The 288,358-nt window shown below is 40.7% G+C and overlaps 4 protein-coding genes and 1 pseudogene across 29 annotated transcripts; 3 read left to right on the forward strand and 2 right to left on the reverse strand.

The window, feature by feature from the left end:
• Positions 1-1,781: 1,781 nt before the first annotated feature.
• Positions 1,782-2,652, forward strand: LOC109563505 (nucleophosmin pseudogene; annotated as a pseudogene).
• Positions 2,653-30,596: 27,944 nt separating this feature from the next.
• Positions 30,597-177,929, forward strand: LAMA4 (laminin subunit alpha 4). Of its 4 annotated transcripts, none has more exons than XM_019967183.2 (39): positions 30,597-30,745; positions 31,043-31,389; positions 72,654-72,755; positions 82,417-82,541; positions 87,096-87,176; positions 98,240-98,454; positions 100,401-100,496; positions 102,683-102,834; positions 104,643-104,753; positions 111,668-111,779; positions 114,641-114,808; positions 117,377-117,570; positions 122,429-122,545; positions 126,032-126,180; positions 129,999-130,140; positions 130,835-130,931; positions 137,997-138,113; positions 139,715-139,894; positions 141,651-141,790; positions 143,981-144,157; positions 144,850-144,995; positions 145,439-145,601; positions 146,479-146,612; positions 147,078-147,249; positions 150,186-150,317; positions 151,391-151,533; positions 153,549-153,687; positions 154,141-154,278; positions 156,411-156,544; positions 157,587-157,751; positions 160,597-160,750; positions 164,150-164,337; positions 166,814-167,003; positions 167,861-168,016; positions 169,605-169,764; positions 171,468-171,598; positions 172,633-172,726; positions 173,199-173,318; positions 177,492-177,929. In XM_019967183.2, exons 2-39 carry the CDS (start codon positions 31,195-31,197, stop codon positions 177,635-177,637), a joined length of 5,475 nt encoding a protein of 1,824 aa, XP_019822742.2. In that variant the 5' UTR covers positions 30,597-30,745; positions 31,043-31,194; the 3' UTR covers positions 177,638-177,929. The 4 variants fall into 4 exon arrangements, with proteins under 4 accessions (XP_019822742.2, XP_070652046.1, XP_019822744.2 ...); XM_019967184.2 differs by lacking the exon at positions 30,597-30,745 and adding an exon at positions 30,788-30,942; XM_070795945.1 differs by lacking the exon at positions 30,597-30,745 and having other exon boundaries at positions 30,786-31,389.
• A 5,026-nt stretch (positions 177,930-182,955) lies between these two features.
• On the reverse strand, positions 182,956-192,559 carry FAM229B (family with sequence similarity 229 member B). 16 transcript variants are annotated; one of them, XM_070795963.1, is made up of 5 exons: positions 192,415-192,547; positions 192,156-192,224; positions 187,148-187,250; positions 184,563-184,701; positions 182,956-183,181 (listed from the first exon to the last, which is right to left on the reverse strand). In XM_070795963.1, the coding sequence occupies exons 4-5, from the start codon at positions 184,685-184,687 to the stop codon at positions 183,064-183,066; spliced, it is 243 nt and encodes an 80-aa protein (XP_070652064.1). In that variant the 5' UTR covers positions 184,688-184,701; positions 187,148-187,250; positions 192,156-192,224; positions 192,415-192,547; the 3' UTR covers positions 182,956-183,063. The 16 variants fall into 16 exon arrangements, with proteins under 16 accessions (XP_070652064.1, XP_070652057.1, XP_019822748.1 ...); XM_070795956.1 differs by having other exon boundaries at positions 187,091-187,250; positions 192,415-192,541; XM_019967189.2 differs by lacking the exon at positions 192,156-192,224 and having other exon boundaries at positions 192,415-192,553.
• A 27-nt stretch (positions 192,560-192,586) lies between these two features.
• On the forward strand, positions 192,587-213,364 carry TUBE1 (tubulin epsilon 1). 8 transcript variants are annotated; one of them, XR_011568438.1, is made up of 12 exons: positions 192,587-192,721; positions 192,817-192,890; positions 193,968-194,020; positions 197,009-197,066; positions 201,854-201,969; positions 203,061-203,182; positions 206,157-206,344; positions 206,557-206,732; positions 207,513-207,653; positions 211,264-211,404; positions 212,054-212,209; positions 212,580-213,364. XR_011568438.1 is itself a non-coding variant. In XM_019967186.2 (12 exons), exons 1-12 carry the CDS (start codon positions 192,697-192,699, stop codon positions 212,736-212,738), a joined length of 1,428 nt encoding a protein of 475 aa, XP_019822745.2. In that variant the 5' UTR covers positions 192,587-192,696; the 3' UTR covers positions 212,739-213,364. The 8 variants fall into 8 exon arrangements, 7 of the variants coding, with proteins under 7 accessions (XP_019822745.2, XP_070652049.1, XP_070652048.1 ...); XM_019967186.2 differs by having other exon boundaries at positions 212,035-212,209; XM_070795948.1 differs by lacking the exon at positions 193,968-194,020 and having other exon boundaries at positions 212,035-212,209.
• CCN6 (cellular communication network factor 6) lies at positions 212,223-231,480 on the reverse strand. The gene is made up of 5 exons (XM_019966975.2): positions 231,283-231,480; positions 223,549-223,846; positions 219,159-219,401; positions 215,554-215,747; positions 212,223-214,441 (listed from the first exon to the last, which is right to left on the reverse strand). Exons 1-5 carry the CDS (start codon positions 231,328-231,330, stop codon positions 214,160-214,162), a joined length of 1,065 nt encoding a protein of 354 aa, XP_019822534.2. The 5' UTR covers positions 231,331-231,480; the 3' UTR covers positions 212,223-214,159.
• Between the last annotated feature and the right edge of the window lie 56,878 nt (positions 231,481-288,358).

Genomic DNA, 288,358 nt, shown 5'->3' on the forward strand with positions numbered 1-288,358 from the left:
CCTAGACAAGCTTCACAAGAGCTCTAGGCATCATCTCTAACATATGCCGAGGAGATCTATCCTAGGGTTATGGAAAGGACTAACTGAGATGATACATGTGAAACACTTAGTATGAAGACAATGCTTACCCCATAGTAAGTGCTCAAACAATTCCAAGTGCAAGTGTGCAGTCATGCCCGACTCTTTGCAACCCCATGGACTATAGCCCACCAGCCTCCTCTGTTTATGGGATTCTCCAGCAAGAATACTGGAGCCATTTCCTCCTCCAGGGGATCTTCCTGACCCAGTAATTGAACCACATCTCCGGTATTGCAGGCGGATTCTTTACGGAGGAGCCCCTGAGGAAGCCTGCTTTAACATATTAGCTGTTGTTATTAAAGATGTTATAAGATAGGTAAAGCACTTTATAAGCCCTTCAAGGCAGTCAGAGGCATCCTTTCTCTTTGCTACTGAAATTACCAATGATATTCTTCTGTTAAGGATATAAAAATCTATGATTTAGCACCTCTGAATTAGACAAGCACACTTCTGCTTTGGATGGTACCATTTATTCATGTGGGATAGAGATCTAGTTAAGCACGATACACTGGAATTCCAGTAGTAAAATCTTATAGCTACAGTGGTCTGGGGTCAGGGGTCAGGCTGCTCTGCTAATCTGAACATTTCCTCTCGGGCTTTTTGTTTCCCTCTGGCTTCTTGTGAAACTGCTTGCTGGGCTCAAATGCAGTCAGGGTTTGCAGTGCAGTTGAATGATGCTCCTATCGCACAGTTGTACAAGGTTTTGTTTGGGTGCTGTTCGATCAAAATGATGTAGGGGTGGGTTGGGGGAGGGAGTGCAATCTACTGCAGCTGTTCATCATTACCCAGATAAGCTGGAGAAGCCTCCCAATTAAACTTCATGTGTAATAAAGCCAATCAGTACATGAAAACAAGAATTTCTCATTTACTGAAATTATATTTGGCTTGTAATTGCTGTCTGGGAATGTTGAGCCAGGTAGAAAACATTAAGAAAATTGTCCTCCTCCCCACAAATTTAAGCTTGGTGATCACTGAAAAAAAAAAGACCAAGAACTTCATTTGATAGCCTAAGCTGTTTTTGTTCTGTTTTCAATGTAAGAATAGAAATATACATTATTTCCTCTGCTGTAAAATAATAAACTAAAGCATACTTGCAACTTTAAACCTGAAATAAATGTATGGGGCCTATAAATGTTTTCCTAAGTCCTTATGGCTTAAAAATCTAAACAACAGAAATTAATTTGAAAACATATTTTCCTTACATGTATGTTTCATCTTATCAGAGAAAGAAAACAAAGTAAAGAAAATGAAGCCTTTATGTAAATAAGAGATGGACACATCACCATAAAAAATAAGGCCAGTCAAATGATACCATTTTTTGAAATCTTGCTGCATATATATTAACTGTACTATCTATGCTGGATGATCAATATAATATTAAGGGTGAGAAGAATTAAGCCTCATTAATTTTGTGACTAATAAGCCCTCAAATATTTATTGAAATGACTTTAACTTAATTGAATTGAATTATATTGACTTGAATCAGGACAATTATAAGTCACTGCCACTATACTTAAATCTCCAATCTAACTAAAGAATTAAAATATAAATGCATGAAATTTTGAATGGTACAACTATGAATAACAAAACATGACTATATATAATTTTAAATAATGACTGTTCTCCAGAACAGTAGTTGTTTATCTCTGTCCACCTTCTCTCCAACCAAACATGTGCCATCAACCTCATGGAAAATTCAGTGAATGGGGGGATGGACCTTGAGTTTCCAGAACTATCTTTTTGGTTGTGAACTAAAGGCCAAAGAAGATTATGATGAATATGAGCAACAGTTACCTTAAGAACAGTCCATTCAAGGGCTAGTGCAAAGGATGAATTGCACACTGTTGAAGCAGAGGCAGTGAGTTATGAAAGCAGTCCACTTAAAGTCGCACTGGCAACTTTGCAAATGTCTACTCAGCCAACAGTGTCCTGTGAGAGCTTTGAAATACCACCACCTGGGATCTTACAGTTGAAGTGTGGTTTGGGGCTTGTGCATATTAGTGCACACACTTAGTAGCTGTAAAGGAAGATACAGATTCAAAAGATAAAGAGGAGGATGTGAAACTCTTTAAGTATATCTGGAAAACCTTCCTTCCCCCAGAAGTGATATCAAGTTAACAGAAAAAAGTAAAATTTGCTGCTGCTAAAGATGACTGTGATGTTGATTTTGATAATAGGAAAGCTAAAGAAAAAAAGCTCCAGTAAAGAAATCCATATAAGATACTCCAGCCAGAAAAATGCACAAAAAACAAACCAGAATGGAAAAAACCTCGAAAACTTCAACAACAAGATCAAAGGTCAAGAATTCTTAAAAAAAAAAATAGGAAAGAACTCCTAAAACACTGAAAGAATCTAGTTCTGTAGAAGACATTAAAGCAGAAATACAAGCAAGTATAGAAAAAGACGGCTTCCCAGAGTGGAAGCCAACTTCATCAACTATGTGAAGGATTATTTCCAGATGACTGACCAGGAGTCTACTCAAGATCTCTGGCAGGGGAAGTGGAGGAAGTCTCTTTTAAAAAAAATAAGTTTAAATGGTTTATTAAAATTTTCCATCTAATTTCATTTCTGTAACAATTGACATCTGGCAGTCCTTTTCATAATGAAGAAGAGAACCATCCCTACCATGTCTGATAAATGTTACCCAGATTCCATTGCCAAGAGTGTGCTGTCCAAAATGCCTAGTTTAGTTTTTAAAGAAGGAACTCCACCCTTTGCTTGGTTTTAAGTACACATGAAATGTTATCATAGGGCATAGGTATAGTGGTAGGAAGACAAATGGAAATGGTGAGGAGACAAATATACACATGAAATAAATTCAAGATGTTAAATAAAAAATCAATCAATGTAATCACTGTATCATGTCTGACTCTTTGAGACCTCATGGACTAGAGCCTGCCAAGTTTCTCTGTCCATGGGATTTCCCAGGCAGGAATACTGGGGTGGGTTGCCATTTCATTCTCCAGGGGATCTTCCTGGAGTCAAACCTGATTTTCTTGTGGCTCTTGCATTCGCAGGCAGCTTCTTTCCAACTGAGCCACCTTCAGTTCATTTCAGTTCAGTTGCTCAGTCGTGTCCAACTCTGCGACCCCATGCACTGCAGCACACCAGGCCTCCCTGTCCATCGCCAACTCCCAGAGTTTACTCAAACTCATGTTCATTGAGTCAGTGATGCCATCCAACCATCTCATCCTCTTTCATCCCCTTCTCCTCCTGCCTTCAATCTTTCCCAGCATCAGGGGCTTTTCCAAGGAGTCAGTTCTTCGCATCAGGTGGCCAAAGTACTGGGAGTTTCACCTTCAGCATCAGTCCTTCCAATGAAGGACTGATTTCCTTTAGGATGGACTGGTGGGATCTCCTTGCAGTCCAAGGGATTCCCAAGACTCTTCTCCAACACCACAGTTCAAAAGCACCAATCTTTAGCACTCAGCTTTCTTTACAGTCCAACTCTCACATCCATACATGACTACTGGAAAAACCATACCTTTGACTAGATGGACCTTTGTTGGCAAAGTAATGTCTCTGCTTTTTAATATGCTTGTCTAGGTTGGTCACCTTAGATAAATATAAATAATGATAGACACACAGAAAGTTGCAAAAATGGCACACAGAATCCCATTGATCTTTTACACAGCTTCCATAGTGCCACCTTATATGACTGTAGTATAATACCAAAACCAGGGAACTGACATTGGTACTGATAACTACAGTCTTCATTTGATGTTCACTTTTTGCCTGCTACTCAATTGTGTGTACATGTGTGTGTGTGCTTATAAGCACATGTAGTTCTATGAAATTTAATCCCCTGTATAGAATTGTGTAACCACTACCAAGTCAGGACACAGAACTATTCCCTCACCACAAAGCAACTCTTTTTGTATACCCCATTGTAATCACACCTACCTTCTACCACAGTCACTAATCTGTTCTCCATTTTTATTGCTTTGCCATTCCGAGAATGTTATATAAGTAGAATCATATAGTATGTAACCTTCAGAGACTGTCTTTTTCCATTAAGCATAATGCCCCTGAAATCCATCTAAGTTGATCCATTATGGCAATAGTTTGTTTTTTATGGTTGAGTAGTATTCCATGATAGGAGAAGGCAATGGCAACCCACTCCAGTACTCTTGCCTGGAAAATCCCATGGATGGAGGAGCCTGGTGGGCTGCAGTCCATGGGGTCGCAAAGAGTTGGACACGACTGAGAGACTTCACTTTCACTTTTCACTTTCATGCATTGGAGAAGGAAATGGCAACCCACTCCAGTGTTCTTGCCTGGAGAATCCCAGGGACGGAGAAGCCTGGTGGGCTGCCATCTATGGGGTCACACAGAGTCGGACACAACTGAAGCGACTTAGCAGCAGCAGTAACAAATTATTTGTAGCTTGCCATGCAATTAGAACCTGAGAATTTACTCTTTTTTAATCAAAAGTTATAAATGATCCTGAGGCACAATAATATTTGATTGACATAGGAGCCTGGTAGGCTGCAGTCCATGGGGTCGCTACAAGTCGGACACGACTGAGCGACTTCACTTTCATTCTTCACTTTCATGCATTGGAGAAGGAAATGGCAACCCACTCCAATGTTCTTGCCTTGAGAATCCCAGGGACAGGGGAGCCTGGTGGGCTGCCGTCTGTGGGATCACACAGAGTCGGACATGACTGAAGCGACTTAGCAGCAGCAGCAGCAGCAGCAGGTGGCTCAGTGGTAAAGAAAGAAAGAATACTTCCACTAATTGCAAAGTGATTTGTTTTTTATTACTCTATTCTTCATCTATTCATTCATCCAAAAAGTATTAATTGAGGACCTTATATGTAGAAGGCACTGAAGAGTATAACTTAAGATTCAGTGATGGAAAGTCCTGGCAGACAATTAAAAAATGTAACAAGTACCAGGGTGGGTAAGCACAGGGGCTTAACGAGATTACAAGTGTGGCACCCCACCCAGTGATAGTAGATATAGTTTGAGACTTGAAGGTAAAGTAGAATTAGCCAGGCAAAGAGGGACAGAGGAAAGAATGTAGAGAAAAAACCATGTTTAAAAGTTAACAATAGAATAACATGCCTTGTTCAGAAAATTTTAAGATCTTTGGTATGGCTGGAGAAAGAAGGAAAAGGAATAGACATAAACATCTAAATGCTCAAATATTTTAATCATATTACTTTAATGTCTCTAATAAAGTAATATCAATAAATAAGAATCAATGGCTATGAAAGGGTGAAGTCATTTTTCTTAAGCAAACAGTAATTGCTAATTGCAGCGTGAAGGGCTTTTGAAGATTCACTTGCAAATAAACTTCACCTCATTAAACTCTATTAACAGCATTTTTTTTTTTTTTAAGCTTCTAACCCTGCCCAAGAGTCGTTGACCTCAACTTCAGGGTCAAGAGATTTGCTTCAGGCACTTATTTCAGACCCCAGATTTTATGGGAACTAAGTACTCTTTCTTAATCCAAGCGTTCATCTCTGCTGAAGGAAATTGCTCTGTTCTCTAAATGACACTAACACTTCACTTTTCAAATACATGTCAGCTGTGTTGCTGAACAACTACAGCATATGTCATTCTGCTGCCTGAGCCAGTGACTCAGAGAAGCTGCCCGTCCAGCAGTGTGTGTGTGTGTGTGTGTGTGTGTGTGTGTTTGGAGAGGCTGGAGGGGATTAAAATATAAGATCCCAGTTGAAGCACTTTAAATTGCTAAAATCTCTGTAGCACTCCATTGGAACCAAAAGGTGATGAATTCTTCAACTGAACTGTTGAAAAAGTTATCAAGAAAACTGAAAAGGAAAAGGAAGTAAGTAAAATTTCATTTTCAGAGGTTAACTTTAAAAAAAAAAAGCAAGTCTCATCTCACTGGGGATCTTTGCTGTTCCAGAATGGCTTTAAGTTCACTTAGGGATATTTTAGTTTTATTTATGTTTTGGCAAAATTTATGAGCTGCAGATCATTTCCTGAAAACAAGACACTCATACTGTCACTGCCAACACTGGAATAAGTTTCATTTTATCAAGCAAAATTATTCAGGCTCACAATTTTTAAAAAGAAAAAATGTATCCCGGATGCTACAGAGGACTTTTCTTCTTCTTCTGGAACTCTGAGAAGAATAAAGCCATGGTGTCTACTAATGGGAGCAATTCTGCATCAGAAGACTCTGACCTGGATGTCTCCACCAACCAACTATGAATGAGGGCTTGCCGCTGCCATCACAACAAAGCCTTAATTAAGAACATTTCTGAACATGAGGCCATGTAGACAGAGTAGCTATGGAGCAGATCTTCTGATAAATTTGAGGGTATTTCAAGAGCCCACAGAGCACAACATCTAAAATCAGGGCTATCTTAGAAAATCTAAGCCACGTCAGCACTGTTCCTACCCTCAGTCGACTTACCATATTAACCCTGTTGACATGGATGAAGACCAAACCAAAGAAATAAGAACATGTGGTAAACATGGTTAAGAATACATATTCTCAGCCAATTATGTTTTTTTCACTGTCAGCAGTTATCAAATCCTTTGAAGGCTCAAAATGCTATAATGGAAGGGCATATCAAAAAGCCCCACTAGCCAGCTTCTCAAGCTCCTCATCTTTGCCACTTTATGTAATAAAACTAAAAAACGCACTCTCTTAACCAGAACTGAGGCTAGGGAGGTGTGTGTGTGTGTGTGTGTGTGTGTGTTGGGACAGGTCAGAGCTTGAACACAACACTAAAGAGATTCTACCCATGTCATTATTAAATACCTTAAGCCAATATTATTGCATTTGTGACTGCCCTCTTCAAAAGGTAACTCTGAGTGTGACAGGCCACCCCTTAGAATATCAACAGCCCTTGATACTTCCCTAAGGACAGCCTGAGAGTAGCAAGGTCTTTCTCTCCTGCCTTGAATCCATGTTCACCCAACTTTGGCCCTTTGGTTAATGGAGCATTCAATATGAAAATAAATAAAACCCTCCTCCAAATCACTGCCAGTGTTATGGCGATTGGTCTTCCCCAAACTCCTACATGTGTGTGTCCCAGGAGATGGGTGGGAAATTAAATAGGACGGGCAGAAGAGCAGCAAATTTCAAACTAAACTTTTCCTCCTTTCCTCCCCACCCCCAACTCCTTCCTTGAGTCTTTGTCCTCTGCCCTAAAAGTGTCTTGTTTTTTTCCCCTCTTGTCATCTGGCAGCCAAGAACCCTGAATGCAGCTTAAAGAAATAACATATTATGGAAACATCCTTTTATTAAGACAGCTGACTACATATGTTAGTGCATGTACTCATTCTTTAGATTGCTATGCCATTTTAGGACAGAGAGAGAATTTGGATGCAGTCTTTATGCTATTTTTTAAAATTTCATGTGCTGTGGGAAAAAAAAGTAAAGCTTGCCATTTTTCATTTTTGCAAGATTATGAGGATTAAGGAGTATTTTTTCCATCCCAAGATTTAACACGACTTTGAAAATTGCCCATTAACTCCCAATGAGATCTTGATATTGTAAAGCCTGAACAATCTTTAAAAAGCAAACGCAAAATATAGCTAATTAACAAGGAAACAAAGATCCCTTTGAAAGAATGGTATAGTACGTTTCCGGAGTCTGGCCCAGAAAAGATGAGAAAGGTGATCCTCAAACATTGGCAAGTTCAAGCCTTTAGGCACCACTGTCTTTCTGCAAATGTGCACTTTCCAGCTCACATATGAGACCCTGCATGTTTATAAACTGGCTGTTCCTTTCTTGCCCTTCCCTCTCCTGTCTCTTTTATAACCCTTTCTCTTCTCTTCTATAGGAACTAAGCTGCAGGATGGTAAAAGGAAATGATTTCATTAGGGTGGAGAAGGAAAAAGATAGAGCTTTAGTCACAAATCTTGGAAGTCAAATGTGCTGTGTAAGAAAAACAGCTGCCTGCCAAGCCACCAGCTGAGCCTCCTTAAGTGGCAGAGCCTTGCTAAAGCAGATGCCCAAGGGAGGGCGCAGTGTAGGGTGGGGACAGGGAAGAGACAGAACCAAGACTTGCACCGTGGTTCCATGTTCACAATTCTCTCTATCCTACCATCCTTTCCCTCTCTGTTCGAGCAGGAGCAGTGCTCTCCAGAGACCTAGAGTGCTCTGCTGGCAGTCATAACTTCTCTCTCACAAACTGCAGGGAAAGTGAAAGGATTACTAATCTTCTCTGCCTTGGATTGCACAAAATGCCTATTTCTTAGATCATTGCATAATGTGCTCACTCTGAAAACTAGTCTAGAAATAGTTTCAAAAAGTAAGATGCTTTTAAAAACTTGGATTTAAGATTCCATCCCAAACCAGAAAAGCACAGTTAATCCTCAGGGGGAAAAATATTGCAAGACATGTGCTTACTCTCACTGACTCTTGCTCATCCTGTCGAGCTTTATCTCCAGCACACTTCAGAGAGGAGGAGATGCAGAATGTATTAAAATGGTCTGGGTTTTCAGTTCACAATCACACCCACAATGGATGCTGGTGGGTTTCCTTATGTGCAGTGGGGGAACCTGGATCCTCAATCCAGCCTTTGGGGGGCTCAGATTTGGGAACAGCTGTGAACTTCTTTAAATACCTATTTTATTAGTGTCTCTATTAATACTTTTGGACGGAAATCTTGGAAATCTCACATTTATTTCTGTCCTCATAATGAGAGGATATTCAAATTATTTAATTGTTTGATGACTGGGGGGTCTTTTTTTTTTAATTAAAGTCCACCATCTAACCCACCTCTTTCCCTTTGTCATCTCACTTCCTTTCTAACTCCTTCTCAAGGGGAAGGCCTTGTCAAACTGATTCAGGAAATTGTAAGACATTGGCTGGGTGACAATTCACTAGGAAGTAGGGTCAATCTTCATCAATAGACCCCAGCTCACTTGCATTTCTTATGGTCCTTCTAGAGAACAGATGTAACTGTTCTTTTCAACATCCTTTGTCCATGAAACTATTAAGAGGGTACCTTAAAATCTCTTGGCTGGGCACTACAAATACTACCCTATTCGATTTTATCACTAAGTCTTCATGATAATCCATGCCGCTGCTGCTGCTGCTGCCGCTAAGTCGCGTCAGTCGTGTCCAACTCTGTATGGCCCCATAGACGGCAGCACAGCAGGCTCCCCCGTCCCTGGGATTCTCCAGGCAAGAACACTGGAGTGGGTTGCCATTTCCTTCTCCAATGCATGAAAGTGAAAAGTGAAAGTGAAGTCGTTCAGTCATGTCGGACTCTTTGTGACCCCACGGACTGCAGCCTACCAGGCTCCTCTGCCCATTGGATTTTCCAGGCAAAAGTACTGGAGTGGGGTGCCATTGCCTTCTCCAGATAATCCATGAAGTATGTACTAATATTATTTCCATTTTACAGATGGGAAGAATGAGTCTCAAAGAATGTCAGTAAGTACAAGTAGAGAGACAGCATCTAAAAGGAGGAAGTCTCTTCAGCCCTTGCTCTTGACCTCTGAACCTATGGGGCCTTTCATCTTAAACTCTACTGCTGGACACTCTGCATGAGTTCTGATATCCTGCCAAGGGTGCTCACGCCCAGTGCTCCCAAAATGGGGAGTGACTGGGGTGGGGAGGGGTCCTTCTACAGGCCACAGTCAGCTCTATTCTAAGCAAAGACAGGAAGAAAGCCATGATCACCCACTCATTCCTATATGGGTTCTTGTTTTTTAACTTCTTGAAAACCATCCTTCAGTCCTGCCATAACCATTCTTTCTAAGGGCAAGGCATATATCTGTAGACCAAAATTTTATCCCCCAGTCTCCCATCAGTGGGTGATTGGACTCTTTTGTGTTTTCTTTGTCATGAGCAGCACTGCTATGAACATTCTCAAGATCATGCCCTGTTGCACGTGTGTGGGTTTCTCCTAGGAATTTAGGGAGATGTGGAATACCTGGGTCACAGGTATGAGGATGGACTTTACATTTACTTTACAGGTCCCTGGCAAGTGTACCTCCTAGTTTAGGTTCAAATGGGGACCCCATTCCACAGGAAAGTAGTTCCTCCAAAGATGTAAGTCAGAAGCCCTGCAGACTCTAGATTGTGGAAAATAGCATACCGATGAGCCTTAGGCCACAGATAGCTAAGGACTTTACTTACAGTGGTTTAGAAGGGCTCTGAGCTAACATTAGAACCATGTTAGGAAGATCTGTGTTTTCATGATGTCTTTTTATGATCGAGTTGGAGTTTAGCAAACTATGAGTAGTTACTTTCATACTGTGTGGGCTCAGTCATTCTCAATAAATTCTTTTACTGGTTTGTTGCAAATATTCAAATTAAGGAGCTTCTCCAAGTATTGTTATTGCTACCTCTTGACCTGGGGGAGTGACGTAAGCGCACTAACAAATATAGCAAGATTCTAGTATCTGAAGGGAGCAATCAGATAAGTCAGATACTGTTTGCAGATATTGCCTTACTGGCTTATATGGGTATGCTACATTAAACCACCATTGTAGAGATGCTTCTCCATGCCAGTTATATAGAACTGTTTTCATTTTCAAAAAAGAATCCAAATTCTGTATTTTTTAATCTGATTTTAATTTTTTTTAAGTTTTCTCTCTTTTCCTTCCTGCCAAATTATTAGACATCATTTCACTTTCTTTTATAATTATGCTTGCTTTTCCCCTTATGAAATAGTTTTATAATCCACTGTGGGCTTAGAAACCACTAGCCAAACCTGTTATCACTGTGGGTAATATGAGTAAATGAGGTCCGAGAGAGTCTGGAGAGGCTTTCTTCCAAGTAAAATGAATCTCATGGACTTAACTTCTAAGGGTTAAAGACTTTTTTGCTCACTTTCTTGTTCTCAGTTGTGTTTTCAGTGGGAGAAGAAATTAAATGCCAAAATTCAAATTATTTAAGATAACTGAGCAAAGGATTCAGATCACAGTTCAGATTCTATTTCAGTCCTAAAGTTTGATTTCTATGTGATTAAGTAAGAAACTTAATCATCCCAATCTCTCTCAGTTTATGGAACTAGAAAATGAAAATGGCCACCTCTCCTAAGGTAGAGAAAGGCTTAATTATCATCATATACCTATTTCTTCAGCCGGATAGCCTTGCCACAGCATGGCATTATCCTAGTGAATTGAGATTACTTAGAGCATGTTGATCCCTGGTTAGAAACTTCTAGGAAAGTCCCAAATTTCTAAGCCTTTCATTAGGCTAAGAGCCAAGTAGCTGAGCTTTCCTAACAGATATTCCAACTGGTACAACAACATCATACCAGGCCTGAAGGCAACTATTCTACATAGTTGAAGAGAAAAAAATCCAGAATATTGGGTATCTAGAAGTGGAAGTTTGTCTTAAACCATTATAATAGTGTTATACTGAAGTGGATCAAGTGAAAGAAAAAGTCAAGGAGAATGGTACATTTATCCTTCTAATTATCTTTGACTAAAATTTGCCAAAGCAGATAGCAGCAAGCTCAGTGTGGTATATTGCAAACATGATCACAAACTTGTCACTTTGGGCCAGTAGGACATTATCAAACTGGACACAAGCAGAAGTGGAACTGACTCTTGCACACTGGAACATGCCTTCTCATTGTTCTGATAACCTGCCTCTACCGTGTAAAGAAGCCTAGACTAGCCTGCTAGAGAACACAAGAACTTTTAAAGGAGAAGCAACTTCCCCAGCTGACAGCCACCCAACCCCCTCAAAGTAGAGCCACCCATAGCTGACTTCAGACACATGAGTCTGAAATTCAAAAACAAATGCAAAGAACCATCCAGATGAGCCTAGCCTAAATTGCTAAGCCCCAAATCATACACCGAGTAAATGGTGATTATTTTAAGCACTAAAGTTTTGAGGTGGCTTGTTACTCCATAATAAACCATTGCTACATTGAACATCTCTTTCTCCTTCTTTCTTGCTGTCAGACTTCAAATCAGTCAAGTGATTTAAAGGATGGTGACCTAATCCCCACCTCTAAGAATGAGTCTTGATTGATCTAGACCATTGATCTACTATCTTGCCAATTATGGTTTATTGTCTATGCCATTGATATCTACAAGTGGCAAATGATCTATTGCCATTGACTGCTAAATAATGAAATCTGAGGGGGCAATCTGTTAGGAGGCTGGATCTTTCTCTGCTTCTAGATACTATCGTGTATGGCTATGAGACCTGGAATTGCTGCGGCCCAAGGATAATCAAGATACAGAGAAAACCAAGAGACTCTCAGTAGCACAGAGCTGGAGCTCTCACACCCTGTGCCTGTGGCCACAGCCCCTGCTTCTGGGCCTCTAGTGATGGGAGAACCTGAATTTCTCTATCATCTGTGCCAGTTTGAATAGGGGTTTTCAGTTTCTTGCCTTCCTTGAATACTCACTCCCTGTATAGCAGGACATGCAAGCTAACAGCTAGAAATGTCACTTGAAATAAACATTTTACAGCTATTGCATAAAAATATTTATCTTTTAAAAAGAGAAACATATAACAAACAAAATATTTATTTTTCATGTTTCCACACACTTTGATTTTATTACATTCTGGAAATATTCTTTGATGTAAAAAGAAACAAAATTATGCTGGTGTAGCAGTGAATACAGTTTTGGGAACATAATTTCAGAGCTACATATAGGCTTGGGTAGTTATAACCAAAGTCAGTTCTAAGACCTAAAGAAAAATGTATTTATTCATCTCTTATCAAATAAACTGATAAATCTGGCCTTTATAAAGTGCTAACTAATCTTGGAGCATAGTTTTTCTACTTGTGGATGGAAATAGTAGCTTTCAATAGAAATTAGTAAATACGCTGCTGCTGCTGCTAAGTCACTTCAGTTGTGTCCGACTCTGTGCAACCCCATAGATGGCAGCCCACCAGGCTCCTCTGTCCCTGGGATTCTCCAGGCAAGAATGCTGGAGTGCGTTGCCATTTCCTTCTCCAATGCATGAAAGTGAAAGTGAAGTCGCTCAGTCGTGTCCAACTCTTCACGACCCCATGGACTGTAGCCTACCAGGCTCTTCCGTCCATGGGATTTTCCAGAGTTGCCATTTCCTTCTGGAGTGGGTTACCATTTCCTTCTCTGTAAGATGTCTGCCAACCACTAAAAGAATTTTGAGCTATGGAACACTGAGTAAGTACGAAATTGTTTTTATCCATTTTTAAAAGCCTGTGCATCTGTGATTACCTACACATTGATACGGAACTTAAGTGCAACAAACTACCAAATGTTTATTTCTGGAATCAAAAATAATGTTAAGCAAGAGTCCACATCCACTCTGCATATAGCTTACTCCTGAATTAATTCAGTGAAATGACACATCAGATGCCTTTTTTAGAGGATGATTTTTTCTCTGCATGCATTTGCCAAAATGCATTCCTTTACTTCCAGAAATTCCTCAATAGGTTTCTCTTGAAGTACTCCTTGGTCTAATTAGTGGAGAAATGCATGGGACCCAATACAAGGCTCTGAGAAGTATTGCTGTTTATTTTTTTTAAACTTTGTTTATCCTGTTATCTGTAAGATGATACTTTGTGAAATGCTTTAATATAATCTATTGACTTGGCAAATTAATAGGCAATGAGGTTCAAAAAGGATACAGGAGTAAAAATTGTGTAGATATGTTGAGGCTGGATGATTGGGAAAACAGTGGTTATTTTAATATGAAAGGAAGCATGAAGAAGGTTTCAGGTGTGGGGAAATGATGAGTTCCATTCTGAGCATACTGAGTTTGATGTGAAGACCCCTTTGGGGCTATAATTGTTCATTAGCTGGAAATTTAGGACTAGAGCTTACTAGACCAGATTTCCCTGGCAGCTCAGATGGTAAAAAATCTGCCTACAATGCAGAAGACCTTGGTTCAATTCCCTGGGTTGAGAAGACTCCCCTGGAGAAGGGAATGGCAACCCACTCCAGTATTCTCGTCTTCAGAATTCCATGAACAGACCATGGGGCTGCAAGTGTTGCAAACAACTGAGCGACTACCACACACAAAGCTTACTAGAATGATCCTGACCAGAGATTAAAGTTTCATAGTCACATACAGAAGTAACAATTAAAGCCAGGGCAATAGATTAAATTTGGGAAGGAGCTTATGAAAAGAGAAGAAAGCATGCCAAAAGCAAAACATCTCACTGTATTTAGGGAGCCTGATCAGAGAGTCCATATCATTTCTGTCCTTTATTGTGCCCATCTTTACATGAAATGTTCCCTTGGTATCTCTAATTTTCTTGAAAAGATCTCTAGTCTTCCCCATTCTTTTGTTTTCCTCTATTTCTTTTCACTGATCACTGAGGAAGGCTTTCTTATCTCTCCTTGCTATTCTTTGGAACTCTGCATTCAAAGGAGTATATCTTTTCTTCTCTCCTTTGCCTTTAGCTTCTCTTCTTTTCTCAGCTATTTGTAAGACCTCCTCAGACAACCATTTTACCTGTTTTGCATTTATTTTTCTTGGGGATTGTCTTGATCACTGCCTCCTGTACAATGTCACAAACCTCCGTCCATAGTTCTTTAGGCACTCTATCAGATCTGATCCCTGGAATCTATTTGTCACTTCCACTGTATAATCATAAGGGATTTGATTTAGGTCATACCTGAATGGTCTAGTGATTTTCCCTACTTTCTTCAATTTAAATCTAAATTTGGAAATAAGGAGTTCATGATCTGAGCCACAGTCAGCTCCCAGTCTTATTTCTGCTGACTGTATACAGCTTCTCCATCTATGGCTGCAAAGAATATAATCATTATGATTTCGGTATTGACCATTTGGTGATGTCCATGTGTAGAGTCTTCTCTTGTGTTGTTGGAAGAGGGTGTTGGCTATAACAAGTGTGTCTCTTGGCAAAACTCTGATAGCGTTTGCCTTGCTTCATTTTGTACTTCAAGGCCAAATTTATCTGTTACTCCAGGTATTCCTTGACTTCCTACTTTTGCATTCCAGTCAAGAATGGAGATACCAGACCACCGGACCTGCCTCCTGAGAAATCTGTATGCAGATCAAGAAGCAATAGTTAGACCTGGACATGGAACAAATGTCCAGACTGGTACCAAATTGGGAAAGGAGTACATCAAGGCTATATATTGTCACCTTTCTTATGTAATTTATATGCAGAGTTCATCACACAAAATATTGGGCTGGATGAAGCACAAACTGGAATCAAGGTTGCCAGGAGAAATATTAGTAACCTCAGATACACAAATGATACCACCCTTATGGCAGAAAGCAAAGAACTAAAGAGCCTCTTGATGAAAGTGAAAGAGGAGAGTGAAAATGCTGGCTTAAAACTCAACATTTAGAAACTAAGATCATGACATCCGGCCCCATCACTTCACAGCAAATAGATGGGGAAACAATGGAAACAGTGAGAGACTTTATTTTTGGGGGCTCCAAAATCATTGCAGATGGTGACTGCAGCCATGAAAGTAAAACATGCTTGCTCCTTGGAAGAAAAGCTATGACCAACCTAGACATTATATTAAAAAGCAGAGACATTACTTCACCAATAAAGTCAGTCTAATCAAAGCTATTGTTTTTCCAGTAGTCATGGATGGATGTGAGAGTTGGACCATAAAGAAGGCTGAACACTGAAGAATTTATGTTTTTGAACTGTGGTGTTGTAGAAGATTCTGGAGAGTCCCTTGGACTGCAAGGAGATCAAACCAGTTCATCCTAAAGAAAATCAGCCCTGAATATTCATTGGAAGGACTGATGCTAAAGCTGAAACTCCAATAATTTGGTCACCTGATGTGAAGAGCCAATTCATTAGAAAATACCCTGATGGTGGGAAAGACTGAAGACAGAAGGAGATGACAGAGGATGAGATGGTTGGATGGCATCACCAACTTAATGGACATGAGTTTGAGTAAACTCCAGGAGTTGGCGATGGATAGGGAGGCCTGGCGTGATGCAGTTCATGGGGTCTCAAAGAGTTGGGTATGACTGAGTGACTTAACTGAACTGAACTGATGGTAAGAACCTAAGCTTTATGGAAAAGGCTAAGAATTGAAGGAGTGCAGAGGAATGAATGGCCGATAAGCACTGTCTTAGTACGTCATTGATGAAAGGAATGAGAAAGATAGGTTGGTAATTTAAGCAAGAGAATAGAGGGAAAACTCACATTTTTAAAATGTAGGATGGCTTAAGCTTTTCTGTAGGCAAAGGAAGTGATTCCCGCTGTAAGCTAAAAGGGAAATAGTTGATAAAGTAACATTTCAAAGAAGTGGGGGACTGAGGTCAGGAGCCTGGTTGCTATTGATGTAAGACAAATTGATAAAGCCTTTTTAGAGAGCAATGTGACAATATCTATCAAAATTGTAAGTGTGAGTACCCTTTGATCTAGCAATTTCACTAATACAATTCTGTCCCACAGAAAAACTATAGCAGGTGTGCAAGGATATTCATCATAATACTAATTGTAATAGCAAGAAATGGAGAACCTAAATGTCTTTCAATAAAGAAACATCTAAATAAATCATGGTAGACCTCTTCTACAGGATAACACACAGGCATTATAAACAATTATATATATATATATATATATATATATATATATATATATATGGAATGAAGCTGAAAAGGAATGAAGTTCAGTATCTTTCCACTGAATGGTGGAGTGGACTGCATAGCTCTCCTGGAGCAAAAACCATGTCTGTTTGATTAGCTTGTATACCCATACCCTAGCATAGAGCTTGACCCAGAGCAGGTGCTCAATAAATACTTGCTAAATGGAATGGTGATTTCAGAAACATGTTGCAGAATAACATGTAAAATGCAAAAATATACATGCTTAAAATATATATGTGCAGGTTGGCATGTGTGTAGGAAAACATTCTGGAAGACTATTCAGCAAATTAATTCTCTTTGGGAAGTAGGGTTGGATGGGAAGTAGAGCAAGAGAAGTAAGTACATATACATATTTTATTGTGACTTTTATTTAAGTATTTAAATTCTTATTTATTTATTAATATTCATTTGGCTATGCTGTGTCTTAGTTTAGGCATACAGGATCTTCATTCTTTGTTGCAGTAGGTGGGATCTTTATTTTTTTTTCTTTTTATTTCTTTTTTTTTTAAATTTTATTTAATTTTTAAACTTTACATAATTGTATTAGTTTTGCCAAATATCAAAATGAATCCACCACAGGTATATATGTGTTCCCCATCCTGAACCCTCCTCCCTCCCCATACAGTTTCAGCACGCAAGCTCTTAGTTGCAGCATGAGGGATCTAGTTCATCAATCAAGGATTGAACCTGGACCCCCTGCTTTGGGAGTACGGAGTCTTAGCCACTGGACCACCAGGAAAGTCCCTACACTATTATTTTAATCACTTCTGTATTTTCAAATTCTTAAATTCAAACATGGATTTCTTTCATAATTTCACTATGTCAATAAAAGATACAAAAATCACTGGGGAAAAGGAAAGAAGAGTGCAATAGAATGGACTAACCTTGAACAGGGTCAACCTCCTTCCCTGAAAGAAGGTAGTGAGCAAAGCCAATGTTACAGAAAGGAGGAGAAACTGAGCCCAATAATTTTTATCAATAAAGTAGGAGCCAGTGTCATCCCTAAGAGTGAGGGTGGTGGTAACTGGCATCTGAGAAAGATCGTGAAGGTTCGGAACATGGACTCTGTTTTAGAGCTGGGGAGGCACTGGAGATGATTCAATCTAACCACCCATTTTCACAAAGACTTGTCAAAGAACACACGTTTTTGTGAGCAACAATGCCAGTTCGGTACAACGGCCTCTAGAGATATGAAAAAAACAATTCAAAACTGATGAATACATGGATTGCCAGGCATTTGTGAGGACTCTGAAAAAGTTAAGAAGGAATTGTAATGTAGCATCTATGTCATACATGGCATTCTGTGTCAAGGCCAGGCAGAGAAGCCGGAGCAGAGGCAAGAAGTAGTGAAGAACAGGCAAGATGCTAAGGGGAGATGGTGATGAGTTCTGGCAGATGAAAAAAAAAATGTTTCAAACAATAAATACATAAAGAAATGGAATGAGGAGCTGGAACTTGTGAGCTAATGAGAAAAATTCTAAGCTCAGGAAAACGGTGTCAAAATGGGAGACAGTTGCAACAGGGACTGACAGATTGGAGTTTAGATCGACGGGCTCAAATGAGGGATAGGTCACTGGGTTGTTCCACTTTCATCTGAAGAATCATGTCTATGCTAGCATCATGTGAATAGATAAGAGGATGGAGGTGCTGCTTCAATTGTAAAGGCAATATTCACTTGCCTAATAAAATATGAAAGCATGCCAGTGAATGAAAAGTCTGTTGGTGAATGCTGACCTACCATTTCGAACAAGTTTAACAAGCAGTTCAGCCCTTCAGGAAGACAGTGACTGATTAAGGCTAAACGCAATAGCAGTTGTGTCTGACTGTGACTTAACAGAGGGGTGACTTAAGGACAAGAGAAACATTCTTAAATTCTTTTCCTTTTGTGGTCAGCAGTGGCCTTATTTTTTGTCTGATCTACAGGTCTGAATCTGGCAGAGTTTAAAATGATAAGTCATCTTTCTCTTTCCTTTACTGCATTTGATTTATTCCATGAATTGTCCACAGGCTTTCCTGAGGTACCTATCTTCAGGCAGAAATGACCAGATCCTGAGTTTCATTATTCTACTGGGAATGGTCACGGAATAGTGCTCTCAATCTTGCTTTCTAAACCATCCATTTGCTCCTGGCCACGGCCAGAATCATCATGGTGTCTGGGGATGGGTCCTTTTCTAGAAAATCAGAGCTACAAAGCTGAGTGGAACCCCAGACTCGTCCTGTCTCTTTTTTATTTTACAGAGGGAATAAGCGAAGGCCCGGGAACTTGAGATGAGCTCAAGGCTGTGACTGAGAGGAGCAGCCCTGGGATGGAAACATCAGGTCTCCAGCGCCCAGGCCAGGGCCTCTTCTCTCCACTGTGCTCTTCCCTAGGCCCTTTAGGGATCTGCTCGTCAGCACTCATCATAACACCAGGTTAAAAACCATACTAGACCTTTCCCAGAGGCGATCCCACTGAATTAAGCACAGAAATGTCACAGGCTCATCTTCAGTAGCTAGCTGGAAAGTGAAAGTGTTAGTCAACCAGTCATGTCTGACTCTTTGTGACCCCATGGACTGCAGCCTGCCAGGATCCTCTGTCCATGGGACTTCAAAGACAAGAGTACTGGAGTAGGTAGCCATTCCCTTCTCCAGGGGATCTTTCCGACCCAGGGATCAAAGCTGGGTTTCCCTGTATTGCAGGCAAATTCTTTACCATCTGAGCCACCATGGAAGGCCCCAGATAGCTGGAAGAACTGCTTGTTTCAAGGTCTTTAGTATACAAACATTTTCACCCAGATTTCTTCCCTTAGAATACAAGCCTGGGCCATGATAAACCTAGTCCTTAAATTGTGCTCAGATAGCCCAGTTCACAAAGAAAGAGAATAAGACTTCATTTTTGTTCAGTTGTTTAATGATGAAATATGTCTCCTTCCATACATACATTCCCTCTCTCCAATCCCATGGGAAGAGATCACGCCAGGCAGAGAACTTGAAAAGCAGCCTTTGCGTCTTGGTCTGCTACTGCCTGATGTTTTCCTTTCTCTCAGTTTCAAGTTGGATAATGGTGCTGACTCCACAGAGTTGTCAGGAAAGTTACTTGGGATAGTGTAAGTGTCAGCATTCTGCTTACTCAAAATGAAGAGAAATGAAGTCCTATGTAAAATGTCATAATTCTAAAACATTTTAGTAATTATAGAGTCTGAATTTGAGTGCCTGAGAATACTAGACAGGAAACCGTCCCTTAAATTATGGTCTGTGTGCTGTGTTGTGCTGAGTTGCTTCAGTTGTGTCCAACTCTTTGTGACCCTATGGACTGTAGCCCGCCAGGCTCCTCTGCCCATCGGATTCTCTAGGCAAGAGTACTGGAGTGGGTTGCTTAGTTCCCTAGAAAAGCCTGTTTACTTCTATGAACTTATTCATATGGATTTTTACTATATCTGAGTCAACAAATGAAAATTCAAATAGAGAACTGAGTCCGTTAAAGGCATGATTCATAATAAAAATCACTTTGGACTGAAAGAGCCAAGTAATTAAGAATGAAGTAGTTGAAGCTATGAATTATCTGGATGGTGCCAAGGAGTAAGATGGGACCTTACAATGAAGCGCTAGATGTTATCTTAGATTGATAATGTGACCACAGCCATATGACAGACTGAGTAGCAGGCTCCACAAAAAATGTTAACAAATATTAGGTACCATATTGATAACAAAGCATCTATAATTAAGCTATTGCTTCTGAATATTTAAATGACTAAAAGTGAAAAATAGTTACTGAATTGCTATAGATAACAGAGAATTCTATTATCATCATTAACCTATCTCTCTGTCTTTTAGTTTTCTCCAGAACACATTATTCATATAACCATAGTAATAATACTAAGTTAGTAGTAATAATAGCAGCTAGCCAGGCATCATTCTGGGCAATTTATACACATTAACTTATTTTTACCCTCACAAAAACTCTATGAAATAGGTACACTCCCCATTTTACAGATGTGGCAGCTGAGGCTTCGAGAATGAATTAACTTCCCAAGATCACACAGCTGGCAAGTAGGAAAATTTAAAACAGACAATCTGAATCTACAGACTGGGTTTTTAACAAATACATCTAAATCCTCTTCTAATAAATGTCTCCAAACTGACAAACTTATGGAAAACCAATATACACCTTGTTTGCTTTTCTGTTGTCTCCTTCTAGAAGAATAACATAGCTGCTCTGTTAGTGATCTATTTCTCACTAATACACTCATTACAGTCTCTTTCAAAAATCACATTTATTAAATTCCTACTTTTTAAAATCAGAATCCTTTTCTTTGTATCAGAAGCCTTGGGAGTTGATTTAATAGGAAAGATTAGCTTTTTATTAAAGGAAATATGTACTTGTGTATGTATGTGCTCACTCAGTCGTGCCTAACTCTTTGCAATCCCATGGACTGTAGCCTGTCAGGTTCCTCTGTCCATGGAACTTTCCAGGCAAGAATACCGGAATGTGTTGCCATTTCCTACTCCAGGGGGGTCTTCCTGACCCAGGGATAGAACCTGAGTCTCTTGTGTCTCCTGCACTGGCAGGAGAATTCAACACTGAACCAACCACCTGGGAAGCCCAGTGTGTACTAAACTTTAGGTAAATATAATCAAAGACAGTGTAGGACTTTTGAGGAAACAAATGAAGACCAAAAAAAGGAGAAGAAGAAAAGAAAGCAAGAATGAGACAGAGGAAGGGAGAAAACTATTAGTGGTTATTTGGAAGTAGTTGAAATAGTCAAAGTAAACCCAGGGTCAGTAATTAATCAACTTTACTTAAGTATGAAGTATATGATAGATAGAAGATGTCTTAAGGAATTACTGTCAAGCTGGCTGAATTACCTTCCACTGGCAGAGGAGAATGTGTTGTTGCCTGGCAAGCTCATGATGGTGTGTGTTGGCAAGTATAAAACCTTGTTTTCTTTCTCAGCCTATCCATTCCCTTCAAGGGTGAAGTGTCAGGGGAAGGGTGCAGGGGGCTGACTTGAAATTCAGCTCAGTTTCAAGGAAAAATTGGTTTTACAAATTGAGATGGCTGTGATGCAACTGGATTGACCCAGAGATGGGGAGTTAGGTTTGGGAGACACAGTGATGGTTCATAAACATTATTCTATGTGTCACCTGAAGCCTAGACTGTTATTGCAACAATCTCCCAACTCATCCCCCAGGCTCCAGTCTCTCCACTCCAGCGCTCTCTCCACATGGTTAACTCGCCTGTGAGCCTCTCTCTCCCCTAGCAGTAAACTAACTCTCAGGTCCATACTTATCCATTCCATACTATCTCCCATTATCCACCCAAATGAGCTTCTCACAGTGACTCAGCCAGTCTGCCTTTGCCCTTGCCCTTGTGTGAACATGCATGTGTCTTCACTTTTCTATTCCTATGTCTATACTGTTCTATTTGCATGACATTCCCTTCTCCATGTCCTTCCCCCACCAGTCTTCCCATGCCTAATTCCTATATTTTTGGGGAGATCCAGCACAAATCTATAATGCCTTCTCTTAATTGAGCTCAAAGGGTTCCCTTCCTGCTTAAAGCAATGGATTTGCACCCACCTTGACCACCTACTGTTACCTACATGCTACAAATCTTCCTTACTAGACTACAAAGTTGTCCCTAGTATTATCCACAGTATGACCCACAATGGCTTGTAGATCCCAAGTAAAAACACAGTTTGTGCATGATGTATTATGAATTTATAATGTTTTAAAAACAAGTCTTTAAAACAGGAAGGAATACAGTGTAAGAATCTTATATGAGTCATTAAAAAAAAAAAAAAAAAATCTTGTCCAAAACTGAATGTTTCATCATCTCTGTTACCAACTTACACCTTCAATTTTCCTTTCCATGTTAGTAATGGCAAATCAATCATTTAAGTCTGCTCAGGCCAAAAGTTGGAGAAGGAAATGGCAATCCACTCCAGTGTTCTTGCCTGGAGAATCCCAGGGACAGGGGAGCCTGGTGGGCTGCCATCTATGGGGTCACACAGAGTCGGACACGACTGAAGCGTCTTAGCAGCAGCAGGCCAAAAGTATGGACCTCAGCCTCAAGTCCTTTCTTACTCTCATTTCTCATATCCAGCAAATTTCATTAGTTCTACATTCAAATAAATCCAGAATCTCATGACTCTTCACATCTAATGCTAATACTGTGGACCAAGCCACCATCATCTCTCACCTGTACTATTGCAAAAGCCTCTGAATAGTCTCCCTACTCCTTCCCTCATCTCTTTCATCAAATCACATCACTTGTGTACAGAACCCCCAGATACTTCCCATCTCACTCAAAGCAGAAGCCAGGGTCTTTACAATGATCTCAAAGGTCCTGCATAATCTACCCCACATGGCCCCCTGCCTTTCCGAATTTATCTCCAACTACTCTTTATCTCAATCGCTTTATTCTAGCCTCTTCCTCAACAAGGCCTGCATTTTCCATACTCTGCAGCCTTCAATCTCTATCACACAGCATTTTATTCTTATCCATAGTATTTACTTGACATAATGGATTCCATACATATATGTATTTCTCTTGCTTGTTTATTCTGTTTCTCCTAACCTTGCCTCAGTAAGAATATAAACTTCACAAAGGCAGAAATTTTGAACCAATTCTCATTTACTCTATTCCAGAGTCTATAAAAGTGCTGTTTTTGAAGTAGACATTCAAAAATATATGTTGAATAAATAGCTGATGAATAAATCTTATTTAGAGTGTTAAATTTTCAAAGGCTGTAGGTTACCTAATGGATATAGTGTACAGAGACTTGAGAATCTTTCTTCTAAATGTCAGAATCTGCACATTTGAACTTTTAGAACAGATCAGTTTCTCATTTGTTAGAATGAGAAACTATTCAGTTTCTCAATTCCAGACTATAAAACACTGTGGAAATATAAGGCATTGTTATGGTTATGTGCTCCCTATTTGAAATTTGTTTTCCGAAGTCTGTTGATTTCCCAAGGTGAGCATGTCCAGCATGTGTTTTCTGGAGAATAATGCAAGGGATGCAGAGCAAGACTATAGAACATCTGAGTTAGCATCTTACAGCCTAGTCTGCAGCTGCTCACACAAAGCAGGTTAGAACACATTTTGGCCCTCCGCCCTGCTTATACACCCGTCATACAGCAAGTCTCCTCTAAAAGAGTCTTCTCTTCCCTTTGTGGTGCTGGGGGTGGGGTACGTGCAAGGACATACAAAGCCCTTTTCTCAGACCTTCTCTTTTGAATGCTGCCCAATTCTCCTTAATTGTATAATTTCATTGTCAAGTCTCAGGTGCTCCTGTTTTCTATTGATCTCATCCCTGAGTTAATGGATGCTGATGCCTCCCTACTCAGTTGATTACATAACCACAGAGCATCCGTCACTTCCCTTTAGCCTGATGAAGTAATTATTCTAGCAGACCTAAAGGAAGGCCACGGCAGAGGCAATCGATAGTCCTCATTAAGACCATTCTCTCTCATCTGTTGGTTTCATCCCTTTCTCCATCAGGCTTGGATCAGGACATCCTCATTGCTATTATCATTCCTAAATGCTCTCTGAGCCCCTTCTTCATGGGCACAGTCCCTGCCCTTGAGGCTGATGGAGCCACTGTGAAAAGAAAGGACTTCCCAGCCTCCTAATGGCCCCTTAGCACAGCACTTATCCACACTAGCCAATCTTCTAAAATGCTGATCTGAACACTGTGAGCTATACACAGTAACAATGGAGTTAAGTGATATGACATGGAGAAAAAATATATACAGCTTGATTCATTTCTACAAGAAAAAAGTAGAAATGGACATATATTAAAATACATTTTACATACACAAAAATATATATAATGGAATACATAAAATATAAGGATGATGGAATTCATTAATATAAATGCAACAGAAGCCTGAAGGCATATGCATTTTCGGTGTTGTCAGTCATTGCCCCAGAGTGGTATGATTCCTGGTTGCCCCTCACTTCCTTCTTGCTGGATATCTGTAATTTCCTATTCTACTGTAATTATACTGTATTTTACTATACTTAATATATTTGGTTTTTGCAGCTGAAACTCCAATACTTTGGCCACCTGATGCAAAGAGCTGACTCATTTGAAAAGACCCTGATGCTGGGAAAGATCGAGAGCATGTGGAGAAGGGGACGACAGAAGATGAGATGGTTGGATGGCATCACCGACTCAATGGACATGGGTCTGGGTAGACTCCGGCAGTTGGTGATGGACAGGGAGGCCTGGCGTGCTGCGGTTCATGGGGTTGCAAAGAGTCGGACATGACTGAGCGACTGAACTGAACTGAATATATTTGGTACTTTAAAAATTCTTTAAATGCCAACATGAGCAAGTCATTTCCGGGCTTAAATTTCTTAACTTGAGAAAATGGATCACAATTTTATGATGGGATTGGTCACAGAAGCAAGTATGAGCTCTCCTCTACTATGAGATTTCCAGCTGACCATCAAGTAGCAGAAGTTAAGGTTGAAGAGGGGCTCTTCCGCACACTCTCCTCTCCAGTCACGCATCTCCTCTTTGAATGATTCCAGTGGGAGTTCAGGCCACCTGCGGAGAAGCAACAGCAAGAGTGCTGGGAGAGGATGGAGCTTTTACAAGTGGTTCTCCCCGTAGATAAAATGCCACGCTGTACCCTTCAGAACTGGTTAGAAGGTAGGTCTCATGTTCTCACCACAATTAAAAAAAAAAAAACAAAACACCTTTTTTTTTTCTGTTCAAAGTTGTTCTTCCTCTCAAAAGTCTTCTCAAGCTATTGAGCAGGACGTCAGTGTAACTGAGAACAGCTCCCCAGTCTTCAGATCTGCATTTGGGAAGGATCCTTCTATTGCACCTAGAAGCGAGTAGGAGGCTGGGAAGCCCTTTTTCCTTACAGGGCTCCTCTCAAGTCCCTGAAGGCCATGCATAACTATGCATTGTGAAGATGGGGACTCAAAGAGCCTTTGGATATCCCATGGTCTTCCCACCCTCCTGTGGCATTGGAGCTCTGATGCGTTTGTCCTCTACATATATGGTTTTCCCCTTGGACCACCATTCTTCCCCTCCTCTCCACAGTTAAGATGCACTGTTTCCCCCTTCTGCAGCCTTTGCCCACCCTCCCTAGCCAAGTCCCAGTAAAGGGCTTGTTCTATATAGATACTTTGATGTTGTGTAGTCGCTCAGTTGTGTCCAACTCTCTTGTGACCCCATGGACTGCAGCCCTCCAGGCTCCTCTGTCCGTGGGATTCCCCAAGCAAGAATACTGGAGAAGGTTGTCATTTCCTTCTCTAGGGTATCTTTCCAACCCAGGGATCGAACCCGTGTCTCCTACCTGGCAGGTGGATTCTTTACTACTGAGCCACTAGGGAAGCCCATACAGATACTTAATTATCAGGATATCTGGACTTCTGCTTTCTATTCCTGGTAATCACTTTTTATTCCTTACAAGGGTCTACATGTGGTCTGTCCCACCGTTCTCTGAATTCCTTGGGAGACAGGATCATGTTTTTATTATTTTACCCTCAGCATCTCACATGCCACATAGAAGTGTTCGATAAATGCTGATTAAATAAATAAGCAAATTAATGAATACATTAAGTAGATAATGGACAGAAAGGATGCAGGCGGCACATGCTAAGGCCAGATGGGGCTGTGACAACTGTCGGAGTCAGGAGACTAAGCACAGAGAGCACGTATTACCCACATCCTGAACAAAAGCCTGAACAAACTGATGGGTAAAGAACCACTTTTAGAAGTCCCATCCTCTCCCAGAACTCTTGCTGTTTCTTCCCCTCAGGTGGCCTAAATTCCCACCAGAGTTGCTCACAAAAGAGACTCGTGACCAGAGAGGAGACAACAGGAAAAGAGGAACAGGAAAAGAGACACCCTGCCCCCGCCCCACCTCCTTCCTCACCTTCCTGCCACTTGACTATCCATTAGAGACCACATGGCAGGGAGAGCTCATACTTGCTTCTCTAACCAATCTCATCACTAAATTGTCACTAGTACACAGTCCCCACAACAATCCTCTGTCTAATTATGTCCAAGATTAGCACTTAAAAATCCAAAATAGCATCTGACGTGACTTTCTATTTGCAGAAGGGCACATGGGATGCATTAACAACACCCTCGCTAGATCCTTGGATGCTATGGACAGGCCCAACAACCAAGTGCTGAAGGGAGTGAGCAGCCCTGATATTTATCTGTTGATAACTGTAGTAGGGGACTCAGAAGAGAATTCCAGAACCCTCTGTTGATAAAGCCTCCAAACCACCAGATCAGCTGCTGCTAGAACTAAAAATAGCTTGGTCTGGTTGGGAAAGGATTGGTCTAGGAATCAGAAGGCATGGGACCCTCATCCTGCACTAACCAGCCTAATGTCCTTGCCATGTAACACCATCTAGTGAAAGTGTTAGTCGCTCAGTTGGGTCTGAGTCTTTTCGACCCCATGAACTGTAGCCTGCCAGGCTCCTCTGTCCATGGAATTCTCCGGGCAAGAATACTGGAGTGGGTAGCCATTCCCTTCTCCAGGGGATCTCCCCAACCCAGGGATTGAACCCAGATCTCCTGCATTGCAGGCAGATTCTTTACCATCTGAGCAACCAGGGAAACTCCATTTAACCTCTTAGCCTATTGCAATGTTGTGCTCTCTTCTGTGCACTGGGAATGACAGAGCAGCACCCCTTCCACCACAGGGCAGGTGGGAGTCCCAGAAGAGAGAGTGGACATGAGGTACTTGCTGAACGCCTGGAGAAGGAGACAGGGAGAGTCGTGATAAGAGAGCAGTCACACTGGAGACACTTCCCAGTTGTAGTGTTAGCAGAAATAAAATTCTCCCTTATTCAGGCCTTTGATGGTCTTGAGGTGGGCCTTTGGTGATGATTACCTTTGTTCTAGTGCCTTCCAATTTGCCATAAAATAGCCAGTCTCCCTCCTCACCTGCCTGCTCTGTCACTCTAAGATCCATGAGTGCCTCATTCATGGTTATACAGGGAAGTCCCAAGCAGCAACGAGAAATGTGAACAGCTATTTTCAGCAAATGGAAGGTTACTCAAGTCACAGGATAAAAAAACATAGTTATTTTTTCTCTTTAAAAATAAAGATTCTATTCTTTTTTAAGACTTTAAAATACAGTGTAGTTAAATACTAAATACTGAGCACTAACTTTATGCCAGGCTGTGTTAATGCTTTAGTCACATTATTTCATTACTCAATGAAAGTGGCATCATGATCCCATTTTACAGATGAGGAAACTGACATTCAGAGAGACCAAGTTCTGTCAAGCTCCCAGAACCACTGTAAACAAACCTAGGATTTGAAGCCTATTTTCATTCATACAAAACCCATGTTCCTGTGTATTACTTGCTTTGTCTCAAAAATAATAGAACTGCCTTATGATCCAGCAACCCCACTACTGGGCATACACACTGAGGAAACCAGAAGGGAAAGAGACACGTGTACCCCAATGTTCATCGCAGCACTGTTTATAATAGCCAAGACATGGAAGCAACCTAGATGTCCATCAGCAGATGAATGGATAAGAAAGCTGTGGTACATATACACAATGGAGTATTACTCAGCCATTAAAAAGAATACATTTGAATCAGTTCTAATGAGGTGGATGAAACTGGAGCCTATTATACAGAGTGAAGTAAGCCAGAAGGAAAAACATAAATACAGTATACTAACGCATATATATGGAATTTAGAAAGATGGTAATAATAACCCGGTGTACGAGACAGCAAAAGAGACACTGATGTATAGAACAGTCTTATGGACTCTGTGGGAGAGGGAGAGGGTGGGAAGATTTGGGAGAATGGCAATGAAACATGTAAAATATCATGTAGGAAACGAGTTGCCAGTCCAGGTTCGATGCACGATGCTGGATGCTTGGGGCTGGTGCACTGGGATGGCCCAGAGGGATGGTATGGGGAGGGAGGAGGGAGGAGGGTTCGGGATGGGGAACACATGTATACCTGTGGCAGATTCATTTTGATATTTGGCAAAACTAATACAATTATGTAAAGTTTAAAAATAAAATAAAATTAGAAAAAAAAAAGAAAAAATATGATATTCACCACAAAAAAAAAAATAGTAGTAGTATCTGTAGAAAGAAGATGAGGAGGAAGAGTTAGAAGTACACATTTAACAAAAAATTAAAAGCTCGTATGTCTTGAATAAGTGTATTTCTACCCCCACTGCTCAGGGCTCTCAGAGAATCTGAACACTACCTGGCAAGCAGGAAAAAGAGACTCTGAATGAAACAAAAAGTGTGCAGTTAATTGACATTAAACGAAGGACAGGACATAATCCTTCAGGAAACAAATGTGAACAGCTTCTGTGTACTGATGAGGTCTATGTCTGAAGTCAGAATATTATATGTACATAAATAATAGTAACAATAATAAAAATTACTATATTGAAAGTTTTTTTTTTTAACTGAGAGTGGGACAGGATATTTGAGCATCAAGTTTTTCCCCGTTAGAGTCTGGTCATCTTGTCTCCCAAAATAAGTTTCTTGAAGAACCAACCAAACCAAATATATATGCTTAAGTTCTTTTACTTAATTTAGCAAGTTAACCAGCTTATGTGGAAGAAGATGATCGTAAATTAGCTTAATGGTTCATTACAATACTATTTTTATATCTTAAAATGAGAACATTACAGATACTTTGGGATATAGGAAAGCTTTTTGCTTCTTCCAGCTTTGGTACTTTTGCACTATACCATTTTGTTCTTGAAAAATCAACGACTTTAGCATCAGATTTACCTGTTCTAGTAGTACTTTTACCACATACCTATTACCAAATGTATATAACAATACTTACCTCATTATAGTGAAAATGGAAATAAATTACATAATGCAAACTTTTGACACCTAGAAGGTACTCCAAAAAAATGGACATGTCATCTCTTCTGTCTCTGAATTTGTGGCCTTTATTTCGCAAGTTTCAGTGTGGTATAAATGTGAAAGATAGTTTTGGAATCAGTGAGAACTGAGTCCAGCTTTCTACCAGCTGTGTGATGGGCAAATGTCCTAGTCTTTCAGAACCTCCCTTTTTAATTCTATAAAAAAGAAATAATAGTCCTATTTTGCAAAAATGCTGTGAGGCTTACAAATAACACATGCAAAGTATCTGGCATATGATAGGTGCAAAATAAATGGCTGCTTTGTATATCCTTAGATAAAATGATTTTTGTCCTATAAATAGAGCTAACAGGTTTATTGAAATGTTTTATTGCACGACAATTGTGAGTGATTTCAAACACCTCAGAACTTAAGTGTCTTAGATAAAATGATTTTTGTCCTATAAATAGAGCTAACAGGTTTATTGAAATGTTTTATTGCACGACAATTGTGAGTGATTTCAAACACCTCAGAACTTAAGTGTCATTGTATGAGTGTCCCATCTAATCCTTTTAAAGACATGTTTGGGTCTCATGGAAATGTTTAAAGCTCCTTATAAAGCCCATGAATGCAAAGGTATCTTAGCTGTAGTGGCCACTGACCCATCCACATGGGTACCCCAACATAACTGTAGCTCAACTTCACCCCAAAGTCTTGGAAAGGTTACATGACAGACAGATGTAGTAGGCATGAGATTACAGGCCAAGAGGAAGAGGTCGGGCTATAGGCAGTATATTTGACAGGCTCATACACTGCAAGCCTTGTTTCGGGCCCCTTACAAAGCACCGCTTTAGGAGGAAAACAAGATGTTCTTTGTAAATAAAAGTTCATGCATTTGAGTAATGAAGTCATTTTCCAGCGCTGGAGTGAAAGATATTCTTTTCCCAAGCCCTCTGGGTGAGGACTATTGGGAGGAAGAGGGTGGCCAGCCAGTCTCCAGGGAAGGTATGAGCACAAAGACTGCAGCAGCCTATCCCTAGAAAAGGAGAAAGCTGCCCAAGGAAGTGGGTGCCCTCTTCCCTGCCATCTGGGAGCATCCACCTCTGGCTCCAGCCCGAATCCCTTTCCCACCCACTTTCCTGCAAACCAGCGGGGCCACATAAAAGATCTGCATAAATATAGATAAGACATCCGGCACCTTAGCTAAATAAATAAGAGAAGTGAGGAAGCAATTACAAAAGCTGAATATTCATCTGGGGCACTTGGAGGGGCTCCAAACTGAGAGGGGAGGGGAGGACGCCAGGAAAGGCCCAGCCAGAGTGCCTGAAAGACCAGCTTGGAGGGGGAGGTCCTGGAAGAGAAGGTAAAAAGGGAGTGGTAAGAATGGGTGTGGGAAGGAAGCCAGGGCAGCGCAACCCTTAGTCCCCACCCGACCGCCGGGGACAGGAGGTGGCCTCCGCTCCCGGGCTCGTCCCAAACCCATCCGCCGCTCCATGCTGAGCTTTAGCTTCATCCATCTGTACATTCTTTAGCCAGTGTCTCTGGGGAGAGAGAGAGAAAGTGAGAGAGGGAAACAGAGGGGAGAGAGAAAGAAGAGAGAGGGAGGCAGGGAGGGAGGCCGGCTCTAGCTTACTCTCTCACTCTCCCTTTTTCTACTAAGTTGCTCCCGGGGCTGCCCTGAGTTCCCACATCTGGATACCGCAGACGCAGAGAAGGTACCATAAGCGAGGCACCACCGCATCACAGCGGGGACTGGCAAGGACTAAGAGTGGCCGAGCCCCTGGACGAGCCCTGTCGGATGTCAGCGGAGAGATGGCTTTGAGCTCAGCCTGGTGCGCAGTCCTGCCCCTGTGGCTCCTCTGCGGCGCCGCCTGCTCCCGCGCCGCGTCTGGGGACGGCAGCGCCTTCCCTTTTGACATCGAAGGGAGCTCAGCGTTCGGCCGACTAGACCCGCCTGAGACCAGCGAGCCCCGCGTGGCTCCCGGAAGCCTGCCGCCTGCTCCCAAGGTACAGTGCCCCTGCCGTTGTCACCCGACTGGGGCACCTGCGCCCCGCGCTGCGTGTGCCACACTCGTTGTTCCCCTCCCCCGCCTTCCCTTTTCCACCCGCCTTGAGAGTTTCACCTGGACGAGGTCAGTTCAGAAACTTGAAATAAAGAGTTTTACTTTGTACTTTGGATTTGGACTTTGTGAGTTGAGAGCGGAGACTTTGGAACACGTCCTTGTTCGAGCTGGCAAAAGGGCATGTGTCCTGAATACTCTGAGTCAGTAGGCTAGACTCTCACCTAGGGCCACAGCGGCACTTCTGTGACTTTCTGCCGTTTGTATGTTCCAGTAGAGGCATTTTTGTCAAGTCACACCTCATAATGTGCGTGCCCTGCCACTGGCTTCCTGCTCCTCCTCTCCGTGATATTAGGACAGTAGGAACAGCAGTGCGCAGCCAATCTTTCGGTCACAAATTAATCAGAAGGTCCTCAGCAACAGAGGAGGGTGAGGGGTGGGTGAGGGCACCAAAGAAGCTGTTAGGAAACTGCAGAGCAAATACCTTAAATAGACAGGGGCCATTATATTCCAGAAACAAGAGGTCATGATGAAAGTCAAGCCCCAAACCAAATGTAAAAATGATGAATATATGCTATTGATGATAGTCAAAGAGCTGTTGTTTGAATTCCTTGCAATAGCATTTACATTGAAAACATAACCAAAGTGTAGAAATTGGGTAAAGGAAGATGGATCCAGAGTAAGTGATTTAAAAGCTCCTTTAGCCAAGACAGACAATAGCATGTCCAGTGCGTGGGGGATGCTAAGTAGGAGGAAAATGAAGTCACCTAAGTTCATGGGAAAAGAAAGAGCAGTTGACCTAAGAAGACACACATACACACACCCTATAGCTATGGTTACAGCAACTGTAGAACCAAAGCTATTATGTGGATTGATGCCATTTCTAACAGCACTGAAGTCTGGATGCTACTAGTCCTACTAATTGTTAGTATAACTGTAGCTTTATTAATTACTACTGATAAGATATGCTGCGTGAAGATGGTCCTTCTCCAGGAGTGAGCTCTACCCACGCCCTAAAAGGAGGGGAGGATGGGTAGGGCCAGAGCATACTAACCCCTATTGTGATGTGAAATGTAATCCCCATGAGAAAGAGAGGCATGCCTTCTAGTCAACTTTGTACTCAGATTCGGAGAGAAGCCAGATCGGGAGACACTCCACACAGTGGGAAGGCTTCACTTCTCTACAGGCTTGGAATCAACCCCTCAGGAAGCATTATCTCCACCTGTTGCTTTGAGTGTGGAAAGTTCCAGGATGAAATGCTTGACTTAAGAGTAGGAATGCCAGACAGAATACAGGACACCCAATTAAATTTGAATTTCAGAAAAACAACAAATAGATTTTTAGTTATATCTCAAATATTTCATGAGATGTATTTATGCTAAAAAGATTTTTCATTGTTGATCTGAAATTCAGTTTATCTGGGCATTCTGTATTTTTACCTGCTAATTCTAAAAAGACAGGCACACATAACTTTTTGTAATTCTCCTCTCACAAAAAGTAAGAAAATCATTATTTTATTCTTAGGGAAACTTAAATTTATTGCTGAAACCCCAAACAATTTCTTATGCCCTCACATACCCAGTGAAATAATATGAAGTCAGCACATCAGAGTTTTAGATTGCAGGCTTTGCAGTCTGATGATCCCAAGCTCAAATTTTAGCTTCTGTGCTCCTTACCTTGAGCAAACTACAGATGCCCAACTTGCAGATAAAGAAACTGAGGCTTAGAGAAGTTACTGATGTCTACATCATACTTCATATACTAACTGTGATGAAATTAGATAAAATACATAGAGGGCTTAACACAGTGACTGACTGGAAATGCTTTATACATCCCAAGTGTTGTCTTTATTATTATTATGAGCAATACATGGATTATTGGACTGAAAGAGACCCTTATTTGGGAATATTTCTCAGAAGTTTATTTTTATGCTGCTATTTTACTTAATATTGCTTGTCTGTACCTTTTCAATCAAAAAGAATGTCCTGTAGTGAGTTAAATTTGTAACACTGTCAGAGACTAATAGGTTCAGAATGCCCATTGAGGTTTTTGGTTTAGGGAAACAGAAAGAAGCTATTAGTCATTCAAAGTATATGATGTAGAAAGGGTGGGATTGGGGTAATTATGTTCCCACTGCATAGTTTCACATAATGCCTCCAGTCAGCCTGTGGTCCCACAGCGATCCCAGTGCCCCACCAGTCGGGTTTCCCATGCTCTTTATAGCCAGGAAGGAGACCTGAAATCAAATACATTCTGGAGATTTAATAACATGGTACAGCCACTCTGATGAATTGGTTCAGGAGGCTGTATTTTCATCTATAGAAAGAGAACATGGGTTCATACAGAACATTATTCGTGGGAGGTTCGAGAAGTGGATGGAAGGATAGTCTAAAAATATTCATTTTATTTGAATTGGATATATACATGTGTGTATATATATGTGTATATAAATGGTTATTCCTCAATTTGCCTTCAAAGGGAAGGAAGAAAAATATTAACGCAAGCATGGAGCAGTGGAAGGTGCTAGGCTGGTGGTCTTTCTAAGGCTCCCCCATGCTCCTCCATAGCAGGACTGACATCCTCTCCACCCCTGAGCCCTCCACCCTCAGCACAGAGGTAGGCACACTGGTGCACAGTGTGAGTTGGAGAACATACGCACTAAATGTACATTGAGGAAAAGGATGGGATGTGCTGGCTGACCAAGAAGGAAGGCCCCTCCCTACCTTCTAAAATAAGCACAAGCTTCCCTCAGGATGCAGAGAATGTGAAAAGAGGAGCACCCATGGGTAACTCTGTGCTAGTTGGCAGGATTTCCTCACTATCTAGGTGAGGAAAACACTAGCTTTTTTTTTTTATATAAGCAGATAATTTACTGAGTCCATTATTCCTGAGTATTTGGTGACAACAATGATTTTCAGTAGGTAGGGGTGGGGAAAGGGGAAACTAGGTAGTGTCATAAAGTAGATTTAGTATCCTAATATTCCACATTTAAGAAAACAAAGTCTTAATTTTATTATACAAGTGAATAATAGGCACAATTGAAACTAGGCACAAATCTTCGTGGCCAATATGGAGACGCAGAAGAACAGGCGGGGATGCAGGGACAGAGAGAGTAACATCCCCAGAGGAGGGTATCCAAGTGTCCTTGGAAAGAGTGACATTCTTGTCTATCAGAAAGAAGCAGGAGTTAAACAAGGTCACAAACTCTAGGTTAGAGGTTGATTAAAAGAAACCATTAGTTGGGCATATTTCTCAGGACTTTATGGTGCTGTTTTACTTAATATCACCATTTGTCTATATTCTTTGTGGCTGGAAAGAAGCCACCCAGAGACTCAGTAGGAGAATGGGGACTCTGCTGGAGGGGCAAAGTGTGAAGTGGTGGAGTGCTACAGCACTGTTACTGCCTTTGGTAGGTTATTGAGAAAATAAGGGAAATAACTGACAATATTGAGCAAACTTCTCTGACAGGGGAAAACAGGAGTTTATCTCCTAATAAACCTAGTTTATCTCCTGGGTTTTGCTGCTGCTGCTGTTAGCTTCCCTCCAAGAAAATTGTGCCCCATGAACTGCATGTACAAGTATACCCTGCATGAGACAACCTGCTTGCTAAAGACAAGCACTATGAAGGAGACTCATTCTGATGTACTTTTCTTCTAGACTCCCTTCATGGTCTATTTGTGATGCTGTACTCCAACACATAGTTAGGTGCCTGGCCACTAAAGGACTGCAGTATGTTTATTAAAAGACAGCTTAGATCTCTTTCACTATCTGCTTTCCTTTTCCTTATCTTGCTCCTAGACTTTGAAAGAGGCTCTGTAGAATCACACTAAGACTTCCAGTCACTGGCCTGGGCCATCATTCTGTACCGTTCTTCAACAGTGTGGTTGGTAATTTGACACCCTCACATCCACCCTGACACGCAGTCATTATTTCATTCACTTATGTGTGTGTGCTCTGTCGGTCTGACTCTGTCTGACTCTCTGTGACCCCATGGACTGTAGCCCACCAGGCTCCTCTGTCCGTGGAATTTCCCAGGCAAGAATATTGGAATGGGTTGCTGTTTCCTACTCCAGAGGATCTTCCCATCCCAGGGATCAAACCTGCGTCTCTTGCATCTCCTGCATTTGGCAGGCAGATTCACTATCACTGTGCCACCTGGGAAGCCTATTTCATTCAATATCCTCCAAAGAGGAGGTTTTCAGTTCTGCCATGTAAACAGCAATAAAGCAAGGGCCAGGAGGAACACAAAAAAAAGCAGTCACATTCCAACCCTCAAGGAGTAAGCAATCTAGGATAGAAAGATATATATATAGCCACTATATAAAGCAGAATGAATTCATGTTCTGTAAGAATGACTATCACTAATGCCATGGGGGTAATATAGAAAAAGTACTACTCCTGGGGTAGGAGAGCAGAGCACAGCCACTCATCAAACACTGAAGAAGGCTCGTAGGAAACATTATTTTAGAAGAACTGGCATATAGTAACAACAACAACAATAATAATAATGGTAATACCGTGGCCTATAGATGACATTCATTGAGTATTTACCATGTGTCGGACACTGGCCTAAGCACTTGCCATGAGTTACTTCCTTTAACCCTCATAACAGTTCAATAGACTGGCATAGTCATCATCTCATTTTACAAACATGGAAACTGAGGCACAGAGCATTTGCCCAGGCATCCTACCTGGTAAGTGGCACAGCTAGGAAGGAGTTTATGAAAGTAATTCAACTTGCAAGAGTATCTGGGAAAGTGTGGCTAGGTAAATAGAACTATATGTGGAAATAATTTTTGTCAAAGTTTGGGAATAAAATGAAGGTATATAAAATACCATTCAAAGACCATTTATGCAGGGCTTCCCTGGTGGCTCTCAGATGCTAAAGAATCTGCTTGCAATACAGGAGACCTGGGTTCAATTCCTGGGTGGGAAAGATCCCCTGGAGAAGGAAATGGCAACCCACTCCAGTATTCTTGCCTGGAGAATTCCATGGACAGAGGAGTCTGGCGGGATACAGTCCATGGGGTCGCAAAGAGTCGGACATGACTGAGCAACTGACACCTGACCTGCTAGATGAATAGCACAAATTACATGGCCTATATTACAGAATTTATTATAAGATTGCTGAAAAACAGAGAATTCCATTTGCTGTGATCCTAAAGTTCTCAGATGTAACCAGAAGAAAAAATTTTAATTGTGGTAAAATATACACAAAATTTACTATTTTAACCATTTTTAAATGACATCAGGTACATTCACCATTCATCATCATCCATTGCCATCCATCATCATCACCACCATCCATCTCAAAGCTTTTTCATCTTCCCAACTGAAACTCAATACTGTATACATTAAACAATAATTCCCATTAGCCTTTTCCCCAGGCCCTGGCAGCCACCATTCTACTCTAGGTATCTCATATAAGTGGAATCTACTTGTCTTTTCTTATCTGCCTTACTGCACTCACTATAACGTGTTTAAGCTTCATCCATTTTGTAGCATGTGTCCAAATTTCATTCCTTTTTAAGGCTGAATGATATTCTATTCTATGTATATATCGCATTTTGTTTATCCATTTACCTGTTGGTGGACATTGAGTTGTTTCTACCTTTTGGCTGCTATGAAAAGTTTTGCTATGAACATTGGTCTACAATTATCCATTTGAGTTTCTTCTTTCAGTTCTTTTGGGTATATACCTAGAAATAGAATTGCTGATCCTATGGGACAGAGAAAGTTTTGAAGCTCAGATTTTTATAGAGGCCAAGCAAAAAACAACTGGGCAGTGAAAGGAACATGTCCTATGAGTGATGGGGCCCAAGAAACAGCAGAGGAAGCGTGCCTCTCCTGGGGGCACCCACCTCTGTGTTTAACGAGAAGATAGAATCTGGATTCTTCAGTGAAATTGCTGACTCAATTTTTTTAATGCCCTGAGGGAAGCACAGCTGATGGTCCAGTTCAGCCTGAAGACTGTTTATTTGCAGTCCTCTGCTTTACATTTGAAATTCACCTTTCATCAAAGGCGTAATGTGCGCATCTGGCCGGACAGATGTGGTAGGAATCTAGCTCCCCTGCTTTCTAGCTGTTTGACTTTTAGGCAGATTAGCTCAGAGGCTTGGTTTGTTTGGTTTAAAATGAGTACAAATGTATTTGCCTTATTTGTGAAATTTAAGTGAAATTATGTATAGAAGCTGCCTAATGCAACATTTGCCCTCATTCTCTCTTCTCTCCTTCCCTCCTCACCCTCTTCCTTCCACTATCTGTTTTTATCTACCTGCAAATTTATGTTTGTAGTATTTGCTTATTTTCATCTAAATTTTTATTTATTCTGTAAATTTGATTACTCTCAACTTTGGCTTACAAATTTGTTGATTATTCAACATTGGAGAAGGAAACTAGCTTAATTATTATAATCATTGTATCCCTAATGGTTCTTTAAACATAACCTTTCCCCAGGAATCTGAGTAGTTAAGAAAAATGAATGAGTTTTTCAAAATCTCGAAAAAGTTAAACAAAAAGAAAAAACGCAATAAATTTGATATGACAAGGACTATAACTTTTTTCCCCCATTAATAATTAAATCCTCAAATCTGACTTGTTATAATTTCCTTAAACATATAATGCCACAATACTCCTCTCCTTTAGGAATGGAGTTTTTCCTTGCTCAAAGTAACCAAATAATGATGGCCAGACATAATTCTGAGACATTTGATTGATCAGAAACCATTAAAATCAGATCATCAGCACATGCTCTGAGTTCCAAAACTTAGCATTTCCAAACAATCACGTGTTTTCTAAAGCAGGTAATCTGCTACTTGACTGAGATATAGTCATCACATAGAAGAATATTTAAGTATCTACTCCAGCATTTGCCAAAGAGCAGCATTCTTTTTTCAGCTGTTTTTTCTTTTTGCTCCTCGTGTGGTACAGTTAAATTCTGGGAAATGGTTTACTAAAGGGAAGTTTAACCACAGATGTTTGTAATTCCAACTTAAGTTTCCCATCAAAGTCTTAATGAAATTCAGCTGCCAGCAGTGCAGCTCTGAATCTGAGTCTTTTTATCCTGAGAAACTTGGGGAAAACAGCATTCCAAAGATGAATGGTAGTGGGAAAATGTCCATATTAAAGCCCAAATCCTGTACGTAAAGGAAAAAAAAATACACAAAGAAATAAATTCTTAAAAAAAAAAAAAAAAGAGAGGAGTGGTCATATTGAGTAACATGCAATATGGCCCTCTTTTCACTTCCAGGAATTTCTTAGTTTGTGTGTTGTGTTTTCTTGGAAGCTAGAGATTCTAGTGTTTACCTAAATGGAGTCAAGTATCAACGTTTATGACTCCATGGGAACCAATGAGTTGGAGAAATCCCATAACATTAAAAGCTGCATTAGCCCAAGTCTCTTGGAGACTAGAGCAGTGATCCGTGCTGCATTCTACAGCTAACAGGACTCTCGAGCACAGTGCAGACTCTGTATATTAATATTTATTTTGAAATTATGCCCTCCATTACAGGGAGTGGCATGGCTGCTTTAAAGGAGATCGGGATGTCTAGAGATCAAAGACGTCCTCACTTAAATTCACCGTGGACGTGACTGCTACGTGCTATGCTGTTGTCTATTTACAAAGTGAACTACAGCATGGCACCCTGCACTGAGCAGCTCTAAAAAGCTAAATGTGGGACCAAAGGATGCATTTTATAGACACCAGCAGAAGGCAAGACAACTGTCTAGCAAAGCTTTGAATTATGGGATGCCAGGGCTGTAGAACCATTTAGAATCACAAGAGCCAGAGCAAAATCAGGGTTTAAAATCATGGCTGGCTTCTTCTTCCATAGCAGAATTATTCTATAGTGCCTTTCAAGATTCACAGTCCCAGTGTGTATGCTACTCTTTGATAAACAGTGCTATAATCTGACAAGCTAAGTGTGCCCTAAGTGTAACCTCTCTTCCTGTTGGTATGCTATTAGTCTGGGAACAGCAGAGCGGTTCTGTCATCTGTGATTCTGTCAATCCTCAGGTCACAGGTGAGGTGCTAAGTGCCTGTTATTTGGAGGCTGAACTGAGTCTGAAAGCCTGGAGACCGGCCAGTGTTTCTTTGTGGTGCATGAATGATTGCCTCATTCTGTATTGTTCCCTTGGAATTATTGTCTGTTGTGACTAATGCCAGCAGACACCTTGAAATGCGACTTAAACCAGAGACAAGCCCTGAAGCCTCTACTGCAGCACAGAGTTCAGCACAGAGGAGACCTGTTTGAATGCCAGCCAGTGGGTGGTTATCCTGGATGTGTAACTCTATTGGACCTTGCAGTGGGAACTGTAAAATCAAAGGGATCACAGGATATTAGATCCGGAAGGGGAGTTTAGGGATTCAAACCCTCTCATTTTATAGGTAAGGAAGTTGAGTCTTAGAGGGGTTGAGGTGCTTCACTCAAGGACACAAAGCTCACAAGCAGCAGTGCCAGGAATCATGTCTTCTGACTTCCAGCCTTATTTTCTTTCAAATTGTTTCAAGGGACTTAATCATCTTTAGCTTTAGAACTGGGAATCATTAAGTGTTTTACATATGTGTGCTGTGCTTAGTTGCTCAGTCATGTCTGACTCTTTGCAACTCCATGGACTATAGCCCACCAAGTTCCTCTATGGGGATTTTCCAGTCAAGAATACTGGAGTGGGTTGCCATGCCCTCCTCCAAGTGATCTTCCTGACCCAGGGATCGAATCCAGGTCTCCCACTTTGCAGGTGAATTCTTTACCATTGAGCCCTGGTGGTAAAGAATCTGCCTGCCAATGCAGGAGACACAGGTTTGATCCCTGGGTCAGGAAGCCCCTGGAGAAGGAAATGGCGATCCCATATTCTTGTCTGGGAAATCCCATGAATAGAGGAGCCTGGAGGGCTATAGTCCATGGGGTCCCAAAAGAGTCAGATATGATTTAGTGACTAAACATCAACAGTAATATATATATGACTGCAGCCTTGAAATTAAAAGACCCTTACTCCTTGGAAGGAAAGTTATGACCAACCTAGATAGCATATTCAAAAGCAGAGACATTACTTTGCCAACAAAAGTCCGTCTAGTCAAGGCTATGGTTTTTCCTGTGGTCATGTATGGACATGAGAGTTGGACTGTGAAGAAGGCTGAGCATCGAAGAATTGATGCTTTTGAACTGTGGTGTTGGAGAAGACTCTTGAGAGTCCCTTGGACTGCAAGGAGATCCAACCAGTCCATCCTAAAGGAGATCAGCCCTGGGATTTCTTTGGAAGGAATGATGCTAAAGCTGAAACTCCAGTACTTTGGCCACCTCATGCAAAGAGTTGACTCATTGGAAAAGACCATGATGCTGGGAGGGATTGGGGGCAGGAGGAGAAGGGGACGACAGAGGATGAGATGGCTGGATGGCATCACTGACTCGATGGACGTGAGTCTCAGTGAACTCCGGGAGTTGGTGATGGACAGGGAGGCCTGGTGTGCTGCAATTCATGGGGTCACAGAGTCGGACACGACTCAGCGACTGAACTGAACTGAACTGATACATAGATAGATAGATAGATAAATAGATATAGATATCTTTAAGAAAAAAAAAAAAACTGATTACTTCTAATATACTATCCCTAGAGGAGGAAATGGCAACCCACTCCAGTATTTTTGCCTGAAGAATCCCATGGACAGAAGAGCCTAGCGGGCTATAGTCCATAGGGTTGCAAAGAATCAGTCATGACTAAGCAGGCATGCATGCAATATACTATCACTTCACTCTTCACTGTTTCTAGTTAACCTTAAGTTGAATTATCAATAGGAAAGTCTCCCAGAATTGAGTAGAGTGGGAAAAAGCACTGAACTGTGAGTCTGGAACTAACTATTCTGGTTCTTGGCCATGCCACTGACAATCATATCACCCTTATCAGTTCAAGGAACCTGAACAAGTCCCTTCATCTCCCAGGGTGACTCGAAAAGAATATAACAAAATTAACAAAGTCAAGGTTAATGCAACCAACAAAGTTCTATAATTGTCTAATAAATAGATCAAATTATAAACTGTTAAAGAGAAGCCAACTTAAGGAGCAGAATCACTCAGAGGACAGCTTCTGTCCTAGTTAGAACCCAAAGATGTAGAGGGAAACATGGGGTCCTGATCTGGTGAAGAGGGTGGATGGGAATGGTTTAACAGAGTCCTTGTTCCTGCTTCCTCAGAACCCCAGGGGCAGGACTGAGGATGGAATGCAGAACAGAGCACTGGCCCAGCCATGGACATGAGCCTTTCCAAGGTGACTCACCCAGGAGGTTCCCAGGCAGTATCCAGGACAGAGACCTAAGTGTACCCAATGAACATTTACAGTCTCCCACATCAGGGTTCCTGGATACTGCTGTCTGCCTCTCCAGACACTTCAGGGTGACTCTAAGCATTAAGCTCCACATGGAAAAACAGGAAGTATGACAATAGACAAGATGAGGGACATGGGGACTCGTGTCCATGTGTCTTCTAACACTTAAGTGACCTGTGACCGAGGGTCCAGAGAGGAGACTGTCTTTTCACTCTGCAAAAGGAAGGAAGAGCCAGTGAGAGATTACTGACTCATCATAAACATCAACTGAAATCACTGTATTATAATAGACACAGTATCGCTGCTCCCAACTGAGCCTTTATGATAAGGTAAAGAGGAAGCCTAATTTGATAGCCTTTTCTAGCCTGGGCAGAAATCAGAACTCAACATTTGAAAGCAAATTTTTTTTTTTTTCTAATTTTATTTTATTTTTAAACTTTACATAATTGTATTAGTTTTGCCAAATATTTTTTGAAAGGACCTTTCTGGAAATCAGAATCGTCAGTGTATCAGAATTGCCCAGGAGCGTGAATGACTATGGGGAGGAGGAGTTGACGTCATGGAGACACCAAGCATGGCCCAAGGGCAGCAGCGCCAGCAGCACATGGGCTGGTGTTGGGCATGCAGACTCCCAGGTCCCACTCAAGAATCAGAATCTGCATTTTCTACCAGATGCCCAGGTTGTTCACAGGCACATTAAAGGATGAGAACCACTAGTCTCAAAAGTGCAGCTGGGCTTAGACTTTAATGGACTTCAGGAAATTGAGAATCCAGAAAAGGAAGTGTTTTTGACGTAATTACAAAGAGGCCTAAAATATAAAACTAAATCATGGCTGCAAGAGTAGGAGAGCTTACAGGTTCCCCCCAGTACTAGTGCCTGACCTGGAAAGGTACACTTCAGAATAAAATTCAAGCTTCAAAGAAAACCGCTGCTTCGAACATCACTTCCTGAAAGCCTGGCGAGCACATAGTAGGTATTCCGGATGGGGATGTCAAGAAAGACATGAAATGAGAGGGAAGGTTTCTACTCTCTCCTACACTACTCTCCTCCCAGCACATGCAGCCTAGGAACAGGACCACTGGAGACTCTGTGTCCTTCAGAGGAAGGGAGTGGAGATGGGGAGAATTTACTCATGGAGTCTTCTTGAAAACAGGGTATTTCCAGACTCAAAATAGTGGGATTATAATGTTTCTTTTGCTAATAAGGGAGGCTTTCTATAGAGAGGATGATGTGACTTTGGGGAGGGAGGAGTATGGTCTCTGATATAAACTAGAAAGATACTGACAAGAGATTTGGAAGAGCTAGTTCCCCAAAATGAAAATTGCCAAGGCTAGTCCTCAAGCTAGTGCTTTTCTAGACGGGGCTGAGACTTGCAGGAAAGTGCTCCTGAGACAGAGCCTCTGTCTCTTCCTGCATCAGTGGAGTAGTCCCCACCCTCCTGGATGATTCCAGGTCTCTCTGATGCAGCCTCAGCCCTGAGAGGGCCCCTTGTTATTTTATAACAACCTTACAGGACAGCTGTCATTCTTTTAATGCCTAAGCACCTGCTTAGCACTTGCTGTGTCCTAGGCATTGTTTGAGACACTCTATTATTAGTTTTGCTTGTAGCATAATGAGGAAGGTACTACTATTAGCACTATTAGTCTACAGATGAGGAAACTGAGTCGTATAGAAGTTGAATAAAAAAATTGAGTTACTCATTCAAGGTTACAACGCAGGGAATCTGACTCCAAGCTTTTAATCTCTGTCTTGTAAATATCCTCTAACATCTGTTTCTAAATCTCAGAGTGTCTTACAGTTGCTCAGCTAACAATGGTCCCCGGTATCATCCAGGAATGCCAGAGTGGTCTTAGTAGCTGATGAGTTTATTTAAAGAACACTGAATTAGTGGTATGTTTATACTTTGACTTGTTTTTCAAGTTCCAGAGTAAACTCACTCTATCATCTCAGTAACAATGGGAGGTTCTTCTTTGGGCAGAAAAGCCTTAAAGATTGACATAATATCTGAATGTGTATGTATTTATTTATCTCCACCTAAGCTAAACATTAATCGCTTCAGTGGCATCCTGAGTTTACATTAGGAACCTATAACTTGAAAGAACTTGATAGAAAGCTAAAGAAAGAACTTGAACTGTAGTAAAGGCAGAGACTCAGGGGAAGTGATTAGACAAAGTATGTCCACTATAAGAAAACTGAGTGAAGGCTTAGAAACTGTTTATCTTTCAATTTTTTTTTTCTCTATAAATGACAGTATGGAAAGAAAGGGAGCTTAGAAACTGCAGGTTTCAAGTCAGACCTAAAAGACATATAGGCTGTTAACTTCTTTCCTAGGAATTTTCAAGCACTATATATTAATAAAATAACATGTCTGAAATAAGTGAGTTACTCACTCAGCTCAAAGTGGCTAAGAGCTGAGAGGAACCAGGCAAGGCATCAGTGATTCCATCTGGAACAAACCCAGGTAGCCTCTGCCCTCCTGAACTAGGACAGCTCTGCTAGCAGTCACTTGTGGGGTCTGTTGTTAACCTTGGAGAAAGGAAGGTGTTAGAGCAGTGCTTCCCCAGATCGTCAGGCCCAAGAATCTCTACTGCTTCTCCTGTTCCTCTAGTCTCTGGTTTGGAACTCTTTTGCTTACTGTAGTAGTTTGCTTGGGCTGCCATGATGTTATAGCACAGACTGGGAGATTTAAACGATAGAAATTTATTTTCTCACCTTTCTGGAGCCTAGCAGTCTGGAATCAAGTTGTCAGGATTGGTTTCTGGTGAGAGCTCTCTTCCTGACTTGTAAATGACCATCCTCTCTTTGAGTCCTCACATGGCCTTTATTCTGTGCACATGGAGAGAGAGAGAAAGAGAGAGAGTGAGATAAAAACATCAGTTCTATCAGATTAAGGACTTACCCTTCTGATCTCACTAAACCTTTATTACCTCTTTATATGCACTACATCCAAATACACTGATATCATGCACAGAACTTTAACATATGAATTGGATGGGGGTAGGGCAGGGAGCGGTACACATAATTGAGTCAATAACACCTACCAAGGGAAGTATGTTATGCAGTATCTCAGTTTTTAATGAGGCAAAGTAATTTATAACAGCAAAAGAGAGCTTCTGATAAAATAATGTGTTATCACTCTGTATTAACTTCAGCCAAAAGCAAAACAAACACAAAAATTTAGCGTTTCAGTTCAGTTGTATGTTTCTATGAGCATGTCACAATTAATTTTATTAGATATTTTGAAATATGAAGAGCAGTATATTCAGTCTTATATTGCCACTTTGTATTCCTTAGGTGTCCAGAGACACTTGATTGATCAGCATCAATGTTTTTGTTTTCTTATTTCCAAAGGGTACCTACTACCTCAGCAACTTGCTTTGTATGCTACAAGGATGCATAGAACACAGTCAAAGAGATAAAATAAGTAACTAATAGTGTACGACAACTAAATTGGTATGTTATCAAAACTCTTATTTAGGAGGGTTTAGAAGGAATATTCACTTCTAGTGGGAAGTTCATAGGTGACTTCATGGAATAGGTGACATTTAAGTTGAATCTTTAAGACTGAGGAAAATTCAAGCTGAGGGGATCAGATAAATAAAGATCAAAGACACAAGGTTCTTCTGAAAAGGGAGATAGTCCAAATTGGTGGGACTGGACAACAATGAGTCACTGAAAACTTCAAACCATAAAGAAGCTCAATGAGAATTCATCAACACTGATCTGGAAAAGGGCTATTGGACGGATAAGGCAGTAGGCAACAGGAAGCCTGGAACCAGAGTAACATGTATTGGTAATTGTCCAGGAGAAAGTAAGAAGGGTCTGGATTTAGATGGTGGCCATGGTCTACAACAGAGAAAACAGATGCTGATGTCATTGCAGAGATTTTATTAGATGACTTGCCATGTTTTGGAGAGCAAGGATGACAGAGGAGTCAGAGGTGCTACTGTAGAATTGTACTATATTATTGCAATACAATTGTAGAACTGTAAATACATCATAGGGAAAAATCTCTTTAGAGACCTTTTAACACAAGACCTACTAAATCAGTAGCTTTCAAACTGAGGCTTCATGAAAATGCCCTGCCTCAGGTACAACTTAGGGTGTGGGAGTGTGAGCAGCAAGAAGCAGGGACTCTGCTTCCTTTAACCAGTGTATCTTTTTAATCAGTTTCATAGGTGAATTCTATTTGAGATTTCCCTCATGTAGAAAGAGAAAAAGGGAATTCTTTGCTCTACAGTGTTTGAGAATCATGATACTGGGCGCTTCCAAGCTGATATTCTAAATCATGACGGATCTCCAAAATGTTGCCCAAAGTCTCATTCAAATTAGTGCTTCCTAGGCAGTGTCTCTGTGTTACACACACCTGCCTCAGAGTCACTGTGAACTGCTGATTGCAGAGCTTCCGGTGCTCCAAGCACCTCTGCTGCAGCTCCAAACACAAGCTAGAAATCTCTGAACAATTGGTGCTCTCCTGAGAGATATTTTTATGCTTCCTGTTCCTGTCAGAAGATATTTCTGGCCCTTTCCTAGGAAATTAGGAAATTCCACTTTTGTCTCAGTTATTACCTGGGAATGCTGAGCAAAACAGCAAATGAGTTTTGTAAAGTTTTGGAGAGTGGTATTGGGCAGAGCAGATGATGGTATCTTTCAGCCCTCATAGGAACAGTCAGATGTTTGCATGGTTCTTACTTTTCTAAACCAATTATTTCATCATTATTAACATCATCTTAACTTAAAATCTAACCACCCTTTATCACCTGCACTCTGACCTAAAAAGATAACTCTTGGTCTTACTTTCCCCTCCCTCAACACAGGATTACAACCATCTGTAGTCCTTCATCTCCAAAGGCCAAAATGCTTCCACTATGAATGCTATGTCTACTAAAAGGGAGAAAATAAATACTTTAAACTTTATCTTTTTTTATTTGAATAAAAAAGTGACACCTTAAGCTTTTCACAGTGTCATTAAAGCAAGCTGCCAGATATTTTATTTTGCCTTATGACATATGTTCAGAATACTGAGACAGAACTGATCTTCTGATAAATTAGGAAAGCTCCCTATATATCTCAACCCAAGTTTAAAGAGCACAACTTTCAAAAAGCTGCTGATATTGGACAAATGTTATTTATAAATGAAAAATAATGGAATTTCCAATGACTAACTTAATCAAAAAACAATGTTAATACTTAAAAGCTTCCATGATTTGCAAGATATATTCATATATATTTCCACCTTTATTCCTTGCAAACCAGGCAGGCTAGCTGTTATCAGTCTAATTTATATAAATATGTTAGTGTTAGGCTTCCCTGGTGGCTCAGACAAAAAAGAATCTGCCTGCAATGCCAGAGACTGGGGTTCCATCCCTCGGTCAGGAGGATCCCCTGAAGAAGGGAAGGGCTACCCACTCCAGTATTCTTGCCTGGGAAATCCCATGGACAGAAGCTACAGTCCATGGGTTACAAAGAGTTGGACATGACTGAGCTACTAACATGTTCACTTTCCAAAATGTGGACATGTTAAATAATTTGCTCAAAGTTTCATAGCATGGAACAAATATGAAACAGCAGGAAGGTTTACAGAATTCTAGATCATTAGGATGGGAAAAGCCTAAAAAGCATCATGCCACAAATACCATTGAAAGAGGAGGAAACTGGAGCCTGAAGCTAAGTCACTTCCTCAAGGTCCCACAGCAGGTTTCCAGAACTAGAACCACCTCAAGTTTCCTGACTTTTAGAGCAATCCTTTTGTCCTACTGAATCACAGCATGGGCACCATGCTGCTGCTGCAAAGTCGCTCAGTCGTGTCCGATTCTAGTGACCCCATGGATTGCAGCCTACCAGGCTCCTCCGTCCATGGGATTTTCTAGGCAAGATTTTCTAGGCAAAAGTACTGGAGTGGGGTGCCACCATAACCAAGGCAAATAATAGGGGTGAGAAACATCTGGTGATCTGTGTGTTGGGATATTAAACAAGTTGGATCAGACAAGAGTGTATCCATGTTCACTTTCTTGTTGTGACATATCACCATTGATGCCTTATTCCTAAATAATTTAACTACTAAGATATCAGAAATTCTCTTGGCTTTTGATCAGTATATTTATCCAAATTTTTAATTTAATTTATAACCACACTACTCGTAGCTTCTTTCCTTTCAATAATTTTTGCTTAGGCCCCATATGGCTACTGATCTCTTCAATTATGCTTTCAGCACCTATACTTAAAAAGAAAGCTTTCAAGTGCAGTAAGATTTCAGAATTTCCGGCTAGAGTTTTTCTGATGGTCATATAAAAATAAACAACACATCCTGGATCTCAAAAGGAGGAAAGAAAAAAGATCTACTTCAAAAATGAACAATGACCCTTTTGTTTTAAAACAATTGAAGAACTAAGTTTAAAAATTCCCAGACCACATTATGTCTGCCTTTCCTGCTGCACACAGTCATCATTCAGGTTTCCACATGACTTTAAGAAATTTCCCTCTCATCATGCAAAACAATTACAAGTTGAGAAATTAATGAAGAAAATTAAATGTGTGCTGGCACCAAAGTGGTCTCTTCTGGCAGTTGTACCCCACTGTGACTGTCCCAAACTGCTCTGTAACAGTTCTGAGTTTCAGCATCTCCATTTTTATCTGTGGAGCTTTTTCACTGCTGATCTCAAAGCCAAGTCACCCTACTCTTCTAACAGAAAGTTTCTCAAAGACAATCTACCAATTCCCAACAGAACTATAGTTAGTAAAATCCAGGGACTACCCCTGAAATCCAGCCTGCTAGGCTCCTCTGTCCATGGGATTTCCCAGGCAAGAATACTGGAGTGGGTATTTCCTTCTCCAGTGGATTTTCCCGACACAGGGATTAAACCTTCATCTCCTGCACTGGCAGGCGGATTCTTTACCACTGAACCACCAGAGAAGTACCCCCCACCTCCACACACAAAATCCAGGGATTGCCCCAGAAATAGCACTGCTTAGATGTGCCCCGAGTCTAATAGGGAATGAGAAATAAGAAAGACTTCAGGGGGTTAGGGCAGCCCCGACGTAGTCAGCAAAATAAAAAGGTCTCTGGGAGGCAGAACAGCTCTAACCTGCTGCGCACTCAACGGTTCACTTTCGAAACAGTGGGCACCATCATCCGTTGTTATCCTCCCGATCTTTGTTGTGGGGAAGATCCTCAGTATGGTGAAAGTAATACTGTATCTAGGAAAATATAAATATATTTGTAAGATCAAGTAATTATCTTTATGGGGGAATGATAATACTCTTTGTAAGGTGCTTAAAATCTCTGGGCTTTATTAAAGGGCTGGGCTCTTCCTACTCTCAAAGACTATCTGTGATTATTTTGGCAGGTGAAGTACATTTTTCCTGTGACCTGTGTTTTTGGGCCTGCAATATATCAAAATGTTCAGTGGAAATAAGCCTTTTGTTGTTTTCTTTTTGCAGAACATCTTTTTGTCTGCTCTCCCATTCAGTTGTTTTGAAAGCTAACGAGTGTTGTACCCTTGTTTAGATTTTAAGACATTGTATCTTCATCTCTGATTATCTAAACTGTTTTGATTTTCCTTTGATTACAGTCTCTCTTTTTTAAATCTGCTAACATAAATTCATCTAGAAAATGTGCTCTCTCCTCAAAGTCATGAGTCAGCATGGATTTCCTTGGAACTTAGCTCACATCATCTAAGAAATTTACAAACTTTTTAAAAGGAGAAAAAACTGAAATAGCAGTCAAAGCTTTAAATGAGGATAGAGTTTTGCTCTGTTTCAACTGTTCAGTGACTGGGCTATTGACAGTAGAGTAAAAAAACCCAAGTGCACAAGGTTCTTGCTTTAATTATTAATAGATTCTCAATCAATTAAATCAATCTTATAGCTACTGAGAGGGCCATACAACCAGGTATTTCTATTATCATGCTTTGGCTCATCTCACTTTTGCTTAAAATGCATTAGATAGCAGAATGAAAGAGGATAATATGAAAATATTCTCTTCTTATAGTTGAATGGCATTATCCCTATGCACAAATTTTGACTTGGAAATTATTGTCAGTTCCAAACTCCTAACTCCTAGCTACATAACAGTTCTTCATGGGATCCCGGTGACGACAAGGAATTAATGAGGCTTCTAGGCATACCTAACACTTAGTTCGGGGTTTAGGGCATGCCTCCCGTGTTATCTATGAAAACAGAAGGTGGTGTAGACAGAAAGTGGTATCTCCGTGTGGGTATACTGTAAGCCAGAAGGTTGCTGAAGATGTCACATGAGTTTAATTGCTAATATTAAACTAATCCTTCCAAAGAAAATCCCAGAAAGTGAAAAAAAAAAGTCATTCCATCTGGTGGCTTTTATTGAAGGTTACTGGGGGCTGGGAGGAAGGGAGCAGGGAGGATGCCTACTTGAAGCAATAAAACAATGAGAGGAATATGAGTACCAGCCTCTCTGCCTTATGGGAAGTGATTAAAAACCGTCTTGTGTTTTCCAGCCTTTTGGCTTCAGTGTTCTCTTTCAAGAAAACGCTGCACAGATGCTGCCTCCTCTGAAGGATCATTCTTGATCCACTACCCACCTCCAGGTTAAAAGTAAATTTCCCTTCCTCTTCACGCTCTCAGCATTTCTCTGTACTTCTCCTATATTATGACTCTTAGCACTTTCTACTGTATATTATAGTAAGCTACATATATACCTTAAATGCCCCAACTAACCTCCTGCAGGCCAGAAGTATCCATAATTCATCTTCTGGTTCCCCAAATTGCCTGGCCAAGTGCCTTCAGGATAATAGCTGCTCCAGAAAATAGTTCATGCTTTCCTTATTTGTGGAATACCTGCTTTGTGCCACACACTAAACTGGGCCCTGGGTAAACAGTGCTACATCAAAGAGAGACGCAGAGCGAGTAAATGACCATACCAAACACTGAAGCCAAAACGGTGCTGAGTTTTCTATTTGTGGCACATGTGCTTTCTGACATAATCCTGTCATATACTTCTGATGAACAAATCAGCATTCAGTGAACCATGGTGTCCTAGGCTGTTCATTCCAGGAGCTCTGTGCCACGGGCAAGAATGCCTTTTAAGCTAAAAGCTTTGTCTTTCCCACTGTATATGGAAAAATTGACTATGCACTTTCATGGAGAAGGTCTAGCTAAGAAATGTTTATATTGGAACAAGCCCCATCTCTAAATCTGGGCTTGTTGTTGAATGGTATTTTGTTTCCTTGGATCAGGGAAGGGGTCTGGAAACATCTGTAACTAAACGATCGCTTTAAAATCAGTACAATTTTCCCCGCCTTATATGACAGATAACAAAATTACTTTAAATCAAATACTCTCAGCCTTCCTCATCCATTTCCTTTCATAAATGTGTATTATTTTGCTGTCATTAAAACAGCAGTGCAGAGAACAGATCTACGGCACTTGAGGAATTGTCATCTCTACAGTCATTTTCTTTTCACTTTGTGTACTTTACCTTCACTTTTATAAACATGCTTTAACAGAATAACTATCTGGATCAAAACAGTAATTTGGGGACAAAATTTAAAAGCTACAAACAGATGATACCAGATTGTAAAGTGATTCTGAAACTACCCTTCAGAATTTTTACTAAAAATAAAATGTGCAGGTTATTTATGGTATTTATCAATGTAAAATGGAATGAAATAAAGATTTAAACTAAATAGTATTTTACCAAAATCATAAAATAAAATTTTAGAGGAGGGAAGTTAAGGAGAAAAACTGTGGGAAATAATCCCAAATAAGATGAAAAGAATGGAAATTCTATACCAACTTTGAATATCATTCATGTTCTAAAAATAATAGAACTTATGAACAGTTCATGATATTGTAGTTAACATTTTGTGAGTATAGATTTACAACTTGTTGGAAAAGTTTTTCTCTTGTTTTGTTTTTTAATTAGCTCCCCAAATTGAGGAGCTAAATGTTCAGGATGGTAACTCATTTGCCTTGCCTTCTGTAAGCAGTTAGTATTTGATATATTTGTTTATTTATGAGCTGTTTGAAAACAGCCCTGTCATCAGTCTCTGATAGACCACCACTCTGAAATACTTCATTTGTGGCCTAAAAGATTCCATCTCCTGAGCCTTCTAAGTGCTTGACACGTAGAGATGTAAAATGTTAGCTTAATGAATTCTACTGCTCCCATTCTGCAAATAAGAACCCTTGGGGTTAGATCACATTGTCATTTGCCTCGTAAAATTTGTCTTGTAAAATACAACAAAGGCAGCACGTAGGTTCAACTTACAATCCTAAGCTTTGAGCCACTCACAAACCCTCTGTGTGGGATCTAACCTCCTTCAGTGTTGAAGGACGAAGGTGTTGGTTTCATGGCCCAGTCAAAATGGGAATGATGGTATTTTATTAGTACAATTTACAGGTCATAGTTTTCCTGCTAGGTGGGGCCAGATGTGTGTCAAGCTGTCATACATTCTGCCTAACGAGACATCTGCTTCTGACTCATAAGGGGAAACACCTGCATATGTTACATGAAGGGGGCATCCTTTCCCAAGGCCCATTGTCAGATCCCTCAAATGAAGCAAGGGAGGTGTCAGGCATGCAGCTGGATGTCACATAACCAGCTTCTAACAAGAGTTGACTTCTTTAGTGAGTAATTACATTATTTGCTTCACAGTCTATTTCTATCTGCGCGAAATAGAAACTGTTAAAAATTGAAACACACCAGCTATAAATTATTATATTTCAATTACAAATAATTGCCATATGCCACATCTAGTAATGCAGAGGGCTGAGGGACAGTGTTTCCTATCTGAACTGAGCCACACACTCACCGCAAACCTGAGCGAGGTTTACAGTGTTCTCCTCCCTCACCTGCCCAACTGCTCCATCCCGTCTCACCCCACTCCCTCACCTGCACTCCTGGGGACCAGTATTCAGACCCTTTGATGATTGATAGCACTCAGTTCTGAAATTTAGGAGATGGTACTAACGGAATAACTTTAATGAGATTCTTCATAAATCTAATAACCATGAGCAAAGTTGATTCTTATCCCAGATATGCCTGGGAAAGGCAGAGATAGACCATGTGGGCCAGTTTGCAGCCGCAGATGAGGTATGAGCTTCAGCACAACCTTCGCTTTTTTTTTTTTCCCTTTGGCCATATCATGTGGCATGTGGGATCTTAGTTCTCCAACCAGTGACCTGGGCACTGGAAGGCACTGGACTGCCAGGAAGTCCCACAACCACTGGACTGCCAGGGAAGTCCCACAACCCTGCACAATTCTTAACATCACTTTCCTCATCATCATCAAAAAGAAGTGTGGTTTAGTGGAAGGCACACTAAAGGTGGCATTAACTTGCTCTATGTAACTGACTTTAGAGAAGTCCCTTATTTTTCTAGGTTGCAATTTTCCCAACTTTAAATGAGAGGTTAGATGAGGGAACCACTAACATCCTTGGCAGCTCTGGAATCCTGTGATTCTGTAATGCCAAGATACATTCACTACATATTCATTAAGCACCTGCTATGCAAGGCACTGAGGATACACTGAGAAAAATCCAGATTCTGTTCTCAGGGAGTTAAGTCTTCTGAGGAAGAAAGCCAGTGAACCAGGTGTCACTGCTGAGCTATGTCCCATAAAGACAGACTTAGAGCTTAATGAAGAGCTATCAGTTAAAACAGACAACGCTGGCACAGACACATCCAAAAGGAAGGCAGAAAACTAATAGCTATTGAACCCCTTCCATTGGACTTTAAATGCACAATATTAGTCGATCCTCACAACCACTCTGGGAGATAAAATGGTGATCATTTCCTTTTTTTTTTTTTCCCAGAAAAAAAAAAAAAAACAAAACCCTGAGACTTCATGTTAAATAAGCCAGGCAAGGTTAGTAAAACTGGAATTGGAATCAGATCTCATGCTTTCCACTGCTCCAGTTTGTCTCCAGGGGATTTAACTACAGTGAATTATGGCTTCTCTAAGGAACAGATTGTAGTACACCACATCAATACACATAGGAGATAAAACGGTGAGGTCTAGAATCTGGGGGTATCCTCAATGCAAACATATTTGGAGGAGAGATTCATTCAACAAATATTTACTGAGCTGAATCACTGCCAGATGCATGGTTGACAAATGGGGACTTGAACATGGATATACATGTGTGCACTTCTTAAAATGCCAAAGAGTAGATTTTCAACATATTCTGACAACTTGGGGTGCAAATTCTAAAGAAAAATTACCTACAGATATATGTTACAGGGGGAGTGGAGGATCTATTAGCTGTTGGAAGAATAAGGAGAAAAAAGAGAGAGAGAGAGCACATTTGAAAAGAAAATTGCCCTACCTACGAAATGCTCTGAATTTAACAACTAACTGACTGCAATTCATTGAGAAATCTATCAAAATTGATACTTGAAAGGGATCCTTCCTTTGAATATAATCTCTTATCTATGTGGATTCCTTGAAAATATGCTTTATAAACTGAACAGGGGAAATCTGTCACTTCTCCCAGATTGTTATAAATTATCAAAGAAGGGTCCAAATATGTGAAGTACAATCCATCTTTAGATGGTGCAGTTTCAGTCTCCAGATGGATAGAAGTCAATTCGCTACTTCTTTTCAGTCTATAACTGGCTATTCCAAAAATATGCTTTGTTAGAGACACTCATATCCATATACTTTTCTGACTGTGGTCCCTAATAGAACCACTTAAAAATCTGTTGTCACCCCAAATTAATATTTAGGATGATTACCACTTAAAAAAGACCTTTGCACTTCAACAAAGAATAGTTATTTTCCAAGAATGGATGAAATGTACATGAAATGTAAAACTGGGTTCAGGATGTTGGAGGAGATCACAGGTGTGGTTATGGTTTTGCCTGCTTTCAGAGGTAAGTCCCAACTAGAATAAATAGGCACCCTTAAAGTCCTCCATATTGCACAGGTAGCCTAGGACACATAGCTTTACTGACAGAATAAATTAATAAGTGTAAATCAAATTGTCATTTAAACATTTTAGAAGAATCTAAAAGTTGATGTATGTTTTAACTTAGACAGACATACAGACATGTGAAAGGCTTCCACATAAGATGAGGTAGTTATTAGCTGTATGGTAGAAAACAAAGGAAGAACAAATTAAGTAAGGAATGTTCTTCTGCTTATTTTTTTAACTGTGTGTGATAATGGTACATAAGATGAATAACAAGGAAGTTAATATACACAGGCAGCTGAATCTATTGTCATGACCACATTAGTCACTTCCTAGAGATGATATTTTAGAGACCTCACCAGGTCTAGACATGGAAATCCAATAGCCAGCCAATCTAAGTGGGACGTTTCATTTTTCTTCCTTCCTTTTGTTCTTTCTCTTCCTTTCTTTCTTTTTCATGAGCATTTGTATCCCCTACATGTATCTTAAGAAATAAAATATTGCCCATATATCTTCAATCTCACTCCTCTCCTTTACTCTTAAATTGCCTGATTTGGTAGGTTTCAATTTATTTCTTTTTTTTTTTTCCAATTTATTTCTTATACTTTTCTTTATATGCATGCATCCCTACACATTACATAACATAAAATTATTTTTCATGTTTTAAAATACAATATAAATATTATACTGTTTCTATTCTATGACTTGCCTTTTTCTTTAATATTTTTTAAAGACTCATTCATGACTGGAGGTTTTAATTTCTCAGATTTGTCAAATTGCTCTTCAAAGTTTTTAAATGACTTTTCCCTCTCTTCGTTCTTTCTTTACAAGTTCAAGTCCACTTTTTCAACTAACATATTTTCAGCATCTACTGGCTATTTGTTAATTACTCTAATATTAATAGATAATAAGGATACAAAGCTGAATAAGACACTATCCCTGTTCTCAAGGAGCTCATGGTGATTTCAGGGGGGCGGGGGTGGAGCATAAATTAAAACTTGCAATTGGGACTGCACTGGCAGTTCAGTGGTTAAGACTTTGCTGTCTTCCAATGCAGGGGGTACAGGTTTGACCCCTGGTCAGGGAGCTAAGATTCCACGTGCCTCATGGCCAAAAAACAGAAGCAATGTTGTAACAAATTCAATAAAGACTTTAAAAAAACTTGTAATAGCATGTTCCATGTGCTCTAATGAGGTGTGTACAGAGTGCCATGTGAACACAGAGGAGGAGCAACTGAGTCTGAAACTGAGGAAAGGATTCATAGGTGATAGAGATAAAAAAGGCACCCCAAGACCCTGTAGCACAGTACATGCAAAGTCAAGGTGATCAAGAGAATAGTATGCCGTGGGGTGGAAGAAATAAATAGTTAAATTAGAGCAGAGGGAGCTGAGGTTGAACATGAAGAGATCATTAGAAATTGTATTGTGAAATAGAAGCCTTGTATGTCATGCTAAGGAATTTTACTTACTCATGTATGCAATGAATAAAGAGCCACTGGGAGGTCTGAGGTGGAAAAGTAGTATGGTGAAGTTATTAAAAATTACCTCTGATAGTAAAGAATGGACCAGAAGGCAGAAAAACTGATGATCAAGAGAAGAGTGAAGGTAATTATGATAATCCACGAGAGAAATGCCAAGATTCTGAGCTAAACATTGGTATTAGGAACAAGGAGGAAGAGTTATTTTGCTAAATATTTCAAAGGAAGAGTGCAAACTCTATGAAATAATAGTATGCAAAGGGTGACAGGAGGTGGGATTAGTCTTACTCAAGTGGAGGCAATAAGGGGTGCATTGTGTACAGAGAATTTTAAAACAGTAATAAAACTTACTAAACCACAATCTGCTTTTTATTAGCACTGTGTGCCAGCAATTCTAAATAATGTCCATGACAAAATTCTCTTCCCTAAAAAATCTTTTGTTGTCTAAGTTCTAACCAGTCACTGTGGTAACTGTTAAGTTTTAACAATATAACAGAAACGTAAGTTTCAAATTAGCAGATTCCAGTTAACTTAACCTTGATAAACATTGTATCCTACACAGAAATTAATTTGGAGAACATCCAGTCCTACTGTCCAAACAGATAGAGATATTCATTTAAAGAGTAAATTTATAACAATTCAGAATTGTGTAAAGTAGTTTCTAACTTGAGACTCTAAACTCTGTGATACTTCATTTACCTCCATTTAAACCATATATTTGAAATAAACAAAGATAGCATAGTGCTTGTAAAAAAGAAATAAAATGTGAGTACTTAAACTTTGTCATTCTATATGCAAACCATTCCCTGATTCTTGCAGAGTTCACTCTTTTGGAAACATTTCCAAATACTACATTAATGCAAAATACATTCATGTGATTTAAAAGCATTAATTCATTACTTTTTCCTTTTATGTTCCATAATCTTTATCATTAACCGAGATATAAGAAGAAAAATAGATTAGGGAGAAAATATAATAAGGTCACCGTGGGATACATTTAAGTCCATGTGCTTACAGACCTGGAAAAGGACTTGTCTAACAAGCACTTAGAAACAAAAGCATGGCATAGAAGAGTGAGATCGGTGTTATGTAGCGAGTTTTGGGGAGAGGTTGACCTCACCAAACAAAAGTATATAGATAGAAAACAAGGATACAAAGCTTATCTTGGGGAACACCAACCAAGTAGGAGCAGCAGAGGAAGAGGAACAACCTACCTTCTTTCCCCTCAAATGCTCCCTGACCCCAAATACTGAAAAAGACAGGCAGGAGCAAAACCCAAAGAGGGAGCTTTCCTGCAGAGAGAGGAGAGAATTTCAAGGCAAGGGGGTGGGGGGAGGCGGAAATCTCAAAAATATTAAGTGCTGGATAAGAACAAGTAACATTGGAAAAGCAAAGCCACAAAGACATCACCTGACAGCTTTGTCAGGGCAGTTTCAGCAGCACAATGGAGACAGAGGCTGAGATCGGCATAGAAGGAAGCAGAGCCAGTGTGACTGAGTTCTCACTCACCAAGCTTGGCTGGGCAAGAATGGAGGAAAATGAAGAAGGGGCAGAGCTGAGGGAAGGTGTTCTTACAATTTGAACCTGAGGGAAGAAGTCAGGGCTCATCCAATATAGGACTTGGCACCTAACTGTACTCTGCTTCTCCTCATCCCTACGGGTGCAAAGAGACGGGTGGCACGTTAGAGAGGGAGGCTAGGTGTTGGAAAAGAGCCCGCTGGCCACAGATGTGCGAGCCCCAGAGCATGGATAGAGGGTGAGTCTCTCCTAAGAGGAACACGATGTCCTCTGAAGTGGGCAGAGGACATTAGGACGAATCACGATAAAGATGAGTTTTGAGAAAGAGAAGAGAGGTAGTATGAGATTTTGCACCCAATGACCTCCATCTTCTCATTAAAAGAGGAATGGTTATCTCCTGAGATTAAAAGGATAGAGTAGAGATTTGGCATGCATTTCTCCTTTCCTACTAATTCACCACAGTATTTCTTCTGTGATGCATAAACCCATGAGGAAGAGCATAAAGAATGACAGGTACTGCCAGTCACATTCTGCTTTGCATCCTGAGTGGTCCAGTGTGAAAGCAGCAATGAACTATACCGGGTACCTCAAGACAGAAACAGGTACATCTACTAGCAATGGAAATTGATGAAATACCTCAAACAGAGGGCTCATCAGAGGAAGCACTGCTGCCTTCCCAGGGCACACTAAACAGGAGCCATTGTCAGTCTATAGACAATTAAACTTCTCAATTTCTTGTAAAAAGTAATGATAATTTAGACAGACATTTGCAATCCTGTGGGTAATGATCAAATTGGAATATCTATGGGGTCGCACAGAGTCGGACACGACTGAAGTGACTTAGCAGCAGCAGCATAAAGAGCACTTAGCTCAGTGCCTGGAGTCTGTCAACAAACATTAGCTGTTATATTATTCACAAAAAGCAGTTGAAGAGGACAGAGATGTCTTCATCTTACAACACTGATTCCCACTAAGCGGTTAAGGAGTCATATCAAAATCCCCTAAACCTTGTAACTCTGAAGTTATTTCTCTCTCCTTGCTCTTAAGGCTAGCCCTTGTGGTTCGCATCTCTTCCTTTCTTGGAAATGTGTCCATGGCATTTGCCCCAGTAAATTAAATAAAACTGAGTCAGTTTTCAGATATTAAAAAAAAAAAATTTGGCAGAGGCTATGTTGTGTAACCATAACTTGGAAGGCAAGGAGTGAAACGCACAAGCCAGCAACATGAGGCAATGTGAGGAGGGAGGACCTGGAGCAGAAAGGCAGATGCTAGCAGATTTCTTTTCTTTCTTTCTTTTTTTTTTTTTTAAGAAAAATCAAAGGGAAAAAAGGCATTGCTAAAGCCCCATTATGTTTTATAAGTGGTAATCACTACTATAAATGAGCAACTTAAAAAGTGTTTTAAGTAACTTTTCAAGGAGGAAATTAAAGAAATTTTCATCAGCATTAATGAACATAATCATGCTCCAATCCAACTCTTCAAAAGAAAATTTTTTATGGCTCTGGGGCTCTAAACTTTTCTTGTTTGATCCTCTTGGTTTTACAACTAAGGAGAGCTATTTATTAGCACGCACAGTAAGTATTTCATCACAGCCTGAGTCTGGTGTTATCTACAAGTCCAAATAAGCATTTGATCAAGTACGGGGTTTGAGAACAGTTATTTGAGATCTTTGAGTGGAGTACTGGTTTCCACGCCCAAGAGAATACCAAGAAGACCTACAAAGTGTGCTGAGGAATAGCCACAGAAATACAAAGTAAATGCCACGATAAATCTCTCCGCTCTACAAAATTAAACGAGCTGACTTAACTGTGGACAAGATAGTGGTGTTGTGTTCCTCAGAATTCCTCAAGACCTAAATCAGTGTCTCTAGTTCATTTGATTATTAAATTGAGGACTGGAGAGCTTTATAAGCTTGCCAAGGAATGGCAGATAGAGCTCCTAAGCAATAAGCACAAAGGTAGTTCTAAGAGCCAACTAGGAGAAACCAGCACCATGGTTTGTGTTCAGCTGATACCCTAGCTTTATGATGCCAATCCTAAGAAGAAATATCTTGGAATTGGATAAACCCCTGAGGAATGTTGAAACCACTTTCCTAATCAAGCTATGGTGAAATCACTGTCAAAATTTAAAAATTAACCTTGCCTATTGAAATGTAGGGAATTTCAATTACGCAAACAAGAGCTTAAAGAGACCCAAGGGAGGATACATGGGTAATTCTCTCCATATTCAAGTAGAGTCAATCAAAAAGGCAATTTCTTGCTAACTGTAACCCATTGCATAATGCATTTAACTTATTTTGGCACTTCCATTACAGTTTTGTATATGAACAATCAGAACATGTTAAGTCCTATCAAAAAAAAAATAGGCAAAGTTATCAATAGCTTAATTAAGGACTGCTTTCCATGACAGATATTTTATCTTTTGTTTTTATAGATATAGAAAAAATAGCCTGTGAGATGCCTGCATGCATGCATGCTAAGTCACTTCAGTCGTGTCTGACTCTTTGTGATCCTATGGACAATATGCAGCCTGCCAGACTCCTCTATCCATGGAGATTCTCCAGGCAAGAATACTGGAGTGGGTTGCCATGCCCTCCTCGAGGGGATCTTCCCAACCCAGGGATCAAACCCATATCTCTTATGTCTCCTGCATTGCAAGTAGGTTCTTTACCACTAGTGCCACCTGGGAAACTCGTGAGATGCCTACCCATGTAATAAATTTTTATGTTCTTAGAAGTCACTCTTCCCCAGCAAAGGCTAAATTGATTGATTTTTATTTTTTAATATTTATTTTTATCTATGTATCTGGTTGTACTGGGTCTCAGTGGCAGCACGTGGGATCTTCGATCTTCGTTGCACATGGGGGATCTTTTAATTGCAGCATATGAGATATTTATTTAAGGCACGCAGGATCTCTTTTAGTTGCAGCACGTGGGATCTAGTTCCCTGACCAGGGATCGAACCCAGGCCCCTTGCACTGGCAGCCCGGAGCCTTAGCCACTGGACCACCAAGGAAGTCCCTAAATTGACATTTTTAAATAGATTAAACTACTGGTTGCTATTAGGTCCCTAGATACTATCTGATTTTAATTCTGCTCAAGTTTTAAACAGATGGACGTCAGCATTGTGTAAGATCCAGAGACCCTTGAGTAAAGGCATAAAGCTTTAGATCCTAAATTAGCATAACATTCTATCTTAAAGTGACTAAATTTTAAGGTGACTCACACATTAAAAATGAAAAAAATAGGTCAAATCCTATTAAAATAGGCACAGGGCTGTGGAGTATACTCTCAGTAATGGAATTTTATTATCATTAATTCATTATTTGTTGGAACTGGAGATGAGAGTCTGTTTCTCTCTGGGACATCAAGAACCTACTCAGAGATCTCAAGATATGTCTCACTCTCTCAGATGACAACTTCAGGCTCCTCCTAAGTCTGGTCAATTTTGCCATTGTTAGTTTTTTAATGGGTGATTGGAGACCTCAGATTCCTAAAGAATGCTATTAGACCATTTAAGCTTTTTAGTCAACTGGGCTTTTCAACAGTAATTTTGAAGGTCCTCAGTTCAGTTCAGTCCCTCAGTCATGTCTGACTCTGTGACCCTAAGAACCTCAGCACGCCAGGCTTCCCTGTCCATCACCAACCCCTGGAGCTTGCTCAAACTCTTGTCCATCAAGTCAGTGATGCTATCTGATGGTCCTAGAGATTCAGTATCTATATGAAAGCAGTGGCTTGTAGCCAATTCCAATTAATTGGCTCCTCTGTGATAATATTTGGAAAACACAGTGAGATTTTTGTGAGTTTTTAACTTGAAACAGTATTACTTTGCTTGGTACTCACTTTATTTGATAACTCCAAGAGATTTTTAGGGATTTGTCACAACCAAAGGATGCAGACTGAACTGTACTTTAAAAGACTACAATTTAAGAACTTTTAAGAAAATTCAAAACATATGATGACAGTATTGTTGGTTTAAGTCTAGTGTTTTCAAGGGGATTTTTTTCAATGAGGACAAAAATGATCAGCTGTTTTTCAATTTGTTAATGTGGTATATTACATTGATTGATTTGCAGATATTGAAGAATCTTTGCATCCCTGGGATAAAGCCCACTTGGTCATGGTGTATGATCTTTTTAATGTGTTGTTGGATTCTGATTGCTAGAATTTTGTTAAGGATTTTTGCATCTATGTTCGTCAGTGATATTGGCCTGTAGTTTTGTTTTTTTGTGGGGTCTTTGTCAGGTTTTGGTATTAGGGTGATGGTGGCCTCATAGAATGAGTTTGGAAGTTTACCTTCCTCTGCAATTTTCTGGAAGAGTTTGAGCAGGATAGGTGTTAGCTCTTCTCTAAATTTTTGGTAGAATTCAGCTGTGAAGCCGTCTGGACCTGGGCTTTTGTTTGCTGGAAGATTTTTGATTACAGTTTCAATTTCCGTGCTTGTGATGGGTCTGTTAAGATTTTCTGTTTCTTCCTGGTCCAGTTTTGGAAAGTTGTACTTTTCTAAGAATTTATCCATTTCTTCCACGTTGTCCATTTTATTGGCATATAATTGTCGATAGTAGTCTCTTATGATCCTTTGTATTTCTGTGTTGTCTGTTGTGATCTCTCCATTTTCATTTCTAATTTTATTGATTTGATTTTTTTCCCTTTGTTTCTTGATGAGTTTGGCTAATGGTTTGTCAATTTTATTTATCCTTTCAAAGAACCAGCTTTTGGCTTTGTTGATTTTTGCTATGGTCTCTTTTGTTTCTTTTGCATTTATTTCTGCCCTAATTTTTAAGATTTCTTTCCTTCTACTAACCCTGGGGTTCTTCATTTCTTCCTTTTCTAGTTGATTTAGGTGTAGGGTTAGGTTATTTATTTGACTTTTTTCTTGTTTCTTGAGGTATGCCTGTATTGCTATGAACTTTCCCCTTAGGACTGCTTTTAAAGTGTCCCACAGGTTTTGGGTTGTTGTGTTTTCATTTTCATTAGTTTCTATGCAAATTTTGATTTCTTTTTTGATTTCTTCTGTGATTTGTTGGTTATTCAGCAGCGTGTTGTTCAGCCTCCATATGTTGGAATTTTTAATAGTTTTTCCCCTGTAATTGAGATCTAATCTTACTGCATTGTGGTCAGAAAAGATGCTTGGAATGATTTCTATTTTTTTGAATTTACCAAGGCTAGATTTATGGCCCAGGATGTGATCTGTCCTGGAGAAGGTTCCATGTGTGCTTGAGAAAAAGGTGAAATTCATTGTTTTGGGATGAACTGTCCTATAGATATCAATTAGGTCTAACTGGTCTATTGTATCGTTTAACGTTTGTGTTTCCTTGTTAATTTTCTGTTTAGTTGATCTATCCATAGGTGTGAGTGGGGTATTAAAGTCTCCCACTATTCTCCAGAAAGCAGGAATAGAAGGAACATACCTCAACATAATAAAAGCTATATATGACAAACCCACAGCAAACATTATCCTCAATGGTGAAAAATTGAAAGCATTTCCTCTAAAATCAGGAACAAGACAAGGGTGCCCACTTTCACCATTACTATTCAACATAGTTTTGGAAGTTTTGGCCACAGCAATCAGAGCAGATAAAGAAATAAAAGGAATCCAAATTGGAAAAGAAGAAGTAAAACTCTCACTATTTGCAGATGACATGATCCTCTACATAGAAAACCCTAAAGACTCCACCAGAAAATTACTAGAACTAATCAATGATTATAGTAAAGTTGCAGGATATAAAATCAACACACAGAAATCCCTTGCATTCCTATACACTAATAATGAGAAAACTGAAAGAGAAATTAAGGAAACAATTCCATTCACCACTGCAACAGAAAGAATAAAATACTTAGGAATATATCTACCTAAAGAAACTAAAGACCTATATATAGAAAACTATAAAACACTAGTGAAAGAAATCAAAGAGGACACTAATAGATGGAGAAATATACCATGTTCATGGATTGGAAGAATCAATAGAGTGAAAATGAGTATACTACCCAAAGCAATTTATAGATTCAATGCAATCCCTATCAAGCTACCAACGGTATTCTTCACAGAGCTAGAACAAATAATTTCACAATTTGTATGGAAATACAAAAAACCTCGAATAGCCAAAGCTATCTTGAGAAAGAAGAATGGAACTGGAAGAATCAACCTACCTGACTTCAGGATCTATTACAAAGCCACAGTTATCAAGACAGTATGGTACTGGCACAAAGACAGAAATATTGATCAATGGAACAAAATAGAAAGCCCAGAGATAAATCCACACACGTATGGACACCTTATCTTTGACAAAGGAAGCAAGACTATACAATGGATTAAAGACAATTTCTTTAACAAGTGGTGCTGGGAAAACTGGTCAACCACTTGTAAAAGAATGAAACTAGAACACTTTCTAACACCATACACAAAAATAAACTCAAAATGGATTAAAGATCTCAATGTAAGACCAGAAACTATAAAACTCCTAGAGGAGAACATAGGCAAAACATTCTCCGACCTACATCACAGCAGGATCCTCTATGACCCACCTCCCAGAATATTGGAAATAAAGGCAAAAATAAACAAATGGGACCTAATTAAACTTAAAAGCTTCTGCACAACAAAGGAAACTATTAGCAAGGTGAAAAGGCAGCCTTCAGAATGGGAGAAAATAATAGCAAATGAAGCAACTGACAAACAACTAATCTCAAAAATATACAAGCAACTCCTACAGCTCAACTCCAGAAAAATAAATGACCCAATCAAAAAATGGGCCAAAGAACTAAATAGACATTTCTCCAAAGAAGACATACAGATGGCTAACAAACACATGAAAAGATGCTCAACATCACTCATTATCAGAGAAATGCAAATCAAAACCACTATGAGGTACCATTTCACGCCAGTCAGAATGGCTGCAATCCAAAAGTCTACAAGTAATAAATGCTGGAGAGGGTGTGGAGAAAAGGGAACTCTCTTACACTGTTGGTGGGAATGCAAACTAGTACAGCCACTATGGAGAACAGTGTGGAGATTCCTTAAAAAACTGGAAATAGAACTGCCTTACGATCCAGCAATCCCACTGCTAGGCATACACACTGAGGAAACCAGAAGGGAAAGAGACACGTGTACCCCAATGTTCATCGCAGCACTGTTTATAATAGCCAGGACATGGAAGCAACCTAGATGCCCATCAGCAGATGAATAGATAAGAAAGCTGTGGTACATATACACAATGGAGTATTACTCAGCCATTAAAAAGAATACATTTGAATCAGTTCTAATGAGATGGATGAAACTGGAACCTATTATACAGAGTGAAGTAAGCCAGAAAGAAAAACACCAATACAGTATACTAACGCATATATATGGAATTTAGAAAGATGGTAACAATAACCCTGTGTACAAGACAGCAAAAGAGACACTGGTGTATAGATCAGTCTTATGGACTCTGTGGGAGAGGGAGAGGGTGGGGAGATTTGGGAGAATGGCATTGAAACATGTATAATATCATGAATGAAACGAGTCACCAGTCCAGGTTCGATGCACGATACTGGATGCTTGGGGCTGGTGCCCTGGGACGACCCAGAGAGAGGGTATGGGAAGGGAGGAGGGAGGAGGGTTCAGGATGGGGAACACAGGTATACCTGTGGTGGATTCATTTTGATATTTGGCAAAACTAATACAATATTGTAAAGTTTAAAAATAAAATAAAATTTAAAAAAAATAAAGTACATTTGCAAGATTACTAAAGGATATCATTTACCAATATCAGTATTAAAATATTTATATACACATTAAAATGGCACTTTGACATATGTTTTTACTTTTTATCAGACACTGAGTTTACTATATAATGTAAAGGAAGAGAAAGTTTGTAACTTAGACTAATATTTGTCCAAGTTATCTTATAATCTATATGAATATTAAATTACTTGTCCAAAAAAAATGATCAGCTGTATAAATGTTTGATCAGCTGTATAAATGTTATCCTCTTTGTTAAGAAACAATCTTAATTATAACTATATATAGTGAAATAATTAACATTGTAATTATGTGATGAACCTCTGGATATCTGCAGGGATATCAACATATATATACTGTCATTTTGAGTTCTTTTAAATATAAGTGGCACATGGATATACCACACTAATTTCCTCCTAAGGATCATCTAGTTCTAATTTCTATAAATATAAAATTAGTCAAGTACACATACATTGACTTTTACTCCAAGTCAGACATCACACTAATCATAACAAAGTAAGCAAATGGCAATTTTAACTCTTATTCTTCAAAGGCAGAAGTAAACGTTATTGATCAATCCAATCTCAGTGTCAGAGCAGGAGGCAAGCTGTGTATTAAGAGTGGCTTAACAGTGGAGAGCTGTAAAAGGTCCACAAGTGATTTAGTGGAAAGTAATTGGTCAAAACAACAATGTGGCTGAAGTAACTTGTTTAGAAAGTAAATATTCTCATTCAGTGGCTTTTATATATTAATAATTGGCTATATTTTTAAGCAAGTGCCTATTTTTTTTTAATTTTCTGGGCCTTAAATGAGAGAGTTTACATTTTTATTCATTTTAGCCTGCTTTGAATTTGCTGTTTATAATAGTAAAACATTGGAAATAACCTGAATGCCCAACAAAAAGGGTTTGATTAGCATATATTAATGGTACACCAGATGGTTAACAGCTCAAATTGATAGTCAAACAATGGATCTAATTTCTGGGTCCACCATTTCTTATCTGTGTTTTTTGATCTGGGTAACAATTACTGTAAGCCACACAGACCTGATCAGCAAAATGCAGGTAACAGAAGCTACCTCACAGGGCTATGGTGGGGTAAAAACAAAAGACCTATGCAACATGACCAAAGCAGTGACTTAAGCATGGCAGACATTTATGCTCAAGTAATTTAAAATGTGAATTAAATACATTTTAAAAATTTACTTATTTACGAGGGGCATCATGGTATAGTAGAGAAACAAGATTCGGGTCAGTCTGAACCTCTTACAAATCTCTGTGATACTGGATACATTGCTAATCTTCTCTCACTCTCAGTTTGTTCACTGCTAAAATCCAAGTGCTGTGCTCCGCTGTGCTGTGCTTAGTCGTTCAGTTGTGTCAGACTCTTTGAAACCCCATGGATTGTAGCCCACCATACTCTTGCCTGGAAAATCCCATGGACGGAGAAGCCTGGTGGGCTGCAGTCCATGGGGTCGCAAAGAGTAGGACATGACTGAGTGACTTCACTTTCACTTTTCACTTTCATGCACTGGAGAAGGAAATGGCAACCCACTCCAGTGTTCTTGCCTGGAGAATCCCAGGGACGGAGGAGTCTGGTGGGCTGCCGTCCATGGGGTCGCACAGAGTCGGACACGACTGACGTGACTTAGCAGCAGCAGCAGCAGTAGGCTCCTCTGTCCATGGGGAGTGGGTTGCCATGCCTTCCTGCAGGGGATCTTCCCAACCCAGGAACTGAACCAGGGTCTCCTGCATTGCAGGCGGATTCTTCACTAGCTGAGCTACCTGGGAAGCCCAAAATGCAGATATTTACATCTAATTCACAGAGTTGCTGTGAAAAGTAAATACTATAACATGGATAAAGTACTTATCACAATACTTGGTACATAGACTTTCAGTAAATAGTAATTATATTATGATTATCATCATTATTACAATTATCATCCTTGTTATTATCATCAATTTTTTAAAGGTTGTGGCACCATGCCAGAAGGTACATATCCCCCAAGTGCTCTCTAAATCACCCATCCACGTGTTATACAGTTGTCTGCTGTAGGTCAGTCTTAGAAAGGTAAGAGGATTCAGGGTGGCATTGAAAAATTGATTGTAAGACTTCTTCTCTTGCTTCCACACACATGTATATACACAAACACATCTTTGTTTAGTAAATTCTGGAGAATACTTTCAAGGAAAGCAGACAGGAATATTTTCTTTGTGAGAAGACTATTTGGCTTTCAGTTCAGTTCAGTTCAGTTGCTCAGTCGTGTCCGACTCTGCAACCCCATGAACCACAGCATGCCAGGCCTCCCTGTCCATCACCAACTCCCAGAGTCCACTCAAACCCATGTCCATTGAGTCGTTGATGCCATCCAACCATCTCATCCTCTGTCATCCCCTTCTCCTCCTGCCCTCAATCTTTCCCAGCATCAGGGTCTTTTCAAATGAGTCAGCTCTTTGCATCAGGTGGCCAAAGTTTTGGAGTTTCAGCTTCAACATCAGTCCTACCAATGAGCACCCAGGACTGATCTCCTTTAGGATGGACTGGTTGGATCTCCTTGCAGTCCAAGAAACTCTCAACAGTCTTCACAGGCCTCTAAACATCACAGGTCTTGGATTACTTAAAAGCTTGTTAAGCAGGAACAAAACTAAAAAAATAGCCACATTTTCATTCTTAAAGATATCACAAAGGTCAATTTTATCAGTTTCTATAGAATTTCAAGAAGAGATTTAGTAAATATTAACAGAACTTTCTGGGGGGAAAATGATGAAATATTTTTACATGAAAGAATCAGCCTTAAACACTCTTCCTAAGGATACTCAAGTTCTCTCGAACCACTTAACAATCTACCATTCCAAGAAATCCTCCAAAGTTCTACAATACAAGGTCTAAGGCATCAAGTGTATGGGGTCTAGTAATGGCATCAGAAGCTCCCCGTATCCAGGATTTTTATTATCTGATAGTGGTACCTTCGCGTGAATTTTAAAATGGTGCCTCCCTTCTGGATAGGTGAGTTAGAAAATACAATCCTTCCAGGTGTACAAAACCCAGCAACAAAGGAGCTGGCCAGGCTTCCAACTTTTGGTGTCCTCTCAGCAGGGGGCCAAATGACTGTTCCACACAGCCTTGTCCCTGCCTCCCTTGTCTTCCATCTCTCACAGTATGAGACCTGAGCCAAGACATCTTTCACATAAGGTCAGAGCCTTTGCCTAGTGAGTCAGTAAGTGGATAATGACAGAGTGAAGTCACCTCCTAAACTTAGCATAAAGTAAAGATTTCATCTAGTACACAGTCTATGTAGTGGGTGCCTGGACTGTGATGAGAAAGACTGCAGACCCAATGCAGCCCCAATAGAGAGCAGTGAGTGGGTTAGCACGATTAACCACTGGTTTCCCACAGCATGTATGCCTCAGACGTCCTATCCTAGTCCAAACCATTCAAATCACAAGCGTTCATTGAGCAGTGACCGTGTACAAATCACTGTGAGTGCCTCTTTGAAATAATCTTTTCAAACCTGGTCTCACAAAGAAATTTCATGGGGTCTTTTAAAAATACATATCCCTCAAATTTTTTCAGTAAACCTAAAATTATTCTAAAATACAAAATCCTCCCCTTTTTTGTTGCTTTTTGGGTTTTTTCTTATGTTGTGATAATTTTAGTTTTTTAAAAAATGAGTTTCTTAATTTAGCTAGGGCCTCAGGGATATAAGAGATTAGTCACTGTCATATTTAAAATGATGCATTCATTCAGGGCAAATCTTAATTTTCTTTGTCTACTTCAGAAGAAAGAGCTGCAAGAATGCCTAAAAGACTTGAGCTACTATAAATTTAAAACACCCTTACAGAAATTTGATTCCTTGGGCCAGAGGAAGGTCTTTACTATAGTTGATGGTACAAGTGGAGCTTTTCATGTACTGCTTCCAGGCATCATGTACTGCTTTTCATGTACTGCTTCCAGACTCTCTGCCACCAGCAGTGTGTTTTTCTGTTTCAAATACACCTCCGGTCTCTGCCCCACTCCTTGGAAGGCATAGAAACAGAGGCCAGAATGGTGGTTACAGGGGCTGGGATGGGAGACAGGCAAACTGAGAGAGGCTGGTCAGAGTATAACTTCCAGTTAAAAAGCTAAACAATTCTGGTTATCTAATGTACAGTTAGTAATACTGTATTATACATTTTAGAGTTGCTAAGACAGCAAATCTTACATGTTTTCACCACAAAGAAGAAATGGTAATTATGTGACAAGATGGAGCTGTTAGCTAATGCTATGGTGGTAATCATTTTGCAATCCATACTATCAAATCAGCATGTTGTATATCTTAAACTTATACAATGTTAGATGTCAGTTATATCTCAGTAAGGCTAGAGGAAACAGTTAAACAATGTTTTTTTTTTTTTTTGCCTCGCTGCCTTTCTCTTTTTTTTTTTTTAAATTTTATTTTATTTTTAAACTTTACAATATTGTATTAGTTTTGCCAAATATCGAAATGAATCCACCACAGGTATACCTGTGTTCCCCATCCTGAACCCTCCTCCCTCCTCTCTCCCCATACCCTCCCTCTGGGTCGTCCCAGTGCACCAGCCCCAAGCATCCAGTATCTTGCATCGAACCTGGACTGGCGATTCGTTTCATACATGATATTATACATGTTTCAATGCCATTCTCCCAAATCTCCCCACCCTCTCCCTCTCCCACAGAGTCCATAAGACTGATCTATACACCAGTGTCTCTTTTGCTGTCTCGTACACAGGGTTATTGTTACCATCTTTCTAAATTTCATATATATGCGTTAGTATACTGTATTGGTGTTTTTCTTTCTGGCTTACTTCACTCTGTATGATAGGTTCCAGTTTCATCCATCTCATTAGAACTGATTCAAATGTATTCTTTTTAATGGCTGAGTAATACTCCATTGTGTATATGTACCACAGCTTTCTTATCTATTCATCTGCTGATGGGCATCTAGGTTGCTTCCATGTCCTGGCTATTATAAACAGTGCTGCGATGAACATTGGGGTACACGTGTCTCTTTCCCTTCTGGTTTCCTCAGTGTGTATGCCTAGCAGTGGGATTGCTGGATCGTAAGGCAGTTCTATTTCCAGTTTTTTAAGGAATCTCCACACTGTTCTCCATAGTGGCTGTACTAGTTTGCATTCCCACCAACAGTGTAAGAGAGTTCCCTTCCATGACCAAGTGGGCTTTATCCCAGGGATGCAAGGATTCTTCAATATCCGCAAATCAATCAATGTAATACACCACATTAACAAATTGAAAAACAAAAACCATATGATTATCTCAATAGATGCAGAGAAAGCCTTTGACAAAATTCAACATCCATTTATGATAAGAACTCTCCAGAAAGCAGGAATAGAAGGAACATACCTCAACATAATAAAAGCTATATATGACAAACCCACAGCAAACATTATCCTCAATGGTGAAAAATTGAAAGCATTTCCTCTAAAGTCAGGAACAAGACAAGGGTGCCCACTTTCACCATTACTATTCAACATAGTTTTGGAAGTTTTGGCCACAGCAATCAGAGCAGAAAAAGAAATAAAAGGAATCCAAATTGGAAAAGAAGAAGTAAAACTCTCACTATTTGCAGATGACATGATCCTCTACATAGAAAACAATTTTTAAAATACAATATTTATTTTATTAAAAAATATAGATTCTTTTGCTTCACCATCAGACCTACTGAATCAGAAACTCCCCAAATCAAATGTCCTTAACTTGGGCAGTTAGAAAACTCAGAAACCACTGGTTTGGAGGCTCCTGAGATAACTAATACTTAGCCCTTCACTACTGTTATCCATTCCCCTTTTAATTAAAAATTTCACCATATGTGAAATTAGGTGGTCTGACTTTAAAGCTTCTGGTTATCTAATAACCTTTACTCTCTTTTGTTCCCTAGTGGAAACTGAAAAAAGGCTTACCATCAACTATAAAGTCTCCATTATAAATTGGTCCCCTCTCAGCCTTTTCACTTAGAAAAACAGAATTTCTTTACCTTTTCTTTATTAAAAAAATGTCATTGTGCTCTATTAAACTTCTTTCAAACGGAATATATTAAATTTTAGTTTTAGGACTACAGTGTTTTTATACTGTGAATGGTATCTAGTGAGTCTCTAGAGAGAAACAAGCAAGAGGAAATGGCTTTGTGTAACAGTCAGGGACCTCAGCCAGATACAATGAAAAGTTTCCTGGTCAAAGGACAGTACAAGCTACACTGAGTCAATGGGGGGTGTGATGGGAACCCTCTTATTTTGTAAGTTTGTGGAAACAACCCAGATTCTTATCTGTCTGGAATTCTTTAGATGTAAATCTGTCTGATAGGCAAGGACTGAACTTCCAGACCTGTGACGGCATGGCATTTCTGTCTTGCAGTGCTGAAACATTCCAAAGAAATGCAAAACACATATCTGTGAGCCAGGAACCATGGCATAAAGGATGAACAATCTCACAGTTTCTCAACCTGACTCCTAGTGACATTTGGGGAGGGCCATTCAGCAAATGCAAGGTAGGCTACCATCACAACCCACAGCATCTCCGGGCTTAATTATCTCACCACCAGAAGGAAGGAAAACAATGTATATCTCACAGTCACGCGGATAAACAAAATACAGGGACGGCACCTACACACAACCCACGACATGTGTAAAGATTCATTAACTTCCTGACCCCTCCGTTCAAAACTTTAGGATATGAAAAGAGGATTTTTTTAAGGGTACAACTTTATGAGGCACATCTTTTAGGTCGTTCTGCCACAGCCAATAATTTCTGAACCCGTTAGGTCTTTATTCACAGGGACCACGATGTAGTTCTTCACCCTAATGTGGTTTTGTTTTGTCTTGTTTTGGAATGAAAGAAAACATTAGAAAATTTCTCCTTCATTGTTACCTAAAATCTCCTCATTCTTCCTAACAATGTTCGACGGTGTTAAAGGTGTTCCTGTTATCCTCAGAAAGTGACAGGAGTTCGCGCAGTGCAGACGAGGTCACGGTGCGGGCAAGCAGCTGCTCATTGCGAGAATCGGGCACCATTTGTTCTCGCGGTGTCCAGACTGCGTCAGGAGCCCTCCCCCGCAGCCCCCCAAAATCGCAAAGAGTGGGAAAAGAGGAAAGATACATGACAAAGACAATTGAATGGTAGCATAAATAGTTCATTTCAGTATGTGTGCTGTAAAGAAATATGTAGATCGTTTACTAATCATCTCTTACTCCTCCCAGAAAATGTTGCCCAAAATTGACCTTTTCAATCACGAAGATGCTTTTGTTGTGTCTGTTTCAGAAATGTGACGCTGGATTCTTCTTTGCCTACTCGGAAGAATGTCTGCCCTGTGACTGTAATGGTAATTCCAACGAGTGCTTGGACGGCTCAGGACTCTGTGTGGTAGGTCAGGGGCATATGTCACTTTTCATATATTTCACTGAGCCTTTGCATCTCTGGTGGAGATGAAATATTCTTCCTGGACATTTGAGCTACGGAGGAGCAAACTGCTCATCATGCTTTCTCTTTACCCTTCAGCTTTTCCTGTAAAACACCTCATATAAACTGCTTATGATTGTAAGTGGCCACCAAGGTGTATCTGTGAATGTGCCCCTGGCCCTGGTGGTAACTGCCCCACCACTTTCGGCAGCTGATTTCCAGCTATCAGCCACTGGGGATGGACCTGAAAAATAATACACAGAGGAGGAAACCATCCATCCAAATTCCTCTGTAATAGTATAGTTTGCCATATGTTTGGCTTCACTCCACATAAACCCGGAGAATAAAACAGTTGTTTCATAGCCTATTTTATAACTTAAGATAGTCAGGTCTATAGATCAAAATTTCATAAAAAAAAAAAAAAATTTGAACCAAATAGCTAATAAAAATGAAAACTTTGGCATTGTGGTCTTTGTAACTCTGTAATCAAGCCCCCCTCCAGAGACTTTTTCCCCCTTAACTGAAATGAATTTTCTAGTAGACAGTGAAACATGATAGAGATTTATGAAGGAGACTGAGAAACCTTTTAGCAAAAGTGCTTGCTATGTATTTCCCATTTTCACGGAATGGATTGAAAACCTAGTGAAAATGGGGATTGAAATATTTACCAGAAGTGACTTCAGTAGAAGTCGTAGGAGGCATTTTTAAAGACTTACACTCTAAGATCATGTTTTCCTTCATGAGCTATATACTACATAGCAGAAGTGGATTCTTCTAGTTCCCAGGAGGCAAAAGAAGCTTTTCAAAATGCAAGAATATTTTTGCATAAACTGGAAACTGCAAGAATACTTAAATACACCTATCTACCTCAAAATTAGCATAATTGATGGCATTAGGCAGATGGTTTTGATTATAAGTGATCTTCATGGTGTGTACACGAAGGTGTTGTTTTACCCGCACATTCCATTAAGATGCAAATTAGAACATTTCCATTTATTTTAAAACTAACAATTCACATTTTTCTAGGGACAGAAGTAAGTGGCAAACACTAAAGGTTGCTAATGCATTGTAGTGTTTGTTTAGTCCTGCTGTTTCTATTTTCCCCTTCCCCCATCTTCTTAAATAACCATTACCTCCAGGATGTCCTCTGTAGCAGTGTAGGCACATGCAGCTGCCAAATCGACCCCTTTCTAATGCTTCCATCTCCGGTTTCCTGTTATTTTAATCCCAGTGACATTTGAAAAGAGAATCCCATGAATGCACTTGAACTAATAATGTACATCTCTGATAATTTGACCAATTAAGGGCTCTTCCTTATCTGGTTTATTTAAGTGTAAGACAATGGGGACTGGCCAGCCCATCAGCTGCTTTTAGGCAGTCAGTAAGATGGAAGACTGAAATAAAGGGGGAAAAAAATCTCCTGTTATGCCTGTGGAGAGCTATGATAAAACTACTCTTCCTTACAATGACCTTGTCAAGAAAGGAGCTATCATGGTTTTATCTTCGACCTGGACTTGAACTTCCAAAGGGGGCGGTCATCATGTGATTCCTTCATCGTTCCTGGGGCATACAAGGTTCTGATAAAAGTTTGGGGATGGACTTGGGTATAAACGTTTATAAACACACTCAGGTCAGTTGCCAATCCTCCTGAAATTACTTTGTTCCAAGATGGAACATAAAAAAAAAAAGCCATCTTACTTATCCTAAAACTGGTCCCTCCACCTCACTCTACCTAGAGGGAAGTGTCTTTTCCCCGATTAATATATGCTCAAAGGAAAAAAAAAACACACAGGTATATACTATACATGGAATTCAGAGTGAAAAATCACCCACAATCTTATCTCCAAGAACTAAACATGTGTCTATATTCCTGTAAATTTAATTTAGGTAAGTAAGACTAGATGATGGGCTTCCCAGGTGACTGAGATTGTAAAGAACCTGCCCGCAATGCAGGAGACTGGGTTCAATCCCTGGGTCAGGAAGATCCCCTGGAGAAGGAAGTGGCGACCCACTCTAGTATTCTTGCCTGGAGAATTTCATGAACAGGAGCCTGGCAGGCTGCAGACCGTGGGGTTGCAAAGAGCTGGACACGACTGAGTGACTAACACTAAATGTAAGTGAGGAAGCAGAAGAGGTTTGCCAATATAAAAAGGATATGTTGTTACCTAGTTGGCAAATACATTGTCTGTGGTGGCACATTGGAATCAAACTCATATTTTTCTGTTTCCTTTGTCATCCTTGTTCCAGTTTGCTGGTCAAGCAGGGCCAGCTTCTCAGCTCCTGCCCCGTTGGAGCTGTAACCCCAGCTCATTCTCAGCTCCACCTAACACCTGGCAGCTCACTCTGGGCACCAGAGTTTCAGTCAGTTCTTACAGTTTGCCTGACCCACCTTTCATAAGCAACCAAAAATAAACGGCTTTTTTTGTTTCATTTTATTTTGAAGGCTTATAATGCCTGTCTTGTCTTCCCCTATTTGTTTTTAATTCTCCCTCCATTCCCATGTTCAGTTTCAATTTAACCTTGTATTTTACAAACTGATTTTAAGAGACTAAGCCATTTGACAATAAAATACAGAGAGTAGACAAAGTTATGCTACCGTTTAGACATACCAAAAAACTTAAGAGATTTCTTTACAAAAGGATTGGCAATTCTTCAAATGCAGAAAGGTGGCCAAATGAAAAGTGGCTTAACTAACGAAATCCAATATGTATTGATGGTCTTTCAAAGGGCACCCTGCATCTTATCAGAATTTTGGTGCATTGGGGTTTCAGCAGAATCAGCTAGGCAGAGCCCCAGAGGCCAGGCAGCTCCAGTGGGCATGGCAAATTCTCTAGGAAAGCACCTGAGAGAGGCATGAGAAAGGAATTAAGGTGTAGAAATAAAGCAGACAGATGGCTAGTGATGGGAATGCCTGGTTACTGATAACCCATACTTTATCCCAGTTCTAGAGGCTAGGTACAGAGAACCAGGAAGAGGTCATGACTAAGGCCAGTTACCACCTAAAGAACCGGGGCTTCATCATTAGCAGAAAGCATGGAGCCCACTGACCAGAACTAGGGTGGAGAAAATCTGACTTGAAATTCACTACTTGCATGGGGTTCCTTAGATTCTTTTGACTAGAATTGATCTGTTGATTTCATTTATCCACTTAACAAATAAGCATTTTTTGAGTACCACTTATCTGCCTGATACTATTCTAGGATCTGGGTTAAGTGGCCTCCACTGTGTGGACTGAAGGGCTGTAGGGCAGAACACTAGTTGAAAATGCCTGTGGATGTGACCAATGTAATGAAATTCAAAGTAAGAGGACCATGGGAGCTTCAGAAATATATGCAGAAACCCCCACTTGCTCAGTAACAATTAAAAAAAAAAAGATAAGGAAATTTCGAGGTCTGTGCCAGAATTTCAGGGGAAAAAAAAAAGCTAAATTTGAATGAAAATAGATTTGAAACCACTCAACCACAAAAACATAATTGAAACCTAGAGAGAAAACCATCAAGCTGTTAAGTGTTCATATCTGGCTGGTGGAAATGTGAATGGATTTTTATTTTCTTCTTTTCCCTTTATAGTATACCTGCCCAAGTGTTCTACAACTGTCTGTAATAATTTTATAATGAAAAAGATTGATGTTCAGATTAACTTCTACCTCACCCTAAGCACAATGGAGAAAGGGAAGTAATTCAACATATTTAAGGCTAATGAATTTTTTATTACTCCCAAAGCCTAATTAAAACCTAATTCAGGAAAGCAAAAATTTTACATCTCTAATTTCTGTAGCATCTTTCAAACTCTCCTTTATGTGTGTAAAGCCAAAATCAACCAATCTAAGTCCCTTTAAGACTATACATTTGTAATCGGTAAACCAACACCCTCATTAGGTATCAAAGAGAAAGAAGAAACTGAGTAATAGGAAACTTTTTTTTTTACCCGACTCCAGTACTCTTGCCTGGAAAGTCCCATGGATGGAGGAGCCTGGTAGGCTGCAGTCCATGGGGTCTCGAAGAGTCAGACACGACTGAGCGACTTCACTTTCACTTTTCACTTTCATGCATTGGAGAAGGAAATGGCAACCCACTCCAGTGTTCTTGCCTGGAGAATCCCAGGGACGGGGAAGCCTGGTGGGCTGCTGTCTATGGGGTCACACAGAGTTGGACACGACTGAAGCGACTTGGACTTAGCATAAAATCAGTAACTAAATCGAGAGCATAATTCTTACATTAAAATCTTGACAATTTTCCAATCTGTTGCAAGCTTGGAAAAGCCCACATTTTGCAAATAGTGATTTATTTCCTTGCTAGCTAAAGTTTTGAAATAAAGTCATAAAATTACATGTGCAAAGGATTCTAAGGATGGCTAGCTCAGTGGAGTCCCCTGGTGCTTTGTGCCTCTAGCATAATAATATGATGAGAACCAAGACAGGTAATAAGTTCTCTATATGTTGTTTTTCCTTCTTCCAACCCTGAACATGCCTCTCTTTTCGTATTCCCCACCTCAGTTAATGACAGCACCATTCTGCCAATCCTCCATACTTAGATGTCCTTCGTGCTTCATCAACTTCCTTTTTCTCTTCACCGACGTTTAGCTGAACACCAAATCCTACTAGTTCAACCTAGGAGAGAGCCTCCTCTGTTCTGTACCCTCCTACTGTGTTAATTCATGCCTGCAGCATCCCTCCCTGACGACCAGTACACCTTCCCAACTACTCATGATGCCCTGCTCCAGACTCTCCTTCCGTAATCTGTCTTCCTCACTAGCAATGGAGATATTTTTTATAAACAACTTAATCAAGGCATCCCCCTTTTCTAAAATCCTTCAAGGATTTCTATTCCAGCCTCAGTGAGCTTCTCACTGCCATCTCCCTGGACATATTTTGAGAACCACAAGTCTAGACAGACTACAGTGACTCATGAAGCATCTGACCAGCCACTAACCTGATCCTTTTAGGCTTTCTTTTCACCTTATATTGGTGCTGTGGCCCAGGTGTCTAGAGACTCCATTTCTCACATGAAGGAGACACAGCTGGTGCCCAGATGTCATTCCTGACACCTAATCTGCGATTGATTTCCAGACATAGCTTTCTTAACCATTGGCCAAAGATTCAGAATGCTTTTTTCATTTTTAAGTGAGGTCAGTTTCATTAAAAAATTAAATTTTTTAAAATTTTCCCAACAACAATATACTATTTATTATTGTAATTTTTTAATGATGCTAAAGCTGAAACTCCAGTACTTTGGCCACCTCATGCAAAGAGTTGACTCATTGGAAAAGACTCTGATGCTGGGAGGGATCGGGGGCAGGAGGAGAAGGGGACGACAGAGAATGAGATGGCTGGATGGCATCACTGACTCGATGGACATGAGTCTGAGTGAACTCCAGGAGTTGGTGATGGACAGGGAGGCCTGGCGTGCTGCGATTCATGGGGTCGCAAAGAGTCAGACACAACTGAGCGACTGAACTGAACTGATTGCCATTTTTTTCCTTTCTGGTTTTTCTTTTTTTTTTTTTCCTCCTTTCTGGTTTGTAAATGGCAGAACAATGAAGGTAAAGGATATTTGCAGTCTCGGAGTAAAAGATTTAAGAAACATTGTATACTGTCTCGGCTAGATGTTTGTTTTACAGACAGAGAATAGAGACCTAGAAAAGTCAACTGAGTTGTTCAAGTTCAGTCATCTAGAACCGGAAGAGCTAGGGAATTCTCCCTGCTGCCGGCCCTGTCCCTGCCAATATCACAGAATGTACTTCATTTACCTTTTAGGAAATTTCATAGTTAGCTCTTCAAAAGAAGGCAGATGTCTAAAGTCAGTGTTTGCACTCTGAGCACTCAGAGGTCATAGTGATTTGGAGGCTTTTCCCTTGAGGGTAGTTGCTCCCTGTGGCTGCCATGGCAGAAATAGGGCCCTGACAAGGAAGCCAAAGCGCCCATGGAGTCGCAAAGAATGGTCTGACATCTTACAACAGTCCTGTTTTCTTCTGCACAGATGGCTTTCATCTGTCCAACAAGGACTCGGACTAGTTTGAGCCCACTCTAGAGTAGCCCTGCCAGATTGCTTATGGCTTGTGCTGCATGCTAGGTCACTTCAGTCATGCCCAGTTCTTTGTGATCCCGTGGACTACAGCCTGCCAGGCTCCTCTGTCCTTGAGATTGTCCCAGCAAGAATACTGGAATGTGTTGCCATGGCCCCCTCCAGAGGGATCTTCCCGACCCAGGGATCGAACCCACGTCTCTTACATTTCCTGCATTGGCAGGCAGGTTCTTTACCACTAGTGCCACCTAGGAAGCCCTGCTTATGGCTTAAATTCTGGGTAGTTGGACAGGGCTCATTGGTTTTCCCTGGGATAAGAGACTGCCACCAATTTTGAGCTGGCTCTGGGTGTGGGTTAATTTCCTTTACTTGCTCCAGATACTAATTCACCCTTTCCCAGTTTGGCCTTCCTCTTTCTTTTCAACAAATATTTGCTGAAGATTCACTCAGCATGTGATGCAGTGTTAAGAACAGTGAGGAAAATGTGTTAACATCTTGTTGTCTGCACATCACACTCTATTTTTTCAGTTTCTCATCTGTCAGGTGTCCTGAACTAGCCTCTTAATCCTATTCTGTTAACATAATTCTAATCTGCCGGGGTTCAGCCCCGGTGGATCCAGGGAATTCGAAGCGGGGACGGCGTCGGCGAGGATAAGGAAACAACTGCTTAATTAAACGTTAATTAAGGACATAAAGAGTAATAGAATAAGGATAGCTCAGCAAGAAAATTCAGTGAAGAAAAGAGGCTGAAATAAGGATAGCTCAGTGAGGAAATTCAGTGGAGAAAAGAGGCTGAATAATTCAGCCAGAAGGTGAGAGAAAGAACTACATGGGGAGACCAAGTTTCGGTGAACAAGGCCCGCACTCTATTTTCCAAAGTAGTTTTTATACCTTAAATTATGCATAGAGGATAATGGGGGAAGGGGTAGAGTCATGCAGTAAGCCAGGCTTTCTTGCTGCAGACTTATCATATGCAAAAGTTTAGGTGATTTGCATCATCTTCTGGCCCGGAGGCCTGTTAACATTTTAAGACCCTTTCTTCAGAAAACTTATTTTTCTCTAAAGGTGATAAGTCAAGTGCCACCCTCCAAAAGCATTAGATAAAGTTGCATTCCTACAGAGCAAAGGTGTGGTGGGCTATAAGAAAAAGAATTAACTCAAGGGTCCCAGGTTACAAACATTAAAGCTACTATTTACACCAATTATATTAATCAATACACTGCCAGGGACACAGCAGGTAAGGGATATGGAGACTTAGCAGCAAACATTGGCCCAACAAGTGAAAAACCCTTCACCAATACAATTTCTAATCAATCTTTTAACTGCTCAAAGGAATCTGTATTTAGACAGTTTAGAACATCTCATGCCTCTCACAGTTGGGATGCTCTGAGCAATCATATGTGGCCTGAAAAACCTATTCAGGCAGGCTAGAGGATTTCCAAAGGAGTTTGTAGATTGAAACACTGTCACACCCAGGAATTATTAACTGGAGCTGTAAGCTAACTCGTGTTTCAGAGAGAGGTAGTGGGGGACAGCCCCCCATAAAGTCAGAGGTGTAGGTGAAAGCACAAAGCAGAAAGTAGGCAGACTCTGGTATTGGGGGTAGATGCTCGAGAATTTCCAGGGAGACTCCTGAGGCTTGATCCCACCTTTGCGTATGCCAAGCCTCCTTCCTCATGACCTTTGCCATGGGCGGAGCTCGCTCCCCGAACTAATCAACAGTCAAAGGTGGCTAATGGCCATGTCTAATGGCTGATCAATTGGCTAAAGACCATTCAACCATGATAGCTGTGGCCCACTGTCTAGTGTGTGGCGCTTGAAGTCCAAACTGTTAGCGAAACAGTATGACACTTTCCAGTGCAGTCATTTTATGACTCTTTTGGGAAAGGAACCTTTTCTCCAACACACTGGAGAAGCAGTATAATACGGGAATTTCCAGCCTAACTTCTAGAGCCAGATTGCCTGAGCTGAAATCTCACTTTTGAGACACACCTACCATCTGTGTAACACTGGGCAATTTGCTTAACCTCCTTGTATCTCTATTCATTTTGTAAAGTGTGAAAAAAAATAGAATTATTTTTAGAATTATTATTAAATTATTATTATTATGAAATTATTCATATTATTATTATGAAATTATTATGAAAACTAAATTAGTTAATCCACATAAAATGTTTAGAGCAGGACTTCACTATTATTTTATTTTGAACCTCAACATAGAATGTAGAGACAAAATAAAGAGCTCAAAGTTAAGTTCTCAGTCCCTCCATCTTGCCTTCCCCAAGATTCCTCCACAGAGCCCTGTTTGAAAAAAGTTAACTGTTAAAGTTCTGGTGCATAGGTGTTACCAGGGGAATTGCTCAAACAGTAGGGTGTCTCTTCAGTGGTGTTCTAATTCTAGTAATACAGTTTTTCACTGAAAAGCCTATTCAAACTTTATACACTCTGGTGAATTTAAAGATGAAAACATCGTCATGCTACTGGCGTTGCCCTGTGTGATCTAGTCTAGTCCAGTTGGAGAAAATACTAGTAGACCTGCATCACTGCCTCTTACAGAGGACTAGTGAGAAATTAATCCACCAGTTCAACAAACAGCTGCTGAGTACCGCTCCATTGAAGCTGATGGCAGTGCAGTGCTGAGAGACATGTAGGGGGAAGCCCTGCTGAGGCTGGGTGTCCCTGCCTGCTCAGTTGCGTCCGACTCTTTGCAGCCCTATGCACTGAAGCCCTTCAGGCTCCTTTGTCCATGGGATTTCCCAGGCAAGAATACTGGAGCAGGTTGCTGTTTCTTACTCCAGGGGATCTTTCCGACCCAGTAGTTGAATCCGCGTCTCCTGTGTCTCTTGTATTGGCGGCGGGTTCTTTACCACTTTGCCACCCGAGGCTCGGAGCTGATGATAATGTGTGTAGAGAAGGAGGGAAGGATCAAGGAGGGGTCATCAGGAACGAATCCTGAAGCTCTCAAAGGCCTGGTGCAGATCTTGAATAATAAACAGGCATTCTAGGCAGAAGAATCAACTGTTGTGAGCTTTTCCTCCAATTATCCCCACCATAAATGGAAGAATCACACAATAAACCAGCTTACTATTTCTCATATATCATTACACAGATACCAGCCCATTAGCTGAATATTCTTTATCTACCTTCTAGTCCATTTATACTTTACTTGAACACATTTTATTCTTCTGAGCTCATAAATTCTTAAAATGTTCCCCCAGTGTTTATCAGGAGGGGATTTTTTTTTCATTTCATATTTATTCCTAGTCAGTAAACTGATGCTTCTAGGATATTCAGAGCTTGATCATTCTGATCATCATTCTGAATTGAAATGAATGGCTAAAATCTGCTCTTCACACCAACTCTGAAGAGCGCCCCCAGGCTGCCAGCGCACGGGCAGGAGTGTTCCCCATGGTTCACACACTTTGTAGCATCCACTGGGCCCAGCATAGCTCCTCTGTGCTGACCGGTAAGTATCATTATACACCATCTGTTCTGTCAGGCCCGATATCCCTTTTGCTTGAAATACTGCTTGATTCCCACATTTGCTGTGTATAAAATTTCTTGTGTGCCCTTGTCAATTTTCTTATCTTTTTGTCTCATAGCACTGCCAGCGGAACACAACAGGCGAGCACTGTGAGAAATGTCTAGATGGTTATATTGGAGATGCCATCAGGGGGCCCCCCCGGTTCTGCCAGCCATGCCCCTGCCCCCTGCCTCATGTTGCCAAGTAAGTCTTAAAGGAAATAGCCTTTTCTACTGCTTATCCCCTTTGTTTTTCTTTTCTTTCTTCTCCCTATATAGAGTTCTAGGGTTTTTGTACAATCAAAATTGAGTATCTCCTGTTGTAATGAGATTGGAAAAAGTACAGGAAAGTTTTCTAGCCCGAATCCACTTTCAGGAAAACTTAAACACTTGCAGTATAGGTGATGACTCTGTTCCCTAAATACTGGGGGTGGGTTGCAGGACACATCACAGACACAGTGAAGTTTCCCAAGCTTTATAAGCAAGGCAAGTCTCATTTTTTCTCTGCTATCCCTTAACCTAGAGAGATTGCAAATGGTGATACCAACACAATTATAATTCAGTGTTCTCAGCAGTAGTAGTTTCTTCCAACTCACAGAGCAGACCTTTTCTACATGTGGCAGCTAAGTGGATTTTCAGTTAGAAATAGAGCATAGATAAACAGAATGCTTTAGACCAGTCAGCACATAGAAGATTTCTGAGAAGATGAATTTTCACTTCTGGCTGTGTTTCCTGAATGAGAAGTTAAAGACAATATGCATACATCTTAGTGGAAATAATGGAATTCTTTTCAGGCACATATATGTATAAATCCAGTAGTCAAGTCAGGACTGGCCATTTTATTGGCTTAAAAATGTAGAATGTAATGTAGAATTAAAATGATGTAATGGTATTTAGTTTTCCAACATTTTGCATACTCTGTATCAGGTGCTCTTCTGATTATTTGGATGTAATATTTCCTTGATAGTTGTTGTAAAGATTAAATAATGCATATAAAGTAACTAGAAAAAGTCCTGAATGCCTTACATACACACACACTCTCTCTGTCTCTCTCTCTCTCATACACACACACACACACACACTCTCTCTCTCTCTCTGTCTCTTGTTTTCCTTTTTATTATGGCTTAAGACAGGATATTGAAGATAGTTCCCTGTGCTATATAATAGGATCTTGGTGTTTATCCACCCTATACATAATAGTTTGCATCAGCTAACCCCAGACTCCCAACCCGTCCCTCTCCCACCCCTCTCCGGCCACCTGACGACCGCCAGTCTGTCCCTATGTCTGTGAATCAGTTTCTGTCCCATAGCTAAGTTCATTTGTGTCATTTGTTCCATTCCACACATAAGTAATATCATCCCACACACTTTCTTATAAAGAGAAAAGAGATGACAGCCAAGTTTCCCCCTGTGTTCCCCTTTATTGAACACCAGTGTCACCTAACATTTCACCTCATAGCTTGTGATTTGTTCAGAGCCTCTGATGAGTCTGGCAGGCAGTGAAGAAGTCAAAAGCTTTACAGTCCCATCTTTCTTTAGAAACCATTAAACTGCCTTAGCCCTTGCTTTGTACTTTTCCTGTTCAGTGGTATTAATAACGTGTACAGAATGGATGGTTCTGAGAGTGGGAGTGGAAAACTCAAACACTGTTCTGTTATTTTTATTCAAGCATGTCCTGATTTATGAGCTCCCTTTGCTTCATCAAGATATATTATTTAATTGTTCATTAATATTCTGCTCTCAAGCATGAGTCTTAACCATATCTGATGGTGTGTTCAATGTGCCGTTCCCTTACCGTGGTGTAGTTATTTTGTTTAATATATTTACCTCCAACTTTCTAATAAGTTTCACTCATTCTCCTACATGAACAAAGTTGCTATATAGCATCATCTGCTCAAAGCAGGTTTATAAGATTAGAGCTGCAGTTTCTTTAGAAATTAACAGATGAATTAGAAAGGTAATCCCAAATTCTTCATTGTGTTGTCTGACTTTTGTACTTTTTTGCACCATACATACAACAATTACTTATCTAAATTATGTGACATTAATGCTTTGAGATATGAGGCTTCTGGAACCTCATTGGCTGAGAAGTCTTATCTACGTAAAATCAATATTAATCAGGCACTTATTTCGTGCCAATCATGTACTGGTTGTTGGTCACAGTTGTGAATAGAATGGTCAAAAACTCCTGCCTTCCTTAAAATAGATCAGATTACAACAGTATTTTGACGCTTCTAAAGCATTTGACCTCTTTATCTATGAGACAGATTATCCAGTGTCTTAGTTCCTCAAGAAGCTGTTTTGAAGATTGTTAATGCTTTTAAATAAAATAAGCAGAAACTTGCCAGTTGGGTAATGAGCTTCATGTCTTAAAAGAGAAAACAGAGGTAGTTCCATAGGCACCAAGAAATACCATTTCTACCCATGTTCTTTCTCTGCTTGTGTGTGTAGATCTGAGTTCAAAAGAGCAATTGAGGGACTTAGGGAATGATTGTGCAGTTAGGTACATATTCACAGATATTCATAGATATAAAAGCTGAAGTTTCTAGAGGACAGATTTGAGATGAAAAAACCTGTTGAAAATTAACACAAAAGCAAAAATATACAAGCTGTAAGTAAAGAACATATGTGAGAGTATGGAGGAATGGGGAAGGGTAGGAGAGATCTGCTTTCTCTGTAGTGGCAATTGTTCTATTTCCTGAATCCCTTCGGGGAGAAAACTGGCTCCAAAAAGCTGGGAGTAGTCTGCAGTCAGAATAGGACAAATTGGCCTGGATCCTATAAAGTGCTAGTCTTTGATCTGGCCTTATTATTGACTGAGTTAACTAATCTCAAATACTAATCAAATATCGTATAAAATCAGACTCCCCACTGCCTCTTTCAGCTTTTCTTAAAATTCATATTGCTGCTTTCTATAAAAATCATTCATATTGCTGCTTTCTATAAATATTAAAGTGCCAGGACTTTTATTTGAGCTTTCAGAAAGGCACCATGTGTGGAATCTCAGTTCTGTTAGAAAGATACACTAGTTGAGCCTACAGACCCAGGATTTGGATCCCCAGTTGCAAGAGCCACATCTGAAAGCAAGAAAGTGATGCTTAAGGGAGTTTTGCAAACAAACAGTGCTGAGTCTGTTTTCCTTTAAGTTCCCTGAGGGTTTTTCAAAAGCACAACTCCCTTCCACTTGGAAAGAGCACCATGGTTGTTAGTGTGGCCTGAGAAAGGCACAGTGATTTCATTTCCCTAGCGCCAAACAGACTTTAGCCTAAGCAAAATGTAAACAGTTAATGCTGATGAAAAACCAAAAAAGGAGCTCTCGATGGCCCTACTGCCCCTGCGTCTCCCTCCACCAAGACCAGTGGTCACATAGCTGTTCCCAGGGTGCATTTACACAGAGCTCAGTTATTTATTTGGGGTTTGGCCAAACATCCTCCATGTCTACTAATTGCTCCAAGTAAGGAAAATGCCATCTGTTCGTAACAGTAGGACGTTAGCTCAAAGAAGATAACTCCAGGCAGATATTTCATGCCTTCAGGCCATGGGTGGGCCACTGGGTGGAACATCTTCAAAGAAATATGCATGTTCTGGACGCTTAACTGATGGTGTTTCTTTAAGGAGGCTGAGGAATAAGAACAAGAAAAATAAAGGATAAATGCCAAAGAAATGTAATTCATTGGAGTGTTTTTAACCAAACTGCTAGAGAAAATAAATTGTGTGTACTGCCTTTTACTGAGAAGCACATGTTGTTTTCTGATTGATTTTATAAATGTATTCACACAAAGCAAACATACCCATTTGCTTTCCTCCGAAGACCATTAGGTCTTTGCTGATACATGCAGAAATGTGAGAACAGCAGGTCACGCTCCATGGATTGTACACTACCTAAGCCAAAACTAATTTAAAAGTCTTTAAAATTTTGTATACCATCCTCATAGGGATAGATTCCTGTCAACGTAGAATTTTCAAAATGTATAGAGTAATACTCCATTTCCCTGCCTTGATAATTCAAATATTTATTCTGCTGAAACAATGTTTGTTTGTTTTCTGTTCTGTGTCCTCTACTTTTTATTATCAAAAAAAGAAGAAGAATCAAGAGAGAGGGTTTCATGGACTAGAATCCTTTTACTGTGGGTCCTATTTTTCACTTGAGTACTTGCTTTGTGACTTTGGTCAGTTGAGCCAGTCCCTGCACCCTTTATTCCCAACCTTAAGGTACACATGAAAGAAATTAAAGTTCTGTGGAGATTATAAAGCATAGTTTAGAACTGGCTCATGACGTTGAAGAGTGAAAGAGAGCTAATGCAGGAAAAAAGAGGAAAACTTTTAACATCACAGAAAGTGACGGAAAAAAGAGAAAGTTATCATATGAATCTAAAATCACAGGTAAAATTTGCTTATTTTATATCCAGCTTTGGAATATGTGGTTTAGACTTGCATTAAATACACACACACACACACACACACACACAGATATACGTGATGTTCTACAAATTCCCACTGTTTCAAGTCAAAATAATGAAGTGCCTCTATGGAAAAATAAATGAGGTAGACAGAAATGGTGTCACCAGTGCTGTGTCACTTTCTGTCTGAGCCTGATACTCGAAGCTTTCCTAAAAGGAGGGAGATTTAATTTAAATGAAGCAAGTGATCACACCCATTTGACCTTGAGGGGGCCAACGTAGAGATGATCTAATCAAAATTAAGACAGCCTCTTCAGTGATGTATGGAATTGACTTCTAATATTCTCTTTCAATTCTAGTTTTGCAGAGTCCTGCTATAGGAAAAACGGAGCTGTTCGGTGTATTTGTAAAGAAAACTATGCTGGACCTAATTGTGAAAGGTAGGCTCCTGAATACCCCTATGCTCTGTGATGGTAAAGGAAACTTCCTGTTTCCTACATTCCTCAGTTCTGCCGTGCTCTCATTCAATAGGTCTTAAGAAGCAATGACGGATAGCATTTCAGAACCCTTTAGGGGAACTTTCCCAAACCCCATGCCGTAGATACAACTAGAAGAATGCTCCCTAGGGACTTCCCTGGTGGTCCAGTGGATAAGAACCTGCCTGCCAACGCAGGGGACCACGGGTTCAGTCCCTGGATGGGGAAGATCCCACGTGCCACAGAGCAACTAAATCCGTGTGCCACAACTACTGAAACCTGTGCTGTCTAGAGCCTGTGCTCCACAACAGAAGCCACTGCAGTGAGACGCCTGTGCACCACAGCTAGAGAGTAGCCCGAGCAGCAGCAAAGACTCAGTGGAGTCACAAGTAAGTTAATTAGTTTAAAAAAAAAAAAAAAAAGAATGCTCCCTAGGCGTCCATGGCTACATCGCAGGATAAATGGGTAAGGAAAGAGGAAAATGCATGTCTGTATTTTGAAGAGATGATTTTGGCAATGGTCCTTTCTCTCTCTCTCTCACTGAGAACTAGTAGTACAGTAATTAATGTCCAAAAGAGAGGGAGAAAGAGAGAAAGACTTCTTCAGGCATTCCTTTATTAACTGGTCAGTTAACAGTGATACATTGAAAAAGGCACAAACCTATTATTTAACCTATTTTTTATACCATTTCCTCTCCTGAAAAGTAATTCCATGAATTTGGATTTTCTGAATGCCTTTTTTGGTATTTATACCTAACACTTTTTTAAGTTGCTTTGGGCTTTGCTCAAACAGGAAAGGACTTGGCAAACTAGAGTGCACGGCTTCCCACCAAATGATTTCTGGCAAGATATTTCCCATCCTCCCTCAGCTGCTCACAGGTTTCTAATTTAAAAGGGTTTTCACTAAAAGAGTCTCACAGAGAGGTCTTCTTATTTTTAACACAAATGCCATTAACGTTGGCCTTCCCATGTGTTTAGGCAGCAAAATGAGGCGTGGTGTCCTCAGGACAAGGAAGGAAGGGCCAGAAAGGACCGGTCAGATGTCTAGTTCCATATCCCCATGGCCGTGGGGCGCTCACTTCACACAGCACACTGCCTACTGCCCTGGGTGGGGCTCACAGACTCAGCCTAGGGTTCAAAAGGTAAACCTTAATTACCGTTTCACATCCAAAGAAAACACCCTCCATGTCTCAAAGTGTAGCTCTGGAACTCTTTTGAAAAAGCCAGTGTCTATGGAACGTAGAAAATCTCTATTTTGAGTAGATTGTTATTGTAATTGTTAAATATGCAAAATATGGATAATTCTTTTGCTAAAGAGTTGTGGGATTTTTCCCCCTTTTTACTGTAAGGGAAGAGGAACATGAAAGCTAAGAGACCATGTGAATGTCATCCTTTAGGGGAACCGCTAGAGATGATCAGACGACCTTCGGCTGATGACTGTTGGTGACTTGCTTATTCTGTATTTCTTTATGTGGGGGCCCAGGAACGTGAACCATCCGATTTACTCATTATCTGGCTCCTCAGGGATGTGAGAGGTTGTTCATCAGCCAGGGATGGAGTTTCTCATCAGTGTCTGAGGTTAAACTCAGTTTAGTCTGATAAGGATTGAGCAATATTCCTGGCTAATGGGTGCTGGATGGCTCCTAAGAGGGGAATTAATAGTCTTAGAGTCCTGCTGACCGAACACACATTCCCCCAGAAGTGAAGTAATCTGGTCCCCAAGGGCTCAGTTCTACAGAATCACACAGGGGTGTGGATAGGGTTCTGTCGGCGACAGTGGGGGGCCTGGCACAAGACAGCAAGTACCCTCAGACGTGGAGCTGTGGGTAATAAATCCCCGGGCACACGTTGGAGGCTCCTGGAACCTGGCATTAATCAGCAAGGCTCAGTGAGATCTGCTGCTTAGCTAGACCTGGATTGATAGGATGGAGGGGAGAGCACTAGTTTGGGAGGTGGAAGTAAAGTGCTGAGATGTAGTGTCAGCCTGGCTGAGTCCATCTCTCAGCTTTGGATTCCTTTGTGATCCCTTTGTGATTCTCCTGGTAAGTTATTTGATCTCTATGTGGCAATTTCCATATCTCTAGAAAGGAAAAAAATGAAAAATACCCACCTCATAAGACTGGTGTGAGGAATACTGTGAAGTTCTTAGTATGGGACTTAATCTATGGGACTTAATAAATGCTCGATAATAATTATGATTATTGACATATAATGACATATAATGACAGTGTGAGTCATTGTGCCTGTTGTCCTGTTTCCACCACTGGCATAATGTGTGCTTGGGACCAGTTGGCTTGTTTCCCTAAATCTCAGTTTCCTTAACTAGAAACGGTGCCTTTACTATGATTGTCTCTTATGTCCTCCCTCAGCCTCATAACTACCCCTAGAGGTGCTCATATTTTATCATTTTGCAGGTGAACCAGGATTTGGAAAGTTTGGGCTAAACATTTGTATTCTTCTCCCATTCTGCCTTTCCCAAATGTCTTCCCTAAGAGTCTCCTATTTTAAACGTCGATGATTAATGAGCTAGATGAACTTCTGATATGGAGGAGAAAAATGGTTAATCTGTTGACTAGATGCTCTTTGACAGGAGGCTACATCTACAGGGGTGCTGAAAGTAAGCGTCTCTTCCAAGACCTTTCATCTGCTTTAGGGGAGGATCAGTTAGAGCAAATTTCTTCATATTTCCTGTCCATCCTTCCTTACACCCTGCTCTTTTAAAGAGAATGTAGTGAGGTCTTTTACATTAAAAATTGACCTGATAATCCAGGGAACTCTTCCTCAAAATAGAAATGACCACGGAAACAGATTGTGGTGGAGTGGAGGTAAGATATGGTCTCTTGTCCTCAATGAAGTCAAAGCTAGGGGAGAAGACAAACCTCAAAAGCATTGATTGCCAGACAGAAAAAAGGAAACGCCAAAGAGAAGGCTAGCAGAGGCTCTTCACAACTGTAGTGGAAGGAAAGATTTCCTTCCCATGGAGGGGCTGGGTCATCTCACAGGAGGTGGCCTCAGCTGCTTGTGATTTCTTTGACTCTGGAACTGAGGGGAGGGGGGTCTCTGTTTTGAGTTTAATCATCAGATTGTTAAGTTTTTCCAGTTAAACTTCATCTAATATGTTTTCAGTTAATTTGTAAACTCAAATCCGCCCACAAGATCTTTTCAAAATATGTAGCTGGTTTGTATGGCTATCTTGTTCGTCCAAACAAGAATGCACTGGGTGTTTCTGCACTTAGAGATCTTTTAATCAAAGGTGGTTTTCAAGTCTGACTTTGTGTATGTATCTCCTGGAAACCTTTGGACTCCTGGGCCCTGCCTAAACCCCTCCGTGCCCCACTGAAAAGAGACCTCTCAGGTGAGGCTGGGGACCCATATTTTGACTCCCCGTTGGGTTCTCACAGCAGTCGTCTCACTGGCTTGTGAACTACTGCTCTGTTTCAACCTTTGATACCACACCCACAAACTATAAAATAGTGCTTCCCAAACTGGGACCCAAGAGCCACAGGTGTCCTCAGAAATATTTGTGGAGGTTCATGGGTTCTCAGCGAGTTTTTTCTTAATTTTGTGTTTTATTTCAGTGATAATCCTGAGGGGAAAAAAGTTCACTGAAACATGTTCTATACATTCTGTAGTACCATGTTATAATAGAGGAGGATCTGTCTGCCTCAGAGCTCATGGCTGATGATGTGTCAGTGAGACATTATAGACAGCTGGAGGTCCAAAGACATGACACTGAGGCAAACTGAGTCATCATACAGCAGAAGATAATAAGAAGAGGTGCCAAGAATACCAAAAGAAGTATACAGAAAAATCTTAATGACCCAGATAACCATGATGGAGTGATCAGTCACCTAGAGCCAGACATCCTGGAATGCAAAGTCAAATGGGCTTTACAAAACATCACTACGAACAAAGCTAGTGGAAGTAATGGAATTCCAATTGAGCTATTTCAAGTCCTAAAAAAAGATGCTCTTAAAGTGCTGCACTCAGTATGCCAGCAAATTTGGAAAACTTAGCAGTGGCCACAGGACTGGAAAAGATCAGTTTTCATTGCAGTCCCAAAAGAAAGGCATGCCAAAGAATGCTCAAACTACCGCACAATTGCACTTATCTCACACGCTAGCAAAGTAATGCTTAAAATTCTCCAAACCAGGCTTCAACAGTATGTGAACCATGAACTTCCATGTGTTCAAGCTGGATTTAGAAAAGGCAGAGGAACCAGAAATCAAATTGCCAACATCTATTGGATCATAGAAAAAGCAAAAGAGTTCCAGAAAACATCTACTTGTTTATTGACTATGCCAAAACCTTTGACTGTGTGGATCACAACAAATTGTGGAAAATTCTTCAAGAGATGGGAATACCAGACCACCTTACCTGCCTCCTGAGAAATCTGTATGCAGGTCAAGAAGCAACAGTTAGAACTGGACATAGGACAGTAGACTGGTTCCAAATCAGGAAAGGAATACGTCAAGGCTATATATATTGTCACCATGTTTATTTAACTTATATGCAGACTACATCAGGCAAAATGCCAGGCTGGATGAAGTACAAGCTGGAATCAGATTGCTGGGAGAAATATCAATAACCTCAGATACACAGATGACATGACCCTGATGGCAGAAAGCAAAGAACTAAAGAGCGTCTTGATGAAAGTAGAAGAGGAGAGTGAAAAAGTTGGCTTAAAGCTCAACATTCAGAAAACTAAGATCATGGCATCCAGTCCCATCACTTCATGGCAAATAGATGGGGAGACAATGAAAACAGTGACAGACTTTATTTTGGGGGGCTCCAAAACCACTGCAGATGGTGACTGCTGCCATTTAATTAAAAGACGCTTGCTCCTTGGAAGAAAAGGTATGACCAGCCTGCTGCTGCTGCTGTCACTTCAGTCGTGTCCGACTCTGTGCGACCCCATAGACGGCAGCCCACCAGGCTCCCCTGTCCCCGGGATTCTCCAGGCAAGAACACTAGAGTGGGTTGCCATTTCCTTGTCCAATGCATGAAAGTGAAAAGTGAAAGTGAAGTCGCTCAGCTGTGTCTGACTCTTAGCGACCCCATGGACTGCAGCCTACTAGGCTCCTCCATCCATGGGATTTTCCAGGCAAGAGTACTGGAGTGGGGTGCCAGACAGTGTATTAAAAAGCAGAGACATTACTTTGCCAACAGAGTTCCATATAGTCAAAACTATGGTTTTTCCAGTAGTCATGTATGGATGTGAGAGTTGGACCATAAAGAAGGCTGAGTGCCAAAGAATTGATGCTTTTGAACTGTGGTGTTGGAGAAGACCCTTGAGAGTCCCTTGGACTGCAAGGAGATCAAACCAGTCAATCCTAAAGGAAATCAGTCCTGAATATTCATTGGAAGGACTGATGCTGAAGCTGAAACTCAAATACTTTGGCCACCTGATGCGAAGAACTGACTTATTGGAAAAGACCCTGATGCTGGGAAAGATTGAAGGCGGGAGGAGAAGGGGACGACAGAGAATGAGATAGTTGGATGGCATCACCGACTCGATGGACATGAGTTTGAGCAAGCTTCAGGAGTTGGTGATGGACAGAGAAGCCTGGAAAACTGCAGTCCATGGGGTCACAGAGTTGGACACGACTGCGCAACTGAGCTGAACTGAACTGAGTCCTCACACAGCACAGGGCAGATCATGCATGCTGCAGTCCAACAGTCCTCTACCATCTCACATTGCAAATGGTCATTCAGTTGCAACAACATCATCTGTTGCCTGAATTATGCTGCTAATTTGAATTTGATTCATTTTATAGTTTTGTTGTGTTTTATTTGGAAAATTTATTCTGGTTTTTCAAGATATATAAGAGTCATAGACATAAAGAGTTACACTTAGTTTTCTTTTTGAAGTATTTAAGGATGATTTAAGCAAACACTGGAAGAGATAGTCTGTATAAATGTTTTCCTTTTCACAAGGATGCATACAACATACATGTTTGTGCAACACTGGTCTAAAACAGGAAAGACATGAGCCTCTTAGTACTGTGCAAAATAGCTCAAACATGCTGGTCTTCCCAGTAAGGTCCGAGTTATTTAGCCTACTCTGGGCCCTGCCTATCTCTTCCCAAAGCCCTTTCTCACCTGATAATTTAAACTCCCCATACTGGACCTGCTGCTCTTAACACCAGCTGTAGAGCTGGTGCAGCCACATATTGTTGCATTTAGATGATGATCATGGTGATAATGGTAAAAATAATCAGTAATATTTACTAGTGCTTATTGTATGCCAGGTACTGTTGTCAGCACTTTCTTTGCAGGCAATGATACATTTAAACCTCAAAGAAAAATCCTATGAGATACCATTTTCATCCTTATTTACAGAAAAAGAAAGTGAGACACAGAGAGGTTAAGCCATTTGTTCAAAGTCAAACAATTTTTAAAAATCTCTTTGAACTGTGAGCTTCTCAACAGTAGTATCTTATTTATGTCTCTCTTCATTCTTCCCCCATTACAGTATCTAGAATATTGTAGGCACTGAGTTACATTTGTTTCAGTAATGCTTCTTTAAAACTTTTTTTTACTAAAAATCCCAGAACTTTTATTATTCCTTTAAAAAGACTCCATGCAGTGACAAGAGTCAGACATTTCTTGCACCATTTGATACCCTACTTCTCATCCCATGCCTGGAAAATCAAAGACCCAGAATTGAATAGAGGTTGCAGATGTAAGTTATCTTCTGATGCAAATAATTATAAAATGAACAGTCATATGGACAGGAGTTTTGAATCTCATTCTCCTTCAGAGTGACCTTCCCTCTGCTCCTAAGTAGTACATTTTATTTAAAGATGGAGGGGCCTGAGACTCAGATCCTTGAAGAGATTTAATCTAAGGTCACACAATTGACCCTCATTGTTCAATGAAGAGTTTTCAGTTACTCAACATATATGATATCCATGTCTAAGTAGTCCATATTGTCTCTTGTGGCAGCTTTAACGGTGTACCCTCATCCATTCAGCTCTTTGGGGGATTGAGAGACATGCTGAAACCATATGAGGATTTATTAGGTGGCTCTTATTGCTTAAGGATCAGGAAAGAAAAATGGGGCAAATTAAAGTAAATTTAAGGGAATCTGAAAATCTAACAGGAAAGACTAAACATAATATCATCAGAGACCATGATGATGACAGTGACAATGATTTTGATAATGACCTTGAACTTAGAAAAAAATAATGAAAAGGACGAGGAAGCTAACATTTATTGAGGATTATATTATGATTCAGGCTTCCGAGATGGCGCAGTGGTGAAGAGTCTGCCTGCCAGGGCAGGAGACTCAGGTTCAATCCGTGGGTTGGGAAGATCCCCTAGGGTAGGAAATGTATTCTTGCTGGGAATATCCCATGGACAGAGGAGCCTGGAGGGCTACAACCCATGGGCTCACAAAGAGTCAGACGCGCCTGAACACACACCATATTATGATTTGGTGAATTAGTCTGATTCTTTATGCAGGCATCATGTTTTTCATGATGTTCTGACATAAGCTGTCAGACCTGTTATCTGTACAAAATTCTTCTCATAAGCCCTACTCTTGGCTGCTCCATTTCTCGATTCTTGCCCTGTGACCTGGAATGGGTTACTTATATTTCCCTAGCTTTAGTTCCCAGTCTTTCGTAGGGAAGTGGAGAGCATTTATCTGGTACCTACTGTGTAACAGATACTTTTTTTTCTTTGTTTAATTTAACCCAAATGACTATAGAGCCATGTCCTCCTCAGAAAAGCTTCTGTGCCACCTGGGCTGGGAATTTTGGCACCTTTGATAAAGGCATTCAATGAGGGCTAGAATGTAGCCCTGGGAAGAGAAGCAAAGGAGAAAGAGCAGAGCACAGGGAAAACACTACAAAAACTCCCCAAATAATAGTTTTTCATCAAAAAAAATTTTTTTGACCAAAATGTTTTTTCCAAAAAGCATATCTTTTTTCCCCCCATCTTGCCAAATGATATGATCACTGACTGAAATGACAAAGTTCATATGTCACTGTTTTTTCATTTGCATTGTATATTTATCAGCTCTATTTTCTCTGAGTGAATTAAGTCATTAGTATAACTAGAAATGAAATTACAGAAGCAAATAAAAGTGCATCAGTCCTGGGTACCTGGACTCCAGTGCTGACTCTGAATCCAATTCCTGGTCCTTCTGTATCCTTTGTAATTTACTCTTAGAGGGCAGGAATTAGGCATATTAACAGATAGCATTTAATTACTCACCTGTTATATCATTAATGGGTTAATTAGTTGACTCATTAATGCCATACTTGTGGAGTGAAAAGAGTATAAACTTGGGAGTCCCACTCGATGCTTGAGCCATGTAGTGGTGAACCAGTCATCCAGCTTCTTCATCATCTGGTTTCCTCATCTATAAACTTGGAGTCAGAGGGGGCTTAGTACAAAACCTTTATGTTCTCATGCTATAACATCTGTAGGGTAGAAGTTGGGACTGTGACTTCAGAGTTGCCTCTGAGACTGCCACCAAAAGATGTTCTTGAAATTCAAAGTAACTCAAAGTAGGTCTCTACTGTGGTTGAGATTCTGACTTAGAGAAGAGAGAGTTTGGTTTTTCTCTTGTAGAAAACCAGGAGACTGCCTATGGAGATCAAAAACAGTGGAATCAAACAGAGAAAAGAAAGTAACTGGCACCTGGCTTCTGTGAGCTTGGACAAATCCGTTTACTCCCAGACCTCAGGCTCCCAAGTTGCACACTGAGGTGGCAGATCCACATCCCATTTTAGTGAGCCTAAGAATCCTAATATTCTGTGTGGTGGACTGCAGCCCAGGATAGTAATTCAATCCAGCCGTGAGCTCCACAGAGGAATGATGTATGCTGACTTGGGGACCAGAGGGCCTGTAAACTAGAGGTACAGAGACATGAGTATGAATAACAAAATGTATCAAACATTTCCTCTTTGTGGGTTGTGTGGCACTTAACATTCATTCTTATCTTCTTCATGGTCCTCAGTATCTAGAGTTTGTATAATTATGCCTAATTCCTTTCCTGTTCTTTCAGTGCATAGGCTGTGTGTTTTTCCTCTTCCGTCTCTCCATGCCTTACACAAAATAGACATGAATTGTCCTTCTGTTGGTTGAATTCACTCATTCATGTAAAGCAGCAGCAGTGTGATCCAGGGTGGAGTGAAGAAAAGAACATCAGGGTCAGAGGGTCTGGGTCATATGCTGTCACTTCCTGGCTGTGCGAGACTGGGAAATCAAACTAGCCTCTCAACCTCAGGATGCCAGGCCTGGGTGCCCTCCCTCCTGGGTGTCTGTGGTAACTAAATAAACTTACCTAGTTGAAGCCATGAGATGCAATGCAAGTGACTGAACATACACCATCATTACGATTACATCAAAAAACCGAGACAGGAATAAAGCCTGGGAAAACATACACAAAATGTTGAACAGTGATTTTGTTAAGGTCTTGGGATTACAGGTGTGATTTTTTTTTTTTAATTTCTCTGTTTTTCAAATGTTCTGAATCATAATTCTTTTGCTTTAAATGGAGGCCTTTAAAAATGTGGTGTCTTATTATTACTGGCTGGGTCTTATTGGTTTCCTTGGAAAGTCTTGCTTTCCACTCCCAAGGCCAAGGTTCCACCCGAGGCCCTCCCCACCCAACCCCGGTCTCCGATTCCAGCCCGCAGTCCATCCTGAACTCTGATGCCAACACTGGCTTCACTCACCATTACTTTTATCACACATGAAAACCTTCACTGGCTCTCTTCCTTTTTCTCTCTCTTCAAAACTAACTCCTCTGCCCAACCTTCAGTCCCATGATGGTGCAACTGCACGTTCTTTCCAGCCACTCCCAAAGCTGCTTCAGCCCACCTTAGCCAGTCTTCAACACCAATTTAGGGTCCACAGCAAAACAGGGACAACAGCCAGCCAGAAAATGTGTATGTTGGCTCAAACCGTATTCTTACAAAGTTTGAAGCAACCTTTAAAAACCGAGATTTCACATACAAATCCAAACTTCAACATTTCCTTTAAAAACAGTAAGATTTACAGGACAGATCATTCCCTCACAGGTATCCTTTGGAAACAGTTGATAGGAGCTGAGAAACACCTGCCCCCTCAGATGAGGCCTGTGGTCCCATCACGCTCAGCAGGGCTTCTGCTGGCCTACAGGTTACCTTTTGGAAACAGTAAAGAAAGGCATTTTTCCTCTGGGCAGAGGCAGCCCCACCCAGAGTGTGCAACTTGGCAAAGCCAGCAAAGGCTGGGAAAGTATCAGTCTCTGCTCTCCAACTGGGCTGGATTCTCTTCATTAAGGGCCAGCTGGCATGACCATAGGCATCAGCTCTGCCCCCACAACAAACGCAGCTAGGTATCTGGCCTCTGTAGGCTTATACATCTAAAACCTACAGAGTAATGGCCATCTGGCTCCAACTCCACTTATCTGTGGGACTCCCTCAGCTCTGCCCTCTGCTTCATCTCCACACTGTCTTCTTTCAGTCACAGGGTGGCTGCCAGAGCCGGTCGTGCTGCCTGCCTCTTTATTCACCTGCGGATGGAGAGAATGCCTTCACAAAGCCCTCAAACAAGAGCCCGAGCTCCACTCCAACTGAATCAGTCCTGTGCCAAACCATTTTGACTGGGACAGTGCCAGGCACTGATTGGCTCAGGTTTAGTTTATCAGAACAATCATTCTGGCAAGGTGGAATATATACCAGTGATTCTCAGTAAAGGTATTATTAAAATTTTGTCCAGAACAATTCTTAGCTGTGCCCTAGTGGCAAATCTCATGGCCACTTTTAGCATATCTAGTACCACCATCCTATGGCAGCAGTGCATCCCAGTCATTGGGGTGTGACCACAAATGCCCACAAACTGGTTATAGCCAGACACTCCTGCGCCTGAAGGTCTTGCTGAACTGAACAGGCTGGAACACAATGGAGAGGGGGGATTAATTCTGGGAGAACAGTCCAGAAATTCATTATACTTTCTTCTAAGTAGGAAAGAAGACAAAAAGGAAGAAAACTGTGGATGCTCAATTTTTAACGTGTGATTCCCCTTCAGATGTGCTCCTGGTTACTATGGAAACCCCTTGCTGATCGGAAGCACTTGTAAGAAATGTGACTGCAGTGGGAATTCAGATCCTAATCTGATCTTTGAAGATTGTGATGAGGTCACTGGCCAGTGTAGGAATTGCTTACGCAACACCACTGGATTCAAGTGTGAACGGTGCGCGCCTGGGTACTATGGAGATGCGAGGAGAGCCAAGAACTGTGCAGGTACAGTGCTGTGCACACGACTGCAGCCACCCGACAGGCACACGCGTGACAGGAGCAGGCTCTCTGTCAGTGCCAGGTTCAGGTGGATTTCTCTTGGGGACATACTGCAGTTACCCCCTTGACACTTTCCCAGGGTAGTATGGAGTCTCAGGGTGTGCATCCCATATTCATAGGGGTAGATATTTTTGTCACGAGTAGTGTAACTTAGCTCATGGGTAGAATGAACCATGAGACACTTAACACCAGTGACCTTTTGTCTTACCATCTTCATGTCCTTCCAGTTTTGACCAAAGAAGTAAATCAGACTTCTGCAGATAACCTATCATTGACCAGAGGACTGAATGAAAGCTTGTGTGGGTCACATCAATTTTCTTATTCTGCAAACTATGTCTTTCTTTTTAGTTATATTTGGTAAAAGTTAGCATTTCAGTGAAATAGGTTAGCAAATCCAGGAGTAGTTTCATCCCCCTATTTCTTCAAATTATCAGAGAAAATATTTCAGGGATAGTATCTTCCTGGATAGACTTCAGTTAGACTGAAAAGTACCAATTTTATTTGGGATTTCTCCAATCCATTTACCTCAGAGAGTGAAGCTCTTCAGAAGTAAAGTTAAATTGCCTTCCTGCAGGATTAAAGGAAGGCTGAGACTGAGTATTCCTTCCTTCCGCCTTTGAGATGAAGAAGACTGAGGAAGAGGTATTGTGCTCTTGTGGCTTGCTTCAGTTAGAGATACTCTCACTGAAACAGGTTTCCACTTAAAGAGATTTTTAAGAAGTGAAGAGTTTGAAATTGAGAAGAAAACAAATATGATCTGCAGAAGTCACAGAAAAGTAACCATGCCTCCAGGAAAGCTGTGTGCACAGAAACATAGCCCCGAGAATAACAGAGGGAGGAGAGGAACACTGTCCAGTCAGACTAGAAAGAAGTGGGCATCAGAAAGAGGGTTGGCAAAGCCAAAGACTTAAACATTGGCATCCTGATTCTCAAAATATTGACTAAACTCATGTTTAAATGGCATGGATGCAGATCACTCTTAGAAAAGAAGCTAATGTTGGAAGCAATAATGCATGACCTTGCTGAATTGTTTCATAAATCTGAATTTTGTGGAACATTTTAACAGCCAAAATGTAATAAATGTATGTTATCCTTGAAGCCAATATTTTATGATTATTCTGTAAAGACAGTTAAGAGGTGGGAGGAAATTCACAATTCTATTCCAGCTTACTGCTAGCCTACATAACTGAAGAAATCCTTTATAAATATTAAAAATTAATCTCCACCCCAAAAAGCATTCTTGAAAATCATCAATAGATTAATAATGGGCTCTCAAGTCTTCTAAATTCATGTAAATATGGTCCTAATTCTTTTCACAATATTGTTCCCAGCTGTCCCACTGGTAGCTATCATTGGGAGGTTTGGAGTCAGTCTTGCCAAGGGTCAAGCCCTGTAGGAGCCAAGAATCGCTCTTGGGTCCCCTCACTCGCTCCTAGTGGGCGGCTCCTCCCTCACACCTGGCAGTAATCAAACCTAGACTTGAATTAAACTAGAGAATCTGACTGCGATAAAAGGATGACTTGGATTCCAGCTGAATAATGGACTCTGTGATCATTTTGTACCTTGTGAAACTGACCTGGATCTCTTTGGACTGAAGCAGTTGCAGAGTCATGTCAGAATCTCGAAAAGTTGGGAAAGGAACCCTAAAACATTGAGATTTATCTACTTTTGGCCCAGGGTCATCTTTGAAAGTCTCACCAAGCTGGGGCTTAATTGGGTAAGAGGAGTAATCCCTAAATCATGTATTCCTCATGATCTTAAGAAAGAATATAAATTAATCCCCACTGAAGAATTATATACTGATAGCAAGTATTTCTGCAAACCACAAAACATTGTGATACTTTAGGCATTAAGAAAATGAATCCCTAATCTCTTGTTTTTGTTTCCCACAGCGTGCAATTGTGGGGGAGGCCCATGTGACAGCATAACCGGAGAGTGCTTGGAAGAAGGTTTTGAGTCCCCTACAGGCACGGACTGCCCAACCATAAGTAAAAATAACCGTACATGATTGACTAACCCCACTTTCTCTAATATGCTGCAGGTGTAGGATTAAGAAGATCTATGCAATCCCACCCTCTCTAGAAACTGAGTCCCACCGTTGGCTTTAACCCTGTCTGTGCCTCAACCAAATGGACCCTAAGCAAAAGACATTCAGTCCACTTGATTCCAATTGGCAAATAGCAGGTTGCATTTAAACAGCTCTATTTTAGAAAAATTATTTTTTTCAAGTCTTTAAGTTCAACATCTTACTTAGTAGGTAAAGTTGGAAATACAGTTCCCAATGACTGAGTTCATTTTAGGTCCTTTTTCTATATTATATCTTCAGATCCTCAGATAATGTAATCCATAGACAATGCTTTACAACATTTGGTAAACTCATATACCAAGAGATTTAACTTTTCCCCAGATCACTCCAAATCTGAAGTGGCACCAGTAATATAATATTCAGTCCTTATGAAAAGGAGCTGCCTTCTCTCTTTCCTGTCTTTCCTGTCATTCAAATCATGAAAGTGAAAGTGAATGTTGCTCAGTCGTGTCCAACTCTTTGGGATCCCGTGGATTATACTGTCCATGGAATTCTCCAGACCAGAATACTGGAGTGGGTAGTCTTTCCCTTCTCCAGGGGATCTTCCCAGCCCAGGGATTGAACCCAGGTCTCCCACATTGCAGGTGGATTCTTTACCACCTGAGCCACAAGGGAAGCCAAGAATACTGGAGAGGGTAGCCTATCCCTTCTCCAGTGGATCTTCGCAACCCAGGAATCGAACCAGGGTCTCCTGCATTGCAGGCGGATTCTTTACCAACTGAGCTATCAGGGAAGCCCACTTCAAATCATGAGTAGTCCTAATGGTCCAAGAACCTGCTGAAACATTTCAAAACAAATGCCCAGAGCCAGTCTTAATGACTTCTCAAGCATCCTTTAAGCCAGTAGCCTAGAAAAGTCCATGATTGATTTTTAGAAGGATTTAAGGAAAGTTTTGCCTTAGAAAGCCTTCTATCAAGAAAGTAACTAATATTTGGCTTTAAGTAGAGTGTTTTAAAGACTACTTTAATATTAGATATCTCTTCCCCCAAACAAAATCATCTTGGCCTCTCAGTCCCTCTGGGCACAAGAGATTAATATCACGATGAATCCCATATTAGAAGGTGACACAGGATGGAAGGCACAGGCTGGGCAAAGTTTGCATACTGACAGCATAGGTGATCCTCTATGCACAGTCACTTTAAGGACATCAAGGTGCCTGCTTGGCCTCTCTGTGTCTCCTCCACCAGCCTGATGTTCTGGCTGGGGAGTCATTACTTAGACAGAGCATATGAGGAAGACCTCATTAAACTTCAAGTAACAAATTAACATATTAACAACCATTAACCCTTTAGTCTCCATGTATCAGTTCTCTAGACGAGAGTATATCTGGTGGAAAGAGGTTGGAAACAGAAAAATTTCAAAGGGTGTCCTTAGTGAGTGTGTCCTAGGAGGGCATTGGTTTGTGGGGGTGATGACAGTGGTCAGAGGAACTCGAACATGAAATGCAGGAAGCAGTGAGAAACCGCCACCCTCCTCACCACACGTGCAGGGTCGTCAGCTGTCAGAGAGTAATATTAGCAAACAGTGAGGTCCTGCCGATCTATTCAGACAGGAGGTCAGGCCATGGAGAGGCACCGGGCCATCCGTGCAGTGAGGAGAAAGCACTGGAACCTGAACAGTCAGTAAGGAAAGCTGCTGGGAAATGAGGAATGGCAGGCGAGTTCCATCTTCACTGGCCGGCACCAAGCGGAAACCCACAGCCTGACGTGGAGGGCGTCCTCCCAGACGGCTTTCCCCTGACCAGAGAAAAGTGGGGAGAAGGTTCTTTTCAGCCACCCGCCGTCTCTCAGATGCCTTGCCCTTTGCGCTTCCTTTCCTCCTCAGCTCAGCCATTAGCGTTCATGGTAACCTGCTTTTCAGTTGCATGTTTGTTTTTTGTGTTTTAAGCAGGGATAGTGCCCAACGTACACTTTGGTCATCTGAGGCTCTCTGAGTATAAGGACTAGTTCCGTGGTCCAGAATATCTCCTCAGGAAACAAAAATACGAACAGTATTAACCAAGCAAGGGCATATAATGACCAACTTAGAGCAGAATGCTTCCCAGCTGACCTTTGATTTTGAGGAAATGACATGCCATTGTACCACCAGGCTGCGATAAATGCATCTGGGATCTGACTGATGACCTTCGGTTAGCAGCGCTCTCAATTGAAGAAAGCAAATCCGGCCTGCTGAGTGTGTCATCTGGTGCCGCAGCTCATAGGCACGTGAACGAAATCAACTCCACCATCTACCTCCTCAAAGTATGAAGGAATGGTTTACTTTCTGTGTATTTTCACTCTGGTTTCACAGGGTCACTCCTAGTACCTCCTACCCTTTTGTTATCTGAGTCCAGTAGTTATATTACAGATTGCTAGACCTCGGAAATTATGAAAAGTTGATTAGAGTCATGCGCTCCATCCTAAACCAGGAGCTGTCATCTATGAAAAAGGTTAGCGGAAAATGAAATGACTGAAAAACTAGTATCTACGTACAAAGCTATTGATAGAGGAGAAACACTTATTTTCTTAAGCTGTACATTGGTTACTTAAGTCAACATAGCAAACATACTATTACCTTAACTTCAGTTTGCTATGTTTTCATGGGTTTCTCTGAAAACTCATACACTCTTGTTCTCCATTTTTCCTTTCTTTCCTCCCTCTTTCTTCTGCCCTTACCATTCCATCTCACTGACAAACATTTTTGCTCATTTTTCCATACTCACACACACACTCAAATACACAAGCATGCTCACGTGCACTGTTTCTCTTCCTTGGTCTAGTGGTTAAATCTGATAAGCAAGTTAAAGGCAGACAGTAGTCAAAAACTGTAACAGTGCTTTTAAGAGTTGTTTTTTCCCTCTCTAAATAATAGGCTTCTATCACAACCAACAGATACTTTTTAAAACAATGATAATCAGCTGAAAGGTTAATAGAACTAATTCCAGCATACTTTTTTATTTTGTTAGTCAAATTAGCGTAGTGGTTAAGAGCATAAATTTTGACACCAGAATGCCTAGATTCAACTCCCAGCTCTGACACTTACTAGCTTTGTGACCTTGAGTAAATTATTTAACCTCTTTAGTTTTCATTCCCCTCATCTGAAATTGAGGATAATTATTACACCTATCTCATGGGTTGTTGAGAGAATACAGTGAGTTGTTATATAGAGAGCAGTCAGAATAGTATCTAACATAGAAAGTGCTCAATTCTCTGCTTTTAGGAGGTACAAATAATATCCACAGCAATTGCCCAAATCGGCAAAGTGTAGAACAAAACAAAAATCACAAAGTTTTAAAGCTGGATGAAGTCTTAGTAAGCACTCTGTTCCCAGTTTAGGAATTGTTTTTTGTCCAAACTCATCTATTTGGACACATGAAGGCAGTATTCTCAGAGGAGTCACCCAGACTCAGTCCTCTTGATACTGCTTGAATCCTCTTTCCCCAAAAGGACAGCTTCAAGGTAGAAATAGTTATTATATCAGATATAATAATATTGTAGCTGATAGGAAGTCAGTGCCCAGATTGAAGGACTTACTCCAAAGTAATTGAAGGAAAGCTACACCTGGTGCAAACTCCTCAAAAATGGAAATGAAAAGGGCAAACTGTCTGAAATAAAAATAATTGTTCTCCTTACACTAGAAAGAGGAAACTGAATTTCTAGAACTCCATTTTCATTGATCAAGGTGGGTTATCATTTCCTCGAAGACCTGCCAGAATTGAAATTTTAAAGCTCAGACACGCAAAGCCACCGCCCGTCTATATTGAGCCTTTTTGCAAATTTGCAAAAGGTACCCTTTCCCCAGAACCAGCACAGCCCACACCAGATTCTCCAGCCTACTGAGGGGAGCTCACAGAATTTCTGTCCCCAGAGCTCTCAGTCCCCTCCTGCAGACCTCAGATTTCATACCAGCTTGTAGTAGCCTGTGGACCCCGCTATTTTGAGAATAAAGGCTAACTCTGTACTGTAGTCCTCTTACACTGAAAGGGTTTTCTGTGTATTTTTATAAACCTGGTGTGCACATCTACTGACTATGGAAAAATACGCATTTGTTTTTTTTTTTTAATCCACAGACAAAATTGTCAGAAAGAGAAAACCAGTATGTCCTAAGAAAGATACAAATCAACAATGCTGAAAACACAATGAAAAGCCTTCAGTCTGACATGGAGGAATTAGCTGAAAGGGTATGTATTTGGTTTCTGAGACTAACTTCAGTGAGGGATTTAGCTAGTGTAAGACTGGCTAGTCACAAATGATTGAGGCTTAACACAGCCCAGAAAAATGCAGGGACCCAGGTGCCTTAAGATACATCAAGGCAAAACCTGAGGATAAAGTTAATATGTTTGGTCTCTACTGTATCTTCCCATTTTGATTGGTTTCCTTGAAAAACCATGTTTATGGGGAACTTTCGTTGTGTTTGCTGCTGGTAAATATCGTTGATATGTATTTCACTTGGATATTCGTTCAAATGTTTGCCTTAACATTTTATGGCTAAGAGCAATAGAGCATCTAGAAGTAAACTTTATTATATAGCATATAAACTTTAAATGCTTGCTACAGGATGCATTAAATAATGAAAGAGGAGAAATTGTGTTGAGAAAGCAATTTTGCAGTTTGGCAGGGGAAAAAGAACACTTTGGACCCTCATTTTTTACCATATACTATTAATAAAATGAACTTCGAACAGATTAAAGACTTTAGTTTAAATCTAAAATTTTCAAGAAAACAGAACTAGATAATTATTAAATCTTGAAAGGAAATAAAAATGCAATTAAATACAGTATGAAGAATTATAGTAAAAAGAAGAATAGATTTGACAAGGTAAAATTGCAAATACTCAGTAAAACAACTAAATAAATGAAAAAAAGTCAGTGAGACTAAGAAAAATGTTGAGGGAAATGTGGCTTCTAAAAGCTCTCACAGATTAACAAAAACATTAAAACATGAGCAAAGTCATTCCCCAAGGGTCTAATGGAAAAATTTCCATCTAATAAAAAAATAGAAAATGCAACTAAGCTCCAAGGCACCATGTTTAATATACTAAAATCTTTAACACATTTTTTCCCCTGATTATGTTCCACCAGTTCTGCCCAGAGTACCCTGGAATTTCTGCTTTCAGATACTAATATTTGACATAAACTGTTGTTCTTTTCAGAAACAATTCTCATTTTCTGCAAAAATAGTGGTTAAAATGACTCTGATAATCTCTTTTGACCTTGGACCTCTTAAACTAAGAGATTATGCTTCTAAAAATATGAATTACTTTAATTGAATCCTTGGAAGATTCAACTGCTTTTAAATGCATATAAAAATTGAGTCCCCCTTTCTCCATGCAACCATCAACATTTGAGGAGCAGCGAGATCTCTTAAAGTTCAAAGGAAAATACCATGAAAGAAATCTTTGTGAAAACTCATTGTCATTTCATTTCTATGTCATGGCTGGAACTTGCTGGAAGTGTCTCAAATTCTTGAGGAAATGTTTTCACCAAGATTAGTTCCTCCCATAGCTTAGACACAGAGTTACTGATTGTTTTCTTATACAGTTTTCCTATTTCCAATATTAATTAAATTCAGGTTTTCATGGGGAGGAAATAATGTAAGCTTCAAAGGAATATCACAGTAGAAAAGGCTCCTGAGCAACAAGAACAGACCACCAAAGCAGGAAGTTGATGATGAAGCTACTAGAACATTCACCCAGTTGTTTCCATTGATTCTTACTGAAAATAACATCCTTCTTGTTGTGACATCAACAGTCCTGATGGTACAAGAACCTGCTGAAACATTTTGAAACAAACACCCAGAGCTAGTCTTAATGACTTCTCAAGCATCCTTCAAGCCGTTGGTCTAGAAAAGTTCATAATTGATTCCTAGAAGGATGTAATAAAAGCTTTGTCTTAGAAAGCCTTCTATCAAGAAAAGTTCACAATATTTAGCTTTAACTAGAATGAAGAATGTCACTGTAGATTCCCACAGTGTGATAAAAATCACAGTAATGTTGCCTCTTAAAATTGAAAATGTGGTTGATCCTTGAACAACATGGGTTTGAACTTCGAGGGTCCACTTACACATAGGTGTTTTTTGATACTATGGTGCAATGGTATTACATGATCCACAGTTGGTTGAGCCCAAGGGTATAGAACCTCAGATATGGAGGGCCAACTGTGAAGTTACACGTGGATTTTCAATTGTATCAGTGCCCCAAACCCCTGCATTGTTAAAGGGACAACTGTATCCTCTGTATGCAAAGTATCTGTTACATGAATCTAATGTAACCCAAATCTCACAGTTTACATTAACTTAAAGTTGCTGGGTTTTTGCCCCAACTTCCATATCTAAGTCCTCTAGCCCTCTTTTGATAAATCCTACTGCCTCTTCCCACCCCGTACTTAGGGAAATTTACCTGCCTCCTGAGAAACCTATATGCAGGTCAAGAAGCAACAGTTAAAACTGGACGTGGAACAATAGATTGGTTCCAAATTGGGAAAGGAATACATCAAGGCTGTATATTGTCACCCTGCTTATTTAACTTATATGCAGAGTACATCATGCAAAATGCCAGGCTGGATGAAGCACAAGATGGAATCAAGATTGCCAGGAGAAATATCAATAACCTCCGATATGCAGATGACACCACCCTTATGGCAGAAAGCAAAGAGAAACTAAAGAGTCTTTTGATGAAGGTGAAAGAGGAGAGTGAAAAAGCTGACTTAAAACTCAACATTAAAAAAATGAAGATCATGGCATACAGTCCCATCACTTCATGGCAAATAGATGTGGAAACAGTGAGAGGCTTTATTTTCTTGGGCTCCAAAATCACTGCAGATGGTGACTACAGCCATGAAATTAAAAGACTCTTGCTCCTTGGAAGAAAAGCTATGACAAACCTAGACAGCATATTAAAAAACAGAGACATTACTTTGCCAACAGAGGACCATATAGTCAAAGCTATGATTTTTCCAGTAGTCATATATGGATGTGAGATTTGGACCATAAAGAAGGCTGAGCACTGAAGAATTGATGCTTTTGAACTATAGTGTTGGAGAAGACTCTTGAGAGCCCCTTGGACTGCAAGGAGAGCAAACCAGGCAATCCTAAAGGAAATCAGTCCTGAATATTCATTGGAAGGACTGATGCTGAAGCTGAAGTGCCAGTCCTTTGGCCACCAGATACGAAAAACTGAGTCATTAGAAAAGACCCTGATGCTGGGAAAGATTCAAGGTGGGAGAAGAAACAGACAACAGAGGATGAGATAGTTGGATGGCATCATCGACTTGATGGACATGAGTTTGAGCAAGCTTTAGGAGATGGTGAAGGACAGGGAAGCCTGGCATGGTGCAATCCATGGGGTTGCAAAGAGTCAGACATGACTGAGTGACAACAACAGCAACTTCTGGGAAGCCCCTAAAGGATGCCCATGCATTTGTGTTCCCAAAGAGCTGCTGCTCAAAAAAGTCTCGATTTTGCCACTGCTGATCATGTCTGTAATGAAATACCAAAGCCTCTGTCAAGATTCCACTCTCCTGTGTTCCCAAAGGCACCATGCTCAGAACCAGAGTGGACTAGACTACAAGCAGAAGTGAAGATAGTGACCCTCTCCCAGTCTCAGTGCTGCCCTTTGCCATCTGGATCTAGAGCCCAGTCTCCCAAGAGCTGGGTCAGGAGGATGCCACACTGTTCCCTACACTTCACCATCTCCTCCATCTCATCCGTACTCCTTCAGCTACAGCAGCATGTATGAAGACCTTTAGGATTGGAAGGAAAGTAGGTCACTTCCATACATCAAAAGCCTCATCTCCAATCCTGATAAAAAGACAAGACAAAAAGTCAAAATATATTTCAATTACAGTTGACCAGAAGACTGTACCCACTCCAGTGCTCTTGCCTGGAGAATCCCAAGGATGGAGGAGCCTGATGGGCTTCCATCTATGGGGTTGCACAGAGTCAGACATGACTTAAGTGACTTAGCAGCAGCAGCAGAAGACTGTAGAACTTCAGCCTTGGCATTGCAGAAGATTAATTTAAAAAGCAAGGAACAGCAGACAATGCTGAAGAGGTTCTCAGAGGCCAAATCGTGAAGAACCTTGCCCACCATACTCATCCTATGGACTTTGGAAGATATTGGAGCATTTACCTACAACAATGAGCTGATTAGGTGCGAAGTTTCAGAAACATTGCTCTGCAGTGGGGATGATAAATTGGTGAGTTTAAGACTGAAGACAGGGACACCAGTTAGTAGACTGTCACAGTAATCCAAACAAGAGCAGTCCGTTGCTACCTTGTGTTCATTGGAAAGGAAATTGCAGTGAACTGGGATAAACTGAAACTAGTGGTGGGCAACAAGAAGAGAGGACAGAAGGGCGAGTGAAATAAAAGTGATTCAGTGACCAGTTGAATATGAAGAGTTGCAAAGATGTAAGCTATTAGACTTGGAAAGATAAATGGCCAAGACTGATAATTCAGAATGGATTCTCTGGACCTCGTCAGGTGAAGTACCTGTGGATGCCAGAGATTTGAGTCTGTAGCTCAAGAGAAGAGATCAAGGCTGGAAAAGTATTTCAATGTTTAGGAGATAGTTAAACCCACACAAGTAGACATCACCATACAGATAGTGAAATGGCACACCAGTATTCCTACTGCCGTTTTGTCCGGCACTGCCTCTGTTTATGCTTATCTTAGAGTTATTATTAGAAGATCCCCTTTCACTCTCAAAAGAGTCCAGACCATGCTAGATAATGATTAGCATCCTCACTCAATAGAATAGTATTCTAGGTACACTATACTTTATGCCCTGTATAGTACATGAAATTCTTGCCACCTTTATGTCAAATGTGTGTCAGAATTCACTGCTGAGGTGAGTAAGTGATTAATCCATTTGTAATGCTAAACATCAACCAGCTTACAGTTGTGAGCTATTTTTTTATAGTTTTCCTTAGGGCAGGATGCACCTGTTTTACCATGTGCCCATATCATTATTTTCCTTCCATAATCAAAGTTAAAGAAAGCCGTAGAACTTTCAAATAAGGCATCACTGTATATTATATCAGTAATTTTGCAGTTTAAAGTAGCAGATGTTCTTTTTGCTGCTGTCTTTTTTTAAATATATGTATCTAAGCGCCCTCTGGTGTTGGTCAAAAGAGCTTGTCTTTGAGTTATCTTCTAGCTGTCTCATTACTTCGGTGAATTCAGTTTCCATATCAAGAAATAAATGAACACAGTAATAACAATAAACCTTTTCCCTTGAAGGATGAAGCCAAAGTCAAAAATATGCATGTTGTATTTTGTAAATATAACTGAATTTAAACTGGACCAAAAATCAACTTTAAACATTTTTTAATGTTTTATAGGTCTGTGTCCCTATTTTTTAAAAGTAGGGAGGGATGACATCAAGAATAAGATTCATTTTATTTTCTACATCATCTAATTTTAAAGTGACCACAAAGCTTGTGTTTCCAGAAAGCATTAGAAAAGGGCAAGAGGGAGATTGAAATTGTGGGAAAAGAACATGTGACTCAGATTGCTGTGTCCATTCAGAGAGCATGCATTTCAGCGACGGAGCTGCAGTATTGCTGCACAGGGAGCTTTGTTTGGAGGGATTTTGGATACAGTGCCAATGAAAAGCTCCTGGGGCATGTGTTTGCTGGGATACCATCTCCGCATTCTCCTCCTTAAAGGGCCAGTGGCTTGGGTTATGCTGTGTGATGGTTGTTCAGTCACTCAGTCACGTCCAACTCTTTGTGACCCCAATGCCTGTAGTGCTGGGCTCCTCTGTCCCTGGGATTTTGCAGACGAGACTACTGGAGTGGGTTGCATAAAAACATTCCAGGTAAAAGCATGGCCTAATCCTCCCACTGCAACAAGAGATAAAAGGAGAGAGATTTGAAACAGCCACTCTCCTGTTCTGGGGGCCTACTAGCCAGCACTCTGTGTAGCAGGTCACCTGGCAATCCAGGCAGATACAGCTGAACCAGAAAGACACTGGGCAAGGCAAGTGGGCGCTTGATCAAATGCCAGACTGAGGAAGTGTCCCACCTCTTAAATATAACCCATGAATCCATCTTTCTGATGCCAGAGTATGTACCCAGCCCCATGCTGTGCATCCAGGCCAGTGTCTTGGCCTTGAACCATTTTTTTAAGACATGCTTCCCTTGTGGCTCAGACAGTAAAGAATCTGGCTGCAATGCATGAGACCTAGGTTCAATCGCTGGGTCAGGAAGATCCCTTGGAGAAGGAAATGGCCTTCCATTCCAGTATTCTTGCCTAGAGAATTCCATGGACAGAAATGCCTGGCGGGCTATAATCCGTGGGATCGCAAAGAGTTGGACACAATCAAGTGACTACACTTTCACTTTACTTTCTCTTCTGTCTTTATACACACAGAGATAAATATGCATGTACACATGCACACCCACACATCCTTTCTTCAGGAGCCACATTTGAGTTGGGGGTTCATCTTGACAGATCCTACATGTGAGTTCTGAAACAGAGTTGAAAGAATGAAATCAGCTTCTCAGAGAAGAACTTCATTCACTCCGAGCCAAAACTGCTTGAGTAATTATTTGTACACAAGTGCCTTCAGTGTTGATGGGAATTTGGAAGGCAGCACTGAAAATAGCCTTTAGCCTAGTGAGCATAATCCTTTCAATCTCTGTGGTAATTTAGTTGCAGCAGTGCCTGGACCACCCAGAAGCCACTGGATGCATGGAACATTTTGAGATCGGCCTGCTTTCTCAACATGTTTCCCTTTGAACCCTTAAGCATTTCAGTCAGCACAATGTCAAACTGATCAGCAGACATGGATAATTCCCTAGTCTGGCATCTTGAGATACAGTAAAAATTCAAAGGGTAGATTACTTACGAAAGATGGGTGGTTTGGATTGAACTGTGACTGATGGCTTAGGAATAGAAATAGCATCTGTAATTCTAAAGCTAGTCATCACATCCATCTTCATGCATGAGTCCATTTTATATGTTACAGAACTTTCGCATGTCGGGGAAATTTATGTTTACAGAATACATTATGCTCACCCACCCCCACATGCATATACACAGCCTTTCCTTCTCGTAAAATTAATCTGTTGTTTATACGGATTATTTATAGGAAAGCCAGGCTGCAAGAAAGGTCCAGTTGGCTCAGAAGGAAAGCATGGATACCATTAACCATGCAACTCAGCTTGCAGAGCAAGCCCACAATATGAGGGATAAAATCCAAGGTAAATATACTCTCTACTGGTTCAGCTCCATGTCAGGGAATCACTCATGTTATTAACAACAATAAAAGTAATGGCTACTGTTAGTGTTTATTGTGTGCCAGGACCTGTTGTTAGAGTGTTACCTTTTCAAACTCATGTAAGATCTTCTTTGACATTTGTTTGTCTGGGACTTCTGAGCACTCATCTCCGCTGTCTATTTTCAATAATAAACGTGGAGAGTAGAGGAAATTTCCTGACAGTACAGTGGTTAGGACTCAGGCAGTGCAGCCAAAAGGAAAAAAAAAAAAAAAAGAGAGAATGTATGTAAAAAATCATTCCCTTTCCACTCATTTCACAGAAGTGAAATGCCAGTATACCTTTCCAGTAGAGGAAATTACATTCTGTGTTGTCTCTAAAATGCAAGAGTTGAGTAGGAGTCACATTTTTCTCAGTTATTCACAGTGAAAGCCCTGCCTTTAGAATGGCAGCAAACTGTCCACTAATCCAAGTTATCCTGCGCTGTCTCTCTCATGCTGTCCTAAGAACCAGGCAGGTGCATGCTCTGGTCCCCAGTCCAGAAGAAACGCCAAGAGTGGGTGTGGAAGAGTTCTTTGCCTTAAAGCATAAAACTGGCAGATTTACCTTTCTTCTTGAGGGTTTACTTACTTGTATTCCAGCTTCTCATAAACGCAGGCTGCATTTTGAAGACTATCTTAATAGCATGCTGAAAGCAAGCCTTCAGTTTACCAACAGAAAACAGGCGATTGCTTTGGTTCTAAGATAAAGAGAATTTACTTGGGTTACAGTCTGCTAAGATACAGTATTTGTGTGTTTCCATAGTTTTTATTATCCTATATATTAAGAGCTGGATGACAACTACAAGTACATCTCAAGGGCACAATGACAGTAAAGGGACCCACAATGGAAGATTCATATCTTTATACTGAGGTAGAGGGAGCATATTCCAGGACAAGGGATGTATTGAGCCAAGATTAATCATCTGCTGTATTTCCTTCGGTGCCCATAATACATAATAAAAACAAATGGTATGCATTTCAAACATCCCCTGCTCCCATCCTTACTATTTCATGCTTTTGCATCTACCAATAAAATGTTCTTTCCATATAATATTTTATAGTTAAAATTGATTTATTCAAAAAGTAAGATTAAACCTAGATTAGCTGATCTCATCTAATTAAGAAATAAATGTCCCTCTCGGCAGCAGAAAAAGCTAGCATCTTAGATCTTAGCCATTCAGGGGAAAAAAAAAAAAAAAACAGTTCACCTTTGCTGTCTAACTCAAATTGTGATTCTAGGGTATTTCATTTGGAAGGAATCTAAGCCTTCTTATTTGACCCTTATTTGACCCTAGGACATAGAATAAGAAGGAAAAAATACAAAAGAAATGTAAATAGAAAACAGTAATTTCTATCAGTTTCTACCTTTCGAAAGTAATGTATGAACAGCCTTCAAAGACCAAAAGCATAAATGTTATTCTCTGTATTTCTTTTTTCTAATCTAGAGCAGACATGGCTAAAATAAAATAAGCCAGATTGTAAATATAATATCTGCATCAAAATGCCAAGAAATTCAGCATTGCCAATGCTAGATCTAAGGAAAATATATATGTTTAGTTTATTTCAAGGGTTAATATTTTAGACTTTACTTGAGAAATGAGTATTTAATTCCTTCTTGAGTTTTGTTGAAGTATATTTTAGTTTCTAAAGCTTTTATCAGTAATATTTACAGCACTGAAAACCTCTTCCCCTATTTATCTCCCTTGCTTCAGAATTCAGGGATGCTGCACACCAGGAGTGTGTCATTCCTTATTCCCAGCCATCTCTAAAGTAACTACTGGTGACCTTCAAGCTATTATCCATATGAAATACAAGCCCTTATCCTGGTATGATTTATGTGAGACCAGTGTTGTTTACCCATCTTGTCTGGCCAACCACATAGATCATAGTAAACCACAGACAGACAATTTCATTTATGCCAGGAAGATAAAATGCTTCCTCCTGGAGCTACCATAGGACAAGGTGGCAATTACATAACTTTCATCTGATCATATATAGTAGGAAGAGGGAACCAGAGGCCTGCTCAGCTCTGCCAGTATTCAGACAACCCATCTATTGCCTCTGAGCCTCAGCCGTCCCTCTGGTTCTGAAATGGATACTACTTATGGATGTAGGCTGAGAATGACCCAGAGTCAGAATTGAACAGTCTTGCCAGGCAGTCATACCACAGAAGGCAAACAGCAGTTGCAAAAAAAAAAAAAAAAATGTATATATTAATGAGCAAAAGCTCACATCCTGCTGTAAGAAACCTCTGTGTTATATCTAGTCTGTACAACAATCTGAAAGACTAACTTGAACAGCCATCAGTGTACACTCATTTTGGCTTAGAGCTTAGGTAAAATCCTTGGCTAAATTACAATTAATATCTCCAATGCTTCCTATGTGTGACAGGTGATACATCAGAACATTTTCTCCAAATTATATATTTTATTATATAAAAGACTGATCAAAGACCCTAGATTTGTGTTTCTTAAATATTAACATTTTTTACTCGTACTAAAATCAGACTCAACTGAAATCAGAGCAAACTTGGTATTAATTCCATTCCTGTTCTGAAGTTGCCAGATGAAAAGCAAAGAGTGACTTCCTTTGGTTTAACCTCTCCGTGGAATATATGATGAACTCCAGGGCCGACACCAGTATTCACAGCATGACCACCACCACGCTGTCTTTGCATCAGGTCTCTGTCTCCGTTTTAGGATCAGCCCTGCCCATTGCCCTCTTGTTTGTGTTTTCAGTGACGTCACTGTCAGACTCCCCAGCACTTCCCCCTCCTGCCTTCTCTCACTGTGCCCTTCCTTTCAGAGATCAGCAGCAAGATGCTGTATTATGGGGAAGAGCAGGAACTTAGCTCTGAGGAAATCTCCGAGAAGCTGGTGTTGGCACAGAAGATGCTTGAGGAGATCCGACGCCGTCAGCCGTTCCTCACCCAACGGGAACTTGTGGACGAGGAGGCAGACGAAGCCCATGAATGTAGGTATATTCAGCTTCTAGAGGCCAGCACATGTCTGCTTCCTTTGTGGGTACAGGAGAGGACACCCAGTCACAGGGCAGCGTTTGGTCAAAGCAACCAATTCCCGATATTCAGAGTCACTGAGCATTAAAAGTGGCCTCAGGGAGTTCTTCAGGATAACTTGACTCTATATATATAGACCAGGAATTTTAAATCCAGACCCAACCTTCAGCTTTTGAGAAACTGCTGAGATTCCACAAGGAATCTACAAGATTTTACTCCTGAGGAGAAAAAAATAGAAATGTAGCAGCTGGTGAAAAAACAGGGGAAGGAAAGCTAAGGGAAGCAATTCCCAAAACTTCAATAAGAGAAGTCTCATTGAGAAGGCAGTAAAGATGTAACAAAACAAAGCCCAGCAACATTGATGTTCTGATGTCCGTGAGTGACTTTTAATGACTTTGAAACCTCACTGGAAATTTAACATTTCCTTTAATGATTAATGTAAATAACAAACCACAGTAGTATTAGTGAATCTATGACTTGGTCATTATATCAGTTATCAATTACTGTCTCACAATCTACCCCAGACATTAAAACAATAAGCATTTATTTGTTCATGATTTCATAGGTTGGCAGTTTGGGTTGGACTCAACCTAGACAGATCATCTCTGCTCCATGTGGTGAAGTTCACTCACATGTCTGGGCTCTTAGCTGGGATGGCTGGGCATCTCCCTCCACGTGGGGTTTTATTCTCTGGGAAGCTCACTGAGCTTGTTCATATGGCAGAAGCCTTCCAGGAGGGCAAGAATGGAAAGTACAAGGTCTCTCAAGGCCTGGCCTTGGAACTCAGCAATGTCATATTCATTCCATTGGTCAAAGTGAAAGTGAAAGTTGATTGATCATGTCCAACTCTTTGCAAGTCCATGGACTATACAGTCCATGGAATTCTCCACGCCAGAATACTGGAGTGGGTAGCCTATCCCTTCTCCAGGGGATCTTCCCAACCTGGGGATCAAACCCAGATCTCCCACATTGCAGGCGAATTCTTTACCAACTGAGCCACAAGGGAAGCCCAAGAATACTGGAGTGGGTAGCCTATCCCTTCTCCAAGGGATCTTCCCAACCCAGGAATCAAACCGGGCTCTCCTGCTTTGCAGATGGATTCTTTACCAACTGAGGTATGAGGGAAGCCCTCTGTTGGTCAAAACCAGCCCAGATTCAAGGGTGAGGAAAAAGACTTGACTCTTGATAGAAGAGTTATAAAAAATTGTGTCCATTTTAATCTACACAGTCAACAAAAAGAGGCTACAGGTTTGTGTATCATATTTCAGTTGTCACTGTTATTTCACAATGCTAAATTCATCAATAATTCAAGAATTTTAGTAGTTACTGGTTTCACCCCTAAATCTTATTAGTTAACACACTGATAAGGAAGCACATGTATTATTATATTACCAATTTTTATACATCTTTTTAGTGCTACATATTTTATCTTGTACATTTAAAAACATATAAGAAGGGATCTGAATGAAGGCTTTGCCAGGTTGTAAAGGGGCCCATGATACAGAAAGGGTTAAGAACACCTACATTAGATCATTTTCCTACAATTGTCACTGTCAACTTCTGTTAAAACTTGTTGTGAATATTTTAATAGAGGAGTAATTTTGGCATAAAGGTATATTGTGATAGCAGACTTACAAGGTCTTAGAAACAGTAAGAAATAAGGCAGAATCTCAGGCCCGTTTCTGAGTGCAGATTAGGCCAGCAGTCAGGAAGGCTGGAGCTCTCATGTCACAGCCAGATGCTTTGCCTGTTTGGGGATTTAACAAGACTACTCTGGGGAAGTGGAACCAAATACATCTCCCACTTAGCAGCCTTCCACCGAGTAAAGGCATTTTTTCAGCCACTTTCTCTACTCAACCGTGAACTTGTATCTTCTGTTCATGATGATGAAAGTAAATACAAAACCTCAATAAGACAGACTGATAGTCCCTGGAGAAAAAATAGAATCAAGGTACAGAAGCAATGCATGTAACTTTGATTAGAGAATTAAGACATAGGCAAAGTTTAAGAATATTTCATTGCCATTTAATCTTTCAGAATAATGATTCTGGAATAATGATTCCAGAATAATGATTAAGTTTGACCTAAATAAAGGAGCTAACTAAAAATAGCTGCCTGGAGAGAATACAGAAGATGAATGGTTGTACATTTGCCAATAATAGACAAAATAATTGGAGATATCTCTAACAGTAAAACTGTAGTATATCCAAGTTTCGTTTGTATGGTAAAGCTATTAATAATCTGTGTAATAATAAACCTAGTTGAATGACATCATTTCCACATAAAGCATCATCTTGACAGGAAAACTAATCAACTCCCTTTTTAGCTGATGGTGGTCTAGAATGGTCCAAATTCTACAAAATAGTATTTAAAACTTCAAATAATGGGGCCATTTTTGTGACCAACAGCTTTAATCGCTATTGCTAAAGACGTCACCTGCCAAATTTGCATCTTTGCTTCTGTGGGCTGGGATGGGAAGAGAAGGGAGGAGCCCAGACTGAGTTTCTGTGTGCCTTTCTCCCCAGTGCTGAGCCAGGCTGAGAGCTGGCAGAGGCAGTACAATGACACTCGCTCTCTGTTTCCTGTGGTCCTGGAGCAGCTGGACGACTATAACGCCAAGCTGTCAGACCTCCAGGAATCACTCGACCAGGCCCTTAACCATGTCAGGGATGCTGAAGACATGAACAGAGCCACAGCAGCCAGGCAGCGGGACCACGAGGTACGGTGGACACTAAATGTAAATGCATTTGGGGCATATATTAATACAACACGACGTTATCCTAAGAAGAGACAGTTGGTAAACAGTTTTTAAAATATTGGTACATTTAAATCTTTATTTTTAAAATTATCTGCACATTTTTTGCCACTGTCATTTGCTGATATAAGTGTGCACAACTAAAATCAAGTTGAAACTGGTGCAGTTGTTTACCTTGTGCGTTAAGAAGAATGCAGTTGTTCTTCGTGCTTCTGTCCGCCTGTGTTGGATGTATTTCTCTCGTTTGCAACTGAGAAAACAAGGCATAATTCCTGTGTATAACTTCTTTTATACCGAGAGTACTAAAAATCTCAAAGCAACCCAGAACCGTGTTAAGGATATGTGTGATTTTGGAAGGGCCTGATTAGCAAATCTCACAGCCTGACTGATCAGCAGCTGCAGAGGTAGGGAGTCTAATTCAAGCTAAGGTCTTACAAAGAGGTGAAAAGATTTCCCGGGCTTGGCCAGAGCTTGCCAAAGCGGTCACCTTACGGGGCCAGGATTTGTGCATGCCCACACCTCCAGATTTAGAACTGGTGGTGCTCACACTTCTACCCTGAGCAATACATGCACTCACACCATCACTGTGAATGGTCATTTTCTGATAGGAAGACATGTGCCTCTAAAAGCAGTGTCAGAAATAGGAAGCAGCTATGAGCAAGCTCATTACTTCAATTATGTTATCAGCAAACCCAACTTAAATTAGGTTCTCCAAACTGATTTTCAGTCATCGCTACCTTTCAGTAAGTCATCATCAAATTTCCTAAATAAAAGTGAGTTGTACTTATTATTGCCATTTTGCACCACTGAAGCAATCTCTTAGCCAATATGTTTTAGTATAATAATGGTCAGGATAGCATTTTTGTTTAAAAACAAAACCATGATTATCTGGCACAACAAAATTATGAGTGTAACACAAAATAAATTCTTTAAGCAGAATTTAAGAAAGTTACTGGGACTCATCCTTATCCTTGAATTTTTCCCACCCTCACGTCTCGTCAACCACAGGATCTGGCCCATTTTACCTTTGGAGTATTTTTAACTATCTTCCATCTTTTCCCTTCCTCTACGACTTCTCCAGTGTGGGCCTTTGTTATTTCTCAACTAAAATAGCCTCCTCCACTCCCCTCCATTCTTGGTTCTGTATTGTGATCATCTGCTAGTGGATGTCTCCCCCATTCACCATAAGTGTTTTACTATCACATTTCACTGTAAGAACTACAGTATGGCTTAAAAAAAAATAACACCAAAATTGCAATCCTTATACAAAACCAAAAATAACCACAAAGTTTGATCATTTTGTTGTGTGCAAATAATAGCCACACAACTAGTGATTACATTATTTATTTTGTCTTCCTACTCCCAATGTGAAAGGATAACAGAATAATAAAAATCTGTATCAGATGAATATGAGATTCTGTCTATTTAGGGACTCTGATAACCAAAGTTCCACCTTCCTAAGACTTTCTCTGTCTCTTTTTTAAGTATGAGGAGACTTTTATTTTTTGCATATGTGAAGTGGATACTGAAGCATGCTGAAAAATGCTAATTATGTCATTTTTCACTAATTATTAGTTTCTAAATTTTCTTCTGTTCAAATTGTCCATCTCTCTGTGAGAATACCTTTGTTTCAAAGCTAATTTTCTTCATTTCTGTCTAATTCTATGTCTGGCGAGTGACAGAAACCCTTTAACTTGAAGCACATCATTTCCAGCTACTACCGATGAGCTCACCAGGCAGTGCTGTTTGCACATGGTTTTGAAGCTTGGTTGTTACTTCAGGGTGTTAGCTGTGTTCCCACAAGGCAGCTCAGATAGACGAGCTTCCAGAAGGGATCATATCTCAGATTCTGTAACGGGAAAACTGCTCTGAGAGATCTAGATAATACCAATCTTTTTCACCCTTCTTCCTTACATACTTTAAAATATTGCTTTTGTGCAGAGCTATATAACTACCTGTCCTTGTGAAGACAAGAATGGTTAACCCCAGATAGTCATACTGAATTAAGCTTGATGGATTTTGAAGGGATATTGATTTTTTTTTAAGTTCTTACTTTAAGAGGATGTTCAAATGAGATGCTTTTCTGTCGCCAGACCTATGTCTTCCCCTGTAGCAAGGTATGTGGAGAAAATGGGTTTCATTCTTCTTTTCCACTAAATTAGAAAAGAGAGTCCAGGGAGTGAGACAGGACATTAAAATGAACTTTAAAAGTTTTAAAATATGTCATTCAAGTGTAGGCTTTTGTAATGAATTCTGTGATATCGTACCATAACAAAAATTTCAATTCCAATTTAAATTTACCATTTCTAAAGTAACTTGAGCTCACTTTTTACTCAGATTACAAAATGAGGCTTTTACTTTTTCCCCTCCTAAAGTTTCACTCTGTGTTCCTTTCAATCTCTGAAGTGCCACAGTGTCTCTTCAGAATCACAGCATCCCTGACTGTAAAACTCCAGAGTGGCAAGTGTAAATGAAAGTGTTCATCAGAAAACATATCCACACTTGGAACAGCCCAATGGAAAAATGGAAATTTCTCCAAAGAAGAAATACAGAAGGCCAAGAGGCACATGAAAAAGATACTCTACACCACTAATTAGTAGAGAAATGCAAATAAAAACTGCGATGAGCTGTCAGTTCACAATGGTCAGAATGGACATTATTTAAAAGTTTACAAATAACAAATGCTGGAGAAGGTGTGGAGAAAAGGGAACCCTCCCACAGTGTTGGTGGAAATAAAAAGTAGTGCAGCCACTATGGAAAGCAATATGAAGATGCCTTAAAAAACTGGCAGTAGAACTACTATATGACTCAGCAGTCCCACTCCTTGGCATATACCTGGAGAAAATCACAATTCAAAAAGATGCGTGCACCCCAGTATTTGTAGCAACACTATTCACAATAGGGAAAATATGGAAAAAAACAAAATGTCATTGACAGATGAATGGATGAAGAAGATGTGGAATATACATACAGTGGATTACTGTGTGTGTGCTCAGTAGTGTCTGACTCTGTGACACCATGGACTGTAGCCTACCAGGCTCCTCCATCCATGGAATTTTCCAGGCAAAATTACTGGAGTGGGTTGCTGTTTCTTTCTGCAATAGAATACTACTCAGCCATAAAACGGAGAAGGCAATGGCACCCCACTCCAGTACTCTTGCCTGGAAAATCCCATGGATGGAGGAGCCTGGTAGGCTGCAGTCCATGGGGTCGCTAAGAGTCGGATATGACTGAGCGAATTCACTTTCACTTTTCACTTTCATGCATTGGAGAAGGAAATGGCAACCCACTCCAGTGTTCTTGCCTGGAAACTCCCGAGGACGGGGGAGCCTGGTAGGCTGCAGTCCATGGGGTCGCTAAGAGTCGGACACGACTGAAGTGACTTAGCAGTAGCAGTAGCAGCCATAAAAAAAGAACCAAATAATGCCATTTGCAGCAACATGAATGCAACTAGAAATTATCACACCAAGTGAAGTAAGTCAGAAAGAGAAAGACAAATCCCATCTGATATCACTTATATGTGGAATCGAAATATGGCCCAAATGAACCTATCTCCAAAACAGCAACAAACGTGTAGACAGGGAGAAGAGACTTCTGGTTGCCAAGGAGGGGTGAGGCAAGGGAGAGGGATGAACTGAGAGTTTCGGGTTGGTAGATACAAACTATTGTGTTTAGAATGGATAGACAACAAGTTCTAATGTATAGCATGGGGAACTATATTCAATATCCTATGATAAAACATAATGGAAAAAGAACATTAAAAAGCAATGCATATGTGTGTGTAACTGAGTCACTTTGCTGTACAGCAGAGGTAGCACAGCACTGTAAATCAACTATACTTCAATTTTAAAAATTTTGAAAAGGAAAAAAAGGAAGAAAGAGCTCCCCTCGTAGCTCAGTGGTAAAGAATCTGTCAATGCAAGAGATACGGGTTCTATCCCTGGTCCAGGAAGATCCCACATGCTGCAGAGCAGCTAAGCCTGTGTGCTACAGCTACTGAGCCTGTGCTCTAGAGCCCAAGAGCTGCAACTACTGAGCCCATGTGCCACAACCACTGAAGCCCGTGTGCTCCACAAGAGAAGACCCCTCAATGAGAAGCCTGTGCGCCACACTAGAGAGTTGACCCCACTTGCTGCAACTAGAGAAAAGCCCGCGCAGCAATGAAGACCTAGCACCACCAAAAATAAATAAATAAAAATTTTAAATATTTTTTTAAAAAGAGGGACAAACTATATCCACACTTGGGCAATTTACCTCTTCAAAACACCTGAACATCTAACATAAAGAGTAGAAAGAAGCGAGATCAGAATTTTATGCTTTGATATTAGGGTCACTTTAAATTTCTGAAAGGACTTTAAGATTCTTTTGTATATATTTTATTCCTGTCCAGATGAGGTATTTGTGCCTGGCCCAAAGTTAGCACATGATAAATGCTTTCTGGAATTAGGTCACTTTTCAGTGACTGCAAATACGGAGCCTGTGTTCAGTCCCGTAACCTTGGCCCCACTTCACATTTATGGAGAAAGAAGCAGGGGCCCTCTTTGGAGTGTCAGTTCTCTTTGATGTGGTGGCACTGTAAGTAATAATCATAACTAAGTTCTTCAAGGCTCCTGAGGAGCTTACTTTCATTGTCTCCATTTTATAAATGAGAAAGCTGAGCCTGGGCTGGGTGGAATTCCCCAGCGTGGCACACCGACTCATTGGTGGGTCTGAGATAGGATCTGTCTGAGTGCAGTGACAGCAGGCTGACAGCACTCTCCCTAATGCCTTCCTTATCTAAAGTGACTGTCTATTTCTCTCTCCCTTGCTTTTCCTCCTGCAGAAACAGCATGAGAGAGTAAGGGAACAGACGGAAGGGGTGAACGCATCTCTGAGGACGTCTTCCAACTCACTGATGATGCCACGACTGACCCTGTCAGAACTTGATAGCATAATAAAGGTAAGGACACATGTGACTTTTTCAGGTTAATATTCATAGTAGGTTAGAACGTTAGCTCAGTGTCACAGAGGAGCAATCGACTCCATTCTATCAAGTTAGGTGGCATTGTTAAACTAAGATCAGGTGACTGCATTTTTCAGTTTCTTTCATTGTTCAGTTGCCACTAGCCACATATGGCTACTTAAATTTTAAATTACTCAAAACAAAATAAAATTTAGGACTTCCCTGGTGGTCCAGTGATTAAGAATCCGCCTGCTAATGCAGAGGACAGAGGTTCAATCCCTAATCCAGGAAGATTCCACGTGCCGCAGAGCAACTTAGCCCAAGCGCCACGATTGCTCTGAGCCTTCATGCCGCAACTACTGCTGTAAGCCTGCTCACCCTAGAGCCTGTGCTCTGCAACCGAAGAAGCCACCCCCAGGAGAAGTGCCCGCCTTGCAACCAGAGAAATCCCTCTTGCAGCAAGGAAGCCAAAAGTAAATACTTTTAAAAAATTCCTGTCACGTTAGCCACGTTTCACGTGCTCAGTAGCCCCACATGTGGTTGGTGGCTGCCATTTTGGGCAGCACAGCCAGTCACAGAAAGTTCTGTTGAAAGTGCAAATGTAGATGCATCCTACCCACTCTTTATGCATAAGTTGTATGTTTAATAAAGCTGGGATTCAAAATCAATGAAAGCCACATTTTTTTAAAGTAGAAATTTTACAATAAATGCAGTGAACCAAACTATCGCTGAAGTACTCTCGGCTTATTTTTATTACCTTCAAAAGGATATTATCTTAAAGTCATCTGATCCATCCTATTCTTTGACAGTTTTAGCTTCCTTTCTGTCCCTACTCCCATCTAGTTCCCCAGTGACATCAAAACCCACATGAATGAGTCTACCAGCTCTCAGACCTCCGGTTCCTTCAACTTCTCCTGTCCGATAAGCTCTTCCTCCCCATCCACCTCTGTAATCCCTCGTATGACCAGACCCAGGTCTTATCATCAATAAGAGTACCTCTTCCAAATCCCAGTATCAAGCACCTCTCTCCCTAAGCTTGGAGAAGGAAATGGCAACCCATTCCACTATTCTTGCCTGGAAAATTCCATAGACAGGGGAGCCTGGCAGACTGCAGTTCATTGGGGTTGCAAAGAGTCAGGCACAACTGAGCACCCTAAGCACCATCTGTTATCGCCCTTACTGTAGAGTGTACACCCCAGAAACTCTCTAGCCACTCCAAAACCTCCTCCATCTCATTCGTGCTACTCCTTTCATAGTCTTCCTTCCTTCAGTTCAGTCGCTCAATTGTGTCCGTCTCTTTGTGACCCTGTGAACTTCAGCACGAGCAGCTCAAATTATCAGTATAATCATTCTTTGCAAACACCCTTTACTTCCATACATACTTCTTCCTCTGTTATACTCACCTGAGAATTCTAATCTCATAAACCAGTAAACCCAAGTACCCTCAGCATCGTGGCCACTCCAGAGAAGCCAGTATGACTGGTGGGAAACCTACCTCCCGTCTATCAGTCTGGCTGGTGAACTTGCTTCATGCTTCATTAAAAATGGGAACAATGAGAAGAGAACTCCCTTCATTTTCGCTCCCCACATCTACCAGTCTGCTTGCATGTGTATCCTACTTCTCCCTTCCTTTCTGTTCTAATTAGTGAAGAGTCCCTTTTCCTATCAGAGTTCAGCCCCCCAACCTGTGTTCTAAATCCCACACTTCCACTGCTCAACAGTAGGGTTGCTGGGTTTCAGTCCATCAACTTGTGGCCTCTCTTTTCTGTTTTGCCCAGTTCTTACTCTACTGAATCACTACTGCCAACATAGAAACGTAGAAACATCTAGTATCTGATATCTTTTAAAATTAAAAAAAAACTTTCACATCCTCTCTGATCTCTGCACCATTACTCTGCTTCACAACAAAACATCTCAAGAGTTCTATATAGTTGCCATTTCCACCTTCCAGCCCCCCACTGTCTACTGTACTCAGCCCATTTGGAGAAATTACTGGTTGTCGTCAGTGTTGGAGTCTCTGAGGAGAACTATCAGTAAATGCTACCCACCTTCAGGACCTAAGTTCTAAAAAAGTTGAAAAATAGTAAATATGAAGATCAAGAATATCCCCTTTATTTCAGCTAATTGAGGTGTGGCTTTTTAAAAGATCTCTTAGCCAAGTGGGGTGGCTGATACTCAGTACCAGCATTAGCAGGTCTGCCCACTGAAATTGCCAACACCACAAGGTTCATGGTGGTGCCCCGGGCAGCTTGCACTGTATGGAGGAGCACAGGAAAACTCAGCTTTCTGCCGGCAGCTTGCTCCCTGGAGGCAGCAGTCTGGAGTTGAGCAGAGTCTATATAGTTATACCCCCAAATTTACCAATTAAGTAAACCACTTCTCCTCTCAGAGCAAAATAAGGAAAAGGTGCAAAGGTCACTAACTGAGCTCCCTTCATAGAGATGTAGCATCACATCAGGAGCTCGAAAAAAGTGCTCCTCACTAACAGCTGGCTTATGTCTTCTAGATAAAAAAGAAAATTAAGTGACCTGCTGAGAATCAGATAGAGGTGAGGGCAGGAATTCATATTGGCTTTGGAACAGTGACAGTGTTTAGAATCACTGTGTTCAATGACCAGGAGAGCAAATTTCTTTTCAGCGTTGAGGGCCCAGCCAAGGCTGGAAGTAATAGGTTTATAGCAGCATCCTATGTGTGATCTTTAGCCAAAATCATAGGTCCACAGTTGAACTGAAAATTAAGAGAGGTCACATGTCAAGGTGAGTGTCAGTCAGAGTAGTCAGCACAGGAAGTGCAGGTGAGAGGTCAAATAAGATGAGAACTGAATGATAACCATGAGACTTAGTAGCTCAGAAATCAGTAAGTAAATTTCTGTGTTGGTGGAGCAGTGGGGTAAAAACCAGACTGGAATAAGTCAAAAGTGTGAATTTTAAACTGATGAAATAGAGATAGCATGTATAAACACTTTATTTGCAGAGGGGTTCTATTTTGCTATGAAAGGATTAAAATTAGGGAGAAGTGAGGACAGTGGGGCGTTTCTACTTAGTTTTCTTTTTAGATGAGAGATGGCAGAGCATGTCTGAATCAGTAGAGGAGTTGAAGATGCAAATAGGTAAATATCTATGTATATAGTCTTTTAGACTTCCTGGTGGCTAAGCTGTAAAGAATCCACCTGCAGTGCACACAACGCAGGTTTGATCCTTGGGTGAGGAAGATACCCTGAAGGAGGGCATGGCAACCCACTCCAGTATTCTTGCCTGGAGACTCCCATGCACAGAGGAGCCTCGTGGACTACAGTCCATAGGGTCACAAAGAGTTGGACACAATTAAATCGACTAAACATGCACACATAGCCTTTTAGACTCTTCTGGATCTGGCCTGAAGCTGAACTTCACAGTAAGGAGGAATAGAGATTATCTTTGGTGCTCCCTAGGAAAAATATTTTAAATCCCTCTAAATTCAATTTTTTTTCAATATTTTCTTTAGAATGCATCAGGGATTTATGCCGAAATAGATGGAGCCAAAAATGAACTTCAAAGAAAACTATCCAACCTGAGCAACCTCAGTCATGATTTAGTTCAGGAAGCTGTTGACCATGCACGGAACCTTCAGCAAGAGGCTGATGAGTTGAGCAGGTAACACCCTGGTTGTAAGAATGCAGATATCTCCAGACTGAGTAACTTATTTTTGTTCACTTTCACATGACAGGGTTGCTGGGATACTGTGTTAATAGTTTGTTTTTAGGGTTGGGTTTGTGTGTTTGTTTGTCTGTTTGTTGGTTGGCCAGTTTGAGAACAAGTTGTTTTTTCTGAAATTGCTCTGGGGAGACAGTTTTTCAGTTTTAAAAAATCTGTCAGATTAGAGATCTGTGTTGTAGCGGGGTAGCTCTGTTCCACAAGTAATAGGATAACCTAACACGTTTTAGTTAGGGATATAACTGCTCCACAAAATATTATCAGGTAAATCAGATCCCTCTGCAAGGTCTAATTCTGCCGTCATTTCAGAGACAGCATGAGCTTTTCATACCCAGATGTCTTAAGTAAAGCTGGTAGGAAGTCAATAATATAAGGGACTTGTGTCAAATCCTCTAGCTGCTCCACAGTGCCTAGCCGGAACTATTTTATTTCAACACCTGTTAAGAGAGCATTGGTTGATGGTTTTCCTCAAAGTATCTAGAAGAGAGTCATAAGCACTCATTTAATGTTAATTTAAATGTACTAAAAGATTGGAGTTTAATTCATGATCCTGAAAAAAATAGGTAAATAACGAGATCATTGAAAAGAAAGATTGCAAATCTGGCAATTAGAAACAAGGATTGGTAAAGGTCATGAATTAAATAAGAACCAGTGTTCATTTCTGTTCAAAACTAAATCAGCTTTTTTTCTGATTGCCAAAATTTTCAAATATCCTTCCAAGTCTCCCAAGAAGAGAGGGCAGGTTTGGAGTGGGGATGGATAGATCATGGGTAAAATCTTGGTGTGTGAGATGGTGTTGTATACAGCTCAGTGTCATGTTCCCAGGAAATGGGTTTTTTATCAAGCCAGTCAAATGGAACTTGGAGAAAATGCTATCTTTGGTAATAACTGTATTGGTAGGTTATTGTTTTTGAAATTAATTTTATGGCTGTCTTCGTCGTTCTTTTGTCATTTAGTAACTACAGCTGTTTGGGAGTTCCCCGGTGGCTCAAATGGTAAAGAATCTGCCAGCAATGCAGGAGACCTGGATTCAGTCCCTGGGTTGGGAAGAACCCCTGAAGAAGGGACAGGCAACCCAGTCCAGTATTCTTGCCTAGGAAATTCCATGGACAGAGAAGCCTGGCAGGCCATAGTTCATGGGGTTAAAAAGAGTCAGACACCACTGAGCCACTAACAGCTCATTGAATGGGATACCAACACAAACCTCTAAATGTCACCCAGCAGCAAACAGAGTTCTAGCTAGAACTTCTAAGGAAGTAACCCCAAGCTGTACATGAAACATAATCATAAATATCAATCACCTTAAGTCTCCTTTTTATGTTTAGCATATTTCTACATATATTAAAACATCCAAATTTATAGATGTTCTCCCTTCAGAATGTGAATATTCTTCAACATCTATCTGGTATACCCAGTAGATTTGCATATTTTGTCTCAAATAGAAATACATACAATTCATCAAGAAGCTTCCATTTCAAAAGAACATTTTTTATTTTGTATATTATTATAGTACCCTTTTTGTGCCTAGTAATGAAAACAAAGAAAGGCTTTTTGTTTCAAATTCTTAGGTATATCTGCTCACCAACTCTAGCCAACACAATTTTTAAGTATTTAAAATATTGGTAACATTTTATACCTTTTATCCATTTCTTTTAAAACCTTCTCAGATTTTACTCTCTTTTCCATTTCTGAACAGGGAGTTATAGGGAGATATAAGTAGCAAACATTTGGATCAGAATTACCTTTGCAGAGCAGGGCTGCATTATAATTTTCATGGGCTGTAAAAAAAAAATTTAATTATATGTCATAACTACCTTGGTATAAAAGCTAATGTAAGAATTACTGTTATCCTCACTTTTCTTCTTCTGATTAAAAAAAAAAAATTAACGTGAAAACATCTTTGTGGGCCCTTAGTGTGCCTAATAGATATCAGCCCTATTGTAGAGGAGCCAGAGTGATGGTGAACTTGGACAAAAGAGAATAGAGTTGCCAAGGAAATACAGAGGAAGTCTCTCTGAGCCTAAGCCAGTGCGCAGAGACTGAAACTGCATGAAGGAGGCTGAGAAACGATTAGCTGAGCTCAGTAGGTCCAGGTGGTGTGAAGAGAGGAGCCAGTGTAGGATCTGTAGTGTCGTGTAGATCCCATCACAGTGACTCTTCTGAGAAGTTACTGATGAATAAAGTGATACTAGTCATCCGTATCCAGAGTTGGGGGGGAAAGGATGGAACTGGTGGGTTTAAGACTGAATAAACTTAAGACAGAGGGTTTAGGATGGGCTGCGGAAGTGAGGGTGGCGTTCATAGTATAGAGGAAGAAGAAGAGTTTGTCAGTAATATGAATTACTGTGTGGATACCCATACAGTTTGAAATTTCCATTTAGGAAGTAGTTTAAGTATAATAATAAGCCCTGAGATTCGCTAGATGCCAGGCACGGTGCCAAGCACTAAACATATTTTATGCCTGTTGGACCTCACTTCAATCCTTTGAGGCGCATATTGTTATCAGCCTCTGCATGAGGGTGTCTAGTGCATGATGTGCTGTGCTGTGCTTAGTCGCTCAGTCCTGTCCTATTCTTATGACCCCATGGACTGTAGCCCTCCAGGCTCCCCTGTCCATGAGGATTCTCCAGGCAAGTATACTGCAGTGGGTTGCCAAGTCATCCTCCAGGAGATCTTCCCAACCCAAGAATTGAGCCCAGGTCTCCCTCTTTGCAGGTAGATTCTTTACCATCTGAGCCACCAGGGAAGCCCAGGAATACTGGAGTGGGTAGCCTATCCCTTCTCCAAGGGAACTTCCTGACCCAGGAATTGAACCAGGGTCTCCTGCATTGTAGGCAGATTCTTTACCAGCTGAAGCCCCCCAGTGCATGATGGGTACCAGTAAATATTAGCAGAACCTTACAGGAGTCAGAGGAGACAAAGGCAGAGAAAGTGGTGTAAGGATCAGGGTGATTGTGAGGTGGGGCTGTGCACTTAAGGGGAGCAGCTAGGCCTCAGGAATGAGACAGACCTTAACCATGTTTGCCTTGGGCAAGTTGTGCACCCTTCCTCAGAGCCTCAGCAACTTTTATGGGAAAGGAATAACAATGTCAACTTCACAGGTGTGGGAAGATGTAGAGATATAGTATATGGAATGGGGCTGACCCAGTATCTGCATGTGATGCTCAATACATATTATAACCCTTCTTCAAGAAATATGTGATCCGTTATATAAAAGAAAGAGATAAGATTGAATAAATAGAGTGAAACCAGCTAATATTTATTAATAACACCATGCTGAGGTTATGCACCCTCTCTGAGAGCCTTACTTTCTTTGACAGGGAGGGAATAACAGTGCTGATTCGGGTAAGCAGTAGGTGGGGATGAATGTAGGTTCATTCCTCTGCCTGACGCCACCACATAAACAAGCTCTTGCTTGAAGAGGTGCAGATGCTGTTTTAAAATCAGCATTTCCTTTCCCTGAGGCTGCTGCCAGGCAGGCAGTTGCCAAGGAGCCAAAACAAGGTGAAGTCTTGAAAGAACTAAAAGCAGAGGAATGGGAAGACGATGTGCCCCTAGGAAAGGCCAGGAGGTGGGGTGGGGGGGCAGTGGAGGGGTGAGGAGGGGGCGTGTGGGTGAGCACTGCCCAGCCAGGTAACTTTAAAAAAACAAAAAGGAAGTGCCTATAGTCCTGGAAGTATTCTAATCAGACTCTAAAAATGGCCCTATTTCCCAAGGAGGTAAAAAGAGGCAATAATGCCAGGTTTGTTCATTAACAGGAATTTGCACAGTTCAGATATGAATGGACTGGTACAGAAGGCTTTGGATGCTTCAAATGTCTATGAGAATATTGCCAATTACGTTAGTGAAGCCAATGAAACAGCAGAACAGGCTTTGAACATCACTGATCGAATTTATGATGTGAGTATTCCCTTATTTTAACATTCATTTTTATATCAATATGTTGCCTTTTCCTGGCTTATGACTTTGTTTCCTAATGTCATCTCTTGAGCTTCCAATGTCATTCAGATGGCAGAAAGAGTAGCAGAACTGAGAAAAGATCATTTTATTTATGTTATGAATGCTTCAGTAGTACAGGTTCTTCGAGATGTGTCATACTCCAGTCAGTGAATGCCAGTTCCTTTAACATAAGCTTTTTTAAACCTAAGTCCCTGAATAGAAAATATCGAAGACTAGTTCCTGCTGATACAGAAGATTGTTGTTGTTCAGTTGCTCAGTCGTGTCCGACTCTGTGACGCTGTGGACTGCAGCACGGCACTAGAGAAGATACTTTATGCATATATTCAGATTTCCTCAACTCAAAAACATTGTTTATTTAACAGCTTCTTTGTAACAGGCACTTTCTTTGGTGGGGCCTTGGCCAGGCACTGTTCTGAGTTCACTGAATTTTCTTCAAAAACCATTTATCTTGTAAATATCAAAGATATTATTTTTTCATGTTTACATTTGACCTTAATTTCGAACTATGAAATGAAGCTGTATGAATTTTGTTTGCTGTTTAGCAGATAAAGTGTAAACCATTTAAATCCTAGAATGATGAAAACTTGATTTCTTTTGCTGTCATTCCTACTTTCTCTCTCCGATTCCTTTGTAGGCTGTGAGTGGGATTGATACACAGATCATTTACCATAAAGATGAGAGCGAGAACCTCCTCAATCAAGCCAGAGAGCTGCAAGCAAGGGCAGATTCTAGTAAATATCTTCACTTTCCTGTCTGCCTTCTGATTTGTAGCTGCTTCCCTCCTTCCACACAGTGTTTCTGCGTGTAAACAGAGGTTACAAAATTCTAGAAATAGAAAGAAGAAATTCTGTTTCATTTCAATATTGCCTTAATAGTTCCTGCTCATAGTCAAGGTATTAAAAAAGCAGCTGTTAGATATTTTAAAATAAATTGTGGTTTTAAAAAATTTCCATGTAGTAAAATTACATGGAAACATATAGTGGATATTCTTGCTAATCAAAAAGACTAATTAGTAGAAACTTGCTATAAATACCAATTTTCAGGGAGTTATTACCATAAAATATGCTTCACCCTAAAATTATATCACACATAATGTAACCTTTCTTGAAGAATTCAGAAGCCCTTTAAAACTTTACCTTGAAGGTCTTCTCTGGTGGTCCAGTGGCTAAGACTCTGACCCCAGTGCTGGGGGAAGGGAGGCGGGTTTGATCCCTGGCCTGGGAACTGGATCCCACATGCCACAACTAAAAGATCCTGAATGCTGCAACAAAGACCTGGTGCTGCCAAATAAGGAAATGAAAATAAATATTCAAAGTTTACCATGAAGAGATGGGTCAGCACTGAGTCAGGAGGACAGGGTACCGCAGAGCCCTCTGGTTTTTTTGCACTTTTTTGTAGTTTGTATTCTACCCAGTTGCTGCATTGAGGACAACCCTAATGACCACATGGAAAGAAGCACTTCCAAAGGCTGAGGCCTGCATCTGCTAAATCAAACAGGTCGAACATTGGGAGAGGGAAGGAAAAACAAAAGTGAAATGATTCTGGTTAGCTTTGAATCTTGTTGCTGCTGCTGCTACTGCTAAGTCGCTTCAGTCGTGTCAGACTCTGCTCGACCCCATAGACGGAAACCACGAGGCTCCCCCGTCCCTGGGATTCTCCAGGCAAGAACACTGGAGTGGGTTGCCATTTCCTTCTCCAGTGCATGAAAGTGAAAAGTGAAAGTGAAGTCTCTCAGTCGTGTCCAACTCTTAGCAGCCCCATGGACTGCAGCCTACCAGGCTCCTCCATCCATGGGATTTTCCAGGCAAGAGTACTGGAGTGGGTTGCCAATGCCTTATTACAATCATTGATCATATATCAAGCTATGCATTTGATCAACTGCTTCAAGTCTAGTCATCATTTCCGTTGAAAGCTCAGTCATATACTTGGTAATACAAGAAATAATAATCTTGTGAAACAAGCAAAATACAAATGGTATAGTTAATAACATTAGTGGAATTAAAAGTAAATATTTTAGCCATGAGCCTCCCACACCAGTTTTTTTTAAAGATTGTCAAGACTAGGGAATGGGTCACTTAGAGCAGAAATCTTGAATCTTGTTATTTACTGTTAAAAACAAACTGAAAATTTTTACTAAAACTTACTTATCTCTGGGGCAATGAGCTCATTCCTAAGGATATTCGAGCATTGACTAATGAGGTCAGAAATCCATTATCTAGCTAACTTCTGCCACCTAAAAACAAAGACTAAGTTTGAAACTGAAGATTTCATATGATTTCATCAAAGTAATTAATCCCAAGTCTAAATGTTCATTTTCTCTTTTTTTTCCAAAGAAAATAAATGCACTTGTTTTTATATGCAGACTCTTTAACTATTTAATTACATAAAACAACTATTTTCTGGGTGAACAAAGGCATTAAAAATGCTGTTTCTTCATTCTAATTAATTTATTATACAAGTCTAGTCTTACACATGCTCTTTAGAAAAGAATTAGAATATTAACAGTAAAGAATTAGAATATCAATAGTAAAATATTTTTGGATAAATGTCATATCTGTGTATTGCTTTTGTAGTGAAGACCAGAATATGTGGGTCTTTGTGATGCAGTGACAAAGTATTTTAGTCTCCTTAATAATTTGCAACGTATTTTCTCAGTCTTGTCATTATTGAGTTGTTGAACCTTGTGAAAGCAGTTTTTCTATTCTAATAATGCTATCTCTTCAAAGTTGCATATTTTATGTGCAGATTAGTCTCTCTGGTTTGGTCTCTGAATATTTTGCAGATCTGGTCGCCTATTTCATGATCTTGTTTGGTTAAATCCCTTCATATGTTTATTTGCAAAAGAGACACCTATGGGGACTTAGGACTGTGTGGCTCAGAACTTGCTTTGCTTTAGAAAATATGAGTGTTTGTAATATAAATTCACATTTTCAGATTGAATCATATTCATCTCTTGAGTTATATTGTAATTTCAGATTACTGTTAATTCATTTCCAAATGAGTTCCAATGATCAGTAATCTTAATTCACCAGGTTTCCTTTGCTTCATTATCTGTGTCAAATAGTTAACAGTCTGTAATAAACTCAGGAAGCTACTATTTTTTAAAATCTTCTACTGAATTCATTTGTAAAATGGAAAATGTTTATGTAAGACAGTAAGTTCCAAATAGGACAGACATTTTATGAAGCATTTCTTCTTTTAAACATCCAGCCCCAAATAGATTTTCTTTCTTCTATTTTTATCAGACTCCAAATATAGTTAAATATATTTAGCCTCAATGTATCAACCAGTGTTTTTTGCAGTAACAGACCCAAAAGAAAGAGTGAATAGACTGCTGTATCACAATATGAAAAAGTTGAAGCTAAACAGAGAGAAGGCACAAAGCAATTACAAAAGATGTTTAAGACCCTCCTTGAATTCTGGGGAGTTATTGACACTAACCAGAGGAAACAAGAAAGAAGCGCTTGTACTTTAGTTATGTTGTACTTGGTACAAAGTACATTGACAGAATCAACTAAGCATCACCTATATATACCCGTTATACACATGTATGGGAAAAAATAACTGTACAATAAAACCAAGCACACCAATACTGTATAATTGAAAAGAGACAGTATACCATGGGAGAGTATATATCTGTAAGCCCATTAGAGAGAAGGAAAAGAAGAATGGGAAGTGAAGAAATTACTTATCTGTCAAGAAACATACATTTCTTGATGCTTTGGAAGTAAACAAAGCATGAACCGATTCTTGGGAAGTTGATCCTTCAGTTTAGGTGACGAGATTTTACATTGTGACTTGTTTAGATTTGTGCCAAGAGAGCCCCAATTAAGGTCTATGCTACAAGAACATTTTCAAGAATAATTTTTCAAGAAAAGACTTATAATCAAAACAGGTACTAGAATGAATGGAAAATCTGATGTATGTAATCTGGAGAACTGTATGTATGTGCATATGTATAATAAATCTAATCAGCAATTAAGCCCTCCCATAAGAAAATCTCAAGGCTCAAATGGCTCCACTAGTGAATTCTCCAAAACACTTGAAGAAATAACTCCATTAGTATATAAATTCTTCCAGAAAATAGAAAAATTGGAAATCCTCTGTTTTTCCATGAAGTCAACAAAATTTAGACATCAAATCCTAAGGACATTATAAACAAGGAAAAATATAAGCCAAATTCTCTCAGGAACAAAGATGTGAAAATCCGATCAAAAAATTGGCCAATCAAATCTAGCATACATAAAATTGGTAATACATGATCAAGTTAGGTTTATTCCAGAATTTCAATATTTTAACATTTAAAACATTAGTAGCAATTCACCACATTTACCAGACATAGGAGACCACTCATATGCTTATCTCACTACTTTCAGGAAGATCATTTAACAAAATTCAGTACCCACTCATGTTTTAAAAAAACTCATAGCAAACTAGGAATAGAAGGAAACTTCCATAATCTAACAAGGAAGAATAAAATAATATTCAGCAAGTATATATTCATACTGAAATATTGAAAGCTTCCCCATTAGGATTGGAAATAAGACAAGGATGACCCACATTATCAATTCATTGTGTAAGTACCTAGTTTAATTCTGGGTAAAACAATTAGAAATTAACTTTTAAAATAACACTGTTTGCCATAACAAAATACCTAGGAATAAATCTGATGAAAGATGCTAAGGATCTTTACACATCAAACTATAGTACACTACTGAAGAAATTAAAAGATGAAATAAATAAATAGAGATCAAAAGGAGAATTTAGATCTAAGGAAGAATAAATAAAAACTGTATTATATTTATATATATTTAATATATATAAATACATATACATTTTTATATAATAAAAACTTCCATTAAATGAAAGTTTTTATTATATTAAAAACTCTATAAACTGTATTATTTATATATGTTTTTGTTCAGTTGCTCAGTTATGTCTGACTCTTTGCAACCCCATGGACTGCAGCAGGCCATGTTTCCCTGTCGTTCATCATCTCCCAGAGTTTGCTCAAACTCAGGTCCTTTGAGTCGGTAAGGCTGTACAACCATTTCGTCCTCTGTCGTCTCCTTCTCCTTCTGCCTTCAATCTTTCCCAGCATCAGGGTCTTTTCCAATGAGTCAGCTCTTCGAAACAGGTGCCCAGAGTATTGGCGCTTCAGCTTCAGCATCTGTCCTTCTAATGAATATTCAGGGTTGATTTCCCTTAGGATTGACTGGTTTGAGCTCCTTGCAATCCAAGGGACTCTCAAGAGTCTTCTCCAATATCACAGTTCGAAAGCATCAATTCTTCAGCACTCAGCCTTCTTTATGGTCCAACTCTCACATCCATAATGACTACCACAACAATCATAGCTTTGACTACACGGACCTTTGTCAGCAAACTCTCTCTCTTTTTTAATACGTTGTCTAGATTTGTCATAGCTTTTCTTCCGAGGAGCAAACATCTTTTAATTTCATGGCTACAGTCACCATCCACAGTGATTTTGAAGCCCAAGAAAATAGTCTGTCACTGTTTCCACTGTTTCCACTGTTTCCCCATCTATTTGCCATGAAGCAATGGGACTGGATGCCATGATCTTAGTTTTTGACTGTTGAGTTTTAAGCCAGCTTTTTCACTCTCCTCTTTTGCCTTCATCAAGTGGCTGTCTAGTTTCTCTTGGCTTTCTGCCATGAGGATGGTGTCATCTGCACATCTGAGGTTATTAATATTTCTTCCAGCAATCTTGATTCCAGCTTGTACTTCATTCAGCCCAACGTTTCTCATGAGGTACTCTGCATATAAGTTAAATAAGCAGGATGACAGTATACAGCCTGACGTACTCCTATTCCAATTTTGAACCAGTCCATTGTTCCTTGTCTGGTTCTAACTGTTGCTTCTTAGCCTGCATACAGGTTAGGCGGCAGGTAAGGTGGTCTGGTATTCCCATCTCTTGAAGAATTTTCCACAGTTTGTTGTGATCCACATAGTCAGAGGCTTTAGCATAGTCAATGAAGCAGAAGTAGATGTTTTCCTGGAACTCTCTTGCTTTCTCTATGATCCAGTGGATGTTGGCAATTTGATCTCTGGTTCCTCTGTCTTTTCTAAATCCGGCTTGTACATATAGAAGTTCTTGGTTCATGTACTGTTGAAGCCTAGCTTGAAGGATTTTGAGCATTACCTTGCTAGCATGTGAAAGGAGTGCAATTGTTTATTTATGAGTGTAATGTATTATATATATATATAGTTTTTATATAACTTACATTAAGTGTGGGCTTCCCTAGTGGCTCAGACGGTAAAGCGTCTGTCTGCAATGCAGGAGACCCGGGTTTGATCCCTGGGTTGGGAAGATCCCCTGGAGAAGGAAATGGCAGCCCACTCCAGTATTCTTGCCTGGAAAATTCCATGGACCGTGAAGCCTGGTAGGTTACCGTCCATGGGGTCGCAAAGAGTCAAACACGACTGAGTGACTTCACTTTTACTTTACATTAAGTGGAAGATTTGAATTTGTAAAAATAAGAGTTACTGCCAGAATATATCTGTAGATTCAATATAATTGCAATTAAAGTACCAGAACTGTATATACACATATGGGATGTTTCTAGAATTTCTTTGGAAATGAGCGTGGATAGGGTAGGCAAGAATAGCCAGCACAGTCTTAAAGAACAAAAAAACAGTTGGAAGATTTAAACTACTCAAGACTTTTAACTGTACAGAAATTAAGACAGTGATACAAAAGATATAAAAAATTATAATATTCTGTCAGATCAGCCCTGGGATTTCTTTGGAAGGAATGATGCTAAAGCTGAAACTCCAGTACTTTGGCCACCTCATGCGAAGAGTTGACTCATTGGAAAAGACTCTGATGCTGGGAGAGATTGGGGGCAGGAGGAGAAGGGGACGACAGAGGATGAGATGGCTGGATGGCATCACTGACTCGATGGATGTGAGTCTGAGTGAACTCCGGGAGTTGGTGATGGACAGGGAGGCCTGGAGTGCTGCGATTCATGGGGTCACAAAGAGTCAGACACGAATGAGCAACTGATCTGATCTGATCATTTCTTTTGAATAAAGCTTAAACATAGACACAGCTAAGGAACAGAGGTAGGACTACGTTCGGGTAAGCATGGAGGTCCCAGGAAACCTTAAAGGGCTAACCATGCTCTTTTTGTTGCCCTGGGTATTGGTTATATTTGGCGTTCAGTTTGGGAAAATTCATCAAGCCATGTGTACCATTTTCTAGATGCGTGTTGTGTATCAATTAAAATTTTATTAAAACAAGTAAGAAAAAAGAACTATTCTTATCTAACCAGTCTGCTCTTAATCAGCTGTGCATCTAGGTGTTATTAGTCATAGCAGTACTATATTTTTCAATCAAAAAATTAGCCATTATCTCTATACCTTTATGAGTTACTTTATGACATCCTATATCACTCCCAAGCAGTGTTACAGGTTTTCTGCAGTCCTTTACCTCTTAACTGAAGTACCACTTCCCAGAATTGGCGTTCTATGTTTATATCATATTCAGAATATTGCAGATGACTGCATTGTACAAGGGGCTTCCCTGATAGCTCAGTTGGTAAAGAATCCCCCTGCAATGCAGGAGACCCTAGTTCGACCCACTCCAGTATCCTAGCCTGGAGAATTCCATGGACTACATAGTGCATGGAGTCGCAAAGAGTCGGACATGACAACGACTTTCACTTCACTTCATTTCCATGGTACAAACCAGAATTTTTTTCGTTGAAACAGAGATTTCACCACCCCACCCCCCCAGTCTTTGCCCTGCTTGTACTCTTTTGGCTTCTCCTCCACAGGCAGTGATGAGGCAGTGGTGGATACCAGCAGGCGCGTGGGAGGAGCCCTAGCAAGGAAGAGTGCTCTCAGAGACAGATTAAATGATGCCATGAAAAGACTGCAGGCCGCAGAGAGAGGTGAGGGTCCCAACCAAAACGTAAGCTCTTCTGTTTGTTCACTAATATTAAGGGAAACCTCTGAGGAAAGAGTAGGTGATTCCCTGCTTATTAATCTTTTTATAAATAGTATTGCTTTCTGATGACAAAAGAAACTTCGTTTATCTCACACACACACACACACACACACACACACACACACACACAAAAGTCCTGAAAGATAATAAAAGCTGTAGCTACATCACCTAGGGATGACAATTAAATTTAAGAGCATTTTCCTCCAGTCTTGTGTGTGTGGGGGTGTGGGTGTGTGTGTATGTGTGTGTGAATGAGATCAGGATGTTTATACTGTTGGGTAACCTACTTGTGAACATTCCTTTTCATTAACAAATAAGCCCCAATTTGGTTATTGGGTTTCTCTGACCCCAGCAATAAACAGCTGCTCTCTGTTACATGGCATGTCTTTCTTATAATGCAAGCAGAGAGACCACCTAGCCAGAGAGGGAAACAAGAGCACTCATGTTGCCTAATCTGAAACTATGGGGGTATCTCAGAAAGATGTAATGGGAAGCAGATGTGCCTTTCCCAGCATAGTGAAAGTTAGCACATTACTGCTGGATGTGGGGTTTCACTACACGGAGCAAATCCGGCAGCAGTACCACCGGACACCAAAGCCCTGGCCAGATGGGTCCATCTGATTGGCGTCATCAGAGCTACTACATGCTAAGCCCTGGGCTGCATTTTACAAACATCATCTCATGTGGGAAAGTATTGCTTTTAGGCTGATGTGAACCCCAAGGCTTGTCAAGTCTGGGGAGCTTGCTCTGAAAGGTACAGCAACACAAAGACGATGACCCAGGATTCAAAGCCACAACCGTCACGAGTTCAGAGCGTGAGAGGTTGAGTTAAATGTTTCTCTGGTTAAAAAAAAAAAAAAAAAAAGAAGAAGAAGAAGCTAAACCTCACCTGAGAGATTGTTAATTGTTTTTATTTACAGAATTAATGCATGCCCATTGTAGAAAAATTAGAAAATATGGATAACAAAAGAGAAAAAACAAGGGAAATCTGTTATAATTTCATTATCTAGGAAACAAACGTTTTGTTGTAAACTTGTTTTTATTTTAAATATATAACTTAAAAATTGCACTATAGATCTCTTTTGAAACTTACTTTTCTTATTCAAAAATACCTTTTCTTACCAATTTATGTCTGTACTAGAGCATCATTTTTATGGCAGAAGGAAAGTGATATTTACAGTGGATTTCAAGCAAACATTTTATGAGTTAGTATCTCATACACATTTTGTATAGTTTTCTCACCAGGTCTCTAACTTGAAGTAATACTACTCTTTAAAAAAAAATTACCTCTAATTTGGAAATGTTTTAAATGAACTACATTATTTTATTGAGACTTTAGAGTCTTTCAATCTCATTTGTCAATACTGTTTACAGTATTCTTATGCACCTAACTTACACCATGATTAACATGCATATAAAGGTCTCAGTTTGACTGAAAAGCCTGAATTTGAGGTCTGTTTCATCCCAGTGATTAAATGAGTATTCATGATCCCATCAAAGGCCCTACTTCTTTGCAAAATAAATGTCCTTGTGCTCTGTGTGAAGGTGATGCCCAGCAGCGCCTGGGTCAGTCCCAGCTGATCACCGCGGAAGCTAACAAGACCACAATGGAAGTCCAGGAGGCAACCGCCCCGATGGCTAGCAACCTAACCAACTGGTCACAGAATCTCCAAAGTTTTGACTCTTCTGCTTACAACACTGCCGTGGACTCTGCCAGAGATGCAGGTATCACCTAGCAACTTCACAACCTGCATCCAGTTGAGGGACTGGTCATTAAACCCTGCATATCTTTCGTTAAGAAGCAGTGTTTTTTCATTTGAGTTTTAGATTAGAATGTTGTAGAAGTTAACTTGTGTGCTTAGTCGCTCAGTCACATCTGACTCTTTGCGACCCCATGGACTATGGCCCACCAGGCTCCTCTGTCCAGGCAAGAATACTGGAGTGGGTTGCCATACAAAACAAGTAAATAAAAAGGCATATTGTAATATGAGAGTTCATAAAGACTCTAAAGTGGCTCCATTTCTCTGAGAGAATTGAGGGGAGAGAAACCCTGTTTTGTACACATTTTCATAACCAACATTTAATGCAATGCTTTAAATGTACTCTACTGCCTTTAATGTTAAAGACTGTTATACTATATAATAATAGTCATTTTATAGTATGGCTCTTGTGGTCAGTGATCCAAATAACATACACTTACCTCTGTATTAATAAACACACTAAACTGATAGTAGCTAATTATTTACCTAATTTCTTTCCTTTTGTTGGAGAAGCAGTTTGTTTCCTAAGTACAGAAAAGAGATGTTTCCTAGGTCCTCACTGAAATAGTCTCCTGAAGCATGAAAATGAAAGTAGCTCAGTTGTGTCTGACTCTTTACAACCCCATGGACTGTACAGTCCATGGAATTCTCCAGGCCAGAATTCTGGAGTGGGTAACCTTTCCCTTCTCCAGGGGATCTTCCCAACTCAGAGATCACACCCAGGTCTCCCACATTACAGGTGGATTCTTTACCAGCTGAGGCTCCAAGGAAGCCCTGTTCTCCTGAATCTGAGTTTAATTTGGCTCCAGGAAGAGGCTTGCTTTTGCTCAGCTGCTCATGCTCGGTGACCATGCCCTGCCCTTAGCTAGGAGTTTGCCCAGAGGTATTTGTTTTCTACTCCAGTGGTTCTCAAACACGAGTGTGCATCAGAACCACCTGGACCCCATCCCCATATTGCTGGTCTGGGGACCACACATTGAGAACCACTGCTTCAGTCCATGAAACTTTTAAGAAAGCTATGCTATTCTCTGTTTTGGATTTTTTTTTTTTCCATCAAATTGTATCCTCATGATTTGTGCTCTTTTCTCTGTGTAAATTATATATCCCCTCCTCCTCCCCCCCCCACACGAAAAGAAAATAACCTTAAAAATCAGTATGGTCTGCTCATACTACCACCTTTGTCTAGGATCATAGATCATGACTCCCCAGCCCCCAACCTTGGCACCACTGCCACTTTTCCGGGCATGCTCCCTTATTTCTTCCATCCAGCTCTGCTGCTGCTGGGACCACTGCAGTTGGCATTGTGATGTGTGAACAGGCATCTTAGGAAAAAACCTTCCCTCCCACCCCACCTTGCCCAACATTTCTTTTGACCTGTTATATCAGTTAGAAATGTAAGCAGAGCTTGTGCTCTTTAGTGAAACATCTGTGTACTTGTCATGGGTCCCACCCTTTAGAAATGTACATTGTATATCAGCTTGCTCTGCATACAATTTATAGATCAATATGTATTGTAAACATTGCAGGATAGAAACTGATTATGCTTTGGACTTAACTATTAATTTTTTAGAATTAAATATAGTTTCATTATTTTCTTATAAAATTAGTTTCTTATAGTTCTACCAGAAATAACCATGCATTTGTTATCTCTTCACCTGATTGCTGAAATAGACTTAACTACTGAGATATCTACTCAAATGATTCATTTTTATTAACCACAGTTGGAAACCTGACAGAGGTTGTCCCTCAGCTCCTGGATCAGCTTCGTACGGTAGAACAGAAGCGGCCTGCAAGCAATGTTTCCGCCAGCATCCAAAGGATCCGAGAGCTCATTGCTCAGACCAGAAGTGTTGCCAGCAAGGTAACCAGTGAAAAGAGTCATTATCAGTCACTCGGTGATAAGGACAGCGTGAGGCTGAGCTTAGATCCTTGGGCAGCTTCCAGAGCTGGGAACTTTCTACTGTATTATCCAGCTTGATAGTTCTCAGCTCCATCTGTTCATTAGACTCAGCGAGGAGATTTGAAAACCAAACCAATTCCTGGTCCCAACCATAAAGCAATAATCGGGCTCTCTAGATGAGGGCTCAAAACCTGTGTGTTTTTTTTTGTTTTTTTTGAAGCTCCTCAGTGATTCTTAATGGGTAGCCAAGATTCAGAGGTATACATTTAGCCTAGTCAACATAGCTCATAGAGCAAAAGGAAACAAAGAAGGCCAACCCCAATTAAAGACTCCATTTTACTATTGCTATTCATTATCCTAACAGCTATATTTATGTAATTACTAAATGCAATATTCTTGCCCATTTGCCTTTTCAAAGAATTCTCTGGCACAGCACAGATGATATGAAACTTTTACTGACCTCTCCACAGGCATAACACATAGCAGCTAAACTGAACAATTTCAACAAAGCCCCCATTCTGACATGCTACACAGAAGCAATACAACACCGTAACTAGTGCCAGCAGTGATAGGAAATATCCTAACACAACAATCAACATTTTCACTGTGGCACAACAGGGCTTGTTCTTGGCCCCTTTTCTAATTTGTTTTTTATTCATTTATAGACCACCATGATTTTTTTAACAACCAAATTGTATGGTTTTATTTTCTCAATTGCGAGTCAACCTGAACAGACTATTGGCCCTAATTATGGACAGAATTAAGAACTGGAAATCAACTGTTTTGTAATGAAGGAAATTATTACTGCTAAATATACCCAACTTTTAAATAATATATGGTAATTAGCCCTACGCCACAAATCACCTTTTAGATACCTTGGAGAACATTTCAAAAAAGATTTATTGTCAGTAAATGGCATTTCCAAAGCTAGGTTTCTGTGAATGCCTTCTGGTACTTTTATTTCTATGGAGTAGAATTTAGGAGCCTTAATCACCTAAAACCATTTTCTGAAGAAAGTCCTGGCAATGCCTTGGGGAACCCACACAGCTCCCCAAAGGGAGATGCTTTCTAATACAGATAGATATCTTTTCAAACTCTCAATTTTTACAGACTTTAACCCCATATACTACTTGATTATTTACTAAGATGTATTGTATTCTTCTCAACTGGCCACATAGGACAGCTGCACTTTAGGCACTTGGAAATATAATCGTGAACTCACTGGCCATCAATATTAACTAAATTAATATTAGTCAATTGATGTAATATATCTAATTATTCATAAATATTTGCATAATGGCATGAATATACACAGTCCTTACACTTCTGAATATTCTGAAAATCACCTTGAATCAGACCAGGTCGGCATGTCATATTGGGCCTCTTAGAAATGCATTTTCTGAATTGTGCTTCATTGTGATGCCTTTCTAAGGATTATTATAAGGAATGTCTTAATGAAGTCATCATTACAGTTATTATGATAGAGCCAGACACTGGAAAACACTTTATAGTTACCTTGTTTCATCCTCTTAACAAATCTTTTGTCCTCATTTAACGATGAGGAAACTGCAGGTTTAAGTGATTTGCTCATGGTTCCACAGCTAGTAAGTGGTAGAGCCAGATTTCAAGACCTCATATAAGACTTAGAAGCTGAGTCTAGACCCCTCCCAACTGTCTAAACATGGTCTAGGATACTGCTCACAGCCTCACCAGCGCTCCTCTTTTGAAGACCCTAGGGAGAAGGTCCTAGCTGTATTAGAACCCAAGATTAGTTATTATTCTCCTGATCAGTTAGTTGTTAAATTTATGGGCCTTGTGAATTGTATAACAAAGTATCCTTTCAAGCTGTTTAGTTCACTTTAACCAAATAGGTAGTTCATTGTGGAATTCATATTTACCCTCATTCTTAGACCTACTTTGTTGCCTTTTTGTTTTGCCTTTTTCTTTCACCTAGCTTTAAATTTAAGCTGTATTATCTTCTTTATATCCTTTCTCCAACAAGATAAGGACATAAGTAAACAAAGGCTTGGAGGTCATGAGTAAAGCTCAGAGACCGACTAAGAAATGAGGGAAGCCCACTGAGAACCATGGGAAAGCACTATGCCCATTTCTGTACTGCTGCGCTTTAATGAAATAATTTTCTAACTTCAGATCCAAGTCTCCATGATGTTTGATGGCCAGTCAGCAGTCGAGGTGCACCCCAGAGCCAGCATGGATGACTTAAAGACCTTTACATCTCTGAGCCTGTACATGAAGCCTCCTCCTGTGAAGCAGTCGGAACTGGCTGTGACTGCAGATCAGTTCATCCTGTACCTCGGAAGCAAAAACGTAAGAGCAAGTGGTTTTACAAGATGGAATTACATTAAAAGGAAAGATAAGTGCTTTTCTCTTGCCTCAAAAAAAAAAACTACCTGTGCAAACAAACAAAATTCCCATTCTAGCACCTCAGAAGGTGTAGATCAGAAGGCCAAGACTAAAGTAGCAATTCCTTCTTTGTGTGGGACAGGTAATTCTTCCTCTGTGGGGGATATTTCTGTGGTTTCCTCATATCACCCTCACACTGCAAACTCAGGAGTCTGAATGCTGCATTTCAAAGACATCCAGAGTACAGAGACTTACTATATTTAATGCTGAACCCTGCTTGAAGGTATACAGCAGTCGGTATTGGCAGGCAGCATTATATTTCCAGATTAATGAAACAAGGTTAGCACCTTCCGGGCAGCCATCAAATGTCCACAAGCCCAGAGTTGCTTGCCTTCCTGTCCAGGGTATACTTAGACAGGCACAGAGGGGTGTGGTGGGGGTGGGTAGTGGGCAGGGGCTTCACACTGATGCAGCCATAGGGAGGCTGGAAAGAAGGAGGCGCTGCCCAGTCTAACAGGCACTCTGGTAATAATTCAAGCCAGATATGCCTTATAGACAGCCAAACATTTAGATTGCTAATTGTCCTTTAAAGAAATGAGAACAAAAATGATATTCATTCATATAAATTTTATTTACAAGACTTCTTAACATTTCAGGCCAAAAAAGAGTACATGGGTCTTGCAATCAAAAATGACAACCTGGTGTACGTTTATAATTTGGGAACTAAGGATGTAGAGATTCCCTTGGACTCGAAGCCTGTCAGTACCTGGCCTGCTTACTTCAGCATTGTCAAGATTGAAAGGTAAAGTGAATCCATGATGCAGGGCTGATCTGCACATTTTGTAAGAAATCTGTTGAATGCACTCACGCACACACAGATACATATACACAGTCTTTCTGTGGATGTTGCTCCTCTTTCTTCCATTATTTATGTATTTCTTCACAAGTACCTTGGTAGAAAACAAAAAATTAGAAAAAATAGTCATTACTTCTAAATAGAAATCTGATTATTAATTGTTTTTTTTTAATCTGGCCAATCCACAAATCCAGTTCCAAGGTGGACTGTGGTTTTTCCCCTTCCCATTGATTGTTGACATTATGTAAATGCTTACAAAAATGACAAAATCAAGTCACCAAGTCTGTGATGAAGGGATTTTCACATTTTGACATTAAAAAAAAAAAAAAAACACATATTTTATACAAATTATCTGGATACTAAGGAGTGAAAATTCTTTATCTGAACAGGGTAGGAAAACATGGAAAGGTGTTTTTAACAGTCCCAAGTCTAAGTAGCACTGCAGAGGAAAAGTTTATTAAAAAGGGAGAATTTGCTGGAGATGACTCCCTGTTGGATCTGGATCCCGAAGATACTGTGTTTTATGTTGGGGGCGTGCCATCAAACTTCAAGGTGAGCTATCCAGCCATATTTTTACTTAATTGCAAATCTACAATGATTGTTTTTAGAAGTCCATAACACCTACAGTGACTCGGGGTTGATTGGAAACCTTGATACATTAAAAACAGAGTTTAGGTCAGTGGGTGGTAGAATTCTGAATCAGGGTCTGTAAATATGCTGTGTAAATCTGATCTCTGCTACATATATTTTCATAGTGTCAAATACTTTCATGCTATAGCTAAAACTTGAATATCAAATGTGTTTCATCCTGTTACCTGCATTTATAATTAATATTACCCGACCTACTGCAAGAATGCCTGTACCTTGTAGGTTTATAGCTAGTCTTCAGGTGTACAGATGACAGTTTCAAAAACTCAGTTATTCCAGCTGATACACAAGCAGGAAATGAAATACCTGGGATGTGGGAGGGGGTAGGATCTAGGGAGACAGATGAGACCTGATGAAGGGCAGATTCAGGAAGGGCCCAAGAAGATAAGGAGTTGATCTACAATTTCAGGTGCAGAACTATTACTCACTAGTTAGAGGCACAATATTGAACTTCTCTGAGATTTACTTTCTCTCTATCTGAGGACAGGAATACCTACCTCATGGAGCTAGTGTGAGGATGGACTTTGGTCATGAATCCATTGTCAGGCGAGTGACTGGCACATAGTATATGCTCAGTAAACCCACACCCTCTCTGCTAAGATAGGAACAACTGAACAATCATTCTATATCTGAATGGTTTAACATAGAATAGACACAAACTCAGGTCTAGAATGATATTTCTGTCAATGGGAAGGTCCCCTTGACCTTTGTCTCCCAGCCTGATCTGTGTGGACTAGATGGAATGTAGTCATGGGAGAATTGACTTCACTTTGTTTCACAGCTCCCTGCTAGCTTAAACCTGCCTGGCTTTGTTGGCTGCCTGGAATTGGCCACTTTGAATAATGATGTGATCAGCTTGTACAACTTTAAGCACATCTATAATATGGACCCCTCCAAATCAGTGCCCTGTGCCAGGTAAGAGCATGCTAAGAGCACTGAAAATTTGGTGGCTATGCAAGAACTGCAAATAGGACAAGTGTGGGTCAATACTCAGGTTTTCAGTCTTTTCTTGGGGAAAACGAATTTTGAAACTGCTTAATAGTCATGCATGTAAACAACTTTTCAGTTCTTCTCTATCATAACGAGCATGCACAATTTTTAAAAAGTTAAACTCCTAAATTGCAGCTTTGGTTTTGGATTACAGAAACTAGGGTCTCACTAGAACCTTCTGTTATCTTAGCACACAGGATGCTAAGAAAAAAAATCCATCACAGACAGTTTTTTTTAAATGCTTCTTTATGTCTCACATGCAGACATCAGGACTTCATTTAAATGCTATAAGACCCATGGGAAATGTCATGAGAATGGGTTGAAAAGAACCTCATTTGAAAGCATAACAGATACTGTCATGTTTATATGATCCTCGCATTTTTATTTCAGAGACAAACTGGCCTTTACGCAGAGTCGGGCTGCCAGCTATTTCTTCGATGGCTCTAGTTATGCCATAGTGAGGGATATCACAAGGAGAGGGAAGTTTGGTCAGGTGACTCGCTTTGACATCGAAGTCAGAACACCAGCTGACAATGGCCTCGTGCTCCTCATGGTCAATGGAGTGAGTAGAAAGTCCTACATCTTCTCCCTTACTGCCTTTACTTTCCACCATTTGTGTTTCTAGGAACCTTCCCAAGTTGAGTGTGTCATGCAATAAAGCTGAAGGTTTAGTTTATAGAGAAAAATTGGTTTTCTTTTCCTGCAGGGACATGATGTCAGCAGTAAGTAAAAGCAGCCATGAAATGGCATTTCCCTGCACTATATTTTTAGATGTATATTAAATATAATACATTCAATAAACTAAGAGAACTTTGATGAAAATCAGCACCAAGATCTAAATGAGCATCAGTTCAGTCACTCAGTGGTGTCCAACTCTTTGTATATGTCTACAGAAATTTAGCACTTACTTTTTAAATCATATGCCCTAATCAGTTAAAAAAGAGTTTGAATGCTTAACATATGTGTGTGTATATATATATATGCATTTCTTTATTAATGATATACACATACTATATATGAATATAATATTCAAAACTAGGAGAAATATAATTTATATAAATATAAAATGTTGAAATAAATGCAAATGTAAAATGGTGGTAGTGGTTTAGCCACTAAGTCGTGTCCAATTCTTGTGACCCCATGGATAGTAGCCCTCCAGGCTCCTCTGTTCATGAGATTCTCCAGGCAAGAATACAAAGAAGTTTAAAAATTTATTTTTATTTTGCTAGTGACACAAAAATTATTAATGGTAGTGTTAGTGAGAACAATGTAATTAAATATGTTAAAGTATTTTTAAAGTCACATTAAATTCTTTGTGATACTAAAGTCTTATCATGAGTCTAGTTTATTCTAGTACTGGGTTTTATTGGCTATCATAACTAGACAAGATAACTCATATTAAAAAAAAGTAGGAAGTATATCATTGGCTATGCTTAGTAAATCATGATATCATTATTATTTCATTCACTGATTGGCAGAAGTTGTCTTTGAAAATGGCTGGCACATTTTCATCTTCCCTGATGTCAGTTCTTAGAAGCTAATCAGATAGTATATCATTTTGTAAACTTCAACAGAAGAATTCAAGACCATTAAAAATCTTCATTTGAAAAACTTTTAAACTTTAAAAAAAAAAAAACAACTTATTTTTTCCCAGAAAAGTTTTAGTAGAGTAGATATGAGAGTTTTTATGGTAGTACATAAAAACATGAAAAATTACATTGTTTTCATCAGCAAATTTACTTAACAGTAGAAAATTTTTCAGATTTTTTTTTTAAAAACCATCTCTCCAGAGTACAACTTTCTTCCCCACCAAAATAGTTTCTCCTTCATTGTTATAATGTCCCTACCTTGAAGCAACAGATCAAGTATATTTTTTAAGTAGCTAGGGGGGTTCATACTACTAAAAGACATTTGTCATCACAAATAAAAGTCAGTAAGTTTAGAATAATTCATTTTATAAAGCAAATGTGTAATGCTCTCAAAATTTGACCACATTTTTAGTAATTTATAGGAATTAATCTGAAAATATCTATGTGTCTCAGAATATTTTCACATCACAATATTTCAGTAGAAAATCATTATAAATATTCTATTATTAAGTGGCCTTATTCATAAATCCATGTAACCAGGTACCCATAACTGCAGTAATTGTAATAGGCTGCTGCTGCTGCGTCACTATAGTCGTGTCCGACTCTGTGTGACCCCAGAGACGGCAGCCCACCAGGCTCCTCTGTCCCTGGGATTCTCCAGGCAAGAACACCGGAGTGGGTTGCCATTTCCTTCTCCAATGCATGAAAGTGAAAAGTGAAAGTGAAGTCGCTCAGTCGTGTCCAACTCTTAGCAACCCCATGGACTGCAGCCTACCAGGCTCCTCCATCCATGGGATTTTCCAGGCAAGAGCACTGGAGTTGGGTGCCACTGCCTTCTCCGTGTAATAGGCTAAACACAAAGAAATCAGTGCAGAGTGGGCCGTGGCCCACCTTCAAGTGTGGAACTTCATTCTCAAAGTGTGAATCTGAATCCTTTGAAAACCCACTCAAAGGAGAAAATGAAGGTCCACAGTAAATCTATGTATTAAATATTAAAAGTTGGCTTCTCTATTTTAGAGTTTTAAAATGAGTATAAATAGAAGTTGAAATGTTTTCTTTCTATCCCCCAGTGGATTGTGTACCACATTCTTAGGAGTATATAAACTCTGTCCAAGAGATCACTTTCAGTGAAATTGGGACTTTACCATCACCACCTCAATGAACATAAACGTGAACAAACTCCAGGAGATAGTTAGGGTTGGGGAGTCGGACACGACTTAGCAACTGAACAACAACCATAATACTTTATTCTTCATATCCACTGAATTCTTGTGTCTATGAACTATCTTCTAAAACAAGCAAGCCTGACCAGTAAATTACTTGAGTGTTATAGAATTACTTTGGTTGTTGAATATCATGTGATCTAAGTGCATAATAATTCCATGTTTATTTATGTAAATCCAGTGTTACAGAAGTGGGCCTTCTTTTCCTTTTATCTGTATTTACTGATAATTTTCCAAGATTCTTTTCAGTATACCTTGGAATTATTTTTCAGTGGTACCAATTTTGCCCTTAAAAATGAAATGTAGTCACATCTGTTGGCCTGTTACAACTTTCAAACATTGCCTTAAAATAGGGCTGTTGAATACATATGGCCTATAGTACTCTGTTTTCAAGATTGTTAAAAATCAATAAGGTAAATTTAAATTTTCATTAATTCACAAGTAAAAACAGTAGAAGATAATTGTTTTAAATTGTGTGTGAATATTAAAACTTTGGTATATTAGATGTAACTGCTGATCTGAATGTAGTTGTGATTTTTATTTCATAGTAAGAATTTAATGAGACTTCTGTAGTCTTCAGACAGTTTCAATAATAGAGAGTGTACTGTTATTTCTCAAATTCAGCTAAACCTGCTCTTTCATAATAGCAGACTCTCATGTCTACAGCTTTTTTTTCTTCTCCACAGAGTATGTTTTTCAGCTTGGAAATGCGCAGTGGTTACCTACATGTGTTCTATGACTTTGGATTTAGCAACGGCCCTGTGCATCTTGAAGACACATTAAAGAAAGCTCAAATTAATGATGCAAAATACCATGAGGTACTGATCATTGCAGTTTGAATGTGTTGTTTTATTTATATTTGGATCTATTGATCTAATCGCGTGGTCAAATGAGATAGGTGAGAAAGTAATTAAAATGAACACTTTCGCATATAAAAACCAATGAAAGGCCCTCATATACTCAACTCCAGGATAACATTTGCTTCAAAAGAGTGGACATTTTTATCATATTGGAGTTTCCAGTAAAAGAGTCAGTGAAGATACATTTTAATTGCTTCATTGATCAAAAGACTCCTTTGTTGACAATGAGAATGTAGATATAAAGCCATTTTGTTTTTGCTTTTTCCTTGAGTCCCATTAAATATCAAAAGAGTAGATATAAGTGAAGAATTTCCTTTTTAAACCTTTTCCCTGAAACTTAGAAAATAGTAACACAGGTTTTCTTATAAATGAGAACCCACAGAGAATGCTCATCTGTCTTGAAATAGATGTGCAGTATACTGATATTTCATCTGTTTTTACTAACAACTACTTTAAATCTATACTTTAATAAAATATGTAGAAGTCACAGTATTGTCTAAGTTAAACTAAAATGCAGAGTAGAGGCTATATTTCTCTTTTCAGTTCAAAGTCCATAGCCTTCATGAGGGTGGTTTACAACAGAAGAATATTTTAACTATTTCTCTGACTAGAATTTTCCCACATTCATTAAAGCTTATTGTGTCACCAAAAAATGACATCTGGCAACAGAAATCATCTGTTTACACTTTTTTCCTGAATCCCCTCAAAGGAGCAAAATATTAATTAAAAAGTTGATCTCATAACAGAATTTTTCTTGGGCTAGCTGTGAATCCATATGGAATCCTTCTCCAGCAAATGGGAACTTCTGGTAATATGACTAAGAGTTTTCATGTCTGTGAGTAAGGAAGGAAGACCTATTGCCCATTTTGTAAACAAATAAGCATAAGATCCTGGAAGCCCAGCTGTTACAACATAATTAAATAATTATGAATAATAATTAAATTATTATTAAATAATTAAAATACATAGCAGTCTTCAAAAAGCTGATTGTTAAGCAATGATCAGGACTTATTATGTATTATTTCTCCCAGATCTCAATCATTTACCACAATGATAAGAAAATGATTTTGGTAGTTGACAGACGACATGTCAAGAGCATGGATAATGAAAAGATGAAGATACCTTTTACAGACATATACATAGGAGGAGCTCCCCCAGAAATCTTACAATCAAGGTAAGCTTTTTTGTCCTTGTTAAGCTGTTTGTTCCTAATGCGCTGGGCTGAGGACTCCACATCCAGAAGAAGTGTAGTAAGTGTTTGAGCCTTCCCACCTACTACTTCTGTGCACATGTGCAAGGGCACACACACAGTCATACACCTGTGTGCCCTGTGCAGCCAGTCCTTGTGACCCCCTTAAATTAGCATCGGGTAAATGTGATCTACAAAAGGCTTTATGTGTTACTCTTAGAACATGGTCTAATGCAGTATTTCTCATCCACAAGAAGAAAGGTGGAGCATATGTGAAAGCAAAGAAGCATTGTGTCCATTTACTTTTGTTTTAGTATTAATTTAGAGTTATTTGAACTCTCAAATAGTATCTGAGAGTAAACCAAAATTTTAAGCCTGTTCCAGAAGTTGTGAATTAAATATGTTGTTGTTGTTTAGTTAATGAGTTGTGTCCGACTCTTTTGTGACTCCATGGTTTGTAGCCTGCCAGGCTTTTCTGTCTATCAGATTTCCCAGGCAAGAATATTGGAGTGAGTTGCCATTTCCTCCAAAAGGGGATCTTCTCTACCCAGAAATCAAACTTACGTCTCCTGCATTTGCAGGCAGATTCTTTACTGCTGAGCCACCAGGGAAGTATATGTGCATGTTAAGTCTCTTCAGTCGTATCAACTCTTTGCAACCCTATGGACAGTAGCTCACCAGGTTCCTCTGTCCATGGGATTCTCCACACATGAATACTGGAGTGAGCGGTCCTGCCCTCCTCAAGGGAATCTTCCCAATCCAGGGATAGAACCTATGTCTCCTGCCTTGGCAGGCGGGTTCTTTACCACTAGTGCTGCCTGGGAAACCCAAATTAAGTGTAATGAAATATTATTCTGATATATTAAAAAATTCAACTGTCTCTTATTACACTCAATTCATAGCATGAGAGATCCTAAACTGAGAGAAGCATTAAGATATTCTGATATTCCAGTCCAGTCACTCTCAACCCTGGTTCTCATTAGAATGACCTAGAGAATGTTTATAAACATCACTACCCACAGTCATTCTCCAGAAATTCTAATTTTTCTGGGATAAGACCCTAACTTTAAGCTTCCTTTCCAAACTAAATATCCTCATTCCTTCAGCCATGGCACTTGGGATCTTTAACCATTGTGGTTGCTACATGTGCAACTTAATCTATCAATTAGCATGTCATCCAGACATGATCTTGTGAGAGCAGAATACAGTGGGACTGTTACCCCTTAGTTTGGTCAGTGTTCATCTAAAATACATTGAAGTCATTGCAACTTACTCAGAATTAACTTTGTATTCATTCAGTATCCAATACTATGTTCTTGGGTACTTCCTATCTATTAGGCATAGTGATGGGTACTGTTTTGAGCAAAATGCCATCTTTGATCTTAAAGGATTTCTCACTTTCCTATTGCTCCAAAGTCCCAACGTTCATTGAAAACTTCTCTAGCCTTGGTTGATTAGTGTGTTGCAAGTAAGACAAGTAATTGAGTTCATGACTCAAGTAGGATTAGTGGACAACTGAAGACCTGGGTTCAAATCCTAACTTTCTATTTGTGACATAGGGAAAAAAAAGACTTAATATTTAATTTTATAGGTAAACCATGTGAAACTGCCAAGAGTTCACAGTTTTTGATCTATACATATGTCAATTCATTATGGTTGAACCTATTAATCATCTGTAAAAGAGAAAGAATAGCATCACCATCTAGCTCTCTGAATTGTTATAAAGATAAAATGAGCTGATGTAAGTTAAAGGATCTTGAAAACTATAAAGAAGTAAACAAATTGTCTCCATGCAGAATAAAGCTGTTCTGTATGCAAAGATTAGAAATTACTGTGTACTTATGAAAGAAAGCATGAAAATGTGAATAATTACAAAGGTATTAAAAATAACTATAAATAAAATCAAATTTTACATCCTGCATATGTTGGGTGACATCATCATCACCTCTATCACCATCATCATCACAGCTCTATCAGTAAAGACTGATTTTCTTTTCCAGGACCTTAAGAGCACATCTTCCCCTAGATATCAACTTCAGAGGATGCATGAAGGGCTTCCAGTTCCAAAAGAAAGATTTCAATTTATTAGAACAGACAGAAACCCTGGGAGTTGGCTATGGATGCCCAGAAGACTCTCTTGTAAGTACACAATTAAAAAGTTTTTAATAAATAGACAAGAACCTTACCTTTCTTAAAAGCTGACAAAACTCTTTTCTCTGTGATCCTGTGTACACCTTGGGTTCCTTTCTGCCATCAGCAGACAGAAGGATCATTAAGCTAAAAAGGCTTATGGGAATCCTCTGGACTTGTCCAGTTGCTTCACCCTTCAATGGCTGGAATGCCAAAGCCCAGAGAGGCTACGTGAGCATCTTCACTCACTCATAGTAGAGGAAGTAGGCAAGCTGAAACCCCATCTGTTAGCAGCATACAGAAGGAAGGCTAACAGGCCTGAATTCTAGCATAAACCAGAAATTAAAACATAACTATTAATATAGGAGCTAGCAGATAAGGCCTTTGGTATGTAGGAAATGGACATTTTAGGCATTTGATAATTATCACAAACTCTATATTCATACTTTCTTTGGCACACAGATATCTCGCAGAGCATATTTCAATGGACAGAGTTACATTGCTTCAAGTCAGAAAATATCTTTTTTTGATGGCTTTGAAGGAGGTTTTAATTTCCGAACATTACAGCCAAATGGATTACTGTTCTATTATGCATCAGGGGTAAGTATTTGTTTTTTGTGGTGGAAACTTCTTTGTGGTAATTGTTTTGTCTGTTAAAAATACTTCTAAGCACATTAAAAGTAATTTACAATTCAGATTAATTTTGACTCCTATACACACATGGAATGTCTCATTTCAAACAGTTTGTAAAATATTATAAATATATCATATGTGAGTTTTTAACCTGGGCTTCATAAACCTCCCTAAGGAGTGCATGAAGAGAATTCAGTGGGTCTGTGAACTAGGTGAGAAAAAATTAAATCTTTATTTTCTCTAATTAAAATTTAGCATTTTCTTGAATTGTGAATGTCAGCAACAAACCACAGTAATATTAGCAGTATCTATGATTTTGTCTTTAGTAGAAATTAAAGGTATTTTCCATTCCATGTTATAGTTGTCATATATATCTCAAAATACCATTTTTGTTTATTGCTACTTCTTTTTTTTTCACTTTCACTTTTTTTTAAAAATTTTGTTTCATTTTTTAACTTTACAATATTGTATTGGTTTTGCCATATATCAAAATGAATCCGCCACAGGTATACATGTGTTCCCCATCCTGAACCCTCCTCCCTCCTACCTCCCCATACCATATTATATCTGCTACTAGATTTTATTATTTAGTGCCTTAATGTAGAAGTACATATATATCACATATTTATCATTTTGGTATTTTGAAACTGTATTTCAATATAATTGGTTTCCTTTGTATTCCTACATATTTTATTGAGTGATTTTAAAATATTTTATGAAGGAGCCCATATGTGTTACCAAACTATTGAAAGAGTCATAGCACAAAATATGTTAAGAACCTCAGTGTATATATACAGTATGTGTGACTCAATTTATGAAATAGTTTTTAATTTGCTGTAGAACTTTAGCTACAGTCCATGGGTAGCAGTCCTTGGGATCACAAAGAGTTGGACACAACTGAGCAACTGAACTGAACTGAACAAAGATATACTATGTCAAGAATAAAATAACTTTTATAAAAGTTTGGTGACCTTCAAGTATTTATGTTGAGAGCTAACTGTAGAGATTGAGGCCCATATCGGGGAAGAAAAGGAAGATTATCATTTTGCCAATATTTTAAGGAATATTGCCAAACAATAAAGAAATTCAGAAAAATAGATGTTAACTTCTGCTATTTTTTAATTTTTCTGCCTCTGTAGATGGAAAGTGAAACATTTTTTTTTTCTGTTCTTTTTTTTTTTTTTTGGAGGCTAATTACTTTACAATATTGTGGTGGTTTTTGCCGTTCATTCACATGAATCAGCCATGGGTGTAATGTGTTCCCCATCCTGAACCCCCCACCCACCTCCCTCCCCATCCCATCCCTCAGGGTCATCCCAGTGCACCAGCCCTAAGCACCCTGTCTCATGCATCGAGCCTGGTCTGGCGATCTATTTCACATATGATATTATACATGTTTCAATGCCATTCTCCCAAATCATCCCACCCTCGCCCTCTCCCACAGAGTCCAAAAGACTGTTCTTTACATCTGTCTCTCTTTTGCTGTCTCGCACATGGGGTCATTATTACCATCTTTCTAAATTCCATATATATGCATTAATATACTGTATTGGTGTTTTTCTTTCTGATTTACTTTGTATAATAGGCTCCAGGTTCATCCACATCATTGGAACTGATTCAAATGCATTCTTTTTAATAGCTGAGTAATATTCCATTGTGTATATGTACCACAGCTGGAAAGTGAAACATTTTTAAAAGCCACAATAGCAAAATAACTCTTGCCTAGTCGTCTCACTACATCCCCAAGGAAGTTAAAATACTGGTTTTTCAAAAGTGAGGCTGATGACAGAAGAGAATTGCTTGAGTAAAGAAAGTAACTGACGCTGGGATAACAGCTACTTAGCATGACAAAATCACCTGAAATTTTCAGTTTAAACACAAGAAATTCCTCTTTCCATTGAAATGTGTCTAATTTTATAAGCAGCATACCAGTCCAGGCAATAGAGTATTTCCTTGTTGCTGTTCATAGAAATTATTTTTCAAGCAAACCTCTCACATGTGTGTGTTCCTTTAAGCAGTTCTATAAGTAAATGCTGAAAACATGTCCACCTTTTGGATTTCTGGCTTCCATTGTTAAAAAACCTGTGCTTGCGTTTCAGTCAGACATGTTCTCCATCTCACTGAATAATGGCACCGTAATCATGGATGTAAAGGGAATCAAGGTGCAGTCGGCAGATAAGCAGTACAATGATGGGCTGTCCCACTTCATCATCACCTCCGTCTCCCCAGCAAGGTATAGCTCCTCACTTTATACTCTTTCCACCAGGTGGCTCTACCTGTAGGACATGAATGCGTCCAAGGACCACTACTAACAGTAGACTATCTCTTATTACCTTTCTAGTGTTTAAAAAAAATGGTAGAGGAACAACTTACTTTTTTTTTTTAATTGCTGTTAATTTTTAAAACATGCCAAATAAGTCACTATAAAATTAATTAACAGGTATGTAAAAATTTTCCCAGTGAAACCATAAGCTATAATATCCTTGAAGGAAGTACCTGTACATACCACTTAAACTAAATGGAGTGCAGTGTTTTGTACATAGAAAAAGTTAGCAAACAACAGGTTTCATTAGGTTTTAATTAAACAATTGAGAAAGTTACATTTATGGTCACATTTTAAAAAGTCTTTGGAGAAGGAAATGGCAACCCACTTGCCTGGAGAATTCCATGGACAGAGGAGCCTGGTGGCTACAGTCTGTGGGGTCACAAAGAGTCAGACACAACTGAGTGACTAACACTTTAACTTCACTTTAAAAAGTCTTAACTTTATCTTTAAAGTATGTAATACTGTATTTCTCTTTCATAAAAGGAAAATTCTTTCTGCAAAAGCAATATATTTTCTGTTGCCACTATTCTGTGTCCATTCCTGGGGAGCCTTCCCATTAAAAGAAAATGTTAATAGTTCTTTTCAAGACGTCATTTCCAATCACTGTCAATGTGCTTTAGAATGAAAATAGCTTCCCACAAATGTGATTAAATGATCACCATGATTTATGTTCTGATTTTTCCACACCAAAAAAAAAAAAGTTACTGATGACTAGTCATTTGAACCTGCTTCTGTGGATTTAAATTCTGGTCATGATTTGGAGAGTCTTTTCTGCATATAGAAATATTCATCCATTTTATTCTGAGCCTCACAAAGAGTCTGGCAACTTGTTATCTTATCATTAACCAAATGTTTCATTTCTCAATTCCATGAGAAAACATACAACCTAGAATGGAACTCAAGTAATACGTTAGCTGTGTAGTGCTTAAAAAAGCTTTTTCCCTTACAGGTATGAATTGATAGTAGATAAAAGCAGACTTGGGAGTAAGAACCCTACCAAAGGGAAAGTGGAGCAGACCCAAGCAGATGAAAAGAAGTTCTACTTCGGCGGCTCACCCATCACTCCCCAGTATGCTAATTTCACCGGATGTATAAGTAATGCCTACTTTACCAGGTACAGTATTTTTAGTATTCATAAATCTGCATGATCAGTAAAGACGTTCAAGTTGATAATTAAAATATTTACCTTACTAAAACTAAGAACTATGAAATATTGGGGGCACAGGAGGGTAGTAATTAAATGCTTGCATGTGCTTGAAAAACTGACACACTTGGGTTTGTGTGTAAGTTTTTTGCCTTTTAATTTTTGTATGGCATCGGCTAAGTAAGCCTTTGTTTCTTCAGCTGCAAAATGCAGATAATAATAGGGCCTGCTTGGTAAACTTGTTACGAGGATTAATTGAGATAATGTGCATAAAGCACGTGGCATACAGCAGACTGTGAATGTTAAATGTGGTTACTTCTGTACTTACTGTCAGTGGTACAATACAGAGGAACATACCCAAATCATCCTCAGAGGTTTAAGAAAGTTTTTTATATTAATTTAATGCATGATTATTTTTTCATTAATTTTCTCTTGTTGAAATTTGGTTGATGCACAATATTATGTTAGTTTCAGGTATACTACATAGTGATTTGACATCTGATTGTTGTTCAGTCTCTAAGTCAGGTCTGACTGTTTTCAACCCCATGGACTGCAGCACACCAGGCTCCTCTGTCCTCTGTTATCTCCTTGAGTTTGCTCATACTCACGTCCTTTGAGTTGGTGATGCCATCCAACCATCTCATCCTCTGCCACCACCTTCTCCTTTTGCCTTCAATCTTTCCCAGTATCAGGATCTTTTCTAATGAGTCGGCTCTTCACATCAGGTGGCCAAAGTATTGGAGCTTCAGCTGCAGCATCAGTCCTTCCAATGAATATTCAAGGTTGATTTCCTTTAGGATCTACTGGTTTGATCTCCTTGCAATCAAAGGGACTCTCAAGAGTCGTCTCCAGCTCCACAATTCAAAAGCATCAATTCTTCGGTGCTCAGCCTTCTTTATGTGTTCAACTCTCACATCCATACATGACTACTGAAAAAACCATAGCTTTGACTAGACAGACCTTTGTCAGCAAAATGATGTCTCTGCTTTTTCAGATGTTGTCTAGGTTTGTCATAGCTTTTCTTCCAAAGAGCAAGCGTCTTTTAATTTCATGGCTGCCATCACCGTCCACAGTGATTTTGGAGCCCAAGAAAATAAAATCTGTCACTGCTTCCACTTTTTCCCCATCTATTTGCCATAAAGTGATGGGATTGGATGCCATGATCTTAGTTTTTTGACTGTTAAGTTTTAAGCCAGCTTTTTCACTCTTCTCTTTTGCCCTCATCAAGAAGTTCTTTAGTTACTCTTTACTTTCTGCCATTAGAGTGGTATCATCTGCATATCTGAGGTTGTTTCTATTTCTCCCAGCAATCTTGATTCCAGTTTGTGATTCATCTAGCCTGGCATTCATTTCTTATGATATACTCTGCATATAAGTTAAATAAGCAGGGTGACATTATACAGCCTTGACGTACTCCTTCCCCAATTTGGAACCAGTCCATTGTTCCATATCCAGTTATAACTGTTGCTTCTTGACCCGCATACAGATTTCTCAGGAGACAGTTGCGTATATGAAGTACTCACCAAGATGAGTCTACTAACCATCTTTCTCCATACTGTTATTAAAATGTTATCGACTATATTCCTTATGTTGTTTTATTAGATGCCCATGGCTTATTTATAAGTGGAGGTTTTTACCTCTTAATCCTTTTCACCAATTTTGGACTCACACCTCCCCTTCTGCATCCACCCATTTGCTCTCTGTATCTGTGACCCTGTTCTGTTGTTTGTTTTTTAGATTCCACTTTTAAGTGAAATCATATAGTAGTCTCTCTCCATCTGACTTATTTCATTTAACCTCTAGATCCATCCATGTCACAAATGGCAAGATTTCATTTTTCGTAGCTAAATAATATTTCATATACATGTACATAGCCCATCTTTATCCATTCATCTTCATCTGTCAGTCAGCGCTTAAGTTGCTTCCATATTGTGGCTGTTGTAAATAATGCTGCAGTGAAACCGGGGGTGCATGTATCTTTTCAAATTAGTCTTTTTGTTTTCTTCTGGTAAATACCCAGCAATGGAATTGCTGGATCATATGGTAGTCCTATTTTTAATGTTTTGAGAAGCCTATTTTCCATAGTGGCTGCACTAAGTTACATTCCTACCAACAAAACGTGAGGGTTCCCTTTTCTCTGCATCCTCACTAACACTTATTGTATCTTGTCTTTTTTATGATAGGCATCATGACAGGTGAGTGGTATCTCTTCGTGGTTTTGATTTACATTTTCCTGATGATTAGTGATGTTAAGCATCTTTTCATGTGTCTATTTTCTGTCTTTATGTCTTCTTTGGAGAAATGTCTGTTTAGGTCCTATGCCCCCTTTTTCAATCAAGTTGTTTGGTTTTTATGTTGAATTGTATGAGTTCTTTGTGTATTTTTTATATTAACCCCTTATCAGATATATTATTTGCAAATATCTTCTCCAATTCGGTAGACCGCCATGTTGTTTTATCCTTAACAAAGATGATGAGAACCCCCTGAGTTCAAAAATATGCAAGGGAGGAATTTAATACAGATTAAGTAACACAGATGAGGTCCTCATCATCCAGGACATGGTGAGGGAAGACATGTTCATCTGTCAGAGTGTGCTGGTGCCAGGCACAGAGTTATTGGTTAATTGGTTAAATGATCAATTAAAGGGTTCTAATTAAGATAGTGGTTGGTGGATAAAGACCCATCACATACACACACACACACACACACACACACACACATACATTAATTGCTAAAGTTCTTTGACTTCCATAGTTTCATCATATAATTCTGAACAACATTCTTAAGATTTTTCTTTCCTCTGTTACAAACACAGGTTGGATAGAGATGTAGAGGTCGAAGATTTCCAGCGGTATTCTGAAAAGGTCCACACTTCTCTTTATGAGTGTCCCATTGAGTCTTCACCATTGTTTCTCCTTCACAAAAAAGGAAGAAATTCCTCAAAGCCTAAAACAAATCAGAATAAAAAGGTAAAAGACAATGCTGCGCCAACTTCTAGATTGCCCTTTTACTCCACACATACAATTCTAGTCACTGGTGCTTTATTGAATTTACTCATTTGCAACTGTGTTTGTATGAAAGATATGATTTCTGTAGTATCTGATATTACAGTTTACCAGATTTGTTGTATCAGTTCTTATTCCCAAAGAAACAGTTTGAGTAAGCTTTTGCTCTTACTTCCAACTGCTTTTCATTACAGTGGTTAAAATTGCTCTGTATTTTATATAAAAATATATACTATATACTGTGATCATTCTCTAGTATCATTTGTTGTTGCATAACAGCCTCTAGTTTCTGTCACAGTCCTAGAAATCATTGGTTTCTGATCTTACCTTGTTTTCCTTCCTTCCTTGGCCTTCCTTTTAACCACTCACATCCACAGTTGATCTGTGGCATCAACTAGAGTGACTTGGCATTCAAAATCTTGAGTCTTAAATTGCGGTCACTGATGACTGTTCTCTCATTCGTTTTACACCTAGCATGTACATTATTTGCCTTCATTACAAATGAAGGTCCAATTCCTTCTCATTCTTTCAGTCTGACCCTCCCTACTCCTTCCTGGCCAATGTAAACAATGCAGTCAAGTGCCAGTGCTGCCATCCTGGTCCAAGCCTTTGTCGTCTCTCATCTGAATCTCTGTAATAGCCTCCCAACAGGCCTCCCTGTTTTACCTTGCTCCCCAGTAGTATATTCTCAGCACAACAACCAGATCCTTTTAAACATGCCTTATCATGTTACTTCTGTGTTCAAAATGATCCTCCCACTGCACTCAGAGTAAACACCGAAGTTCCTACAGTGTCATAGAGACCCTTATACTCACTTGCTCGTCTCCTCCTAGTGATCTACCAGCTGTTTCTAGAACAAGCCAGGTACACTCCTGCCTTAAGATCCTCCCTTGAGCTTTCCTCTTACCTAGACCGTGCTTCCCCCAAATGTCTGCATTGACAGCTTCTCAAGGATTGCCCAACTCTCATCTGATCCGTGAGGCCAGCCTTAACCCCTATTTTATTTTATTTGTTTTTTTAATTGAAGTATAGTTATACAATGTTACATAAGTTACAGGTATACAGTATATAGTGATTCACGATTTTTAAAGGTTGTACTCCGTTTATAGTTAATACAAAATATTGGCCGTGCTCCGCATGCTGTACAATATATCCTTGTAGCTTATTTTATACCTAGTAGTTTGTACCTCTTATTCTCCACCCTTGTCCTGCCCCTGCCCACTTTCCTCTCCCTGCTGCTGACCACTAGTTTGTTCTCTCTCTGAGTCTGCTTCTTTTTGTTATATTCGCTAGTTTGTTGTCTTTTTTAGATTCCACATATAAATGATATCCCACAGTATTTGTCTTTCTCTGACGTATTCACTTAACATTATGCTCTGCAAGTCCATCTATGTTGCTGCAAACGGCAAAATTCTGTTCTTTTTATGACTGAGTAGGTCCACTGTGTGTATGTGTATAATGCATGTATCTTCTTTATTCATCTTTTGATGGTCTTTTAGGTTTTCCATATCTTGGCAATTGTAAACAATGCTGCTGTGAACATTGGGTATATGTATCTCTTCAAATTAGAGTTTTGGGGTTAGTTTTGGATATATACCCAGGAGTGGAATTGCTGGGTCATATGGTAGTTCTGTTATATTTTTAGTTTTTTGAGATACCATCATACTGTTTTCCACAGTGGCTGCACCAGTCTGCATTCCCACCAACAGTGTAAGAGGATACCCTTTTCTCCACATCCTCACCAGTTTGTATTCTTTTTGATGATAGCCATTCTGACAAGTGAGAGGTGATAGCTCACTGTGGGTTTGATTTACATTTCCTTGATTTCTTGGATTTGCCCAGAACACAGACTTTTTTGGAGGTCTTATCTTTTTCCCATATGAGATTAAGAGTTTTGGGCTTCCCTTGTGGTCTAGTGGTTAAGAATCCACCTGCTAATACAGGGGATGCGGGTTCAATCCCTGGTCTAGGAAAATTCTACATGCCCTCCGCTTGCCACAATTAGAGAAAGCCTGTGCACAGCAACGAAGACCCAGCACAACCAATATATATATATATATAGTCGATCTGTTCCAGTCTGTATTACAATATTGTTTTATGGAAATTCCACACTGCTTTGTTTGACTAGTAGAAATCCTCCTCTACTTCCAGGACTACGGTGGATTTATTTTTATGTGTATAGTTCTTCTGACATTTCGATGGGAATTAGGGAGGGGGAAAGCTATGTGCATTCATTCAGCAATCCTGAACCAGAAATTGTCCTCTCCCCTCTGATCCTGTGTCTCAACCTGACTCTTGCTGTGTTCTCCAGCTCCCTAGCTCCAAACATTTCCTCTCTCTTCTTACTTTATTGCAAGATTTCTTCCCAAGTGGATCAGATTAGGCCACTCCCTGCTTTTCAAACCTGTGGTGCTTCTCATCACCTAAAAAACAAAACCCCATCCTTTACCAAGTCATCTAAGGTCCTTTCTATCCAGCTACAACCTGTCTTCCAATTTGTTGTTTAAAAGCCAAATCAATTTTCAGTCCTTAAAAAACAGGAACCATGTCTCACTCACCTTTCTGTTCCCCACCACACACTGCCCACTGAAGGCACACAGAAACATCGATTTTTTTTTTTCTTCTTCTTCTTCACTCCTACCTATTAGGTACTCAATAAACATTTGCTTGAATAAATGAGTAAATGACTGAATGCTCAGATTTACTTGCATTTACTTTTGCTTCAGAAATTGACTAAATAACCATTAAATATTAGTCTTTAGTTTCAGAACTGTAAATTTTAAAATCAATAGTGCAATTCTAAGAGCACAAAATAATTTTTAAAAATTGTTCTATATCCTGTCACATAAGTTTGCTACATATCTTATCACCCAAAACATTCTTTAAAAAATATTTTGAAGATGTTACTAAGTATTTAACTTTTTATGCAGGTTATATAAATAATAATATGTGTATTCAAGTGGTATTGTTGCATATAATATGAGGATTTTATCAAGTCTCTCAGTGGTCTTTATTGCCAATTTTTTCATTTTCCACCATTGATTAAAATGTACATTTAATTTAAATCACAGAGCACTCGTCTCTATAGCTTCACTATACAAATTGTTTTCTGACTGTAAATGGGAATTTGGGGTTTGTTAACATACTCTGTTGTCGTTTGTTGTTACTGCTGCAGCTGCTGCTGGCATTTGCTTAAGGCAGTAGAGGAATGGAGACGTCTAATATTTTACGAGTGGAATATGTACAAAGAATATACACTTTAATTATTTAATCATTATTGTTAATGATAAAAAATTAAAAGTGAATTTTTGCTACTAGTATGTCAGTTTTATCCCTTAAATGAGTCATTTCGTACTCTTACAGGGAGAGAAAAGTAAAGATGCTCCTTCGTGGGATCCTGTTGGCCTGAAATTCCTAGAGAGGAATATTCCAAGAGACTCACACTGCCAGCTTTCCAACAGCCCTAGAGCGATAGAGCACGCCTATCAGTATGGAGGGACAGCCAACAGTCGTCAAGAGTTTGAACACCTAAAAAGAGATTTTGGTGAAAAGTAAAGTAACACACTATCCGTTTAGAAACTTGATGCCATGGCTGGGCTTCATCCTTACTTGCCATATGTTATTTTTCCTATAATTTTTTTGCGCTACTTTAATCTTATTCTTTTTTCATCAAAACAATTACTAAATAGTACATAATTCATACTGTCCAATAAATAACATTCTCTGTGACTTTCTTCCCAAAAGTAAGAGGCATATGACAGCATTGTCCTAGGAGTTTGCTGTACTTAATGAGAAAGAAAATACAATCAAAGAAAGGAAGATGGGGGAAATTTTAAATGACTCATCATGTAACCTTACTGTCACCTTCCCTTTCCGACACAAATTGCTTTCAGACTGTAAGTGGGAATACGTCTGAAGACACTAAAAATACAAATGCACTGTGTCTCTGTTGACCCTCAAGCTATCTCTAAAGTTCATCACTTCTTCCTGGTGTTTCACAACTCTCCAAGTTATTTAGGATTATTTAAGATTTCTTTTAAAGTATTAGCACCCAGATATTCATATATACAGAGAAGGCAATGGCGCCCCACTCCAGTACTCTTGCCTGGAAAATCCCATGGATGGAGGAGCCTGGTAGACTGCAGTCCACGGGGTCACTAAGAGTCGGACACGACTGAGCGACTTCACTTTCACTTTTCACTTTCATGCATTGGAGAAGGAAATGGCAACCCACTCCAGTGTTCTTGCCTGGAGAATCCCAGGGACGGGGGAGCCTGGTGGGCTGCCGTTTATGGGGTCACACAGAGTCGGACACGACTGAAGCGACTTAGCAGCAGCAGCACTCTTATATAGCTCTTTCAAACATTCATACCGTCAGTGGATTCAATAAGAAACTCCTAATTTCCTATTTGCCTAATAGGCAGAATCAGTATTTTGTACTCTTCAGGAGAAACACAGAGTTAATCAAACTGGAAATTAGCTTAATAAATGTACCTTATCTATGGCCTAAAGCTGAATTTCTAGAAATTTTATTTGATTTCTATACATTTTGGTAGCTGTTTTTAGCATGTGATATCCATTGATTAATTTTTATGGGGAGAAAACTGAATCTGTATTTTAGATAGTACATAAATCATATTGTTTCTATGCAATTTTTATATGCATATTAATTGCTCTCTATTATTTTGTCTACATGAAGCTTCCTTAGCATAAAGATTTTTACTAAATTAAGTGCAATCAGTTTTTCAAAGCAAGACATGATATTATCCTTTACTGAAACACTTTTTAAAAAAAATTTTTAATTGGAGGATAATTGCTTTACAATGTTGTGTCGGTTTCTGCCATACAATGTGAATCAGCCATAATTATGCATATATCCTCTCCTTCTTGAACCTCCCTCCCACCCCCAACCCCATCGCAACCCTCTAGGCATCTCTGGTTTGAGCTCCCTGTGTTACATGGCAGCTTCCCACTAGCTGTCTATTTTACATATGGTAATGTATACGTTTCCATGGTACTCTCTCAGGTGGTCCTGCCCTCTCCTTCCCTCACTGTGTCCACAAGTCTGTCCTCTCGTCTGCGTCTCTATTCCTGCCCTGCAGATAGGTTCATCAGTACCATTTTTCTAGATTCCATATGTATGTGTTATTTTATGAAACTTGTTTTTCTCTGATTTACTTCATTCTGTAGTAACAGGCTCTAGGTTCGTCCACCTCACTAGAACTGATTCAAACTCTTTTCATGACTGAGGACTACTCCATCGTACATATGTCCACAGCTTCTTTATTCATCTGTCATTGGACATCTAGGTTGCTTCCATGTCCTGGCTATTGTAAATAGTGCTGCGATAAACATTGGGGTACTGGTGTCTTTTTCAGTTATGATTTTCTCAGGGCATATGCCCAGCAGTGAAATTGCTGGGTCTTATGGTAGTTTTGGGCTTCTGAGGTGGTGCTAGTGATAAAGAACCCACCTGCCAGTGCAGGACATGTAAGAGATGTGGGTTTGATCCCTCGGTCAGGAAGATCCCCTGGAGGAGGGCACGGCAAATACACTCCAGTAATCTTGCCTGGAGAATCCCATGAACAGAGGAGCCTCGTGGGGTATAGTCCATAGGGTCGCAAAGAGTCAGACACAACTGAAACAACTTAGCACGCATGCATATGGTAGTTTTATTCCCAGTTTTTTAAGAAATCACCACACTGTTCTCCATAGTGGCTGTATCAATTTACATTCCCACCAACAGTCCAGAGGGTTCCCTTTTCTCCACATTTTCTCCAGCATTTATTGAAACAACACTTTCTTAAATGTGGGATTTATCCTTGTTGTATGAGGAAATGGAGGATTTACATTTTTGAATTAGCAGTGCTTACCCGATATTCACAATAATAATAAGATGTAATTAGAAGTAATGTTGCTTGGGATTAGATCAGATGGCTTTATTCTTCCTTACGCTGTATTGTCTTGGGAAGTTAGAGATCACAGTCTTCTTTGACAAGTGGTAAGCTTTTCCTTCTCATTTACCAGATCCCAGTTTTCCATTCGTCTGAAAACACGTTCCTCCCATGGGATGATTTTCTATGTCTCAGATCAAGAAGAGAATAACTTCATGACTCTGTTCTTAGCCCATGGCCGCTTGGTTTTCATGTTTAATGTTGGCCACAAGAAACTGAAGATTAGAAGCCAGGAGAAATACAATGATGGACTGTGGCATGATGTAAGTTGAAGACAGAGAATATTATTATCAGCAAACGTCCACCATTCTGATACCCCACTAGTGGTTTCTCTAGAAACATCCATTTACAAATTTTATTGCTATATGTTCAGAGTTCAGTTTCAGAAACTTTCGTTAATTTATTACAAAAATCTTGAAGCTTATTATTTTAAAAGAAATATAATCTGAGTATAATTTTTTTGACAGATCAGCTATTTTTAGTGCAGTTATTTTAAACAAAAGATCAGTGGTCAGCATAAGCTGAAGTTTGGTTTCTATAAGGATTTTTCACTTGACTGGGTTTTATTCCACTGCCTATAATATTCTAAATTTTCTATGATTGCTGAGTGTCTCATAGACTAAGCTATGGAAGGTACAAAATAGAGTAAATCTGTTAGGAAGAAAGGATACAACAGGTAGAATAACCTAAATATCAAAGCAATTCAGTGTGTGTATAGTGGGAAAAATAAGCAATGTCAGCTGTATTACTGGGAAGAAAGGATACAACAGGTAGAACAACCTAAATATCAAAGCAATTCTCTGTGTGTGTATAGTGGGAAAGTAAGCAATGTCAGCTGCATTACAATTAATTATAATTAAATTTAGAAGTGAGAGCATGTAGGCTGCCAGCTGGGACAGAGAACTCTGCTAAACATAAGCTGTGTTCAGAGATTAAGCCTGTAACTTTAAATCAGGCTTCAAAAGAAGAGACAAACTCCTGACCTTTGGTGAAAGGACCACTGTTTAAGGAACTTCCGCAGCACTGCAAATGATAGCACAGTTGGGAGGAGAAGCAGCACAGCCTTTCCACTAATCTTTGGATGTACTAAAGATACGCTGTTGTCCTTCTCTCCATCAAGGTGATATTTATTCGGGAAAAGAGCAGCGGCCGAATGATAATTGATGGGCTTCGAGTCTTAGAAGAAAGTCTTCCCCCTACAGGAGCTGACTGGAAAATCAGGGGTCCTATTTATTTGGGAGGTGTGGCTCCTGGAAGGGCTGTGAAAAATGTCCAGGTAAGCCAGGTGTGATCAGGTAGAGCCATCCACCTTTAGAGTTGAAAGATTGTTTAATGTAGCCCTGGCTTCACGATTAGAAAACTGGCAAAAGTAAAACTGTACTTTGGCTGGAGATGGGATACATAAGTGGGTATTGTTTTATGGTTGTCTGTCCACCCTGTGACATCACAAAGCCTGGAGTAACCTTTTGATTCTAAGGTAGAGGTGAGATGAAAAATGTTTCAGAGGTATAAACTGTCATGAAAAGTTATGTCTCAAGGGCATGCTTATTTGTTCAGCAAGTACTCATGCTTTTAGTCTTAAAGAACACCCAAAAGAGAATTCCCTGGTGCTCCAATGGTTAGGACTCAGTGCTTTCACCGCCCAGGCCTGGGTTCAATCCCTGGTCAGGGAACTAAGATCCTGCAGGCTGCATGGCACAGCCCCCCCCCCAAAAAAATTACCCAAAAAAGAAAGCAAGTCATTATATTATATATTATTGGGTTAAAAAGAAAAACTTTCAGGCCATTATGTAAACTATGATCTCATCTTCATTTCTTACACACACACACACATACACACAATTTGTAATTGTACAAGGAAATGTGGCTACCCCTTGGGGGACATGAGGATATGGTAGAAGAAAACAACATTATTTTTGTAATGTAAAAGTTTAAAATATTGGACCTTCAAAAATATTTAGCAAAAAAAGGAACGCATCAAAGGACTAAGCTTATTTTTAATATAAATACAGGTTTGACTTTAACACAAAGAATACACTTCTAAGATCCATTAAATGGCTTCCCTGGTGGCTCACTGTAAAGAATCTGCCTGCCAATGCAGGAGATTCAGGTTTGATCCCTGGGTCAGAAAGATCCCCTGGAGAAGGAAATGGCAACCCACTCCAGTATTCTTGCCTGGAAAATCCCATGGACAGAGGAGTCTAGCAGGCTACAGACCACAGGGTCGCAAAAAAGTCAGACACAATTTAGTGACTAAACAACAACAACAAAGATCTATTAATATGTGTGTGTAAAGCAAAAATGGGGGGAAATGTTCATATTTAATTTTATTTTAGATGAGTAGCCCCAATTCCATGACAGCTTCTTTAAAAGAAAGATTTCTAAAACTGTGAAATCGGTTATCTAAAGTGGCCCGTGTTTCATGTCCTGTGGTATGATAAATGCTCAAACACAAGCCAATAAAGCAAATTCTCTGCTGTTTATTTAACCATGGTAGATTTAACAGTTTAGTTCTTTGCTAGCCCTTATCAGCATTAGGTGATCTAGGGCACAGCTGTCTTTCTTGAAGAAAACAAATGAGAATATTTCTAATTCAGTTTGAAAACCACAGCTGCAATTTACCTTGTTGTGAAAAATGTTGAAATTTTTGTACCTTAATTACAGTAGGCTATTATTACCTAATACAAAATTCTAGCTTCAAAGATCTAGTTAAAAAGCAACAATCTGGAAAATGATCGATTATTCAGATAGCTAAAACAAATAGGGCAAGAAATTACTAGGTTCCTCTCAGGACACAAATCCCTTCATTGGTGCGTCTGTGAGTGTTGAGAAAATGGATTTTAAGAAATGCCTTCTCCTCTCAGATAAACTCGGTCTACAGCTTCAGTGGCTGCCTCAGCAATCTTCAGCTCAATGGGGCCTCCATCACCTCTGCTTCTCAGACATTTAGTGTGACTCCTTGTTTCGAAGGTCCAATGGAAACAGGAACATACTTCTCAACAGAAGGAGGTTACGTGGTCCTAGGTAACAATGACTTATGTTAAAATGTGAATCATGAAATACTTCTTTCCTGGAGATGGCTAACAGGGATATTGGGCCCAAAGTTAAAAACCAGAATAGCAAACTCAGCCCTTGAAAATAGTCACTTTTCATAAGGACCACCTTTCTCCTCTGCTGCCGTCCAAATAGACACATGGACCATGCCAATCCCTGTTTGCTTTCCCCAGCCAGTGCTTCTCCACAGCTGCCAAACCTCTGGGGATAGACCATCTTGGCTCCTTTAGACTTTCTGTGCTGCACCGTGGTCTAACCTGTGTGGGCTTTTGGCTACCTCACACACTGAGGTTTTGTTTTCTCTGCTCATTCTAAGCAGCACCCATTGTTCCTGCTAAGGAAAGTTCCACTTCCTCCCGTCTCCAGCAACTCCGGCAGACAAAGCTATCCTTAAAAACTTTTCTTTCTGGATTTTTATTCTCAACTCTTACTCTCACTCAACAAAGTTTTCATTGTGTGCCTCTGGTATGACAGTCCCTGTGCCAAGTGATGGAACATAATGGTTCTAAAAATAAGGAAATAAAATCCTAAACAGACTACACACAATCACCATCCAGTCCATTCCGACAGCATTCTGTAGAGCAACCATTAGGTGTGAGGAGGGCACCAGAACAGTGCTGAGAAAGAAGACAGGAGAATGTTCCTGCCTTCAACATGCCCTGAATAAAGACCTGACAGAGCAGCGGTTATCCCTTCTTAACCCATCCCCACGTCCGACAGAATAACTGGAGGCAATGTTTCCTCTGTGTCTAGTTCACGATTTTACTTTCCTTTCTCCTTCTTTACCTCTACTAAAACACCAACAGGCACATTCCTCTGCCTTTCATTGAATTTCAGTGAAATGAACTCAAAGGTTTAGACAGCCTGAAAAGCATAGCAACCTGCACAATTTATGTTCTCAATAAACATTAATAGCAGGAAAACTTTAAAAACTGATCTATAAGAAGCCACGTGAAGTGAACACTATTAAGATGCCCAGCTTTTCGGTGAGTCTCTTGGAGTGAACACGGCTGTTCTTAAGAAGAATTCATTTTCTTGCATCACTGCAAAAACAGCTCCTAACCGCTTTTGCTGTTCTTACTTTGTCTTTCCTCCCAAATGCTCTGCAGCACTGGCTCCAGTGATCTCTTTTAAGAATTATTTTAAATACAGATCTGATCAAGTCAGCTCCCATGGTCAATGTCTGCAGTATAAAGTCTGTCTTCCCTACTGGAGCCCTGGAGCCCTTCCCCGTGTGGCTCCTGCTGGCCTTCCCTACTCACCCCGCTCCACCCTCACTCACAGGGCAAGGACAGTCCAGCCACACTGGCCTCTCCAGGTGCTCTCCAGACGTCCCAGACTCTGCACTTGTGTTCAGACCAGTTCTTCCTAGTTAGCTCTTTCCTGCTTCTCACTTTTGAAATAATAAATGGTCCTGCTGGTTGGAATCAATTTTTCCTCACCTGAGCTCCCATAGCCATGACGTATTTTCAGCATGCTGTTTCCACCCCGTACTCCAGACCTGCTCCGAGCTTCCAGTGTGTTTGACATGGAAAATGACACTTTCTACTTACCTACTGAAAAATGTATCAAACTTTCCAAAAGAGATACAAAAATATGCAATTACAAAATCATGCCATGGTTACAAAATTTAGGTTTCTGTTCTTGAGAACTAATAGTATTTCTCTCCACAGATGAGTCTTTCAATATTGGATTGAAGTTTGAGATTGCATTTGAAGTCCGTCCCAGAAGCAGTTCCGGAACCCTTGTTCACGGCCACAGTGTCAATGGAGAATACCTAAATGTTCACATGAAAAATGGGCAGGTAGCGTGTTAAGAATTGTTTTAAGTCTGTCTTCTCTGACCTTGGATTCTAGATCTGAAGCAGTTTTATTTCACAGAATCATTTCATCGATCTTTCCTAACTGAGGGGAAAAACAAACAACAGGAAAGCTAAAACATAAAATTTAAATGCAGGTAATTTTTGGATTCAGATTCATATGTTGAGAATTGATTAGAATTTGATTAGAGCAAAGAGCCATGAAATTGTGGCAAAGCCAAAAAAATCAATAATTAAAAAGTTTTAATAAAAGAATCAGAAGAGGAATTTTTTACAACAAATGGAAGCAGCAAATGTTCATTTTGTCTATAATATGTATGCATACCATACATACATTCTTTTCAGCTGCTAAAAATAAAAAAAAATTGTTATAATTAAACACCACTTTCATCCCCAAATAATATTACTAAAGAACATTCATGAGAGTATTCAAATAAATATGAAGCATATTTTCATCAATGCCCCTAACTTAATATAATTGATTTTCATTTGAGTTCCAGTATATTCTATGAAACCATATAACAATGAGAACAAATCCTTATATGGTTCTTAGTGTGGGTCAGATACTATTCTAAATGCCTTATATGGATTAACTCCTTTAATCCCAATAACTCTGTGAAGTGAGTACTACAGTTATCACCCTTATTTTGCAAATGAGAAACGTGGCACAGTGAGGGAAGTAGGAGCGCTCGAGTATGAGCCCAGGCAGCTGGCCCTAGAGGCCAGCTCTTCCTCAGTACCTTTACCTGCCTTGTACAGCACATTCCATCTTTAAAGGAATTCATTGTGCTATCTTACTGTTCCTCTGCCCCCTCTTCTCTCCGTTGTCTTTATTTTGTTCTCTTTCTGAGGAACACATTTCCTCTAGTCTACTGAACAGTGACCCCTTGTGTTCAAATTGCAAAGCTACTGTCTGGATGTTCAAAGTTTTGCTTCCCTGTGGTAAATCTAAGAAATCTCATCTTATCCCAAAGAGGAGAAATGAAATGAAATTCCACAATGTGCGCTGTTTTTTGCAGGTCATAGTGAAAGTCAACAATGGCATCAGAGACTTTTCCACCTCAGTGACACCCAAGCAGAGTCTCTGTGATGGCAGATGGCACAGAATTACAGGTGAGGAAAGCTGTGTGTCCTGGGTTTCCCTGATAAAGTGAGCCTATACACCCACCTCTGACATGATGACTTGAAAGAACTTTGTATAACTTATACGACAGAATAAGAAATAACTGACAGTCTAAAAGTAGTCAAGAAAAGAGAATAAATGCTAATGTACTAAAATTTGTATATTGAATCCACATGTGATTTGAAAATATTAATGCTGCCAGAATAGTCTTATGGAGTTGTTTAAATAATGCATTATTTATGAAGCAAAGAAAAAGTATCAGAAAGAGTATTCTAAATAGTCTCCCTTTCAAAGGAAAATTTTACAGTGATTGGTTAGACATTGATGTTTTCAGTGATTAGAGGGAAGTGTATGGTTTATTCTGGAATAAATAAAACCTATTGCTATAATAAATTATTCCCTTTCATGTGAAAATTAATCACCTCAATATCACTTATGACCACTCTTTTCCCTGTATTTCAGTTATTAGAGATTCAAATGTGGTTCAGTTGGATGTAGACTCTGAAGTGAACCACGTGGTTGGACCCCTAAATCCAAAACCAGTTGATCACAGGGAGCCTGTGTTTGTTGGAGGTGTTCCAGGTAAGAGTTATTTAAAGTGACGAGTTTCCAAATCCAAAAAAACACTTAAGTTCTCATAACTGTTATTACAGTATTAAGAGCTATGTATTTTTATAATTCACCTAGTAACTCCAAGAATTTTATATACAATGTCATTTCATAGGGGACTTTCTCAGGAGGCGGAGTGGTAAATAACCTGCCTGCCAATGCAGGCAACACAAGAGATGTGGGTTCAATCCCTAGGTCAGGGCGATCCCCTGGAGTAGGAAATGGCAACCCGTTCCAGTATTCTTGCCTGGAAAATTCCATGGACAGAGGAGCCTGGAAGATACAGTCACTGGGGTCACAAAGAGTCGGACATGATGAGCGACTGAGCACACACACATCCTTTCATAGGAAAATGTATACTGACAATTACGAAGCACACAGCACATCCGAGGATCAAAACAAAGTAACAGACAAGAACCACACGCAGCATGCTAAACAGTAGATACTACTCTCCCTCTGCTGTGTCTACTGAATTTTTTCTCTTCTCTTTACACACACCTCTCACATACACACAGCGAAACACACTGTTTTCTCTCTTACACAAAGAAAACTCATTTGCTATTGCTGCTGTAGGATCTGAGAACCTTAGAAGACTAAAAGTTTGGTGACAATTACTCCTCTTCCACACTAAGAGAATACACAGTTCTTCCCGTCCAGGACTAGTGTGAAACGTGGAAACAGCTGCAGACCATAAGTTCTGTTGTTCCTACATAGTGACATTCCCTGCGAGAGGTTCCCAGCTGCAGTTCTGTAAACATCATCAGTAACATCAATGCTGTCATCTGCCAAGAATGGTGGATAGTCCCAGATGGTGATGGGGCACTTATGGACCCCCCACAATTACTTTAAGCCTCTAAAGCAGGGACCATGACCTTTTGTTGAAAGTGTTTATTTCACACACTTCATTCACTAGGGAAACCTGAATGATAAAGGTAGCATGAGGGAAAAACCAAGCTTTTACAACTGGCATTTGGTGAGGATTTAAAGGAAAAACTTAACATAGTTTTTCCTTGCATCCTAACTATACTATTTTAGACTAACCCATGTAAAGGCAAATAATGCTTTAACCAACAGAGTGAGAAAGATTAAGCATCCAGTCTTGGGTACTCACAAAATAGTAGCAACTAAGCAGTCCTCTGCTTTGTAATGTGGATTTTTCAAAATGCCAGTATAGACAGTAACAACTCACTGATGCAATAGGAGACCCTCAGAAAGCAGTCTTTCTGCTTTACTTCTATTATCCACTCCTGTCTCCATTCCTTAGGCCTCTCCTCCTGCTCCAGGCTTCAGTTCTGAAATACTGGCAAAGACCACATTGCACTTCATGCAGGTACAGTGAGGAAGACGGGTGCTGTCAGTCCTTCCATTTCTGCACGTTGCTTTCTTCCTGGAGATCACAACATAGTTTACAATATTGCAGGTTCCCAGAGGCCTACAGGATCAAAGTCAGCCTAGCATGCAAGGTCCTGATTATCTCTCCCAACTTTGCCCCCTTGCTCTAGGGCCTCCCCCTACCTCCTGGGGCTTGCAGTTCTCTGAATGTTCAGTAGTGAACTTTGCTCCAGGCCTTCACACAAGAGCAAAAGGCCTCAATTTCTAGAAAATGTTCTTCTTTCTTGCTTCTCCCACTTCTCCACCAACTTAACTCCTATTGACCTTGAGGATCCAACTCACACTTCTTACGCACATGCCCTGCCCCACCCCACCCTGAATATCACTTTTATGGCACTCACTGCAGAATATTGTTGAAGCTAAATAGCATACTTCTTGCTTCCAGAGAGCATGACTTCCTCACACAACAAACATGTACATGCTTTCGCTTCAGTCATGTCCGACTCTTTGCGACCCAATAGACTATAGCCCGCCAGGGTCCTCTGTCCATGGGGATTCTCCAGACAAGAATACTGGAGTGAGTTACATTTCCCTTCTCCAGAAGATCTTCCTGACCCAGGGATCAAACCTGCATCTCTTATGTCTCCTGCATTGGCAGGCAGGTTCTTTACCACTCGCACCGCCTGGGATACTGAGTGTCTATTAAGCACTGTGCTAGGCTCCAGGAGATGGACCAAACAAGCATGGCCCTCCCTCACAGAAGTTACAGTATTTGTTCTTCACTTTGCACCTGAAGTGCTTACTGCATCATTCAGACACATATTTATCTCTCTGATTTCTGGTTTTTTGAGTCTCATTCCAGCATGACACACTACCATGATCTCTCACTACAAGACTTGATCCACAGGCTGGCTGGGCAGGATCCACCTGAAGCCAAATTCTGCCTACCTGAGACATATTATGAATAGCAAATTTGAGCTAATGAGCCAGCACACAGGAATTAGCAAGGCCAGTGAGGTCTACCCACCAGCCCGCACCACTGCAGCTTTTAATTCCATCTACAGATCATGCAGCAAGTCTAGGACAAAAAGTATAATTTAAGCTGAACATCATTAATTACATAATTTTTGAGCTGTTCAAGATTAACTCCACCAAAATCACATCAGAAACTGGGGCATGAAAAAGAATAACTAAAGGAAATTAGGCATAAACAAAACCACTGTATGTACTGAAATCTTAGAATCCCAACCAGTGCTCTTATACCAGGCAGAGCTCTGGTAACACACTATTTCTATCAACAAAGAGTTAATGCATTGAAATTCATGAAGTTTGTATCAGAAAATTCAACTTTATTGTATGATCGTTTAAAAATCAAAATTAGATGTTAAGTTTTTGAGTTAGCAACTATGTATTCCTCTGCTGAAAATCTTGCATTATTCTGTATATAGTCAAGCTTTCAACCTGAGAAATGTTTGCTCTTAAAATCATGTGTTGATTTTATTAATCAATTACTTAGCGTTCTGGGGCACTTTGCCACCACTGTAATAAATTGTATAGTGAATTATGCAAACCATAATTTCTATATGAACTGTTTCCTCTAGAATTTGTCCCCCATGAACCAAACAGTGGTAAGCCTGGGCAGAGTCAAAATCCATGTTCTAAAACTAGTATCTAAAATGAACAGAAGAAAGAGATGTTTTACCCCTTATATTCTTTCCTGTTCACTCTTTATTCTGATGATGTACATATACTGCACAGTCTTGAAGAATGACAAAAGTATGACAAAAAGTCATACTAATCTAGAGACAAGGGGAATTGACCTCTTAGACCCCTTCCAAATCTAGAACTTGATGCTTATCATTCTAAATATGAAATACTATTTCAGTGATTTTCAATAAACAAAGCTTCTGCATATTCTTAATCTACATTGCTTAGAAAACTTATTACAGCTGCCTGATGGTATTTAACTTGCTGTCCTTTTTTATGTTCTTTCCCAAGTTACTGATTTCTGAGTGTTTTCCATCTTTTTATCTGCCACTGTTCACATAGCTGTTTTGTACCTAATAATAAACTTTGACTAAATGGATTTTAATTTCATGATATTCCTAAGCTCCCTAAATTGCTTTAAATTATATTGCTTATATCATTTCAACACATTTAATTGTGTCTGTACAATTAATAAGCACAAGGCTTCTTCCAGATCTCTAAGATAAGGGGAGAAAGTTCCTCTGGCATACCCCAGGGCACCTGTACCCACACAAAGACTAGGCTAGTTATCTTTATCCTATTTATAGTTCTTAAACCCTGAGAGCTCAGGAAAATTAAATTTTAGTTTATTTGAATTCATTATTTTCTCATTATATTTTATGAGCTTGGCAAAAATGTGGAGGATTAAGGATGAAGGGTAATGATACAAATTAAACAGAAACATTAACCAGTTCCAAGAAGAGTCTGGAAGCTGAATTTTCTTTCCTGTCTCAGTAAACCATACAAAATAAGTGAGGCCCAGGTGAAATTAACTGTAAAAAGCATAAGCAAATCCTGAAAACTCACTGCTGAGATTTTACTTGTAAATGGTAAATTTCAGTGGTAAATACACAGCTGAATTATACTCAAAACTCTAAAATTACTACATGTTCATATTACTTCAAAAGCAGATAATGTTCCTAAAAAATAAGTAAATTACTATATTCCATCTTTGACATGTAAATCATCTTGATAATGTAAGTGGTTATGACATGTATTTTTGCCACAAAGTAGTATTTGGGCTTGGGATGCCTCGATTGCAAACTTGGTGTTCATTTCTTTTTCCAGAGTCTCTACTGACACCACGCTTGGCCCCCGGCAGACCCTTCACAGGCTGCATCCGTCACTTTGTGATTGACGGGCGCCCGGTGAGCTTCAGTAAAGCAGCCCTGGTCAGCGGCGCCGTGAGCATCAACTCCTGTCCAGCAGCCTGACACAGCAGAGCCATCCAAGCACAAAGTTCTTTAGAGCACTGAAAGAAACACAAGGCCAGCCAGGAGGAGTGGCAGTGCTTCCTCTCGGTAGAAGCTTTCATCTAGTTGAGCAGGACTTAAATGAGTCATCAGGGACTGGATGTTTATTTCTTACTTGGATTCTTACCTTGGATCCAAGATGTCTGCCATGGATAACAATCAAAGGAGCATTAAACTTACCTGTATTTTATAACTTCCTGCTGGTGAAATTCCTGTTCCTGTTTCTAATAAAATAGAAGGGATTCTAAATAAACACTGGCACATATTTTTAAAGTGTGGCTAGATCCTCAGATTCCTCTTTCATTTAGAGATGGTAACATTAAACTTAAACCAAACTGTCTTTAGTATACTTCCTTTATCCTGAAAAGATTTACTGATTTACATAAAACCTAAATTAGATGATCAGATTTGCTTTTACCACTTTGGTCTATCAGGATAGCAAGAATATTTTAGGCTTATCAAGGTTTAATAAATTTCTAACAAATTATCAGAATGGTAATTTGTTTCCAGATAAGAAAAAAAAAAAAGGATGCCTCAATCAAATAAATGCTTATTTTTTTCCCTTTACTTCCTTAAAAGAAAAATAAAATTGTGTGAGGAGAGGCTCTTGTAGGATATTGTTACAGTGCATTTTGTAGGAATCATGAAGGACATTATATAGCAAAGAGTAAGACAAAATCACGCATCCACTTAAAGTATAAAAGTCCTTTTATTAAAAGTTTTTCCCCACATACCTGCAACACAAATAGTCTTATTTATAAAATGTTATAATCATATTAAGGTATATATAGTAATAAAATCTAGAAAAGGAAAAATTGGTTTTACTAGCTGATAGGATATTAAAATATAGAAACTGAAATAAAAGAATTATACATGAAAAGAAAATCAGCATTGAAGACAAAATGAGAAAATAGGCCCTCATATCAACAGGACTGAAGGTATGTAAGAGGAGTAACGGGGGTATGGGGAGGAAGTATAAAATGTTTTGAGGAATTACTAAGGGAATAAAATAATCTCTTACATATATATATATGTAATTATTTACATTCCCCTACTACCCTCATGTCTCTGATACATTAATAATGATGATGATGACCAGTGAAAATAGCTAATATCTACTCACAGAGGACTTACTAAGTGCCAGCCTCACAATAAGGTAAATTGAAGTAGGTTTCACTTGATAATCACACATCCTACAAGGCAGCATTTACAGGTGAGAAACCTGAGATTTAGAACTGTTAAATAACGTGCCAGCTGTCATTCAGCTAGACTGAGGAGCCAGAATTGGTAACAGGACCGCTGCCTACCTCCAGAGCCAGCGTGAGTGTCCCCTTCCTTCTTGCCTCCAGGGGACTGTCTGCCATCCAGCTGAGGCCAACCCGCAGCTGGTCTCCAAAGCTGGAGTCACAAACTCAACCACCTACCAAGCCAGAAAGGTATCATAAGAGTGAAGCTGGTTGGGTCTGACAGAAAATCAAAAGGGCACTTGCCAAGGCTCATCTAGAAAGGCAGCAGGTACTCGGCCAATTATTACTATAGAAGAACACAAGGCTTAAAGGGCCAAAGTTTCCAAAAGAAGATGGAAATGTGAAATTTGAGGGGTTGAAATGGCCTGATTTTTCAGTTAGTAACTAATTAAAAACAACAGCAATTAAAATGACAAAAAACACTGGGCAGACCAAACAAAACCTTCTGAGAGCTAAGGGGCTCTGGGCTAATGTGGTTTCTGGGCTAAAGACTGAATCCAGTAGGGCCTTAACTAGTATAGGTTGAACCAATGCTTCAAACACACTAAGCCCTCACAGTATTTCCTACACTAGATCAAAGCAGGAGGCAGTAGCTCTGAAACACCCTGCCATTTTCTTTTTCCAAAATTTTCCTGAGACATCCTAGAGGGCCCTTCTGTCCCTTCATTCTCAGCAGTGGCCCAAAGTCAACTCCACCAGCCAAGCTGAAGACTGGCTGGACCTCCAGTAGCTCCAGCTGGTGTGTACACAGACTCACATGTATGCAGACTAGAACCACAAAAATTCTTCTTTTTAATATCTTCTCTACAATTACAATGACATTCAGAAACTTTTGAGTTTACCATTTATAAAAGCTTGATTCAGTTCTTAGATGGGACCCCATCTTCTCTCAACTTCTGTCTAGGGAGCAGTTGTCCTTTCTTTTAATCATAGTATATTGGAACTTCATATAAAGAAACATGGATGGATGTTCGGAGTAATTTTGACTGGTTGTCACTCATGACCCCTGCCTGTTCAAAGCACCTTCAAAATGAGGCCTCCCATAGCCCCGGTTTGAAGGAGCAGCCCTATTCGGACCTGTACCCTACCATCCTTATCTCATGGCCATAGCTGATTGGGAGAGGGTACCCTCCAACAGCTTCACAGTGAAGCGACATTTCATTATGGAGTGGTATGAAAAGATGAGTTCCAACAACTGAACATTTTCTCATGAAACTGTGACTTGCAAAACACAAAGTATCGAGCACATAGCAATAAAAGCTGAAGCACAAATGATCTCATCTAGAAGTATGGTTTTAAGTGTTTACTATACACGTTTATAGACACACACTGCTCATTCTATAAACATACAACAATATATATCCACCTACAGTCCAAAGGATCACAAAGAGCCAGACATGACTGAAGCAACTTAGCCCACACACACCTTCTGTCCACTAAGAACCGCCTCATTTCTGGGCTCACAGTTTGTAAGGGGATATCTCAGAAGACACGGAGCTATTTCTGTTCCCTGGGCCCTATTTCCTTGTATGTAACATGGCAGTACAGGGTGTTAAGTAGGGTCTTTGCTTACCTTAATCGGTGAATACAGACTTCAACCAAGACCATAAAGCAGTACATACACAGTTCAGGTTCATCACACTGAGGCGTGAAGCCAATCCCTTCTCTTTAGGACTGGCTCAGAGACGTCATTTCAGTATAAGCAGTAAAAACACAATGCCCCCAACGTACCACATACCACACACACACACACACACACACACACTGGCTCAGAGAGGTCATTTCAGTATAAGCAGTAAAACCACAATGCCCCCAACGTACCACATACCACACACACACACACACACACATACACACAGTCTGTGTAAAGAAAGGCAACAATAGAGGTACTGTCCTATGTGTCAGGTTTCATGAATTTTGTCTATTATCCACTGATGTGTTGTAAAAACCTAGAACAGTACCTGACATGTAGGTATGTGCTCAATAAATATTCTTTGAATAAATTTCAGGAAAGTAAGGTTTCCATAAAAGTTACCCCCTCATCTTGCCTCCCAAGGCAATCACTTATAAAGTACTTGGCAATCTTCAAAAAGGAAAAAGTGATACTGACTCCTCCACTTGGGTGCCCCTGAGCCCTACGGATCTCTGATTTACCTGAATTTATGCAGACAATCCCTGGAGGAGGGCATGGCAACCCACTCCAGTATTCCTGACTGGAGAATCCTGTGGACAGAGGAAACTGACGGGCTACAAAGGGTTGCAAAGAGTCACACATGACTGAAGCGACTTAGCATAGAGAGAATTCCAAGGAAAAAATGGCATATCATATCAGAGAGACAAGCGTTCCCTCAAGTCTTTAGTAACCTTTCAAGTCTTGAAAAGTAGACGAAAGTGTTGGCTACCATGGATAAGGTCACTCAATTTATTAACTTCATAGCACCAGAAGACACCATTCCCAGAGGATACTACCGGGGGCAGGATGGTGTGGGTAGAGTTGTAGATGAGTTTTATAGGTGAAAGCCTGGTAATCTGCCAAATCATGGGATGGGCAGGTTATTTCCCCTCCTTGGATGCAGTTTAGTTACTTGGAATCAGTTTAAGCTTTGTTACGGCAGATGCAGAGCAGCCTTCAGTCCAGAGCTATCCTCCACTCTAGACCCACCCCCACTGAGGCAGTATCTAACTGATATATCATTAAATGATCTTTCTACTATGGTTGAAACACAAATTATTCCCAGCCTTGTATGAGCTCGGAGGAATTTTTCATGACTCCTTTCTCCATTCCCATCACGCTTTCCCCAGCCTTGGGCAATTTCCTTTAATGGATTTTGTTCTCTTCCTTTACGGCATCTTAAATTTTTGTTTGGCAGATAATTAAGTTACTCATGAGTCACCTTGATTCTCTCGTCTTATTTTTAAGCTTTGTTCATGTTCATGTATGTTAGTTTTTAGTCTACTGCTAGTTTAGACCTCCTACTAAGATTTATGACCTTTCTGAGGTCTCTATTCAATGCCACACATGTTCACAAAGTCTCTCCAATCTGGCTGGTTGGAATTCAAACACCTCTCACCACTATGTGAGCTCTCAGAGTTTCTCCATTTATAAATCCCTGATGAACAGTTTTTATTTTCACCTCATGTAGCACACATGCATCTATGTCCATGTAACTATAGCTAATAAACCTTTCATTTAAAAGGCTTATGGATAAGCCTTATGTAATGTAGGAAGAAACTGCGGAAACTATCTGACACTAAAGTCAGTCTTCTAGAAAAAAAAAATTTTATAGAATGAAGGGTGGCAACCATCAAGAGGAAAAGAAAGCAAGCTGAGTTTCTTGGAACCATTACAAGAAGAAAAAGAAAACAGAAAACGCTGGCCTAGACCTCAAAACTGAACCTTAAGTCTAATCAAATAAAATGATCCATCTGAAGTTTCTCAATACTAACTATAGACAATTTCAAGATGACTGGCTGGGACTTGAGGTAGAGTGTGATGAGGAGACATCATTATTCCTTGGGGTTAGAATCATAGCCTTGACCTCATTATAATAACTTAACCAATAATCTGAGCTCCCTTATGATAGCAGTGCATATGCTTTGCAGATTAACCACGGACTAAGAATCTCCTTTGGTCTTGGGTATTATTCCAAAATACATAACCCACAGGGTTCCATTTCTCACCCAGTATAATCATTCCTACGCAGAACATTATCAAAAGACAGAAACTGGCTTGGGGTATTCAAGTGAACGGGTTCAGCTAAGTAGCAATTCAAATATAAGCAAAGGAAACCAGCCCAAAACACATTAAGCGTTGAGGATGAGCCCTTCCTGTCTGATAATCAAGGTGACTTAAGCTTCACCATGAATTATTGATATTAATGATCCACTGTGAGCAAGATGATCTCGAAGGTGCTTTCTAACTGTGAAATATTAGTCTGTCTTATCTATCAAACATAACTGATGACTTATCACTGCACACGTTTTACAGACGACACTTCTGTCTTTCCCAACTAAAAGTAAATATTTCAACTCTTGTCATCATCCAAAGGTGCCACCACTTTTATTTGTTTACCGGATCATAAGATGATCCCGGCCCGTTACCCTTGACCTAGTCAGACCTCCACAAAAGACTTAATGGTGCTACTTGGGATGCATTTCCTTGCTGCTTTGTGCAGGCGGCTTTCGCATTGCTGCATAGACAGTGATGGGAACGTCGGTTATTGTCAGGCAATGACTTCCAGGGCATCTTCGGAGTTGCCTAAATAAAACAACAAATGACATGTAGTGCTATATAAAAAAGGAAATTTTTTTCAGAGCACCAAAGTTTGAATGCATATTCAGCTAAGTCATTTTGAAATCTCTCAATGTCAGAAAATAATTTTAACACAGTGGCACTAACAGAGCACATTTTAGACTTACATTGCAAAGAAAATGTGGCTAAATGGTGTGCCATACACTTAATCAAAGGAAATTTATAAAGATAACCTTCCATATGTTCATTCTGAAAGGTATGCAGTGATTACTTAATAGCCAAGAAAAGTGGAGGGGGAAGTGCATAGTTGTAAACCTAAGTGATAATACTATGGCAATTCATATGTATATGCATCTTAAAATCACTCCAGTTGAGTGATTTAAAAACTATTTGTGGAAAAAATATAAAACTGAACATTTGACTCCATGTACTATTCAAATGTCAATAGGATCTCAAGTTTAAAAGAGCCTTAAATGACATTGTCTAAAAATACACCGAGCGCTTGAATTTCCTTTCCAACATCCCCACCAAACAATAACCCAACCTTAAACATTTCTAAAGACTAGTGATAACTATTTCTCAAAGTCATCTGTTTTATACCTGAACAACTCTGATGTTTAAAGTACCTCCCTTATTAAGTTTAAATTCGTGTTCTGAAAATTTCCAAGCCATGAAAAATCAATGTACTATTTGCTATGGTAAACAGAAGAAAAAATCCTATTATAGTTTTCTTCAATTTTGCAAAAATGATTTTGTTTCATAGAATCTTCACCTCTATATCACTTACCTTCTGCCAAATGTCAAGTAAAAGCCAAAGTGACACTAAATCTGAGGTCTGAGTTTTTTCATATTTTATAGCCTTATGCCTAGAACAGTGCCCTGCACATAAAAAACACTGAGGTTTGCTTATTTGATGGACTGTTATATAATCTTGAAACTATAAACAAAAAAACCAAGATAAATATTTACCCCCAAAAAATGGTCTACCATTCAGACTTACAGAGGTATAACACACAGACTCTATGCTAAGAAAACCTAGGCTCTGTTAAGATTAATTTAATGGGACTTCCCTGGCCGTCCGGTGGTTAACACTTCACCTTTCAAGGCAGGGGGTGTGGGTTCAATCCCTGGTCAGGGACCTAAGACCCCACATGCCCTGCAGTCAAAAATGGAAACATAAAACAGAAGGAGTATTGTAACAAATTCAATAAAGACTTTTAAAAAAATGGGCGACATCAAAAAAAAAAAAAAAGCCTTTATAAAAAATACCAATTTAATAACAGCAATATTCCGGGGCTTCTTTCTTATTAACTGAATGTTAACTAAAGCTCGTATTGATGATAGCCATATATGTCTCCTCAGTTATTAGGGTAAGAAGACTTTTTACCTGGTTGGTGACATCTCTTTCCCATTACAGGTAGCACTGGAGCTCAGTCCAGGCTCCAGCCCAATTGAAGAATCTCCCCCTTCCACTGGAAACCTCCTTGGCTGAGTCCCAAACCGAAAAGGCATAATTCACTGAAAACCTAGGTTAGAAAGTTAAAATAAGGGAGATGAGAGGTGAGCTGTTTTCAAAAAGCTCTTCGGAATTCTTAACATTAATTCTGCTACAGGCACATAGAAACATTCTGAAAAATGACATTTTTAAAGATCTATAAAAGTGCATGCATACTCTATACAACTCTCTCTTACATACAATTTTAAGTCTTGAGCAAATATAAAATGGCCACTAGATAAAATTAAACTGTGTCCTATGGTTAACATAACTGAAATCCATTTCTGCTATATGAAAAATAACTATCTGACTTTGGTTATGGCAACAACAGACTTGACCTCCCTGCCTCTCTGCCTATTTACGCACTTCTCCTCCTTTGATACACAGCCGTTTCACATCTATGTGATATCTACAGCTATTCCTTCTGTCCCTGGTGATCATTCGGTAACCCCTGCTCCTCCACACTTACGGTGCGTTAGTTAAGAAAGTGCCATGGGAGACTTGGATTGACCTGGATTCAAATCCTGGTTCTGGCACTTCCCAACTATGTAATCTTAGGAAAGATACTTAACCAAGTATGCTTCCAAAAATAAACTGAGCTTAGTAATGGTATCCACCTCCAGGGTAATAATGAGGATTAAATGAAGTAATACATGAAAAATGCAGTGCCTAAGACATAGTACATGCTCAATAGATGTTAACTACTATTACTCAGCAGTTGCTGAGCATCATTATATATACATATATAATGCAATGTATACATGAGATGTGTATGATACACACACAGCTACACAAAATAAGCTCCTTACTGCCCACTGTTGCCTCTGCTTGGAATTCTTCCCCACCCCACTGCTCCCACTCTTTACTTGTTAGGACCAAATCATTCATTAAGTCTGAATTTAAATTTCACTTTCTCAGAGGTGCCCTTTATAACCCTCCATTATAAGTTTTCTTAGCACTCTATTACTACTTTGTAACAGTTATCATCACTCTGATTCAGGATTTCTCAACTGCAACACTACTGACATTTAGGATCATGTAACTTTTTGTTGAGGATGGAGGAGGCTGTCCTGCACCTTGTGGGAAGTTCTGTAGCATCCAAGGCCTCCACTTACTTACACACCAATAGCACCCTACCCCCAAAGTTGTGACAGTCAAAAATGTCTTCAGACATTACCAAATGTCTCTTGGTAGAAAAGGGGAGAAAAATGTCCACCTGTTAAGAACCAGTGCTCTAAAATTCTGTAAATGTTTTTCCTTAATCATTGTCCCCCCCACCCCCACTCTCATTCTATGTCTTTGCCACCATGGATTTAATCCTTAATACCTAAAACAGTGCCTGGGAAAGTGAAAGTGAAAATGCTAGTCTCCGACACACTGCAACCCCATGGACTGTAGCCTCCCAGGTTCCGCTGTTCATGGAATTTTCCGGGCAATAGTACTAGAGTGGGTTGCTATTCCCTTCTCCAGAGGATATTCCCGACCGAAGGATGGAACCGGCATCTCCTGTATTACAGGCAGACCCTTGACCGTCTGAGCATAGTAGCTCTACTGCTGCTGCTGCTAAGTCGCTTCAGTCGTGTCCGACTCTGTGCGACCCCATAGACGGCAGCCCACGAGGCTCCCCCGTCCCTGGGATTCTCCAGGCAAGAACACTGGAGTGGGCTGCCATTTCCTTCTCCAATGCATGAAAGGGAAAAGTGAAAGTGAAGTCGCTCAGTCGTGTCCAACTCTTAGCAACCCCATGGACTGTAGCCTCCTCTGTCCATGGGATTTCCCAGGCAAGAGTACTGGAGTGGGCTGCCATTTCCTTCTCCAATGCATGAAAGGGAAAAGTGAAAGTGAAGTCGAGCAGTCGTGTCCGACTCTTAGCGACCCCATGGACTGCAGCCTACCAGGCTCCTCCATCCATGGGATTCTCCAAGCAAGATCACTGGAGTGGGTTGCCATTTCCTTCTCCAGTGTATGAAAGTGAAAAGTGAAAGTGAAGTCGCTGAGTCTTGTCTGACTCTTAGCGACCCCATGGACTTCGGCCCACCAGGCTCCTCTGTCCATGAGGTTTTCCAGGCAAGAGTACTGGAGTGGGGTGCCATTGCCTTCTCCAATAGTAGCTCTTTCTTGTATAAATTCACATGTCTTCAGCAAAAGACAGGAAAAGTGAAAAATACCTCATAACTGTTTCTTATGCCTAGTGCAGTATTCTATGCCTAATAAGTACTTACGATGGTAATAATAAAACTAAATTATTAAAGCTTTGGAGTTTGGATATTATAGTACTTTTTATAGACTGTGTATCAATTATTGAGGGGAAAAAAATGTCACATTCATCGACAAGTTAGTAAAACCATAGTAAAAATCTATGGCTTAGTTTAACTATTGTATGTAAGTATTAAGTTTCAGCTAATTTGATACATACTTACCAAAATAGGCCCAGTCTGATTCCTGTAGAGGTGAATAAATCAATTGCTTCTACTGACCTTCCAGGGAAGGCTGGAACTGCCAAAGGAATGATGATCTAATGTTCCAGTGACACCCAGAAACTGTGACATCAGAAGATTCTTTCACATAGTTTCCTGCCTGCTAACAAATAAAATATCACAATTCACAGCTCCAGCACAAGCTAAAACTGCGCTAAAAATTGTCTCTAAAGTATATATGAGGGTTTTATTCTTGCTGTCATGGCCTTGTTTTCTAGTAATATTAAATATTTTAATCTATGAATGCTGCATCTCTATTCTACATCAACCATCTAATCAATCTGCACAAAATCACATGAGATTCTTCTCACTTCATATACTATTTTTCTCATTATCTTTGTCTCCCAGGCTTTCCCTTAATTAATTACCCAGATTAATTCAATCTACCTATTCCTCATCCCACTGAAAAGGCCTCAAACTGCACTTTTACAAATTTCTCTCTAGTTCTTCCTGTGCAGGACTTTCTACAACCTCTTTTTAATGCCTGGACTACCTCTTATTTCTTATTTTCTCAAAAGAGCCTTGAAATTCCTAAATGACAGGAATAATGACAATTGAGAAAGGGAGAACACATCTCATACGGTCCTCTCTCTTCTGTTCCCTGAACTCTGAGACTCTCCTCTGTTCATACCATCTTCACCAAATGAATGACGATCAAAGAGCCCAGTGACACCCAGAAATTATGACATCAGAGATTCTTTCATATAGTTTCCTACCTGCTAGAGAATAAAATGTCTCAATTTGTCATTCCAGCAACAAGCTGAAACTTATCTTCTGGACCAAACTCTCTCTCCCAATCTCTGTATCAACAACAGTTTACCGTACTGAGTGTAATACTTAAGTTTAACGCTTAAGCCAGAAAATTCATTTTCAGCTAATCATTTTTTTCAGTTTCCATAGCGATGACTTAACTATTAAATGCTAGTGAGCATTTTTCACATTTAATGAAAGTCTTTTTTACTACCTACATTTTATGCTAAGTTCCCACTGTTCTGCTTTCATATGCTTTATATAGGAGGAAAATAGCATTTTACATAATTAAGTTGATGTTAGACAAAACCTTAATTCTACCTTCTCTTTCTTACTAGGGTGCTATTTGTGAAGAGTTTATCACAATTTTAGCTCAGAGAAACCATTTAACTGTCATGGTCAGATAAACTGAAATAATTACTAGCCATTATTAGCTGATATATCTCTGGGACCAAACATTTGGTCCTTAGGATGGCAGAATGTTTTTTAACAGTTTGAATTATTTATGGAGGTGGCAGTGTGGAACTCATGGCTTTTGGCATCAGAATTGAGTTTAAATTTGAACACCATGTTAGCTCTGAGACTTTGAGCAAATCACTAAGCTTGTAAAATGGTACTAATTCCTACATCACAGAGTTGTTTTGAGGAATAAAAAGCTAATGCCTGGGATACAAAAATTCAATCAGCACAAGTCCTCTTATCTTTTTTGCATAACTCTTAAAATCAGAGTGTTGAGGCACTGATTTCACTTTTCAATCACTGACATATTGACACTACCTTTAAACTGCAAAATAAGGTATTTTCAAGTGAAATGGTCTTAAATTCCCCCAATTTATCATTTTAAACTAGTTTATTTGGCACAAGTTGTGCCAAGTTTCTTCTTTAATATGGATGATACAACAAAACAAACCAAAAAGTAGTCTTAATGATGAAACTATCCAGTATGAATATATACATCAGAGTATCTTCACAGAGAAATGGATGAATAAGCAAATTATCAACAGTGAAAAAATGGAGAAACCTCTAAATACTTTCTCTCAATTCTCATAAGCCCAAGAATAAGTGATCTTTCACTCTTCAGGATATTGATTCATGAGATACAGAAAAAGAGTAATGTTTGAACTGGTCACATCCTAAGAAAACAGATCCATTAGTAGAATTACCTCATTCATACAAAAAATATGTATTTGCTGATAATCCACCATAAGCCAGGCATGTGTTAAGTACTAAAGATAAAACAGCAAATCAAATACAGTGGCTGTCCTAGTGGAGTTTCCAAGTTAGGGGAGAGGGCATTAGACCCCGACAAAACCTAGAGGATGAGCAGGCATTAACTAGGTGGAAATGAGTGGGAAGCAAAGACACTGAAGCATCTGGGAAGGGGGCAAACAGACGAAACAGCATGTACAAAGGTCAGGTGCCAACAGAAGGGAAAACAGAAGATCTAAAAAACAGAAAAAAGAAACCAGGTCAGAAAGAGTAAGTAGTGGTTAAATCAAGCAGGAACATGAACCCAGTTAAAGAGTTTAGACTTTATCTTATGAGCAAGGGAGTCCACAAAAGAATTTTAATCTCCTGGAAAATATATTTAGGTTTCAGTGATTTTTCTCTATTAAATTTTCTGCTTTCTATTTATTTGATTTCAACTCCAATCTTTGGCACTTCCTTTTTACTGTTCACTTTGGATTTGTTTTTGTTTGTCTAGTTTCTTAAAGTAGAAGTGTAGATCATTGATTTGATACCTATTTTATTAACATAAGCATTTAATTCTATAAATCTCAGTCAAAGCACTGCCTTAGCTTCATTACACAAATTTTGAAATTTTGTATTTTCAATTCCTTCAGTTAAACTTTTTCTTTCTGGTTTCTTCTTTCACCTATGGGTTATTTGTTAGTGTTAGTCACTTAGTCTTGTCCGACTCCTTGTGACCCCATGAAGCATAGTCCACCAGCCTTCTCTGTCTATAAGATTCTCCAGGCAAGAATATTGGAGTGGGTTGCCATTTCCTTCTCCAGGGGATCTTCCCTGAGATCTTCTCAACCCAGGGATCAAACGTGGGTCTCCCGCATTGCAGGCAGATTCTTTACCATCTGAAGTACCAGAAAAGCCCTTTAGAACAGTGATATTTTGTTTTCAAATATCTGGGAATATTCTAGTTACTAATATCTGTTACTGATTTCTTGATTCCATTGTTATCAGAGAACATTCTTTGTATTATTTTAATTCCTTTAAATTTACTGAGACCTGTTTATGGCCAGAATATGGACTATCTGGCAAATGTTCCACGTACACTTAAAAAGAATGTGTATCCTGCTGCTGTTGGGCAACGTGTTCTATACATGTAATTAGATGACTGACAGTTTTTCAAGTCTTCTATGTTATTTTCTGTATACTAGTTTATCAATTATTGAAATAAGGATATTGAAATATCCAACTATAATTATGAATATGTTTCTCTTTTCTATTCTGCCAGTTTTTGCTTCACATACTTTCAAACTCTTATTAGGCTCACAAATTTTTAGCAGTATTATGTACTCTGGATAAATTTTTATTATCTTTCTTTATCCCTAGTAATATTCTCTACTCTGAAGTCTACTCTAAAATTTACATAGCTACTTTCTACTCATTAGTATTAGCGTAATGTATCTTTTCCTACAGTTTTAATTTTAATATCCCTTGCTCTAAAATCTACTCTAAAATTTACATAGCTACTTTCTACTCATTAGTATAATTTATCTTTTCCTATAGTTTTAGTTTTAACCTTTATATCCAATGTAGCTGTCTTATAACCAGTATACAGTTAAGTCTTGCTTTTAAAAGTCTATCCTGATGATCTCTGACTTTTAAATTAAAGTGTTTTGATTATTTATATGTAATATGATCTTGGAGTAGGAAATGGCAACCCACTCCAGTATTCTTGCCTAGAAGGTTACATGGATGAAGGAGCCTGGTGGGCTACAGTCCATGGGGTTGCAGAGTCAGACAGGCCGTGACTGAGCATGCATGTATATGTAATGTGATAGATATGACTGAACATAAATCTGCCTTCTTGCTATTTATATTCATTTGTGCCATTTATTTTTTGTTCCCCCTTTGTTCTTATTCTGTACTTTTGAAACAAATAACTGAATATATTTTATGAATCTATTTTATCTCCTTTATTGGTTTATTGCTGTACAACCTTGAACGTTGCTTTGGATTACTTTAAGGCTTAAGGTATACATCTTAACATTTCAGTATGCCTTCAATAACATTATACTACTTTTAATGCGAGAAAATTACAGGAGTATATTCTATTTCCCCTCTCACATCCTGCATTACTTTGTTGTTATATATACTTCTACATATACCATAAACCCCACAACACATCATTTCTTCTTTAAGCAATCATCTCTTTCAGAAAATTTTCAAGAGAAGTATTTTGTATCTACCCACATATATATCATTTTCAGCGTTCTTTATCCCTTGGAGTAGGTCTACATTTCCATTCAAAGTCATTTTCCTTTTTTTTCCCCTGCCTGCCACAGATACTGTGTTTTGGTGTCATGTTTGCAAGTGCTTGTGGTGTACTTCCAAACGTTGTTCATCAAGTATTTCTGGCTTTGTTTTCCAGAAATTGTAATCCCTGCCCTCCTTATGATTACTTGGAGCCCATGTGACTAGTTTTATCCTGACTTATACAGACTTAGGTCCTGCCATAATAAAAACATAAAATGTAAGTCACTAGCATAGCAGTCAAGCAGCAAGTATCGAGAAAATTATTCCTGGAAACTTTAAGGATAATGATAGTTATCTAAGTTGTTCAGTGGCAAACCTATTTATTGGAAAAAATCTTTGGAAAACTCTGTGATAACCTAGAAAGCAGATGATTTGCTAATGAACTTGAATGCTAGGTGAAGAGTTTGAAAGACAGAATGTAAGTAAGTAAGTGGAGGCCTTGGATGCTAATCCTAGCCAAACCCAGGAGAAGCAAGTTGAGATCAACTGAACAGCACCTCTCCTCCTTTTGTTTACTTGTTTATATCCTCACCCACTGAATCCTATTACACTTATACTCAGCGCTACACAACATGGTCACAATTTTTTTGAGTATTTCGTGTGTATCTTCTATTAGACTGCAAGCTTCTTGGAGCTGGATCTATGTCTTAATTTCCTTTGAATCCTCCAAAAGGTCTAGAAGTTAATGTTGGGAGCATGCGGCTTCACCATACACAGCTTAGGTCTCTGAAGCGCCATTTTAGTCAGAGGGTATAATTACCTAGTTTCGGCTGTACCCTGACACGTCTGTCCGTCTGGGGTTTCTTTGTGCTCATCCACAGTCTGTTTTCTATCAGAACAAAGGGCTTGTTGAATAGATAAAGTAACTCAGCCTCTCAAGTAATCGGAATAAACGGAATTTGACCCACTGACTCGAGCATTAAGACTGTGAACGAAGACTAAACCTCTGACAGATCAAGACAGCTTTAAAGACACGTGTTTTAAAATCCCACTCCAAAACCTAGTTACCCGCCAGTTACCACGGCCTCCGGAGCTGCCGACGCTCAAAGATGTTGACAAGGCAGCGAGGATCCGCGGTCCGGAGGCCCAGTCACTATGGTAACGGTGAGACGCAAGTACACTTGCGCGGCCTTCTGACGGAAAATCTTAATCTGAACCTAGAGAGGAGCGGAGCGACGGCGGCGACTTGCGGCAGCGGAGTGACTTACGGCCGCCCCGCCCCCTTGGAGAGCGCCCGTTGGTGGGCGCGGAATACGGAGGGTGGCGCGGGCTCGGGTCCTGTGGGCTGGCCGTGCCGAAGCATGACCCAGTCGGTGGTGGTACAGGGTAAGCCTCCTTGGGAGGATGGGGACCCAGTCGCCGCCGAGGCGAGTGGCCCTTTTTTCCGCCTAATGTCTGTTCTCTTTCCTTCCTGGGCACAGTGGGCCAGTGCGGAAACCAGATCGGCTGCTGCTTCTGGGACCTGGCGCTAAGGGAGCATGCCGCCGTCAACAAGGTACAGCTAACCCTAACTCCCCACCCGCACCCCAGATCTGTCACTGAGGCTCTTCCAAAAAATAAGCAAGAATCCCTCTCTGTAAGCTCTTGTGTGGCCAATATTTTTATATGAGATCTTCTTGGTAGAGGGCAAACTGGGTTTTGTTTTTAAATTTTACTGAAGTACAGTTGATTTAGGGGCTTCCTTGGTGGCTCAGCGGTAAAGAATCCGCCTGCCAATGCAGGAGACGGGGGTTTGATCCCTGGGTCAGGAAGATTACCTGGAGTAGGAAACGGCAACACACTCCAGTATTGTTAGTGGTTCCCAGGTGGCGCTAGTGGTAAAGAACCCACCTGCCAATGCAGATGTAAGAGACCCTTAGGAATCCCCTGGACAGGGGAGCCTGGCGGGTGACAGTCCATGAGGTCGCAAAAGAGTGGGACACGACTTAGCAACTAAAACAACAACAACATGGTTGATTTACAATGTTGTGGTTATTTCTTCTGCACAGCAAAGTGACTCAAACTTATGGACAAACGTTAAGGACAAATTTAAGTTGGCGTTAGACACACAACAGTCTTAAGGAACACTGGCCAGAGACCTTAGTCTTAATTCTCAGAGTTGCATCTTTGTCAGGGTTCTTGGGAGGAGCAATGATATAGCATATGTGAAAGTAGTCATTCAGTCGCTAAGTCATGTCTGACTTTGTGACCCGGTGGACTGCAGCAGGCCACTCTGCATTAATAGGTAACACGTGTGGTATTGTAATCCTTAATTTAACCAGTTAGCTTTTTAAATGATTGCCAAGACGCTAAGGAAAGCTTTCATTTGATGCACCTGTTCTACAATTCTGTGAAGACATCATTCTTCAATACCGTCAGCTGAATTTAATCCAAAGATCTCACGATATTTCCTCTAGATTGGAAGAATGAATCTAAGCATTTTATGATTATTTGCTTTTTTTAATTGTAGCTGTATGCCAGCCTTTAAAGTATTGTGGGATAATTAAATTAATAGTCCTTAAATTAAAAGGACTTAATTTGGAAAAGAGGCTAAATGTAATCAAACTCCAATACATATATTTTTTCTTTTTAGAAAGGGATTTATGATGAGGCAATAAGCAGCTTCTTTAGAAATGTGGATACCAGGTAAGATGGGGTTAAAGTTTATCACATAGCATAATGATTATTTTTATGTCAGCAGTTTGGGATACAGTTTTTCAAAGGACAATAACAGTTGATAGCTGTAAAGAAGTTGTCCATCTTTTTGTTTGTTTTTCTCATTATTGAAAGCATATTCTCTTGTCATTAATATTCTCATATCATTCAGCAGAGCAGGACTACGTTTCCTTTATATCCAGAAATAAAAAGAACCTTTAATGTGCGTTCCTTTACTTGACCTTGAAATAAAGTTTCACTAAAAGGAATGCTGAAAATTTTCCTGAGACTATCTTGTTAATGCATTCAATAATTGCTGACTTTTGAAAGAAAACTGTACTGTTTACATTCCTGTGATATTACTTGTGGTCAGGAGTATTTGCTCTACAAATAGAATGTGCTCAAAAGAAACAAAGCAGATGTTGTCAGATTAGTTTTGTTAATTTAATAAAGAGTATATGTAAATATAGAGCTTCCCAGGTGGCTCAGTGGTAAAGAACTCAATGCAGGAGACGCTGGTTGTTTTCCTGAGTCAGGAAGATTCCCTGGAAATGGCAACCCACTCCAGTATTCTTATCTGGGAAATCCCATGGACAGAGGAGCCTGGTGGGCTACAGTCCATGGGATTGCAAAAGAGTTGGACACGACTTAGCGACTAAACAACAACCACAAATACGTAAGTACTCTTTTACCTGAAAGAGTAGTATGATGTTCAGGGTATTTTTTCTAAGCTTTTAATGTTAAGTCATGAAGTTCATGCATTCTCAAAATGCTTAATAAAACTAAACCTGCTGGGCTTGAACTGAAAAATAAATGGTTTATATGAGTTTTAATCTAATAAAAATTTCAGTTCTACTTTGAATTAGTTGGTTGGATATCTGAGGCAGTTATCTCCCAGGGAAGGCTAGTTAGGCCCCACTTTTTGGTGAATTTCAGATTTTGATTCTCAGGCTTGCAAACTCAGAAACTTCATTGACACCTTGAGAATGGGTCCAGTGCTGTCCAGTACAGGCAGAAAACCAAACTAAAATGAGAGATTAAAAAGCATAAAGTCAATGTAGTCATGGACAACAGGAACTATAACTCAAGACTAGATACTTATTATCTTTCACAGGCACATTCTGTTCTGTAAGAAATGTATCAGGAAATCTAAGTAATAGAAGGTTGCTTAGTGACCATGGAATCAGACCAAAGTAAGTTAGCTATATTACCTAACTTGATGACTGGTGTTATTTATCTTTATTAATATGGAGACATCTGTCATATAGACTAGGTTTCCTCTCATTTGTACACTGTAATATCTTCTCCCTGAAATACTATTAAGAGATTCAAATTTGCCTTTGCATTACTTCCTTGTAGGTAGTATTCTAACTAAATTCGTACTCCCATTCCCTCTGTAATATTCCTTTTATTGTTACGTAGTTGAGACTCAGCCTGGAAGACATTCTCTCTTAATAAGGTGATTTTACATAACTATATTGTCATCTCCTTGGTTTGTTTTATAGTTTAACCTGAGAGCATTCTTATTTCCCTAGTATCAAGTTTGAAGAGAGAGCCTTGGCATCTTGCTCTTCTTTCCATGTGCTATGAATACATGCAGCATCTATTCCACAAAGTAGTACAAAAATTCTTTTTCAAGAACAGGACCACATCTTTTTATATACTTCTTTATCTATTTGAGGAAATTATCATACCTTTTTAATAGCATGATAGGAATTTACCTATATCAAGAGTTGGCAGGCCTTTCCTATAAAGGACCAGATGGTAAATATTTTAGGTTTTGCAAACCATAAAGTCCATGTGCCACATCTCATTTAGTCTGCTCTGATAGCATGAATGCAGGTGCTGCTGCTGCTGCTGCTAAGTCGCTTCACTCGTGTCCGACTCTGTGCGACCCCATAGACAGCAGCCCACCAGGCTCCCCGGTCCCTGGGATTCTCCAGGCAAGAACACTGGAGTGGGTTGCCATTTCCTTCTCCAGTGTATGGAAGTGAAAAGTGAAAGTGAAGTCGCTCAGTCGTGTCCGATTCTTCACGACCCCATGGACTGCAGCCTACCAGGCTCCTCTGTCCATGGGATTTTCCAGGCAAGAGCACTGGAGTGGGGTGCCATTGCCTTCTCCGGAATGCAGGTATAGATAGTACATAAACAAACGATGTGACTTTGTTCCAGTAAAACTTGTTTTCACCAGTAGCTGGTCAGAGCTGGCCTGAGGATTATATTTTATCAACTCCTGACCCATGGCATCATCCATATTCAACGCAGCTTTCCTTCGTATATTCTGTCTTGTAAACTATACTATATTGACCTGTACACTATTTGTGGTCACAGATTTAGTTACTTTGGTAACTTATCTTCAACATGAAATTCTAGAAACAGCCTTAGATACTCAACAGTATATAACTGGTAGTTAGTTGATGTGTGTTTGGCTACAACAGGAAGCCTCACTAATGGTGCTTAAACAGTAGATGTATCCAGTTATGTCACATTCAAAGAAAACTGGAAATCGATGGTCTGTGTCTGGAGAAGTGCCCTAAAGACCAAGATACTGTCATATTGTTTCATGTGTTGGTTTTTTGACCTCATGTTTTTTTACTTGTAACTATAAAATGACAGCCTCCACTGCCAGGAATCCCATCCATGTTCATATTCAAGATAGGAAAAAGGACCAGCTGCATCTGGTCATTTTTATCAGAAAGCTTCCCAGAATAGCTCCTTTTTATCTCACTACCCAGAACTAGATTTAATGGCCAGCCCAAACTGCAAACAAAGGCAGGGAAATAAGTACCTCACTTTTTCAGCCTGATGGGAGATGGGTAAGGGGGATGGAGGTTAAGAATGGCCCCTTGGTTGCCTTTTGTGTCTGCCTCTCTTGGCTTATAAGTAGCTTTACTCTACAAATGGAAGTTAACCTTATTATCTAATAGCATCATTACCCATGGGCTATCTTATGACTTTCTCTCATGTTTTACCTTTCAGAGTGGTTGGTGATGGTGGCACTATTTCCAAAGGGAAAATTTGTTCTTTAAAAGCACGTGTAAGTTGTATACACTTGGATTCTTATATTGCATGTGTTTTTAAAATAACTGTACTTCTGTAACTATCATTAGAATAAAATTTTACTTTAACTTCTTAACTTTTAAAAAACTATTTGCTAAGCCACATTTAATATAAATATGATTAAGCAGACATTTATATCTCCATGAAACTTCAGGGGAAAAATTTTGTGCTTAAAAATGCTGCATATTTAGCATTTTTTGTCTAAATGTTTTAGGGGAAATATATGTCTAGATAAATAATAAAAGCCATCTTAACTCTAAGCCTAAAATACGTTCTCAGTCCAGTTGCTCAGTCATGTCTGACTCTTTGAGACCCCTTGGACTGCAGCACACCAGGCTTCCCTGTCCATCACTGACTCCTGGAGCTTGCTCAAACTCAGGTCCATCAAGTTGGTGATGCCATCCAACCATCTCATCCTCTGTCATTCCCTTCTCCTGCCTTCAGTCTTTCCCAGCAGCAGGATCTTTTCCAGTGAGTCACTTCTTCGCATCAGGTGGCTAAAGTATTGGAGCTTCAGCTTCAGCATCAGTCCTTCAGTGAATATTCAGGACTGATTTCCTTTACAATTGACTGGTTTGAGCTTGCAGTCCAAGGGGCTTTCAAGAGTATTCTCCAACACCACAGTTCAAAACCATCAATTCTTCAGCAGTCAGCTTTCTTTATGGTCCAACTCTCATATCCATACATGACTACTGGAAAAACCACAGCTTTGACTAGATGGACTTTTGTTGGCAAAGTAATGTCTCTGCTTTTTAATATGCTGTCTAGGTTTGTCATAGTTTTTCTTCCAAGGGAGCAAGTGTCTTAATTTCATGGCTGCATTCACCATCTGCAGTGATTTTTGAGCCCAAGAAAATAAAGCCTGTCACTGTTTCCATTGTTTCCCCATCTATTTGCCATGAAGTGATGGGACCTGATCTATGATCTTCATTTTTTGAATGGTGAGTTTTAAGCTAGCTTTTTAACTCTGCTCTTTCAACTTCATCAACAGGTTCTTCAGTTCCTCTTTGCTTTCTGTCATAGGGTGGTGTCATCTGCGTATCTGAGGTTACTGATATTTCTCCCGGCAGTCTTGATTCCAGCTTGTGCTTCATCCAGCCTGACATTTTGCAGGATGTACTCTGCATATAAATTAAATAAGCAGGGTGACAATATACACCCTTAACATACCCCTTTCATGATTTGGAACCACTCCATTGTTCCATGTCCAGTTCTAACTGTTGCCTCTTGACCTGCATACAGGTTTTTCTGGAGGCAGGTCAGGTGGTCTGGTATTCCCATCTCTTGAAGAATTTTCCAGTTTATTGTGATCCACACAGTCAAAGGCTTTAGCATAGTCAATGAAGCAGAAATAAATGTTTTTCTGGAATTCTCTTGCTTTTTCGATGATCCAGCAAATGTTGGCAATTTGATCTCTGGTTCCTCTGCCTTTTCTGAATCCAGCTTGAACATCTGAAAGTTCACGGTTCATGTACTGTTGAAGCCTGGCTTGGAGAATTTTGAACATTACTTTGCTAGCATGTGAGATGAGTGCAGTTGTTCAGTAACTTGAACATTCTTTGGCATTGCCTTTCTTTGGGATTGGAATGAAAACTGACCTTTTCCAGTCCTGTGGCCACTGCTGAGTTTTCCAAATTTGCTGGCATATTGAGTGCAGCACTTTCACAGCATCATCTTTCAGGATTTGAAATAGCTCAACTGGAATTCCATCACCTCCACTAGCTTTGTTGGTAGTGATGTTTCCTAGGGCCCACTTGACTTCACATTCCAGGATGTCTGGCTCTGGCCCTAGGTGAGTGATCACACCATTGTGGTTATCTGGGTTATTAGGATCTTTTTTGTACAGTTCTTTTGTGTATTCTTGCCACCTCTTCTAAATATCTTCTGCTTCTGTTAGGTCCATACCATTTCTGTCCTTTATTGTGTGCATCTTTGCATGAAATGTTCCCTTGGTATCTCTAATTTTCTTGAAGAGCTCTCTAGTCTTTCCCATTCTATTGTTTTCCTCTATTTCTTTGCATTGATTACTGAGGAAGGCTTTCTTATCTCTCCTTGCTATTCTTTTGAACATTGCATTCAAATGGATATATCTTTCATTTTCTCCCTTGCCTTTCACTTCTTTTCTCAGCTATTTGTAAGGCCTCCCCAGACAACCATTTTGCATTTCTTTTTCTTGGGGATGATTTTGATCACCACCTCCTGTGCAGTGTTACAAACCTCCATCCATAGTTCTTCAGGCAGTCTGTCTGTCAGATCTAATCCCTTGAATCTATTTGTCACTTCCACTGTATAATTGTAAGGGATTTTATTTAGGTCATACCTGAATGGTCTAGTGATTTTCCCTACTTTTCAGGTTAAGTCTGAAGTTTGCAATAAGGAGTTCATGATCTGGCCACAGTCAGCTCCCAGTCTTGATTTTACTGACTGTATAGAGCTTCTCCATCTTTGGCTGCAAAGAATATAATCAATCTGCTTTTGGTATTGACCATCTGGTGATGTCCATGTGTAGAGTCATCTCTTACATTTTGGTAGAGGGTGTTTACTATGACTGTGTTCTCTTGGCAAAACTGTTAGCCTTTGCCCTGCTTCATTTTGTACTCCAAGGCCAAACTTGCCTATTACTCCAAGATATTTCTTGACTTCCTGCTTTTGCTTTCCAGCCCCCTACGTGACTTCCATCACCAGACGCAGCCACTACTGGGCGTTGTTTTCGCTTTGGCTCAGCCTCTTCATTCTCTCTACGGCTGTTCCTCCACTCTTCTCCAGTAGTCTGTTGGGCACCTACCGACCTGGAGAGTTCATCTTTCAGTGTTGTATCTTTTTGCCTTTTCATACTCTTCATGGGGTTCTCAAGACAAGAAATACTGAAGTAGTTTGCCATTCCCTTTTCCAAAATACATTCTCATGGAGGTTAATTTTCATTTGAATATGGTGAAAAATTTCTTTTCATCATAGTTATTGCTCCCAATACAAAGCATGCATTCAGCCATATTGTAGTGAATACATATCATAACCATGTAAAAACTCCTGAACAAAAACACTTCTAGTCAGTAGCTTGTGTTTAGTCTCAAGCTAATTCTAACAACACTTCTGTTCTGTGATTGTGTCTCTGCAACAAACTGCTTTTTCCAACTGTTGATCAGTAATATTTGATTATGACAAAAATAAAGGTAGTTTAGATGCTATGGAAATAATTGAGATGATAAGAATCAGACCTGGAGGAGTGGCTGAAAGAATAGAGAACAGTAGTGTTGTGGTACCTGGGTACCATCTCCTTGTGTTTTAGGAGACCATGTGCTTATTAGGATAATTGATTAACCTAATTAGAATAATTGATTAACCTTTGGTATAGTTCATGCCTTAGGGAGTATGTTAGTCCCTACCAGATCTTACTCAGCGATAAAGAAATGTTGACTTTTCCTAGTCCACTCCCAGTTTGAGCTCTTTCTCACCACCATACCAGTGAGCAAGGTGGGAAATGGAGGAAACACTGTTGGGAAAGGGTAAATCAGCATGTTTCTGTAGCCTTTGACTTTTTTCCTAGAAAGTTTTCTTGCATTTCTCCTTAGTAGTCTTGGTATCATATGGTTACTATCACTGAAGAGTCTAAACTTTAAACGATAACTTGGTAGTTGGGTTCCTCCCCTGTGTCCAATATCTAAGGTTAACAGGCAAACACTCAGAATTTGGTGAATCCTGTATTACAAGTAGGGAAGGCTGAAAGGCCTGATAGCTATCACCAGGCAGCTCTGGAATAAAATAATAAACATCAAATCTTAGAAGCTGTGACTCCAGACCTAGGCTGGCTAAGTGAGGAGAATAATTCCTTCCAATTGCCATTAACTTCCAAGGGAGAAACAGTGGTCTGATATGACAAAGGAAAGATCGAAAGAGTTATAAACTGTCAGGGTTTAGTGCTAAGTGACTATGAAAATGGTGATTCTCTCAAAATTGACTTCAGGAGGTTCTCATCTTCTTTTTAGTAATAGATGTTGTCTCCCATGCCAGTAAAGCTTGTGGCATTTATGAGTTTGTGAATTTTTATTGCGAGTTTACTGGTGGGGAGGGACACCATCGTCATCTTTGACATCTGTCCAGTACCTTGGCTTTGCACATATAAGTAGTTTACTGATTTGAACTGGACAGTTTTCAGCTGTGATTTCATAAAGAATAGCATGGTTGTACCTAGTGAGCAAATACATTAATGCACCCTACATTCATTGAGAATTTTTTCTGGTTAAGGTTACCGTCTAGACTTCTGAGACCTTGTTCTCAAGAAATTTATAGTCACATAGGCACATAAATCAGACATGGCTGAGTGACTTTTACTATAGCTATCCGTACTTTCCCCTGGAGAAGGAAATGGCAACCCACTCCAGTATTCTGGCCTGGAAAATTTTATGGAAGAGGAGCCTGATGGGCTACAGTCCATGGGGTCACAAAGAGTCGAACACGACTAAGCAGCTAACACTAGGCATATGCATAAAAGAATTGTTAGAAAACCAGAGAGAATCATTCAGTTCCCTTTTTTCCTTCTTATTCTTTGGATAAAGGTTCAGAATCCATCTTTTCATTGTATTCCACTTTTGGAGCAGAGTGAAATTAATTTTTTAATTTTTGTAACAAATTCTATATAAAAGCCTCAAAGGTTTGATTGGGTTTAAATTATAAAAATAAAAATGCAACTATAAGCTCAAAAATGATTTTTATTTATAGAGTGACTAAAGAAAAATATGCTGATTACATTTTATTTCTCTTTCTCAGGCTGTTTTGATTGACATGGAGGAAGGGGTAGTAAATGAAATTCTTCAGGGACCATTGAGAGATGTATTTGATAGTAAGCAGCTCATCACTGATATTTCTGGCTCGGGGAATAATTGGTGAGATTTTGCCGAATGTAAAAATCAAATGTCATCTGAAAAACATGAGGAATCTTTGTTTCATTCTGTTAGGTCCTACTGACATGAAAGCAAGATGTAATTTGCCATGCCTCACACTAGATGATGCCTTTCAGCCCATCATCTTTTCCTTCATAGATGATGGTGTTTCACAATGCTTGGAGGCTATCTGCATCCTAGTTGTTTCTCTTTCTCTTTTTTTTTTTTTAAAGAAAAAGATGAATCATGAAAAATTCATTTACTAAAATTTCTCCTTGTAATTTGATTCTTCATAAATGCTAGGTAGTGACAAAAACTGCAAGTATAAACTGTTACCTTACCTATTACTATAGGTAATAGTAAAGACACTATTAAAGTTTTCCTGTCAATCAGATTTAATAGGAAATGATCGTACAAATACCGAGATGCAAACCAGCATGTATAACTTATTCTGTAACTTTTGAGTTACACCTGACCACATGTTGTGTGGAAGTCATTCTTATATTTCAGTTCACCATAATAATACTTGCAAATCTGGGCAACCAAAAAGGCTTGCAGAGCCTCATGAATATTAGTACCAGATGAAGTGTGTGGCATTTCATCTAGTACTAACATGATGTGACCGATGTTTTTCTCATATTTTAAGCCTAAGGTCCATTTAGAATTTTTTATTTTTCATGTCTTTCTAGTTGACCACAATCTGCTTTTTAATACATAACATACACCATAGTCAGAGATTAAGTGAAGATGAGGAAAAAAATCTATGTAACTAAAACTCATTTTGTTGTATTTATACCTTAAGATAAATTTTAAAAACTGTAGTTTAATATCCATTGATAGTGAACTATCTTTCCAGGTTATTTTTGGATTATAGTTTTAAATATATATATGTGTGTGTGTGTGTTTATTTGCTCAATTTTCTACCTAATATCTTTGAGATTATATAATATGATTTATTGATATTAAACAGGAATAGAATTTACTTAAAATGGTAAAAATACCTTTTCAAGTTTATAGTCTTTTAAGTCAGAAATAATAAAATCTTGAAATAATAAATGCAAGATTTTTTTTTTAATCTGTATTCTTTTTTCTAGGGCTGTGGGTCACAAAGTCTTTGGCAGTCTTTATCAGGAAAAGATTTTAGAGAAGCTCAGAAAGTCAGCAGAGCACTGTGATTGTTTGCAGTGTTTTTTTATAATACATTCCATGGGAGGAGGTAAAATTATTCAATCATTTGTCTATTACAGTGTGAAAATGCAAGTGGGTATTCATTTTGCCAACATTTCAGGCCTTTACTTTAAAAAGATAGAACCATTAAGAATTAAGAGTATGTTTATGAGTGCATGTACATAACAGCTTTTTATCTTAAATTTTTGTCAAATTGTGTCACTCTGACCATTTTTTACAAACTTAAAAGCATTTAAAGAGCCAATAGAACTGAATCTGAAAAAGCTTTTCTTCTATCTTTACTGGAAAGTAGATTTCAGTATGAGCTTTTTGAGAATGCTGCCTTTCTCCTAAGAGTTTCCTTACGTGAGTCTGCATCCTAACTAGAGCTAATTATTTGTGCATATTCATAGATGTGCTTGCAGAAGAATATCAGTACCCTTTCTTTAACCACCTTCATCCCTTTCTTGTGTTCAATAAGAGAAATAAGTAAAATAAATCCTCTTAGCTCCTTTAAATCATTCCTTACCTGGTAATTAACCACCTTAACCTAGAATAAATGATCTGCATTGCTTTCTTTCTCAGGGAAGCCTGTACCTTGCAAGTGAAGTATTTTGCTCCTCTGTTCCATGAAGTAGAAACTGATCATAATTTGTTAATTTCAAAAGAGAATTAGCCTATTTTAAAAGAAAAATTTGCCACACTTTTTTCCTCCAAGCTGAGATTAAGATTTTTATATTCAGCAGGTTATGTACAATTGACTTTCATTATTATTCAGTATGATAGTATTTGAAAATTAAAATTGCAGTGTAACCATGCCTTTAGAAGGCCATTATAATAATTAAATTAAGAAACTAGTTTTCTTTCTACTGACATAATTAACCTGCAGATTTTGAGTAAGTTTTCCAAAAAATATCAGTTTGATTTATAGTTCTTTATGGTACCTTTTTATATCCCTTTATTACTCAGAATCTCAGTAGATTGTACTTTATTCATAGTTCACTGAAAATGGCAAATATACTTGAAACAATATTGAAGATTAAAAATGAAGTCTTTTCCCACATCTAATCCCTAATCTCTCTCCTCACAGATAGTCAAGTTTGCCAGTGTCTCTCCTTCCAGATATTTTCTGTGCACATTTTGTGTGTTTTTACATAAACAAGATCATGCAATACGTATTACTCTACCATATTTTCACCTTAAATTGTTTCTGAACATTTTTCAATATCAGCCCTGTCCGATTGTGTAAATATATAATTTTTGAAGCCAGTTCCTCATTAATGGATGTCAAATTGTCCATGGTTTTTAGTTACGACATAAAGTTCCCCAGCGAACATTTGGTATCTGCATCTTTGTTCGTTTGTGCCACAATAGCTGTAAACAATATTCCAAGATAAGAAAGTGGAACCAAGGTTTGTTGGTACATTTTAAGTTTTGATTGATACTACTAAAGTATCTTGCCACAATACTGCACCAATCTGTATTATTAGCAGCAATTTATAAGAGCTTATTTCCCCACACTGTCACCAACACTGCATATTATAAGACATTAATATATTCAAAATTATATTGTGTTAATTTGCATTTTTAATTAGATGAAATATTGAGTATCTTTATATCTATTTGCAATTTAGTTTATTATTTGGTTTATTTTATTGTAATAATTACTATAATTTCTATCCTTCGCTCATTTTTCCATTGCATTATTCATGTTTTTTACTGTTGATTTGTAACTCTCTTTATTAAAGAAATTTAGTCCTCCATCATATGTTTTGAAGATTTTTTTCTTGGTTTGCCTTTTTTTTCCATATATATGGAAAGAGGAATTTTATTTTTAATGGAATCAAAACTGTCTTTCTCTGTAATGGCTTTGGTTTTTGTAATGCTTAGAAAGTCCTTATTAAGGATTAACCCCCAAAAATCTCTTTTTAACCCCCAAAATCTCCATCACTTTCATCTAATATTTTTAACATCATAACTTTTTAATATTTATTCACATGGGGTTAGAGCATTGGCTTTTAAACTTTTCTTTCATCAGAATAGCAAGAAGTACATTTTATATCACAGCCCAGCACACACACACAAACATGTACAAACTAAAACAGATTATTTACCCACACTATATGTGACTTACTAATATTTCTTTTGTTTCATTTAAGAAAAGAGAATACTAGTCGTGGTCTTATAAATTAGGTTTATAACCCACTAACGGTTCACAAGCCATACTTTGAAAACCACCAGGATAAAGGATTCCAGTTCTCTTTCTTTAAGTTTTAAGTTCTTAAAAATATCTGAATTTGTGTAAATAGAACTCTGTGTGTCAGAAAGTTACCTGAATGGAATTCTTAGAGTTTCTGCTTTTAGACAGATAGTAAAAAAGTTTCCTGTTTTAAAATTATGTAAATTATAGTTGGTCATGCTTAGCTTTAAACCGTTTTAACTCCGTGTTTTAAGTTGCTTCATGTCATGATACCATTCATCATTAAGATTACGTAGGTGCTACACTAAAGATGTCAAGATAGTTTGGTTTTTTTAAGTTGCTTAACATCAAGTGTAGACTGAACACTGTCTCAGGTGAATTTTTTACTCTTCGATCAGTTCTCTTGGCATCGTATGCTGCTAAGTCACTTCAGTCGTGTCTGACTCTGTGCGACCCCATAGACGGCAGCCCACCAGGCTCCCCCGTCCCTGGGATTCTCCAGGCAAGAACACTGGAGTGGGGTGCCATTGCCTTCTCTGTATAGATATAATTTAAATGTAAAAAAGTGTGAAGTGTAGAAAGGTCTCTTATCATCATAGCCAGACCCTGAGATTGAATTCATGACTTTAAGTCTCACTACCTATATTGTCTTCATTTCTTTATCTGAAATTAATTAGTTAATATATATATATAATCACAGGTATGAGTTGAAAATTGTATTTAATAAATATTTTTACCAAAAATACCCCACAGAAATTCAGGTTCTTTACAATTACATTCTGAACCATTTATGCTGTTTTCTTTTTGAAATCTTAATCCTCAGGAACAGGATCTGGACTTGGCACATTTCTTTTAAAGGTGCTCGAGGATGAATTCCCAGAAGTATACAGATTCGTGACTTCAATTTATCCTTCTGGTGAGGATGATGTCATAACCTCACCTTACAATAGCATCTTGGCAATGAAGGAACTTAATGAGCATGCAGACTGTGTTTTGCCCATTGACAACCAAGTAAGAAATGGCATTGTAATTTACGGACATATTGTGTATACATTCAGGCTGTGTCATGCTTGTGTGTTTATGTGAAACAATCTCCACTTTTCAGCCTTTCCATCTAAGAGAAAAAATAAGTTTAAATTGATTTTTTTTGTCTTCCTGAAAGAATTGTCATCTATGTCTTCCCTTCTTAATTAGCTTCTTTCCCAATATTTTTCCCTTAAAAGTCTTTATTTGACATCATTAGCAAAATTGACCTCATGGTGAATTCTGGAAAGCTGGGTGCAGCTATAAAGCCAAAGAGTCTGGTTACTTCAAGTACTGGAGTTTTTAAAAAGCGGCAGGAGAAACCTTTCGATGCAATGAACAACATTGTGGCAAATTTGCTGCTCAATTTAACAAGGTAATTCTATTCACAGTGTACCGAAGGGCAGTTTTAAAACTTCACTGTGCTTTTGATGATGTTTTACAGTAGCATTTTTCAGTTAGTCTAAGTTATAGAAACTTCTTTAAAAATTTTATTTAAAAAATTTTAGTTTGTCTAGTATTTTCAGATCTTTGAATGATAGATCAGAATTTTATTTTCACTGACTCCAGAGCAGCATTTTCCCCAAGTACATTCCATGAAATAGTAATAGGTGTTAAATGATAATAGGTTTTGTGGGAGATATACTTGAGAAACACTTTGGTTAGACAAAAGCAAACTTGTTTCTTTTCCTTTCTGTAAATTAACCTTTTAAACCAGCTGATATATAACTTTATTAGCTGGTCCAAAATATTTGTTTGACTTTGATCTAAAAGACTACTTTGGCATTATTCCAAATTATAGCACATATAAGCAAACCCTGGGGGAATTTATTAATAGTAAGATTTATAGAATTAACTATTGAACTATATGTATTTGATTCAATCTGAAATCTGTTTTAAGTAAAAATTTATGTATATAATTAACAACTGTGGTCATGTGTCTGGTTATACTTTAGATAATCCAGAAATAAGAATTGCTGTAGATGTTGTGTTATATTTTAATTATCTTTATACATTATGTTCATGATACTAAATTTCAGTAATACAGAAAAAGCATTTATTCTCTACTAAAGTACAGTGTAAGAAAGTAAGAAAGTGCCTGCTGACTAAATCAAGCTACATTAATATTTTTCATGTTTTAATGTTAATTTTTTAGCTCTGCCAGGTTTGAAGGATCCCTTAATATGGACCTGAATGAAATCAGCATGAATTTAGTTCCTTTTCCTCAACTGCATTATCTTGTTTCAAGCCTAACACCTCTGTATACACTGGCAGATGTTAACATTCCTCCTCGAAGGTAAGATGTAGTAACTGTATTTCAATTACTTGAGGATTCAGATTACTTTAAAAATAAACACATTTTTAAGAGATAAGTATATAATAACTCTAGCTGTTTCTACATATCATCTTTGTGAGAAGTATATAAAATAGTTGATGACAGCCTTTTTCTATTCAGTGAATGCTGCTTCAGAAGTCAGTTTAAAATAAAAATTTTTTAAAGTCTTTTTAAAAATCTGAATATTAAGTTGTTTGAAATTAAATCTAATAACTGAATTTTAAAGATATGATTTTTATTGAAAAAGATTTAACAGCTTTGAAGTCTGACATACTTAAGCATGAATGCTAACTCTGTCACTCATTACAGGACCTTGAGCAGGAGACGAACTTTTAGTTTTCTCATCTTTAAAAATGAGAGTCAAAGTACCTACCTCATATGCGTTTTGGGTGTATTAAATATGAGTATCTTTTAAAGCTCTTACCACAGTCTAGCACCGTAGAAGGCCTACAGATATTGCTCTATTCAGTTGAGTTTAGTCACTCAGTTGTGTCCGACTCTGTGCAATCCCATGGACTTCAGCACGCCAGGCCTCCCTGTTCATCACCAACTTCCAGAGTTGACTCAAACTCATGTCCATTGAGTCAGTAATGCCATCCAACCATCTCATCCTCTGTCATCCCCTTCTCCTCCTGCCTTCAATCTTTGCCAGCATCAGGGTCTTTTCAAAAGAGTCAGTTCTTTGCATCAGGTGGCCAAAGGATTGGAGTTTCAGCTTCAGCATCAGTCCTTCCAGTCAATATTCAGGACTGATTCCCTTTAGAATGGACTGGTTGGATCTCCTTGCAGTCCAAGGGACTATCAAGAGTCTTCTCCAACACCACAGTTCAAAAGCATCAATTCTTCAACACTCAGCTTTCTTTATAGTCCATTTCTCACATCCATACATGACTACTGGAAAAACCATAGCTTTGAATGTTTGGACCTTTGTTGGCAAAGTAATGTCTCTGTTTTTTAATATGCTGTCTAAAGTCTCTCACTGTTTGCATTGTCTCCCCATCTATTTGCCATGAAGTGATGGGACCAGATGCCATGATTTTAGTTTTCTGAATGTTGAGTTTTAAGCCAACTTTTTCACTCTCCTCTTTGACTTTCATCAAGAGGCTCTTTATTTCCTCTCTGCTTTCTTCCATAAGGGTGGTGTTACCTGCACATCTGAGGTTATTGATATTTCTCCCAGCAATCTTGATTCTAGCTCATGCTTCATCCAGTCCAGCATTTCTCATGATGTAGTCTGCATATAAATTAAATAAGCAGGGTGACAATATACAGCCTTGACGTACTCCTTTCCTGATTTTCTCTGTTACAGTTGTTATATATCATTTCCAGAATACCTTGTTTTGTAATTTAAGTATAAAAGTTATATCAATTTACTTAACAAAAAATGTAGTTGAATAATACATAGTATATACAGTGATGATGAACTTGATAAGGTCACACTGACATTCACAGTTGACTGAGGAAAAAGGTCTTGTCAGACTCTGTTAGAGGAAAATCGGAATTCCCTGGCAGTCCAGTGGTTAGGGCTCCAAGCTTCCACTGCAGGCAGCCTGGGTTCCATCCCTATTGGGAGAACTAAGATCCCTCATGCTTCACTGTACAGCCCAAAAAATAAAATAAACTCTTTTAGAGGGAAGTATGTAAGTGATAAAGTGAAAACTAGATTACAGATCTTTTTTTAAGAGTTTAAATTTAAATTTTGTCAAGCTAATTCTATATTGTGGAATGTCACAGTGATATTGATTAAATTTTATTTGAGCAAATAGCCAACTATGCCAACTAGTAGGCACAGTCTCTTTTTCTGTGTGAGATGCTAATGAGCTTAAGCAACTTGCACAGTTTATTGAACATGGGAGTCAACCATAAACGTTTGCTTTTATTATCAGCCCAGCATATTAAAAATGAGTATATTGGTGAAAGATACACCTTCACTGTGGACATACAGAAGGTAAAGTGGTGCAAACTCTATATTGTACAGTAATGATTATCCAGACATTTAAAGTTAATCCTTAAAAGCTAAAGACATGTAATTTCTAATTAAGTTCAGCATAATCCTCCTTGGTATATTTTGATAAAAATACCATGTCAACATTTAAAATGTTTGTTTATATAATTATAACTTGTTAAAGGTTTGTTTTTAATTAAAACATGTTAGGAAAATCTGTAGAGAACTTTAAAAATGTTAGACTCTTAAGAAACTAATCACAATGCTCTTTCTAGCTTTGTGTTTGTCTCCTTTTTGCCTCTGCTATACTAGAGGTATTTCAAAGGCCACCATATCTACATACAAACATATTTATCCTTAAGCAAATGATAAATTGTTTTAAAATTACACTGTTAAAAGGCATAGTTTTAAAACTTTAATGTATTAGTAGTCTCCAATAACTAAGAATGATTTTTGGTTGTGCTTTGTATTAATAAATGTCATCTAGTCCGTTTTTATCAATGAAAATAGAAAAACACATATTGGAATGTGTATATGCTCCTTTAGATTCCTTATTTCTAGTGTAAATATAAATACGCCAAGAACTATAAATAGCTCCTTGCTAATTGTTAAGTTTTTTGACAAATAGTAAATCAAGAATGAGTTTGCCTGCTTATTGTATAGTGGTTCTTAACCTTTTCTGGATTAAATGTCCAAAAGCACATACCAAAATTTTGAACACAGTAGAGGAATCATAAATCCTCCAAAGCTCACCATCCACTGAGAGAGTCCTCTATCCTTCTTACTAGAGAAGAATGAGAATAGAATATAGCCTCCAGTAGAGTAGGGAATTGTTGTTGTTCACTGCTGGGTCTGTTGCACCTAGAATGGTGTTTGGCATTTAGTAAATATCTACTGAATGAAATCGCAGCATAGTGCAATTTCTGTGGCTCTTCCTAGACAGTCTGCAGATTCAACACACAGAGTTCTGGCTAGAGTTATCAAAAGAACTTAACTTGTATTGAGTTAAGTAGGATTTAAGAATCAGACTGGGGCCATATTAAAGGCCTGGGAGCCTGTATTATTATATAAACTTCATCAGTCACTTTTATCTTCCTCTCTTTAAAGAATAAAAGAAGTTAAAAGACTTCATTCACTTAAAAGTATCCGTTTTCAGGAATAATAGTAGAAAGTTGTGTCTCTTTTAGAGAACTTAGTATGGTCCTTTGATAGTTTCCTCTTAATTATTCCTAACTAATTTGTGATATATTTTATAGACAGTAGTCTTAATAGGTTTTTAATTAGTTTTGATAGTTCTGATATTATGAAGTAGATAAGCATATTGAACTAAGTAATAGTGATGTAAGTTTTAGACATTAGTACTACAGAGTTAACTGATGATTTAGTCAACATTTTGTAGCTATCTGAAATCACCAGTATATTGCAGAAGCTTTATCACCCCCCTCACAATTGCTTGATTTCCTCTCCTCATATTTACCCAGATTGCTTTGAGAAAATGATAGCTGAGATTCAGAATATAATTGTGTGTGGTTTATTTACCTACAGATGACTGTCTTTTCATCTTATAGTTACAGATAGAAGAATGATATAATATTTGTATAAACAGTGACTCTTCCATTGTTCTAGGCTGGATCAGATGTTTTCAGATGCCTTTAGTAGAGATCACCAGCTAATTCGAGCTGACCCCAGACATAGTCTCTACCTCGCCTGTGCCCTCATGGTTAGAGGAAATGTACAAATTTCTGATCTTCGCAGAAACATCGAAAGGTTCGATTTGATACTTCTCAAGATAATGTGTTATGTGTGCTGTTTGCAGCTGTGGAGCATGTAGTTAAGTAGCGTTGTGAACTTCAACTGAAGTGTGACCTTGACAAGCTACTTAGCCATCCTGAGCCTTATTTTTCCTCAAATTTAGAAAAAAATAATAGTCCAAAGTTGTTAATTATGTTATGCACATTAAATGATGAGATGTTACCTTCTCATCATTTAATGTGTAAGTGTTCAGGAAATTTAACTATTGTGTTTATTATCACCACCACTACTACACTGCTTCTTAGTTTCTTTTACTATTTATTGACAGCCTTTTAGTGAAGTTGCTTTATTGAATTTCAAAGCAAGGAAAATTATAATACCTTTTTTTCTTTTCATCCCCAGATTTCTAATGTTAAAGAATGTTTCTAGCTTCTTGAATCACCATTACAGCCAATTTAACATCCCTTAGTTCACTGTCAGACTATACTTTGATACTGCTAGTATTAAAAATTAGATAACCTACATTATAATCTAAGCACTTAGAATGGTACCATTAGTAACATCCTAGTTTAACTAATGTGGGCGGCCATAATATGGCAGACATTTTAGCACTTTAATTCTTACCTTTGAGTTTTTCCATCTCAGATTAAAACCTTCTCTACAGTTTGTCTCCTGGAATCAAGAAGGCTGGAAGACCAGCTTGTGTTCAGTACCTCCCGTGGGCCATTCCCATTCATTATTAGCATTAGCAAACAACACGTGCGTGAAGCCTACCTTCATAGAACTGAGAGAGAGATTCTTAAGGCTCTACAAGAAGAAGGTAACCATCAGTACACCTTTCAACTGTGTGTTTATTTTGGCTGTTTACAGTCCATGGAGTCGCAAAGAGTCATACACAACTGAGCGACTAAGCACACGCAAGGGGTATTCTCAAGAATTACAGGCGTGCAATACAGAACTAATATAAATCAGGCGTGATCCTGTTTGCTGTATCAATGTATTGATTTTAACTGAAGAGGAGAGGCTTACTCACTCTAAATGAGAAATCTCATGGGTTTGTAGGATTTGGGTTCTCATTTCCCTTGTAAAGCTGAGTGAACTATCATTTTAATAAGAATATTTATACATTATAGGATAGTTGTCTGTATTAAATTCCTAAAACTGGTCAGCGTTGGTTTTTTTATTTATAGGCTCATCTTCATCACTATCTACAAATTGAAGGGATGGAGGAAAGCTGTTTCACAGAAGCCGTGTCATCTTTATCAGCACTTATACAGGAATATAACCAACTGGATGCCACAAAAAGCATGCCTGTGGAAGATTTACCTAGACTAAACGTAGCTATGTGAAAAAGAAACCCCAAAGATAAAACTTTTTTTTTTTAATTGCACATTTTTTACCCCTTTACCTTTCTGTTTCAGAATTTTTGTGATTCAGAAAGCCTAATGTGTTTTTCATATTGGGAAGACTGTCTTTAGAATGGTTTCCATTTAATTACAATTTGTTGATGATACCATTGTGTGAAATCAGCCAAGTACTAGTGCCCTAACGTCAAACATTTGTCTTCCAAAACAGTCTTGTTTTCTAAAATTAAGAGAACAGAGCTCAACATTTTACTTTATTTATAGTCTCATATTTAGTCATTTATACAGAGATAATCATGTCTGTAATAAAAAAAATCTTGTATAGATATTTTTATATTTATAATTTGTTTTCATAGTCTGTTTATATTCTGACTCTTTAAAAGTAAATACAGGAGTAGAACATAATATAAATATTTCTTTTGTAACAGCCACTAACTTCAGGAATAGATTTTATTACAATTTAAGGAGGTTTTATTTCTTCTTTGGGTAACCACTTGTTTGCACTCAAAAGAATCACAGTTTACAATTGTATTTGTATTAAGTTATTATAAAATGTTTTTTTAATCAAACCAGTTGATTTTGTAATAATAAATGTTCACATTTTAAAACTGTTCCTTGTTATCAGTTTTGATTGTCACTATTTATATAGCAAACAGAATATTACTAAGCTTGATACTTTCTTTGAAACTTTGCAGTAAATTTAATAGTCTAGTGAAAGTGTTCCAATTACTATAAATCTCCAGTTTTAGTCTTCAGCATTAATTTATTATATATTTCAAATTCACTGATGGACTTACCATTTAAGGAAGTAATTTTGAGAAAATTTATTTTCAAGCCAAAAAAAAATCTTGTGTGCTTTCTTTAGTGTTATTTTTTTAATTTATTTCCTTTTCAAAGTAAGTGTACTGCTCTTGGTTCTTACCTTGGAAATCAAATTTTTTACAGTTTGGTATAAAAATTTAGATAACTGTCAACAGTGGTCAAAGAAGTTCCATTTTTTCCTTCCAAAAGAAATCTTAATTGATATTCAGGATAGGGCAATGGAAATAATAAATATATTTACAGCTTAATCTTACTCCTGTTTAAGATTTAATCTAGAAAATCTTATAGGATAAAATGTTCTCTTGTAAATTGTATAATTTTTCATTTCATGGAATATGCAGACAGAACCAACTATTACATAACTATACATTTTAAGAGCTCAATTTTAAGGTTTTCATATTTTACATATATTTTTAGGAGAACCTTTTTTTAAGCTTCTAATGCTTTAAATACAGTTATCTGAGAAAATCCAGGCATTCTTACTGTTTTAAACTAATAAGGCAAATTTGCTACCCTCTTAATACCATTTTAAATTTTGATGTAATAACATGATTAACCTTAACTTTTCCTCCTTGTGCTTCATTTTATAGAATCTTGAGCTCAGAAAATATATCCTCTGGATCTCTGCAGTTTCTCTGACACACACAAGATGTAATCCACAGCATCTTCCATTTAAATGACCCTTCATTTGGGCAATCAAATTGAACAGTAATCATTTTAGACTTATTAGGCACACAGCATCTCTTATCCAAGCATATGCCACAGAAAGTGGGTCTGTAACTCTGAGTGCTTGCGCATCCAGAAAAGACAAATTTTTCAGCTTTGACAGGTTGGAAAGTAGGTTGGCACGTTTTTCCTTTGGGAATCTGAAAAGATATATAACATTAAGTGGTCACTCTTTAAACTTGATAACATTAAGCAGTCACTCTTTAAACTTGATTATAATAGTTCAGAAAAGTGATACTTCATAGAATAGAGACTATTATACATACACACAGAAAATAGTTGCATTTAGGGCATTAATAGTTGCATTTTATTAATATTAATATTTATTAATATTAATAGGGTGTTAATAGTTGCATTCAGTCATGTCCAGCCCTTTTTGACCTTAAAATTCCCTCCCACAAGAGTACTTTGAAAGTCTTCCCTGTGCATCCTCCATCCACTCCCCAGTGTTTTTTTCTTATCTGCCTTTTACTTAGTTCCACAATAAATGAAAATCTTTGTTTTGTTTAATGTCAAGGGCCAAGACTTAGAGAATTAGCTAACACAGTTTAAGTAAATGGATAGATGAATAAACATCTTAATCCCTTTGAAACTGTCAACTTTCTGATAGGGAATAACTTGGGGATAAGACTGGTTTTGTAGCATTTCTAAAAATTAGTCTCAAGACAGTCATCTTGCTTAGTTCCAGAAACAGGACCAGCTCTAGTTACACCAAGCAACCTTAGAGTGTGTATTATGACATTACAGTCCTTTGGGAAGCAGTAACTAAGCAAAGCATTCTGGAAATGGTATGGTTCCCTCTCTAAGCTGGTGATATATAACTTAAGATCAGAACCGCTCTGCTGTTCATATGTTTGTTTTCATAATTACAGTGTAGCAACCAAAATCTTTCATTGATGGTTCTGATTCCACTACATAAAATTAATATAGGAAAAAGAATCTGAAAAAGATCTTCTCCTAAACAGTATACATGGTGGGGTACCACAACAAATCAGACTGATCGAGACCCGACTATTACGTTGTTAGAATATTCTAGAATCCACAGGTTAACATTTTCTCCCTGCTCGATGAAAATTTTTCCCACAAAGTGCAGCTAGTTAATATTTGCCTTCCTTCAAGATGGTTTGACTCTAGGAGTTTCATGAAGTGGTTTTATTAACAAATACCTCCAGAACACACACATACACATACTCACACTTTTCAAGAGTCTCAATATTGAATTATAATGCAGTTAAATATAATTAAACTTTACCTTTACTGTCTTTGATATATCACTGTCACAAGGCCGAATGTAACACAGTCTTTTCTCTTTTCCCATTTCACAGTTGCTGTTTTCATTGGTCACCCTGTTAGATATTCCCATCCCACATGTTCTGGAGCAAGGGGTCCACTTTGTTGCTTGCACAAGACATTTTCTTTTCCAAATCAGTGGGAGATTCCTATATGCTAAAATAGAGGAAGGGGAGTACATGTACTTAAATATGTATGTACTCATGCAGATAATTTTTAATCCTGACTTTTAAGCTAATAGTTTACAGATCTGAACTTTATATAATGTAACTCTGAATAAAATAAGCTGATGGTCTAATTAATTATTCTATTTTCCCTACTCCCCAAATTATCTTTTGACCAAATATTATAGTCCAGTAGCTTAGGAATAAAAATGCATTATCTTTGAGAAACTGGGTAAAATACCCATTTACTTCTTTCTGCTTAGCCCACCCCCTGAGTACTAAACAAGCGTATACTTTGATGGACAGCCACCTTTTCTCTGCTTCTTGGCTTATGCTTGATGATATTTTCAACAGATGTTGAAACAGACATGAGTCGGATTAGGGAATTCAGGATATTAATCAGACAATGTGGTCTTATTAAATTTCATGGTTATATTAAAATCTAAAATACAAAAGTTAAATCTGAGAATTCAACTGTCAATGAGACCAGTTTTTTTTTTCACCACTTAAAAATCTAGTCTTTAGAAGATTCTCTACACTAAATAATCATATACTAAGTCATGAAAAATGTGCCATCTATTTTATTCAGTTTAATTGTTAAATTCCCTGTCTAAATTTCCATTGTCTAGACATTGCCTGCCACTTCAGAATGAATGGAAAGCATTTCCTTCAGGTTAATATACATCCTAAAGTGGGTGCTTCCGAAGTAAGGTAGAGATTTGAGTCTGCAATTGAACACAGCAAAATGCTGGCTACGTTACTTTAAAATGTCAATTTAAAAAGGACTGCTCCCCATGCCTTCTTGATAGGAAATATCAGTCACTTGGAAGTATATGCTGTCTTTGAATACAATGATACTTTGATACTTTGTCAGTTTTATTACAGTAGGATCTTGCAACTGCACACAGAACTGAGGGAGAGGAAGCAGAAAAATGGAGATACCTGGAAGGCAGGCAGCAGTTTAAAGGCATCAGCGCAGGAAGCAGGGTAAAAGCCTGGCGCATCTGCAATAAATAAAGGCAGCTTAGATTGTCGTGTTACCAGTAATCCCCCTCAGAGTTAAGCCAAGAGCTGCAGTTCAGGAAATGTGCTTAGCATCCATTTAAGGGCAAGAAAACTGGAAGAAATTGTAAAAGTTTAGTGTCTAATGAGCAGTGAGTAAAGCATAGAGGCATCAAGTCATTGCATGCTTCCTGCTGTCCAAGTAAAAGCTAGATTCCAACCGTGGACTCTGGAATTAACTAAGTTACTAGACAAATACATCTTAAAGTATGTGTGTATCCTTGTGCTTCACTTTAAAAGCCAAGCTTGTTTGGGCCCGTAAGTACAGTTTTAAAGGTAAGCAAGAGATATTAAACTGAACGTATACTTCCTCTGAAACAAATTTAGGTCTTTATTATTAATAATATATATATTAATTATATATATATATTAATAAACAGCACTTGGGAGAGTCTAATTTTTTTGTAGCAAAGCACTAACCACTAAGAATGACCATCTGATGTGTCCTCCACCAGGTTCCAAGTGAATCCACTGAAGCCACTCTAACTTTACAAATGAGACCAATTTGACTTTGATCCAAAGGCCTTTCAGTTCAGTTCAGTCGCTCAGTCGTGTCCGACTCTGCGACCCCATGAATCGCAGCACGCCAGGCCTCCCTGTCCATCACCAACTCCCGGAGTTCACTCAAACTCACGTCCATCGAGTTGGTGATGTCATCCAGCTATCTCATCCTCTGTCGTCCCCTTCTTCTGCCCCCAATCCCTCCCAGCATCAGAGTCTTTTCCAATGACCTGGGGACAACTGCTGCTCTAAGTTGGTCTCATCAGGGAGGTTCACAAATGGGTCCTAAAAACTTGTCACACAGATTCAATGCAGAAAATCAACTGATCTTGTCTATTTGGAAAAAAGAATTTGGCTTATAATTTTAAAAAGTTTTACAGCATTAGTAGTATCAGGCTGTTAGCTGAAAAGCCACATATGGTAAATGCCTATTTGCCATAGCCTGTTAAATTTTTTTTGAATTAACAGTCATAATTGGAATCCCAGAGGATGTTCCCCCTTTAAAGATTAGGTTTTAAAGATCTAAAACTTATTTCTCTGATTGTGGTTGCTTTTATTAACTATTCCCATAACACAAGTGAATTTAGGAGTCTTTAGCATATATAAATACTCCATATTTCCATGGCACCTTTCATTTACTAAGCTTTAAGTTTCAAGAAAAAGCCAGTCTTGATTTCTGGATGAAAACACGGATGTGAATAATAACAGGCATGAGTTTTGCCCCCTTTTGAGTCCTTCACCTGTGCTTCAGCTGCTGGCAATTTTGAAAACTCTGTCCCCCCAAAAACCCCAGCACCTAAATAAGGTGCTAACTCAGAGCAGACCAAATACAAGGGTCACGAATACAGTGACTATAAATGACCAGGTGCTCCAGCTGAGTAATGCAAAATCTCACTATAAGTTTCTGACTCCTCACATACCTGGGCAACTTACTTAAAGATGCCTGTGTGCACATTTATTTAGAGGCTGGTAATTATTAAGCTTCACTTTCAGAGTGAAGGAAAGGGTAATTTTATCTATTTTTAAAAATATTTACAAATTCAACACATACCCTCTAATATTTTTAATCAGTAGCCTTTCATTTCTGCTTTTACCATACGGAAGAGTTGTATTGGAACTGGATAGTTCATACTTCTTGCCCATAATAATACAAATGAAAGTTTTTCCAGGCTAGGGTACATGTCAACAATATTCGGTCAGTTTTCCTATGCATGAGCATGCTAAGTCACTTCAGTTGTGTCCAATTCTTTGCAACCCTATGGACTATAGTCTGCCAGGCTCCTCTGTCTGTGGGATTCTCCAGGGAAGAATACTGGAGTGAGTTGCCATGCCCTCCACCAGGGGATCTTCCTGATCCAGGGATTGAACCCACATCTCTTAACATCTCCTGTACTGGCAGGCGAGTTCTTTACCACTAGCACCATCTGGGAAGCCCTGAGAGGTTAAATGGAAATAAGTAGAGGTAGTAATTTAGAAGAATTTCCTGACCTAGTAGAAAACTGGAATAGTTTGGGAGTTCTCTAGTGGTTAAGATTCAGTACTCTCACTGCCATGGCCTGGGTTCAATTCCTGGTTGGGGAACTGAGATCCTTCCTGCAAAGCCACCTGACCAAAACAAAAAAAAAAAAGGAAAAAAATCTAAAACACTATAAAATTCCCTTTCCAGATACTTAAAGCATACCTGCCTGAGGCAAAGACCAAGTACAATGGCACACTCAAACTAAATCTCACACTGACCACCCATCAGTTAAGTGCGTACTGAGTCCCTTGGTACATAAAAGGAACATGAAAGAAAACCAGGCAAAGTCGGACGTGAGAACTAGTTCTACATAACCAGCACCTGGCATTGTTTTGTAGCTTGTTGAGAGCTGTTTCTGTGACGACCCCAGGCCACATTTTGACTGATCAGTCTTCTCTCCACCTTTAGCCCCAGAGCAGTGCCTCTTGGCCAGCTTTGGTATGAAAAGAGGTGTGCATCCGATGGCCCCGCTGACACACAGGCAGCTGAACAGGGGACTGGGCTGAAACACCTGGCCATTCTGATAATGCACCCCGTTGAACTCACATCCCACAGCGATGAGATCTGAAAGGAGAAAAGAACAAAACCACCAAAGAACTGTAACTGCTTGTCTAGACCTCCAGCTGAAAACCCTAGAGCAAACTGCTCTCTCCTTTATGTAGTTCTCAATTTCCTTGGTCCCATCTGGAACCTCCTTCACAGAACATCTGTAAAAAATGAACATGAGACATTTTCATTAGATTTGGAGATAATCCGCCCCAAGTGATCACCTTCAAAATTCAGACCCTGTTACGCAGTAAAAAAAAAAAAAAACACCACTATGAATACAGCACTGTGTGCGTGCTGCGTGCTAAGTCACTTCAGTCAGGTCCGATTCTGCAACCCCACGGACTGTAGCCCACCAGGTTCCTCTGTCCATGGGATTTCCCAGGCAAGAATACTGGAATGGGTTGCTGTTTCCTTTTCCAGGGGATCTTCCCAAACCAGGATCAAACATGCATCTCTTACATCTCCTGCATTGGCAGGCCAGTTGTTTACCACCAGTGCCATCTGGAAACCCCCATAATACAGCACTGGGATGACTGTAAACCTCAGAGCTGAGCTGATGGCTGGTGAGACACATATCCCCAGATGTTCACTAATAGGCTGGGATATTGTCCTAGAAAGTTGGGGTAAGTGAATGGATGAAGAAATCATAATCTGTTTACAATACTGCACAGTAACTGATTTTGTTTTTAAGAGAACTGGAAGAAAATGTTCACTTCCTCTGAGGGGTATCTTCACCTGGATCAGCAGTTCTCACAAAGTGTGGTCCATCGGCCCCTTGGCAGTACCTGAGGCCCTTTCACAGAACTGGAAGGTCAAAACTTTTTCAGAGTACCAAGATGTGACCGACTTTGTTCACTCAGTTGATATTTGCACTGAACGTGCAAAAGGAGTGGTGGCTCAAATGGCTGCTGGCACCTTAGAATGAGTCAGGCTGTACATGTTAGCCACTGTATTTTTCCTTGCCATGCATTTGTACATAAGTATACTTTTTTTAAAAAAAGAGTTCTTAGTTTTACTAAGAATGTCTTTAACAACACAAATTTTATTAAATCTTAATGATCAAAACATCGTTTTAATATTCCATGTGAAAAAACAGGAAGTATGCATAGGGCTTTCCTGTGAATACTGTACCAAAGTACGATAGTTATCTGGAGGAGAAGCACCTAGGTTACTGTTTCAGTTGTGGGCCTAACTAGCCACATTTTTAGTGGTAATTTCCCCGGAAGAAGTGACTGAGCGACACATCATGGTTATTCAGACTTGGGTATTTGGCAGATATTTTCTTAAAAATCAACAAGGTGAGCCTATCACTTCAAGGAAAACAACTGACAGTACTTATCGCCAATGACAGAATTTAAGGCTGTCGAGCAAAAATCAGAATTCTGGAAAACTTATGTCCAACACTGAGATCTTTATAGCTACCCAAGATGTAGGCTTTTCTGATGAGTTTGGTACTAAATAATGTGATTTAAAAAACAAAAAAATCTCCATAAACCATTGTTCCAAACTGATATTTTCCAAATAACTAGTATATGCTATTGTTATAAAATTATGCATGAGGAAAAGCCCTGTTCCAAGTGGGTCTTTGACTAAACCAATGTATTTTAATGTCACAGAGTCTGATAAGTTCATCAACGTGGTTTCAGAGTCCACATGATTAGCAGTGATGCAGCTAATTTTTCGAAACTCCAGTTATAATATGAGAAAAATATAATTATTTGAAAAGTTAAAACATTCCTTCCTTTTCCAGCAATATATCTGTGTGAGGCTGGAATCCCTTCATATATTCCAATCTAAAAGAACATATAGCAATATACTGAATGCAGAAGCAGATGTAAGACATTAGAGAGATTTGCAAAAATGTCAAACAATTCCACTTTCACTCGTCTCTAAATTTTTCTTTGTTTTTAAGGTAAGTTCTTTCACAAATAATATTATTTCTATTAATTTGCAATGGGCAGGTTATTTCATTTCAAATGAATTAGTAAATAGTTTTACATTTCTAACCCATTAAATGCCAAGAAATAATTGATAAACAGAACCTCTTTGGGTCCTTATTAATTTATAAGACTAAAGGGACCCTCAGACCAAAAAAAAAGGTTGAAAACCATTGTTCTGTATGATGAATCAGCACATTCTCTGTAAAGTTATATGGCCTCTATAGACTATTTGGTCTCTGTCGCGACTACTAGATGCTGCTACTATAAAGCAGCCACAGACTATATGTAACTGAACTGGCATGGTGCTTCTCTGATGAGACGTCATTTACAGAAACAGACTGTGGGCCAGATTTGGTCCCTGAGTCAGAGTTTGTGACCCCAGTTATAGATCATCCCCACCCCCATTCTCATGGCTGTGCTCTGTAATGATACTCATCATACTGTACATGAAATTACATTTTTGAGAATTTACTACATACCAGATATTGTGATACCAGATATTTGGGGTTTTGTGTCATCCTTTCATTTGACCTTCCTAAGAACTCTATAAGATAGAAAGTACATACGATATAACTGAGCCACAGAGAGGTTAGGCAACTTGTCCAAGGTCACTCTGCAGACAGAGTTCAGAATCTGAACCCAGAGATAAATCAATATAATAAACCATGAAATTAAAAGATGCTTACTCCTTGGAAGGAAAGTTATGACAAACCTAGACAGCATATTCAAAAGCAGAGACATTACTTTGCCAACAAAGGTCCATCTAGTCAAGTCTATGGTTTTTCCAGTGCTCATGTATGGATGTGAGAGTTGGACTATAAAGAAAGCTGAGTGCTAAAGATTGGTGCTTTTGAACTGTCGTGTTGGAGAAGACTCTTGAGAGTCCCTTGGATGGCGAGGAGATCCAACCAGTCCATCCTAAAGGAGATCAGTTCTGGGTGTTGATTGGAAGGACTGATGCTGAAGCTGAAACTCCAATACTTTGGCCACCTCATGTGAAGAGCTGACTCACTGGAAAAGACCCTGATGCTGGGAAAGACTGAGGGCAGGAGGAGAATGGGGACGACAGAGTATAAGATGGTTGGATGGCATCATCGACTCAATGGACATGGGTCTGGGTGGACTCCGGGAGTTGCTGATGGACAGGGAGGCCTGGCATGCTGCGGTTCATGGGGTCGCAAAGAGTCAGACACGCTGAGTGACTGAACTGAACTGACAGAGGCATCAGGCTCCTGAACTTGAATGATTCCACACATTCACCCCAGCTCCAGAGACGTGCCCTCACCCAACACTCACAACCTAACTTCTGCTAGTAATTAATCTTCCCACTTAGACTGCTCTACAGAGTAACCTAACAACTCAGTTGACATGAATATTTCCCCTTCCCTTAGAAATTTTACTTTTTATTCCTAAATAAATCAGCATCCTCGATTATTGTCAAGGCATAGATTTAGATGGTCTTGAGCAGTCTCCCCAGGTGGCGTTAGTGGTTAAGAAACCGCCTGCCAATGCAGGGGACATAAGAAACACGGGTTTGATCCCTGCGTCCGGAAGGTCCTCTGGAGGACAGCATGACAACCCACTCCAGTATTCTTGCCTGGAGAATCCCAGTGGACAGAGGAGCCTGGCGAGCTACAGTCTAGAAGGTCGCAGAGAGTCAGACATGACTGAAGCAACTGAGCGCACTCCAGTCTCCAGAGCTAAGACCCTCCCTTCATAAAGCTGAGGGCCCAATTGAGATTTGGGGTGCCCCGCCCTCTTTCTTACAAATCTGCCTCAGTAAAAAGTACAGTAACTTGATGGTTAGTTCGGAAGGCTGAGATTAAAGCAGTATATCAATACTAGAGATATATCCTTACATATTAAGAAAGAATATTTTTCAAGTACACAAAAGGCTGAATTCAGATTGCATTTGATAGTATAACAAAAACTGTCCTTTTTGCCATTTTAATAAGTCAGACTGTTTATATAATTTCTCCTATTTTTATCACTAAAAGAACTTCAAGATCATTTCAATGCAATAAAACGGGTTTCTGAACGTGTGTGTAACATCTGCTCAGTTCAGATGTGTTCAATATGACAAGGCCAGTCTCACTGGTGCATGAAAACTAAGCCCACCTCAGATTTAGTCAAATGAAGATGATTATTCCAATGTAAAAACTGCAGAAATAAGTCCTGTCTAGACTCAAAAGCTTCCAGCCGGTCCAGAAGGAAACACTTACATGCACACACTCCGGTCTCGTACCTAGGCCTGTCTGCTGAGTAGTCACAGTACAGCCCTTTGTGGGGGTCACAGAGGTCAGCTTCGTTGCAGGTGTCCCCTGGCTGCCTGGCACAGATTTTACAGCATCCACAGCCATCTCTCACCAGGCTCACTCCAGGAGGGCAGCTGGGCTTCCGACGGGGGCACTGACAGGGCCAGTGACAAAACTGCTTTCGATGGTGCCCTTCTGCCCCCTCTGCAGGACTTCCTTCGACTGCTGTGTCCGACAGCCCAGCGTCCTGGGCCCTGCAGCAGAACTTCATTGGACAATAAAGGTGGTGTTAGAAATGGTTCCTCAAACCAATTTCAGAGGTTTTCTAGAAATAGATTTCACCCAAATTATTAATACTAGAATACAGCGTGGTAAGTTGTAATAATATCTATCAGTATTTGACATGATCGTGCATGCATGCTCAGTCACGTCAGACTCTTTGTGACCCCATGAACTGTGGCCCACCAGGTTCCCCGGTCCATGGGTCCATTCAATTTCCCAGGCAAGACTACTGGAGCAGGTTGCCATTTCCTTCTCCAGGGGATCTTCCCAACCCAGCAATCGAATCCGCATCGCCTGCTTTGATAGCAGCTTTCTTTGTCACTGAGCCACCGGGGAAGTCCGATTGACATGATCAGTCTCTCCTTAAACTTTTCTGCCCTCAGCTTCCAACACATGACTCTTTCTTACTCCTCCTTTCTCATCAATGGCTCCTTCTTAGTCTCTTCTTCTGGTTTTTTCTCATCTCTGAGCACTGGAGCTTCCTGTGGGTAAGTTCTCTAAAGTAGCATTCCTCATTGTATCTCATACCTCCACCCAGGCTTCTCTTCTGAGCGCAGGCTCAAACTGCCTACTTAAAAGATCTCCACTGTTGGGGGCCAGAGTGAGGTACTCCACCCATGGCAAAGGTCATGAGGAAGGAGGCTCGACATACGCAAAGGCGGTATCGAGCCTCAGGAGTCCCCCTGGAACTCCTCGAGCATCTACCCCCATAACCAGAGCCTGCCTATTTTACTACTTTGTGCTCTCACCTACATCTCTGACTTTAAGGGGGGCTGTCCCCCACCACCTCTTTTGGAGAAGGAGTTAACCTAGAGCTCCAGTTAATAATAATTCCTGGGCGTGATAAGAGTGTTTTAACCTACAAACTCCTCTGAAGGTTCTCTAGCCTGCCTGACAGGCTTGTCCGGCCACATGTGATTGCTCACAGCCTCCCAACTGTGAGAGGCACGAGATGCTTTAAACCCTCTAAAAACAGGTTCTTTAGAGAAGTTAGAAAACTATAAGTATAGTGGGCTAATTAGAAATTGTGTTGGTGAAGGGTTTTTCATTTGTTGAGCCAATGTTTGTTGCTAAGTCTCCATATCCCCTGCCCTTACACACATTAATGAATATATAGAAGGAATAAGTATTAACCTTTGATATTAATCACATTAGACCTTAGGCTAAGTAAATTCTTTCCTTAACTAAAACCCACTACACCCTCACCCTGTAGGAATGTAACTTTATTTGGGTGGCATCTGTTTTGAGAATAATCAGCCCTGGAGAAATAAGTGTCCTGATTGACTGACCGCTGTCACAAGGAGAGGGTCGTAAATTGTCAGCAGGCCCCCCTGGCCAGAAGATGATGTAACACCCCTAAGACCTCTGTATACATTTGTGTGAAGCACCTGACTTTAATAAAAGTCAGGACTGCTGTCCCCACGTGACTTTTGTATAACATCTCAGTGTATAAAAACAGACTCTGGAAAATAAAGAATTGGGATCAGTTTCTCGAAATACTGGTCTCCCCATGTCGCTCTCTCTCCCACTCTGGCTGAGTCTCCATCTGGAGCGCGGAACCCACCATGCTTACTAATTATGCCTGGGCTTCTAAGATCCGACCGGGGAGGCCTCAGTGTCTCCTCTCCTTCGGGAGAACGGAAGGACGCCTGTGGCCTACGTAAGTGGTGCAAACTTCTTGTCTTGAAGTTTTATTGGTCTCCCGAGTAAACCAAGCCACTCAGCCTCTTTTCTCCACTGAATTTTCCTACTGAGCTATCCTTTTTCTATTACTCTTTATATCTTTAATTAATATCTAATTGAAGCTATTGTATCCTGATCCTCGCCTATGCCGTCTCTCCTTCGAATACCCTGGATCAGCCGGGGCTGGTCCCCGGCACTCCACTTAGACATGCAATAAGCATAGCAAACTTCACAAGATCAGACACATCCTCCCAATTCTTCCCTCCAATCTGCTCTCCCTTATAAGGGAAAGAGAGAGGCAGATGCGTCAGAGAAGATGTGATGCTAGAACCAGAGAGAACATGAGGCCGCTGCTGAAGGGAGGTCACGGGCCAAGGAATGCAGGCAGCTTATGAAAGCTAGAAAAGGCAAAGGACAGATTCCCTCTAGATGCCCCAGATGAAACACAGCCCTGCTTTGATTTTAGCTCTGATTTTAGACTACAGAGGCCAGAACTGCAAAAGAATAAATCTGCACTCTTTGAGCCTCTAAGATTGTAGTCATTTGTTTCAGTAGCAACAGGAAATTATGCACTCTATAGGAAAGTTATGACCAACCTAGATAGCATATTCAAAAGCAGAGACATTACTTTGCCAACAAAGGTTCGTCTAATCAAGGCTATGGTTTTTCCTGTGGTCATGTATGGATGTGAGAGTTGGACTGTGAAGAAGGTTGAGCGCTGAAGAATTGATGCTTTTGAACTGTGGTGTTGGAGAAGACTCTTGAGAGTCCCTTGGACTGCAAGGAGATCCAACCAGTCCATTCTGAAGGAGATCAGCCCTGGGATTTCTTTGGAAGGAATGCTGCTAAAGCTGAAACTCCAGTCCGTTGGCCACCTCATGCGAAGAGTTGCCTCATTGGAAAAGACTCTGATGCTGGGAGGGATTGGGGGCAGGAGGAGAAGGGGACGACAGAGGATGAGATGGCTGGATGGCATCACTGACTCAATGGATGTGAGTCTGAGTGAACTCTGGGAGTTGGTGATGGACAGGGAGGCCTGGTGTGCTGCGATTCATGGGGTCACAGAGTCAGACACGACTGAGCGACTGATCTGATCTGATGTAACAAAGGAAGAATATGGGGCTCAGACTGCTTAAGATACTCCAGGTCACACATCAAGTAAATAGAAAAAAGGTACTTAAACCAGGAGCTTCCAGAACCTTTCTACCTCCCTTCCCTAGGCCGGGTCTTACCACAAATCAGATTAGATATTGAACAGATCACTGAATCTCTGCATCTGGTTCTCCTCTCCAGCCCAGACTCTCCCCATGGGCTCACAACTAGCTCAATCCTTTCTGCAGGATTTCTCCCACTTTGATGTCCCACAAGGACCTCACTTTCTCTCCCCAAGAAACTGCTTTCAGCTGGTCCCCATTTTAGTGAATGGTGTGACACCATCCACTGAGTTTCCCAGCCTTACCTGCTCCATCTCCTTCCTCCCTCACACCTGAAGGTCACAGACCTGCAGGGAGGTCCAAGCTCCTGAGCACAGCATCCAGGGCCCTCCTTGTCTCTTGAGTTCTTTACATCCCGTAGCTTCCAGCAAATGAAAATGCCTGTGGTTCCCTGCATATCTGAGGCTGTTCAATCTTCCTACAAACTTTTTCAGCCCCCCACACTCCCTCACTGAGTTACCACCTTTTCCAGAAGACTTTATGTAACTTCTCCATGCTCCCTTTTACCTGTGTACTCAAACTGTGAATAAGTGCCTATCTTTACCACTTGCCATAAAGCTACCCAACCACAGGAACCTGAGGTTCACTTGCTGGTGTATTACTGGCACTTAGCACAGAGCCTGGCAAGTAATTTCTGTAATTCTCAACTTTTATTTGATGGAACTGAAAGCAGTTAGATTGATCCAGAGATCTAAACCTCTTTCCAACTCAAAAACCCTACACTTTAAAGTATCTGTTTGAAATTCTACCATTAAATCTTCAGCCTTTTTTTTCCTTACCACTGATGAAATATGTATTCCCCAGAGTAACACTTTCAGCTACTATTTGAGTTGAATGTACAATGTGAGAATAGACTTTGAGGATACATGCTGGGCTTCTGGAGGATGAGGAGGGGCAATGGAAATTCAAAATGTGAAAGGAGTAGAAATAGCAAGGGTAGAAACAGTGAGTGCCTGCTCCTCATTCTTGCCCAGGTTCGGCCATGGTTACCAGGGACCCCTCGCCAGGCTCAGTGGCCTCTCAGCGGGGCTCATGCTCCTGAACTCTCTGTCCCCACGTGACCCCCCCCCCTTTCTAAGGCACAGGACTCTCAATTCTCCACTCTCCCTTGACTTGCATGACACCAGCTCCTCCTTGTCACCCCAACCCAATCCTATCCCTACCTCTGGACATAGTCAATCTCCTTTGCAGGCTCCTGTAACCCTAAATTTGACTTAGATTAGGCTCCTGGGTGCTTCATGACCTTAATGGATTGCTGATCTCACTGTGCCCCACTCTCACTCACCCTCTTGCCTTCGTTTTTAACCCTATGCAGCTTCAAATATAAATTTCCATCCAGGACGACTCCACTGAGCTCAGACCCACATAGCTGACTGCCTACTGGACATCTCCACTAGCATCTCCTACAGGAAAACTCACATAACACACTCACCATTGGCCCACCCACCTGAGACAATGTTTCCATACTCTGGAGGTAGGAAGTTGGGAGGCATCCAGGTCATCTTCCTCTCCCGCACCTCCTACAGTCATTTAGCAACTAATCCTTCTTACCATCCTCATATCCCTAAAACTAGACCTTCTTCTCTCATTTTCACTGCTACTGAGTACTGCTGCAGTAAGTTCCTAACTGGTCTCCCTCTCTCAAGAAGCACTTCAATGAATCTCCCACTTTTAAGGATCTCTTTAAAAAATATCTGTTGGTCCCCAGCATCTCCACCAACAAACAAACAAAAACGTATTTGATTTTACTTCTCATCTTAAAACCCATCAGTGGCTCCCTACTGGCAAGAGTATACAGGCCAAACTTCTGAGCAGGGTATCCAAACCCTATGTGTGCTGATTCCCGCCTTCCTCTCTAGTTGCACTGCCCAATGCGCTCTCCTCCCATGCCATGCACTTGACAAGAGGGAGCAGGCTGGCTTCTCCTCATGCTGCTTCCTCTAATGAAGTGCCCACTCCCCAAACTTCCCACTTGGGGGCACATGTTTATCTTTCTAGTTCTTGAAGCATTTCTATATCATCTCCAAGGTGACAAGGTAACACTGTTGAAAACCAAGGATAGAGAGAAAATCCTGGAATCAGTCTAAGAAAGGGAGAGCATTACATACAAGAGAAAAAACAATAAATGTGTGATCTGACGTCTCATTAAAAGAAGGAAACCAAGATGTCCTTCAGTAGGTAACTGGATAAACTGTGGCACATCCAGACAATGGAGTAATATTTCAGTGCTAAAAGGAAATGAGCCATCAAGCCTTGAAAAGACACGCATATTACTAAGTGAAAGAAATCAACTGGAAAATTCTACATAGTGTAGGATTCCAACTACATGACATTCTGGAAAGGGCAAAACGATGAAGACAGTAAAAAGATCAGTGGTTGTCAGGGGTTGAGGGAAGGGATAAACAGGGAGAACACAAAGGATTTTTTGGAAAGTGAAAATGCTCTGTATGATACTATAGTAGTGGATACACATTATCATGCATTTGCCCAAACTCACAGAAGGCACACCACCAAGAATGAAAGCTAATGTAAGCAATGACAATGAATGGTTATGATGTGTCAATGTAGGTTCACTAGGTTCATGTAGAACTCCTATTACAATGTAGTTCATTAGTTGTAGCAAAGGTACCACTGTTGCAGGAGACACTGATAATCAGGGAGTGGAGGGGGCAGGCTATGCACGTGCAGCAGCAGGCGGTACACAGGAAATCTCTGAAACCTTCTTCTCAAATTTGCTGTGACCCTAAAACACCACCAGAATATTATGGCTTTAAAAAAGGAGAAGGAAAACAAGAACAAGACACACCCTGAGACAATGCCAAGAGGTGGCGGTGGGGGCGGCGGGGGGATGGCGGGGGGGACTGTCAACCTGGGATTCTATCTCCAGTGGAACTATCTTTCAAAAATGAAGGTGAAATTAAAGACATTTCCAGATAAACAAAACCTGAGAGCAACTGTTGCTAGCATGCCTGCCTCACAAGTAGTAGTAAAGGAAGCTCTTCCACCTGAAGGGAAGATTACAACAGTATGCTAGAAATATACGAAGAAATCAAGGGTGCTGGAAATGGCAAATATGTGGGTAAATATGAAGAATTACATATAATTTTCTCTTTTCTTCAGCTATTTTTATTGTTTTCAAAATCAAAATATTAAGACAAGAAAAGAATCATCAGAATAATACAACAGAAAGAAGGCTTTGACCACAGAGCTATGCTTATCTTAGATAACATTCATTTATTTGATCTTTGAGCCTCAATCCTCCTCTGTAAAAAAGGATCAATAATATCAACTTTGCAAGGTTATTTTGAGTTATTATCTTAATCACTAAAGTGTGAAGCACAGTTCTTGGCACATATTAGATTTTCTATACATGGTAGGTATTATCAAACCCTTCAAAAATTCAGACCCTTAACTTTGCCATTAAGCATAATATGTGCTTGTTGCTGTATCTATAACCTCTTTTTGTTTTGTTTTGTTTTTTTTTTATTTTGGGCACATCTCTCTCTGTTGCAACACTTGCTGCTTAGGGATATGCTGTAGTTCTCAATCCATAAAAGTGGCAGGCGTTTTCCTCAAGAGCAGTGGACCAGGTGATAGACAGCCCCATCTCCCTCCTACTGGGGAAAAGCACCTCTCCATCCGTCCACATAATGGTACCACTGACATTCTTGTTATGACCCTTTTAAGATCTTAAATCTCTCCATATATAACAATTTTCAACCCCCCGTTTTCTAAAATACATCTGCTGCTTAACTACCTCAATCAAATTAACTCACACACACACATCCCTGTATTCTAAAATACCAGGTTTCAAAAGCTCTGTCCTCTGAACTAGCAAAAACCTCCGCCATGTAGATAAATCCATAAAATAAGCCACCCCATTTCAATCGTCTTGATTAAAAAAAAATGCTAAAGCAAAGAATCACTCATATTGAATTAAACTTCCCTTTGGTCTGCTGCTCAAAATATTTAAAAATCCTGTAGACTGATTCTGTCTCATGAAAAGAGAAAAACACATGGGTTAAGAAAAGACAAAAAAATAGAATGTTTTAAAAATATTAAGTGTTTGCTCCGAAGTGTTCTCAAACAACCACAGGCTTAGCTGAAGAGAGACGTCAGGGTCACTTTTTCCAGCAGCTCTGTGCAGTCTGCCCGCCTGGCGCCAGCAGAGGGGCACCGCCACCCACCCCGCCCGTAGGGCAGCCAGCTCTAGGCAGACTCCAGTTAAAAAAAGAAAAATAAATTTTATGAAAACCTGGGGGCTGTTCAAACATATCAGAAGCAGGATTAAGTGCCCTACCCCAAAAGGGAGCAACGTTTTCCACTCTTCCCGGAAGCTAATGAACTAAAACAGGACTTGATTAGAAGAAGAACATGGCTCCCTACTCGTCTGGAGCTATTTCCACAAGGAACGCACCCCTCCACTTCCCCCATCTTCTCTTCCTTTTTGATTTCTGACCTGAGGAAATGAGGGCCACCGCAGCCCCCGAGGGGACGGAGCGGCGGGAGAGCCAGGACGTACCTGCAACAGCGCGGCCAGGAGAAGCGTGGAGAGCAGCGGCCCCCGCATGGCCCCAGGCTGGCCTCGCGCAGCCGGAGATGCTGCGAGGCCAGCGCACAAAGCTCTCCTCTGTCTCCTGGAGGAAGGACCCACGCCTCCACCTCCCAGCTCCCGACTTTGTGCTCCAGCTCTCAGGCTCTGCTTTCGCTTTCCCAGATCCCTTTTAATACCCTGTTTACTTTCAGGCGACTCTTCTCATATTTACCTTCGCGGTGGCCTGGAGCGCGCTTCTCCCGGGACTGAGAGGGGGCAGGCCAAGGATGACATCTGTTTGAAGGAACTGTTGTTCTTCCCGCTCCAGGAGATCAGAGCCGGCCTTGAGCAAAATGGTGATGTTAGACGCAGCTACCCGCCTTAACCCTCAGCCTCTCCTCTGGGTTTGCCGCCCCAGGCCCTCTCTTTGCTGCTTGCTTGTTCTCCCGGGGCCCTCAAAACACAGGGGCAAGTCTGGCCTCTGACCACCCCATCACAGCCTGGCCCTGCCCAATTCTCCCACCACATTGTAACAGGTCCGCCCCACCTTCCCGCACTCAGCAGCTTCTTATCGCAGTGCCGGGTGCTTACCTCGGCTACAGCACGTTCTCCTACCAGGTGGATTAGGTTTGGAAATACTGTAGATGGAACTCAGGTGGACGCCTACAGTCTGGGGTCTGAGAGAAGCCGCTTTCTGCGGCCACAGCCCCGTGACAGACCAAAGTTAACCCCAATCTTTTAGGGCTAAGACAAAACAGTTACACTAGCGGTAACCACTCATTTAACAAATCAAGATTTTTTAAAAGCCCCTTCCCTTCTAATTCTCACCTCTCCAGCATGTGTGGTCACCAGCCCATCTCCTCCTGTGCCCAGTGGTTTGTGGCTTTGTTACCCAGCTTTCAACTATGGTCTTTATCTGTGTATCTTGGGGCACCTCCGATGGGGTTTTGTCTTCTGTGGATCCAGTGGCCCATCTTCCTGCCCCCATTCTAGGGCCGATTTCTATTCCCTGTGATCTGTCCCCTGTCTTCGATTTACCTGTTACCTCTCCTGGGCTCACTGCTCACCTCTCTTTCTGTGTATAAAGACACAGTGACTGAAGGCCCAAGACCTGGAGAAAAACTGGGCTTCCTGCCAACAACAAGGACTCTGGGATCCTCAGAGAGCCAGGGACTCCATAAAATGTGCCAACATACCCCACATGGTTTACTAAGTAGTTAATTACACCATAATCACACACACACCAAACAACAAGGAATACCCAGTGTAGGTATGATGTCAACTCCTCATCTTCCTGCCTAAGAAATAGGATAAAACCCGTGTAACAGGGAAAAACCTTCGTATTCTATTACAAGTTAATCACTAAAGGGATGTTGCCTATAAGCTAAAATTAAACATCATGGCCCATCTCTGGACCCGGCCTCCCCGGTAATGAGAGTAAAGCTATACCAATAAAATACCTTTGTTTAGCTCACAGGAAACACCTGGACCAGACCCTCCTGTGAATAACTGCAGGAAGGAAGAAATTAACACATCCCCTCTGCAGGCTGACAGATCAGGAAATGTTTGACTTTCCTCCCTTCCCTTTTAGTATAAAATAAGCTTGAATTCTAACTCCGGGAAGATGGTTCTTTGGGGCATGGTTCCACCATCTTCTTGGCTTGCTGACTTTCCAAATAAAGTTATGTTCCTTGCCCAAAGAATTCGTCTCTAGATTTATTGGCCTGTCGTACAGGGAGCAGTATAAGCTTGGTCTCCCTAACACCCGCAAACAGCCTAATGAAGGAAGATGGGTCTGTGTTAGTCCAATCTGATCCATTATTTTTAAGTCTCTGGTTTAACACCATCTGATCTTATGGTTCCCATCCTCAGGGATTCATGCCCCACAGTGGTCATGAGAAAGGATCATCTCTCATTTCCTCACTGGTTCATCGAAGGCAGAAGAATCTAAGCCCAGGATTAGCGTATTCATGAACGACATCCCTCCTGTTCTGAATGTGATACTGCACCTATCTGTTCAGTGTCTGAACTTAAGGAGACTCACGCCCCTTCCACGTGTTCTTTGTAAATGCTGGCAGCAGCAGCCATTCTTCTGGAAATGGCTTTCCTCCCTCTACAGTCTCTCTGCCACGGGGCAGGGGAAGGGGCCAAACTCCCATCCTTGGCTCTTGGTAGGAAAGGAACTTCTTAGTTGAGAATGAACTTGTGAGTCCTCTCCCCCAGCGTACAAGATGGAGGAGCTCTGGGCTACTCACTGCAGCTTCTGTTTAGACATCTCCAGCCATGGGAGTGCTCCTATTTAACAACTTCAAGCCCACTATGGATGGACTGAATGAATACGGCTTTTCTGCAATCTTCTACTTGGGACACCAAGAGCCATCCTGGCGTGTGTCTTGCTCTGAACACATTCCTCTGTTATCTCATTTAACAAAATGCTAATCCGCCTAGGTGTCCATTTCACAAGCGTTCAGTTTGTGATGTACATTCAAATAGACATGTACACTGAGCATAACTAATATTTGCATCATGTTTCATGATTTACAAGGAAGTTCACATGTATTATCTTTTTTAATTTCACAGCTCAGTGAGGTAGGCAAAAGCAGTATTTAAAACCATCTTCATTTAGCAGATTAAAAAGCTGAGGTTAAGTGACTGTACTTGGTCCACAAAATACACTTAATCCCTGCCCCCTAGAGCTATATAATCTACTGAGAGAGAAGATGCTGAACAAATAAACATGCGAAGTATCCCTGAGGAAAAATTGAATAAAGGCTAAAGGCTAATAATAAAGAACAAAAAACTACAGGGGAGAACGACAGTTAGGAGCTAAGTTAAATCAACAGCAGGGGGAACTAAGAGTTGAGATGGGAAGCCAGAGGGAGAGTGGGGAAGAGTCCTGGTGCAGGGCTCTCTCCACTGGCAAACACACACAGGAACAGCATCACAGCGAGGACAGTCCCTTCTCCTGTATCACCTGGGCGGGCAGAGATCAGCACCCACAGCTCTGTCAGTGCCCCGAGCAGGGGGGGAGTCCCCTTTCCTCACCCCCTCAGCAGTCCCTCCCTCTCCTACTGGTGGTGGAGAGAGAAGCATTGTCTGTCCCAGAAAAGAGACCAACATTGCTGGTGCGATCGTGCCCTGAACGTGTGCATCGGGAAAACTAGAGCTTCCCGGTGGCTCAGAAGTAAAGAATGCAGGAGACGCAGGAAATGCGGGTTTGATCCCTGGGTGGGGAAGATCCCCTGGAGAAGGAAATGACAACCCACTCCGGTATTCTTGCCTGGGAAATCCCTTGGACAGAGGAGCTTGGTGGTCTACAATCCAAGGGGTCGCAAACAGTCAGACACAGACACAACTTAGTGACTAAGCAACAACAACAAACCATAATAATACCACAGCAAACAGTGATCAAGTGCTCAATGTGCCCCATCCCTATTGTGCTGAGTGCTGCACGTGTGTGGACCCAGCTGCTTCTCCCAACATCACTGCCAGGAGGTACAGTTATTACCATCTGTGAGGAAACTGAGACAAGGCCATGTGAACAGCAGGAGGTAGGACTGAGATCCCAAGCATTTAGCCCCCCGGCTCTGCTGCCCTCTGCATGGCCTCTATATTACAGAACAACCTGCAGCAGGATGATTCCGTGAGACCGTTACTCTGCATTGCATTCTCTACGATTTTCCCCCCTCCTACTCCCGTCTCTAGTTTTAAGAAGGTAGTGAGGTCATTTAGAGTTCCGGACACAACTGAAGTGATGCAGCAGCAGCAGCAGCTAAGCAGAAGGATTCCCTGGTGGCTCAGTCAATAAAGAATCCACCCGCAATGCATGAGACCCGGGTTGGATCCCTGGGTTGGGAAGATCCCCTGGAGGAGGGCATGGCAACCCACTCCAGTATTCTTGCCTGGAGAATCCCACTGACAGAGGAGCCTGGCGGGCTACTCTTTGGGGCCCCAAAGAGTCGGACGTGACTGAAGCGACGAACCTTGCCCTTGTACTTGTCCAGGCAGAAAGGAGCTGCCACAATGCTTTGTCTCTTGGGGAAACTGGGTCTCACGGAAGAGGTGATGCTGGGAGAGGAAAGAGGAGGGAGTCTGGGGCAGCCAAGGGGATGAGGAAGCTCAGGAAGCCCCTGAGTTGGAGTTAAGGGGTGGAGAGGTGAGAACAGGACACTTCAGCCATTCTGCACAATTCCCTGAGGACCTCTGTATCCTCGCAAGAGCCTTCACTGCCCATTCGGATGTGAACCATCAAGGTGTGGGCAGGAACCTCAGAAAGAGAAGTCCAATGGCCTGGCCTCTTCTCCAGGCACCAGCTAGGCCTCCGGCATTGTTGTTCAACCTGCCTTGGTGGTGGTAGACCTGGGAGGAGCCCACCGATGGTGGCTTAGAATAATAATACATTTATCTCCAGATGGAGATGGGGGAGGTTGGTTTGGAGCCAGCGTTAATTTAAATTTTAACTTTAATCAAAATTAATTAATTGAATTGCATTAATTAAAACTTTAATTTGAGGAAAATGAAGAAACGGATATTCCTACACCCCTGAATCTGTGGCTTCACACTCATCCTTGCTACAAATACTGTAAGTCTCACAAAATCGCCATTCTCCTGCAGTGTGTACTCTCTCCTGAAAATTCACAGACCTTGAAACCAAAACCGGGGCTGGGAGCCTCCACAGCATCTCCTCCGGCTCTCTGTCAGCTCCGGCTGGGTCAGCAGCTAGGTCTCGAATCAGGGATTCTTCCAGTCCGGTTGCTACTGTGGACCCAATGGTGCTGAAGGGCATTCAAATGGCAGATGTCCAATGAAACCTTGTTGGTCATTTAAAAGGACTCATCAAAATCACCCTGAAGCTACTGAAGTAGTTATGCATGTCTCTAATCTTGCATAATTTATCCACTGTATCCTTCCATGCCCTTTTCTAACTAATAATCGCCAGTCTCTTGTACCTTTTTCCTATGTGTGTATCTTCTGTTAAATGCATCCCATTTTTTTTCCCCCACAAAACTCTGCCCCTAAGATTCTGACATGGATTTCACGATACATGCCTGGAAGGGCAGGTGTACACTCTCTTCTTCCTCCACTAACCGACAAGCCTAGTTCAGCAGCACCTGTGGGTCTGCTATGTGTGTGCTAAGGTGCTTCAATGCCGCCACCTTGGAGGGCAGGCTGGAAGGGTTGCCAAGCTCTGCTTGGCCTCCTGTCCAGCTTTTAGTGAACCAGGTCCAAGAAGGAGCAGCCACAAATCAGCAGCCCTGGCATCTAAGTGGGCCTCGAAGCAGAGTCTCCTTGAAAAGAGGCAGGTGCCCTCGTTCCCAGGGCATCAGAAAGTCAGGCTGTGGCCCAAGGAAAACAAGGCCAAATGGCTCGGAGGATCTAATTCACTTTGTCACTTGGCTCTGCTAGACTGGTCTGCAAAAGGAGCCCTGTGTGGGAAAAAGGGCCGAGGCAATCAGACGCGGGCGCTGAGGGGCCTCCTGAAAAGTTGGAAGGGAGAGGAGAGGTAGTTCCCATATTTTGCAATGTGGGTGGAGCTCATCTTTCAGGAAGGAAAATATGCATAATGTGGTGTCATTCCTGAGCCTGAAAATGACCGCGTGTGTGAATCATAACCCAGTTAGACGGGCAGGCCTGTTGGCAGACTTGCAGCCAGTGGGCTGCAGGTCACAATCCAAGTTCTGTTACGTACCAGCTCGCTGACCTTGGACAGTCTCCACCACAACTCCCCACCTCTGGGCTTCTTTACCTGCCAGACACTGCTGCAGATTTATCTTCCTTCAACACAGATTTGACCATGTCACCCTCCTACTCAATACCCTTCTTCCACTCCCTTTTTCAAATAGATGCCTTCAGATTGTGATGCTACAGAAGACTCCTGAGAGTCCCTTGCACTGCAAGGAGATCAAACTAGTCAATCCTAAAGGAAATCAACCCTGAAATTTCATTGGAAGGACTGTTGCTGAAGCTGAAGCTCCAATACTTTGACCACTTTATGCAAAGAACTGATTCACTGGAAAAGTCCCTGATGCTGGGAAAGATTAAAGGCAGGGAAAGATTGAAGGCAAAAGGAGAAGGAGGCGGCAGAGGATGAGATGGTTAGAGATCATCGCCGAGCCAATGGACATGAATTTGAGTAAATTCCAGGAGATAGTGGAGGATAGAAGAGCCTGATAGGCTGCGGTTCATGGGCTGTCAAAGAGTCGGACATGACTTAGCGACTGAAAAACAACAACACCTCCCCTTTCACCAGGATAAAACCCTACTCCTGGGTAGCACAGTGGGCGGCCATCTGTGATACAGCAACCTCCTCTTGGGCCTCTCCCGTCCTCACCCCTGCACTTAGGCAATACAGAACTGCACTATGCATGTTCCCCCAGCCTCCTGCCTTTGTGAGGTTCTACCCGGAGAACCCTCCTCGCTGTTCACTCGCTTGGTTATGTCCGAGAGCCTCCCCTGAGAAGTCTTCCTAACCAGCACCTCTGAGCTCCTCAGTCCCTTCGTGTACCACTGATGGCCTTGTAAAACCTGTATTGCAATTCATGTGTTTCCATGGAGGGTTGTGAGATTTAGCTAATAACAAGAATGGTAATAATAATGACAGGATGCCCAGTTAAAATTTTAATATATATGAAATACATTTATACTAAAAATTTATTCATTGTTAACGTGAACCTCAAATTTAGCTGAACATATGTTTATATGGATTTTCCCTACTGGACTGAGTCATGTGAGGGTGGAGACTGATAAGACTGTATTCGTATGACAACCCACTCTAGTATTCTTGCCTGGAAAATCCCATGGAAGGAGGAACCTGGTAGGCTACAGTCCATGGGGTCGCAAAGAATTAGACATGACTGAGAGACTTCACTTTCTTTTTTCTTTCTAGGTAAGCACAAAATGGTTTAAAATCTTTATTTCCTTTACATGACTGGCACCTGGAGTTTCTAATATCAAGTTATTCATTTTACAAGCAAATGAATAAACACGACAGTCTTTTTTTTTTTCTTTGCCTTTTCTTAACCTTTTGAAGGTTAAATGGTGGTGTCCCAAGCACAATTTAGACTGCAGTTTCTGATTTTCCAGATCCAACCTGCAGTGGACACTGATGGTCGCTAGATGGCGCAATGGACCAACGTACGGCCTCCGCCCCGCTGCGGGACCCGGTTAAGAAAGAAGGCGCGGCGCTGCCGCAGAGCCCTGCATTATTGATTGTAAGGCTGCCGCAGAGGTGGGAGGAGCCCGCCGCCATCTCGCCAGGTCTCCCGCAGCATCCGGGACGGCCCTTCAAGATGCTTTCCCCTCCCTGCCAAGGCCCTTGATGTGGGAGGAGAGAGCTCTGTGTTGCACAGTTTTCTCATTCATAGGAATACCGGATCTCTTCAATAGTCAGAATTATTTTTGTTTCACGTTGTCATTGTGAACAACGGCTCCTAAGAATAGCAACTGTACTTCTTGAATGCCACCGCCTTTTAAGTTAATATCTGTTTTTAAATATTATCGAGTATAATTAAAAGGCATTAAATCATGTGTGGGTGGGACGAGGGTGTTCATCAGCCAATTATAAAAGATTTTTTTATAAATGAAACGGATGAAAATAAATAGATGAAAATAGTTTGGATGTAAAATAATTTCATTATATTGTTATACTGATGCAAGTACGTTTTCTTCCCGCATTGTAACTGGAAATCTGCACATTCTAACTGAAAAGATGCTCTGAAACTAAACCGTGGGTGTGGCCGCCATGTGATCCATGGTTGGCAGCCCTCACTAATGACCAGTAGAGGGCGATAATCCATTCAGACAAAAAGGATCAAGGGCATAAATGTATGCAGCCAACCTTTTATTGTAAAAGGAAACTCAAAATGTATATTCACTCACTAGTCCTTTTATCTAGCCAATGGCTTTTCTTGAAATATGGATTACCGATTAGAGTGCCCTGTTATTTCCTTTCTTTGCAAACCACACACACACACACAAAGCCCATCCTCTGTGTTGCTTCACTGGGTTTCCTCAGTGAAATGAGAATGTAAATGAGAGTGTAAAGACAGTACAAAGCATCTGGACTCGAGAATCCTTCTAGATACTGTAACTGATGATCATCAAACGTAATTCAACAATGCTTTTTATATCAACTTTCCTTCACTGTGTCTTTCCAAAGCATTAAGTTGAATTTTCACTGGCAACCCATCCCTTTCTTTGTGTACCAAGGTATCACTAGTTTTAATAGTATCTGGTCAAACTGTGTAATTATTGGAAAACAATCAATTGGAATTAACAGGTTAGGAAAGAAGCAAGCAATGCCCTGTGGACCCTAAGCAGTAGCCTCTGCTGTACCACCAGCCCTCAGTGAGCTGTGGGCATCAGTCAGCATCTTAGCTCACGCTACTGCAATAGAACACCGCAGACTGGGTGGCTTACCCATGACAGAAATCTATTTCTCATAGCTCGGGAGGCTGAAAGTCTGAGATCAGGACACGGTCGGATTCTGGTGCAGCCCCACTTCCTGGTTGAAAAACAGCAGTCTTCTCTCTATAGGCTGATGTGGGGAAAAGACAGGGAGAGAGTTCTCTGGGCTCCCTAATATCATCACAAAGGAGGCTGGATTTCAACATACGAATTTTGGAGGAAGACAAACATTCAATCATTACAGTCACTACATTTCACAAAGGAAATGGAGAGCTAGTTAATCTGGCCAATCCCTTACATGAAAGTCATTTAAAGAGCTTCTCCTTAAATTCAGACAAGGAATCATTGTTTTTCAAAAGACCAATGAAAAATATATCCTAATCTACCACTTACCAAATCCACTTGCAACGTAATTGAGTCAATTGCAAAATCACACGCTACCCTAACTTAAGATCCGGCAGAACAAAATGGGGCTCACTTTCACCCCCAACAGGGCTGTCAGTCAATGAGGCTCATCCACAAAGGCCTCCCCAAAGTGAGTCTCATGTCAAATTTTCAGTGTGGATAGCAGCTCTTCAGTTCTGGAGGCTGGAATGCCATCTGTGTCCCCTGCCAGTCACACAGACACTGTTCTTAACAGCCCCTCAGATTTTATGCCCAAACTTAGTATATCCAACTGCAGCAAGCAAGAATTTTAGTCCTGAAACTCAGACGCATGAAAAATATCCTATATTTTTAGGATCCCTTACATCAAGTTAAATGTGACTCCAAGTCCCCCTTCCAGTAAGCTGAGGGGCAGTTGAATCATAACCATCAATGGACACCTGCTCGTCCTGATCTGTGTCAGGGTTGCAGGTTCCTGCAGGCCACGTTGTCCCAGTCCCTGCGATTCCTCGGGCTCTGAAGACCTGGCTGTTTCTGTGCCACTCTTGGGGCATGAGGAGCCCTGGTGAGCTGGAAGCTCCTGCATCTGGGGCCCAATCTCTCTGTCTAGGTACACTCTGGGAATGTCCTGACCCCTTCTCAGCACACAGACAAGGTATGGTGAGCAGCCCCCACTCTCACAAGGCCTCTGACCACTCGTAGGGGGAAATCTCTCCCTCAACACCCAGCTGCCTCCAAAGACACACCTCCAGGGCAGAATTTACTGTAAACAGGAGCAACTGGGACCCCCCGACACACACACACCACCCTTAGCATCAAAGGGTGGTAGAAACAGTTTGTGGATTGGCACTGCATGGAAATGAGTTCTTTTTTAATGAGGAAAAAAACAATTTTAATGATTCAAAGCAGCTTTCATCAAGAATACCTTGTCTTTCCTGAACAGTTATAAAAAGAGGAGGGATGGAAACTTTCCCGCCATGGAGAACACAGGGCCCCTGCTGTTGGACTCTGGAAGCATCTCCATATGCAAACATTTCATCTTGTTAACCAGCAGCTCCAGCTCAGACATCACTTCCATCCCACCTCTAATTAAGCAAGTGCATTGCATTTCAGTATCAGCAATAAATGTTCCTCCAGCCCAAGATAGTTCTACTATAGTTACACAGTGATTCTACTATAGAAAAGAAAAAATAACTCGCGTTTATGTGATTCTAGTGTTGGCTTTGAGAAAACGAATATGGGAGCAAGTCAGAAAGGAATTGGCAGGAGGTATAGTGATGAGAAAGCATGCTAGAATTCACAGCCCCTGGGAACAGAAGGGTCGGTCTGGGTCAGTGAACCACTCTGTCAGGGACCACTTCCATTAAGGAACTCCATTAGGGAAACTTTTTGATGGAAAGATTCTGCAATATAGAGTTTGCTATGATTGTGTGCTTGCTACTAGGTACTTAAAATATGGCTTAATATAACTGAGAAACTGAATTTTAAATTTTACGTTAATCAAATTTAAATAGTCACACGTGGCTTTGTTTTGTTGTTTGTTCCTGGACAGCACAATGCTGTGGTCTTTTTCGCTTTTAATCTATGACATGTACATCACCTACTTTCATAAAAGTTCCAAAAAGGATTACCAAAAAAAAAAAAAATCAAGTGTAGCATGAAATGGAAAAATTGAAAAAAAAATTAATAATAAAAGAAGAAAGCAATTCTGTGAGAGAGAGAAATAGATGTTCCCAGACACATGGAATGAGTTAGTCCTTGCCTTTGAAAATTAAATTTATTTCTAAATTGCTGGAAAGTGAGGCAAACACGAAGAGTCACCAGGAGGCACGGTGGAAATGTAGAGTTAACAAGTGTTTGTCTGCCAGCAACCCTTATTTTTTGGGAACGGTTGCCGTGCCTCTGAAGCTCCCAGCCCTCGCCCACGACATCTGCTTGGTTATGACACAGCGACTCGGGGTGATGCCCCCTCTGACACCTAAACTGGCCAATCACAGTGGTCCACCCGAAAGACTGGACCTGGGACACGGGAGAGCGTGACGTCTCCCTGGGCCAGTGGACCCGAGCGTGAAACCCGGGGTCTGTGGAGCTGAGGTGGTCTGCACTGAGGCGGCAGGAGGACACGTGTGGTGAGGGTCGTGTGCACAGGTTCTAGGTTCACCAGCTCTCTTACCTACTAGCCGTGTGACATTGGCCACAAGCCCTGACTTCTCCAGGCTGCATCTTCAGTAAAATGGGAGTGATTTTAGTTCAAATTTCACAGAGCTGTTGTAAAAAATAATAATAATAAATGTAAGCACATAAGTACTTCACAAATATTATGATTAATTATAATAATATTTCAGTCAGGATCCTGACAGCATTCAAGTCACTGGACTGTGTCCTCGCCGCAGTCTTAACGATTACCAGCCCCTGGGCTCCAAGAAACACATGCCTCCTCGTACTCTTAAAATAATATTCTGTTTCAAGTCAGCGAATTCAGATTGGGTTTCTAGTGACTGTACCCAGCAGAGTTCTAACTTGTGTGCCATCTTTTGGACTGCCAGCTGGGTGGACCTAAGCTTCCTCAGATGCTTACCACAGGCAAGGTGTGTGGGACAGGAGAGCTCGGACAGACACAGCTTTAACGGTATGACCTCTGGTGGACCTGTGCCGTATTTTTGCCCAGTAACCACACCCGTTTATTTGGGAGTAAGCCTTCCAGCATATGTGTCTTGCAGGGAGATAGGGTCCCGTTTCCTACTACAGGAGCTGGGAGTTGCCAAATGACACTCTTCTCCTCTCCCCTGGCAGATTCAGTGTGGACACATGACCTGGGCCGGGATCACTGAATGCTCAAAATCAGGACTCTGGAAGGAGTGGCACAGATGTGACTTGTGGCTGTCATGGTGACAATGGTGCTGACGTCCAGACTCCAATCTGGAGGGGCTGGTGCTGATGCCAATGGGCTGCCCTGATTATTCCTGAGATCTGACCATCATGGGCTCCCCCTGCTCAGCCTCCCAATTTCCAAGCCTAGTTCTTCCTGTCCCTTCTGTGAGTTACCTAATATGTTGCCAATGAACTCTTCTGCCTTTGGTCTGTACCCAAGAACCTTGTTTTTCCCTTTCACCTCTTTGAGTAACTAAGTGACCAAAAATAAACACAACTTCCTCCCTGGGCTCTTGCTGGACCACCTTCAATCTACATTCCTGCTCCAGCCCCCAAGGTGGGCACATTTCTATCAGTTCAGTTCAGTTCAGTCACTCAGTCATGTCTGATTCTTTGCGACCCCACGAATCGCAGCACGCCAGGCCTTCCTGTCCATCACCAACTCCAAGAGTCCACCCAAACCCATGTCCATTGTGTCAGTGATGCCATCCAACCATCTCATCCTCTGTCATCCCCTTCTCCTCCTGCCCTCAATCTTTCCCAGCATCAAGGTCTTTTCAAATGAGTCAGCTCTCTGCACCAGGTGGCCAAAGTATTGGAGTTTCAACTTCAACATCAGTCCTTCCAATGGACACCCAAGACTGGTCTCCTTTAGGATGGACTGGTTGGATCTCCTTGCAGTCCAAGAGACTCTCAAGAGTCTTCTCCAACACCACAGTTCAAAAGCATCACTTCTTTGGCCCTCAGCTTTCTTCACAGTCCAACTCTCACATCCATACATGACCACTGGAAAAACCATAGCCTTGACTAGACAGACCTTTGTTGGCAAAGTAATGTCTCTGCTTTGTAATATGCTGTCTAGGTTGGTCCAAGGAGCAAGCGTCTTTTAATTTCATGGCTGCAATCCCCATCCACAGTGATTTTGGAGCCCAGAAAAATAAAGTCAGCTAACTCGTGCACAATCCTACCATGCTCGGACTGCCACTGGGCCATGTTTGACCTGACTGTTGCACCACAGCCCAGCCTGTGATGGAAGAGGTCAGAGGACCGAGCAGGTACCAGACACACTGCTCTGCTTCCAAAGTTACCCGTTCGGGGGCTAACGTCACATTCTGGAGAGAGGAAAAGAAGTCGTCTTCAGAATGAGTGAAAGAAGTGAAAGTCACTCAGTCGTGCCCAACTCGTTGCCACCACATGGACTGTAGCCCAGCAGGTTCCTCTGTCCTTGGAATTCTCTAGTCAAGAATACTGGAGTGGGTTGCCATTCCCTTCTCCAGGGGATCTTCCCAACCCAGGGATCAAACCCACATCTCTGGCATTGGCAGGCAGTTTCTTTACTGGCTGAGCCACCAGGGAAGCCTAGAATGACTGAATGTATACACAAATCAAATGGTCATCTTTTATTTAAAGTGTATGTGCCAGAGCACCTCTAATAATGATCTTATCCTTTAGGTTAATAAATTAGTATTCTCTCTTGGTGGAGTAGAGTTTATAGTTTCACCTGACATACAGTTTTCACCTAACATCCCAGAAACTTCTCGTTCAACAGTCTGTCCACAGGTGTGCTTTCTCTGAGTTCTGGGTAGACATGAGCATATGTATTGCTCTTCACAATAAACACTAGATAATAAACCTTCGTTGTACAAATGAACAAGGGAGCTAATTCACAAGGGAAGGAGTAGAATGAGGAGCCTGCTATTTGTGTTGGCCCTGGAAGGACAGACCTTCCGTGAGCTTGGTAATGGAGAAGGAAGCAAACAGCTGATGATCCAGAACATCAACTCATTACAGAAGTATGAGGCTGTTTGGGTCTGTTTTGCATCGTGAGGAGAACTGATAATTAAATCCTTCTGTGAAGGTAGCAAGCACATGGAGCAGGAGACGTGGGCTCAGGCTGTGGGACAGTCACTCATGGGGCCACGAGTGGTTTGCCTCTGTCTCTGGGTGGGGGAGCAGTGTTCCACCAAGCTCCCCATCTTTGCCCACCCGGCTCAGCCCCATGAAGCTCCTGGGGCAACAGACTCTTCTTTCCTGACTCAGACCAATTTGGATGACTTGGCTGATCTCTTATGGCCTAGATTTCTGATTTCCCCCCATTCTTTATTTAACCCAAAGCTTAAAGAACCATTTTGGACACCCTTTGTCATCTCTGTAAATCTAACTACATTTCTGTTTTGTTTTTTTTTTTTTTTTTTTTTTACCGCATCAGGGGAACACAACTAGACAATTTTCCACCAATTTAGGATTGGATAACTCAAAATACTGACTTTGAAAAATTTAATTTGGGGACCTTGGAGGCTCCTTTGAGAACCAGGCAGTCAGGCCTCCAGGGTAGCAGAACTGAGGTCTAGGAGGCTGGTGACTATGGACCAGGAGAGACGTGCCTTCCAACCCAAGATGAATGAAGAGCCCACAGGTGACCTCTCTGGATGACATTACGCTGAGTGGAGCTGCTGTGCTGGCTCAGTGCCTCTGGGCCAAATACAGATCTCACAGGGATCACCATTCAGGACCTGGAATTTTGCTACTCTGACTGGCCCCGATGTGGAGTCAGTGCTGGTGGTCCTCAGACCCCCACCTGAAGCAGGAGGCTCAGGTCTGCAGTGAGCAGCATGGCCATTATTTAAGCAGCAGAGGTTGACAGTCTCCAGAGCAGAGTGTGTACAGCAGACACACTCAAGAAAGGAACCCCAGCATGCAGAAGAACCGATCCTTTGCAACATTTCTATTCCCTTTCCCCTAAAGCAGTGGCTCTCAACTTGAGCTGCCACTGGGATGACTTGGGGAGCTTGAAACCTCCCAGTGCTTAGGACTCATCTCAGACCAGTGGCATCAACATCTCACAGGGTGAGACCCAGGCGTCTGGATGTTTCCAAGCTCCCCCGGGTGATGCCAGTTGGCAGCCAGAGCTGAGCCTGGCTGCCCAAAGTGAGCCCCTGTCCGGGAGTCGTCGGTGTGAACTGCAGCCCTGCCTCCTGCTGGTCCTTCTACTATTGTCCCCCTGCCTGTGGAGCCTGTTCCCCATCTGAGCTTGGGAATAGCGCTCATTCGCCCATTTGCCGAGGTCTCCGCCTTCAGGCCTACCTGTGCTCTTGGCGCTGACACCCACTCTGCCCTCTGCTGGGGTATGGCTCCCAGAGTGTGTCCTACACAAACTCCATGGGGGATACTAATAGATGCTATGGAAAAATGGAAAATGAATGTATTTTTTATATTACAGTAGTTGAGGTTAAAGTCAACCAGATTTGTTTACTCTAGGATTTCTCGAATCCTTTACTATTTGATAGGTCAGTGTGCCCATCTCCAGTAGGAAGACCCTAGAGGCAAAATTTTCCAAATGAAACTGACCGCAAAAACTATCTTAAACAACAAATTCAAGAAGCGGGCTTTGGAACCCACTGCTTCAGGGTATGATTTAAAATTTAAACTTTCCTGGATGCATTTCCTAATATTTTCAATATTGATGTCATCATCCATGTCTTTTATTCAATTGACTAGTGTTTTATGCTACTGCTGCTGCTAAGTCGCTTCAGTCGTGTCCGACTCTGTGTGACCCCATAGACGGCAGCCCACCAGGCTCCCCTGTCCCTGGGATTCTCCAGGCAAGAACACTGGAGTGGGTTGCCATTTCCTTCTCCAATGCATGAAAGTGAAAAGTAGAAGGGAAGTTGCTCAGTCGTGTCCAACTCTTCGAGACCCCATGGACTGCAGCCCACCAGGCTCCTCTGTCCATGGGATTCTCCAGGCAAGAATACTGGAGTGGGCTGCCATTTCCTGGGGTGGGGGGTGGGGAGTGCTGAGGGTATGCAAATAAAAACATTTGCTCATAAGGTAAAATCCAATTTCCCAATGAGATGAATTTTTTTAATCGGTAGCCAACCTGAACGTATAGGCTTATCAGACTACAGATGAACTAGTCAGTGTCTCCCTGTAATGTTTGTTAATGTGGTAATCTTACTGTCCCAGGGCAAGTTCTCTGCAAGCAGATGCTGAGAGGGAATTTGGGGTGCACAATGTTCAACAGAGATCAACACCCACGAAAGGACGAGGAGGGAAGGGACTTGAGTATCTATGGATTTTGTTATCCACAAGAGGTTCTGGAACAAACCCCTCATGGATACCGAGGGAAAACTGTATGTGACTGGTGTATTCCGAAGGAGTGGTTTTGTAACCATTGTATAACTACAGACTCTGGTTGATAGCTCTCTGGAAGAGGTTTTAAGCCACAACAGGACACAGCGCCTACCTTCAGACCCTCCCACCTGTCCCAACAGTTTACTTTTAGTCAAAAACGAAAACCAAAGTTTTTCTCTCTGTTGTCACATTGACCGCTCCCTGTGATGGAATCATGATTAGCCAAAGTTGCATCCTGACCTCCATGTTTGCAGGAACCACAGACTTACCAAATGCCTCCCACTTACTACTACCTCCCTGGACCTAGTTATTGTCCTTGATCCTGCTACCATTATGATGAAAGTTTTTACTTGGGAAACACGAGGACTGCACTTTTTTACTACTTTGATCTCTGTATTGGTTATCATGGTAAACATGGTGGATGTTCTATAAGAAATGTAGACATTGACTGGCTGGTTAGTTGGTTGGTGTATAAAAATCAATAAAGAGAACCTGCAATTAAAACAGAGCCAAGAGGCCAAAAGGGGGAACTCTCACCCTCTCCCACCAGAGCAGAGCTCAAAAGGAGGAAGAAAGACCTCCTCTTCTTGCCTGAGCTTAGCCAATGAGAGACTGTCACACTCAGCCAATGAAAAACCACTATACTTTGAACTCTCAGTTCCTCCAATGGCCAACCCCACCCTAGCTTCCTCTCCCCATCTTCAGAAGAGTTCTCCTCTCTTTGCTGTGATGGGACTAGCATAGAGTTCACCACAGTTGCAAAACCCCAATTGTAATTCCTTGCTGACCTTGGAATAAACCTAATTTTTGTTGGAGAAATAACTGGCAGTCTATTTGTTTTAGGTCAGCAGTTGGTTGAGGCTCCACATATTAATCGAAATCTAGATTGCTTCTGGAAGGCAATGGCACCCCACTCCAGTACTCTTGCCTGGAAAATCCCACGGATGGAGGAGCCTGGTGGGCTACAATCCATGGGGTCTCTAAGAGTCAGGCATGACTGAGCAACTTCACTTTGACTTTTCACGTTCATGCATTGGAGAAGGAAATGGCAACCCACTCTAGTGTTCTTGCCTGGAGAATCCCAGGGACAGGGAAGCCTGGTGGGCTGCCGTCTATGGGGTCACACAGAGTTGGACACGACTGAAGTGACTTAGCAGCAGCAGCAGACTGCCTCTGAGTTGCTCCTAGGTATCAACCCCAGTACTTCTCTAACTTCACTGTGCGCACAGATCACCTGAGCATCTTATTAAAATGCAGGCTCTGATCTGGTGGGGCTAAGATGGGCCCTGACAGTCTGCATTGCTAACGAGCTCCCACGCTGACCGCTTTTTGTAGAAGGCTCTTGGCCATGAAGGCGGCCCTGGGCCACTGCAGACTGACCTCTTCTGGGAACTTAGACACATACTATATAGATGGTGAGACAGCCACTGCGGATTCAGAAAAACAGGGAAGCTCAACAAAACAAGCCTTCAGGACAGTTCAAAACATCCCAAACCTCACCTGACAGGCCTCATGGCGAGTGGAAGATACTCTATCAACAGCAAGATTCTAGGACTTAGAGGAGCTGTGGAGCTTCTGTCAGTCACCCCCTTCTCAGAGGAGGCTGTGGAAGAGGGGGCACCAATTTCAGCAAGAATGAGGACTATTTTCTTACGAAGAACTCCCTAATTATGCAGTTAGAGAACTGTGTGAGGCACATTCCTGGGCCTACACCGCTCTCATAAGGATTTCACTGTTAATTTTAAGAAGAGAAACAGCAATGCAACTTTCTCAACTCCCACGCCATTCACACACTGACTTTGTGTGCCAACTCAAAGCATACCCACTGGAAGTGAAAACAGAGTTAAAGCCAGCCCTTGTATTGACGCTTGTCAAGCTCCAGAGCTACACACGGGGGAGGACTTGGTTTTCTTTCTCTCATTTCAAAACAAAATTTTCCCTCTGCTGTTTCTTAAATTTACACCAGACTTAGATTTGTTAAATCAAAAATGTCAGAGCGCCAGTCGCCTAACACAGGCCGCTTCACATAGTAGGCGCTTGATCCACATTTGTTTATTGTCGGTCTGGTCTTTCCCGCACTTCACAATTGACCTAAGGACACAGCCTCTGATAAGAGCCCCTTGTGAACGAATCCACGTACCCACACTCTGGATGCTGCCCAAGCAAGTCGGTCAGTGATGGACTCTCCCTCTGGAAATACGAGTGGGCAGCATGGATGGAGGTATTCGGCGACTGTGCAGCCATGAGACTGCAAATCCGGATCTGATCGCTGGCCGCTCCAGCCAGCTTAGTCCTGGTGCAGCAGCGATCTCTAGATGGCAAGGGCTTTCAGAGTCTCTTGACTGTGACTCTTGGTAAGAAAAATAATTTATCACATCCCAACACATACACACACAATTGAAACAAGAGTTTTATAAAATCATCATCACCCCTGTTTTTGAATGATGGTCTCTTCTAATGCATCATTCAGACAACTCCCTAAACCACATTCTTTTCATGAATTTTGTTGTTGTTGTTGTTGTTTGTTGTGCTGAATCGGCAGCATGTTCTTAGTTCTCCTCTACTGGTTCCCCCCTGCAATGGAAGCTGGGAGTCTTAACCACTGGACCACCAGGGGAGTCCCATGAATTTTTCTTTAACAACAGCAAAAAGCTAAAGGGCAGCCTTTTTCCTGATCTCACAGTTTCAAAGTACTATTTTAATAATTTCTTTTTCCTTCATCACCCCACTCAATGCATTGCTTCTATGGTTTTTCTTCCTCTCGGTGAATTTTATTCTCCTCTTTTAAAACCTGGGGGAGCAATAGGAGCATAGAGTCTGGAGCCAGACTAACCTCCACGACTGTGTGACCTGGGGGAAGTTACTTAACCTCTCTGTTTCTCATCTATAAAAGGAAGATACTCACAAGGCTACTTCATAAAGCTGTTCCACGGATTTAGTGTTGATACAGGAAAAGCACTTAGAGCTGCATGGAGCACAGATGAAGACCCCTGCTACCACGAAAGCTGTTACCCCTCACATCCTCTCTTCTGGGAAGGACGCCTGCTGTGACCAGCCTTGGCTTGCCCTTCTCAGCACTCACACGTGCAACCCAGACAGTGTCCTTCCGCATCTGGGGACACAGCCATGCTACACTTTCCCTGCGCTTTTCTGATTTTAAGCATGCAAATTTCTTTTCTTTCTGACGTTTCTAAAATGTTTTATTTAGCTTAAATGATTTCAGAAGGTACTAAACCTACTTGAGGCTTTGCCTGATTACAAATGGCCATCATTAAAAACATCCAATTATGACATGAGGGTAGATCACTGTGATGCCTCCTGGGCCTGTGACAAGTTTCCTTTAGCCAGATGTTCCCATCTTTCATTTGCTCCAAAATGTTTCTGTGAGGTTTGGAGCCTAGAGAAGTATGTTGTTCGAAGAACAAACAAAATTATGAAAACAAATCGGCTCTGTTTGAAGACCTCCTTAATGAGTAAAGGGCATGTGCTTTGGTGCATGTGTTCAGGGATATTTATTCTGGCTGACCTGGGGACATTGGTCTTCAACTATGTTCTAAATAGTTGCTGCTACCCAAAAAGGGCATCTCAGTTAGTGAGGTATCGTTAGACACTGTTCTCGTGATATTTCATGGGTGAGTGTAGCCTCTTCCCAACCTAATTCTGTGGTTCAGACTATGGTTTTTATTTAATTAATTCATTCATTCTTTCTTTCTTTCAACCAAAACGTGCTAAAGTACCAGGCTTTCTGCTTGGTGATGGAAAATAACAGCAAGCATGTACACGAGTTTTTAGAGTTGTCAAAGTGCTTTGGGTAGATGACTTCATTTATTCCCCTGAACAGCTCCATGAGATAAGTGATCTTATTCCCATTTTACAGGCAAAAAGAAAAGGAAATAATGCAAAGAAAAAGTAAAGGGAAACGAAAAGAAGTTATTTATTAACTGACCCAAGACCCTAAACATGGAAAGTCAATACAACCGAGCGGCATAGACCTCAATCCCTGAACTTATCTGCTGCTTTGCCCAGCACAGCACTGTATGCAAAGAGTCACTGAAGAAACATCTTATATGAAGACAATTTTGATGTTGGTAAGATTTAAGGTTATGTCTGGGTAAGTGGGAAAGGATGGTAATGAATTCCAGGAGCCTAAAAAAAGGAGGAGATTAACGATCCTGGTCCAACCGAGTGTGTGTGTGTGTGTGTGTGTGTGTGTGTGTGTGTGTGTGTGTGTGGCAGGGGATGCTGGGAAGGACAGGCAAGTCCTTTAAAGGAAACTAAAGAGGGTGAGGTTGATTTCAGCCTGGGGGAGAGGACAACCTGGCTGAGGGGACGTGGGGCCCGATGAAGGCATTAGAGCACAGGGACTTATTATCCAAGGACTGTTTCCAGAATGTTACAAACTGACCTCAGGAAAAAGGAAACACTCTCCATGCCTTCACCAACAACTTGCAGCCAGCAAAGTGGTTCCAGATTTTTGGCAGCCTTTTAAATTAGCTTCAGTCCCAAATTCAAAGCAGAAGCTGCCCTAGATTCCATTGTTTCTCAAAATTGCCCTTTTCAGTTGTACCAGGCAACTCCATATACCCCTCACGGATGAGTTCAAAGACAGTGGCTTCACAGATGAACCAATGAGTCCAGTATTACTGGAGGCCAGCTGCGGGCTCCTCTCGGTGAAGCGTGCTGTGATGAGGAGGAGCAGTCTCACGGACGGCACGCTGGCCAGCAGCAGCGCTGCGCGCCGGCAGTGAGCTTGTGGTATACCCTCGCGGGTGTGTGTACTCAGCCAAAGAGGTTACAAATGAGTGGGAAGTAGGATCAGATAGGTGGCATGGGGCCATATCACAGGAAGCCTAAAGAGGGAGGAGGTTAAGTCAGAGGCTTTCATTAAAGTCTAGTGACACAGTAGGTAGGTGTCCAGATGTGCTGAATACACACAGGCATGCATGATTTATTTGTTTGCATGATTTAAATTGAGCATTTTGTCTCAGACCCAGGACACAGTCATTTCCTCTAAATTTAGGGGGTCCTGGGTGTCAAATTGTGTTAAAACACTTATATGATAGGCACAGCTTTGTAGAATTATTCTGAGATTAGAGAAGGATAGAGGGCTACATGTTCCCTGAAGACAGTAACTTTTTTTTAATATGAATTTATATATTTTAATTGGAGGCTAATTACTTTACAATATTGTATTGGTTTTGGCGTACATCAACATGAATCCGCCACGGGTGTACACGTGTTCCCCATCCTGAACCCCCCATCCACCTCCCTCCCATCCCATCCCTCTGGGTCATCCCAGTGTACCAGCCCCGAGCATCCTGTATCATGCATCGAGCCTGGTCTGGCGATTCATTTCACATATGATATTATACATGTTTCAATGCCATTCTCCCAAATCATCCCACCCTCGCCCTCTCCCACAGAGTCCAAAAGACTGTTCTATACATCTGGGTCTCTTTTGCTGTCTCGCAGACAGGGTTATTGTTACCATCTTTCTAAATTCCATATATATGCGTTAGTATACTGTATTGGTGTTTTTCCTTCTGGCTTACTTCATTCTGTATAGTAGGCTCCAGTTTCATCCACCTCATTCAAACTGATTCAAATGTATTTGAAGACAGTAACTTTTGACTCCCTGAATCTGATCCCTGGGAAACAGGGGAGAAGCTGAAAGAGAAGAATGCTTGCACATAATGCACCCTACAGATTGCTGAATAACAGAGAGACGACGCGTGGAAGAGAAAAGAAGCCACTGCTGTCACCAGATTCTCCTCCTGCCCAAGTGTGGCCCCAGGAGAGCAGCCACAGGGAACACAGAGAAGTTGGTTCACCATCACCTCTGCTGCATTCCTGCTTAACAGCCATTTGTGCAATAGTTCACACCATCCGACGACCAGGTCTTAAGTGCCATGACTCCTTGTGCCCTCCTGACTCCCGTCCTTCCTAATATATCTTGTTTATTGTGAGTGTCAAAGACAGAACGTGTAGAAATCTGCATAGTGAGGACTGACTTTAGGTGGTTTCTGCATCTCCAGCAGAAAGTCTTGCAGACGAAGACTGTACTGGCCCACAGAGGGTGCCTGCAGAAGCCAGTCAACGCATCCGATCTCATCAGAATCCTCCTGGGATAGAACTGCGGGCTCCTAGTTCTCTCTTGTCACTCCTCCTGCCTTCTGTCTGTACACAAATCACAGCACGTTCATCTGACCCTCAGACCAGTCTTAGGGCAACTGCCATACAGCTTTGTATTCTAGCCCAACCTTAATATTTTGAACATGAGAAAATCCATTAGGGCAAGTTCATTGTCTCAGTGTACAAGGAATCTGTGATGAGTACCAGCAGGGGGCCTCGTCCTAGAGGGAGTTGGTGAGTGGAGCCTATAGCATACAGGGGTAGAATGATTCCTGCCCTAGATTTCTTTCCTTTCAATTTGCCTGAATGGCTCTTAGAGCAATTAAGAACAGCGAGATATTTCTTCAACAGTCCTTTTCTTTCCCACAATGTGAGGCCAAAGCAAGAAGCTAGGCCTTTCCGTGAAGGTCCTCTGCTCTTGCGTTTTCTTTGTGCCACTTGACTGAACCATCATTTACCACTGGCGCAAGCCTAGGGTTTCTCTGGATGCCACACTTCTTAGCTGTATCAGTTGAATAGCATTTTGTTTGACCAATAAAAAGAAGGAAGTTAGCAACAGAGACTTTTAGGTATACACATTGAGTTCAAACCCAAAACCCATTACTCCGTCCAGGTTTCGCTCACTTTGCTACTCGGGTAGATATCCCAGAGGTCATCAACCTCATAAGCCCACACTTCTGTAAAGTGTGTTCCTAGGGCTGCATGGAATGGAGGAGGGAATGAGGAAGAAGAGGAAGAACAGAAGCCAGATTCCTCTGTCTTTACCTTTTGGAGGGCAATAATCACCCCACCACTTGGGAATTCACAACCCAGACACATGATGCTAAAAGCTCCTGCAAGGAGACTGGCTGCCCTCTGACCCTTTCACCAGGAATTAAACTCTACAGCTTAACTTGTAGCTGTGTCCTTCAACTGGGCATATTTACTCTGTGTATCAGATATCTTGCCTCACAGGATGAGAGATCCTCTTTAAAGATCAACTGGAATGCTGAGAGTTTTTTTCAATGGACCCTGCCCTCTGACATTCAGGAAAGATCATCTCAGCTCACATCTGATTAACAAACAGTAATGGCAGTGGGTCTACTTCTCTTGGAGGCAATTATCCAACGTCCCCATCAATAATCTTTTATCACTTTAGACTAGTAGAGTCAACTGCTTTGACAAGTGCTTGGGTGGCAGGTACCTGTGCACAACAGGATGTGGTTAGACAGTCAAAACTCACATGTCTTAGCAGCCCTATGGGGCTGGATGACACAGAGAGCCTGGAAACCCCAGCCCAAAACGTGTAGGGTTGACTGAAACTGTCACAACATGTAGTTTAGTTCAACATATGTTCATATATATATATATACACAAACATATACATATATATATGTATATTTATTTAATGCCTGCCACATATAGTGCTTGGTGCTATGGGAAGTAAAAAATCAAGATACAGTCCCTGTTGTGTAATGAGGGTGTAAGGTACAACAGACTGAGATAAGCCGTGTTTAAGCTCCATTCTGGAAGGTGTATGATTTTCTAAGTTTTCCCCCTCTGGCCACTGAAAAGATTTGAATACTCCATACAGACAACCCTCTAAAGTGACACCTGAGAGGGTTCTTGGGTCAAGGATTTTTTAGGACATGCTAGAGGCATTTACTGGGAGAAGCTGGACCTATATCCTGGACTGAGAGCTAGATACATGTTACACAGAGCGAACTTAGACATCTCTGCACACACAACTTCAGATGATGGTGTGCATTGGGATCCAAGACATAATTCCACCTCTTTATCATTCGGGAACTAGTGAGAAGGAGTTTGCTGCCAATTGGCTTGAGTTCCGATGTATTCAGGCTCCTCTTCTCCTGGGCCGCCCCTCCTCTGTTGCTTGCTGCCTGACTTGGCCTCTCTCCAGGCTGTGTTGCAGCTCTGTGCCTCCCACACACTGGGCACCACACTGCCTGCCAGCTGAATCTTTCCCTGTCACTGGGGGACTGGCTCTCTTATACCCTCTCTCTGCCCCCTGGCCTGTCATGAGTGTGTTCTGTGCCCCGTGTTCTCTGAGCTTTTGAGTAAAATGGTAGAAGGGAAGCATGTGATGGAAAGAGTGATTTCCAGTGTTCAGAGAGAGATAAAAATGCATCCTGCCTGGAGCAGAAATAAGACTCCTGACTTTGTCTGTTGTTAGCTGTCCTGCGGCTGGTTTTCCAGCTTGGTCTTTGACACCAACAATCATGTGGGCTGGGTAGGGGTGGAAGTATGAAAGGCTTGACATAGAAAATCACAGTCATGGGGTGCAGAAAACCAGCCACTTCAACTTAACCTCACTCCACCCTCTTTCCATCCGCCACATGGCTCAGTAATAGGAAAGCAATCTAAATGCTGTGCATGTGTATCCACAGTATTGCTTCCTTTAAGATATGGAAATATCCTCAGGATTTTTCATGAACTGTATTTGGTGTTCACTAATATGAAAAGCTTACCACCACCTTCCTTGCATGGTTTTTGATTTGTGGACCTGCACTTCCCCCCAAATCCCCAGCCTCTATCATAACTGCCCACCTTCTATGAGACTTCAGGTTCTGAGAGGGCAGGTCTGAAGCCTGACACGGTCTCAGGTTACCCCCATGCCTAGCATGCTGCCCAGCACAACAGGAGGGCTCAATAATTATTTGCTGATTAAATAATGCAAAGATAAATCATTAGCTCTCAGTCTAGTCCCAGGGTAGGGGAATCATGTTTACTCACCCCCATCCTTACTCCATGATGTCTCACTGTAACATCCTAAATCCCAGTGGAAAACCATTGAAGTTGTCAGAAAGGCAACAGAACAGTCAAAAATAGGCAAAAATTCATTATAAAACTTGTGAGACAATGGCCATGGTTCTATCTTTTTTTTTTTTTTTTTCATGGAAGTAGAAGATGAGGGCAAATGAACATCCTAAGCACCATACAATGATAATGACTCCAAGCACCACAGCCCCGGATCCAGTCCCCACCCTCTCGGCAGCACCACCATTTTCCCTGCACTCTGTCCAGGCACGGGTCATAGACCATCGTGGTGTCAACAGCAGACAACTGAGTTCAAGTCCTGGCTCTGCCGCTGGCTAACTGGTGGGTGACTGTGGTTACATGCTCCCAGAATTCATATGTTGAAGTCCTACTTCCCCGGGGACTTCAGAATGTGACCTTATTTGGAAACTGGGCTTTTGGCAGATGTGATCAGTTAAAATGAGATCATGTTACAGAAGGGTGGGCCTCTAGTCCAATATGACTGGTGTCCTTATATTAATAAAAAGAAGAAATGTGGACCCAGAGACACACAGAGGGAGAGTGCTGTGTGAAGACGCGCAGGGACAGCCACCAGCTAGGAGAGAGGCCTGGAGCAGAGGGGGCATGGCCCTGCCGGCACCTTGATTCAGACTTCTGGCTTCCAAAACCGTGAGAAATGATTTCTATTGCTTAAGCCACGCAGTCTGTAGTGCTTTGTTACGTATGGTAGCCATGGGAAAATTAATACAGTGACTTTGGCAAATTACTGTCTTTGTGCCGGAGTTTCATTGTTTTTTAAAGAAAAGATTAGTAATGGTCCCTATGTCTCAAGAAAATTCAGTCCGTCGTTGGTTGGATTCCAAGGCACAGAATCTGAGAATACAGAAGCCTGACTGTGCTTTCATTCACCAGGCACTAACTTTGCACCTTCCCTGTGCTAGAGGAGAGCTAAGGATCTCACGTGTTCAGGTGTGACCTTCCAGGGAAGAATGTTTTATATTATTTTATTATTTCTGATACTGAAGCATTACAAGTAAAATGATCCTAGATTTTCATCAGTTTCTTCTGTACATTTCTAACTTTCTCATAATTTACATAACCCCAGAAACTCAACAGACTAGGAGAACTTTAAAAGACTCTATGAATGAAGGATTGAAATAGCTAATGGGCTAGTGGGTGAGGACAAAGAAAATTAAGGAATTACTATTCTCTTTTCATTTTAAACAAAGGATTCTTTCCTAAACAAAGGATCTCTTATACTTCACACCACTAGTGAAGCTTAATTACGATGTGGGAGTGTTGCGCAGTTTCTTTGGGAAAGGAGTGTGAATATCTCTACTCTCTTGGCCAAAATGACCACCAGAAAATTAATTCATCATTCATTCATCTATCAACCATTCAACAAGTACTTATTGAGCACTTAATATGTGTTAGGGCCTCCCTGGTGGCTCAGACAGTAAAGAATCTGCCTTCAATGTAGAAGACCTGGGTTGAATCCCCGGGTTAGAAAGATCCCCTGGAGAAGGGAACGGCAGTCCCTTCCAGTATTCTTGCCTGGAGGATGCCATGGTCTGAGGAGCCTGGTGGGCTATAGTCAATGGGGTTGCAAAGAGTCGAACAGGACTGAGCAGCTAATACTTTCAATATGTATTAGGTGCTATTTTAGGCACTGGGCGTATGGCAATGGATAGAACATTTTTTTTTAAGGAAATGTGTTTGTATTTATTTATTTTTGGGTCCACGGGGTCTTCATCACTGCACGTGGGCTCTCTCAAGTTGTGGTGCGCAGGCTTCTCATTGCAGAGGCTTCTCTTGTTGCCGAGCACAGGCTCTAGTGTGTGCCAGCTTCAGTAGTTGTGGCACATGGGCTTAGTGGCATGTGGGATCCTCCCAGACCAGGCATCAAACCTGTGTCCTCTGCATTGGCAGGCAGATTCTTAACCACTGAACCACCAGGGAAGCCCTGGATAGAACTTTTAAAAAAACTATTTCTTCATAGACTTCATATTCTTGTGCAGGAAAAAGACAATCAACACAATAAGTATATAAAATATATAATATAAATATGTATGTCAGATCATCATAAGTTCTAAAGAGAAAATGAAATCAGGGACATAGTGGGGTGAAGGGTTTCCATTAGGGGAGAAATTATGAATAGAATGACCAGGAAGGCTCCATGAGGAAGGTGGCATTTGAAAGCCCTGAAAGAGGTGAGGGAGTGAGCTGTCAGATACCCTAGAGAAGAGCAGTGTGGGCAGAAGGGACAGCGAGTGCAAAGGCCTCAGGGCATGAGAGTTCAGGGAACGGAAGCCAGACCCCTGTGGCTGGAATAGAATGAGAGGTGAGAAGTGTGCGAGGGCATGAAGAGAAGGACGTAGGGGCCGAGTCACAGGGGGCCCTGAAGTCATCATGAGAATTCTGGCTTCTGCTTTCACAGCAGCACACGCGTCCTCGGTGCCCCAGGGCGCCATGCTGAGGATCTCTGGCAGCTGTTTGGTCTCTTCTCCACCGTGTCAGGGGCAAAAGGATGAAGGGAGACGTGTTAGAGGCTCTGTGATGATTCAGACAAGAGGTGGCAATGGCCTGGACAGGATGGCAGGGGCAGCAGCTGGATATATCCTGAAGGTAGAGCAAGCAGGATTCACTAAATGGGATCTGAAATATGAAATAAAGAGAGGAGTTACGACTAACTCTAGGGTTTCTGGTCTGAGCAGTTGGAAGAATCCAAGTTTCATAGCAGACTTACAGGCAATCTTAGGAGCGCGATTTTGGATCCATAGGGTTGGGTTCTAGACACCTATTAAGCCTGGTATTCAATTTTTAAATTTTTTTTTTTTTTCCTGACCACAACACATGGCATGTGGGATCTTAGTTCCCCAACCAGGGATCGAACCCATGCTCCCTGCAATGGAAGCACAGGGTCTTAACCACTGGATCACCAGGGAAGTCCGTTGCATGGTATTTGATTTCCTTCTATGACTGCCTAATGAATTACCGCAAACCCGGTGGCTTGAAATAACCAAATATATCCTCTCACAGTTCTACAGACCAAAAGTCCGAAATTCGTTTCAGTGGATGAGATCGAGGTGTCAGCAGGGCCACCACAGGGCTTCAGGAAAGAATCGGTTCCTTGCAGCTTCCAGCTCCTGGTGGCTGCTGGCATTCCTGGGCTTGTGGCTGCAGCACTTCAAGCTCTGCTTCCGTGGTCACATGGCCTTCTCGTCTTCTGTGTGTCAGGTCTCCCTGCCCCTTCCTCTTGTAAGGTTACAGGTGATCGCATCTCAGACCCACCCAGATAAACCAGGAGCATCTCCATGTTTCCGTATCTTTAACATAATCACATAATCATCAACTGCCCTTTGCCATTTAAAGTAGCACACATAGGTGGCAGGAGCTATGAGGCGGATATGTTTTGGAGGGCCGTGCTTCAGCCTACCAGACATCCAAGTGGAGATGTTGCATAAGAAATTCCATATATGAGTCTGGATTTCAGGGAAGAGGTACAAGCTGGAGGCATAAATCTACAAGTCATCAGTGTTTACCGTCGTGAGACTGGACCACCCAGAGAGTGCCTGCAAAAGAACAGGATGTCCAAAACCCAGGCCAGGGCCCCTCCAGTGTTCACAAGTGTGGCATATTGGGAGAAGTCAGCAAAGGAGACTGAGAAGGAGCAGATGGAGAGGCCAGAGGAAAACTGGGAGGCTTCTGAGACGCACCCATAGGATGCTTCTGAAACAGCAGAGAATAATCGACTATATCAAATACACTGATGGGTCCAGTAACGTGAGATCTGAAGTACTGGGTTTAACAATGTGGAGGTCACTGTCAATCTCAGCAAGGGCAGTTTGAATGCAGAGAAGGGGTCAAAAGTCTGATGGGAGAGGTCTCAGGAGAGAATAGAGAAAGGAACAGGAAATAGCAAGCACTGACAACTTTTCGAGATGCTTTGTCCTGGAAGGCAATACCCTAAACAATCCCCTTACCTGTCTTCACTTTCAGAATAACTGCGAGAACGGCCATTGGAAATGTTCTGGCTGAAATTCTAGGATTCAGAAAATAGACGGATGCTGAAGATTTCACCTGACTGTTTCATCCAAGGTCTGCCTCGTGAGTCCTTCTTTACCACGAAGGCTGACTGCATTCTGAAAACTCCCCATGAAAGAGTTGTCCTGAAGTTGAAACGCTTAGTCTCTGGGGTCAGAGGGACCACACCCTCTCCCAAACCCCAAACACAAGCAGGGAGGCCCTGACTCTTAGAGATGTGCTGTGAAACCCCCTCCCAGGCACTGAAGATCTTTAAATAACAAAATTTCCAAGCTGGTGGGAGCCATGCACCATAGTACACACACTCTGGAGATGTAGAGCTAATTAGCCTTGAACTAGGCAACTTTCCAAGTCTCTCAGAGAAGTTTATTTATGCCTCATATAACTGAGGGCAATGACTACAGTCTTTGATTTTAATTCCACATTTGAGAAGGTGTGAGGCATTCCTTTAATGCTGATGGAGAATGGCATGGGTAAATTAGCACAGGCTTGCAAGGAGTTAGTTAAGAAAAATTATACGACTCTCTCACGAGTTTCTAGAAGACACCATAGTGTACTTTTCAGAACCATGACACCTAAGGAGACAAGACCAGACTCCAACAAGGCTGGAGGGATCTACTAGTTGTCGTTAATTGAGTGCTTATTCTATGACAAGCACAGCACCAGATGCTTTGTATGCTTTATTGCTTAATCCTCATAAGAGTCTTGTGAAGCAGTTACTTCTGTTAAACTCATTTTAAACCTAGAGGAAAATGAGGTTCAGAGAAGTCACATGGCTTCAGGCCGTTCCCATGGGAACTGCAGGTGAATGCAAAACCACAGCAGGTAGATCCTTGTCTATGGAGGTGAAATGCCTGCAGTTCACCAAGGAAGATGGAACCAGGGCTTCAGGGAAAAAAACAACCTGCTTCATTGTCCTACTTCCGAAAATGCTTTGGCGATAGCCAACATCCTTTAAAAGTCTCCTCTGGAGAAAGAAAATGAAATTCTTCCTTTGTGAATTGAGACAGAGCCACAAGTGACCTAGAAGGTATGGGATTCGGGGTGCTCCTTATGGAAAAGAAACCTTGTAATTACAGATATTCATTTCTAGACAGAGCAGTCCTCTGAGTTTATTGAGGGAAATTGGGGTTTGGTTATCAGCCCAGTGGACTGTGCATGTTAAAGAGGGAAAGAATAAATGTAGCTTCCATTTGCTACAGCCCGTGTGCCCAGTAGGATTTTCCCCCCCCATGGCAGTTGTTTTAATAAGGTGAAATTTAATACAACACCAGTGTTTAAATACCCCCAGAGAGTAAGTGGTGCATGTGCTTTGGCATATGAAGGGAAGAACTACTGGTTTCCAGAAAGTTAATGGGTTACCCAAGGCCAGATTTAGGCAAAAGTTGTCAAATAAAAGTGATCTGCAATAGTTCTTTTGATCAATACCTTCTTTATTTAGGAAACCCCAGACAGCCTCAGGTGTCTGCTACCTGCAAGTAGAAAAAGCACGGGAATTCCAGAAAAACATCTACTTCTGCTTCACTGCCTACATGAAAGACTTTGACTATGCAGATGATAACAAACTGTGAAAAATTCTTAAGAAAATGGAAATACCAGACCACCTCACCTATCTCCTAAGATACCTGTATGCAGGTCAAGAAGCAACAGTTAGAACCAGATATGGGAACAACAAGCTGGTTCAAAATTGGGAAAGGAACATATCAAGGCTGTATATTGTTACCCTACTTATTTAACTTCCATGCAGAGTGCATCACACAAAATGCTGGGCTGGATGACTCACAAGCTGGAATCAAGATTGCTGGGAGAAATATCAACAACCTCAGATATGCAGATGATACCACTAAAATTGAAGAGAAACTGAATAGCCTGCTGATGAAGGTGAAAAAGGAGAGTGAAAAAGCTGGCTTAAAACTCAACATTCAAAAAACAAAGATCACGGCAACCGGTTCCATCTCTTCATAGCATATAGAAGGGGAAAAAGTGGAAACAGTGACAGATTTTATTTTCTTGAGCTCCAAAATTATGGCAGATGGTGACTGCAGCCATGAAATTAAAAGACACTTGCTCCTAGGAAGAAAAGCTATGACAAAACTAGACAGAGTATTAAAAAGCAGAAACATCACTTTGCCAACAAAGGTCCATATAGTGAAAGCTATGGCTTTTCCAGTAGTCATGAGTGGATGTGAAAGTTGGACCATAAAGAAGGCTGAGCGCCAAAGAATCGATGCTTTCTAACTGTGGTGTTGGAGAAGACTCCTGATAGTCCTTTGGGCAGCAAGGAGATCAAACCAGTCAATCCTAAAGGAAATCAACCCTGGATATTCATTGGAAGGACTAATGCTGAAGCTGAAGCTTCAATACTTTGGTCATCTGATGTGAGGAGCTGATTCACTGGAAAAGACCATGAGGCTGGGAGAGATTGAGGACAGGAGGAGAAGTGGGTGACAGAGGATGAGATGGTTGGATGGCATCCTGACTCAATGGACATGAGTTTGAGCAAACTCCAAGAAATAGTGAAGAACAGGGAAGATTGGTGTGCTGCAGTCCGTGGGGTTGCAAGGAGCTGGACACAACTTAGTGACTGATCGACAACAACCTGCAAGTAATCCCAGCTACCCAGGCCCCTCACCCATGGAGGCCCCAGTCCTGCCCCCTCTTGCTCTCATTAGAATTTGTGTCCTGGACTCAATTTTTTGAGCTTCCTCCGAGTTGACCAGTAAACTGATTAGAACAGAGGGCTGGTGTTTTTCAGGGAAGAGAAGCACTTTCAGGTGCTGTGGAAGCCACAGTCAATAGCAGTGGCTTATCTTCCTTTATCCAGCTTTGGACCCACCTCTGAAATTGGCCATACTTTCCCATGCCGTGTATAATCCATTGAGCATCTAAGAGATATATGCCAAGAAAGACATGCATGCAGAGGATCCACTTATATAAAATGATCTTCATGGATCTGGTCATTATTTAATAGGAATTAGTTTCTCGAATCCAAGTGAGAGACTAATAAGACAAAAATTAATCTCTGAAAAGGTTGCTTTTCCTACCCAAACCTTTGCCCACAATGCAAAACAAAAGCCAAACTCATATACACACAGCCCAGCACTGTAATTCAGTGTCTGTGCTTCAGTATCACACAGAACCAGGTCAGTTACCTGTTTCTGTTACTTGTTAACGGATAATTGACTGACATTAGGTGGCAAGTTTCCTCATCTACAAGACCAAGGCGGTAATAGTTCATGCCCCAAAAGGGCTTTGTGCAGATCAGATGTACTGACTCAGTACCATGCTTGGCTTCAGAAGATGTTAGCCCCAGGACCATCACTCTTTGAATAATAATAGCTATACTTATTGTGTAGTTCACACATTGGTTACCACTCTTCTAAGGAAGGAAGCTTGGAACATAGGTTAACTCATTTAATTTTCACAGCCCTACAATGTATAGTAGGGAGATGGTGAAGGACAGGGCAGCCTGGCATGCTGCAGTTCACAGGGTTGTAAAGAGTCAGACGCGGCAGAGTGATTGAACAATATTGGTACTGTTGTCCCCATTTGAAGGAGGGGCAAAGGAAGTTAAGTGATTTACTTAGTTAAGAGGAGCACAGAGAAGTTAAGTGATTTACCAAAGCAACACAGCACGTAAATGGCAAAGCACAACTCAAGCCCTAGTAGTTGGGCTCCAGGGTCCGCACTCTCTACCACAGCCACCAAGCTCTATGGCACTGGATGGGGGCTTCTTGAAGGCACACCAAGTTGACCCCCATCTTATATCAAGGAAAAGTTGTGAGGCAGAGAGAAGGTTATATGTGAACTTTGTCCCCAAAAGGAAAACAGAGAGTAAGCAATTCTCAAGCCTAGAGGAGACGTCCACTGGGAGAATACCAACTCCACATGCCAGCTGGAAGGGAGCGGCTCTCAAATCTGCAAGTCAAGGGCTGAGTTTCTACAGAGTTATGAGATTTAAGGGGAGGGTGTTCCTCACCAGAAATGAACACAGGTCGCCATGAAGTTAGGGACGAAAGAGATATTCTATAAAAAGTGCTAAAGAAAGAAGGGCGGGGCAGGAGGGGAAAAGGAAATGGGGAGGAAGGGAGTAATAGTCCTACAGTTGTAATTCACACGCAGCTCAGGATCTGGCAGCGTTTATGGTAACAGCCTGTCCAATAACACACACAATACACAATGCTCTAAGGACCTGTAGGATGTTGAAATGTTTTCTTGAACGAGATTCACAAAGGGAATTCTTGTTGTTTGACGTTCCTTCAGGTTTGTTAGGCCACAGTGACCTGTGCGAATTGCTGTGTGCCACGGGGTAGTGATTAGTGTATATTCCCACTGGCTGTATTTATTCAAGCCCAAGACTTGTCTCTCCAGTTTGGATGCTGCTGTGTATGCCTCCTACTTAATTCACTCATTTGATACTTGGGCCAGGAAAGGAGGAGGGGAAAGAGAATATCATTTGTGGAGATTTCGCCTAAAATTTTCTTTTCAATAACTCTAAGGAAATTTTCCAACTTGTGGTTCTTTTCAAAAGCATCTCGTCTTTTAACAAAATCTCTTTAAAGTTGCATCAAAAGAGGAGAGCCTGCACTTGGGAATTCATCAAGACAAAGTCTGGGCTTCTCCACCTTTAGACAGCAGCTCCAGGGACCAAAACTATTAGCTGTTCACCCTGTGAATGTTTCCTGGCCGAGTGGACAAAGCCAGACCGAGGGTCCACAGAGAGAGTAAAAGGCCCCCAAGGTGTTGGCCCCTCCGCCTTATTTCCGGGACTACATCCTATTGCCATGGGAATGAAAACCCTTCAACTATTGTTTCCAGCGGCTGGCTACATGCAGGGAAACGCTAGTATTATTACTATTATTTTGCAAATAGCATCTATAATTTCCACCAACAAATTCTAAAAACCTATAACCACTTCAGAGTAGAAGGGAACAAATAAATTGCTTTTCAGTTTCTTTTCCTTGCAGTTGTCCTTTTTGAGGGAAATTAGAAATCATAAAGCAGGAGAATGGGCAATGAGTTCTCATCAGTTGTGAGTTGCAAGCTAAACATCTATGCTGTATCCCTGCTATCAGGTACTCGAAGGTCTTCGTTGGGCTGACCGAGTCTTTTGTAGTAGATCCATGAATTGCCTTCCAGGCTTCTAGATCCACTTGCCTGGTGACCTTAGAGCTGAAAAGGGCCACACGTGCTCTGTAGAGGCAGCTGCTCTAAAGTCAGCTTCCTGCTCCCTGGGCAACACGTGGCCAAGCTGCTGCACCCCCACTCCCAGCCTCTTTTTTAATTTCCTAAAGGACTTCTTTGACCACACAGATAAATTTCATTTAAATTCAGGCACACACACCCACAGGCTGATCGACAGAGAGACCATGAATTGAATGATAAATAATACATGCAGACAAAGACAACACCAGTGCTTATTTGTGGATGAAAGAACACTAGAAATTATTTTTGATGGAAATATAAAGATTAAATTCATGCACGGAGTGGGGGAGGAAGTATTTTTTTTAAAGCTCCTGAAGAAACAACCTTATTGTTTCACTTTCCAAAAGGAGCTTTCTCTCTTGAGTTGGGAATTCAATGGGCACTGGTAACTCAAGCCTCAGTGAAGATGCTTGTCCACTAAGGATAGAGCCCAAGGGAGCAGAAACCGAGCTTAAATCTAAGATAGGGCACCTGGTGCTGGGAAGGTCTGGAATCTGTCTCCCTGCCTCCAGTGATTTTCTTTGGGGTACTATGTCTTTTCAACTTCCATGTCATACAGACAAATGCTATTATGTCCCACCATCCACAATGATGGGAACAGGGTTGGGAATATAACCCAAGTCCCACTGAGACCCACTTGCTGGAACTGACTCTTCTTTCACTGACGTTTCCAGCATCTGAGATATAAGCCTGGAGCTGCTGGTGTTCATGTGGTCAGGAGATCCTGCCTTGAGAACACTGGAGGACTTTTCTGGTGGTCCAGTGATAAAGAATCCACCTGCCAATGCAGGGGACACAGTGTCTGGAAAGATTTCATATACCTTGGAGCAACTAAGCCCATGAGCCCCAACTACTGAAGCCCCTGCATACTAGGGCCTGTGCTCTGCAACAACAGAAAGAAAGAAAAGAAAGAAAGTGAAGTCACTCAGTCGTGTCCGACTCTTTGCCACCCCAGGGACTGTAGCCTACCAGGTTCCTCCGTCTATAGGATTTTCCAGGCAAGAATACTGGAGTGGGTTTCCATTTCCTTCTCCAGGAGATCTTCCTGATCCATGGATTGAACCTGGGTCTCCCGCATTGTAGGCAGATGCTTTAGTGTATGAGCCACCAGGGAAGCTCTCAACAGAAGCCACTGCAATGAGAAGCAACCAGGGAGTAGACTCTGTGTAGCAATGAAGATCCAGGGCAGCTATACATATGAAGAGCACAGGAAAACTGAGCCAAGAAACAGAACGCTCCAGATTCCTCCCAATTGTGTAGTGTGAGTGCCTGGGTTCAACCATTCCTGAAGCCAGACTGGAGTGAAGTGCAAGTTGCTCAGTCATGTCTGACTTTTTGCAACCCCATGGACTGTAGCCTGCCAGGCTCCTCTGTCCATGGAATTCTCCAGGCAAGAATACTGGAGTGGGTTGTGCTTCCCTTCTCCAGGAATCTTCCCAACCCAGGAATCAAACCCAAGTCTCTGGCATTGCAGGTGGATTCTTTACCATCTGAGCCACCAGGGAAGCCAGACTAACCTCAACAATTTTTACATAAGCCAATTAATTCACTTTTGTGCTTAAGTCAGTTTCAGCTGGGTTTCTGTCACTTTCAGTGAATCACTCCGCCAGATGGACTGATGATTCCTGCTCAAATAGCCTACATCACTGTGTAATAGAAACAAATCTGATTTTAAATTTATGAGCAAGAGAACATGGGGAGATTAGGACCCTATGCCTAAGCAATCACAGAGCCCAGGCTGGGCAGCATCTCATCCCTCTGGTATGATTCCAGTCTCACTTTCAGCTCTAGAGCTCCCACAGGGACTTGAGTGAGAATTTCTATTGCTAAAGCTGAGGTCTTAACTTGGGATCCTAACAGAGAATTATTCATGGTACCCCTAACCTTGGGCTTCCCAGGTGGCAATAGTGGTAAAGAATTTGCCTACCAATGAAAGAGAAGTAAGAGATGCAGGTTCGATCCTTGGGTCAGGAAGATATCCTGGAGGAAATGACAACCCAAGGAAGAGATGTGGGTTCGATTCTTGGGCAGGGAAGATCCCCTGGAGGGGGAAATGGCAACCCACTCCAGTATTCTTGCCTGGCGAATCCCATGGATAAAGAAGCTGAGCAGGCTACAGTCCATAGGGTTGCAAAAAGGTGGACACGACTAAAGCGACTTAGCATGCTCGAACCCCTAACCTTAAATTTTGACAGTTTAAATAAGTAAATGTTCATAAATATGTATAATTGCATAAACATATACAGATCTGGGTATACATATAGATAATTATATTAACATGAAGGCAGTCCTTATGGGTAATAGTAAGAAAGTCTATCTCATTGATGGGCGAAACCTACATAAGAAAATCCAGGTTCATCAATTGATAAATTAGGGAGTAATTTATTAGCTAAAGATTACACAGGCTGTCTATAAATAATTAAATGGCAGACAAGGCCATCGCCTGAGATCAGGGTGAACAGTTCTCAGAAGGAGGGACCATGCCCTGGGAAGACAGCTCAAAAGAGGTTTCATACAATATGGGAAATGCAATTTAAAGGGAGCAAATTTAAACAAGAAGAGAATCAAATCAAAACCATAGATATTACAAGAATGTATGCTGCTAAAAATAGTTGAATGAGAAAAGTGTTTTTATAAACTGCTCCAAGCAGTAGACAGGACCATACATAAAGGAAACCGTGGCTAACTTGAACCATGAAAAACCTAATATCCTTTATCTCAGGGTTTAAGAAGACTCCCACAAGGAGGAGCCTTCTGGTCTATGGGGAGGAGCGTGGCTTCCACGCTTAGAAGATGAGCCGTCTTTCCTTTTCTGTGCACAGACAGCCTCCTGTCAGACTCTGTGACTCCTTACCCAGAGCCAATCTACCCAAGTCTTTTGACTTTACCTTCAAGATATATGTAGACCCTAGCTTATTCTCCCCCTTATGTCCTAGACACCATGGCTCGCATATCGATTACTATATCTCCTGGTTGGTTTCCCTGCTTCCACCCTTGCCCTCCTACAGTCTCTTCTGTAGACCACAGAGTGAGCCTTTAAAGACACAAGTCAACCATGGCAATATTAATGTTGTTTGTTATGTAACTTACTTCATGGATCATCTCTCATCCAGTCTTAATTCTAAACATCATCTATATATATTTTTTGAACTTTTTATTTTGTAGTGGGGTATGGCAGAGTAACAATGTAACAATGTTGTGATAGTTTCAGGCAAAGAGACTCAGCAATATATATCAGTCAGTTCAGTTCAGTCGCTCAGTTGTGTCCGACTCTTTGTAACCCCGTGAATCACAGCACACCAGGCCTCCCTATCCATCACCAACTCCCGGAGTTCACCCAAACTCACGTCCATCAAGTCGGTGATGCCATCCAGCCATCTCATCCTCTGTTGTCCCCTTCTCCTCCTGCCCCATCCCTCCCAGCATCAGAGTCTTTTCCAATGAGTCAACTCTTCACATGAGGTGGCCAAAGTATTGGAGTTTCAGCTTCAGCATCAGTCCTTCCAATGAACACCCAGGACTGATCTCCTTTAGGACGGACTGGTTGGATCTCCTTGCAGTCCAAGGGACTCTCAAGAGTCTTCTCCAACACCACTTTGTGTGTATACATATATATGGTTAGCAAATAAACATATTTGCTATTTATTAAGGAAGACCAAAGCAAAAAACAACAACAAATAGGTGAATATGTTACTTTTGGAATATATTATTTTTTGTTATATACTATTTATTTTTATTTTTGAATATATTAATAAGTTAAGAGAAAACATGATACACCAGTTATTTCCAATATTCTAGGCCATATGAATATGCCTACTCATCAAGAAGTATTTTTCAGTTATTTAATGTAATTTTCTGAAGGGAAAAGTAGTAATAGCTTTGTGCTTAGTCCCTCAGTTGTGTCCAACTATTTGCTACCCCATGGACCATAGTCCACCAGGCTCCTCTGCCCATGGGGATTCTACAGGCAGGAATACTGGAGTGGGTTGCCAGTATTCTTGCCAGTAACTCCTCCAGGGGGTCTTCCCAACCCAGGGATCAAACCCAGGTCTCCCACATTGCAGGCAGATTCCTTACCAACTGATGTCCTTAACATGAAAGCCCAATAATAGCTTTAAAATGTTTAAAATAACAGGCATCAACTTAAATGTTACTGTATGAACTCAGTGGTCTGATTGTATATGAGTACATAATTGTGGAACAATATCTCTGATTATTATAGTTGCTATTGAAAATTATTCTTTTGATGTGAATATAACTGAAAATAAAACAAATAAGTGATAAAATGAAAGAAAATAAATGTACAAGTCAGATCACGTCATTTCTTGGCTAAAAATCTCTCCATTTCCCCCAGGAAAAGCAAGTTTGAAGGGTCAGAACAAAGAATGATTACGACACATTTCAACCAGATAAAGAAGTGAAATCAAAGGGCAACATTTTGGCTTTTTTTTTTTTTTAACCTAGTTGAAAGGTGAGTGCAAAATCCAGCAGAAAATACAAGCACACTGATATTCAAAGTTTCATAAAGCAAAAGCTATCAAACATTTTAAAACAAAGGAGAGGAGACTTGAAGCATCATGGGGATAAAGTAAGAAGCACTGGACTAGTGTAGGATTGTCTGGATTTATACCCTAGCTCTACCACTTTAACTAGCTGTGAGATGCTGGACAAATCACTTCCCTAAGTCTCAGTTTTCTCATCTGTGAAATGAGGGTGCTAACAGGACCTACCTTATCATTTGACAATAAAATGGTCATTTGACAATAAAATGAGATAATACGTGTAATCAATTGGGTTGACCAAAAGTTCATTTGGGTTTTTCGTAAAATTCATTCAGGCATAACCCAAATGAATTTTTGGCTAACCCCATACTTAAAACTTGCCTAACATATTGTGGGAGTTCAACAAATGCTGTTAGTAGATATTATGTTTATATCTATTATCTATGTGTTAAAGAAAAAATTTCAGATACTTTAGTTATGAGAAAGTATCAACATATTACCACAATCATGCTTACAGGGAAAAAGGCCCTAGTACTCCAAATCAGAGATACTCTATTGGCAAAGAGAACGGTGCACATAACATTGTCAGATACAAAAGAAAAAGAATCCCTGATTAAAGGTCTCTGAAATCTTTTCTGACAACCAGCTGAAGTCAGCTGGGTGGGTAGTAACTAATTTCCTAGACCCAATTTCATCTCATTAAAATTCAGCAAAAAATCACATAAGCATTTCTTTTCTAGGAGGAAGCTATGGGCTTTTATCACACAGAAAGATTCTACCCCAAACCAGACTTGGAACAATTTTCTGTTACAGAAGAGAAGTGCACTGAAGCGTCATGCTCTCTCACTGTTTCCTTGGAAGTTCTCTGTATAGGGAGTGTGATGGTGAGTCACATTATCATCTCAAAATAATGAGAAGGAGGCCTGACTCCCAAAGTAGACCAAGTTTATGTGGTTAGGTCATATGACATGACAGCAGAAGAGTGTGAAAGGAAATCTCATTCATAATAACAGTTCAATGGTATTAACATCATGGAAAGAATATAGTATTTGAGTCAAACAGACTTTAGAGTCAAATCCTGGTTTAGTCAAGTTACCTAACCTCACTTGGTCTTGTTTTACTTATCTGAAAATAAAGATGATGATCTCTGTCTCACAGGGTTATTGTCTGGATAAGGTAAGACAAAATGTTTTTCAAACACCCAATGTGTTGTGTGTTATATAAGCTCAATATAATATTCATCTTCCCTTTTTCCTTCTCCTCCTTACCTGCAATGCCCACTCTAGCTAGAAATTTTTAATTAAAAAATATCTATTTCTATTTATTTATACTATTTGGCTGTGCCAGGTCTTAGTTGCAGCAGCTAGGATCTTTGATCTTCATTGCAGCATGCAGGATCTTCAGTTGCAGAATGTAGAATCTAGTTCCCCAACTCAGGATTGAACCTGGGGCCCCCTGCATTTGGAGCATAGAGTCTTAGCCACTGGACCACCAGGGAAGTCCTCAATTTATATATCAAATAATAACCCATTACATCTCCAAGCTAGCTGTCACGCTCTCATTTCCTGCTTTTGTTAGGAATTCTCAGGAGGGGAGCAAAGTTAGCAGGAATTAGACTCTCCCATGTACTCCAAATGGGTACACTTACCGCAACAACCTGAAGCTTACATCTTCTAATGGTCATGACGTGTCCAATCTTCAGAGCTCAAAAACTAGGGGAGGCTCCTAAGGTGTCTGGGAGAATGGCCCTCTCTCCCACCTCTGGTCCAGGCTTTGTAACTTGAGTTTATGTCCACAGTCTGAGTGGTTCCAACCAGCTCCTGACAAGATTCCTCCACCCCTGAACACAGCACTCACCTGCTCCCTGGACTGGATGGGGACAGATGTTACAGGATCTCCTCTACCTCATCTTCTTTTCTTGCTCCCAGTTGCAAAATCAAAATTCCCATGTGTTACATTAGAAGCAAACACAGTGGTGGTATGTATTTGGGGGAGAAGGTGGAGGAGAGGGTCACTTATTGAAAGCAGTCAGTTCACTAAGCCCAGAATAAACCTTTATTGAATATTCTGAATTTGAAGGATCTCCAAGGAGGGGAGAAAATATAGACTCAATCATGATTATCTTCTTGGTCAACTGAAAGAAGGAGCCTCATCCCTAAGGCCAGAGCAGTTATGTCTTTCTGCATTATATCCTCCATATACTTGCACAGAATGGAACATCAACAGTTACTGAAAATATGAATGAACTAGTGAATATTCCTCTTTAGCCAACTTAATATATGCTCAAAATATGTGTTTTTTGAGTTTTATCATGTATTTTAATATCTATCTAATGAAGTAAATGCTTCATTTCCTAAAATAGATGTGGCCAGGGGATTATAAAACATTTGGTACATTTATTCTGTAATTTGGAATTCTATTATGTGAATTTTCAGAAGATGTGATTCTTGTTAGACCAAAACATTGTTGACGAAGTATCTGAGCACTAAAAGTGATGGTTTCCTGCGTGAGTGAGGATATAAAACATGTGCCTTGTCCAAATTAGAGACTGGGCTCAGATCAGTCAGAGACTCAGTGAAGAAAAACAAAGTGGTTTCCACATGGACAGATACGGAGCAAGCAGAGGACTGGCACTGTTGGCCTGGCTGAGCATGAGTCATGAATGGTTTGGAAGTCCATGGAGGGCCCCGAGGCAACAGCAGAGCCTGATGTATCGGGCTGGGCTGCAGGAACTTTAAGGTCAAACAGGCATGAGTTCATTATGTTTGATTTGGCCTTCACTAAGTACAAACCCGGTGGGGATGCTAAGTGTATTCTTCAAGTTCCAAATTTCAATATCAATGTAAACCAATTAAAGAAGCTTCTGAGGAAAATGAGAATGACAAAATTTCGAAAAACAAGTCTTAGGAGAAAATACAAAAAAGATGGCCTATGTTTGGTTTTTAAGGAGACAGATGAAGGGGAGTCATGAATCTTTAGGTGTGTAAAATTACTTTACAAAGAGGATAAAATGATTTCTTATTTCTTTTTTAAAAAATATCTATTTAGTTGACTGCTCTTTGTTGCAGCATTCGAGATCTTTCGGTTGCACAGGCAGACTCTTCAGTCGAAGCAAGTGAACTCTTAGTTGCAGTGTGTGGGGTCTAGCTACTCCCTGACCAGGGAAGGAGCCTGGGCCCCCTGCACTGGGAGTCTGGAGTCCTAGCTACTGGACCACCAGGGAAGTCCTGATTTATTCTCTTAAGTGAAGTAAGTCAGAAAGAGAAAGACTGATCCCATATGAGATCACTTACATGTTGACTCTAAAATATGACACAGCTGAACTCATTTACAAAAGAGAAACAGACTCACTGACCCTAGAGAACAGACTTATGGTTACCAAAGGGGAAAGGGGTAGAGGAGGGATAAATTAGGAGTATGGGATTAGCAGATACAGACTACTGTATATAAAATAGATAAGCAACAAGGAACTACTCTATAGCACAGGGAACTATATTCAATATTCTGTGATAAACCACAATGGAAAAGAACACATATATATTGCTGTATAGCAGAAACTAACACATCTTTCCCGGAGAAGGCAATGGCACCCCACTCCAGTACTCTTGCTTGGAAAATCCCATGGATGGAGGAGCCTGTTAGGCTGTAATCCATGGGGTCGCTAAGAGTTGGACACGACTGAGCGACTCCACTTTCACTTTTCACTTTCATGCATTTGAGAAGGAAATGGCACCCCACTCCAGTGTTCTTGCCTGGAGAATCCCAGGGACGGGGGAGTCTGGTGGGCTGCGGTCCGTGGGGTCTCACAGAGTCGGAAACGACTGAAGTGACTTAGCATAGCATAACACAACTTTCCATATACAGTGGAGACTTGAAATAATAAAGGCATGGTGTCGACTTTGCTTCATGAGCACCAGTAAAGCCATGATGTAGGCAATGAAGACAAACATTAGTGCAGTCTGCTCCACCTGGGGCAGAAGCTGGCCCTTAGTCAACATATTACTCAAATTACATCAAGGCTGTATATTGTCACCCTGCTTATTTAAATTCTATGCAGAATACATCATGCAAAATGTCAGGCTAGATGAATCACAAGCTGGAATCAAGATTGCCAGGAGAAATATCACTAATCTCAGATGTAGATGATTCCACTATAATAGCAGAAAGCAAAGAGGGACTAAAGAGCCTCTTGATGAAGATGAAAGAGAAGAGTAGGAAAGCTGGCTTAAAACTCAGCATTCAAAAAACTAAGATCACAGCATCGGGTCCCATCACTTCATAGCAAATAGATGGGTAAAAAGTGGAAACAATGACAGACTTTATTTTCTTGGGCTCCAAAATCAGTGCAAATGGTGACTGCAGCCATGAAACTAAAAGACACTTGCTCCTTGGAAGAAAAACTATGAACCACCTAGACAGCATATTAAAAACCAGAGACATTACTTTGCCAACAAAGGTCTGTCTAGTCAAACCTATGGTTTTTTCCAGTAGTCACGTATGGATATGAGAGTTGGACTATAAAGAAAGCTGAGCACCAAAGAATTGATGCTTTTCAACTGTGGTGTTGGAGAAGTCTCTTGAGAGTCCCTTGGATTGCAAGGAGATCAAACCAGTCAATTCTAAAGGAAATCAACCCTGAATATTTATTGGAATGACTGATGCTAAAGCTGAAGCTGTAATACTTCAGCCACCTGATACAAAGAATTGACTCACTGGAAAAGACCCTGAAGCTGGGAAAGAATGAGGGCAGGAGGAGAAGAGAGCATGAGATGGCTGGATGGCCTCATCGACTCAATGGACAGGAGTCTGAGCAAAGTCTGGGAGATAGTTAAGGACAGGAAAGCCTGGCGTGCTGCAGTCCATGGGGTCGCAAAGAGGCAACACAACTGAGTGTTTTTCCTCCACTAGCATAAACAAAATCTACCTTCATAGAAACCTCAGCAGGAGGAAACAATTCTTTATCCTCTCACACAGACAGACAGAAGTTATCAAAATAAAAATATTAATATATTCTAGGAAAAAGCAGTCGAGTGGAGAGGTTTATGCGGCCACCAGCAATGCCAGTTCCCTAATTCCTGTGTAAGTAAATTGGTAAGGCCTCCAGGGGCTGGAGCAAGTGGGGATCTCTGTCCTCTGTGAACTTACACTTTAGTTTGGTTTATGCCTCCCCAGTATAGGCTGAGAACCTATACAAGTTGTTCGAGTGCCTAAAGGAGGCTTGTTTTCAATAGCATGCAGCACAATATGGCCCTCGTCTGGTTGTTTAAGCTCCCATACATCACCAGGGACACAGTCATGGTCACTCTAGAGAAACCTCATGGCTTTTCTCCCGCTCAGGCCTGCTCTCCCACCCTGGTCCCTCACCCCGGGCATGTCTGTTCTGCCCAGTGTCTGCATTCTCTGTCCAGCTGCCTCTTCCCTAGTTTACAGGCACACTACTGTCTCCTCAGATTAACGCTCCTTGTATTGTCTGCGCTTGATCAGACTTTGCCTCAGTGCTTTCCTTTGGATTTCCTGGGACTGCATGAATGCTGGATTACCCAAGGTTACCCTGAATATTGGCTTCCCTGGTAGCTCAGTCGGTAAAGAATCTGCCTGCCATGCAGGAGAGCAGGGTTCAGTCTCTGGGTAGGGAAGATCCCCTGGAGAAGGGAATCACTACCCACTCCAGTATTCTTGCCTGGAAAATCTCATGGACAGAGAAGTCTGGTGGGCTACAGTCCATGAGGTCGCAAGGGGTGGACATGACTTAGTGACTAAACCCACTGTGGATATAAATGAATTCAAAGTATCTTGAAGGGTCATCAAGATGCAAAGTATAGACTTTAGGCCCAGATTCAGAATCTCTACACCCTCCACTCTGTAAGAATGTGAGGGAAGTAGATGGAGGTGCCCTCCCCTCAAAAGGAAAAAGCACTCGCTTTGTTCTGATAAGAACTGGGTCACAAACAATATGCCCCCAGGGGTCAGAGAGACAGTGGAAATGGCTGAAAGGAACCAGGAAGAGGAGTGGTGGGAACCGTGGCCACTGGAGAGCATGCTATGTTAGTCTGTATTAGTCTGCTAGGCCTGTCATAACAAAGCGCCCCAGACTGGGTGGCTTAAGCAACAGAAATTATTTTCCCTTAGTTCTGGGGGCTAGAATTCCAAGATCAAGGAGGGAGCAGGTTCAGTTTCTTCTACCACCTCGCTTCTTGCCGTGCAGATGGCTGTCCGTTGCTGGGTGCTCACACGTTCTTTCCTCTGTATCTCCCTGTGTCCTAATCTCTTCTTAACGAGACACCAGTCATATTGGATTAGGACCCACCATAGTGATCTCATTTTATAATCACCTCTTTAAAAATGCTAATTTCCACATATAGTCACATTCTGAGGTACTGGGAGTTAGGATGTCAACAGATGATCTGGGGGGACACAGTTTAGCCCATGACACCCTCTAAAAGAGGAGCCATTACTTGACTTCCACTAAAGCGAGCATCATAACGTGGGTCCAACATGGATGGTACATCTTATTTCTCAGGAGAAAGCAGAAATCTGGAATTTCACACGAAATCTTCAATGTTAAAATGTAGACAACTACGTTTTCTTTCTTAAAAAAATTATATGGAAAAAAAAATACACCATGTGGGCTGTAGGTGCCACCAGGCAGTCAGTTTCTGAGCTCTTCAGTGAGGCATGTGGCTTCCCTTGGCACCTCGCAGCAGGAATGGCCACTTGAGATGCTAGAGATTAGGCATCCCAAGCAGCTGATACCAAAGGCACGTGGGCCAGCCTTGTGGGCTCTTCTCCCAGCAACATGCTGACCTTGACCTTGCAACGGTGAGAGGGCTGAGCAAAGACCAACCTCAGCAAAGAGTGGAAAGAGAAAGAGCATACCCTAAAGCCGGGGCCCTGGGGTGTAACTTCCTGCCCCAGGCCCCTGATTCTTCTTGAGTTTTTCCGGGCCGGAGATGGCACCCCACAACAAGCAGCCAAAGAGAAAAGTGGAAACTCAACAAATGACTATATGGAAGCCAAAGTATTTAAACTTTTCACACCACAAGGCTCACCCCTAGCACCAGGGTTCAGTAATTTCACTGACCCACATCAGCACTATTGTCCTCGGGAATAGAGGGATGGAATAAGGGTTTTTATGGTGGAGGACACAGGGATGAATGGGAGACTGGGTCCTCACAGAGCCTACTAAGAAGACCAGTGCCAAGTGCTCATCAGGAAAGCTCTCACAATCACTCTGACCTGGATCTGTACCCAAGAAAACCCTGTAAATGGGCACAGAGAAGAAACCAGGACATTTCAGAAAAGATCTGTGATGTCTCTGGGCTTCCTTCAAACACTTGGGTAGAGGAGTTGCGGGCTAAGAGTCGCATCTGACCCTGAAACATAACTCTCCTAGATTCTGTTGAGTCTTGGTAGCTAAAGTCCAACCAGCCCAGAGCTGTCTGGTGGGGACCAAGGACTAAGAAGAATGGTAGGTGGGCTTCATCTGCCAAAGGGATAGGAGAAAGGTCAAGTCCAGAGAGGCAGAGGTGAAACGAGCAAACCGGACCCATGTGGGCAAGGGCCATCATCTAATTCAAGGAGGCCAAACAGGATTGCACTCATGTGCCAACTCTGACTGGTAGTGGCAGCTGGGAGTTGAACATGACCTGCAGCCTTGTGGGGACACAAGGAAAGAGTGCTGTGATTGATTAGCCCTGTCTGCCCTGGGCACAGGATGGGGAGTGGCCATGACTGTGTCATCCCTGCTCTAGGAGGTCAGGCAGTACCAATCAAATACCTAGGTTTGGAGATGAGAAATATCAAACGTGCTTCAGCTTTACAAGAAGCCAGAAGCTAGGTGAGGAGTCTTAGTACAAGAAGCCAGAACAGAAACAAGAGATTCTGCATTATTTGCCTAGGGAGCAAAACAAAAGCTTAGGAGCATGGAGGTCAAAGCAGAGACGTGAAAAGCTGAGGTGCTGATTTTGAGAAGCTAATTGATAGCCTACAAGCTAGGAAAATGGTAGATTCTCAATCACCAAAATAAGCCAGGGGCCAGAACGTAGGTATTATAAATAGGGAAATGAATGACTGTAGTGACAATCAGAATGCATGTGTGCCTGGAGGATGGTTCACTGGCCAGAGAAGCCAGGCAGCAAATGCTCTGTGACCAAGGCATGCAGATGTGCAGGTTTGATAGAATGCAGCTGCAGTTGTCTAAGAAAAAGCTGGGTCCTAAAATCACTTTAGGACCCAGGCTAACACAGGCCAGTTTCTGGACTGCAGGCTCACTGATTCACTCAAAGGATTATTTATTAAACAGCTGCACTCTGTCAGGAGCAGAAAGAAAACAAGGCATACTTGGGCCCTTGAGGAGCTCAAACTGAGGCAGGACAATCAGAAGGGCCCAAGTCACCATAATGAATGTGCTGAGCGCTGCGCTAAAGGTAAACAGGGCCTGCAGCACACACAGGGCCCAGGGGCAGCAGAGAGTTGATGTTCAGATCTGAAAATGAGCGTGAGCTTGCTGCACACAGGAGCCGGGATAACAAATACTTACACAAAACTACCTAACCTGCACTAGGCATCATGATCAATGCTTTATTTATATACATTAATTCATTTCCTCCTCTGAAGGAAGTATTTTGTTATTACCATTTTAGAGATGAAGAAACTGAGGCTTAGAGATATTAAGTGAGTTGCTCAAGGTCCCACTGTTACTTAAATGCAGAGCCACAGTTAGAACCTTTGTGGTCTGCTCCCAGAGCCTGTGCCTTGCTGCTTAAAGAATTAGATCTAAAACATCATTCTTTTTAAATTAATTACTTAATTATTTGGCTGCGCTGGGTCTTGGTCACGGCAGGTGAGATCTTTCATTGTGGTGCATGGACTCTCTAGTTATGGGGCAGGGGCTCCAGAGGACGCGAGGTCAGTAGTTGCAGCATGTAGACTTAGTTGGTCTGTAGCATGTGGTATCTTATTTCCCCAACCAGGGATCGAACCCACATCCCTTGCATTGCAAGGCAGGTGCTTAACCACTGGACCACCAAGGAAGTCCCTAAAATGACATTCTTGAAAGATGTTTCAGGGGTAAAATAGACCTTGGAGTCCATGTAATACAAGTGATACCCCGGACAGGGATAGTTAAGGTGGAGCCCTCAAAATCTTGAATTCTTTGATTGTTCTGAACTCTCTGAGACTTCAGAAGCACCCCCACACTTCTCTATATCCCTAGGACAAAATTAATGGGTACCCAGCAAGGATGCTATTTAGTCTAAAACAAAGATAAATCAAGGATGAATGACCAGGAAGCTAAGGGCTACCATACCAATAAGAAGCCATGATCCCTTGCCCCATTTCCAGACATGAGCAAGTTTTAAAGACCTAATAATTGAAGGAGAGGTCAGGTCCCCAGGAGGAAGGACCCTGAAATGTCACAGCAAGTGTACCCAGTAATGATTCCTCCAGTCCTTTCCCAAAGAGAAGTGTGACTCTTTGCCACACATACACTGAGGCAAGGAAAATGCACAAATATTCTGAGGTCTATTGAACCTAAGATCTGACTCAACATTGATTACTGGAGACTCAAAGTATCAACATGGCCCTTCTGTTTTGAGTGAGGACACATCCAGGAGGCAGCCTGGCGTAGGTCTGGCTTACTGAATCCATGGACCTATTCAATGGTTATTCCCAAGTCTCTAAATGTACAATTCAATGCACATACACCCACACTATTGCCTTGGACTGTGGGGAAATCCAAGTGGAAACCTTTGAAATGGTATTTCTTACCAAACCCAGTTCAAAATAGTAATAAATCAAAGGCAACATAGTTTCTTAGGGGAATGGGAGAAAAAAAAAAAAGTAAAGGAAGCGTATCCATTTACTTTACCAGTCTGGTCTCTACAAAAACCAGACAGGTCCTAAAAGATGACTGTAGATGATACCACTCAACCAAACCCAAATACAGCTGCTGTACCAGATGCGGGATATTTGTTGAACCAGATGAACATGGCCTTGGGTACATGGAATGTAGCCACTGAACTGGCAAATACAAAAAAGAGGATCAGAAACAGAAAACAGTGTATATTCAAACTCTAGTCTGAGGGCTATATCAACTCTCCCACCTGCTGTCGTAACATATGTGCTAGTTGCTCAGTCATGTCCGACTCTTTGCGACCCCATGACTGTAGCCCGCCATGGAATTCTCCAGGCAAGAATATGGGTGTGGGTATCCATTCCCTTCTCCAGGGGATCTTCCTGACCCAGGAACTGAACCTGGGTCTCCCTCATTGCAGGCAGATTCTTTACCATCTGAGCCACCAGGGAAGTATAATATAGTTCAGAATAAAACCCTGGACTGGTTAGACATCCCACAGAATATCACACTGGTTCATTATACTAGTGACATCATGCTAATTGGATTGGATGAACAAGAATTGGCTAACATGTTGCAGGCCTGGTTAAGCAACATGCACTCTAGAGGGTGGGCAATAAATCCTATGAAGATTCAGGAACATTGGTAAGACTTTTAGGTCCCCAGGGATCTGAGGAATGCCAGGGCATCCAAAATAAGGGATAAATTATCGCATCGAGTGCATGGCTCCATGAAGAAAGAAGGCCAACAATGCCTGTTTCCAGTAATGGGTACCTGAGACTTATTAATACTTTATACCACACATGGGATGATAAGAGCATTCCTGGAAGCCACTGCTGCTTAGAAATGGCTACCTGTAACTTAATCATATAAGAAGTGAGTGCAAACCACTTAATACAAAGGCATCCCTAGCTCACCTCCTTTTACCAGGAACACAAAAGGCCAACAACACCCAACACAAGAGGAAGTAAGAGTGCAGATCTGTTTTAAAAGTCTGTCCAGTGAACACAATGCTAGGACCCCTTCCTAGAGCCTTGAGAAGAGTCTATACATGTGAGGAGCCCTGAAGTTCAAGTGCCATTAGCTTCTAGGTAAATCCACGGATGGCAAGGAACCAAGAGAATGAGCATATAGATAAGACTCGGGGAATGTCAGGCCAAGGCTGGGCTGGTTATGAGTGCTTACCTTTTAATGCACTTTTCAGAACCTCTTTCTTATTCCTATGTACATAAATGTTTTCACTATTGTGGCAATTGCCAAAGGCTTTTCGTTTATATATTTTATCAAACTAGGTTCCATCCAATACTTTCATAATTGGGAACAGTTGGTAAAGTACAGGCACTGGGAGAGGAGGCAGTTTTCCACCCTCATCCAAAAAGAGACATGGAGACCAAAAGTCTGGCCCCTTAACTGCTGCTCTGGGTGGGAATCAAAAAGAGCTGGACATTCTTGCCACAGTCTAAAATTCAGGAGTTTTAGATCCCAGCCTGAGAGCTCCCAGCTTCAGTTTTCCCCATCTGCAAATCGATGATATTTACCAGCCAGTGACTGCTGAATGAATGGCACTATTTAACAGCAAAATATTAGTATCATTGCTTTTCCTCTTTGATATCACAGGGCAAGATAAATTTATGATATTGTAATTGTTTCCATGGCAGCAAATCATATTGTCCCAAACAGGGGATTTTATGACTTCATGGTTGGATTAAGAAAAAGGAGAAATCAGATTGAGAGTGAGAAATTTGCTCAAGCATAAATATCTTCAACGATAGCAAGGGGAATAGCACAAATTACAGATAGGCAAAATTGCCTTGAGTTTAAACGTTCTTTTCACAAGTTCATCTTGGTGCAGAAGCCCCCTTCTCCAGGCATATAATTTGGATAATGATGCCTCTTTGCTTGAATTCACAGAAGGCTAATAGTGAAGCTCATCTATTTCGGGAATGCTCCAGCAATGCTAATACTAATTGTTTTGCAGCAGATATCTGGAGTTCTGCTGTAAGCAGTTTTGTTTGGCTTTTCTAATTGTTTGGGTTTTTTCTTTTTTCTTTAACTCCAGCAAGGTCTTATCTACACAAATTTATTTGAAAAAAAAAAAAAACAATTTCCAGATAAAAATTGGCTTTTTGTCATCTGAAAATCTGTCAAAAGCTCCTTCTCCTCACTAGAGCATCTGCTTTGCTTTTCTTAGGTTCCTATTGACTTTATTCTCACATTTCCAGAGTCTCTCACTAGTTTCTATCAGTTTAAGAAGAAGACAACATTTCTTTCTAATTTTGAAGCCACTTAAATTTAACCTCAGTTTCACTTAGCCACAGACAACAAACAGCGACTTGGGACTTTGAAACTCTGCTCTGTCTCTTCCCTCCCTGCCTCTCCTTTCTTCCTCCTCCTCTCTCTCCCCCTCTTCTCTCCCCCTTCCTTCCCCACCTTCCTTCTCTCTCTCTCTTCCCTTGCTTCTCTCTCTCCTCATTTCTCCCCAAGCTCACCCCACTCTTTTGCATTGAAATATTTCCAGCACCTTCCAAGAGTGATCTCCCCACCTCTTCCTTTTAATCCTCAAATAGCCAGCATCTTGCAAGTTCCCGCTGATTCATAAAATTTCTTGAGAAGCAGTTGGCCAGGAGCACAGTGTAGCTTTCTACTCTGCACACCCCAGAGATTTGCTGCACCTTATCAAGTTCTCTCAGTGATCTTTCTCCATTCTCACCCTGAAGACTCCACTTTGTTGAATCCTATACGATGCATTATAGGCAGACCTCAGAGATATTGCAGGTTTGGTTCCAGACCATCACAGTCAAGCAAATATTTCAATAAAATGAGTCACACGAATTTCTTGGTCTCCCAGTGAATATAAAAGTTAACATTTACACTATACTGTGGTCGTTTAGTGTGCAATAGCATTATGCCTAAAAAAATGTACACACCTTAATTTAAAAATATTGCTAAGTTGTAGTAGTAAAATTAAAGATCACTGATCACAGATTTTATATATATATATAATTATTATATAATTATATTATTATTATAGCAAATATAATAATAATTAAAAGTTACTAAAATGTGAAAGAGAGATATAAAGTGAGCAAATGCTGTTAGAAAAATAGCACCGATGGGATTGCTTGACACAGATTACCCAAAACCTCCAATGTGTTAAAAAAACAAAACAAAACAGAGTATACGTGAAGCACAATAAGTGAAGTGAAAGTGTAAGTCACTCAGTCGTGTCTGACTTTTTGCTACCCCATGGACTGTATAGTCCACGGAATTCTCCAGGCCAGACTACTGGAGTGGGTAGCCTTTCCCTTCTCCAGGGGATCTTCCCAACTCAGGAATTGAACCAGGGTCTCCTAAAGAATCCTGCAGGCAGATTCTTTACCAACTGAGCTTTCAGGGAAGCCGGAAGCACAATAAAGCAAAGCACAAGGAAACGAGCTGTGTCTGGACGCTTCAACATGCTTCCATTAACAAATGCTCTATGATGGTTGGTTTTAATATATGTCAGTTTGATATATGGTTATTTAATCAAATGTTAATCTAGGTGTTTCTGTGAAGGCATTTGGTTGATGTGGTGAACATCTACAATAGTTGACCTTAAGGAGATGACCCCAAATAATGTGAGTGAGCCTTGTTCAATCAGCTGAAGGCCTTAAGAGCAAGAACAGGCTTCTCAAAGAAGAAATGCTGTCAAGACTGTAACATCTATTTCTGCCTGAGTTTCCTAGCTGTTGCCTGCTCTACAAAGTCAGGACTTTCCAGAACCCCACAATCATGTGAGCCAATTCTTAAATTAAGTCTGTGTGTGTGTATGTGTGTGTGTTCTCTGAAGAGCCCTGACTGACACATGCATGTAAAGAGCACACTAGGTGTTCAGGTGACATGCCGAGCATATAACATGAGAAATGAAGGACACGTAAGATATGGTTCACTCCCCTCCAAAGAGTTATAGGTCATGGGAGAACCAAAGCTACTTCCGTCTGCACCTGCTCCTGCAGGTAACTGGTAGGAGCATGAGATGAAGAAGGCGGTTTGGAGGTTTGAGGAAGGAGACAAGGTCATTAGTATCTGCTGGGCCAACACACATTTTGGATGAACGGCAACCATGCCAGGCAAAGGCAGAGGGGCGTAGAAGGGGGACAGTGAGAACTGAAAGTGAGCCTGACCTGCACTCTGCTTGCAGGGTGCAGCCCTTACCTGGATCACCATCTACTTTCAGGAAAAGCCAGCCCTTCCTGAGTGCTCCCTTCATCCATGCTACCATTTGCCTATTCCATGACCGAGAACTTCTGAGAAATCTTTGGTTTGTTTCCAATCTTCGTTAGTCCAGTTCATTAGCAAATCCTGCTGCCACTTTTGTCTCTTACTATTGAGCCATTCTACCTTTCTTTTTGTACCATCACAGCCTGAGAAGAGACACTGATAAATTCCCATGGGGACAATCTTCCACCGCAGACTTCTTCCCTCTAAATCTGCTACCCTCCTCCACCGACCCTTGCCACGTCAATCAGAATTATCTTCCCCTACTGGTGTCATTTTTGTTTTTTTTTTCTTTTTATTTATTGGAGTATAACTGCTCTACAAAGTTGTGTTAGTTTCTGCTGTACAACAAATGAATCAGCTGTGATATACATGTGGCCCCTCCCTCCCACCCATCTAGGTCATCAGAGAGCGCCAAGCTGAGCTCCCTGTGTTATACAGTAACTTCCCACTAGCTATGGTTTCCACATGGTGGTGTATTTATGTCAAACCTAATTTCCCAATTCATCTCACTCTCCTCTCCCCACCATGTCCACACATCCATTCTTTACATCTGCGTCTCTACTCTCGCCCTGAAACTAGGGTCATCTGTACCATTTTTCTAGATTCCACATACGTGTGTTAATATAGAATATTTGTTTTTCTCTTTCTGACTTTCTTCGCTCTGTATGACAGACTCCAGGTCCATCCACGCCTCTGCAAATGACCCAATTTCATTTCTCCTATGGCTGAGTAATATTGTTTTTATTGAACCATCATTTTTATTTTACTTTTCTTATCCTTCTTGAGCTGGGATTCTAGCAGCTTTCCACATCACCAAAGATAGAGCCAAGGTGCTGATCGTTTGTTTCCGAGGCCAGGGAGCTCTGGCCACCTTTCCTCTTCACTATGTCCCTCCCCCTTGGCCTGACCTTCTTCTTGCCCCAAACCTGTTCCTAAGCTGTGTCACAGGCTTAGCCAGGCCACCTGGGAAAACTTGCTGAACCGATCCAGTACCCTCACAGGCTTCCCTGGCCCTGACTCTGTGTAATTCCCACCACTCCCTTTATCTTCCTGTTCACGGGCTCACCCTCATCTGTCACTCCCGATCCTGGCATATAAATGTGATGTTAAGGGAACACACAGGGCCAGGGGTAGCCTGAGTCCAGGATCTAGTTTGTCAGCTGTAAGAATGGCTCTTACTTGAAGCATCTGCTTAGGTCCGTACTCTAAAAATGCAGGGAGGAGGAAGCACTCATGAAACCAGGAAGGCTCACGCACAATGATGTGCTCACAGCTTTAAAAGCAACAGCCAAGGAGCTTCCCTGGTGGTCCAGTGGTTGAGAATACACCTTCCCATGCAGGGGACTCAGATTGATCCCTGGTTGGGGAACTAAGATCATAGATTCCTTGGATCAATTAAGTCCTCGGGCCACAGCTACAGAGCCCACATGCTCTGGAGCCTGCCCACAACAACAAAAGATCCCACACGCACCAACTAAGACCCAAAGCAGTAAAAAATAAATAACTTAAAAAGTAAAAGCAGTAATAAAAATGCGGCATTTCTACTTTGAAGTTTTGTTAAAAGGCAATGGAGGGGGGGTGCAGGAGGCAAACCCAGTTCTTATTGTAAAAACATCCTGTGAATGTAACAGCCTTCAGTGTGTTGAAGTTACAGGGAAATATATTCCCTCCCCACACTCCAAACCCCTATTCCCATTGCAAAACAGCAAAGTCATGGACCAGGCACTGTGATTTTAGCCTTTCTCTGAACACTTTCCCCCTGGCTCCTGACAGAGTTTGGAGATCATCCTTTGACCTCATTCTTCAGAGGGAACGAACACCATCAGCCTGTGAGCTAACTTGGCCTAAACATCACCCCTGAGACTCAAAACCCGGCTTCAGAAGAGTGGGAAGGGCTGGAGACAAGGAAAGGAGAGAGAGAGGGCAGGAACCTCACTGGTTGTTATTGGAAGGACCAGGTCAGGGGAAGGAAGTCTTCCACAGCCGATAGCCAGATGAAGAAATGGAGAGTCAGCCGCCCTTGGAGAGCCGCTGCCACCGAGGAAGGCCGAGCTGGAGACCCTGAGTTTCCCCACAGACCCTGCCTGACCCCCCTCTCTGAGCATCCCCCGACCCCGATCTCCCCTGCTCAACACTCTCTCCAGCAGGTATACACTCCCCACAGTTGCAGAGGTTGATGCTAACCTGACTGAACTCTAAAAGCAACCAAGAAGGCTTAAAAAAAAAAAAAAAAATCCTGGTGATCTATTTTGAGGAAATCTGCTGGAGAAGTAAAAACGTAACTCTTTGAGTAGCATCTGCAGCCCTGATGGTTGTGTGCAATGTAAGTGAAACAAATCCTCCGTCCTGAGCTTCTCTACCCGGGAAAAACAAGGAGGAAACGGTCCATCTTGCCTTTGTTTGCGGGGAATTTCAGAATTCCCATCTCTGCTCTTTTATTCTGTGCTCTTAGCCAAAGGCAAACCCTGAACCATACACTAGAGGTCGCTGTTCATTACGCTCCAACCTCATCTTCAAGGTGGGTGGGGGAAGGGCTGACCGCCTCTCTTCTCCATGTAGTGGGAGGAACCTGCAGGCTCCGGCGGCTGGGAAATCTGTTTGGTCACACCCAGAGCAGGTATGTCAGGAGGCCAGAGCCGGCAAGTGCGTTGCTCTTCCTGACACAGGCCGAAGTATAACAAAGGAAAAAAGCAAATTGCCAAAGGTACTTCCAATTGTAAAGTACTGCCTAATTGGTGACCTTTAAAACACTTGCCCTCTCCTCCCCAACTTACCAAATGGAACCACATCCTTCCAAGTGACCCACCATGAACAATAAGAAGGACCTGGATTAAAAGCCAAGGTTTAAACAGACGGTACCAGCAGCGAGCCACCAGCAATGACACCACTGGGTTGGTATCTTCCCCAGCTGGTTCTGTGCCCAGAATATAAAACAGCTAAGAAATAAAATGACAAGACAACAAAGCAGATAACACTGGAAGCAATTACAGCCTCTCGTGATGCTGAGATTTCTAGAACTGCCACTCAAGGAGCGGTACTATTCTAATCGAAGGCCATTGCCCATGAACCAGATCACAGGCTGGCTGATTCCTATTATTCTGTTCCTAATTTTCCTAATTGTGTTCACCTGTCCCTGCTTTAGTCCTGACTTTGTAAGTTGCAGTTCATTTCACACAGACCCATCTCAAAGGCAATATAGAGGCTGGAGTTGACAAAAAAGTCAGCAGTATCATTGTTTCCAGGCAAGTCACAAAGTGTTTCTTTATTATTTGCTGCATTTCCACTTCTGTCTTTTACTCTAGATCCAGAGTAGAATCTATTAATAGGTGTTGATGCAGAGTCCTTACCCATACAGGTGCTGCTATGAGACAATGTATGTTAGTATGAAGATTATAGCCCTGACTCCATCTCTTAGGGAAATTCCTAAAAGACAGAGCCCAAAGCACTGGTGTAGACAGAGACGGTTTCTTGCTGAAGAGTTCAGTTCAGTCAGTTCAGTTCAGTCGCTCAGTTGTGTCTGACTCTTTGCGACCCCATGAATCGCAGCACGTCAGGCCTCCCTGTCCATCACCAACTCCCGGAGTTCACTCAGACTCACGTCCATCGAGTCAGTGATGCCATCCAGCCATCTCATCCTCTGTCGTCCCCTTCTCCTCCTGCCCCCAATCCCTCCCAGCATCAGAGTCTTTTCCAATGAGTCAACTCTTCCCATGAGGTGGCCAAAGTACTGGAGTTTCAGCTTTAGCATCATTCCTTCCAAAGAAATCCCAGGGCTGATTCTCCTTCAGAATGGACTGGTTGGATCTCCTTGCAGTCCAAGGGACTCTCAAGAGTCTTCTCCGACACCACAGTTCAAAAGCATCAATTCTTCAGCGCTCAGCCTTCTTCACAGTTCAACTCTCACATCCATACATGACCACTGGAAAAACCATAGCCTTGACTAGACGGACCTTTGTTGGCAAAGTAATGTAGGGTCTTAAACCTTTCTGCTTGCGGGTCGCAAGCAGAGGTGGGAGCATGTGGGGCCAGGAGCAGCTTGGCAAGGGCAGGGAAGTAAACAGAAGCTTGGCTTCTGTGGGGAGACCCAGGCGATGCTCTTGCCCCAGGCTGAGGTGCTGTTGCTGAGTTAGAAAGGAACAAGGGAACTGCTAAAGGTGGCAGAGCAGGAGGAGCACAGCGTGTGTCGTGGTGAAGAGTCTGGACTCACACTTTTTTTAATCGTGGCAAAATATACAGAACATAAAAGGTACCATTTTAATCATTTTTAAGTGTACAATTCAGTTAGCATATCCACATGATTGTACATCCATTGCAGCTATCCATCGCAGGGACTTTATCATCATCTCAAACAGAAACTCTGTACCCATTAGAAAATAATTCCCCACCTCCTCCTCTCCCAGTCCACGATAACCTGGAATGTCCTTTCTGTCTCTGGGACTTCATCTGATCTAGGTGTCACGTACAAGTGGACTCATAGAACATTTGCCCTTCTGTGTCTTGCTTATCTCATGTTGTA

The sequence above is a fragment of the Bos indicus genome, chromosome 9 (assembly GCF_029378745.1).
Source record: "Bos indicus isolate NIAB-ARS_2022 breed Sahiwal x Tharparkar chromosome 9, NIAB-ARS_B.indTharparkar_mat_pri_1.0, whole genome shotgun sequence".
In the NCBI taxonomy this organism is placed as follows: domain Eukaryota; kingdom Metazoa; phylum Chordata; class Mammalia; order Artiodactyla; family Bovidae; genus Bos; species Bos indicus.

Coding starts and splice junctions, on each gene's coding strand:
- TUBE1 (XM_019967186.2), top strand. CDS start 192,697: ATGACCCAGTCGGTGGTGGTACAGG. Junction 192,722..192,816: donor CCAGTCGGTGGTGGTACAGG/GTAAGCCTCCTT, acceptor TCCTGGGCACAG/TGGGCCAGTGCGGAAACCAG. Junction 192,891..193,967: donor AGCATGCCGCCGTCAACAAG/GTACAGCTAACC, acceptor TTTTCTTTTTAG/AAAGGGATTTATGATGAGGC.
- LAMA4 (XM_019967183.2), top strand. CDS start 31,195: ATGGCTTTGAGCTCAGCCTGGTGCGCAGTCCTGCCCCTGTGGCTCCTC. Junction 102,835..104,642: donor CCACCATCTACCTCCTCAAA/GTATGAAGGAAT, acceptor TTTAATCCACAG/ACAAAATTGTCAGAAAGAGA. Junction 157,752..160,596: donor AGTAATGCCTACTTTACCAG/GTACAGTATTTT, acceptor TTACAAACACAG/GTTGGATAGAGATGTAGAGG.
- FAM229B (XM_019967190.2), bottom strand. CDS start 184,687: ATGCCTTTTCGGTTTGGGACTCAGCCAAGGAGGTTTCCAGTGGAAGGG. Junction 183,182..184,562: donor AAAGAGATGTCACCAACCAG/GTAAAAAGTCTT, acceptor TGTTTTATTTAG/GCAACTCCGAAGATGCCCTG.
- CCN6 (XM_019966975.2), bottom strand. CDS start 231,330: ATGCGGGGGCCGCTGCTCTCCACGCTTCTCCTGGCCGCGCTGTTGCAG. Junction 219,402..223,548: donor CGAGACCGGAGTGTGTGCAT/GTAAGTGTTTCC, acceptor TTCTCCTTTCAG/ATCTCATCGCTGTGGGATGT. Junction 214,442..215,553: donor ATATATCAAAGACAGTAAAG/GTAAAGTTTAAT, acceptor ATATCTTTTCAG/ATTCCCAAAGGAAAAACGTG.